Source organism: Perna viridis, chromosome 1, assembly GCF_037379345.1.
Source record: "Perna viridis isolate PV_CMFRI_1.1 ecotype Kerala chromosome 1, ASM3737934v1, whole genome shotgun sequence".
Taxonomy (NCBI): domain Eukaryota; kingdom Metazoa; phylum Mollusca; class Bivalvia; order Mytilida; family Mytilidae; genus Perna; species Perna viridis.
The window spans coordinates 69,875,078-70,092,829 of record NC_142445.1 but is presented as its reverse complement, the minus strand read 5'-3'; the positions used below and the strand labels follow the sequence as shown (position 1 = coordinate 70,092,829).

Below are 217,752 nucleotides of genomic sequence, written 5' to 3'. Positions count from 1 at the left end.
AGGATGGGTTTAATGTACAAACTGTATAATATAGGTATAACATAAGTTGTGGTGTATAATCAATGATATGCATCTCAATAGTATAGTGCTGTTGCTAATCAGTCATGTTCACATTTCTTTCCTGTGTCACGAGAGGGTGTGTTATCAGGTTTGCTTTCCATAGTCTTTATTAATGAAATGCTAACTTTTAACTAGCTTTTAATAATAGCACAGGTGTGCATCATGTTGTTAGTTCTTGCCCCGCATTAGCTGACGATATTTCCTGTATTAACCTGTCTCTGGGGTTACAGAAAATGCTTGATGTGTGCTCGCAGTATGCTCATAAATGGAGTTCACTTCGAAGCTAAGAAATCAGCAGTTATACAGTTCACCACTAACTCTCGTAACAATAAACTATTTTATCCGTGGAAGATAAACAATGAGTTAGTTCCAATACAAGATGACTATATTTACCTAGGTGTGCAAATGAACTATGGATTCAAATCCTTGGAACGCACTACGAATGCCTGCAGGAAAGGGCGTAACGCATTCTTTGCGTTGAACACACTTCATTCCAAGTTCATTAACCCGAATGTTTTTTTACGTATGTATAAAACAATAGTGTTACCATCTACCCTATACGGATGTGAAGTATGGACTAACCTAAAAACTGCGGGAAAAAAAAAAACAATGCTTTCAAGAACGTTTTCAACATTTTATTGCAAAACATTTTTAGTACTTAAAAACTAGAACTAGATAGGAATCTACCCGATAACTGCTGACATTGAAAAAAGGAAATTAATATTTTTACATAAACTGGTATCGTTAGATGAAAACTGCCTAACTAAGAAGATATTCCTTATTGGTCTCATTTCATTCCTCGTTGATACGGAACGCACTCATTTTGGTTTCATTCCGGACATTTTTGAAATTCTATTTTATTGTGAGCACCATGGGTACTTAAAATAATTTTTATTTACTGGCCATTTTCCTATTATACGTGAATGGAAATCAATCGTGAATAATTTAGTTTGGCATGTGCAAGAGACTAACTGGAAATCCCGCACTAGTGTTGATGGAGACTTTCCTCGGTTTCGAAATGTCATCAACAGCGTCGAATTAGCACCGTTTTGGAAACAAGCAGAAATACAGTATGATATAAAAAAAAATATTATTTTGTTACGAAACTCTTAACTGATACTCCAAATATAACCGCTGATTTATGTATTCTGTGCAAGAGATTATTTACGGACATATATGTTCATGCCTGCAGTAGCTGTCTTGCGACCAAACCATTACAAGACTCTTTTTGGGACCTTATTATTGAACATTTCCGTTGTGTTTGTTTATCAACCTGTACGTGCGTGATGAATCTGAATTATTTGAAATATTTCTGAGTAAATTGGTAGATACATCTGACGAAATAGATTTCTTCAATTTTATGAGACTATGTCACGTTCATGTGGTGCAAAGCCTCGGACAATATAATAGGCTCCCGAGATTTTCTAATGCAGAAAATATCAACCCCACCCCACCCATACCCCATGAGTAATTAGTCCGTATCATGAAATATATTGTGTTGTAATATAGATAAACTGTAAATTTAGTAGTCATGTAACTTAAATTGTAACATTATTCTTGTTATATAATTTATATTTTACTGATGTCTGTTTGAAAATTTGTATGTCATTATATCTCTTCAAGAGGAAATAAAGGCAATCAATGAATGAATCTATTCATAGAGTTTGTCATACTTGGTTTATTTTTAGATTTGCAGACTAAGCCAAATTTGAAAACCAAAAATTTTCTTCTAATTTCATATCTTTTTTTCACTTATTCAAATTAATTAATTTTCTAATTGTAACCAAACTTGACAGGTATTATGTACAGAACAAATTTAATCAATGATCTATTCTTGGTTAAATGTCCCTGAACATGATGGCTGAAGGAGGCTGTCTTATATTATGTCTGGATAGTTTTATTAGTCTGGAACTAGAGAACATAAGTTATATTTATTTCGTATGTGTTGTAATCCTATTTTCTTTGGACTACAGATAGTTAAATGGCATGCATTATTCTGCAGTATTTTTCTATCACCAAATTCGACATGATATTGACTAGTCTGACAAATTGTCCCCTCTTGGTTTCTTAAGTGTTCGGAATTCTTCCCGTTCACAATCATGCTTTCTTCAAGGCCGTGTTTCAGTACGTCATAGTCATGCCTTCTGCTTGTACCTTGTCAGCGGTTCAGTCACAATCATGCCATCTGCGTCCACTGGCATTATTGGGGAATCAGTCACAAACATGCCTTCTGCATGAACATTATCGGTGTTTCAGTCAAAATCATGCCTCCTGCTTGGAACTTATCTGCGTTTAGCAATATTTTTACCTTGTTGACGTTTTAGTCCAGGCGCGTAGATGCCGTTAGACAAAAAAGCTTTTGCTTGCACTTAATTTTGCCAATTTCTTTTTTTTTTTTTTTTTTTTTGTTGTTTTTTTTTTAGATAAAATACATCCAGGAGAGGCATAAATGATGTTCTAAAACGCTATCTCCACGGAGCTTCGGGGGGGGGGGTTCGTCCCCTGGACCTGCTGGGGGCCTTAAGCGGCCCCCAGACCCTCTGTCGTAATTTTACCTACACTTCAATTTGGCCTCAGCTACACGCCTGTAGTCCTAAGCATGCATTCTACTTCCACTGGCATTATCGTCGTGTCAGTCAAAAACATGCCTTCTGCATGGCATAATCGGTCGGCGTATCAGTCACAATCGTGTTTTCAGTATCAATGGGCATCATTGGCGTTTCCGTAACAATTTTGACTTCTGCATCCAAGGGCGTTATTGATGTCCATGGTCATTATTGGCGTATAATCATAATCTTGCCTTCTGTATCAACGGATATTATATGCGTTACTTAAGAAATAATTCATGGAGGGGGTAGATTTGTACTCATTTTAACATGGGTACGGCATTTGTATTCTCACTTAACACCTCGCTTTCGCTCGGTGTTAAATAATCGAATATAAATGCAGCACCCATGTTAAAATGAGTACAAATCTACCCCCTCCATTATTTTTTTTTTCCTAATATGACAAATACGGTAATTTTTTTGACAAAAAAATTCCCTAGGCATACCCAAAATAAGGCTGTTCCGTTTAACCTCCCCCGTATGGAATTTGGATTAATTAAGAAATAAACCACATATCCAAGTAAACCATTTATTGAATAAGTATCAGTATCAGTATGGTATTAGATAACCTCTCAGCCGTTAAATCATCGCGTAAACGTTTTTAAATGGGTGTTTGTCTCGAAGCTACAGCGGACGAAAAGAGACAGTGCGCAGGTGCTAAAGATGGGTTTGAACCGACATACATGGTTTGACGATACGAAGACGTCATATTAGAAAGTCAAAATCATGCCTTCTGCTTGGACTTTACCGGCGTGCAGGCACGTAGCTGTGGCCAAATTGAAGTGTAGGCAAAATTACGGCAGGGGGTCTTGGGGAAGCTTGAGGCCCCCAGCAGGTCCAGGGAGGAGTTTTGTGATCTAGATACTTGTAAGAAGCATCTAGTTACTTGAATGAAGCATCTAGATAGTTATGCGAAGTATCTAGATACTTGTTAGAAGTATCAAGATAGTTGTGAAAAGTATATAGATACTTTTTAGAAGTATCTATATAGAAAATTACATCTAGATGAAAATAACGCTATTTTGACATGAACGGCCACTCATACACATCCCAGTCTGAGTTAATCGCTTGAAAGTGTAAAAATATATTAAGATTGCATTTGAGGTAACACATTCGATTGATATTGGATATCACCCTCCGTTAGAGCAAAATAAAGGGAAACCCACAACCCGCATTAAACATTAACATAATTCCATGAAAAAAAAGTCGACCCAAGCCATCCCTTTGAATACCATGTTTGCTGTCTTAAAGGAGTCATGTCATTTTTTTCTAAAACGTTAAAACTTCAATAGCATTCCTGAAATTTGTGTTGGTCAGAACATTGACAAACCGGCAAACTTGGTTTTTAACAAGTTTTAAATAAGTCCCAATTCATTTTTGCACGTACAGACTAACGCTCTAAGGTATTTCCTCCTTTGCACACGATTTTATATAGGTTTGTTCTGCCCAAGGGGTATGACTTATAACATTTGTGAATTACCACGTGAATAGTTCTTACATGCTAACAGTTTACACACTAACTCATTGAAAATGTTCACGATAGGATTTGAGGATAAAAAAATAAGGCAACATAAGTTAGAATGGAAACATTTAGGAATATTTTTTGTCAAAAGTCTGGTACAGATGTAGATTAATTTGGGTTAGTACATATTTTATATTTAGTTGTGGATGCAGACACTTCATTTGGCGAAGAGGTGTGTTATCAAGTATTTCGTTATGAAATCTTCTGGAGCATGATTTTCGTAAAAATAACTGTATCGCTCTTTTGATTTTTTTCTCGGACTTTCCTTGTCCTATACAGAATACTGTAGTTCGAAGGTGCCTCTGCTATATGTTACTGGTTCGGTGTGTAGTAGCTCCCTTATAGACTACAAGTGATTATAATGTTATTCCAGATTCAAAATCGCGATAAGGCTGGACCCAAGTGATTGGCGGTGATCCTGGAACCGTTTCTGCAACAATGTATCTCCGTTGATGGAAGTTTGCCCTCCATCAGCATCGCTCCCTGAAGAATGATGAGAATTACTTCCAATGCATTGTGGAAACATTTCAAGTATCAAATTGTATAGTTGTAATTACATTTTGAATTTTCAATCAATCAATGAATACAAATTAAAATGATTAATCAAACCATGATAAAATACTAATTAAACAGTGTTGTTTTTACAGAGTATAACCAGCACAATGAGTACTTGTGAGTCTTGTGATAAAACCTCTCGTCTGATGGTATACCAACAGGATACGATCCAAGTAGACCCTGCATTACAAGAGAAAGTATTAGAGATATTAAAACAGAAATTTAATGTTACAGGGATACAGGCACTCAACCAGAAATTCTTAGAGAAATTACTTAAAGGTACGTTTAGATGAAATTACACCCAAACAACAAAATCATGAAAATATTGATATAGGATTTACAAAACAGAAATGTAGCATCAGGCTTGCAAAAGCAAACAGAGTCAGAATGATGTCGAAAAAACTTGTTTTTCTTAAATTTTTTAAGACCGCACTCAACAAAAAATATTGGTACAGCGTTTGTTGTATTTGTCGAATCAGTCGCTACGCCCAGCAACATTACAATTTTTTTTCAATCATACTTCCAGTCAATAAGCTCGAATAGTTAATCATTTCTTATTTTCTATTCACTGCCAACTACTAGTAATACAAACCGTTCTACAAATATTGAAAATCAGTACCTGTCCTTTAATTCAGACTAATTATTTCAGGCTAACAACAATCGTTTCACCTTGTATGACTTTTTTTCAGAATACAACATGACACGAGAAGATTTTCTGGCAAGTGTTGATGATTCATCCATTCAGTTGACTACTAAACCAGCATTCACAGACAATGGTGATTCAAGTATAAGCTGGGGGCTTATTGTACCCATAATCCTGATAGCATTGTTTCTTGTTGGCGTTGCTGTTTGTTTGTATTGGCGTTCTTTTCGATACAAAGGAATCAGATCGACGCAACGTAGTGTAGATAGAAGTGTGAATACTTCGTTTGAAAGGTTCTCTCGAGGCAGTGGAAGAATACCTCTTGGGGCTGATTATGTCCGTGCGTCAATTCGCTCAACAACACCTCTTAACATCAGAGACAAAGTACATGTGGTGCCACTGACTAGCGGAAACCCTGGACAATTCAAGTTCTACTGGGATAAAGATAACTGGAAACTATGTCCGCCAGATCACGACCAGAGTCATCAAAACCATCTTGCTGGATCGCGTTCGAGTCTTCTCCGGCAGCATCTCTCACCGATCGATGAACTAGACTCGCAAACGATATACGCGGACACATCTAGAAGTTTTGAAATGGAGGCACAGCCACCCTTTTCTCCTTATCATTTGACGTGGCCTACTCCAAAGGCCCCTCCTCCATCATATGAAGAATCAGAACTAAGCTGTTCTCCAGAAAAAAGTAATCGCAATTTCTTCATTTCAACAACTGGGACGACCAATACATGTAGTGGTTGCACTGGTTATAGTAAATGCAACTTAACAGATAACACATGTAGTGGGTACACGGGTTACAGTAAAGGTGAAACAACGGACAATACATGTAGTGCTTACGCGGGATATAGCAAAGATAATACAAACAATACCGGATACAATACCACGAACACTGGATACAGCAAGAGTGTAAACTCGCCGTTCTATCCAAATAATAACACTCCAAATACAGACATTGAGTTCTTATCAGAGCAAGGCAGTTTACCTCCGAGGATGGGAATCAATATTATCCCGAACCCTACAACTGTAGGAAACTCTAGATTCACAAGCTATCAAACAACACCCATCTCATCTCTAGACGACTTGTCAGAATCGAATGTCGATACAATGGATGAGATATCGTACCGGCGATGCACTGGTTCAATGGAAAACTTCATTCCGGGTACAATGAGCAACCGCAGCAGTCAATACAGTCAGTATATCATAGATACAGACCACAACAGAAACAGTCGATATAGTGCTATAGAAATCAGCCAGGGGAGTCTGTACAATGTTACCTCGGGGACCACCAGGAATAGTCAATACGACGAGGATTACAGTATGGGTGTGCCAAGTCTACCGAGCAGTATTATACACTACCACCAGAGGCTAGCAGACAATAATCTTGTAATGTCCGGCAAAATGCCACCGTTCTCTCCTCGTGCCTTTCGTATCAGCCAAACCAGTAGTTTAGAATCATCTGACACCAATTATACAGATAATACATCTATGTTGCCTTGTGTTGGTAGTAGCATTACATCTGGTAATCCCACAGGCGTCACATTGTCTTATCTACCACAGAACAGTATTCAAAACTCAGAAGGACAACAACAAACAGAAATGTCTGAACATGTAAGCCCAGAAGATCTGTCAAAGATTGTAGATGAGCTATCATCTATCAGACCAGGATCCAACGAACTACCGTCCGTTAATAGAGGGGTGATCAATAGCATGTGTCTATATGATGGTACTGTCGGGCAAAGTTACGTGACAGACATCTGTCCCCCACAGCATGGTGGTGCACTGAGCACTAATATAAACCAGAGCATTACTGAGCTCTTCCGTAGTTGGAGCGTGACAGCAGAACTGGACTACAGTTCAGTCAGCAGTCATGGCGGAGGAAACTCGATGCAAACTCCATTAAACGAGGGTTCGTTTTCCTGGGATACATACCCTCTCAAGAAAAGCAATTCAGTAAAAAGCAATCTTGTCGTCCAAGCTAAGAACGACAACGTCGTCACTGATGTTAATCAAAATGTTATTGACATAAATCAACTGCCACGACCAGGAAGAAATGTCCAGTTTGCCGTTCCAGTCCTAGTTGATAAAACATATTGGGTATGAAAAAGAACAGACATTACCCCCATAGTGCTAACTGTTGTAACTCAGTGTCCTCACGCAAAGCATAAGCATTTCATTTTTATGTATATTTATAAATAACAAATAAATGTATGTATGCATCAACCATGTTTTAATCTTATGTTAAAAACTGTACACGAATTTTAACATAAGCATCGCAATTTCAGTCCTTTGTAACAAAAAAAAAACAGTTAAGTAAAGAATAAGAACAAAGATTCTCCCCTTTGGATCTTGTAATTGACATGAACGGAATACCTACATGTGAAAAATGACTGATTCAAAAAAAAACATTACAAAATATTTCAGATAAAAACATCAAACTTGAAAGGGTTGAACTTACGCTTCATATAAAAATTTATTATTTATCATAAATAAATACTTCACGTGACGCAGCTTGATACAACAACAGAAGTAGTGAATAAGGAATTCTCTTAGAATTAGACAGTGGGTAAAACATGGTATGAAATAATTGTTTGTCTGGATTTCTCGTAACACCAGAATCAAGGGCAAGATTTTCAATCGCATTTTTGGTAAAAGTTATAGCTTGCCCTGCAAATAAACATTTCAAGGGCAGATAACTCTATCAAAAACTTAATTTTTCTAATACTCTAATGATAAAATTTACAAGCGTATGATAATCACCGTGATGAAGATATAAAACATTGGTTATTTGAAATGGAGAAGTGAAAGTACATGTATATATATTGTCAGATTGCTGCAGGTTTACGATTTTTTTTTCTAATTTGCCTGAAATCCACCAAATCCTCCGATTTTTAAATTTTGTAATACGATTTCACATAGATCTGAACACTATTGCTCAAGTTTTATAAGAGCAACCAACAAAAAAAAAGCAAAGGGAAATATTTGTTTTTGGCCTTATTTCAACAATAATTCCTAAATAGTTCAAGACATAACACCTAAAAACAGTCCTAATTTCCCAGTTGAGATACAATCTAAAAGAAATCCACAAACATTTACATGTTATAAGACAAATGCTCGTTTCCGCCCTTAATTCCGAAACAGTTCAGGTTACACTCCCCAAAATCAGACCCAACCGTCCTTGTGTAACAGTACATATTTTGGTACAATTTCATAAAAATCCATCAAGTTATTCGGAAAATGCTTCTGTCACCTTTATGTTCAAGTCACAACCCAACAATTCATTCCTAGCTCTTCACTGTTGGTATCGAAATATTGTAGTATAATTTCAAAGAAATCCACACTTTTACTCTAAGAATGTTTCGGTTTTTTTTTTGGGTCCATACATATAATTCCATAACAGTTCAAGCCCTAAACCCCAAAAATAATTTAACTTTCTCAGATAACTGCTTTGGATGTTCAGACGCCATTTACTGTCTGAAATCCAGAACAGTATGGGCAACCAGTATATAGTTTGATACTTTAAAATTCAATTGTGACAAAGTGTTTAACAAAGCATATGCTCCTAAAGACCATGCAAACGTGATAAAAAAGAATTCAAAAGTTGGAATTCATTATGAATGAGAATTTTACAAAAAAAAAGTTAAGAAAATGCTTACTTTTGGCTCCTAATCCTTGAAAAGTTATGGCCTAATAAAATAAACAAAATCTTTATCTTAAGGTATGCAACGTTGTAGTTTAATTTAATAGAGATCCATACTTGTTTACTCAAATCATTGCACTGAAACCTGGAAAATGTTTATAATTAGCTCCTAATACCTCCATGGGCATAGATACTGTAATAAAACAAAACCTAAACTTTTTGGTATAGAATCTTGTGTTCCAGTGCTATTTCATGGGTTGGAAAGGTCCATCGTGCACCTCACTCATCAACTTTATGGTTGTTTTCAGGTGTATTTATACCTCCCAATCAATTACCGAATCAATTTGTCGCCAAAGAATATTCTCGGATTCTTTTTCAGTACAAGCCTATATTTGTACTCTACTGGGTCAAAAAGCCAAGATTTTTGTGACTCAATTGTTCGAGCGTCAAGTCTTCCTGGGGCAGAATGTGTAGAGAAAACAAGTACATGTATCATCATGTAGTCCAATGTCTCAGCTTAACAATGATACCAAGAAAGTTGCGGTAATAATTAGGATTTTGGAGTAAAATTTATAAGATGGACCCCTATCCCACCGAAAAATCGCTTAAATTGAAATTTTTTAATGTCTAAATCGCCAGAATATTCATGCTTCAGTAAAAAATAGCTTATTTTCTGTTTAGTATTAATTATTACAATTAATACTTCTGGAGTTATTTTGATGACTTGTGGCATTTACGTAGTCAGAATTGACATCGTAAGCTATATATCTTTATTCGCACAAATCAATTGACATAGAGAACATAAATAAATACAATTTGAGGCATGAGCAAAAAAGCACACACACACACAAATATAAAAAGCATACACATAAAATTTACATGAAAAATACAGGAAAACAAATGGAAATTATTGGTACAACAACGACCTGATCTTTGGCGATATTTCAAAATTCACCATTCTTTAACAGAACACAGATTGATTAGACTTTGTTCCAAGCACCATTACAAACGCAATGAACTTATGGTATTAACTTATCTAGGGTCGCTAGCTATTATAAGTTGACAATGCTCTCTTTGTGACCGATTTACTGACGACATAGTCAAACATTCCATACTTCATTGTGAATCGCTTATGAATGGTAGAAACTCAATGTTTTACGGCATTGTAGACTTACTTCCAGTACACGATTCAATTAAATTATTTAACCAAGAGGATGATGACATTCTTATAACATTCCTTGGTGGCATTACCGAATATTTCTAATGAACTAGTCTCTGACATATGGTTCCAGCTAATGCTATGCGTCGCAGATCACATAAATAAATTGTACACTAACTTCAGGAAAGTTATTTTTGAGTTAAGATTCAATACTAGTGTTTAACATTCAATTACATGTAAGTGTATCATACTCAATATATGCTACCTAAAGTTTTGTATTATCTACTCTTTTTTAATACAGTATTATTTACATGGTATAAAAGGTATTGCATCAGTTTGTGTATATGTGTGTGTATAGTTTTCTATTTTGTTAAGTAATTTTTGTATTATATTTGTGATTTTTTTTCTTGTTTTATGAATCTTCATCCTTTGGAGGAAATAAAGAAAATCAATCAATCGTAGTCAGAATTGACATCGTAAGCTATATATCTTTATTCGCACAAATCAATTGACATAGGGAACATAAATAAATACAATTTGAGGCACGAGCAAAAAAACAAAAAAAAATAAAAAATACACACACACACAGAAATATAAAAAGCATACACATAAAATTTACATGAAAAATACAGGAAAACAGACAAAAAATGGTGGATGCTCAACCAGGAGTACCAATGCGGGAATTTATATCTTTCATTAAACAACAAAGTTTAAGAAGTAGATGCGGCTTTTCAGTTGACATCAAGCTCGATAACTTGAAAGTATTGCAATGATTTAGATAATATTTTGGTAAGAACTGTTTGCGTTTCTCTGAGGAAGAGGAACATTCGAGAATATAATGATATTCATCACCTAGTCCTTGGTTATTGCATAATACACAGTGTCTGTTTTCTCTTTCTATACCTTGCCATCTACCAGTTTCGATAGGTAAAACATGATTTGTAGTTCTGAATCTGCAAAATTTCTTAGCTTCGGAGAAATTAAGAATATTAATATATTCTTCAAATTCAAAATAGTTTAATCCCTTTGGCGAGTCATTCACTGTTGGTCGACACTTTTGAACAAATTGATCTATCAGTCTCTGTTTGAATGCACATTTTAGCCATTCATTATTTAGAAAAGTTTCTGTTTCTCAAATATTTGGATAACCACATTAGTTCAAGATTTTTCGAACATAAAGAACTAAACTAAGGGTAGTATTACCTTGATCAACCAGACTTCTCGCAAATTTTGGAGTGCTTACCGACCACAAGTTTTGTCCAATATGATATGAGTCGTACTTTTATGTCAATTTCAATCAGAAGTCTACCAAGTTTACCATATATCACATAATTTCGAGTAGACGTTTTTAAGTTTAAAAGTATTTTACAAAATTTTAGATGAATCTTTTCAAGAATATCGGTTTTCCAAAGCCCAAGATCTCGCAACCATACAATAAAATTGGTTTCACCATTTTATCAAATAAATCTGTTTGTAATTTTAAATTTAGTTTATATTTCCTTCACACTTTTAGTACTTTATACATTACTTTTGTTGCCTAGTCTGCTAAACTCTTTTTAGTAACATCAAAATTACAATCGCCTGAATATAGCTGAAATATTGCTGCTCGGGCGTTAAACCCCAACAAATAAACAAACATCAAAATTACAAGTTTTCGTAAAAATAACTCCAAGATAATTGAATTCTTTCACTATTTCAATTACACTGTCTTTAAAAGTGAATGATAGGTCACGAGGGAGACTGCCTATGCCAAATACCAACACTTTTGTTTTGTCTACATTAACTGTCTATTTCAAGTTTGAAAAGGCAATCAATTGTTTTTGTAAATCTTCTACAGATTCAGCCATTAATACGGTATCATCTGCGAAGAGTAAAACAAAAAGCTATATGCATATATCTAGAAATTTTTCGATTTCTGAAGATATACAGTGTAGACTATGTATATTGTGGGACTGTAAAACGTCTTCTAGATCATTTATAAACATGGAGAAAAGAAAAGGCTACACATTCTCACTCTGTCTCACACCAGTTTCACGGCTAAAAAAGTCAGATGTCATTTTTTCTGAATGTAATACGTGCATGATTTGATATTTGAATACATATTAAATATCATATTATGCATTTTCCCATTTATGTGGTTCAAAATTAGTTTATAAAAAAGTCCGTTTCGCAAAACTTTATCAAAGGCCTTTTCGAAATCTAAAAGCGCAATAGAGTTTTCTTCGCTTAGATTTTAGAATTTGGAACAAAATATGGATCGGGAAGATATTATATACCGTGGAATATTTTTGTCAGAAGCCGCATTCAACCTAGCAATTAATATCGTAGTAAACAACTTTCCGAGGCAGCTTACAATTGTGATAGGTCTAGAACTTTTTGGATCATTCGGATCTCCTTTGTTTTTATATTTTTTGTTTAATCATCCCTATTAACAAACTACTAGGCATTATTCCTGTGTCAAAGACAACATTGAAAAGTTGTTCATATATATCAATGAAAATATCTGATGAATTTTTGACATACCCTACGAGGAGATTGGCTAGAGTCATGCCGCCTGAGTTTTTTGTATGGTCTATCTTGTTCCTTCGGGAAGTCGATAGTTGTGCATCGCGGTATCCATTTCTATTTTCCCTAATTGCTGAAGTCATTTGGGTTGTCTGAGTGGACTGATCCATTTATGAAGAGTCTATCCCTTGACAAGTATGCCTTGCAACCCTTCTTTTTAGCGTCTTTTAGAGCAGGGTAAAGTTTTCTTCTTTTATCCTCCACTACCTATGGGATTTGTTCGTGAATTCCAAAAGGAGTATTCTTAAACCATGTAGCATTCTTTAGTACCAATCGCAAGTCCTTGAGGTACAGAAAACGAGCTACTACTGGCCTTGATCTATTGTTTACCCGCTTACCCAATCCACGGATGCTGTGGTGTTCTATACCTAACTGCTCGTGTATGAATGACGGAGCTTAAACTCAATGTCTTCGAACTTTTGCTCTGCGAGATTCATGAAAATAGGGTTATTTTTTATCGACCGGCATTGTAAGTCGGTTACTGAGTTTTGTATCTTCTGCATTTAGCTATTTCTTTGGGGCGGCCGTTTTTGTTCAAGCTCCTCTACACGATGAAGGAGGGGTGCTATTTCTGGACCTGATATTTGATTTGGCGTTGATTTTCAGGAGCATAAAAAATAAAAAGAAGCATTTTAGTTTTTTAAAAAGTCGCATAAATTCGACTCTAAAAGTGATTGTTCGACTAAAACATCTCAAATTTGGCTATAATTGAATTTTCTAAATAAATAAACCACGAAAAACTCATTTTCAAGAAAGAATTTTCTAAATATGTTACAAATATTACTCCTACCCATAGAAAACTTGTCTCTGTATACTTCAACATGAACCAAAATGTTAACTTTTACCAAATATATACTCGATTATCTTAATTACGAATGCCTAAAATATGAGTTTTACAGTGTCAGTATACTGTGAATGAGAATTCTGTTTGATACTGAAAAGAACCCCATAAGTATTGTGATCATAATGAACAGAAAATACCATATAAGCCATTTTTTTTTACTGAAGCATAAATACTCTTGGGGTTTTGACATTGAAAAATGTCAACTTCAGCAAATTTTCAGGGGTGTAGAGGTACATTTTTTAAAAATCTTAATCCAAACCCGTAAGTGTTACAACTTTCTTGGTACCATTGGAGAAGTAAAAGTTCAAAGAATCAAACTAGAAGGCCTGTTTATCACAGGAGCCCCCGCCTCATTTGTTAGTAGTGATTTTTTTTAGTAAGTCAAATGGGTCTGTAAGACACTAATGATGCCCCCGCTCGCTAGATCTGCCAAATTAGGAACATATTTATTTTCGTATGCAGACATGGTTTGCAGATTCAGAAATCGTTCCAAGACATGTGTTACTCATGGTCTGAGGATCAATTTGGGAATCAGGAATTCCTAAATATATGCATATCTACATATTGTATCCTGGCCACATAGTGTCATGAAATTCTGTTTGGTAGTGTCACTAGTTGCGATGAGAAAAAGAGGACTGATGCACGTATTAATGGACACATAAAAAATGGTAATACCCCTGATAACAAATCCTCAACTTTGTTGCTTGGGATATATTTCTGACAAAAATAACTAAGTCTAACTATAACCCAGTCCCGTAATATTTGTCAAAAATCAAGATCCTATGACCTTGCACACCATCATTATAAGTAGAAACATCCAGCAAAAAATATTTTAGATGTAGTTCAAAAACTATAGATAGCCATACAAGCTATATAGCCCTATTTTTGACAAAATAAATAAGTTTAACTTTCACAAATTTCTGTCATATTTCACGAAAATCAAAATCCTTCGACTCTGCACACCTTCGTGTGTATAAATATCCTGTAAAATATTTTAGATGTAGTTCAAAAACTGTACAAGGAGATAGCCGGACAAGCCATGATCATGTATATTCCGGACGGACGGACAGGGAAAATTAATATGCCCCCCCCCCGACAGTCTGTCATGGGGGCATAAAAAACAAAAAAGTGGATTTTTGCCTCAACCAGGTATTAAAAAGTGGCAAAAAAATACAAAACCCTTCAGTTTATTTTTTGATGACAAAATGATTTGTATGTGGGAGGTTTAAGGGTAGCTTAAAATCGTGTTTTGGTTGATCAGTGGGTGGAGGGGGGTGCATTGGGTTATCATTCTCAACACACATACTGGTACATTTATAGTTAAGTTATACGCAATTTGATTTTCTTTTAAAATGCCGGTTTTGTGTTTGTGACCCCTTATTCTGTAAGTTTAATGGACTATAAACCACAAAACCATTACCAAACATCCTTTTGTGGTATGAATATCACTGAGACCCATCAACTAATATTAAAGTGTCTATGGACAACAAATATGGATGACTGAAGTGCTATACCATTCCTATAGGTACAACATAATTTTGCTATCATATAAAAACTTAAGAAAGGGAATCTTACTAGGTCAACACTCCAGTATCAAATTTCTACAATACAAAAAGTTAAGGATTAAAATTTCTTAGCTTTAAATGATCTTGATGGTAGAAATAGAGTAATATTCTATATTTTAAAAATCAATCAAAATACATTTTTACTGTCTTAAATTACTTCACACTTGCAACAACAAATATTTTACAGATCCCACTAATATAAAAAAGTTGAGGTCCAGGTGAGCTTAACTTAGAGGGAACAAGTCATTTTGAATGCCCAGGACTACATCAAATTAAATTGGACAAACAAATTACTGCAACAGAATTTTATTGCTATGAGATATGAAACAAAAGTATTTAGTACAACAGTCAAACAGACTAGGGTTAGTACAGTGTGTCACAGCACTACTCCATCCAAGACTCAGGCAGGCATCAATCTCGCTACAGGTCTAACCAATTTTGATTGAGTTAGAGAACTTCACTAATATTTTTATTGTTTTAACAAGTGATATGCTAAATGATGCTAGTAAAAACTCAATTTAGAAATAATATCAATCTTAAAACTTCCAATAAAAGTACTCACTAATCAAAACAATATCGCTGTGTACCTCTCAACCAAATTAGCTCATATTCTTAAACTCTCACACAGACTTATTAAAAAAAAACATACTTAGACATCAACACTTCCAGTAATGACCAGTTTTCCATTCAAAACTCACTTCATTTCAATGATATGTATAATTATATATGTAAATACATAAACGTAGAAAGCCTCACTAATGCTTAATACTCTTCACCATTAATATCACACACCAGAGTAATATTTTTTTAAGAAATATCATTGACTTGTTTCTGTTGAATCGATAGATTATAAAAAAATATATAAAAAACCAATTATTATTAGATGATAGTATTAAGAGGGGATCGTTTAATTTTAGAAGCTATAACACATCTACAGAAAAAGACAGTCTCCTAAGAATAAATTATTTATGCACATTTAGACAAAACATTTTTTTTTTTTTCATTACTACAAAGAAAGAAAACTTTCTCTTTTAATAAATAACTTTAACAAATCACAATTGTTTATTTCCAAGTTTTAAAGGAAAATTCTTCTTAAGTCACCAGGGGAGGTAATCATGTTACACTGTGGGCATAACTTCTTGGCTCCCTGAAAAAAACAAAACATATTAATAATGAAAAATGAAGCAAGAATGAAAAGATAAATTCTTTTAAGGAATAACTGTTATATTTTTTTGGTCTATGAAGAAATAACTTTCATGTGGTGCACACTAAATAACCTGCTTAGCAGATTATTTTGAAGTGTGCAACACAGGCATTGAGGTTATTTCAAATAGACCAAAAAATATAATAGTCACTCCTAATAATTTAATTTGGTATCAAAATTCATTGAGTTACTCATTAAAAAAGGTTGATGAAGTAACAAATTTTATTATCCAGTCAGAATGTGTGTTACTTCTAAAATTAAATTATTGATCTCTAGACATCTTATAACCCTCTGTGTCAGTATTTAAAGGTCACATGCAGCTCAAAAGTCTCGATATTTAAGATGACTTTAACTTCAATCATATTAAAACTTACAGTCCAGAGAGAGAAGCCATCAACGTTTTCTCCTCACACAATAAATCTCTAAAGTTTCATTAGGAATGAATATTAAGGCTAAAAAAAATATTTTAGGTTCTCAGGCACTGCCCTATCCCTGAAAACCCTCCCACATCTGTGATTTTTATTACGGTAAATTCTGGAAATTTCATACACATTCCAAAAATTTTCACATCCAGTCTGGAATCAACTTTTAATTAGTTACGCAATAATTTGCGTGCTTGACAGAAATGTAAAAAGTACAATGAGAATGAGGCTGTTCTTTAAATTGATCGTTAAAAACTAAAGTTTGTCATGGCTGATAGATGCTTTTATTTCTTGCCACATCTCATATACCACTTCAGTTTTAACACCATGGAATATTTTATTTAACTTCTCAACATCCTGTGCGTTTAAGAAGCCTCCCTCCCGCATCAACTTTTTTTTTTTTAAAAGTGGCCCAAGAACCTAGGCATTTTTGTGTATGGCCTAATACCTTATACTTTTGTAAAATGCTGCATTTCCCAGAACTATCATTGTGATATTACATCATCAATACCTTTACATTGATTAGATTTTACAACAGGATAAGAACGTATGACATTGTCTTTCCTCGAAAAAGAATGTGACTTCCTACTATACTTGGTGATTGTCTTTAACAAACCAGGTGTAGATTTTTATTTAGTTTGCCATACTTTAAACAACAAAATAAAACGCAACTACAGCTTAGAAAATCATTGTTAAGATACATCTTACTCTTTAGACATGTCAATAAACTGTCTTGATTGCAAACAGATGTTTTTTTTTTTAAATTTTGATTAATTTACTTACAAGTGTTTTGAGCCAACAGTCTTCACAATGTACATGCCAACACTGTATTGATGTTACAGCTTTATTATAAGATTCCTGTGATACATTAGAACACTTTACAATATTATAAAAAAAAACTCTCTGAACATAAAATATTTACCAATAAGGAACACAGCAACTTACAATACTGTCAAGGTATGCTTATTTGTGTTTATCATTTTTTGTTTGTTTGCCCAAATTTCATGAGAACATTTCAGGTTTTTATAGAGCACACCCTAAAAATTGGTTATCAATGAACAACAATATAACACCATAACAAAAGAATGGAATATTGAAAATGTGTGAATTATATAGTAAACATATTAATAGGTTTTTAGAATTTGTGTCTATTATGTAGTCAGTGGTGGTATCTATGTTGATGATGTATAAATTTTCAGGAAAAGAAAAATAGTTGAAATCATGAATGTGCAATAAAAAATATTCTCTACTGATATCAAGGCACTTGAAATTCATGTAATGACAATAAATTAAAATATATAATATTTTTCAAACAACTTCATAATGATACAGATTATGATTTGACTTATTTGGATATACTAACCATACATATAAGACATTTAGTTTTCTGTTCGCTTTCTTTATCTTTTAATTTACATTTCAATGCTTCAATAACTTCATTAGGTGAGTTTGGTTCAATTCTGTAAAAAGAATGTCATTTTCTTTAAACTGGATAAAATTCACACCATTGTGAAAGAATTCATGAACAGAAATTTCACATAGAACCTAAAAATGAACAAGAAATGAAGAAATTGAGTTCCAAAAACATAGGCTTCCATAGGCTCGACAGATATCTACATTTCTTGAGAATTTTGTTGAATTTCATAGAGCTGTTTAAGAGATAAGTGGACAGATAGTCAAGGTAATTTCTTTATACCCTCAAAAACTTTTTTCTGTTTGTGGGGAGCACAATTATGACTAGAATTTTATTAATATTAATTATTAATATGCAGTGTTTTAACATGAATCATTTTACTGTCAAATACAAGCTGAATAATCAAACGGCTTTACTTCCTACGATTCCCAATGTTTACAACACTCTGGTCTCCGTAATGTAAGGAATTGACATTTTTTATAGAAAATTTTCTTACTGTACAATGGTATCTTCAGAAGTTGATTGACATGGTTCAGACACTTCCATCAGTTCTGCACTAGCTGTCAAGAGAAAACCGTTAAACTTATCCTTAACAATTTATTACGAAAGCAAGAATTTTCACTGATAATGTTATATATTTAAATGATTCTTGTTATAAATCTTTTCTTGAATGGGGAGGTGTGGGAACCAACAGATCAGTATATTTGATGGTATAATTTCCTTACAACTCTAAATTGTTCCTTGTCCACTTAAGGATTAATACTTTTCTGTGATTTCCACTAGATATAAGAAATGTAAATTGTCTATAATATACAAATAACTCACCCTTGGCTTGAGTAGAACTAGTGGGAATCCTGAAAAGACAAAATTACAGTTAAGAATATTTCATTATATAACTTAAATATTACTTAAAAAAAGAAGAAATTTCTAAAGGAGAACAAAATTTACAATATATTTACAAATGATCAATAGAAACCAGCCTTGCTTCAGGAGGTGATACACAAAGGCCCTCTCAGAGAGCCTGAATCCCTAACCTGACTTGATAACCCACATTGCTATTTTTGTAAAAGTAGCAATGTTTTGCTTGGATAAAAATTCCTAACGCTCATACCTAAGAAACAATCACATCAACTTCCAACGAAATCTGTACAGTAGTTCCTGAGTAGAAGGTTTTTAAAGTAATAATACATGTATTGAAAAAAAGCAAAACAAGGACAACAACTCCAACATGACTCAACAGATTTACACAAAAAAAAAATATCAACAAATAGATCTCATCATGCTGAATACTTTTACACAGTCAGAATTTGGGTCAAATTTAGGGTTGACGAGTTATATGGGAAAAACTGCTATTTATGTTCTATTTTTAGTAACAGTGGCCATATTTTTCAATGGATCATGAATTCCAAAATCGGTTCCAGGCAGCATGCATATCTTATTTGGTTCTAATTGGTCCAGTAGTGCCCGAGATGAGTTTTGGAAAATTGTTAAAGATGAGGACAACGGACGCCAAATGATGGCGATAGGCCCAAAGGAATCTTTCGTCAATGAACATTCTTCAAATAGAATATTTTCCATACAGCATTTTTTGATTTATCATACAATATTTACAGAAATTTGTACAGGAGTAAAAATGAAGTTCATCTATCCAAATACCAAAATATGTCAATACTTTTAACTGACTTTTGTTTATTAATAAAGTGAATCATTTCCTGAAGACCCTATATCTATACAAAGTAACAGTAACCTACCCTAAAACTGCTCCTCTTAAAGCCTCCCTTTCTCGTTCTTCATTAGGTTCCTCCGAGGAACAAGGAATTATGTCAGCTTCACTGTATCTTTAATGGGTTAAGGTTGTACTATCATAAACTAACAAGAAAAGTGTGCACAGTGCAGTGTCACTGGTTCCTTGCTCAACATTTATTATTAATTAGAATAATTAAATGTTGATGTACCTGTAACAATCCATAGAACTAGGAGTACATGCTCAAATATTTAGTCAGAAAAGTAGACATACTTGTTTTTATCAGTGTAAAAAAAGGAAGAAATGAAAAATATTTTTCACTAAAACACAAGGTTATTCCTATTTTTGTCATGTGAGATTTCCTTTTCTCAACCTTGGCCTGGGTGCAATAAAATATATGACATTTGTGACATTACAATAAAATGTTTTATTATGTCTTGTAAATTCTAAAGAATTTCTGCAAGTAGGACGTTCTGAATTAGCATACTAATTACATAATCAATTTTAAAAGCAAGAAAAAAATTAAACACCACCAAAATAAGCAAGACTAGAAAAACTCAGACACCCTCTGGTGAGATTTGGATATTCTCTCTGCTGAGTTAGAACCGAAATCTTACCGTTGGGTGTCTGTCTCAGCGGTGTTAAAGTTCTTCATACTTGATTTAAAATGAGAAAGATAATCTAAGGATTAACTGTTAGTGATGTTAAATAAACATCCATTAAAAAATTGAATCCAAATAACAGAACAGCTGATAAATCAGTTTATACTTGCTAAGTATAGAATAATGGCAGTTTGGAAGGCCAAACAGAAAGCAAGTCCCATAGGGCAAGATGTGATGTTCTGTCAACACATGGCAGAAAGCAAGTCCCATAGGGCAAGATGTGATGTTCTGTCAACACATGGCAGAAAGCAAGTCCCATAGGGCAATTTGTGATGTTCTGTCAACACATTCAAGAATAACATTACTCTGTTAATCAGCAACATCACAGTTGATTAGAAGTAATGTTCTCATTGTAGATTTTTTTAGTATCATGGTTGTTTCCTGAAATAGAACCTATTAGGCACTTAGAACACTGGAAAAGCTTTAAAGTTGCCAATAAAATGATAAATCGAACATTTAAAGGATACTGAGGCCTTCCATACATTTCTGAATCATCATCATCTACATTCAGATCTACATCTTCATCAATTGTCTTCTTACTACTACTGGTGTGGAATCCAGATCCTAAAAAATAAACATTGTATATAACAATGAATCAAAACCAGAAAGTGGGTACCAGTTCAATCAATGCATTTGTGCAAGTCTCAAACTTTATATTAGTGAGGGTCAGAAGATGATGGCATTTATTTCTTTGGATGGACCTCTAGACATAACAATTGAATGGGTTCATCAACCTTTAAGAAAAGTCTGTTTTCCAAGGTTTGACCTTTGGACTTTATATTTCAACCCAATCCTGCCATTTCATTTTTGGAAACTAATTTGACTCTCCTTAGCCTATTTTGTTCAGTAACTTTTCATAAAAAAATTCAAGGCTTAAAAGCCTAAATCGAACAGGAAAAAGTTCTGCTTCATTTTGGCATCACTCTTATTTTTTTATCTTCTACAGTTCTAACAAGGCATTAAATTCTGACTTTATGTAAAGCAATACAGCTATATTTACATAATAATTTCTCCATTAATCATAACACCAATATGAACATCATCAACCCCTGACAACAAACCAAATCATTCTGATGATGAAAAGTGAACTTATAATCGACATATCGTTACCGATCGTTATATACAGTTTTCTCATAATCCATGTTTTCATTGCTCACATCAGATTAAGGGAAGTTGCATATTAAAGACTCATTTGTTAAACTGATACGGTGTGAATAGGCCTGACATAGTATGATGAATGAACTGGCTTTAATTACTGTCAATATATACTGATTACTGAACTGTCAAAAATCACTACACAAATTTGGTAAGGCTGATTACCAAAAGCATATTAACTTCTGAATCAGGAATGTCCGACATTTGAACAGACAGTAACAATTGACACAAGTGTACGCTGAGGAACAAAGATGGCTCCAACTAATATTGGGCATATCTTAGCAAACATAAACTCAGAATCTCAAATACACGGAATTAAAACCTCAATCAATGAAATTATCTATTAATGTATTAAAACTGTGACTTCCTTATGATTAATGACAAGTAAAATACAAGTACATATGTACTGCCAGATAAAAAACTTAAAAGATGTTGTGATAAATGGGCAAAGTTAAAGTGTCTTTATCCAAAAAAAAAACAAAAAAACAATTGTGTACTTACTAGCAAATCCTCCTTCTAGCATGGAAGTAGCCCTAATTCTGGTTTGTCCAGCCCATGTGTATTCTTCATATGTTTCATCATCTCCCTCCACATCAACAGGTTCATCTTCGGCTTCTCCTCTTTGCTGTAGAAAAAAATGTATAATTGACATTGTAACATTTTTTGCACAGAACTGAGACTGTTATTAAGTTGTTTGAGTCAACACCAGATAATGAAGACATCAGAAACCTGTTTATCATCACAAACTTGACACAAAATTGTCAATGTCCACTATAAATACTAACCCTCTTCAGACATAACTCAACATGGCCATTCAGCTCTTCAGCAGTTCCTGATAATCTCTCATTACATATTGGACAACAGCTTTCTTCTGTTGGTCTACGTTTCTTATTCTTAGATCTACCTATATAGACAAATTTTAATTCAATTTTACAAACTACAACAAATCATGAAATATTAAGGAGCACCAAGAACAAATGGACTCCTAATATTGTTTCAGGTAACTAAATAACCTTAAGTATCAGTATAGGTACTCAAAAAATGAAAGTAGATGATTTTTTTTCACAAGACCTTTTTTTTTGATAAAGCAAATTCATTGAAAATGAAACCTAAAACTTTCCACATTTAACCTAAGATGAAAGGTCAAACAAAATGGATGAAGAGAAGTGAGTTTAAAAATTCTGTTAATTACCGGTTATGGTTTTGTACTTCAGATCTAGTTTTGTCATTGAGATCGAGTACCATAAAACATCTGTATCTAAATGTAAATGGACTTAGTTTTTCACTACTAATGAGCTAATAATTACACATGAAATGGACGAGTGTATTGCCTGATTGTGTTTCTCTACAGCCTGTCAACACTTATCAAAGTAATCGGAACTAACTTAACCAAGTCGCCAGTTCTATACTAACCATTTGATTAAAAGAATGATCTTGTTTTAATTGTTTAATTTTTCAATTTAAGTCTGTTATCTTGCAACAAATCAGTAAAAGGCTGTCGAACACTAGTTAGAATGTAATAAATTATTGGTCTCCTTTTGAACTTCAAATCGTTTTTGTGTAAATTGATTAAGAATTTGTAACTCGTCGTGGCATCTCGGAAGTTTATCAAATCTCCTGATCAGCATACCAAGTTTCAAGACAACAGTATTGAGGAACTACCCACGACAGTACTGTAATGTAATAACTGACAACTTACTGGCTAAACGAGCTTGGCGGTTACACTTGATCCTAAGGTACGTCTACAAATAAATTTATAACAATAGGTTTAGATTTAAGTTTCACACCTAGGACAATAAGTGTCCTCAACAAGCAATTAGGTCTTAATGGTTTAGTGACATACAGTATATATATGACTATGAACAGATCACGCAAGGGTCATAGTATTAGTTACTGCCTTAATTATTTTCCAAATAATTTGATTCATCACAAGTGAAATGTTACTCCCAATGATAGTCTTAAACAAATACCATTAACTTCTCAAATCCCAAGTTTGAAGTATGACCTATTATGATGCAAAATGTGATCAAGAGAAATTCACGTTTTTGCCTCATTTGTAATTTTAGTGTAATAAAGAAATTTTTTTTTAATGTTTCATGATGTTTTATTACAACCCAATTTATCAATTTTAATATTCTTTTGCAGAATCTAAAAGATTTCTGGAAAACATTATCACTATTAACAATATTGTTATCCAAATATAATTTTAATCAATGGTTGTAGTCTATACACATGGTTACCAGAAAACATGACACAGATGTATCGCCTTAACTTGTCACATTCTGAAAGAACATTGTGAACTAGTCATGTCTAGTTCAAAGGTCAATCAAAATGTTCCTGCTAATTATTGGTGGTCAGTGAAGAACTCATGTCAATGATTGTTTGTTTGTTTGTTCAAACTAATTGCTTGAAAGCTTAATTTTACATGGATCAGAATTTTATTTATAACTGCCTGGTGAAGATCCAAAAATAGTATTATTTTTCAGTTTTAGTTCATGATCAGCATGTAAATGAAATAGAAATTTCATGGAAATATATATATTGATGGAGACTAACAATTCAGAAAGAAAATATATGAATGATCTACAATTCACATAATAGTATTAGTGAAGAAAATGGATCTCAAGGAAATAATTATGGAAAAGTGGAGTATAATTATTCAGCAGAAACTCAAAACTTTTCACATAACTTTTACTTTTTTTCAAACGGAATGAAAAATAAAGTAAAAATCTTATCTTCACAATTATTTTGCAATTTGATTGGTCATGGTTCATAAATTCTAAATGTTTAAGACCACACAGTTTTTTTTTTTACTTTCATCTCATTCAATAATGTACTCTTCACAAGCAGTACCGATTATGGCCTGCTATAATTATTGGTTAGGTTTTTTCTCTTCTGTTGAGAAGACACAAAATTGTCTCCATATTCTGTGTTCATTTCATAAAATAAATATAGAATAAAAATTCCTGGGTCTAGTTCAATTAAACTCATATTTTGGAATTTACATTGAATATAAAGGTCTTTTAACCAGTGCTATAATTTGAGTACGAAATGAACAGATTTGATAATATGGATTTTAAGAGAAAATTGGTAGTGATTAGAGACTTAATATATATCAAAGATAAACTACTTAGTGTAATTTACTCCTATCTAATAATAAAATGTTCATAGTCCATGTAATTCAGGGGGACCATTAGGATTTAATCACAGTGATAGTAAATAGTCAGAACTACCATTAATCTGTTGTAAAGGAAGTCCTTTCATCCTTCACAAATCTCTAATCCTACACTCTGATAAACCGCACCATTATTTTGTGAGGTTTTATTCATAGTGGTATCTGCTCAAATTTTGATTGAACTTCATTTATTGAGTTTGTCTGACTACTCAAGTTATGGACAGATTACCACCACAATAACAGCCATTATTTCTGTCATTGCTTCAGTTTCCTTTTGATACGAACATGCAAGCGCTTAAAATGAGCAGTAAATTTGTCAATAAGAGGGCAGGTCAGCAAGACAATTGTCAACAAATGTTCTCCAGCTAACTTTAGATTACTGATCAGAGACAGAGAAATATATCGACAAAGAATTGCAAGCTAATTAATGCTCTCCCGGACAAAATTATAATCCTACTGAAACTTGAAGGAAAATTGTAATCAATTATTTGAAAGTTTGTTTGACAAACTCAAATTGTGACATAAATTCTGATTGATCAACTTTTAATTACTTTTAAAGACTTCAATGAAAAATTATAAAACAGTAGCAACAAAAGAGGAAAGAAAAGCTCATGGTCAATGAATTATTCACAGCTACTCAAAAGAGAAAGACAACTTGCATCACAATACTAACTTTGATCCTGTTCTGTCAAATGAACAATTTAATAATAGGGGCGGCCCATATGTTGATCTGCCTTTTCTTTACTGCACCTTTTATTTTCACATCATGTAAAAATTTTCAGCACTGAGACACAACATCTATTAAATCTTCTATTCAATTCAAATAGACAGAATAATTGTACATCAAACGTTCAGAATTCCTCCATTATAAATTCCCTAAATGTCTAAAGTAGTGAAAAATTTATATTTTCCCAAATGTTGAAACCTCAAGAGACAATCACTAGGAATGGAGTGGTATAAATATCAGCAAAACAGTCCCTACAGAAAAAGGTCATTACCAACTCCAGCACAACTGTCCCTACAGAAAAAGGTCATTACCAACTCCAGCAAAACTGTCCCTACAGAAGGTCATTACCAACTCCAGCACAACTGTCCCTACAGAAGAAGGTCATTACCAACTCCAGCACAACTGTCCCTACAGAAGAAGGTCATTACCAACTCCAGCACAACTGTCCCTACAGAAGGTCATTACCAACTCCAGCACAACTGTCCCTACAGAAGAAGGGCATTACCAACTCCAGCACAACTGTCCCTACAGAAGAAGGTCGTTGCCAACTCCAGCACAACTGTCCCTACAGAAGAAGGTCATTACCAACTCCAGCACAACTGTCCCTACAGAAGAAGGTCATTACCAACTCCAGCACAACTGTCCCTACAGAAGGTCATTACCAACTCAAGGAAAGCTATTCATACATCCATATTAGTTTTAAGAACGACTTCAAACAAAACAAATAAACAGTTGGAGACACATACTCCAAAAATCAATCCTAAATTTCTTTTAATGGTAGAATTTCATGGAGTGATTACATAAAAATCAAGTGTTGATGAGAATGACAATAACAGCACAATACATGTTCCATATGACAACATAAACTGAATTACTTCCTGTTGCTACAGTTAGCCAATAAAACTTTTTTTTAAATATAAATTAAGTCATCTCTAAAATATTATAAAAATACAACTTTAATGTCTAAATTTTGCCAAACCATCATATTGCAAAAATATTGCTTCATGTTCAGTGTTTTAATCTTGGGCAACTATTGCATCGACAACTTGCGTCATTCAGATGGAAAAGTAGTTTGTTGAAGCATGTAACCGATGTTTCCAGAAAAAATCGTTGAAAATTGCATATAAACAATTTGTGCCATCTTTGTATATTTAAACATATTAACAGCTAATAACTCTTTTTTTTTATTTTGGTTTCATCATTATTTTATATAAAAATATGGCAATAAGTCTAACTGTAAGGCTAAAATGTTCACTAAATAACATGATCAGAAACTTGTGCAAGCCAACACACCCCATTAGGCAAACTTGCACCATATTACACAACAGGTAGAGTTAGATACCGGCAGGGTTAACATATACATGTATGGAGACATGTGAAATTCACTATATGATAAACAACTTACCTCAAACCTTGATTGTGATACAACTTCAACAGAGGGTGAGTCTTTCCCCCTCCTTATTGGTGGAGATGTTAAAGTCTAAAAATATAATACATTTGGAAATTATTTAAATGAAACTTAGTAATGAGAATGGAAAAACTAAATATATTGTGACAATTCATATGTGCATGAAAATTATATAGGACTGAAGTATCAATTTCGAACAATATTTTTGTGAATTCATAATGTATAAAGAAAGCATATCAACTTTATTTTTTTTAATTAATTAAATATTGTCATAAGAAAAAGGAAAATTGTCAGGCAAAAAGAAACCTCTTATAAGACCATGTCAGGCGTCAATAGTGTAAAATAATAACACAAGAACAAAATGTACCAGTATGTCTATGGAGACTATGTATAACACAAGAACAGAAATGTACCAGTATGTCTATGGAGACTATGTTTTACACTATTTTAAGAGACCAAATGACTGTGGTCCATTTTATTTTATCTCATCTAGACAGAAGGATTTTAAATTGAAAACTATATCAATCACACAATCAATTAAAATATCATATTTTAATATAATCCTGCTGTTTTTTGTATCTCCAAGTATAAACGGTAATAAATGTTACATCATATTATCTCTGAAGAAGAGAACTCCAACAAATTCTGATGTTATGTTACAAATAAATAATTTTCTTTCTAAGTATATCATGTTTCCCAATAAAATCAAACCGACTTTGTCAAATTATAAAGTTTAATTGAAACTGAACACGCTTTCCTTTTTGTGAAAGCTCACTGTAAAAAATAAAGTTTGAAAAAATGGTGCAAATTTCTATATCAAATTAAATTGCTACCCTGTTCATGGCCTTAAAACTTAACAAATTATCAGATATAAAAATTTTAGACTGAAAATGTATTTTTCAGTCTGAAATCTGAGATACATTTGAAGTAATCTCATGTAAAGGGGAGGCAATTAATTCTTATTATATACAATTAATTCAACCAAAAGGTGTTATTTCAATTCTAATGACTGGATTAAAATTTCAAGACTATGTAAAATAAGCATTATTATGAAGTCAAAAACCCATTGATGAAATCTGAAATAAGAAGAAGATACTGTTAAGATAATAACAGAAAATACTCAGTGATTCAGTGTAAATCAACAATATCATACTCTGAAGGGGTGGGACATCAACACACTTTTATGTTAAATCTACTTCTATTATCCCTACAAATTTCTCATGAAATGATCACATTAGAGAGAATAAATGTCAGTAAAGGAATACCCAATACTGCAATGAAGACCAGATTTGTAGATTATAATCCTATAAAAAGTCCATAAATTCTACATAATTAAGTAGAGCACCCGCATGCTTTTTTGTGGGTCCATGTAAAGAAAGGCAAGGTAAACATGTGTTGCTTGTTATAATAAAACATAACAATGACTTGTGTTGAGCAGGTGTTAGTCACACTACAGAATAGTCTCCAAGACAAACTTTACTGTCCAAAATAGTCAGTCCTCTATAGTAAACAATTGTTCTGAATTAATCATAAAAAAATCCATCTCAAGGTACACCTTTTTCCATATAAACTTAAATTAGCCATTATTTCTAACCAAAACCTAGTATATGACATAGGAGTACACCTTAAACAAATTCTCAAGTTTAAGTACCTTTCTGCCTTGTGGAGTTGTGTCACGAGATTTTCTGCCACACCTGTGAAATAAGAGTACAATATTACAATTCATAGTAGACCAATACTGCAGTGGCATTGATGTATGTCCAGGTAACAGCCATCATTTTGACAACAACCTTGTTACACAAGTAATTTGGAGAAGCTATCTTAAGAACAGATGCTTATTTTAACCCCTGTTATTCAGCAGGAGTAATTCTTCATGAAGAACTTCATTAACAATAGTGTCCAGTTAATTGAATCTAAACAGAGAAAGGTTTTCGGATTCTCAATAAATCAGCCCTAAATCAAATTACTCCCTTACAATAACTAAATTATTTGAACTCATTAGTACAGTAATTGGTTTGGTCACTTATAAATAGCTGCCATTTTCTGTCATTTTACGGACAACCTAATATATACATTTGACTAATTCAATAAAAGCAGATGAGTTTTCGTTAAGTTGACACCGACCAATCCAACCAGGCAAATCACTTGTTGTCTGATTGTTTACTTGGATAATTCACTTATTTATACATCTGTTCACATAGCTGTTGACAGTGTGTCTGGACAGCTAAAAAAATAATGACCATATTTTCTCCATTACTCTTAGTGCCAGAGAAAATATTGTCTACTTTAATCAAATTATACTAAGACAGTTTTTTGTACATTTATACTATTTCTTGTGAAAACAAATGACTATATAAGTATCCAAAATACAATAAAGTTTTTCTTTTGTCTGAATAGCTGGATAAAATTGAAACAAATTCATTCTTAAAAAGAATTAATTATCTAATTACACAACAAGTTACTTGTCTATAGTGACGTGAAAAAGTTTGTAAAGGACTGATTGAAAATTGAAAGTTTCCTCTGTTATATTCTGTAGTTTTTACACAATGAACTGGTTGAGAAATAAGAAAACCGATGATTGGAGAAAAACTTTACCTGTTTATTCCATATTTAATTATATTTCTATTTGGAATTAAAACGTAGAAAAAAATTTCTTCTCCCTTAAATGTGTTTAAGCCTTTTAATCAATACTGAACAATGAACATAATATGTTACACGCGTCACTTTTGTGACGCATGTTGACTTGGAGCTAAAACTAAATGATCACAATGAAAATCTTGTTATAAAATGGGACGGCCAAATATACTTAATGCAGCGTGCAGAAAGAACACTGTTTAATTTCCACATCATAACTTGATTAGTAAATGATGAAAATAGAAGAACCGTAATTACCAAAAGAAAATGTAACAGATTTATGTTATGTTCAGTCTATTGTTCTTCATCCTTGTATCAAATTCTAAATAAATATTGTCAATCGCTAACAAATATCTTTGAACTTGCAAAAACCTAGTCATTAATATATTATATGTTCACAATCAATAGAAAATAAGCTAGCAAGTACAGTGATCAAAGGCGTTAAGTATTTATTACTTGTTTTAGGTGTTCCTATATTGAACATTTAGCAGTTAGAAATATTACTAATATCACTATAATTATGGCCATTCTACATTGTATACAAAGTACGCCTCATTGTCAAATCTTCATAACTAGCTTTCAATTTGATCATAAACATTCACTTAACTCATTCATCTGCTTCAATCAAATGCTTGAGTATTTTTCTATTCTTGATCAGGAAGTCCATTTATAAAAATTATTGTATTGTTTGCTTAATAAGAAATAATACTAACAAATGAAAATCTAGTTATGTGCTTCACTGCAGCAACTCAAAAATAAAATGAATAATTTTTATTCTGATTTTCATAAATTCTACATTTATTCATACCTAATGATAATTGTAACGCTAACAAATAATGAGCCATCATAAACGATAAATCAAATAAAAAAAAACATATCATATTTGTAATAAGCATTTTTCCTCACCTAACAAAACTCAAAAATAACTTAAAATCAAAATTTAATTTTTATTGTAAAGTGGCAATTAATATTGTACATTCAGTCTCTAAAATTTAGCGATTTTTTAAACAAATTATTATAAAAAATAATTTTATTGATAAAAAATTACATGAAAAGAACAGGAAACAAAATGGAACAATAATGGTCTAATTAACTAAAGACAGCCTTAAAACTTTTTCAAAAAAAGTTTAAAAAAAAAATTATCATTAAGTCCAAACCATACTTGCAACCTGCTGCTATACTAATTTTAAAAATAATTGAAAAACTGCACATTTAAATACAATTTATTTTCAGATAGGACAAATTAGTCAGCAACCATTTTATCCTCTTTAATATAGTGATTAAAATGTACTGATTTATAATAAATATGGGTATTAATATGGCTAATGTGTGACCATTTATACAATTTGTATTGTATGTGTTACATCATAACTACCAACATCACCATAATCATATTCCTGACAGTCAAATTAAGGAAGAAAATATGCCAGAAGAATTTCATTTATTTTTCCAGGTAGACGTGATTTATAAGTAACGATGCACATTTATGGAACAGATAATTTGAATATGACTAAAATTCTCTTCTCGTAAACACAGAAGCTGCAATATGAAGTAACTTAATGTCTTTTAATTTTGTTACAATCCTGTTCTATTAACTCTTAAATTGTATAAAATAAAATACTTGATTTAGCTGCAACAAAGATTTCAATAAAAAATTTAGAATCATTTACAGAATTGATGCTTGTGGCAAGGAGGATTATATTAATACTTCTCTATTATAACAATACAAATTACTGCCATTAAACTATAAGCAATATTTCGTTGAGTATTTTTTCCATTACTGAACTACCACAGGTGGTGTCGCATATAACTTGCTATAAAGAGTAATTTGCTACAGTTCCATTCAAGTGAAGATAATTCAGTTTTGTGCTTCACCATGTTCTGAGGGAAGATATATTTAAAGCTACTTATCAAAATTTAATATCAAACTGATATAGTAAATTTAACATCTGTTGAAATTCAAAAGATGTAAAGTTTCGATATGAGATTTTGTAAATCTTTCAATATTACATTTTTAACAAAAGGATAGAAGAATTGATGCATTTAAAAGACTCCAATTTTTAGACTTAAGCACTAGTCAAAGTTTTATTTATATCCAACAACCAATTAAGCAAGAAAGCTTGCACCTTAAATGTTTGAAATTACAATGTTACTCAAGTAAATTGCATCAATAATGGAGCAAGTATTTCACTGCAAGTTATCTTACCCTCCAAGAATCATACATTGTTTGATATTACTCCTTTGAATTTCACAATTATTAGTAAGTAGAGCAGGAAACTTCATAAGAAGAAAAAACCAGTTAAAGCAAGTAATACACAATGTAGTTTACTTCAAAGAATAGAGATGGTCTTCCCATCCCCTGGTGAGTTTCCTAAGGTAGTTAACTTATTGATTATCAAGGAGGTTTGAACTTTCCATCATGAAGTTAACTATTTCACTCTGGAGTATTGGGGTATATCTTTATTTAAAAAAAAAACACATTACAGTAGGTACAGAGAAACATACATGGAAAAAATAAATAAGAAGGAAAATGTATGTAAACATTCACTTAAATGTTTCCAGTTGAAACATAAAATAACATGTTAACTACCTAGTGGATTCTAATTTTGTGAAGATGCAATGTATAAATTTGCATAAGTTGTTAAGATTTGGTAGACAATGGCCATTCATCAGCTCATTAAATTATAAATTTATAATATTCGGTCGGTCATGAAATCTAGATTTCCAGGCACTAATTCATAGGGGGCTGACCCAGCATACTCCACCTCTAAAATTGGAAAAATGATTTTTTAGCATGAAATCAATATTTTTTGCCTCATATATCCCAAATTTTTTTGTGCCTCGCTCCGCTCTATGACTTTTTCTTAAACATACCCCTAACAAAAAATCCTGGTTCTACCCCTGCTCTCTGTAACATTATAATGTAATTCAATCCATCTCACCTTACAAGTTTGTCTAGTTTCTCCATTTCTATTGCAAAATGGTTCTCTATTTCTCCTGCTCGGAGGGTGATTCCACATACAGGACAGCAAGGAGACTGACCATCTGACAAAATACAGGATTTCTTTCCTCGCTCTGTAAACAAAAACGTAAGTTATGATTATCATAACATAGTCTGGTATTTGACAAATTGACACCTCTGTAAAAGAAAGGCAAGTTAAAGGATGTTCAATCTACCTAGAACATATCACTGTAATTTTGTCAACTCACAAACTAGGTTCAAATTTGTGAGTGGGTTGTCATGATAAAAATTTACCCAAATAATTGAATGTTTGTAATTACTGGAAAGCAGTTTCCAATATGTTAATTCACAGCACTGAGCAGTTTCAACTAAGTTAAATTAAAACTTTCTATAAATATTTGAGATTTTTTTTATTAAAAATTCACAAATTGTTACCAAATAACAAGAAATGAGACACAATTGATATTGCAGTGATCACAACAATTAAAATTTAGTCACATTGTAATAATTTTTTTTTTAAATAAAATTTGATTTTTGTTCTAAAAATAGCATATCTCAAATAACAAATACAATTGGGAATCTGCATTTTTATCACCACTCTCCCTAATATTATAAATTGTTTTGATAATGCACAATCTGACTTCTCATGGACACAATTTCTACATTATAAGGAATAAGAAATGATACAAGTAAGAAAAATATATATTCGGAAGAAGTGGAAATAAATATTCCTGACATCAGTATTGCCAATGGACTAAGATGATGTTACGATTTATAAACATGTAATTACTTCATTGTTCTGATGGTTCTAAAAGCATAATTGAGTGTACTCATTTCTATAGCCACAATTATTGTAATACCAGCATAAAGATTAAAATGACAAACAAATATGCAAATTCTCTACTTAAAATTCACCAAAAATATTGTTGAAGGAATTTTTCAGTTTTATTCTCATAAATTACATATGGATACAGCAATCAATGTCAACATACAAAATCTGAAAAGATTATTACGAAATCAACGGCATGTCATGGAGAAAAATTTTCTTCTGGATACAAAGCTACACTAATCCAGTGTGAGTACCCCTGACAAGCTTGGAAGGTTATAATCTTTATACAGACTTCTTCAAATCGTCATATGTCACGGACCAATCAATAAGGAATTTGGATAAATCTCTGGATAATTATTAGGTCATGATCCGATTGGAAGAGAAGATTACCGAAATCTTGACGATAACTAATGATCAAACACTCATACTGTTTCACAAAACATGATCTTTTAACATTCTCTTCTTTGTTTCTCATTCGTAAGTCACTTAAGATACCACACTAGTATTGATCAATGTGGTTGCCTTTGAAGAACTCAGAAATAAAGTGATAAGTAAACTGACCGCTTACTGTTGAGAGATTTACGGAAATATTACTGAGGTTCAAAGAAATTCTCAGACCTAATTTTACTGCAGAGCCAGTGACTGACACTAATCACTATGTACCTGAATGGCACTATCTTAAACAAAATCAAAGAATAGATAATTCTATGGGTGCCCTGGTAGTGGTCTGTTTGACAGGGCTTTTTTTCTTCAAGCCCTTATACTCCAAAAATCAAACAAAAAAGAAAGCAGATCAGGTTTATGTATATATTTGCAGTAGACTACAAGTAACATTGAAAACAAAGTTTCACAGGAAAACATACCAACTAACAGCAGAACAGTCCTTCTATTTTTATTCATTTTAATTCTCATGATTTATAAACCCATAAAATACTTCAAAATTGAAAAAGTTCAATTTTCGACAAAAAAAAACATTAAAACTGTTCAACTATTTTTTTAAACTCCCTGAACTGAATTGTTTTAGGACATTTTGATAGCTATAGACTAGGCAGGTATAATAGAATACAGACCACCTGACTTCCATTAAAACATCAGTCAGTATAAAATACAACAGGCCATCAGTAAGAAAACAATAAACAGACATGAAATGTTTATTAAAAAATCAAGTTCAATCTCTACCATAACTGTAATACAATAGAAACTGTACAAAGTAGGTAGTAAAAAGCCCCCTTCTAGCATTTGATCATATAAGTGTATTGTAAATCTACCATCAATACACTCCAAGCAGTATACTATCAGATGTAAGGACTTTTATGAAGTGTATATAGAGAGGCTGTTACCAAGTCGTTAGTCAAGTTTGTCAGGTCTAAACTTTAATTTATACCTGATTCACATAATAAAATTTTGACATGGCAAATCAAACATGCTTTGTAATGTTAAATTTTCAAAAATACTAATAATCATCAGATTATATATCACTCGATAAGTAATAAAACATCAGCAGGCATGCCAAGTTTGTTGACATTCCGACTGTAAAATAAAATTTGTTGTTCCGTCAAGAGTCAGACTTCTTTGTTTTATTTGAATTATAATTTTATAAATCTTAGATACAAAGTATCTCTGATGTACTTCAGCTCTACATTTCTTAATACTGCTACAATATACTGGACCAATATAATTCTAAAATCTTATTCCTTTTATTTGAAGAATCTGACCTCTTCCTGTTCATGTTTGCATGTTTTTAGATTTATGTGGAACTAATGTTGAACATGAAGAGAGACCACTTTCAAAAACAGGGGAAAAATTGTAAAATCCCAACACTAGATCCAAAATCAAACATAGCATTTTTCTATTCATTTATTGAAACTTCAGTAAAATGATAGGGTATTTCTCAATATTTATTCACAGCTTAGCAAAGAACATTACCAAAAATGGCTGCACCCTTTCAGACTACTTAGCTAATCTATGGACTTAGTTGTATCAACAAGATGTTTTTCTGCAATACACCTTGGCCCTGCAGGTGTGGCAGACTGTAACATGAAAACCTAAGACCTTTTCTTTACAGATACTTTATTAAAGTACAGGTTATCACAGAATCATGTGGATAGATAGGCTCCATAACTTTAGCTCTGGAGTTTCCCTACTGGGTAAGGATTTGGAACTAAGACACAAAACCTTACAGTAAAAAAGTCAATATTTGCAGGACTCCAGGAGTTGGTGACATGTTTAATTTTAGGTATTCTGTGTGTAGAAAATACAAGCAATAACCTTAAGGTCTTGACATGATTGATTAAAGTAGAAAGTAGTCCCCCTCAACAGATTTCTATGAAATTAATCCAAATCTTACAAGCTTCTTTGATTACAAACACTTCATATTTGAATAAAATTCAACAAACAAAAATATAAAAGATATTATCCATAGGACAAGTGTAAATCTATAAGTTTTACCCTCTGGAAAAAGTGGTCTAAAGGGAATATCAAGGAAACGATAGACAGACCAGTCAATACACTTACCCTTCAAAATTTTGTTGCCTGGACCCAAACAACTGAACTGTGAAGGCTCTAACATTCTGTTCTCTGGGGTTATACAAATATCTAGAATTTAACAAGGAATTTTACTTGTTCTTGGTTTTTTTAACTAAAATTTATAACAAAACTAACAATAGCTACCCATCAAATTTGAAAATGAAGTCATATTTGTAAGTTTAACAACCAAGATAGTAATTTCCTAGGTTACATTACCATATATTAAGTAAAGATAGATATGTATTCAACCTCATTGTTTTTTTATCATTATACAACATTTAAAAGCATTGAAGGTCTTTTATTGCCTTGTGGAAACTGAAAAGTGAATGTTTAGTTGGGAACTGTTGGTAACAAGAAGATGTCAAAAATGCATGTACCAACAGCAAGGTTGAGCAATATAATGGTCTTTACCAACATATAATGGTTTCATTTTATTTCATGTTTAAAATAGTTTATCTTGAAATCTTTTTTTGTTTCATCAGTTAAAATGTAGTTTTAACTTCAAAACAAATAATTTTTCCTTGATTTGAAAATTTTATTATATTATGTTGATCTAATTACACAAATTTACCTACAAAAAAGCTGAAATCATTGGTCTAGAAATATGCAAAAAAAAACCTTTTATTTTAATCTACTTTGTGTACTCCTAAAGAAAATCAAGAAATATTGTACAACATGGTGCATGCAGCAAGTTTCCTAAGAACTGATTAAAACAGGACAGTGAAGATATTCAGAGTTCAGTAGTGGCTATTATCTACTGTACTGACAAAGTAGCCCAACTTCTCTGTGTTAGCCAAGATTTGATGATTCTATTGACTCGGGCATTATCTTCCAGTAATAACATCGGAAGGATCAATTTAAAGTTCCCAGTCCGGATAATTGATTTCGTTCACTTTCTTATAGCTTCTTATTTTGGCTATTTATTTGACAATCCAAATATTGTTTGACAGAAATTACCTAAAAAGAGATTTGATTTTATAATTGATTTTGGACTAGTGTGTTGGAAGATAAGGCAGGATCAGTATGTTTACATTCTCTAATATATGATCCTTATTTCCTTCATACAACCTCCTCATTTCTAAATTAAACATAGAATTGTCACCTTCTTGTAACTTTTAACAATTCTGATCAAAGGCTCCTGTTAACAATAGAGACCAATATGGAATAACATTTAGATAGACCAAAAGGATGATAGGCAAGTTTATAAACCTATTCATCAGAAACAGATTTACTCAATAAGAACCTATAATCCAATTTCCTTTGCCAGAAAATTAAACACCTGTGAGCTAATTAAATACATTGTACTATCAGAAAAACAAAAATTTGTCAATTTAAATCCAATATGGACATTTTTATATACTCTAAAAAGATCAAAAGAAGTTACACAAAGTATGACATAGTGGTCCATTCTTGATTTATGATTTCATTCTGAACTTCTGTTTGAACCTGTTCAAGTACTTGACTTCTTAAGTTCACTTAATTAATTACAAAACATTCAATTCTATAAATAAAAATTAATATCAAAATAAAATTTTACTTATTAAATATAACTGTAAATTTACAAAAATATAATAAATACTCAATTACTGATTTTCAGTACTTATAATAATAAAGCTTATAGAATTACAATAAGTGTATACAAGGTACCAGTATATCAGTATTACATTTTACACGTAAAATTTTATCAATTTTCAATATTTTAGTACTTTTATAAATTTTTCAGGACCTATCATTTTTAAAAATAAAAAAACTTAGAATTTACTTTGCTTTCATATTTTTTTTTTTAAATAATATCACAGAAACCCTATACTAGTACAATTTTCAAAACTAAACAGTTTCCCCAGGTTCAAAACAAACGTAAACTGATACAGGGAAACAATTACATGGTTGGGTTAGACAGTTTTTATGGAGTTGTTGGTACAGGGAAAAACTTAACGTGACTGATTTAGTCAACTTTTTATGGAGTTGTTGGTACAGGGAAAAAAAATAACATGACTGATTTAGACAATTTTTTATGGAGTTTTTGGCACAGGAAAAAAAAAACATAACAGATTAAGACAGTTTTCATGGAGATGTTGGACAGATTTTACTGCCCCTTTTCTGTTGATTTGAGGTCAATTACCAGAACTAGACAAAATCAAATCAGTAAGGTATTCTTGAGGACAAGAATGATCTTGGGACTACAGGTGTATATATTTTACCTAAGAGATCAGGTATTTTGAATACCTGCTTTAATCCCCAAGATTAACCAGACTATTGCAGTATTAACAATACAAGTCACTGAGCCATCAGCGATCTTCATCAATACAGAGGGCTAAACTCTGTAAGCTTTAAATTTTGACAGAGAATTTGGTGGGATGACACTTTGATTAAGATGAACGACATACTCTACCTAACTTTAACCATTACTAAGTTATCAGGATGGGTATCTAGTCATAAACTTTCTCCTAACTTCTTTTTCATTTCAATTAATTTTTCCGCACAGGAGAATATTATTCTATAAATCATAAAAATAAGATTCTTTTTTAACACTTAGCATAAAATTTATGCATTTCTATAAATTAATAGCTCCTTTTAGATGGTGTCTTAGTTTAGGAAGCTACTTGATTTAGCCACAAAGTAACAATAGCCCCTAACCTGACAAGTTTAGTATTCAAAATATGAATTGTTGAGGGATAAGGGGGGAACTAACATATTAAGTAATAAAATCTGTGAATTATATTCGGATATAATGAAATATCGTAGGGAGGCTGTGTGGTTGCCTAGGACTCAATCAGTTTTTGATGACTCCTTATTCTTTAGCAGCTGTCTTTTATTCCCAAACCAATGACAAGAGAGAAAGGACCAACAGTAAATCAAACTGAAGCAAGTATATAAACTGAATGGTTTGACACTGAAGATAATAGGGACCACATTATAATAAAACCCACTTCAACCATTGAAACTGCTCACAACTCAGCTTTATTCCTTGACAATAAAATTCTGCTATACTAACAACAGTGCAAATAAAAGTATTGCCTTTTATTGCTTACAGAATATTCAATGAACGTTAAATTTTGTATTTAAAACAGATGTACAATTCAATGCTTTGAACTCCAACTGATATGACAACAGCGCTACTAAGTCTGGAAATAAAACCAAAATTGTCTTCAATCTTCTTATGGTAATTTCATTCCGGTAAGACAGACATACTTCGAAGGTTTGCTTAAATGACACTGAAACTTGGCTGCAATCATATAATTGAAGAAAATAAGATCAAATGCCACTTGTTCACTTCTCATTTGCCGAGGGACAGTTAATGGTCACTCGTTGATTTGATCCTAATCCTTTGCCATGAATACTTGAAAAGACATCAGCACTTGTGTTTAAGTTTGTCAAAACGTGATTTGCAGAAGGCTTTAGTTTGTGTGATAAATTCAGTTCTAATAGCTTTAGTCTTGTCTTGTTATTCCCTTCCTAAGCTTACATAACCTGGCGATTTGATAAAACACAATCTAGTTTGCCACATTTCGACATAAATAACTGTTTTTGATCAGATAAATTATTACACGTTACAATAGGATCAAGTAAAGTAAAATAAATGTGACGAAGGTTTATTGACGGTAACACCACTTTGATAACTTGTTTTGTTTCATATTATGATTGAATTTCATGAAGCAATTTATAAGCAATGGTATTCAAAGGTCTTCAAAACTTAAGCCCAAATTTGATATCACTATACACTACTGGTTAACTTATTTCAACAATACAAAGATATATACCTAAAACTAAATTAGAAACTCTGCTCCCAAATAGTAAGATGAGGTTTTCATGTCAACAAAAATCATTCATTTTACATGTTTAGCCTATACATGGAGTGATCTGATCATTAAACTTAAAAACTGATTAATTGTATGAGCTGTACATAAAGACTGACTTTTAAATGTAAAATACATAATCACTTCCTTTAAAAAGATAAAGATTGTATTGTTTTTCAACATTTAATCCATTTTTTTTTACATTACTGTACAGATTTTTCACATAGATGTACATGTACATACTTATATAAATATCTGCGACAGGTGGATTTTACAAGTTTGATCCAGCATAATGGTATCTATTTTTATTATGAAGTCAAAACTTGCCACTAACTGTACACTAATGACCTTTTTGTGAAATTGAGCAATTAATAAAAAAGTAAATGTACATGTAAAATGTACTACATTCTACATACTTTGAGTTCATAATAAAAATAACATTTGCACTTAACCTTTTCTACCATATTTAGATTTCATGGGTGTTCATAATGAAAGATAGTATTGACAAATAGAACTTGAAACAACCAGGAAAAAAAAATGATATTCAAGTTTTTGATTATTCACTTAGTTACCAGAGAAATACAATTTTTTATCCAATGTACAAATATATTTTTCGATAGTCTTATATGTGACTAATATGTCCTCTGATCTTAGCGGAGTTACTTATCCTCAATCCTATAGTCAGGTTCTAACTTTTCTCAAACAAAGAGAAATAGTAAGTTTTACAGTGCTAGAAGACAACTTTAGCAAAACATTGTCAAGATATAAATAATGTTAATTTCTGATAGAGCTATTGCTTTATTGTAAAATTTGATTAATTTAGTACTCTAAGAGATTTAGCTTACTCCCATCCTCAAGTTCAACTTAAGTGTGATAGGGACTCAAAACACATTATCATAACACTAAGTCAAGATTTTTTTATTGGGCTCAGTCCTTTCCTTTAAAATTCCCGAACGACTAGCCCAAATAATTAAAATAGAATGTATAGGATTCAACTCGCCTAAAACAAGTGATGTACACATCATTTCACTAGCCTGAACCAATTTTTACTAGCCCAGGGTATTGGCTAGTGACTAAAGGCGAGCACTGTAAGCTTCATGTCTGTATTTATTTTTATCCCAAAACAATGTTTTCAACATATTTTTTTTTCCTAAGAACTTCATTGACACCAAATATTGGACACACTTTGAAGCTTGACAGGATCTTCATTTAACTGGTCCATAGGTAGTTTATTTCTAGCTTTTGTGATTAGTACTAGGATTCAGAAACCTAAGATGTAATGGACCATTAGGTACCATGTACTACAGAACATGTTTACTTTTTCAACTGGTACCAATTTACTGTTCATGAAATTGATTGATTTTATCTGTAATTTCTCAATTGATTTCAGAACAAGAAAAAAACTTGTAATTAACAGAACACACCACAATCAAAAATTGATTTACCAAAAAAATGACAATGTGTTTAAAAGAGCAATTTAAATCAATTGTACAAGTCGAGACGATTTCACTGGATCCTTGTAGTGGCACGTATATCAGATAAAATAAGTTTGTGGTATTGAACACTACCATAATCTTAAAGATAAGATCAGACAATTTTGTTTTGACCACATTTAGTGAAGATTGACAAATTACTAGTCAAGCCCTCAGGGGCATTTATGCGGTTAGTTTTTGTTGCCTGTGCCATGACCACATTGTTTAGGGGGATAAAAAGCAGGTAACTTCCACCACCTCACAGTGGAAACATAAGGTCATAAAATGATGAACACAAATTACTGTGACAATCCACACCTTCTACTCAAGGGTAAAGTGCTTCTACCAATAAAATGGCCATAATACCATGGTGTTAAGTAGGTATTTTATTATCTACCAAGTTTAAAGTCAATCATGATACCAGTACAAGTACTTACAGACCACTTTAGCTTTTAGATTAACTTTCAAAATTAATTGAATATAAAATTGAGGGATCAAGCATTGTATACCAGGGAAGAAGAGTCATGTCTCCATTGAGTTTTAAAGTTGATTCTTTTTTAAACCAATATATGATGGTTAGACTCTTTGATCACGATTTACTCTGTATTCTATGAAAATCTTCATGGAAGACCTTTATCTTACCAATAAAGCAGAGAATAATCTGCTGGCCATCTTAACAATACACTGTCTGAAAAACTTACTGCCTTGATTTTCACATATTAAAATTTCAAACTGCATGTAACTGTGGTGAATTTTAATAAACATCACTTTTTTTTTCAAAAAATGTGGGGAATTAATTTACTATAAAATTGGATTCATAAAAAAACTGTTAATTTTATTATTGTAAATTCTTTTAAAACACTGTTAATACACTATTAAAATGAACATAAAGTCAATCCTTTCCAATTACACTTTTTCAACTTTTCTTTAAAAACATTTTTCTTCAAAGAAAAGAAATAAAGATTAAGAAAAGGATTTCTTTTTCTTATTACATTTCAATTATGTCTGCACTTATTTCCCTTAAAAAACCTAAGGCCAGTGGAATTGGTTTCTTTTTTTTTGTACTTAATTACTAACAAAATTGAGCATTCATATATTAAAGATTTTTTTAGTAAAATAACCATCAAAAGCTGGCACTGCACCATGACATAATTTAAATACCAGAAAATTTCATTGAAATAAAAACCATTTCTATCCAATAATACTCAGATTAGCAACTGTAATTATTTCTTTGCTGTGAGTACCCATGAAATAGTTGAGAAGTGAATTTGATTTTCAAAAAATATGACAAAAAGTTTAATAGGATAGTATCAGACCCTATTAAAAAACTTGGTATAAATTAAATAAAGGAATATTAATTCATTTAAGACAGAAATGGCAGAAATGGAGACCATTTATCAACAGTTTACCCAACAAGAGTTATGAAACTCATGAACACTCTGAATACTTGCACATGTCCACTGCCACAACTTTTTTTACTGAATTTCTACAGGAAGACTAGTCCAATGCATGTATGTAGCAACTAACCAATGACTACAAAGTTTAGACTTTTTTTCAAATTTTAAAATAATTTCTTTAATCATAGGTTTTCATTATTTTCACCATAATCTATTTGTACCATACAACTGAATATTGAAATGCATGTAAGATAACAAAAAAAAAGAATGTAAAAATCATAGTAGTATTTTAAACTGGTAAAACCAACCTTGAATTAATCTTTGTCCTTATCTAACCAGCACTGTTGATGGAAAATATGCAGGCTATTGCAGTTAAATTTTCCAATTTTTTTTTAGTTATTTGCAGAAAAATCAAACACCAAATTTTTCAACAGAATACAATAATTATTTTATTTTTAGAAAGGAACCATTTCTTGGGGTCAGTTGGTGAAGGGCAAACAGAGGTATGCCAAATGAATGCAAAAGAACAACCAATACTTTTAGGGGGACAGATAATAAAACATAATTTTTCTGCAAACAGGATAATTACATATAATATTTTACATATTTGTATATGCATGTCTTACATGAGATAATAACAATCAAAATGTCAATTTAGAATCTATGATTAAGTTTGATACTGAAATCAAAAATGTAATAAAAATCTTGTCTCCAACTAAATTATTTCATGATAAAATATCACACCTACATGTATAGTTCAAAACAATCATGATAATTCCTAAATAACAAAATACACTTACTTCTAAGACTTCTTCCTTCAGAATCTGGTGTACCCCTCTCAGCATCAGAAAAATTATCAGAGTTACCAGTCGAACTAATACTTGAAGGTCTTTCATCTTTTTTATGGCCTGTAGAATAGTCCATGGCCATGTCTCTGGACTCATTGTCTTGATTACTTGGACTATGACTGTTGGGGTCATCATGTTTTGGTTTTTTTGCAGGAGAAAAAGCAGAATGATAGCTCTCAGTATCACTAGCACTGACTGGTCGAAATGCACTGCTTGTTCCAGGACTCATGAAAGGCATTCCACGCTCCATGTTTGCCCTAACGAACGGAGGAACAGGTGCATACAACGGAGCAGGATATGGCTCACCTGGTCTGTACATAGTAAATGGAGCTGAATATGGTGATGAAATCTCCTTGTCACTGGAGGACTGGTTAGGAAATGGAACTCTTGCACCTTCATGGTTTTCTGCAGTAGAAGCCAGTACCATCAATGCAGGGGAAGTTAAAGGATTTGGAACAAATGTAGAGTTCTCCATGGCAGACCCTCCAGCTTGTGCTGCTGCTGCAACGGCGGCTGCATGGTGAGAGAAAAAAGGTTTATGCCAAAAATTAAAGCGAAACATTGCCAATTCCGACAAATTCATTCTTTTCTGTTATTACTGTCCACATTCAATGAAATATTAACTTCTGTAAATTCTATTTTTTTTTACAAGTCTATCACTGAAATCAAGTGACAAACAGAAGTCTCAACTTTTATTATTTAACTGACAAGTAGTGTCAATTTGTGGTTGGTCGATTCTATCTACCCAAACCTGATAAGACAGCCCACTTCAAACAAATTAACTTGGTTGGAACAATTATTATTAGAACTGATCCCTACATGCGCAGAAGTGGTATAGTCCATAAAAGGAATATGTCAATAAAAGCCTCTGTATTCAAATCGGGATTTCCTGTAATAGATTAAGTTTAACTACCGCATATCTTAAATTTTCTTGTAGAAAGTGTTAAATGTATGAAGATAATGTATTTCGATGTAAAAACAAAATCATATTGAATACCGTCGCTTGACAGGAGACTGGTTTTCAATCCATTTTGCGGGGACAGTTCATCGGTCGTACCTCGTCCAGTTGAATTGGATTTATGGGTGGTCATTGCATGTTTGCACTGAAATACACTTCAGGACATGTTACCAAAGGTTCCCTTGACTGAAAATACTCGATATATCTCTGTTTAATACGTGGATGACAGGAGAATAAATCGGATAATTTTGTAAATACTCACTGATTACTGTCAAGAAGACAACCGGAAGGTCAATCCTGAATTGGATGATGGGACATAGGTGTTTTCCTGATTTATTTATAGAATAATACCACTTCCCGCGGTTTTCCGAGACAAAGATCATTGAAACCAAGGAGTTAAATATAGTTCCTTGGTGAAACTGACAATAAACTATGATTTTTAGCGGAAGATTTCAAACTTGCCATTTTTAAATACAATAAATGGTAATTTTTATAAACATGAGACAATAAAGTTAAATTGAAGTGAAAGCAAGCATTTAGGAGGCGGATACTGCGGTTTTTTCACTAATTCTCGCCAAAAAAATTCATTCCTCGATTCGTTCGGCTATTAATTCTATTTACGCAGATATTTGTTATAACCTTTATCACTTGGGCTCGTTAAGAAATATTATGATTTTTATTGATTTTTTCCCGTGTACATACATTTTCAAAGTATTTCGTGACGTGCACCCATTTTACCCTGATATTTCATGTACAACGAATCTCAGAGTTGTTAGGGAAAAAATCGGACGGACTTATTAGATCTCTCTAATGACCTTTAATATAGTCTTATAAAAGTGGTATTATTGTGCGACAGTGCAAATCAAGCACTTTTAATACGGCATGGGAATAATTGTTTTCGGAAAAAGTAACAAAAATAAAAACACACATTTTAAAGATGAAATAAAAGTTTTATGCAATGACTCACTGGGGGCCTTGAGCGACCCCCCCCCCAAGACCCCTCGCCGTAATTTTGCGTACAAATAAAACAGGCCTAGCTACGCCCCTGGTTGTAGGGTTATAAGAAAATTTCAGAACTATTAAACCTCCCGCTTCCTTTACAGTTGATTATTTTCGGTATATTACAATACAACGATTGGTGAAATCAGTAGTCAAAACAGTACAGATGATGTGAACAATAAATTCGCGATAATAAAAGGAACTAAACGCAATTGTAATGCATTTCAACAAAGAAAATACGAACTTCAAAATATAAGTCTTGAACTTTGTGGGGAAGACGTGTCAAGGTCAAGGTGAAACTGATATGATAGAATATAAAGCAAAAAATATAGAACAAAATTTGATGACACTATGAAAACTCATCACCACACATAGTACATTGTTAGACCTTGACTAGATATATATACTATTCTACTGATTTTCAGGGCCTGAAATGTACATGTAAAAGGTCACGGTCATAATGGGACTTGATTGTTTATTATATTACAATACAAACATTGGTGAAATCAGTAGTCAAAACAGTACAGATGATATGAACAATAAATACGCGATAATAAAAGGAACTAAACGCAATTGTAATGCAATTCAACAAAGAAAATACGAACTTCAAAATGTAAGTCTTGAACTTTGTGGGAAAGACGTGTCAAGTTCAAGGTGAAACTGATATGATAGAATAAAAAGCAAAAATACAGAACAAAATTTGATGGCACTATGAAAACTCATCGTCTATAATGTTTTCGTCAGAAACTGAATGTGTCTCAATAAGATCTGGGTATCGGAAATAAAACTTCTTAGACAGCATGTGAGTCGTAAAGAAGCCTGTCTCACACAATGATGGCGCATCATGAAGTCAGAATGGTAAATATGAGTCTGCAGGGGATGCTAGTATTTTACTGCACAATAAAGGGAAATCTATGATAAAAATAGTATCGTTTGTTGTGTATATTTTTTTGGTACTGAAATGATGTGAATGTCTAAAATTGACGCGGAGGAACCTGTGTCAATATAAACTCCTTAATTTCTAGCTCTGTGAAAATGTATCGTACAAAAAATATACTTTTTCTTCCTATTTTAGGTGACGAACGCGCCACTCAACTCTCTGAAACCGCATCTGTACAGATATAAACATTTTCATTGAATAATGATTTAATATCTCAAAGAAAAGAAACATGATCACGCGATGCAAAGAAAAAATAATAATGGTAAAGATGATTATGATAAACCTCAGCTTTTACTATTTTAGAAAAAAAGGGGGTATCTTAATTTGAAAGATTATATTACCTTTGTTAATTACCTGGTATGGAACCACAAAAAGTCATATTCTAGAGGTTACAGAACAAGGTCAACCAACCAAACAGACACACAAAAAGTCATATTCTAGAGATTACAGAACAAGGTCAACCAACCAAACAGACACACAAAAAGTCATATTCTAGAGATTACAGAACAAGGTCAAGTGCGGATTCATAGGATGAGACTTGGCGTACGGCGTACGTCCCCCTCGCGGGAGAAACGAAGTTTATGTGTGCATTAAATCACAATTTTCACAAATTCTTTATCCCAATTTTTTGTTGTTGCCTGGATTCACTTGGCCTTTAATTCTATTTACGCTCTAACCTAGAATCTTGGATCTGCCCTGAAGATTTCCACCATGCTCATGAAGTGCTCATTTTTAATAATCTAACAAGATTTAAGAATTTAAATTTATATGGATATGTTACTGCATTATAAACTGCATACATAAAATTATAAAAATAAAAAGAGGACAAAGCTTATCCATTATTTTGAAAGTCATCTAGGCAATTGTCGTGCACATCAATCAAGTTTTTAGTCGTGAATTCCAAAAAAAAAGAGGACTACATGAGCTGTCAGTACCATCATATATACATGCATTAAATCGATTCAATAATAAAAAAAAATAATATTCAAGTTGTTGCTTATTCACTTAATTACCAGAGAAATACATTTTTTTTCTCAATGAAAAAATATATTTTTCGAAATAGTCTTATATGTGACTGATATGTCCTCTGATCTTAGCGGAGTTACTAATCCTCAATCATATAGCTCTGTGGTGAATATTAAGACCGCACGGGCATAGCAACTACACCATCTATACATTCGTTGGAATCATTTGATTATTTTCTTTATAAAAAAACGAGGTGGAATTTCTGTTCTTTAGGACCTAGTTGACGAAATTTTTCTTGTATATAATAACAAAAAAAGCTGTGAACTCCACAAAACAAAACAAAAAAACGAATTGTTGCAATCAAATCTTACGAAAGCTTATCTTCTTTTTTTCCTAATTTGAATTAGCATATATAAGTAATTAATTCAATATAACAGATAATGATAATTTCTATTATCACTTCGATATAATCAATTTTGTTCGTGTAACATAACCTATAGGTTTTTGATCAATTTTGTTTGTCATTGTTTTGCTGCACATGATATGTAACATTTTGAATTAGGTTAGGCAATTTTGGGGAAATTTTGAATGAGGAAACTACAATTTTCATTGGGCTAGGGCTAGGATCAAATTAGAAATAAAAAGGCAGAGTAGACATTTTCAAGAAATTAAAAGCCAGAAAATGAATAAAAAGGAAAAAGGCATGATCTATTGTTGCATTCAAACAAAAATTTCGGCGCTTTGCATAGAAGAGAAAAAAGACAGGACCTAAAATTTCCGAATTTAAAAAATCAGGATACAAAATTTGATCCTAGCCCCATAAAAATCAAATGGTTGCTCTCTTACATGAAATGCTTATTTTTTTTCAGACACGTCCATCATTTCGAATTTTGGGTTTTATTTTTATTTTTTTTAATTTTATTTCTATTGTTAATTTCTTCAAGTTTTTGATCAACTGTTTTGACTTTGTTTGAAGAATTTTTAACCACAAAAAAAAATAATATTCACTTTATCATATTCATCAAAATTGCAATTCTTGAACTACGTTACATGTATCTCGAAAAATTGACACATGGTTTACCATTTTTTAAACCAAGTTGTGGTTTGGTAAACGTCATAAATACACCTTCTAAGTGTTGATGATCTTCTAATCAATGCTAAAATCTAATATCGCCACATTTTATTTATAAATACTAGTAAAGTATAATTATGATTCTGTATCAAATTTTATTGTTATTTCAGCCATTTTGACAGTTTTATTTCCTCTTTCCAATGGCATTTGAAATGCTTATTTTGAAGTTTCTGTACATTTAGTTAGACTTCTTTCTGAGCTTATTTTGGCCATAACCTTAAATATCTTCTGTTGCAATTTGTTTAAATAATGGCAAAATTTTACTAGATTGACAGGACTATATTAAGATTTAAAGGTTGTAGGTCAAAGTCACTATGCAACTTTCAAATTTCTGCCCCCAAGAACTCTTTGACCACTTTAGAAGGATTTCAAAATCATCTAGACTTTGTATTTAAAAATCTAAAAACATACTAACAGGTGCTTTTCCCCACTATCATATGTGCAGCCCGACCAGTATATAAACATGAATATGTTAGTCAGGCTGTATATTTGATAGTGGGAATAAATCTCTGTGGCCTAGTTCTGTAAATTTCTCTTCTGCAACAACTTTGTGAATACTATAATAATAAAAAAAATAATTTAGTACATTGTGATTTTTTTATTTAAAGGTCAATGTCACAGTCTTAGTGTATAACAGTTAGTCCTTTCTTGAACTTTCAATATTTCCATGGTCAATGTCGAAAAGGAAGGAACTCATTCTTCTGTATGTAGTATTTTTTTGTAGTGTGAGCATCATCACCACACTTAGCACATCGTTAGTCATTGACTAGATATATACTATTCTACTGATTTTCAAGGTCTGAATGTGTAAAAGGTCATGGTCATAATGAGAATTTAGGGAAGATGCCCAACTTTGGGGAAATCAGCTGTGCCATTTATCCACTGATCCAAAATTTGTATTGTTTTTAAATGAAATTTCCAAGATTATACAATTCTTTGAGACCTTTAGAAAATTGGAAGAGTAACCAAGGGAACCAATGTTATGGAAGCATGTCTTTTTGAAAAAAAGAAAACAACATATAAATCTTTTTTAAATTTTTTTTCTATTACTGTGCTAATTGACAGTAAACAAAATTGGTCGCTACCGTTTGTGAAATTTGCACGATTACCTATTATTGATTTTTGGTCCAACATATGCATTGTATAGTAATTTTAGCACTTTCTGAATTGTTTCAAAGAATATCATACCGGTAACTAAATGTGAAACCAAACTTGTTACCAGAGCGGATGGGTTTCTTTTTCTATTGACCAACTAACACCATGACAGAGCGAATAAAACATAGGGCTTACTATTAATGTTTTTGTTTTCAAGTTTGTTTTTGTTTTTGTTTTGTTTTGTTTTGTTTTTGTTTTGCTTTTTGTTTTTGTTTTGGCAAAAATCTCACAAAAATATCTTACGGGACCGAAAATGATAACTTCCTAAAAATTTGAATCTCCGCAATTTTAGGGAAAAGAGATCGACGACACCTTTATGTAAAAGTTATGGTACTATTTTTATATTATATTTCCCCATTTGTCTAATATCCCATATACTATGGGGACAATTTTAAGTGAAAACATGTTAATAAAATAGGTCACAGAGTTACAGAGTTTTCTTAGACAAATGCTTTAAAACTTAAATCTGCATATTAGTATGTATCCAGTGCCGATATCTTCTTTGAACAACTGGACATCGATAATCAACATATTTAATCAGCCCTGAAACAGCGTCTGAACGTTCGAAATTCGATATAGGGATAATGATGACTTTATACAAGATAGAAATACAAATCGAATCAAATTTAAAAAATCAAATTAGAAGTAAATTAATAAGACCCTTAAATATAAATTCACTTTGTAAAAAATGAGTTTTGTTTTACTGGAAGATTACGAATGTCCGTTTGTTTTGTGTTAACAAAACAAATTAATTTAAAACTGGTTAATCTATAATTTTGTTTGTATATATTCTTTTATCATTTTATAGGGTACCTAAATATACTAATATTTTTATGCTTGATGCATATCTTTGTTTAATTAGAAATTTAAAGCTGATTTCAATCCGTCATTTTGATTTCACTAATGAACATATATATATTATCTGTAAAGTTAGTATTGAAAGGAGATTCCGACACTCTTATTTTTCACACAAATATGCAAATCAGTAACTATTTATTCGCTTATTCGTTCACTTATATATTTTTCATTTATGTAACCAATGAAACAGTTGTCTTTATCAGTAGTCGTAAAATGGTATCAATATAAATCTGATACAAAATAAACTTCTTCACACTCCTTATTATATTAAAAAAATGTGTTTATCCTTGCTAGGAATAATTCAGTGTTTTAAATGTGTATATATTTATATTAAATACTATGGCTTATTTCAATAATTCTGCGACTTCTCCCGTCTCACTAAAAGTGCCCAATGAACTCCTCCTACCGAAGTTTTGTTTTGCGCGTTTAACTTCTAAATTTTGATATATTACTTTTGTCAAAACCAGAGGTGTCAATTTTATTATAGGTAAACACCAAATGCACAAAATTATACATACAATGAAAGGTACAAGTATGTGTGTTCCCCTGTTCTATTTACATATATATATTTCAGTATACATTGTACAAAGTATATCAGATGTTATCTGGTTAACCGTCCAAGTTCTGCCAGAATGTTTGGTTAGGAAGCTTAATTATATTAGGGTCTAAATCCACTGAATATTTTGCTAATGAGTTATAACTTATTTAGTACTTTTAAAATATGTTTATTTTTTTTAAAACAAAAGAGTGCGTACGATAACATTATAACGGGAAAGTTGGTCTGAATTTTTGTTTCTGCATAGTCATACATTAATTTTAATATTGAGGGTAACATTTTCCTTATTAGTATTTCCCCTGTATTCATGTAAACAAATGCAACAATATATTTTTATTAATAGCATGTCAGGAAAAAAAGTTACAATTCTGTACACATCAGATCCATGTTAACATTCACAAATACGAACCTCCTCCATTTTGTGCCGGCAAATTTAATTTTCTTTCACTAAAAAATGTGCTTTGTCCGAATGATTATTTTGTATTCAAAAAAGTTAACTGGCCAAAAATTATATGTCTTATGCATTCAAACCAATTTCTTTTTTTAGACTACAAATTACTCCTACTACAACACGCAAGCGATGGAATGTTGATGTCTATTCTCGGCTGCCTATCTATTAGTTTGTTCCGAGTGTAAGAGAAGCGCAAGCATTTTGAGTTCTTAAGCCCACCCGATACGACCAGACATAACTTTTTACAACCGGCTAACCTCTTCGTATTTTATGTGTCTGTCTCTAGTCAGGAATTCATATCTCGTATACTCTATTTGGATCGTATTTTGATAGTTTGAACAAGTTTGTTTGATTAGCTGGAACACGGAGACCAATGCGAGCTTGTTTTCTGTCTGATCCGAAGGCTTTATGGGGCTGTATGCTTGTACATGTTTTTCTTCCATTGTGTGTGTGCATGAATTCATGGCAAGTAGGCAATAAAAACTCACCCAAGTTTACAAGAATAGTTTGTAGGCTACATGAATACAGGTGTATCAGGCTTTAATGCTTATATATGTTTTTTTTCTCCTTTTATGTGTGTGCTGTTGGATTGGTTGTTTTGACTTAACCCGTATCTCCACTTTGAAAATTTTGTTTTATTCTGATACACCTGTATTCATGTAGTCTACAAGCTGTTCTTGTAAACTTGGGTGAGTTTTTATTGCCTACTTGCCATTAACAAGAAACTCCTCCAATATATGGCTACTTTTATGCATGCAAAGTTTTCATATACTTGAATAGGTACTGAGGAATACTGGCTGCACATTTTTGAATGATAGTTAAGGCTTTTAGATTGTTTTTTTGCCCGGAGTGTTCTTGTACAGGTGATGAACCAAACAACTAAGTCACATTAGAAGTATTTCTGTAATAACTATGATGACCCATGAACTCCTTGGTCAGTTGGAGACCTCTTTAAAAGACTTACCTTCACTGTTGCTTCATTGAAGCAGATAATCAGTCATTAGCAGGACAACATGACACAAAAAACCTCCTGAAAGATTTAATGTTGGGACAATTCAAATTCAGTATTTTTCACAGGTGAGAATGAAGCAGGTTTATTCATTTTACGATTAGTCAAAAGGCTTCCTTTACTAATAGGGGAATTGTCACATTGAAGATTGGCAAACAAAATGGGATAATAGATTGGGCATCGCGGCGTGTAAAATTCATTCAGAAAATGGTTTCATTATCTGCAAGATACCAAATACTGAAGGAAAAAGACAGGGAAACCTTGACAACAGTAAAACTTCAATGTACAAAGTCGGCTCATAAAATTCTCACTTACAGTATTATGAACTTCACACGTGCACTGTTTAGAGAGAAAATGAGCTTATAATTGGTTGTCATCATTCACTCTGTAAACTCCCTACAGTCAGATAGAAAATCAACTTATCCTTCTATTGTCCAATATATTTGACAGATAAGTGATCTGAATTCTGAAACGAAAAAGATAAAAGCAGAATACAACGGCCATCTTAGAGAAGATAAATGACAGATTTAGTAAATTGACAAATAATCTTTATAAACGCACATAGCTGCATTTAAAATATTTTAACCAGCCTTAATCCTTTTTCCTTGTAATATAAAATACAGGTTGAGATTTAGCTGGTAAAAGTACACTATATAATTTATAAATGTACCAGGTGCACTGTATAAAAACTTGATTTTAAACAGACAAAATTTGGTATTGAAAGGGCATATGAAATATCAAAGTGGATATTAATATAGAAATTTGTCAAGATTAGGTAAGAAAGTGTGAAATAACAAAATGATTGATGTCTTTTTCCTGTGAATTCTTCACTCAAGTTGACTCGCAAATAGGGGTTTTGGTCTTCAATTCAAAATTCAGAATTTGTTGTAAAAATATAAAATATGATATAGTGTCATAAATGAAATTTTGAATAATACAAGTCATAAATCCTACTTATGAAAATGCCTCAAGGTAATGGATTAATGCATAACTGGTCCAATGTTTGAAAACTAAATGTTTTGGTGTTTTACAATTGATATTTTATTGGCTAGTTTTATTACAAGTAAATATAAAAGATTATGCGTTTTTTTTTTTGCAAAAAAATAAGACATCTGAATCCAATTCTTTATTCTGTAGAAAATATTTACTCACTACAACAGTCATACAGTAATATTCTTAATCAGAAGCTGGATATACATACCAAAACATATAAAATCATTTTATCAAGAATGAAAACTACAGTAGGGCAAACAAAATCATTCATCCAGATCCTATTCAGTTGAACTGGAAATTAATGGTTCATCTAAGGACTCTACCTTCTAAAGGTAGTACTTTAATGCTACTCCTCTTTGGTTTGGTGTCTAAACTTTCCAACCTAGATTTAGATAGAGATATACAGAATTTGGCATACAGGATGATTAATACTGGTTAGTAATCTGGAATCCTACTCTGAGGGCTATAGAGTTAATTTGTACCAAGCTCCATTACTGGTTAATGATATAAGAGTCCTACTCCGAGGACTATAGAGTTGATTTGTACCAAGCCTTGTTACTGTTTAATGATATAGATTCCTACTTTGAAGACTATAGAGCTAATTGTTACAGTACTAGGAATTTAACTAGACCCATTATTGTGAGTAGAACATGTTTCTTTACAGGGGCAGTTACATGGGAAAGTCAGTACATACTATTTTTTAGTATTGTAGCACAGTTCTGGACCAAAGAGCTAAGTGAACACATTAATATATTCATCTACTAAGACCCTCATCATGAAGATATCATTTGTATACAAGCTTTAACATCTCAGAATTTCTACTTCATAGACATTGAAACTCATGTACCAAATCATTGCAAGAGTCTTTTATGATACCTTTATTATAAAATCAATCAAAAAGAGAAAAATAACTTAAAATCTGTGTAAACAGACAATTAAGGAATTTACTTTCATCTCTAATACTCAAAAACAATAAAACCACATTTAATACTCAATTTTCTGATAGTGTAATAGTACTACTAGTGACTAGTGAGTAATTTGTAGATAAAAAATTGTTTTGGCTCATCATCTGTTTGCCCTGAGCAGTGAATTAAGAGTACTTAGCACTAGCAATACCACTACTTTTAGTTAGTTACCGGAGATCAACCTCAGATATAAACTCCTACAAAATATCAAGTTCCTATTTTACAACTGAAGGTCTAAAATAAAAACAGATCAGAATGCCACTAAATAATGATATTTTACCAAATCAAGAAATCCTGATACTGATGAATAAAAGTATGTTCACAGTAACAAACATTAAATACTGAGAAACCTTCTTAAACTCTGAGTAAATAAAAAAAAACCTGCCAAAACCGGACACTTTTAATCCTTCATAACACTTTAAATGAATTTTGAATCTTGGTAAAATGAATACCTATGCAAACCAAACAAACTGTACTAGCTCATTGTCCTGTATGTTATGGTCAACAACTTCAAAATGTTAAAAAGAAGTATATTCAATCATACCCCCCACCAAAAAAAAATGTAATAGACAAATTTAAAACATCAAAAATGTTAAGTTAATGTATCAATTATAGCTGAGTGGTCAATGTTTGAAGATCAATAATACAAATCTAGTGATAGCTCATATTAAAGATAATACAAAAAACTTAAATACTCCAATTTCCTGTTTGACACTGTACAAACATATAATCTTCAGGTACAGAGATAAGGATCAGGAGGAACAATGGAACAATAGACTGAAAGTATTTGACCATATCCTGTTGACACAAATGTCATTCCTCCAAACATTACTAGTTTTAATGATTTGGTTATACAATAAAGAACATCTCTAGTAATGTTTACCAATACACACACACACACACACACACACACACACACACACATGTATATATATATATATATACTTATATTGGAAGTTTTGTGAGTTTTATGCTCATACAGTTTTATGAGCTTTATGTTGAAGAAGGATATCAGTTATCCGAAATATTCAATGTAAATTTTACCATCTTCTGGTGATGTTAAACATATTTAGACGTTTGAACGGGTGTAACGGGTGTCAATAAAGTTATGGTTGTAAAATGGGTTAGCACTGCAAGTAAACAATTATTTGTGACCATTATATCAAGACTGACAACAATCCTTAAAAAATAAATACTAACATCTCCACATAAATGTAACTGTAGAATTTGTCAGCGAAAATTGCAATTAAAATCTTAAAATAATTCCTACAATGTGTAAAATAAAATGCATCTCTGGGCACAACTTGATTTGACCATAGATGTCAAACAACTGCTAATATCAAAGGTTATCACACAAAATGAAGTGTTTTTGGGCAATGACGATTACATGCACTACAACAGCTCCATACATTTCTATGAGCTGATACCCTGACATATACAACTTACCCAATGAAATTCTACATTACATTTGTACATCAAATGTTATGATAAAAGTTCTAAATAATTAGTCTCCCTCTTATACTTACTACGTCAGTTACCATGGAGAATTTTTACTTTTCAGAAAGGCATAAATTAGTTTTTCCATAACAGTAACATAAATGAATGGAAAATTAATTGATATGACCAAAGAAATTTGTTCACTATAAATATGAATTTACATTTAAGATGCCCTAGATTTAAAATCAAGCCAATCCTACGATAGCGGTGGCACAACACAATTTTTCCCCACTGAATTTTTGTTCCAATGTAATGGTAATAATTATCATACAAATGGTAAGTATATCAAAGATTTCTTTTTAATTCAACAATAGATAGCTCAGAAAATGATTTTCAAGTTCCCTCACAAGGCAACCTAATTTTGCACCAAATAAAGAGTTATTTCCTTTTTACAATGAATTTCAATGCTTTCAATGCAATTTATTTCTCTTTAATCACTGCACTTTTTTTAAAACTAATTTTATCATGGGTCACCCACTGCAAGATTTTTGCATGGACACCTTATTAGAACATAATAATACAAAAAAAATGAATGGTTGGTTGTTATTTAGTAATCTTCACATCTGACAATACTAACAGTTCTAAGGTAATTCAAATCAGTTACTTCCACAAGGTCTTATTTATTCATATACTGTTCAAGAATTACTGTTCGTAGGGTACCAATATTCATAGTTTTTGTAAGTTGGGTTAACCATGAAACTTGGTTCCCAACAAAAAGGAAATTTCCCATTCATTTGTATAGTAGAGTTGTCAATTCCATGAATTAAAGTATCTACGAACTAATTATTTTTCCCTAAACCACGAAAATTGGTATCCACAAATAAAAGTACTTTCACAGTAACATAGATAAGACAAAAGTACATATAATATTTTCTATTCTGGCTCTTGTTGCATTTTTGTTATGACAGTACTTTTATTCAAACAGCTATAACCTAAATCCGTTTAAACAACATTGGGAAAAAGAAAAATTTTGTCTTGTAAACATGTTATATTATAATAAAACATGACATCATAATGATGAATTCTCAGACATACAACTCCAAAATAAATACATCTTATTTACAATATAAAATATAAAATTATAAAAGTACAGAAAATGATAATTACTTGTAAAATCATACACTATAATAATATGACTCTAATACAAGAGCAATTGTCTTATTGAATGCTATCATAAATAATTATGCAAATTTAATTTGATGAATAACAAGACTTAAGTTTGAACCATTCCCCAATCTAAGTACAGCGAAAATACACCTAGTATAAAGTCTTTTAATTCAGACATATTTTTTTCACAGCAATACATGTTTTAAAATGTTGAATTAACTTACCCGTTATAAAATTATATTAAAAGTGATATCAAACAGACAAGGGAGATAACCAGGCAAGCCAAAAGTTAAAGCTACACATTCAAACATTTTTGAAAACAAATCTTGCATACAGTTTGTATTTAGTAAAAATGAACGGTAGAAATGTCTTCAAACGAATTGATCACCAACAGCAGAAATGTCTACCAATCAATATTTGATCACCATTGGAAGATTATCTGGATTAGTTTGCTTCATCTGTAAAACAAAACATTGAAACACTGTATAACACATGCTTTGTACCATTCCTAGTCACTATATCCTATGAACCTTAACCTGAACTTTGCGTTATAGATCTTCAGGTACAAATTCATACAGATCCATATACTTATAATAAATCAATAAACAATTATAAAATGCTAATTTTTGGCCCCTTATTCATAAACAGTAGACAAATCTATACTATTATAAAACTACAGTTTTTTTTTTAAAATGTAGACATATATTAATCTAAAAAAAAAAGCAAATGGAAATTCAATGAGTTTTATTTAATCATCTTTTTGAATGTTTCTCAGAATAAAATATAAATATTTAAAGGAATACTCAAATGACCAGGATTTAAAGTTTTATTTTATGCAAAGAATGCTTCACAAGTTCAACTCACTCGTTAGGTGTTCTCCTAGTGATAGTATTTTGGTTATTCACTCTTTCCAGTTAATCAACCAATTAATCATTCATTCAATACTAAATTAACTTCACTTCATTATTCATAACAAGCTACAAATACAAACTATTTAATTATACATCAAACTTATAGGTTTTATAAGCCGTTTTCATCACCATAAATATGAGAAGCCATGTCCTTTATTTTAGATGATGCTGTACACATACCTGCTCACAATACATCCTTACAAGCATTAGACAACACATCAACCACACGATTAATCTCATTTTCTGTCAACTGACTGTTTACTGAAATTCTTATACTGAAAAAAATATGGATAGAAATATATATCAATTAAAATAAAACCAAACAAGAATGTAAACAACAGCCACTTTGATTCACACAATAGCAGGACAATTCAAAACAAGTTTTAAATCAAATTAAACACAACTGATAAATAATACGAAAAGTGGTGGAACAATGATTGTTAAACTACAAAATTAATCGTAACTTGACACTTTAATCCCAATAAATTCAACATATCTTTTCATGTGTTTAGGACTAATATGGAAACTTTGCTTTTGTGCATGTAAAACACATAAAAACATCACAGAAAACCATACTCTTGTGAAAACATTACAGAAAACCATACTCTTGTGAAAACATCACAGAAAAATATATACATGAAATTTTCATGCATGTTATTCATGAATTGATTTGATAGTCCAAAACATGTGTTTTTCCCTTTGGTCCTAAAATATGAAACGCATATGTTGCAGTTTTTCTTGTGTAGAATGAGGAAAGAAAAATTAAAGTACAAAATCAAATGACAATTAAAAATCAATTAGCCAATCTGACTGAAACCAAATGAAGGTATCTTTTAACCAAAAAACAGATCAATCTAAGTTGTCTATGGATAAGTCAAACAGAATCAAGATACTAGAAGTTTTTTTCTGAATTAGTGGCACTTTATATTTTTAACAAATTAAACTTAGGATCTCACAATATATACAGAACTTTTCTGGTTGCGCCTTTCATTTTTTTACTCCATCTGAACCAATGTATATTATGATTTTAACTTACCTTGGTGGAGGCAGCTTGTGTTCCTCTTTTTCTAAATATCTTGCTAATATAAATGCAATGCCTCTTTCCATGGCCTTCAAAAGATGAAAACATTTACAATACACATTTGCCACATTGATTTTTCACTTCTGATTTTACTTTTAAACAAGAGGCTCCCAGGAGCCTGAATCGCTCACCTGGTTAAATTTTGCCTTTCAAGGGCAATAAATTAAACAGGAAGTTGTTCAACAATTTTGACTCAAGAAAACTTTGATAGGACTTATCATAAGGATCATTTCAGTAAATGAAAGTCTAAATCTATCATAGTTTTCAAGACAATGGCTGAAAACTAAATAAAAACCCTGTCATTTTCCCAGGGCAATAACTCTGATAAGATAGTGTCTGACAAATTTTATGCCTGAAGACTTTTGTAGTCCTAAAAATAAGGATCATTTCAGATATTGAAAGAATTAGGCTAAACCTAACAGTTTTGGATATATATTTGAAAAACTACTGTCTGACCTCTATGTTCTATTTTTAGTAACCGTTGCCATGTTTTTCGACGTATCAAAAAAACCCCACCTCCATTCTATGTAGGATACCCAAGAAACACTTATTCCGAGTTTTGTTACAATTGGTTAAGTAGTGTCAGAGGAGAAGATTTTTGGAAGAAATAACATTAAAAATAGCAAGAAAACGTCGAAAAAGGGCAATAACTCAAACGTGGCTGAACAGATTAAAATGAAAATTTGACCGCAGATAGATCTCATCATGCTGAACATTTTTACCCTGTCACAATTCGGCTAAACCTAACCATTTTGGAGATATATGTGAAAAACTACTGTCTGACCCCTATGTCCTATTTTAGTAACGGCGGCCATGTTTCTTGACGGATCAAAAATCCCCACATCATTTCTATGCAGGATACCGCAAGGAACATTCATACTAAGTTTGGTTCCAATTGGTCAAGTAGTTTCAAAGGACAAGAGTTTTGAAAAATTGTTAACAACGACAACAGACGATGAAGACAGACGCCAAGTGATGGCAATAGCTCACATGGCCTTCGACCAGGTGAGCTAAAAACATTATTTGGGTAAAACATTACTTAACAATTAATTCCATAAAAGATTATGATATCATTTATATTTTCCTGTAATAAATAAATTTGCCTCTATAGTCTATGTCTTTAGCATTATTCCATTACTACTGTAACTTCAGAAAATTACCCAGCAGTAATAGGACTCAGTGAGAAAAGGTTATTTTTTAAGGATTCACAGGATTTCTTAGTCTTCATATATTACCATGTGATTTCACTAAAATTAGTACCAAACTCCCATTCAAAAGAATTGATTTTTCTAAGTTTAGAAATTGCAAGGTCTTAATGACTAACAAGACCTTATGATGTATACAGCCACAATTACTTACAAAGTCTTATTAACTTGTATGGCCTTACTGGTCTACAAGTTCTATTGCCTTGAACAATAATATGCACTGGGTGCAGTTTAATACAGCAACAGAGGTCAAACCCAGCACAGTTAGGGAAAATATGAACACAACTTTTAACTCAATACAGCTTTGAGTTATGATGGTGATTAGACATATGACACAGAATAAGAATTTAACCCTTTTTGGCCCCTCATTCCTAAGTGGTTCTAGTCACAACATCCAAAATCAATCTCAACCTAACGTTGGGTGTATGGTACTTGATTGTAGAATTCCAAAGAGATCCATTCATTTTTACTCAAGTTATTATTCATAAATAAAAAAAATGGCCCCTTTGTGACCCCAAATTCTTAATTGGCTCATGTCACAACCCCAAAAAGTCAATCAAATTTGCCCTCTGAAGTATGGCACCTAGTATACAACTTATAAGAGATCCATTCACTTTTATCAGTTACTTTCTGGACATCAGGAAAAATTGTTTCTTGTACCCTTTTGGCCCCTAATTCCTAATTGAAATAGCCCCCAAAATTAATCTTTTGGTGGTATGGCACGTTGTGGTAATTTTTTAAAAGGGTCCAATTACTAATAGTCAAGTTAATGACTGGACATCAGGAAAATACTTCTTTCTGGTCCCTTATTCCTTAATAATTCAAGTCTAAACCCCACATAGTCCTGGTATAGAATATTGTGGAGAAATATCACTGACATCCATGTTTTCACAGGTGTTATATAGTCAAACTTTATGAAACGCTTGAATTTTTGCCCCTTTTTGACCCCTTATTTCAAAACAGTTGGGGTTATAATCCCTAAAATCAATACCAACCATCCTTTCATGGTTTGGAACCTTGTCAATTTTTTTAATAAAGATCAACCAACTAATATTAATGCTATCACATGAAAAACCAAGTGTCTACAAATAACAAAAAAAAAACATCTTCTTTGATGTTAATTCCTTCTATCTGTTTCACATTAACTTACATTGTCTGTAATTCTTTGCAATGTTTTTACATCTAATTCTCTGCTGTCATTAATTTCAGCAAGCTGGACATGTTTCACTGGAGATAATTGATCTCCTATCACCCGGATACCATAAATCCTAAAATAAAACACAACAAGTATATCCTCAGACCAAAGGGTCACAAAATTTGAAATATCTAAATACAAAATCATGGAACTTTCAAATATTTTTAAACCTCCTGAGGACTTACTATTTGTTTTGTTAATTTCTTGTGGCTATTGAGGTTTTATCATGATTAGAATGAGGAGTAGGATATTTGTGATCTGAGGAAAAACATGAGAAAGAAAGTATTAATAAACTATTTGAAAGAATTCACACAAAAAGTTAAGAATAAACTAGCAACTCAAATAAAAAATAGGAGTAGGTGCACTAGTAGGGTAATCATCCTATGCTGACATGAAATCAAAACTTTTTTTGTAATGTGGTTGTTTTCAATGTATAAAGTATTCATTAATGCACTTTTTCAAAATTTTTATCTAGTAAATTGTTAAGCTTGATTTAATTATACCATAACAAAGTACTTATGGTAAAAGAAGGGAACACTTTATTTATTCCATTTTTATGTTCCGTAAAAGCCCTGGAGCTTTCCTAATTCTAGCTAAATTTAGATTTTACTTACTGGGACAATCCATCATGCATCTTCTTACAGTTTTCTTTCAGTGTCAATAAAATATCTAAAAATAATAGAAAACTGTCATAACAACTTAAATATCAAACAACTGATACATAAAACATCATAACAAAATATTCAAATCTAGCAAATAAGATATAATAATGTCATGTACCGGTAGCGATTCTAATAATTTGGAAACTTCATATAATAAACAGCTGTAGTTAACCACTCAGTGGGTCATATTTCTGTTGGTGTTTCTTTAGAGTCCCAGAGCTTCCCTACATAATGACAAACATTGAAAAAAAACCAATCTGTTAGGTCCATCAAAGCATGTTTACATTATCATATAACATGCAGAGGGACAGATTAGCAGCTCTATACCATATCAAGTAGAGGGACAGATTAGCAGCTCTATACCATATCATGTAGAGGGACAGATTAGCAGCTCTATACCATATCATGCAGAGGGACAGATTAGCAGCTCTATACCATATCATGTAGAGGGACAGATTAGCAGCTCTATACCATATCATGTATCAAAAAATTGTCAATTCCTGTAGGTTTTGAACATTTGGAACCAACCATGATTTCTTCAAATGTTTATGATTGTAAAATGATTCTATTCAGTGTTTCTAAGTAATCATACTTTGGTTACTCTGCATTATCCTGAGAGCTTCAATGGCAGCTGTGGCTAGCATAGGAGGTAGAGAGGCTGAGAAACAATAGCCAAGGCCTGATAATCTCTGTCAAACAATAAATCAATAATAATAAGCTGCTTTGTGTAACACATTATTCAGTTAAAGACAAAAAAAACAAATATTGAATTTTAACTTTTAAACATGATAACTAATATAAACAGTATACCAAGTATCAGGCCTTTAATTTCCATAGGCTGTGGAGTTGACATTGACACAATTTCATTTAAGAACTTCATTTATCATTGCATTCAATTTCTAAAAGCCAAGAAAAGTTTAAACAAGCTATATCAAGTTTCATAAACATTATAATATGAATTTGTAAGACTGCATTTGTAATTCAACACAGCAATTCTGACTTACTTGATGATCTATCACATATTTCTTCCCGCAACAGAAGCCTCCAGTACTACCAATTGAATTCTCCAATGACGCTGCTATCAAATCTACCTCATCCACCTGTAAATATGGCAGAATTATTTTTTTCCTTAAGTAAATGTCATTGTTGAGATCACTTTTGAATAACAAGCATATGTAGCACCAACTGACTTGTTGGCTATGATAAAAAATTAATAATAAACTTAAAGTGGCCTTATCATTACATAGATATTTGTAGCTACTTACTGGTACATTATAATGCTCTGTTATTCCTCTACCACTAGAACCTAAAACACCAAAACTAAAACTCTCCTCCACAAATAATCTTAGTTTGTATTTCCATTTCAGTTCAATCTATAAGTAAATACAGTGTTATGATTACAGGTGCTTATATGAAATCTAGATTCTTTGATGAGCATCCATGTTGATTTTTCATTTTTATGAAACCAATTACTAAACAAAAAATCTGACAAAAGGTGTTACATGTAATTGCTGTCCAAACAGGTAAAAGAAAAATTTCTGGACAGCCCATCATTTGATTGATAATGATGAATTTCTACTGTACAGTTAGTTGTGCTTGTTATTCCTTTAAATCAGTGATGATTGTGGAAATTTGGTAGCAGCCCATTTGTGTATTCCGCACAAGATCAATCAATGAAAAAAGTCAGTTTTTGTGTAAAACGTGCACTGGGAAGCGAGGAAAAATCACCAGCAGAAGACCACATTGAAATGAAAGGATTCTGGTAAATACCCTGAAACGGGTATCCTTTCATCACTTATTTTTTATATATATGAAAGTGTTTTTTATGTTTCTCTGTGTTTGCATGCCATTTATTGATTATAATACAGCAATGTATAATTTGGATCAATTCAACGAGTCAGATAAAATGTTTACATTTCCTGTTGGTATGCAAATCAGGTATTTCACTAAAACAATGGCATCATGTCCAACCATTTATAAAAAAAATGTTTTAATTTGCCAAGCTTGTGTATTGATATTTAACATCTTGAAACAGTTCATCAGGCAGATTAAAGGATTAGTGACAATTGTTTTTACATTCAAAATCTATCTGAAAATTATGCCTCCAGAAAAATCTAGAAACTCATGATTTTGGTGTATACTGTGCACCCCCTCCTGGAAAAAAAGAAAAAGTTCAAAAAGTGTGTGGAATACACTGAAGAATACAATAGTATATTTTGAAGGAGTGTCATTGATCTGTTACCATTGTTTTTATTACTTTTGTTGTTTGGGCCTTACATTTACCAAAGACCTTTTGGGAATCTCTGTAAGTATTATATGGTACATTTTTTTTGCATTTCACCATATCTGTTACTTTTTCTATGGTCCAATAAAAAAACTTTCTGTTGGTAATATAAAATTCAGTCAGAAATATGCTTGATCATGGAAATTCTTGTTGGTCACTTGACCAAAATTATTTTGATTTCACAAATTGAAATACTGACTAGTAAACAATGTAAAGTAACAAATAAAACTTGATGGCATATTTAATATCTCCCTGAGCAATGCATAAAGTGTTCAGAAAAATAAATACATGTATGAAATGTCAGAGTAGTGTATGAAGAAACTTACAAGTTTAGGCAAAGGACACATATCTCCATAATTGTAATACAACCCTTCAACAACTAGAAATCTTCTTGTAACTTTAGCTTTCTTTGGATTCTGAAATACAGAACAAACAATAAAGGTATTAGCCCAATAATATTCCTTTTCTCCCTCAAACTTAACAATTTGCTAGTTGTCACAGAGGTTCTTTTTTTATATTTATTGCTCTGAATTAAACATTTTCAAGAGCCCTGTTCCTTAAACAATATATACTTGCTTATCTTATCGAATACAACAACATATAGATTCTCTGGTCAAAGGGAGACAATTAACTTTAACATCAATTTCACAGTGGTCCTACAGAAATGTATAAAATTAGAAATCCAAAACTGCAAAAATGCCATTATTTGGTTTCAAGGGAAATAACTCTAATAAGGGTTTCCTACTACAATTTAGACCAAATGGAAACTTTTTAGAGCTCTTCCAGCCAAAGAAGGTAAGTTGTCTTTATCTCTCATAGTTTTTTTTAGATATAACTTGAAATAAGTGACTTAACCTCTGTGTTTCATAAATAAATGTGGGTGCCCTTTGGGCAAATCTTGATAGAACCAAAGAGGTCAAACCTAGAACAGTTGGGACAAGTATGGACACAACATTCAAACTTGATACATCTTTATTTTTTGACTGTGATTTGAAATTTGAAATAGGATACAAATTCAATCCTTCCTAGCCCCTAATTCCCCAATTGTTCCAGTCACAACCTCTAAAATCAATCCAAACCTTCCTTTGGGGATATGAAACTTAGTGGTAGAATTTTAAAGAGATCCATTCCCTTTTACTCAAGTTTCTTATTTCCAGCTCCTTTGTGGCCCCTCATTCTCAATTGGTTCAAGACACAACCCCAAGATGTAATCCCAGTCTCATTTTGAAGTATGGCACCTTGAAGTACAATTTAAAAGAGATCGATTCACTTTTACTTACGTTATTTTCTGGACATCAGGCAAACACTTGTTTTGGGCCCTCAAATCCAAATGGGTTCAAATCAAAGCCCCCAAAATTAATCCTTAAAGCCTTCCATTGGTGGTATGGCACCTTGTGGTCAAATTTTTAAAAGATCCAATTACTTATAGTCAATAAGGACATCAGGAAAATGATTGTTTCTGGTGCCTTCTTGACTCCTCATTTTGTAACAAAATCATTTCTAGCCTAACCTTCATGGCTTAGAATATTTATGAGGAATATTATAGACATCCATATGCTTTTTCTTGAGTCAAGTATTTAAATTCTATGAAATACTTATTTTTGGTCCCTAATTCTAAAGCATTTAGGACCATAACACCCAAAATCAATACAACTTTCTTTCTGTAGTTAGGAACCCTGTTATCAAGTTTTATTAAGATGAACGAACTAGTATTTATGCTATCAGATGAAAACCAAATGTCTACAGACACCGCTGCTTATGATGACATGGATGACTATGACCATGCCAACCACCATACCATTATACGATGGCAATTTTTTGGCAGTCATATAAAAATCAATTACTTTCTTGTCCTCATCCTGTTGTAGCATTAATAGTCTCTCTAAATCTTCCATGTCATTGTGTTTAAACCATTTAATAACACTTCTGGAAGCTACTAAACCTTTCTGTATGGAAAAACAACAACCTTCATCTCTATAAATAGAAAATTAACATTCATTTTAGAACTTGATATCAATTTTTTTTTGCATGAAACGATGAAAACCATTCTTCTAAACTACAAATTTCCAGAATTGTAGGTATATTTTACAGTCTAGCTGTTGTGTGAACTCAATAGGTAAATTATACATATATGTATTAATACATTACACAAATATGACATCTCCTCTCTTGGAGTAAGCGGGTATAGCGCTAGCAATAGTGGCAAATCCATAGGAATACAGAGCTGCTTCCTCACAGTTCATGAACTTAGCAAATTTCTCCTCCAACTCTAAATGTACATCTGAAAAAGACAATATAATTTGGATTAATGAAACATAAATTCAGAAAGGTATTTACTATTTACTAAGTTTTGAAGTGGAATGACTATTAATATTCATATTGTTGTTAAGAGCCATGTGGTAGTAATTTTCAAAATCATACTTATGAAAAAATATATCAGCATTTGATTAACTCTTTTTCATTTAAGAACATAAAAAGAACCAATTAAATGTTGTACAAATAAGATATAAATGTTACCCATAGTTCCATAGAAACCTCGAGGACCACAAGCCCCAACACCATACTGCTTTAGAGTTCTAATTGCTGCAGACTAAAAATATAAAATAATCAAAAACATTCTCCTTGACTTTTTTTCAATACAGAAAATTCATTTATGTATGAATTAATGAATAATGACCTATAAGTTTTTATTGTTGAAGTAACATGTTAAACTAGTAGTTGGATGCAACTTTTATTTTACTTGTCAAATAGTCATTATCAATCAGACATTTAAGTTGTTGTTTATGCTTGATTACTTTATTAACTTGAATCAAACACCTACAAATAAGAGTCTCTACTTACCTCAATCTCTTTATTTCCAGCCATTCCAAGGAAGTTTAAGGTGGACATATTCAAACACTGCCTGTCATTGATTGTCACATATTTGTCTGGTTTTCTAAAAAAAAAATAAAAAAATGTATATAATCAAGTTGCTGCAAAATCATGTTTTGAAAATTTCTAAAATTTATCAAATCTTTTCTTTACTGTCACATTTACAAAATAATAGATTAAAACAATTCTAATCACATTTACATAAATGCCTCTCAGACTAGTCAAGAAAATGGCAAACTTAAAAAAAACAACTGATGTGATTGTGATAAATCCAGTTGTAAAAATAGTACCCAAACTTAGCTACATCAATAGTAGTGTGTTGATCGTGATCAAAATCAGGAGATCCAGATTGGAATATTAACATAAAAAAAATCAAGCACCACATTGCCCTCATCATAAATTTTACAATGTACTCCCTGTTGACCAAACCCAGCTTTCACTTTTAGATTTATTTTATCATTTTTACCTGATCTGCAATGGAATTTGTAATCATGTGGTATTAGCACCCAATAATGATACTTTTATAACACCAATGCATGTTGAGGGCTGATTTTTGTAAAATAAATTGCCTGCATACTGAAGTGGGGTGCCCCCAAAAACAACCTCTTGTAACTATTTAGTGCCCTCAAAATACACAGAGTAACATGCCTTCACAAATTTCTGGGGAAAACACTAGTAGATAAATTTAAAATCCTGGATATGGTTTGGAAGATATTTGACAGATGATACATACCCTGTTATGATATTTTTCTGCATAGACTGTAACAGGGGGTGGTTATCATCAACATCAGGGACCAGAGATTCAGGTTGCCATTCCTCTATTAATTCAGCTTTTTCCTAATAAAAAATATATCTGACTATTACATAAACTATTCTTTTTCACTTATCTGAAATATTATGTAATTTCTTAAAAGCTGCCTTCTCAATATGAATATAAGTACACATCTATTGAATTGCTGGAATTAGTATATGTACAGCATTAGACATTTCTCGCTATCATGTCCAGCACATTTTAGATCTAACTGGATCAATAACAAAACATTATCCACTGTCACATCTATTAATCATTTTATGTAGAGTGGATTGTATTTTTCTTGTACTACTACCTGATATCTCAATACACCTACCTTTTCAGTCAAGACTGACTTATACTACTACCTGATACCTCAATACAACTACCTTTTCAGTTAAGACTGACTTATACTACTACCTGATACCTCAATACACCTACCTTTTCAGTCAAGACTGACTCTGGACGATACTCTTTAGAAAAAAATACCAACTTAAAAATCCATATTATCAACAGGGCCTCAAATATCAGATGGTATGTAGGAGCCTGGATAATAACATAAAACAAATAAATATAAACAGTCCTTTCATGATTGTCAGAATCTATCAACAGCAGATTATATATTATTAAATTGAAATTCAAGTGTTTTTTAGCTATCATTATATATGCAGTCTTCATTGTTTAGATTCTGACCACAATGAAAGTGGTCAAAGAACTTTAATATTTTCAATTAGACATTTACCAAATAAGACTCAATATCCAAATTTAATTATAGGGGTGCTATGATAATCTGTCTCCAGTTCTAGATTGTTTCCTTTTTAGGCATCAAATATTCAGTCAATGAACTCTTCCTATAGATTTTAAGTTCTGGCTGTAAATTTCACAAAAAAGTTGTATGTATGTGTTAAATGAGTCGTAAGTTATGAAGTCATAATAGAAAACAAATCGTGATGTCATAGCTTACAATCAATTATACAAAAAAAGAACTTATTCAATGTGTGTCTTAAATTGTCCTTACAAATGTATCTGCATTTAATTAAAAATATTATTTTGTCATTGCCCCAGTGAGCCCATGATTGGTAACATGAAATACTTTGAATTTTGTATTCATTCTTTGCTGGTATGGGGACTGATGCTAGGTATGGTATGGAATTCAAACTTTGACACTTTTTCTCTAAGACACTTCAAAATCTTTCAAACTGTACACTTAATCTTTACAGTGACATTTTAAACTCAGGATGTTTTCATAAAAACATAACAATTCAGATATAAAACTGAGAAATAAACAAGTAATAATTTGGTACAGTAACTTCTGGCAACAAATTTTATACCATTTGAAAAAAAAAAGTAGGTCAAGCAAAAAAAATTGGTAAATATCCTTAATTTTCACGACTTGGAACAAAATTGAAATAAGTTTAAACGGACTTCTGCATATACATATATATATTTCATTGCAATTTTCAGAACTTAATATTCTGTAATAATAAATAGTTTGGCAAAATATTTTTTGGCAGGATATGATGTTAAAGGTTGTCCAACTGCCCAAGGCAAGTAAAACTGACTTTTGGCAAGTGGAATTCAGATCACAGTTGCCCCAAGGCCTACTGAAATTTTCTTGAATAGCCATTAAAGACACTACATGGGACAAGCTAATTTTCAGGCAAGTAAATGTTGTGAACTTCTTGCCTGATAGGACAAGTTCAACAGAAAGTTAATGTCATTCCCTGCTTGGATGCAGCAAGGATTGGAATCTCGCGCAATTTTACATAGTATGATAATAAATGATGTGTGGGGCAATATACATGTACAGTGAGATTACCAATGATGCATTTCGTTGATTCCGAGCATGCTGTGTTAACGGCAGACATATCATCACGATAAATGTATCTATGCTGACCAATGTGGTTTAAAAATATCCCACCTCAAGTTGCCTCCATACTTTTTCAATGTTTTGTTTTGATCAATACCTTGATATTCGAGACCTCAATCTCCTATAAATATATAACCTGGTCCCAACTTCAAAGGCGACTTCCCTCCTCATTAAAAATTCAAACTCCTTTTTCCAAACTTGATCAATCATCGTAAAATTGGTTAAAAATTGATCAGAAATAGTATGAGGGTGTATACCAGGAGTTTTATACTTGTAGCTTTCCCTGCATTTGTGATATCAACATATAAACAAGCCTTTGTTTTGACTCCTGACTGTGTAGCCCCACCTTCAAGGGCAGTTACCCTATTCATTTAAAATTTAAACTCCTCCTTCAAAACCTGATCTATCATCATAAAATTTATTTCAAATTGATCAGAAATGGTCGGAGGGTGTGTATAAAAAATTTTGTAGCTGTAGCCTCCTGTTCTTGAACTAACTAAGGGGGCTTTTAACATCCTTGACTACCCTGTTGGGTCTCACATGGACTGTTCTTGCATGATATCAATGTTTTTATATGACCAACTGTTGCTATAAAAAATGGCAGCCAGAGTCACACCCTCTAGAAAGGCATTCCCTCCTAAATAAAAGTTCTAACTCCTTCTTCCAAACCCAAACGATCATCATAAAATTTGTTTTAAATTAATAAAAATGGTCTGACATTGTATATAAGGATGTTTATAGCTGTAGCTTCCCCTGCTTTTTGATATCAATGTTTTATATGACCTAATTTTAACTGTATAGGTGGCAAGTAGCTATGGCTAGTATACTGAAATCTCACCACGCGAGATCAGGGTTCTCCATGGCCTCTTTTTGCATGGCTCTGCACCATGTGCTATTTTCCTTGCACCATGAATTCAAAATAAGTGCAACATGTTCATTTTAGTGTGTGCCATGTTTTAAAAATTGTGTCATGCATTGCAAATTGGCACTGTATTACCCAATTACTCTTTTATATTAATTACCTATACATGTACCTGTCATAAATCTATATGATTGGCGCTTGTGTATTCTAACAGTAGTTTTAATGTTTTGATTGTAGTTTCCGGGGGTTTAATGTTTCAGGGAGTGAAATGCCTGTTTAATTTCTCTAGAGTAGAGCTGTGGACCTATGGTCAAGCCTAGGGAAGGGAAAATTTTACCTTGGTATAATTGAAATAGACAATATAGACAGAAAAAAATACCATTGTTGATTTCTACGTTGTAGCTTGTGCTACTAAATATGTCATATTCAACCTAATCATACTTTTTTTGGCAAGCTATTTTCTGCACGAAAGGACACGTGCCATGATGAAAATTTGTCCAACAGGAGAGTAAGCCATGTGTTCATTTTGATCCATGGAGATCCCTGGAGATATTGCAATAATTTACCAGATGCGAATCCTTCTATATTTGACTCCTTGGATGCAGGGAAAGTTGATACAGGTCTGGGTTCTAGTTACACATTTGTACTGAACCTGTTTTGTCAATGGACAACCTTAAAACAAATAGCCTACCTATTGGTTGGCTATTTCAAGTAATTGTATAGACCTTTACTACCTTTACAATAATATTTGACTTTGATGAAATAATAAACACATGCATTGAAAGAGTAATGAAGGGAACCAAGGTTATAGCGGTAATCAAAAGAATGTAATCCAGGGACAAAGACCCGACATGGAAAACAGACATACACAACAAAGAACATAAAAGAACTAAAATCATACAAAGTAACAAAAGCAAATGAGAAACTCGGACTCCACTAAAAACTGGGAGCATGGACCAGGTGCACCGATAGGGTAAGCATCCTCTGCTTTTCTAGAAACACCTGCTGAGCTGCTCATAAAAAGTCAAGTCCGGGGTAGATAAATGAGGAAAGGAAGACTATGACCTGTTGAATAAATCAGTTTTCATGGTGCAGATGGATACACCATAACGATCCACGAGTTCATGATGACAACCATAAAACTTCTGTAGTGATGATTTCAATCTTGTAGCAACATAACCCTGTTCCAGAAGCCTATTTGTTAGAGTTCTAGGTTCTAAATGAAAATTAGGAAAAACAGTGGCATAGCTACCATAGACGCAGCGACGTACCTGCGTGCACAAAATTTTCCTATGAGTGGGGGTGGTGGTCTTACTTTTATTGCCAAGGGAAAAACTGAAGTATGAATGTTCATATGGCGGGTCTATTGTATATTGAATCTGTGGTCATTTGAAACGAGATGCTACTGATTGAAATAATTTCGGATTTATCACAATTCTCTTCATTACTTGTTTTGATTTTAAACGTTACAAAGTTATATTACCACAAAAATTTAAAAATGAAGAAAGCAGCAGAGTCTTGTCAAAAGATAGATTCCTTTTTCTGTAAACGAATAGCTATTCTAGATAATAAAAGTAGTGACAATGTCCATTCAGATGATCAGGCTATGGAGCCAGAAGTGGCATCCACTGAAATTTCAGACAAATCAATGCCAAGTCCGTCAAGTCATAGTGATGGTTGTTCATCAAGTCAGTCCTCTATCAAAAGCCTGAAAAGAAATGGCCCCTCTTACCCTGATATTGGTGATATAATGAGAGAAGATATGACCCTAGTCAACAATATCAAAATGCTTATCATAAAGACTAGCTGGGACAGTGTAGACAATTTCTCTTTCCCTTCTAGGTATGTACCATTTTCTACCATTGATCTAAAATAAATGACTGGCCATTATTTAAATAATATGGATTCAAAGTCTGTAATTTTTAACATAACTGTAGTAAAAAAAAATGCTAAGGAATAATCCAAAAAAAGACTGTCCATGCTAGGGGAGTCATTTTACTTTGTGTGTTTAATCTTATTTAAAAAAGAGATTAACACAATTTAGTCACGAAGGACACGTTTCGAACCTAAAGTTTGCATCGGTAAATTGCTATTAAAATTTGTGGACAGCTGTGTTCGACTGTTAGAATTGAGAAACAATCAATAAAAAACCGTAAACTTTCAATGGTGAAAGCAAATCCAGTGCATATTGTCCTATTGTCCTTCGTTCGTTCATGTGTGTTTTTTGCTATCTATAGGATGTCATTTTTGATCAATTTAAATGCAATAAAATCTTGACTTTCAGAGATATTGGTGGTATAAGAGAAAACTCTCCCTTGTGGTTAAAGAAGCATCTCTGGTTAAGGTATTCCGTCTCTCAAGATGCCTTATATTGCTATTGCTGTACGTTGTTTGGGAATGAAGGTGCTCGTGATAAATCGTTTGTTATTTCACCAGTCTCAGATTGGTCGAACATTCATAACTATATCAAAAGACACGAGCGTCTTGATTCACATTCCCATAATGAACGATCTGACCAGCACTTTGTAGATGTGAGAGACTCAAAGAAGGAACCGGTCACATCTTTACTTTCATCAAAAGAGAAAGACGACAGTGGACGAAACAGACACATCCTTCGTGATATAATTGAAGTTCTCATATTATGTGGATGCCAAAACATACCAATAAGGGGGCACACACCAGATAAAAGTAGTTTTATGGCAATATTGCAGCACACAGCAAATTGTGACAAGATTTTAAAGCACCATTTAAACAACCCACTTGCTAAGGTGAAATACACCTCTCCAGACATTCAAAATGAGATCATCAATATTGGTGGGGATATGGTAAGAAAGAAAATTGTCGAATCGTGTAATCAGGCCGGGTACTTTGCTCTAATAGGTGATGAGGCCACCTACGTGTCTACCCACGAGCGGGTTTCTGTATGTGGCAGATTTGTTGACACAACTGATGGTAAACTGAAACTTAGGAAAGAGTTTTTAGGATTCGTGAGGCCAACTGATATCACATGTGAAACACTCGCAGATCTATTCATTGCCATGCTAGAAAAGTATGGTATCGAGGTACAGAACATGAGAGCACAGGGTTATGACAGGGCGGCCAACATGTCAGGTGTGCACAGGGGTGTTCAGGCAAGAATCAAAGAAAATGTCCCTACAGCCAACTCCGTCCATTGCAAAGCCCATGTTCCAAGTCTAGCTATTATGCTTGTATCCCAGGATGCATCAGTCAGGATGATGATGGCTACTCTACAGGAAACTGTGTTTTCCTTTCATTATTCTGCCAAGAAACTTGGTAAGCTAATCGTCCGCTCCCTAGAGTATCTTCAGAGTAAAGGTGATAGCAAATCTGGTGTCCAGCTTTCGGCAATCCTCAGGTTTGATTTTCTTTTACCACTTGTAATTGTTGAGCATATTTTGCAAGATGTTGTTCCCCAGCAACACTTCAAAGTGTAACATGCGATCTTGTGGAGGCCGTGAACAACTGCCAAAGTTTTATTAAAGTTTTCGAGAAGCAGAGGGATGTACAATACCCTGTACGATGAAGCTGTTAATCTAGCTGAACAGTTCGATATACCACATTCAAAACCTTGCACAATGGGGCGTCAGTAGAATCGAGCAATCTCTGATATTCGTGACTACTGGCGGGTTACAATGTATTATGCATTCTTAGACCATCCACAAAGTGAATTGAGAGATCAATTGGTAAACTCTGAAGACAGATTTCTTGCCCAGAAACTGATCCCCAAAAATCTGAAGGATTTAAGCAATGATGACCAAATGCGCATACATCATGCCTTTGAAGCTGACCTCCAATCTGTAAACCATTATGGTCGTGAAATCCAGAGATGGATTGCTCGATGGGAAATATTTCCCTCGGAGAAACCAAGTCAGCTCTGTGAGACATTGGAAATGACAAACAAAGATCTATATCCCAGTGTGCCCGCGATCTTGAAAATTCTCCTGACCATGCCTCCTACTACGGCCACAGCTGAAAGATCGTTTAGTGATCTTTTAGCTGAAGCGGGTCAAGACTTATCTGAGGTCAATAATGGGACAAGACTCTCTTCTCTTGCATCACTTCATATCCACTCCGATTTTGACATCGACGTGAAAGTAGTTATTGAGACATTTGATAATGCAAAACAACAAAAAATGTTGCATTCATGAATTGAGTGAATTACTAAAATATTGAGTGACCCAGTACTCTTGCAAATATCTAAGAAAGTCATAGGATCATTGTTAGACTGACTTTTCTTTCATTTACAAACTTTACCTTATGTAGAATCAAAATGAGAATCAAAATGAGTATTTCTTTTGATTGACTGTAGTAAGAATGAATGAAAAACTTAAGATGAATTACTGGTAGTTGATGTTTTTATGAAAAGTCAAGCTAAAATTAAAATTAAATTGAATCATTGCATCCAACTTTTTATACCAAACATGATATTTTCACCTTTAAAAATGGGTGCAGCAAATCCTAAATCTGCGGAGCTTCCTGGAGGGGGAGTGTTTCGCTCCCCTGGGCCCCCTAAACCCCCTGCTGTAAGCTTGGGTGCTAGTTAAAATGGCACTTAGTCAAAATAGCACCTATGTAAATAGCTAAAATGGCACCTGGTTAAAATGGCACCCAATTCAGTCAGAATGGCACTTGGTTTATTATTGTATTTTTGTAAAATATTTTTAATTAATTGATGTGCCTGCTGTAATATGATTGTATGATTAATTTATGATGAATTTTAATATACATTTCATTAAGAAAAGGAAATATTATTCAAGTTTTGATTGCAAATTCATTGAGTAAATTAGTTTGGGAATGGATTATGGTTTATGGCTTTGCTAATTACCTATGATTTATGGTAAGAAATGTTCTTTGTCTTCAATGTTAATATGGCATACAGGGCATATTCTATTGTCTTTTGCAATATTGAGGTGTCTTCCTCTCTCAATCATAAGCTGATGAGAGCTAATTCTTATTTTGGATGTCATGGATCTCTCGGCCAGTTTAGACAAATCATCTATATAATTTGGTCTAGTTCCAGACCTATATAGAGTTTTCTATAAAAAGATAATTTTGAAGAATTACTGATGTATGAATTTTGATCTTGTAAATATTGATCTGATATTCTTTGTTTAATTCATTGGTAACTTTATTTTTAGAGCACTTTTTATTTTATGATTAAACATACATTTATGATGAGTGCCATTTTAACTACATACTAGTGCCATTTCATCTTCAAAGGTGCCATTTTGACAAAGTGCCATTGTGACTAGAATTTGTAAGCTTTACGTGCCTTCGCTAGATTCTGCATGCACAGCACGCAGAACCTAGCTACGCCACTGAATAATCTATCACTGAAAACGGAAGGCATAAATTAAGCAGCACCTGAAGGCCGAATGTCACGACAAATTTATGTGGGTCGTTACAAAAAAATCGGGCCATCATATTCAAATTTTTTCATAATCCAATCATTGTCCCACAGGGTCATTTGCATTTAAAATTAATGACATAATAAGACATACTGCACAATTTTAAACACAAGTCATAACAATATTAACATGCCATCACTCATCACTGACATCAGTATCAAACTATCATTAAATCATGATCAAGATAGAAATCCTGTGCGATATCCAACAATCACATATAGCAAAACTGATCACTTAATTTACCTGAAGAAAGGATTCTATAAGCTCGTACATATCGCTTGATTTAGGAAGGAACAAGCCCTCTGAAGCAAGCTCGTTTATCAACATGTTGTCATGAATGCCAATCCCCGTCACATATTATGGAAAAGGCCCGAAATATTTCGATGGGCGTTGATTGTACCCCTGGCAAAAATTTATAGATGATAAATTACTTAATAAATCGGAAACCAGTCGAGTTAGTGTTCCGCATAAACTGAAAAAGGAATGCGAGTCAAGTCGCCCCCAAGACAAGTCTCTCACTCCTAATTAAGACAAATCGCCCCCTCATTGATGACAAGTCGCCCAATCAAAATATAAATGCATTTTATGTAACAATAAGCAACTTAAACTTATTATGTTCGCATGATTTGGATAAAATGAATTATTGTGTCCTTATTTTCCGAATGTTTCCTTGTATTGGAATATTGATAAATAGTTATTTTTTTTTGTTTATGTATATCTATATGTTGATTAATAGTTAAATTGTTTGACAAAAATTGTATATTCTGGCAGACTTTTTCACTTGACGCGAACATACCACGCCTGTTTGGCATTTTCGATTTTGCACTTTTGATAGTTACCGCTCATTGATTAATTAATTGTATTTAATAAATAAATCAAACCCACAATGTTAATGAGGTATTTATTATAAAAACAATATACATATATCTGTGCATTCAATTTTGGCGTTGTAAGACTTAATTCAATGTTTATGTTTTATTTTGTCAGGTACTTCAACAGATCTTGGATTTGTTGCGCACGGTGCACCTGGTCCATGCTCCCAGTTTTAAGTGGAGTCCGAGTTGCTCATTTACTTTTGTTACTTTGTATGTATGATTTTAGTTGCTTTGTGTTCTTTGTTGTGTGTGTCTGTTTTTCCATGTCTGGTCTTTGTCCCTGGATTACGTTCTTTTGATTACCGCTATAATCTTGGTTCCCTTGATTACTCTTTGCCATCACCACCAGTTACCGAGAGAGTAGTTGACGACTTTGAAGACAGGTTATGGCGTGCAGCGAACTCCGTTTTTCCAGACATCGACGTACATGGATGTGCTTTCCACTGGGGACAGGCCGTTCAGGAACTTGGATTACAGGTATGTTAAATATACACTGGACAAATTAAAATGAAATATTATTTCAATATTTGTATTTGCATATCAATAAGGCTTTTATAATCATTAGCTTGTTTATAAATATATACATTTTAATGAATAATGTCATGCTAAAAAATATTAAGAAAAATTCATATTATTCTTAAACTGAATTAAGTAATTCTGGAATGTTTTTTTTTCAAAAAGAAATGCTGTATTTAATAACGTATTTTAATTAATCCTATTCTTTTTGTAGGTTGAGTACTCGCAGAAAGACAGTAACCATCGTTTATCAGGAAGGTTCTTGCTATCCCGTTCCTACCCGCTGAACAGATACCAACGACATTTACAGCTCTTCTAGACAGCGTCGACACCGATAAGATCACCAGTCTTTTGACCTACATCAACAACACCTGGATTACCAACGACCTATGGACACCAGTATCGTGGACCGTGTACCGCCAGTTAGTGAGGACCAACAACGACGTTGAGGGCTGCACCACCGCATCAACAGAAAGGCAAAGAAAGCGAATCTACCGTTTTACGTGTTAGTCAACCTACTCTACAAGGAAGCCAGCCTACCACCAACCCAGCTGAAGATGGAAACCGAGGGGAAACTCCGACGCTACCAGAGGAAGACGACGACAATTCTACAGCACAGAATCTTTACCTTGTGGGACAAATACCGTGACGACCAGATTAGCCCCAACCTGCTCCTGAAGAAGTGTGGAATTATCTACGGCGGCCAGTGAAGACTCAGACTTTAATTGTTTTTATATATATATATATATATATATATGTTTTGTATGTCTTTGTTGTTGTAAAGTATTTGTTAATTATTTGACATTAAATAATATATCTCCTGAATAAAATGTATTTAAACTTGGAATACGAATTTCTCTTCATTTTGCCTTATCACGAACAGATCGGCACAAACAAAATTGCCGTCTACCACTGTAGATAAGAATTACAATGAAGCATATGAACATGATAACACATATGACATAATAACACGATACAATCTAGGACAATTTCATAAAATAACCACAAAATGATGTGAAAAATTAGAGATCTATTGACTTGAAATTACGTTTTCAGATGCGTAAATATTCCTTCTTTTCATATTTTGAGTAAACTTTTTAAACCAACAAGATGACATAACTTCAAGTTAGACAGTAGGGGACTTGTCTTGTTACCCTGAAAAAGGGCACTAACTAGCAGTACTCCAAGAAAGTAATGGTACCAGTATCGTATTGCATATCCCTGAGCGGGTGTACGTCAAAACATGGATGCTATAAAAATATAGTGCATTTTCTTTTTGCCTCTCTACAAACTAATGTTTTGTCAAAAGATATGAACAATGACTTATAAAATAGAGCAAACATCACACTGTAAGATGAAGAACTTTTTTAAAAGAAAATCTAACATAATATCATAAAAATGTTCCACTGAAAAGGTTGGTTTGGTGAGTGCAAAACGAAAGTGAAAGTAGGGAAAATGGCTATTTATAGTTCAAGACTACTTTTCTGTCCGATCTTCGTGGACTCACCCTATTTTCTTTGCGGGAAATTATTTTTTTCACATGTCCTTAAAAATGCTACATAAATGAAAGTTTTATTGAATCAATTTACATATTTTAAAAAAAAAATCCTAAAAATATGCACTTCACTATAGAAGTCTATGGGAAAATTAATACGATACTGAGACCTAATAAGAGTCGGATTAAAATGACATTCAAGCCCCCTAGCGACTATTCGCCATAATTGCCACGAGACAGGCTTTTGGACCAAGGTTATAAAACACTGTCTATATAAAAAGTTCTGTTGCTGACCACAGGCGTTTGGGGTAAATTTGTGGTTTCTCGGTATTTTTTCATCGAAACCCGCGTATTATATAGTGTTTTCTCATATTTGGCCATTATACGCATGTCTGACCTGTTTTTAGCTTGTTTTACCATCTCTGATATTTGCCCTCTATCTCTAATATACTAAAAAAAAATACGCGGGTTTCGAGGAAAAATACCGAGAAACGATAAATTGCCCCCAAACATATTATTGCTGCTGGATATTGCATAATGTCAACAAACTTATTTCCCGTAGTTTTTATTTGTATATTTATTGTTTTCATCTCGAACTTGACGCATTTTCAATTTCACCACAAAGATCAAGACTAATTTTTATCAGTTCAGTAATTTTGTTACTTGCATTTTCTTAATTCAGTTGTATTTACTGGAAGTTATTTTCCCTTATTTATTGTTCACATCTTTTTGTACTGTTTTGATTGAATGAAATTTTCATAAGGAATCTAATAAAAAAAATTCAGTTGGACCAAAAATAGAAAGTCCTGACAGGGATTTTCATAAAAAATCTAATATTTTTTTTTGGGAAATCTACTTAAATTTTAATAACTCGAAAATGTAAAATTGCAGTTAAAAAAGGAATTAGGAGAGCTTCCCACTATGGATATATACACTTTCCAAAAGTTTCAATTCAAATGGTGCAAGAGGTTTAGAATTATCGTTCGGAAACATGCGGGCAGACAGACAGGATCAAAATAATACACTCCAACTTTCAGTTGCAGGGACTTTGAAATACATCAGTTGTATTAATATACACTGTAGTAACATGTAGTTTTCATATAATGTTGTCATCTTCACAAAAGAATATATCTGATGCCTTAGTTTGTCTCCTCATTGTTAAGACCAGATTCGACGTAATATGAGCAACTCTGCAGTTGTTTCGAGAAAAGCATAGGACTTACCCCTCCATTGCACCGAAACCCCATTGCCAAATTTCAGCGGTGTTTAGTTAGCTCTTTTATTCTTTTATGTTTCTAAGTTTATACATTTTATGAGAGTTTGTGTAGTTTATGGCGTCTTGTCCCTTTTCTTGATCTTGTCGTTTTCATTATGGATACCAGTGTCCTGATTCTCAGTCTAATTATGGCCTCCTTGCTTTTACCTCTACTTAAGTTATTTACAAGAAAAATACTTGTTCTTGATACCCAATTCCCTCATGGCTTACCCCTTTAATTCCAAAAACTAATACTGGCCTTCCTTATGTTGTTATCAAGATCCACCAACTTATATACAAATTATCGCATGAAAAACCAGTGCCCACCAATGACGGCGATACAGACGATTATAGCTTTATCTATACCAATATGTCATTCCAAAATCATATAAAATGATTATGAGAGGATTTTCCCCCCCCAAGGTGCATACCATGTTCTCCAGAAAAAAAGAAGCAAGAAAAACCAACCGTTTCATGTAGTTGCAAGAGCATTTACATAAGCAGAGGGTAGCCCACTATTTCTTTGCTCTATATTACAATGTGAGATAACCCAGTTCAGTTAATCCAGATTAATTCTTTCTGTTCCATTTAAGGATTTTCCCTTTCCAAAAAATAAAAAAAATGCCACTTCTGACTATAAAATGAATTTCAGCTAATATGTGATGTATAAAATGTTGACAAAATTCTAGTGTTGAGTCGAAGAATGATTTAAAACGATTTTCCATCACAAAAATGAAGCAAACAATAAATTCATTAAAGTCATTGAATGTCATGCATATACTTCACTTTTACCCCACTTTAACGTTCACAAACTAACCTGGGTGTGCCTCACATTAACACCACCTTTATTTGAGGGGTAATTTTAAACTGAGTTTACCCTGAATTAAGGCATTCACATTACTTTAAAAACAAATCTGTGAGCCATGTCTCACTAGTGATACCCCTGCTAAGTCCTTGGTAAACAGAAAGTTGCAGTCAAATTTTCTGAAAATGGATCCCGCCATATGGCATACATACAAAAAGAATGTTAAAATTTCAAGCTGCTGTGATGAGTAGTTGCTGAGAAAACTGTGATGGAACTAAAAATCACCAACCTGGTTAAATTTTTGCCTTTCAAATAAGTTGAATTGCATCAAGGTCAATAATTTTTGATTGCCACTTGAAATAGGGAGAGGTGGGTAGGGTCAGGCAATTTAGCCTCCTGTGGCGGAGCCCTATGGTTCCTACTCCGGGAGAATACCACAGTAGGGTTCTTTAACGTGCGAGGAACGTGGCATCTTTCCCAACACGGTGCACCACTATGGTTTGCGGCCAGGTTTTCCGTATTATAGCCTGACAACCCCAGCATGTAACATGCCAGGGGAACCCCATTCAACCACCTGGGGCACACATCCCAGTTGCTCTGTGGGCAGAGCACCCTATCCCCCGCCTAGGGTTCTGAGCACTGTTTAGTCGCCTTTTACGACAAGCCTAGCGCTGCTGCAGGCCTTTCTTTTAACACCCGGACCTGCACGGGGCGGAAACTGCTGATAACATCATTTTTAGCCTTTCAAGGGCAATTACTCTATCAAGGACTTGTCTGATATCTTTGATCCCTACATACTTTTATAGGTTATCATAAGATCATTTCAGCAATATCAAGTTTCTATCATACTTTTCAAGATATTGGCTGAAAACTGTAAAAAAAAATGATCATTTTTCACCTTTCAAGGGCAACAACTCTAACAAGGCATTGTCCAACATCTTTGACTTTTGTAGGCCTTATAATAAGGATCATTTCTGCAATTGAAAGAATTTGGCTAAACCTAACAGTTTCGGATATATACGAGAAAAACTTCTGACTGACCCCTTTATTCTATTTTTAGTAACAGCTGCCATGTTTTTTGACGGATCCAAAATCCCCACATCAAATCTATGCAGAAAAATATAATTCGAAGTTTGGTTCTAATTGGTCTGGTAGTTTCAGAGGAGAAGATTTTTGAAAGTAATAATGTCAAAAATAGCCAAAAAACATTGAAAAAGGGCAATAAAAGTTTTGGAGATATATGAAAACTTTTGTCTGACCCCTATGTTCTATTTTAAGTACATGTACCTTCAACTATGTTGTTTGACAGATCAAAATTCTCCACATCAGTTCTATGCAGAATACCCTAAGGAACATTCATACCAAGTTTGGTTCAAATTGGTCAAGTAGTTTCAGTGGAGATTTTGGAAAGTAATAACATTAAAAATAGCCGAAAAACATCGAAAATGGGCAATAATTACAATAATGCTCCACAAATTTACACAAAAATTTGACCAGATAGATCTCTTCATTCTGAACACTTTTACCTATTCAAGAATTTGGCTAATCCTAATGGTTTTGGGGATATATGGGAAAAACTTCTGTCTGACCGTAATGTTCTACTTTTAGTAACAGGGGCCATGTTTTTCGACAGATAAAAAAATCCCCATATAAGTTCTATGTAAAATACCTTAAGAAACATTCATACCAAGTTGGTAAAGTACTTCCTGAGAAGAGTTTTGAAAAATTGTAAAAAACGAAGGGCTACAATTGTCGATGCCAAGTGATGGCAATAGCTCACCTGGACTTTGGCCAGGTCAGCCAAAAAAGTGTTACTGAAACACAGACAAAGGTAAAACAGTATACGCCCTATCTCCTTTGGTGCAGTGTATAATTATCCAGATTAGTTAATTTGGGTTGAACCCTGATTAAATGTCATAGTGTGAACAGGGTATATGTCTTTACTCTATATTACAATGTCCCACTGATCGCTTTAAGAGACTTTCAGTAATCTAACGGCTGTTGATTAATCAAACCTTGTCAACACAACAAACTAACTATAGAATGGCAAAAATGAAAATTCATAAGAGAAAAAAAAAGTTTTAATTTGGTTTGAAGCAGTAAATTTTCAATGGACATTCATTAAACAATGATAAATACAGTTATAAATGTGATTCTATACAGTACAGTATATTTACATGACCCTAACTCTCTAATATCAATGTAAAGCAGATAATATGTTCTAAGCTTCTTCATGCATTCTTTTAATTGTACATCACCAAGTGACCCTGATATAGAGAAATACAGACCATAGAATACAACACCTAGTGACCCTGATATAGAGAAATAGTCATTCTTTTCACCATCATAATTTCTTTTAAATTGGTGAAATACTTTTTTCCATGAAAATTTAAAAACAAAGACCATTCCTCAGCTTTACATGTATTTGAATCTTTAAAAGATGTTACATATTTAAGACATAAAAGTTGCCATTTTTTTTTAACAGCTGCCATTGCAGTTATCTTTCTAACACACAATCTATTAAACAAAACCTATGTTGGCAATTTTAATGACATGTACAGTATTATTGTTAAATTAAACATAATTTGGGTGACTCCATATTTGGTAGTGGCAGAAATTAGGACCATGTACTATTACTGAATAAAAAGATCGAGTGCTGATAGCACTGGCGGTTTTTGATTCTTGTAAAAATTTCAAAGATTATATAATGTTAAATAATACTGTGATAATACATTGCATTTTAAATACTATTAAGAACTGTCCTTTGTATTATGTATAAACTTAAAGTCAATCTATACAACTATGCAACTTCACACACATTTACAAATTTTGTTCCATTTCACCTTTTTTCCCCAATTTTAAATCTATCCAAAAGTTACGGTGCATCTACATTCAAAGGCTATATTAACTGAGAATTTACCCCACATACCAATTATACTTAAATAAAACCAATACCAGCATAAGAAAAAAATTTCCTTCACACTAGATTTTCAAAAACTAGATACTTTTATCAATTTGAATTTTCCCACCAATTTTACTTGGTTAAAATCACTGCTCTTCACTACCTATTTATAAATAGTAAAATATTATTGATAGGATGGATAATTTGACTTATAAGTGTATTAAAATGAAAATACATGTATTAAACACATTTTATTCTTCCAGACACATTACTGCAAGAAATAAATTCCCTAAAAGTAAATTTATTACTAAATATCTTTCAAGACCAAAAAGGAGTCCTTCAAATCTTGAGTTGATATGAAGACTAGATCTTAATTTTTTTTGGGATAAATAATAGAATATTATTGAGCTGATAAATTGCAGGTAACATATTTACTTGTTATAAAAGAGGTATTGAAAGATTTAAAGGAATTTCATTTGGACTACATTTTTGTGTAGTGTTCAGAAAAAGTAGGGAAGTTCCAGTGATAGACTGGTGATACAAAGTATTTTGATCATGAAGGATCAAAAACCCAAAAACTGATAAATCTTGTTAAAAAAGAGAAGTGGGTGAATTATGGTCAAAAATAACCCACCACAATGTAGTATCACTTCTTAAACTAAAAGAATCAAGCCATAAAGACAAGATTTTCCATATTCTTTTGCTTAAATTAGTTATGATATTAGTGATGAAATTTCAGGGGCAGACAATTCTGTCAAAACTTCAATTTACATAACATTCTATCAACATATTTCCCAATATCTCTGGTGATGCAGTGATGAAATAGTGGCTGTTACAATTCATACAAGAGAATACTTCTTTGTGTGAAATTAACTTATCAGAATGATGGGTTTATGATATGTATGTTTCATTGTTTTCCCCATTTTGCCTGATTCATACAAAACACGTTAAGATCCTGTCTGGGTCTACAATTTGGATCTTTTTACTGCACACATGCATACTAAAATTTACCTCCAAAAATTCATTGATATCTGCTTAACTATTCTGTCAGCATCAAAAGGTAAGATAACATAGATGGTCGTAAATGAAGATTACAAAATAAAATTAAAGGGCCAATTTGTGTTGGATCACAATATAGAGAATGAAAACCGGGAGCTGTTTCATGGAGTAACAAGAATACTGAGAAGTACATCAACATATAACATATCACATTATTTCATTGAGAAAGTCCATGGTAATCAACTGCTGTAAACACAACAAAATATATACAATAACTTGTAACATTTTATATATGCATTAATTAACATGGGACATTGTTTTCTTGTATCTAATGTCTGAAACATATTTAACAAGAAGCAAAATTTGATGAAACATAAACATGAGCATTCAGCTTGTGTGTATTTTAAACAAGTTACAAATGTACATGAACAAATTATCTACTGTGTTCACAAAACATACCAACAAAATGAACACCAAGTGGGGCTATGACTTTAAAAAATAAATGGGGTCTATATTCCCTTGTAAAGAACTAAAATTTTTCCAAGTAAATACTTTCAAGTAGTTTTGACAAAAACCGGTCAAGAGTGCTTACAAAAATGACAAAATATTCAATTTTGTGATCCTCATTAAAACTAGACCTTCTGATAGCTATATTCAGTTACTGTATTATGTACTGTAAGACTACATACATAGATTGAATGGAACAATTTAAGTACGTCTAATTTAAATTAGGTCGCTTTGACCTGTAATACAAAAGTCAATTTGGTTTCAAATTTTCCTAGGAACCAAGTAAAAAAACAAATTACTGGTACATGTAAAAGCCTTGTGAGGCACAACCACAGCTAGATATAACATTCAACCCATTACAGTATAGGACAGACTACTCTTGCCTTGGTGAATGATAGTTATCTATTCTAGTTCAAGAGATGAAATCTTGCATTAGGTACAATACAACCTGAAAGGGGTATATTTTTAGTTTGGTTTTGAATTGAAATTAAAAAATTTTTTTTATTTGAAACAATGATTACCAATACACAATTGACAAATAATGTACACTATTGAAAATAAAATGAATTCCTAATTCAATTATTTGTTTCTTTCTAATTTCTTTGACCAATAAAAAAATTCTGTGATTTCTGGTAATATCTTGTTAAAAAATTTCAAATGGTACCTTAGAAAAGAGTTATTTCACTATTTCAAGGCATAAAAAGAATTATTTAAATATGAGTATCGTAAATAGAACTTCATATACATTTTTTGTGTACTTAAATGTACTTTTTTTTATCACTTACACCAAAAAGGTTGTTTTAAGTAACAGTTTTTCTTATGCATATAAATGGTATATAAGTGCACATGAAAATTTATAGTTTTGAATCTACAGCTGTTGTGAATTAAGCTCCTGACATTACGTGCATTATTGTCCAGGTTCTATGTAGCTGTTAAGAACAATTTTCTTTCTAAGAAACACATTTGTAACTCAATTTCATGAAAAATGGTTCTAATGAATAAAGGTACTAAATTCATGAATTCAAGACATAAAAACATGTTGACAAAACACTGTTTAATGCTTTACAATAAACTATTACATTCACTATACACAATTAACTTTACATGTATTCCAATGCAAATTGGTTAGAACTATAAAATATTGTAAGGTGTACATATGTTTCAAGTTAATGATGTTGTATCTTGATACCATCATGGAAAAACACACACCTAAGTCAGAATCATTGCAGATAAAAGAGTGATTGGGGTTAAAATTTTTAGAACTAGCACATTTTAATGATCTTCAGAATTTAAATGGACCACTCTTTAACATTCACATTTTCAGCCAAAATGTGATAAATGGTCCCTCTAATTCAAATCACTGTGAACATCTTTTTGCCCCGAAAATATTTATTTGTATTGCAGCTGATCACTTAAAGAGATAAAGTTTGCACATAATACAATTAACTACATATTTCAAAAATATATAAAAAAAAATATTGAAACAAATGTACATAAATACTGAACAAAATGACAAAATTGCCAGCAAAAAGTCAAAGTTTCTTGTTACAAAGGACTAATGCATCTAAAACATATTCTATGTTGTCTGTGTTTTTCAAGAAACCTTTTTCAAATGTTATTTCTGGTAACAACCATTTTATCAAAGATGAAACTTTCTCTTTAAATGCATGTAAACAGATCTTTGGTTTTTTACATAAAACAATGGCAGGATCATAGACTTCAACATAAGTCGATTTAGGCCGATTATCCATTGACTGAGAAACTCTTGCTCCCTTTTCACTCGGAGGCTCATTCAAAGGGAGATAAAAACTTTGAACTTCCTGATCACAAATTTCTTCTTCTGCTTGGTCTACATTTTGCAGCAGTCCGTCAGAAGAAATCTCATTTCCCACGTATTCTTCATTATTCGAGACAGTAGAATGAACGTTCATATTGAATAAGCTGTCAAATATATTCCTGTCTCCAGCTTTGACAGGTGATTCAGTCTTCTTTGTTTCATGACTAGACTGTAACACACATACTCCTGATTCTGATTGATCATGTTTATGAACTGATTTTGTTGGAGTGTAATTGGCAAGTAGATCAAAGATATTAGCTGCTTTATGTTCTGACTTAGCACTTAATGGACTAGTTTTTGATTTACAAAATGTACCATCCCACAATGGACATGTTTTCTGGAACACATTGTTTTTGTTATCTGTTTCCTCAGGAGAACTTGGATCATGATCATTGATTATGCCTGAATCAGCCTCAGATAGCATTCTATATTGTTCTTTATTCCCTTTAACTTGTAATTTATTTTCATCTTGTTTCTCTTCAGAAAAAACATTTTCATTATAATAATCTGTTTGATCTGAGTTTCCTGTCATTAACACTTGTGTCTGTTCAGGATATGCAATGCCATTTTCCACAGGTATTGCATACACTATTCCTTCATTCTCAGGCAAACAAATATCAGTGAGTATCTCAGGAGGATCACTTTGTTCCTTTAATTGGTCTGCTTGTGAACGAAACAGTATTGGAGATGGTGATATTTCTTTTGAGTCCTGGTCACCTATGACATTGTTTTCAGAAGCAGTATTTCCTACTGGTAATGAAGATTCAAAGATAGAAACTATACACTCATTGGAATTGATTTGATCGTATTTTAAGTTTTCTGGTCTTTTTGATGATTTGAATTTGAGTTTGACACCAGGTTTACTGTTAAGGTTCTTTTCAGTATTACTATTGAGGTTCTGTAAAAATTGTTGATGTGCTTTGTGTAAAATTGATATCATCTGATCCACACATTTGTCAACATCATCACTTTCTGGATTAGTATAATTGAATATTTCACTTACACATTTGGGAAACAATACTCTACAAACTTCCATCACCTTGTTACGTAAGGATACTAATTGTGTCATGTCCCGAATGAATTTTCTTTGACTTCTCATTGTGGAATGTGGTTTACGATACCTCACTAAATCTTCATGATCCTTCTTCCGACCATGTGTTGAACCTAAACAACAAGGACACATACTTTGTCTAACTTTTCTAGACCGTTTTCGTCTAGGTGAATTTAGAAATTTAGACCCTTCTTTAGCCATTTCTATGTCTTGATCTTCTGTAATGACTGTAGTTGATGAGGATGATGATAAAAATGACATGAATTGCTGCTGCCAATCAATTGATTGTTTGTTGGACTTGGATTCTTCAGTTTTGGACCCTACATATTGCATTGGTTCATTATCTATCCCATTTTCAGACATTTCAGTAATATGATCTGAACTTTCTGTAATATGCTGAGTTATTTTTATTTCTCCACTATCATCTAAACTCTCAACATCAATAAATGGCTCAAGAGTGTCATTCAAGGGATCACTTCCAGCATTCTGATATACTCCTTCTGGTTCAGAGTCCATATTCTCACTGTCAGTACTATTAGCACTTTTTTTCTGCCCAAAGTCTAAGTCATGACTCACATTTATGTTAATGCATGTACATCTGAGATCAGTATTGTTGTTTTGCTCTGAGTTGCGAATACGACACTTCTGACAAGTGCTTTTTTCAATACTTGTTACATGGGAACTTTCAGATTTGCTAAACAGATGGGTATCAGGGGGTGAATTACAACTACTGCTGCTATTGAATGGACTATTTCCATTGTTCCTATTTCCGTTAACCTCCGTTCCAATCTCAGCTATTGGAAATTCTGTACATGGTCCAATCTCTGGCAACAGAGTTGGCTCAAATGATTGTCTTGAATTAACTTCAAACTTGCCATTATTTTGCTTTGGCCATGAAATTTTCTTCACCGAATTCCCACTAGCAATGTCTTCCCTTTTAAATTTACTTATTTTCTTTTTGATGACGGGAAGTTTGTTATGCCAAATCTTGTGCTTGTACTTCCGCAACAATCTTTCACCTGGATATTTAGCAAGTTTACTTTTAATACTTGAGATTTTAATCAATTCTTTCTCCCGCTCCTCTTCAGTTTTCTTTATATGGTCAAGGAATGAACGATTAAAATCTGCCATTTTTGTTAATTGTTTTAGTTCTGCAGCCTAATCTGAAAAATATCAAATTAAAATAATCTTCACTTTGAAAAGTAAAAAGGAATGACCGCTCACATAAATTAATAAATGTAGAATCATAGCAACAAGATAACATTGAGATGGAAACCATCTCTAAGGACCACCCCGTCACCTAAATAAAGCAAACAAGACATTGCTCCCTAACAGGACTAATACCCCTGCAGCCTGTTGAACCCTGTACATTAGGGGACCAATGTAGACATACATGTACAATTCATATTGGAAATAGTTTAGACAGATGGACAGGCAGAAACCTATATACCCTCTTCATTTGTGAACATTTTGGAGGATCAAAATTAAACAAGAAAAGTAAAGCTGATCTACCCTCATGCCAAATACATGTACCACATGCTTACACCAAAGTTACAGCCAGGACACAAATCTGTCAAGCAAAATCATTAATTTGACTGATGTCAAAGTTCATCAACCATAGTATGCAACTCGTAATCTTGAGCTGACCTACCCCCATGCCACATATCAAAAGCCTAAACCAAAGACGGATGGACAGAGTAATTACTGTAGGGCATCTGCCCTTTATTTTCATCAATTATCCCTGTCACAATCCCAAAAGTCCATCTCATCCTTTCTTTGGTGGAATGGTACCTTGTGGTATAATTCCATAAAGATCCTAACCTATTGTCCAGAGATGAAGTGTATACAGATGAAGATGAAGCTGACAGAATCTGATCATACCAATATATTCAGGGCCTAATCTTGAGGTAGAAATGAGCAGAAACTTCTTGTTTGTGTTTGTGCTCACTTCTCCCATTTGTCATTGACAGGGAGATGTTTTTGTAATTATTACATAGACATAAATGTCAATATTAATATTTTCCAAACAGATATACTAAAAGTTCTCCTTGTCACTGATGTCTAGATAAGGCCCTGATATTTCAACAATTTCTTTGTCGTCATATAAAAAGCCTGTATCAAAATTTCATACAGATCTTAAATTATAATATCACACTGAGACCAAGTGCATTCAGTCAGCAATAACACTGCCATAAAATAAATACAAATGTCCATTTTTTTGCTATCATAATAAAGTATTTAAGTAGTTGTCTTGTTAGTCTGATTTTGAAGGGGCCACACCCTTCTGCCCTTTTAACTGGACCCAAATGCCCTTGTGTCTTTTCATGTTTCAATATCATTTTCTTAATTAGAATTAGGTGTTAATTGCCGTCTTAACAGGTAAGAAAAAGTTTTTAAGACCATTAAATAATCATCAAGAAGCAATTGGCTGAGGGTTATTGAATGATGATTGACAAGCAGAAAATGGATCCCGATTGGATCTATCACAGTTTTATGGACTGCCAATTATATAACAATGAAAAATCTACATTGCACCATTAATAAGACAAATATTGTCAATTTAACAGGTCTAAATTGTGTTGAACCACATGTGACAACAATAATAAAGTTACACATTTGTTTATCAAATTGTCAGTTACCTCCCTTACAATTTCCAATTTTCTGTATTTTCAACAGCACAGTATATTTGCCAAAAGTTGTATTTGCAATAGTTCTGGAAAATATTCCTCTAATTGATGAATTTGGGAAATTGGTAGCAGCAATCTTGATCATTTGCTTCATTTCCCAAAACACTATATCTAATGATATAAAGTAAATGTAATGAAACACATCCAAGTTTACCAATCTCAGTATCAGAAGGCTTCTGAATAGCTACGATCATGTTAACGTACATGGAAAAGATATAGAAACACTGGACCTAACAATCTTCAATTTTGAGCAAAATGTTATTTGCATATCAGTGTAATGAAGTTACAAGCTTTACCATTCTTGAATGTCAAATCCAACTTTAATTAAACAAAATATAGACAAAATAGAATGTAGATGCATGTACCTAACTTGTCATGTAGATTTGACACATATAAATTTTCCTCTTTTTATGAACTTCTGAGAGTAGGAAAGAAAGAAGCAGCACTTATATATACAATCATTTGAAGATTTGAAGTACATCTCTAAATACCATGAGTAACTACTTACTTATTGCAAATATAATCACTTTTCTTCCATTTCTTGATTCACATTATCCAAAATCAAGTCCGAGGAAAAATAACACCTGAAAAAGGATACACAATTTACTTCATGTACATGTTTAACAAAATTTGATGGACATTACGCAACTGGTACTTACATTTTAGCCAACAAGAGGCTCTGAAGAGCCGGAATCGCTCACCTGGCTAGATAAGCTATATTTTATTTTTTGCCACATTTTTTTTTATGGAAAAAAAATCCCAACACCCATACCCAGTGTTTTCCCCTGGTCCTTAAAGTGCTGGGCTTTACAGCACTATCGAGTTTGATCGCTGCGCTATTGACCTCAGTACTGTGCTATCTATCTAATTTTAGGGAAGATGTCAATTAGATACAAATATCCTATACTGAACCAATCAAAACTGACTATGATCAAAGGTACATGTAACTCAAACCTGACCAAAAGCATTTGGCTTTTATTTAAATGCAAAATTGATTGCACAATAACAAGATGTTTTCAACATTAAGAAGCTGATTTACCTTATAAAAGAACGTATTAAATTCCTAAACAATATTTATTCCATAAGACACCTGCTAAAAACTTTGACAAGAAAAAGGAAATGGCTGTCTTTTGTTTACATTGCCATGTTGTGTATCAAGAGCACATGGTTTTTGGCTGGAAAATCATTAAGAAATAGATACATGTAGTAAAATTCCCAAAGTCTAAAAATAGTACCTGAATACTACAGGTGCACAAATATGAACTAGTCATGATATGGGATTTCTGTCATGGAAGAACTTCACTTTAACATAATAATAATAATAATAAAAGAACAAAACAAAAAACAAAACAACTAGCATGTCAACTTTAAATGACAAGAATAACATTTTTTCCCTGGCAACTATGTTAGCTCCACACTACTGACCTCCTGAAATATTTTGGCAACATTAATTTTAAGACCAGAGTAGTCGTTTCCATGTACCTGATTAGATAATTCTAAATCAATAGATATATTGAAAGTTCCAAAAACTAAAAATAGAGTTTAATAGAGAATGTTTTTCAATCAAATGAATATCGCATTGAAATGAGCCATTGATGTCCCAAAACAAATGAAAAATTGTGATTTCCAAAGGGTCTGCTGTCAGCAAAAATTTGCAGGTAAAACAACAATGAAGGACTCTGGCTGTGCATGAATTATAGGAAATGTTTATGAAGAATTACTTATTTTAATTTCATAGAATATATTTATGATTTTTGTGTTAAATATAAGACGGAAAAATAAACAAGAGGCTCCCTGGAGCCTGAATTGCTCACCTGGTTATCTTTTGCCTTTCAAGGGCAATAAATTTAATAGAGAGCGGCCCAACATTTTTGACTCTGAGAAGATTTTGGTAGGACTCATCATAAGGATCACTTCAGCAAATGAAAGTTTCTATTTATCATAGTTTTTAAGATATTGGCTGAAAAATTTAAAAAAAAAAGTCTTTTTCCACCTTTCAAGGGCAATAACTCTTACAAAAAGTCGTCTGACAACTAAGATCCCTGGGAGACTTTTCTAGGCCAAATATTTCAGCAATTGAAAAATGTAGCTAATCCTAACAGTTTTGGAATATATGCGAAAAAGAACTCGAAAAAGAACTGTCTGACCTCTATGTTCTATTTTTAACAATGGTGGCCATGTTTTTCAACAGATCAAAAATACCTACATCAGTTCTATGCAGGATAATCCAAGGAACACTCATACCAACTTCGGTTCCAATTGGTCAAGTAGTGTCAGAAGAGAAGAGTTTTGAAAAATTTAATTACTGCAATTGAAGAAAAAAGGTAAATATTTAACTATGAATATTTCATATAAACATGAACAGCTATGTACATTTTGAATACACAGATCAATTTTTAAATAATATATTAAATATAAAGTGGCATGTTTCGAAACAGGACTTATTAATGTTGTGTCACACATGCTGAATACAGCGCTATTAAAAAATCCTGGGGAAAACACTGAATTACCATAGGAACAATAATATCAATCTGTCCAGTAGTTTGCTTCCCAGAAGATTTTATTAGGTAATAGCATTTAAAATAACTGGACATTGCCCCTAATGGGACTAATATCCCCACAGCCTGTTCATTGAGGACCGATGTGGACACACGATTCATATCCGACAATCACTCAATCTGTTGGCTTAATTCTGATGCCAAAAATAGTACAATGCTATTGACCTATTGAGATGCAGCTGAGGATTCTACTCTCAAGTTCGAAAATTGTTTTTTTGTACATTAGTAATTTCCACATATTGCAAGGTAAACAAAAGGCTCCCAGGAGCCTGAATCGCTCAACTTCTTGAATTTTGCTTTTCAAAGGCAATAAATTAAACAATAAGTTGTCCAACAATTTTGACTAAAAAAGTCTTTGGTAGGACTATCACAAGATCTTTTCACCAATCGAAAGTTCCTTTTAATCTATCACAGTTTCCAAGGTATTGACTGAAAACTATTGAAAAAAAAAGTCATTTTTCCTCTTTCAAGGGCAATAACTCTTACAAGGAGTCTGAAGACCTTTGTAGTCCTAATAATATGGATCATTTTAACTACTGAAGGAATTTGGATAAACCTAACAGTTTAGGAGATATATGTGGAAAACCACTGTCTGACCCCTATGTTCTATTTTTAGTAACAGCGGCCATGTTTTTTGACGAATCAAAAATCCACACATCAGCTCTATGCAGGATACCCCAAGGAACATTCATACCAAGTTTGGTTCTAATTAGTCAAGTAGTTTCAAAGGAGAAGAGTTTTGTATAATTGTTAATGAAGACGGACGCCAAGGGAACTAAAAAAGACAACTTTCATTGAATTCTGCAGAATAGTTTCTGAGGAGCAGATTTTTTTTAAGTAATAACATCAAAAACAGCAAAAAACGTACAAAAAGAGCAATAACTCCAACATGGGTCAACAAATTTTCACCAACATTTGACCACAGATAGATCTCTTCATGCTGAATAATTTTCCCTGATGTCAGATTTTGGTTAAACCTAACCGTTTGGGAGATATATGCAAAAATCTGCTGTCTGACCCCTATGTTCTATTTTTAGTAACAGATCAAAAATCCAAACACTCATTTTGTTAAGGATACCCTTTAAAACAAAATTACCAACTTTCATTAAATTCTGTATAGTAGTTTCTGAGATTTTTTAGAATAATAACATTAAAAACAGCAAAAAACGTCCAAAAAGAGCAATAACTGCAACATGGGTAAACAGATTTTCACCAAATTTTGACCACAAATAGGTCTCATCATGCTGAACACTTTTAACTATGTCAGAATTTGGCTAAATGTAACGAGATAGGAGATATATGCGAAAAAAACTACTGTCTAACGCCTATGTTCTATTTTTAGTACCAGTGGCCATGTTTTTCAACGGATCAAAAATCCTAACATCATTTCTATGCACAATATCCCAAGAAACATTCATACCAAGTATATTTCCAATTGATCATTGGTGTCAGAGGACAAGATTTTTGAAAGAAATAACATTAAAAATAGTAAAAAATGTTGAAAATCAAATCAAAATCAAAACAATAAAAAAATTGTTGTTCACTTCTGGTAGAGAACTTTTTGTGATTATCATTTATAGTCAATGATATTTGGTTTGCATTTACATGATGACTTGGCATTCCCCTGTGCTCATTTGTTTTCTGACAGGTGAGACATTTACTGTGTCAATTGTGTAAGTTTTGAGAATATGTAATTCCAATCCAAACAGCCTGAATTAATATTTGCTCATTTTTTGCAGGACCATCTAATTGATGTCCATTTTAAATTGGTTTTTAAATTATATACAGTACTAATTTAGCCTACAATAAGACACAGCCAGCTAGATTGAAATGTTCGGGGCTTGACAGCAGACCCTGACTTGGGGGGTTAATTTTCAACAATGTCTACGGTAATATTTTCGACACTCTCACCATCATGGTCATTCCTGTCTGGAACAACAATCGTATCCTGCACATTGTTGTCACAATTTTACGTCTCATTTCAATTTTCATCTATTTTAGGGGTAGTAAATGTTGTCAGTTGCCGTTGTCCTTCTATTAATTTTAGTTTCTTTGCCGGTGGCATGTTGCAGGTGAATAACCTTTGTCAATAACAAACCCTTGATTGAATGAAGTCATTTGATTGGTTTGAATAAATAAGAAATCGGATTATAACCCATCAGATACATTCTATTATAAACAATTCGGTTTGAGTTACATGAATTCTAAAAATAACGCAGGGGAATACCAAAAATACCACAGATCTATAGTTTGACAGCCAGAAATTTTAATCGGACCGAAGACCCCATGACAGTTATTCAAATGGACATTTACAATTTTAATGTCCGCACCAATCTGAATCACTATAACAAAGAAAAAAACAGAAAGTTTATGATACTCTAACAACTCATTTGAAGATATTTCAGAAAGTTAAGAATTTTTATCTTAAAGAAGAAGAAATTCATAAAAGTTTTGTCATCACCAACTAGAATATTTATTACTTTTGTCACGAATTATAGTACGTTATTGGGTTGTTTCTATTACACCTTCAGGTTTTTGGGATGATTGGGAAATACAAATAAAATCAGTATTGTGGCAAAATAAAGACTAAACAGTAAATATTCTTTTACTGCATCATAATTTAGCTGTAAAAGGTAGAAGTGGACAGTCTTCCTAAAACTGACGTTAACAATTTAACATTGAGGTAAAGGTGCCAGTCAGGCAGATCCATGTTGGTGTCACACTCAAGTTAATTGTCAAACTTTTAACATTTTAAAGCTGAAAATTTTGGTTCATTGTCGAGATCTTGTCTATAAATCGGAATCCACCCCAGCAGTTAAAAATTTAATAAAAAAAATCAACTTATAAATGAGTATATACGGTACTTGCTAAGTTTCAGAAAAATCTATTGATATTCTGATGTCCTTTCCATACATGTACATTACACCGATCAACCCAAATCGTTTTATACATCATTTTTGTTTGCTTTTAGGTGCAGTGTTTGTAAAGAAAATTATGAAACACTTCAACTCAAAGCAAATCAACAAATATAATATAAATCATGTGTTTAAAGATTTGAAAGAGTAATCAAGGGAACCAAGGTTATAGCGGTAATCAAAAGAACGTAATCCAGGGACAAAGACCAGACATGGAAAACAGACATACACAACAAAGAACATAAAGTAACTAAAATCATACATACAAAGTAACAAAAGTAAATGAGCAACTTGGACTCCACTAAAAACTGGGAGCATGGACCAGGTGCACCGGTAGGGTAAGCGTCCTCTGCTTTTCTAGAAACACCCTCCGAGTTGCTCAGAAAAAGTCAAGTCCGGGGTAGACAAGGAGGGAAGGAAAACTATGACCCGTTGAATAAATCAGTTTTCATGGTGCTGATGGATACACCATAACAATCCACGAGTTCATGATAACGACCATAAAACTTCTGTAGCGATGACTTCAATCTTGTAGCAACATAACCCTGTTCCAGAAGCCTATTTGTTAGAGTTCTAGCGCGATACAAAAAATCTGCGGAGTTTCGGCAAGCTCTGGCATAACGTATGAGTTGTGATATGAACACTCCATATGCAGGAGCCAAAGAGATGTTGCCACAGATGAAAGGAAAGTCGACAATTCTGAATGAAAAGTCATCACGTTTGTTGTAAAGTTTGGTCAATAGTTTTCCTTTACCATCGATTTCTAAGTGTAGGTCAAGATATGAGGCTGACTTCACAGTGTCTGTAGTATCCTTTATCTCAAGTTCTTTAGGGTAGATGCGATGTATCAAATCCCTGAAATTAGGATTGTTTAAAGATAATACATCATCTATATAGGGAAAACTGAGATTGAAGGATCTAGCCAAACGATATTCTTTCTTTCTGAAAGTGTAAATATGATCAGGTTGTGAACTACTCCTGATACTGGGGTTAACCCCCATTTTGGGTACTACCCCCCATATAGTGGTTTTTCTCCCATTATAAAATATGAGTTTGGAAATTGTCTTTTTATTTTAAAGTAGAAAAATTCATTTTATTTGAAGCATCTTTTCTGAAGAAGGTACACATTTTAATATCCAATAGTGTATAAGTTGTGTACCTTGAAACTGCATATTACATGGGTCTGCAATTTTTGAAATAACAAAGATAAGATCAACTTCTTCTGCAAAAGTTTCTCAAAACTGTTTAATTTTATAATGTGTGAAAGAAAAAAAAAACACCACATGAGGAGTAGTACATTTCATACCACAAATGGGGGGTTAACCATAATTACAGGACTTGTTCCCAACCTGATAGCAAATTGAGTTTTCTGTCAACAGCAGTCAGTAAACAGCTATTCAAGACTGTCAAATCTACATTGATGACAATAAATCTTGAAATATATACAGTAACACGTATCTCCACTCTTACATGTATGCTTCATGTACATGTATGTAAAATAAATCTGTTAATTGCAGATTAATTAGAAGTGGTTTAAAATGTTTTAAAGAACTCCTGTGCAAATGCAAAACAAATTAAAGCTGCCAATTGTTACCCTGAAATTAAACATTTACAACAAATGTCACATTAGAATTATACATGAACAGAGTGTGAATGTGTATGAAGTTACAGAATAAATCACATGTAAGAAAATAGTGGCATTTTTGGACATGACGCAACCATAATCAGTCACTTGAAGTAGTTAGTTAAAGTGGGAAAACGGAATGAATGAATATATCCAAAGACTAACAAAATGTTTTATGAAAAAATGACTATTATAGTAAAATTTCCTCATTAGCAAAATGGATATCAAAAGAAAAATAACAAACATGGCCGCTCAGATGTAAACATGCCAACTGTCAAACATAAAAACAGCGATCACGACGTCATACAATGGTACATGGATTATTTTGCTGTGCCAAATAGTGGCAGAACTTACACTCATTCAAATAAAGACATTAATTTCTAAGTGCGAATGGGTTGTCAAGAGAAAAGTAAAGCCATTCCCAACGTACTTTCAACTACTTGATTATTCTGGCGCGTGAAGCGCCATCTACTGTACAATAGGTGAAAATGCTCACAATTCCAGAAACGAAATAGAAATATAACTTAACGACAAGAAAATAAACTATATCTATTTTTAAGTTCACTTACTATAGAATTTTTATATAAGAATCCATTAGAATTATCCCTACCTGCTTTACCTGATTCCTGGTGAGATATGACGACTAATTTGTCCCTTGGACCTTTGATATTTGAGGTATGCAAAGGGACTTGCTATGGAATTATTGAAGACTCATTTAGAAGATCAGCACCTACAACTACTAGAAAGGGTTACAGTTTTATCCAGTTTTCACTTGCCTCGTACGCACTTGATTTTAACAAGTTGTGCGATTATGCTCCAGAGGAGCCCTGCACAGTATTAAATATAAAAAAATACCAATGTAGATCTAATATTTTATTAAGTGACAAATTTTGAAGAAATAATATCTTATGGCAAGCCAAAGTGGACAAAAATGCCTGTTTAAATAATTATAAATAACTATAATTTAAAATACAATACAAATACAAATACTTTATTGGAACAAACTTAATTACAGTGCATGGTTATAGCCTATTACAACAATAAATGTACATTACAGTGAAACATGATAAATTTAAGATACAACATTATAATTGTTTAATATTTCTGTCATATTCAATATCACTGGATACTTATATCTCTAATTTCAAAGCAATTCAGTATAATATGGCGGACATTCTCAAAATATTTTGTGATTTACTATTTAAAAGAATATTGATTTTGGATCAATTATTGTAATGTGTAAAGCCAGGAACCAAAGTATTTACTTTATCGATTAATTTCTGTCTGTCTTGTTCATAATGATGACAATGAAGTAAGAAACGTTCTTCATTTTCAACATGACTTAAATTGCATACCCAACACTGAAAATATTGTAGTAAAAAAATGAGGTAGATATGTCAGCCGAGACGTAGTCAAGGGCGATATATTTTCCAAGTGTGTTACTCAGTGTATCATCCTCTGCTGCATGCAATATGTGTTATATGTGTGAAGGTTTTTTTAATGTCCTTGACTGCCCTGTCCGGTCTTGTACAGATGGGTGTGTTATAATATATTGAGTACCCTTTTAATGCATCACACTTTTAAGCACATATGCATAAGCTTTAAGTAACGCAAGGGTAATTGTTGCAAATGCCTCAGATATAGTGAACGTCAAATTGGAATGAAATTTACAAGTATTTTAATAGCGAGCGTTGCGAAGCGGTGTAAGCTCTACCGTTATTACGTTTATTTTCTAAATTTCCCTTAAGGTTCCCCAATATACTAACGGAAAAAAAGTCATGTCCCGGAAATGACAAAAAGTGACTGTCCTTTAAATAAAAATAATTTTATTAAATAAAAAAATATAGGTTAAGATTACGTTTCAGTAAAAATAAATTCATCTTTTTCTGATAGTTTTCAAGTCTTTTTCTAATTTGTTAGACTTATTTAAAGAAGTGAATGTTATGTTCATAACAACTTCGGAAAACACGTGCGTGACGTGGATGTACAAACGTGTATCTCCGCTGTTCCACTGTTGCTGTTGTCAAGAACCTAACCTGCCTCGGAAAAAATATTATATTATCAAAATCGAAGCATAGCTTTTCTAAGATAGGAAAGGCCATCATTTTGTTGTTTGGAATTTGCAGCTGTCGTCTGAATTTTGTTTACGTCACATGATATGTGTAAAATGTTCCCACCATCCGTGGAGAACTGTAATATTTCCGGTATCTGTACAGATTGATCTGACAGGCCAAAATTGAAATAGATGTTGATAGAGATGCCCTTTTGAGAGCGAGGGAAAGAGGGGGATGGGGTTGGAATTTTGAGGAAAAAAATGTTCAAGTTATTCATTAATTTAAAAAAAATTATAACTAGGGGCTATGAATAACAAGATAGCTTTTCAAATAGAAATATTGATTTTGCTTGCTGCTTAAATGTAAATAAAAATATTGCACTTGCGAGGCCAAAATTTCATCCGGGTCGACCCCTTTTGTAATGTCCTTTATTTTTTTACAAGTCTCGCACAGACTATACATGTATGGTAAAGCTCACGGTGCTCGCAGATTTAGGCAATGCCTACCCCATATTATATTTAAAGAAATCAACAATAGCAAAATAACAAAAATGAACACTTCAACTATTCATTTTCCAAAATAAAGTCATCTTTAAAAATGAAAAGGATGCGCATCAGTACCGAAAAGGAAAGGCATTTCCAGTAAAGATGGAGATATATTGTGCTGTGTTTGACATATCGTGGTGATATATCATTACTATTAATCATTTTTAGGGGTTTGAGCTAAGAAAGGAGTGGGCCAAAATAACACGTAATGCTTATCCGATTAAGTTTGTGATTTTATCGTATTAAGTGTAATATCACAAAACATGGGTGTGTTTGAAATACATGGTTTGAATGGACTATAAAATACGAAATGTAATAACATATATAAACTTCCCGTTGAAACTACTATAATAGTGCTCGCTTATATTTCGTTTCCTAGTATACGCATACCGGTCCTACAATCTGCAATATCCGGTTCCCACAAGGTTGTTCAAAGCAAAGGCCTCCACAATATCAAGCGATTTAATACCTCGTTGTCGATTACGAAATGAGTAACCCATCGTGGGATTTTAAAGATGAAAAACAGGTCGAAGAATACATAAAAAATCTGGAAATCGAATATTCCTTCCACTGCTTTGGAGAAAAAAGCCCAGACGGTATGAACTGTTCTTTATGTAATAAACGTCAATTTTCACCTCGTGCCCAATACTTCATTTGTAACGATAACAACAAGACTCTGCCATTTAATAAAGTAACTTTTTTGTGTATCTGTCTGATTGGCCTTGTGTAGTTTTGAAATGGGTAAAAAATGCTTTGAAATAACTTGTTTGTAGTTAGCTGTTCTGAATCCATACTGTAATGTAAATTAAAAAATAACTGTAATGCATTACATTTGTGAGTAATGTGTATTGTAATTCATTGAGTAATGGTAATGCACGCTTTTTAAAAATAATGGTAATGTATGCATAACTTTGTCATGTAATTGGCCCCGTCCCTGTGTAACAATTTAAAATTGCATTGTTTCTTTGAAGTCCAATGGTGATTCAGAGGCAATTCTTGGGTCATTTTGAGCAAACTGACAAGTATCAATTCATGTATTATTTCATTATGTAAATAAAATATACAATGAAATCATCTTTCACGAGGTAAAAACTCTTGAGGAAGGTGAAGTGTGGCAGGATGGCCTACTTGAACTGTTATTGTGGATTTAACTTGCCATTTAATTGACTTGGGTATGTCCAAGGCCTTGTATCATATATACAGACTGGGATTATATTTGTCCAAGTCCTTGCATCATATATACAGCCGTCCATTATGTGTTCAGATGCTAACTATTGTGAAAAACATTTTACTGTGAGTTATAGAGGAAACAGGATATGAGACTTGTCTCTTTTGAATCCCTTTGATCCTTTTACATGTCAGATACTTGTTGAAAGGTATATTTTTCTATATGTGGAAAGACAGACATTCTAAAAATCTAAAAAGAAATCCTAGGTCAATAGTGACTAGCATGGGAATTTATAACTACCCTGACACAAGGGGATGTGCAGGTTTTTAATGGTATTCGTTTAGAAATTTCATTGATTTTTAACATATTTACTGGTATATCAGATCAGAAATGAAATCTCGAATTCATTTAAAACATAAAGTTACAGTATAAAAAGGCAGATTATAACATAGAAAATATTGCTTTCTGTTTTGATTTTAGGCTGCCATAGACTTGCCCAGTATTACGAAACTATGAAATTGGACAAATCAAAAGCATTTCATTTGTACAGGAAGACATGTGATGAGTATAACTATGGAATCAGCTGCAACAGATTAGCTAAACATATGATGAGAAAAGGTAGGCTGCAATTAGATCATCTTGATAATTTGTGAAGTCTAGTGATAAATGTATTACAAATTTGAAATTGCAGACCATTGAAAATGTATTTGACAAAGTTGATATGCAAATAGTTTAAATAAATATCTTGTTATGGCTGGAAGGGCAAGGAAGTATCATGGTTTCAATGCAACTACTGTAGCTTGAATGGAAAGCTATTTTTCTAAAATTCTTGCAAATTCTTCCTCTAAAAATCTGAAGTTTTGTAAAATGATTTTTTATGTATAAAGGGACAGTTCTAAACGGGAATAAAGTGTTAAAAAAAATTTAAAATTTGCAATAAAAATTGACTCAAATATTATTTCTGATTCTTTGTTGGCCTCTTAATCCTAAACTGTTGAAATCATAACCCTTGTTATCAATCAAAACCTTCTTTTGTGGTATGGAACTTCGAAGCATAATTTCAAAGCAATCTTTTCACTTTACTCAGGTAATTGTCTGGAAACCAAGTCAGTGTTTTTTTTTTTTATTATACTCAGATTATCACAAGCTCAAGCATCAATCTCAACCTCTTTATGGTGGTATGGAACCTTGTCTGACTTCATACACATAAGTTATTAAAAAAAAAACCAACTTCCTTTTGGCTCTAAATCTCAATGTATATCCTCCTGATTCAAACAAGACCTTCCCAATATGGTGTAGAACCTTGTGGTACAATTTTACACTTTTACTCAAGGTTTTATTTGGAAATTGAAGAAATTACCCTATTCAGGCCCCGATTCTATAATGGTTAGGTAAGAGCACTGTCTGGCCTCTGTGGTATGGAACCTTGTGGTACAAATTTAAAGAGATCCATATATATATATGTTAAATTTGATAAAATGCTTGTTTTTTTATCCTTATTGATAAAATATTGGGACTGTAACACCCCAAAATCAAAACAAACTTTCACTTTGTGGTATGTTACCCTCATCTGTTTACTCATATTCAAGTTATCACACAAAAAAACAACTGTTTAAAAAAGAGGACAGCTCTATATTATTATACCACTGTAAAATATTTGCTATTGTATGTGAAGAAAAACAACATAAGGTATTTTAAAGCCCTTGATTCTCCTTTTTTTTCAGCACTTCCAGCTACAACAGAGGAAATTTTCCACTATCATGAAAAAGCTTGTGACAATGATTTCAATGAGTCCTGTTATTCTGCGGCTTTAATGTACATGGACAAAGACTATGTTGGAGAAAACACTAACTTAGAGAAATGTTTGAAATTATTTAATCAAGGCTGTGATCAAAATGATCCAAGAAACTGTTCAAAATTGGGAGAAATCTATAGGAAGGGATCTCATGTGGAAAAGGACATGATAAAATCTATGAATTATCACAAGAAAGGATGTGAACTGCAAAGTATACGTTCTTGTTACAATTTAAGTATTATGTTTAGAAATGGAGATGGTGTTGAACAAAATAGCAAATTAGCTGAACAATATTCTAATATTGCTAAGAAGTTATACGATGACAAATGCAAAGCTTCCAATCTAAAAATGAGTCAAGATGTATAAGGTTTATATTTTGTGTTAATAAATTATTGATTTTAAAATGATTCCTTTGCCTACTAGCAGAGTTCGAAATAGTAGCCTGCCCGCCAGCCGGAGACTGGCTATTTTTTTGAAGGGCGGGCTAATTTTAGCAAAAATCTTTATTTGGCGGGCAGGCTTCTATTTCTCTGTTTTAAAACCAGGTGGTAATTGAAATATACATGCAGATGTTTCATATATTTCAAGACAAAAATAATTGAATAAAATGAACATTGTTTATACTTGACCATATCACTGTGCAACACACCCACAATATAAAAAAAAATTCATTCATATTTGATATCCTTTCACTCTATTATAGTAAAAAACCTCGCTTACTAATTTACTGGCTTGTGTTGTGATTATAAGCTCTGAATGTTGAAAGCAACTTCTGTAAAGTTCCTTTGATGGCTTTGGCCATTTAAGTTGTTGTTAAAACCTATTGAAAATAGCTCTTAAGTTTTCATCCCTGGATTCATTTCATATTGGCTTACTCATGTGTGATTTTCAAACTCCCAAAAGCCTCTAGTTAGCTTATAAGTTTAACTCTGGGAGGGATTACTCCTTCAGATGTGCATGGTATGGTAGTTAACAAGAAAGTAAAATGAAACAAATTTTGACTTAAAAAAGTTTTTGCTATTTAGCTCATTTCTTTACACATTCATTAAAACTCCACCTTCAATGTTCATTTTAAGAAGTAGAAGTGTATTATTGCAGTTCACACATTGCATTTTGAGTATACAATACAAAAATGTATTAATAATGAAAATAAGGGCTAATTAACTTTTGGTAATGTCAGCTCAAAAATAGTGGGATTTTACCTGAACAATCAATAATACAGCTGTACAAGACAATTCAACACATTGAATCCTGTGCAAATTCACCAGAGGATGTCTAATTTACATTTTCTAAATTTAAAACAATGATATACATTGCAAAATATTCTGAATGAGTTCAGGAATGGAGATCATTGCATATAAATTTGTATAAATGTCTAGGAAGCCTTATTTAAATGAATCACAGTTCATCATTTTTCTCAGAAAATACGTGACATATCATCAAGGCTATTTCTTCCACACAAATTTTCAACAATTTACGCCTGCCTTCTCGGCCAGATTGCAACTATAGCTCTAGAATTAGAATACACAATCTCCTTAATAGCAAAATCTTATGTTTATACACAATCTCCTTAGTAGCGAACACTTAGGTTTATACAAAATCTCCTTAGTAGCAAACACTTAGGTTTATACAAAATTTCCTTAGTAGAAAACACTTAGGTTTATACACAATCTCCTTTGATCAGTGTTTAACCAACACGAAGACTACTCTATTCTGATGTCTTGTAAGTAAACAAAATGATAAAAATGCTTGTACATGAAGAGATGCAAGTTACCTTTCTCCAGTACAGTGATCCCTAAACATCAATAGTTAAGCCACAAGACAAATTAAGTGGATGAATCATGTTAGTAAATCTTTTGTTAGTTTCAGTTGTTAAAATCTACTGTTAGCTTTACCATACAAGAAATTAAAAAAAAAAACAACATTTGTAAATATAAAAAGATTGCTTTATTGCAATAACTATTGTCATTGGCTTTCCCACAACATTATTATTAACCCAAAAATAGCATGAAATTATGCAACTCATAATTAAAGGCAGTGATTATATGACAAAGATACATTATATTTTAGTTTAAAACAGTTTATAGTTTAAACTGGGAATATAAAACCTGATTCAGTCCAAAACAAATGTTGCTATGTTGTAGGCATTTCAAAACCAGCATTCAGGTCTGTACAAACGGCCTATAACCCAAAATTTAATATATGTTTGGATTTCAACAATGAACTATATTAAAACTAAATAAAAATATATACTTATTTTGTAAATACTGAGATTGTATGAGGGTTAAAACACTTTTGATCAACATTCAAATTCCAACTTGTTCATATAAGTTTATAAGAAATGTTAAGGTAATGACAAACATTTTTATTTAGTTTTGTTCTATTTTTAGATCTCACAGATTTTTTAAATGTACAAAATCTTGAACATGATAAACAGAACAAAAGGAGACTATAACAAAATACAGCATGGTAGACAACAATTGGTGTTAAAAAAATAGTCTAGGGGATTTTGATATTACATGCCACATTTGAGAAAGGCTGTCATCAATATTTTAGTTCATTTTAACCCATTCCTTATTTCTTGAAAAGCAAAAATAGTGTACAGACAACTGGAGAAACATCTATCTTTAAATATATCTCATACAATACACCAGGTAATAAGGTTGTTTTGATATAAATGGTAGTGGCATTTAAAAACATCTGGAAGTTTTTTTCAAAGTGGAAATAAATGAGCAAAAGCACAAAAATGTTATCAAAACAATCCTAAAAATGAAATACAAAAAAAGGATATTTCTGGAAGCATCAACAATTAAGGATATAGCTATTTTAAGACAAGGAAGCGGGTTCAAAAACATGTAAGTTTACTGACTTATAATAACAGCCCCATTCCCTCAACAGAATTACTGGTACTGCAGTCTTATAAAATCAGGGAATTATTATTTTTAGTACCAAATGTTTTTGTTGTGTCATGGTATTTGTAATTCATTAGTAACATACAAAAGAATAAATCAAAAACTGATTACAAAAAAAAAAAAAAACCATTTATAATATCAATTCAGGAATGCATCTAATAAGAAAATTACAGAAGTCAAAATAGCATAAACTCTTCCCTGAATTAAAACAGGTTGCAGTGTTTTGATTAGCAATTTATCCAATAAAAGTTTGGGTTTATAACAACAATTCCAAACTTGAAATTTACAAGTAAATCACACAAAAAGAATTCCATCCTAGTCTTATAAAATAATAAACATTCTTAAAATGTTTACACTATAAAAACCTAAAAATTGATTGCAAGAATCATATCTTTGTTTTGAATGAAAGAAATATTAAAAACAACATATAAATACATTGTACAATACAGCAACTTTCACATGGAAACAAACTGATATGATAGAAAACATTCATAAGTTCACACAAGTTACATTAAAATATCACAGTTTATGTTACAACTTGAGTGGTGCAAGGGATTTCTTTACATCATCATATACCTAAAAATAAAACAGACAGAATCAAGTCTAGTTCTCATCTACAATAGTGTGCATTAGTTCAATTTTATTTGAAGTCAAAGTCCTTGAATTTTACTTTAAATTTTAATATACTGTTGACTCAGTAATTATATTGTAACTTTTTACTTATGAAATATGTGACCTATCTGAGTATCTATAAGATAAAAAATGTCAAGACACACAAACTATACCTGAATTAAAGCATAAAATTGATCTCTACGTCGAAGATCAAGGTCACATAGAGGTCATCTTTACACAACCACCAGGGGCTGAACCAGGATTTTAGATTGGGGGGGGGGGGGGCACAGTTAAAATTTTTTAGGTTAATTTTTTTTTTAAATATTCTTCTACAGCGGGTGCAATGTAGATATATTTTGTGGTAAAATTAATGAGAAATTACAGTTTCAACCTAAAACTGCCTAAATCTACCCCTGATAACCCATGCTTTGCAAATTTTTTTTTGGAGGGGTGCACGCCCCCGCCTGAATCTGCCCCTGACCATAAGATAAAATATCCACATGTAAAATATAATAAAAACCAAAAGGCTTCTTAGTGGCATGATAAAATTATGGAGGATAAAACCTGAACAGTTGGGGTAAGCATCATATTGACACAACATTAAAGCTTAATACATCTTCATTTGTATTGCAATTAAATTTTAATGTCAATGTATAATTTTGCGGTTGTATGAGAATAACTCAGTCCCAGCCTTTTTTGTATAGTATGGTATAGAAAACGATTTCATAGAGATTTACACACTATATAATATATATAACATATTGTGTGGATGCAGTAGAAAACAATTGCTTTTTGCCACTATTTACTTAATGTTTCATGTCACAACTTTCAAAATCAAACCCAGCCTTCATTTGTGGTATGGCATCTTTTGGTTCAATTTCATAAAGGTCTTTACACTTAAACTCGAGTTGTTATCACGACATCAAATACCTAACAACAACCAAGACAAACAGTGCCCTACCATTACATGACTACAATTTTTTTGGCAGTATCATAAAAGGTTATGGCATGGACAAGCTTTTGTTTGAGGAACAAGGAGAGATATACAGTGGTAACTATATTACCTGATCTGCCGTCTTTTCACCATTTATTTCCAGTACTAAGTTTAGTTTTCTATAATGCTCTATAATAGGCATTGTTGAAGTGGAATAAATTTGTATCCTACAATTAAAAACAAACAAATTAACATAAACACCATTCATTGTCCCATCAAATAAAGAACAGGTGATTATAGAACAAAAATATTTCAATAAGAGGAGACAAATCTGCCTATATTTACTTTCATCTAAAAAAATACCAATGTGTTGGATGGGTATAATCACAACTTAAATTTTTTTAAAAAACACTAGTGAGTACAAAGTAACGTAAGTTTAATTGAAATACAATGAGAATGTTCTTTTACAAAGATGTTACACAACAATGGATGAACTGAAGTCACATTTGCAAGAAGAATACAAAAATTGAACAACAGATACAGTTTTATTTGAAAAGGAAACAAATAAATGATGTACCTTTTCTTCAAACTGTCTTTATTATCATCAACTCTCCCACTGGTCTGACCTCGACTTAGACATCTCTGTACACATATCTAAATCAAAATTATACATGTGACAATTAAGCTTTTAAAAGAATTTTTTTTTCAAAAGTTTCAAAAGGAAATGGTTTTGTCTTAAAAGTAAAGATGAAGTAACAAATCAAATCACTTTAATATCACATTTACAAAATAAAAAGCTTTGCTGAGCCCAGTATGATGTGACAGCAGCCTGCTGAACTCCATTCACTTGAGGCAAGTGAGGACACAATATTAGTTTTTGACACACTAAACATAGGAACTTACAGTTCATTATGGCCATAACAACTTATTGGACACAATATCGCACATTATTTTGAAATTCAATTTAAGTATAAAGGTCTGCTTCAGGTTGCATTCATGGAGCACTTTGTACATCATTATTAACTGTAAATGATAGGGTTAATTAGGTAAGCAAACTTTTTTAAGCTCTTTTTATATTAGGCTGAGATTCTCATATGAAATCTAATATATAATTAGTTTTTAAAAAATGCACTAAAAATAAATAAAAAGCTTCGTGGAGGGCAGCATAATACAACAGAAGTGGTCCAAGCCTGAACAGCTGGGGCAAGTGTGGACACAATACTTAAGTTTTTTATACAACAATTTTGACAAGAAAACTTTGATAGGACTTATCATAAGGATCATTTCAGCAAATGAAAGTCTAAATCTATCATAGTTTTCAAGATACTGACTGAAAACTGTAAAAAAAAAAGTAAATTTTTCACCTTTAATGGGCAATAACTCTTACAACGAGGCATCTGACAACTTATATGCCTGAAGACTTTTGTAGTCCTAAAAATAAGGATCATTTCAGCTATTGAAAAAATTTGGCTAAGCCAGCACTCCACAGTTTAGTTTAGTTTTGAATTTTTTGCTAGGAATGAGAAATGACATTAATGGAAACCGGTGGTTGCTATAGTGATTAAAAATGAAGAATCTATTGTTGATAAAACATTTTCTGAAAAAGGGGACTTTTAAAAGTATTTTGCAATGTTTTATATATTTTCAGCCCCGTGCAGGTCCGGGTGTTAAAAGAATAGGCCTGCAGCAGCGCTAGGCTTGTCGTAAAAGGCGACTAAACAGTGCTCAGAATCCTAGCCGGGGGATAGGGTGCTCTGCCCACAGAGCAACTGGTATGTGTGCCCCAGGTGGTTGAATGGGGTACCCTTGGCGTGTTACATGCTGGGGTTGTCAGGCTATAATACGGAAAACCTGACCGCAAACCATAGTGGTGCCCCGTGTTGGGAAAGATGCCCCGTTCCTCGCACGTTAAAGAACCCTACTGTGGTATTCTCCCGGAGTAGGAACCATAGGGCTCCACCACAGGAGGCTAAATTGCCTGACCCTACCCACCTCTCCCTATTTCAAGTGGCAATAAAAAATTATTGACCCCATTGTCCTTGTGTTCAATCCCTTTTTCATTTCATCATCATTTCATGGTCATTTTATCATCAATTTCATGTTCATCATCTGAATATAGCTGAAATATTGCTGCTCGGACGTTAAACCCCAACAAACAAACAAAAAAAATATATATTTTCAATGTTGAAGGGGCTTTTTTTCAATGACAATTTGACTTCATTGTGAAAGTGAAAGTAAGTCAATTTTTTACCACGCAAAATTTAATAAGTGGATTACAAAGTGAAATAGCTCAAAATCTAACCGGCGATGCCCATACGAGGAAGGGGTTTTCAAAGAAAAAAGTTTGGACAGTTTCAGGGCATGAAATAAAAATTTAAGATATTTTGCGGGAAATTTGATATTTTTAAACCTGATTTTATGAACTTTTTTGCAAATTTTCGCATATTTTTGCATGGTTTCTATGGTAACCCTATTTGCTGTGGGTATTTTTTTTCCAGAAAATTTTCACTGCACCCTGAAGGCCTTGGTTTGAGCTATTTCTAGATATATAGATTTACAGATGCTTGACAATTTTTTTAAGTGATAAATGTTACAAAGCATCAGATTACAAGACCAAAATTAGGCAGTTCTACAATACTGTGGAGTGCTGGCTAAACCTAACGGTTTTAGAGATATATGCAAAAACTATTGTCTGACCCCTATGTTCTATTTTTAGTAACAGTGGCCATGTTTTTCAACGGATCAAAAAACCCCACTCCTGTTCAATGCCCTAAAGAACATTCATACCAATTTTGTTTCAATTGGTACATTAATGTCAGAGGAGAAGATTTTTGAAAGAAATAACATTAAAAATAGCAAATTAACTTTGTAAAAGGGCAATAACTCCAACATGGCTAAATAGATTAAAATGAAAATTTGACCACAGATAGATCTCATCATGCTAAACACTTTTACCCATCTCAAAATTAGCTAAACCTAATGGTTTGGGAGATATATGCGAAAAACTGCTGTCTGACCCCTTGGTTCTATTTTAAGTAACAGTGGCCATGTTTTTCAACGGATCAAAAATTCCCACATAAGTTCTATACAGGATAATCCAAGGAACATTCATACCAAGTTTGGTTCCAATTGGTCAAGTAGTGTCAGAGGAGAAGATTTTTGAAAGAAACAACATTAAAAATAGCATAAAAACATCGAAAAAGGGCAATAGCTCAAACATGGCCTAACAGATTAAAATGAAAATTTGACTGCAGATAGATCTCATCATGCCGTACACTTTCATTCATGTCAAAATTGGGCTAAACTTATCATTTTGGAGATATATGCGAAAAACTGCTGTCTGACCTCCTATGTTCTATTTTTAGTAACCGCAGCCATACTTTTTGATGGATTGAAAATCCCTACCACAGTTCTAGGCAGGATACCTCAAGGAACATTCATACCAAGTTTGGTTCTAATTCGTCAAGTAGTGTCAGAGGAGAAGATTTTTGAAAGAAATAACATTAAAAGCAAAAAACATCAAAAAAGGGCAATAACTCCAACATGGCACAATACATTAAAATGAAATTTTGACCGCTGATAGATCTCATCATGCTGAACACTTTTACCCATGTCAGAATATGGCTAAACCTAACGGTTTTGGAGATATATGTGAAAAACTACTGTCTGACTCCTATGTTCTATTTTTAGTAACGACAGCCATGTTTTTCAACGGATCAAAAATCCCAACGTCAGTTCTATGCAGGATACCCTAAGGAACATTCATACCAAGTTTGGTTCCAATTGGTCATGTAGTGTCAGAGGAGAAAAGTTTTGAAAAATTGTTAACGACGATGACTGACGACGACGACCAGGTGAGCTAAAAATTTTGACCCCTTATACCTAGAAAACTTTAAAGATACCTGAAATCTCATTTAAAAGGAATCCAATAAACAACTTTTTTGGGGCATGGCTCCTTTGTCCCCTTATACCGGTAACTCAAAAATGTAAGAGGTATCTGAAATCTGATTAAAAACACAGGCATGGATTTTCATTAAAAAAAAATCAAAATAGGACCAAAAATAAATAAAGTTCAAGTCTTTACCCCAAAAATCAATCCAAGTCTGACCATTGTGGTATACATTATTGTGGAACAATATTATAGACATTCCAAAGTCTTACTAGAACAACATAGTTGAATTCTATGAAATACTTGTGTTAGGCCCCTTTTGGGCCCCTAATTCTAAAACAGTTGGGCTATAACCCCCCCCCCCCCCCCCCCGAAAAAAAAAAAAAAAAATCAATACAAACCTGTCCTTTGTGGTTTGTAATCTTGTTATAAAATATTATAAAGATCAATTAACTAATACCCAAGTTATGGCACAAAAACCGAGTGTCAACCAAAGTGGCCAATGAAGAAAAATATTATAAAGATCAATTAACTAATACTCCAGTTATGGCACAAAAACCAAGTGTCTACCAAAGTGGCCAACGAAGATGTGGACGATGGCAGCACAATACCAATATAGGATCGCAAATTTGTGGGTGGGTGTATAAAAAGACAATTTTTTTAGGAAGTGGCTCCCTTTGACCCCTTATAATTTGGAAACTGTAAGAGATAGCTGAAATCTAATGGAAAAACAGGCAAGGATTTTTATGAGGAATCTAATACAGAAAATTAAAAAAAAAAAAAACAGACCAGAAATCAACAAGCTTTCAACAAGAAATCAGAAAAAAAAATACTTGTTTCTGGCCCTTTTGTGGTCCCTTCTTCTTATTTGGCTCAATTCACAACCCCAAACATCAATCCCAGTCTTCTTTTTGTGGTATGGCACCTTATAATACAATTTCAAAAACATTCATTCACTAATAGGTAAGTTATTGTCTGAACAGCAGGAAAAAGCATGTTTCTGCTCCTCTTTTTTTCCCTTAATTTCTTAAAAGTTCAAGTCTTTACCCTAAAAATCAATCTAAGTCTGACCATTGTAGTATAGAATATTGTAGAACAATATCTTAGACATTCCTATGCTTTTATTGGAGTTATATCATTAAATTCCATGAAATGCTTGTTTTAGGTCCCCTTTTTGTTCCTAATTCTAAAAAGGTTGGGCCATAACCTTCAAAATCAGTACAAACATTCCTTGTAAAAAAGTTTATAGTGATCAATTGACTAATAATCAAGTTATTGCACTAAAACCAAGTGTCTACTGACAACAATGATGACAACAGCACCATACCAATATATGACTGAAAATTGTTTGCGGTCATATAAAAAGCAAAACAAAACAAGTTGACATATCAAACATCAAAATGTTCTCTGTTAAAAATTATTTCCTGAAATGTTCAAAGATTAGTTGGTCCCCATTACTGAGAGCAGACTTACATCTTCTGAACAATTAAAAAACAATACGCTCTTCACTTCAGACACATCGCTCATTTCTTTGTTCCATCCATCTAAATTATCCTGATTCCTTGGGAAGCCATCAATCAAAAATGTTTCTTTCCCACTTTGTTCCATAGCCTATATCAATACAAGAAGTCCACAAAATTCTGATCAATCTGATTTGAAAAGCTTTTAACTGAACATTTGTTAAATAAACTGTTATCACAGAGATATGTCTCACCTATCACACATGGATGCTGATAAGACTTGATTGGTGTTGACAGTGTTACTTATTTTATATATCATGGACATTATAGTTTATTGTTGGAACAGAGCAAAGATCTGTGACTAAGTGATAATCTTGAAGTCCATCAACTGTGACTATGGGGGCATGTGCACGAAATGGATACAAAATTGTTGTAAAGTGATGCTGATGCAACTGCATACCAAATATGATTGACCTACTGTAAGTAGTTCATATCAAACTGACCTGATCAACGACCTTAATTTCGCTTTTTGTGATATTTGATGCAGGCGAGACAAAAATTGCTGCATTCCTACGTTTGCAACAGACTGTAATACATTCATGGAAATGCACATGTAGAAACTACAACATTAAAACATATTAAATGTATATTCCATTATTGATATAATATATTCCAGATGATTGTTCATAACTAAAAGGTAGACAATTCAAAATATTTAAATTTATCAGATAGCATACCCTTTTAAGCAAAGAGCATGTGATTTCTACAGGTACAATTGTTCCATTTTTAATATGAGTCTGTATTTCTTCTCCAAACTGTGACCCAGGTCTGTTTCTTTCTTGTCGTAACAATTCACCAGCTGAGAGATGGACAAAACCAAATTCCTGTTAAATCAACAAAATAAATAGTATGCAAAGATGAGAGTGAAAAATGACCATGAAATGATTGAGATGTTTTCACTCCCTATCGATATATCAAATGAAAATTGTAGATACATAGAATATGGAACTGACTTTTTGTATGTCATAAGCAATGATTAAGGAATAATATCTAGCTTTTAGAAAACCCTTATTAAATAGCTTCATAGTTCATAAAGTGTTATTACTTATTACATTGAAATCAAGTGACAGTGAAAAACTTGTATGAATACAACATTGTTTTTTTATTATTCTGTATAGTTGTCATGCTATTCATTTGTCCCAGTTCAAATCTACAACTCCTCTGATACTGTTAAATAGAATTTGATGAAACTTTCGAATTCTTTAATACACTGTACATGATGCCATTGTGCACCTCCTTCTTTTTTGTTTTTTCATCTTAACAACTTATGGGATTTCCTCTATGGTTTCTGGGTAGGGGTATCACCAAGTGAGCTTACAGTTTTCTAGTTACCTTTGTAGAAGCTATATGTAACTGAGTAAGGTTTGTTCTTGCAAATGTCTACATTTTGTATATGTATATAAATCTAAATCTAAATTTGAAAGTACTTCAAGGGTGAGAAACTAACCTGTACAATCTTCTCACACTGTGTACCTTTACCAGCACCTGGGCCTCCCAGGACAAACAAAACATTGTACTTAGTCATTCTGTCTCTAACAGAAATTGTACACAGTTGTTTTCCCTGAACAAGACCTTTAAAAATATGCCTTAAAACCAGTTTGATGTTGATAGAATAAAACCTGAAAAGGGATCAAAATGTGATAAGCAGAAGGGCAAAACCACATAATATGCCCATCCCTCCCCTTATATAGATTATTAATGTCCTATAACACATAAACAAAAAATTTGAAAGTCCTTAAACTGACATACTGTATGATGCATTATAGAATAAAATCAACAAAAAGTGAATCATTATATATCAATCGTTTGAATTTTTAAGCCTCAAATAATCATCAAATTACAAAAATTGGGGATAAAAGGAAAGTATGGGGATCAAATTCAAACATATCTAAACATAAGCTTATTTTTTTAATGGTAAATAGTGAACTATTTCTTTTTTTAATTCACAATTCTGATTACGAAGGATAATACAAACAACACACACAAAACCCAGTTTGTGTAATATTCAGGTTTGATGTCAGTTTACATGGAACACCAAGATGAATGAATGCAACACTCTCTGATATACTGCTTAATTGAACTACAAACTACTTCAGTTGGTGTTTCCTAGTTTTACATTTTGAAGTTGAAATTCAATTTATCGACTCCTAGGTCGAAACTGTTGGTCAAATCACTCAAAATTAAGCCACAATCATTGAAATATATCATGTCCTTAGACACATGCCCCTCTCAACTAGCTTCATTCCTCAGTTGATAAGATTTATAGCTCAAGTGCCACAAATTATGGCATAGACACCTATGTGTCATTTAAAGTGCTTGATTTCTTAGGAACCTAGTTCCAGATAGACATACATTAATATAAATGCCAAAGTCTAAGAATATAATTTCAACAATTATGTTTTGTGCAGACAACACTAGCCATGCACTTCTGCTAAGGCCCTGAGGCACCTGCAGCTGTATTATATTTACACATGCCCAACACAGCCCCATAGAATGATTATTACAGTAAGCAATATCTCCAGACCACAGACTGACACCATTCCCAAGAAATGCATTATCAAAATTCCTATGCCATCATCTAAGCAAAGTTTCAATTTTATTTGTCATCTACAGACCTCCAATGTCAGAAGGTGGTAACTGTAATAAAATACACGATACAGTGAGTGATACATTGGAGTGGTTTCAGGGGTTATGCTACCCATTTGTAAAACATTAGGCCAAAAAATGAGTGGCAAATAAAAGCATGGAACCACTCTCTTTATATAATTTAATTGATCGGATCCACAGCCCCCTTTTTGTAAATATTTGGATCTGCAAGGGCCTGCATTAAATATCTGAAGACAGCTTCAGCATTCCTCTTTATATTTCATTTCTATGATCGATGACTATAGCCTTGCAGGGTTTTCGTTTCTAGCTAAACATCAAATGGTTTATTATGCATTTAAAAATAAATAGACATCTTGAATATATCGACAGTGGATGACTGCTTGCATAGAAATAAACAGGTACTGGTAAGAGGTTAGAGGTCAACTTTATTTAACTGGATCATTGTTAATACACATATGCACAATACTAATCAATCAGCATATTTAGTTAGTAGTAAAAGTTGTATATTGGGTTTGTTCATTGGTGTAAAGGTTGCTAGCTAAAATGACACTCAGTCAAAATGGCACCTATGTAAACAGTTAAAATGGCAATTGTTTCAAATGGCACTTGGTTAAAATGGGACCTAATATAGTCAAAATGGCACTTATTTTCTGTAAAATGGCACTTGGTTTATTATTGTATTTTTTGTAAAATATTTTTTAAATTAATTGATGTCCTTGTTGTAATATGATTATATGATGATTCTGCCTAATCATTCTAATCAAAATTGAATTTGACTGATCACAACAATGCTTATCTTAATAAATGCTGTACATATAGATTAAACACAACAACCAATGAACACAATCAACTGGAGTGTAGCTGAAAATAAATCGAAATGCCATATACACCCAACAAATGACAGAATAAGTGTTTATATTCATTAAACATACCAATGTGGATTCACACACACACACCGACACACACACTTATTTAGTCATAAATATTACCAATAAATATATTTTTATCATTAATTTTATTTATCATTAATTTTAAGGAGTTAATTTCTTTAAGAAAAGGAAATATTATTCAAGTTTTGATTGCAAATTCATGAAGTAAATTAGTATGGAAATTGGATTATGGTTTATGGCTTTGCTATTACATTGTATACCTATAATTTATGGCTCTGTTTATTTTATTACATTAGATTATTTCACTAGTTCAATTACCATCTTGATATGTCCTGATATCCATTACTTTAGTAAAATTTATAAGTTTTATAAGATTATTTACATGTACAAAGTAATGAATGTGATATTTACTTCTGCACTTTAATCCAGCTTTTATTTGTGATAAATTTCACACCTTCATTTTTTTTTTTGGTATTTCATTTAATTTCACAAAGTATTTTTATTATGTTTAATATATTTCCCCATTTTTACAAATAATTCAATGACAATAATAAAGTATGTGAACAAAATATTGTAAATGAAGACAAAATGAAATTTATTCAGGTGAAATAATAAAACATTTTTTATCACAATTAATGCATATGTCTTGCAAAAAGACTTTAATATTTAGAATTAAATTTGGTATTTTAGAAATACCTATGAAGTGGACCTAGCTATCTGCATTTGAACCTAAATGGGGTATGACAATGGGACTATTTTACTGTGTTAGTATAACATAATTACAGATGCTATGAGGCTTTACAAATCTGAAGGCGCTGGTAACTGATTTATCAATTCTGATCTTTGATCTAAATTGATAAAAATGCAAAATCATGTTAGTCATATTCATAAGTTGTCATAGCATGGGAACATATGTTTCAGACTTTGCTAAAAAGCTGATGGCTACTACATGATAAAAAAGGTGAAAACCATGTTGTGATCAATGTCCAAGGCTGCATGGGCATGGCAAACATCAACTGGTATCAATCATTGATCTGGAAGATTGCCAATATGGCAATAATGCCAATATCAATTATCATACTTGACTATAGTATACAAATTTGTATGGGATGTGGAAAATATGTTGAAATAATTTCTGATCTATGAATAGCAAAATATATAATTTGACAGAAATACAGACTGCATCATGAATTTAAGGCATTGTCTACGGTATACTATAGTATACTGTATACTGATGTCGTGATGAATTATTTGTGATTGGGAGTCTAAATTTTTATTTGTAAATACTAAATTGCATTTGTATAAATACAAATATTGTATAAATGAATAAGACAGAAAAAAAACTAAAAATAGTTAATTAAAATAGAAATACTAACTGCTGTAAGTTTAGTGAATTTTAACAAAAAGTACAAACCAAATGAAAAGTTGAAACGTGACAACAGAGTTAGCTTCCCGGAAGCACTTTGTCGATGGTAATCGCATGCGCAACCAAATATTCAAGTCGAAGCGCCAATGAGGCGACTGAAAAGGTAAGATGAAAGTAGTTCGAATCTTTATACCAGAGGAGCAAAAAAGACACAAACGTTTGGAACAAAACGTATGTGTCTTTTCATGAATTTTTTTTTCCTTTGCACTACTCAGTAGGTCCATCTCAGAAAAACTTACCCTACACATTTAAAAGTCAAAATTAAGTTCTATGTTAAGGTGACTTCCGGTTGTAAACAAACGCGTTTCTAACGTTTTCTAATGTATTTTGGCTTCCTTTTAAGAATAGAGGAAAGTATTGTGAAAAATAAACAGTATAGATTGTTTTAATGATTAAGAAACGGGATATTATAAGTGATTGACTTCCATGGTCCGAATATAAAATTCGCGGACGTTGTCAGACATGCACCAGCGTGTTTGGTACTATAGTTAACAATATTCTTATTTGCAAAAATATACTTCAAACTGGCATGTATATTAAATGATCAAACCTGTGCTTTAATCATTTTATTAGCTAAATGATGGACATCAAAACCTAGTATAAGAATTTATCTCAATATTTAAGAGTAATCAAGCCTTCTGGGATCTTACTATATCACGGTAGTTCTTGAAGTTATAGTTCTACATCTTATCAGGGACATATAATAGTCCGTATATATCCAGTTTAAGGAATAAGACCATGGAAGAGTAATCAAGGGAACCAAGGTTATAGCAGTAATCAAAAGAATGTAATACAAGGACAAGGAAAGACATGGAAAACAGACAAAAGAACATAAAATAACTAAAATCATACATACATGTATAAAGTAGCAAAAGCAAATGAGCAACTTTGAATCCACTAAAAACTGGGAGCATGGACCAGGTGCACCAGTAGGGTAAGCGTCCTCAGCTTTTCTAGAAAGAAGCAAACTGCGAAAAGGTACAGCCACAACTTAAGGTTCATCAGTTCCTTTTGACAAATTGGGCTCAATTTCACTACAAATTTCCTTCTGACTACAGACAAGCCTAGTGATTTTCCTACTGTTTTTGAAAAGGGGCCCGCCCCGTGCTGGTCCAGGTGTCAAAAGAAGAGGCATGCAGCAGCACTAAGCTTGTTGTAAAAGGCAACTGAAAAGTGCTCAGAAACCTAGTCGGGGGCTAGGTGCTCTGCCCACAGAGCAACTGGGATGTGTGACGAGGTGGTGGAGTGGAGTACCCCTGGCATGTTACATGCTGGGGTTGTCAGGCTATAATACGGAAGATCTGACCGCAAACCATAGTGGTGCACCATGTTGGCAAAGATGCCACGTACCTTGCACATTAAAGAACCCTGCTGTGGTATTCGATAGGAGTAGGAACCTTTGCGTTCTGCCACAGGAGGCTAAATTGCCTGACCCTACCCACCCCTCCTTTTTTCTAGTGGCAATCAAAATTTGTTGACCCTGTTGTCCTTGTGTCCCTCAGTATTGAAGAGTGCAGATTTCCTTTGGAAGACAATTTGGATACAACAGAGACTGAAGAAAAGTATATATGATAATAAAAAATGTGTGTTTACAGTTATCCAACCTGGCCAACTGACCCTATTTTCCTCTTGACCCTAAGCCATTTTATCAGCAAACTGAAAATAAAAAAAAAAATCTGAAATTTCCAGAGAAACCAACCTTATTTATTCATCTAATTTTTAGGAATCTGGGTAGAATACAGGGTCTTGCTGTCAACAGCCTATTATTTACGAATTTTCAATCATTCCCGTTTGGGAAATGTATTCTGATCACTGTGCAGAGACTTTTGACTAAGAGCAATGGGGATACGGATAATGCAGTGCATTTTGGTTTCATGAATGTTATCAACCTCAGCTAAGATTAATCTTTTTGTTTCCATGTAGTGGCAAATGAAACATGTTTTCATTCAAGACAAATTTGAGATGTCAGTTTCAATTTTTATGATGATAACTGACAAAAGTGCCAAATTACGAACAACTCATGATTGTATCATAAGGGGTTGGCATCTACATGTATGAATTTCTGTTAAAAAATGAAAGTACAATTTAGGTTAGTCATTCTGTTGTATGATTTAACCAGTTTTTTTGTGGTTGTAAAAGGTTATTGGCCACCTTCTGGTAAACAAAAAGTCCACATGGCACAGGACAAGTTGATCATTGCTGAAATTAAGTAATATTGACTGCAAGTCAGTAATTACAGCGGTTCCTAATAGGCTTATAATAAACACAGATGTATAGGAAGAGTACCACGGGGAAGTGGACTAAAAATTTTAATTTCAGACTTAACAATTTTGTTGAAGTAAAGGTTAAACCTGTTCTGAAAAAATGAAATGAAAATGCTGACCTTATTTATTTTTAGAATGTAATTGTAATTAGACATATTATTTTTTATGGCCTAATACAATTGAGTAATTATTATGTGCATATACATCATATTTTTGTTACATAGTTGTGTAGCATGTTAAGTCAGTTAGTTCATTTATTTTCTATTATTCACTTTAGTAGGTCTCGTCCACCATGAGTGTTGCAAATCAAGTTGATAATATTGCTTGGCAGAGAAAGTTGATAGATTCTGGGTTTGTAACATTATATTAATTAATGTTTTGCTACTTTAGGTTTGCACTACTACTTTTAAATATTCTACTTACATTATTCTGATTACGGGTATAGAAAATATTTTCTACTAATATTTATTTTATTGAAGAGAGAAGTTTTATTCCTTGATTATAGAACAGTTTATCAGTTAAGTTGTTTATTCTCTTTGTCAGTGAACTTTTGTCTCTTCAAAAGAAAGATTTTTCTATCATTAATTTTTTTTAACCCACACTTTTTCTCTATGCTATGGAATTTAAATTTGTTCCTTTCCAATATCAGTGCACTTAAATCTTAAATTTAATATGTAACTTTGAAAGGAGATAAGCCAATTTTTTTACATTAAATACATATATCTTATTGACACTTTCCTTGCAAAACTGAACTTTTGAATTAATGAAGACAAAGGAGTATGCTAGGCCCATTACAGTCTAATACTTTAGTCAGACATGAATTTCTACTTCTCTAAAAACCTAGATTTTGTTGTCACAATCCTGATTTAACCATACATGTATATGATGGAGACATAACTTTTTGTAGGATTAAACTGGTCAGGAGCTGGCATGTCAGCTAACTACTGGTAGTCCTTAGTTTGTACATTTGTGTAATTTATACTCAATTTCTTTATTTCCATTTTAACAAAGGACTCCGACCTTTTTTTAAATGATTTTTAGGGGTGTTAAATGTGTGATATTTTTTCTACAGTGGGCAGATTTTAAATGGGAAGGCTTGTAATCTCACCAAAGTACTTTAACCCTGTCCCATTTTGGAGCCTGTCCCAGGTCAGAAATTTCTGCCCTCTGTCATGTTTCGTATTTTACCTTAAGTTTATTTTTAGCTCACCTGGCTGTAGGCCATATGAGCTATTGCCATCACTTGGTGGTCGTCGTTGTCGTTAACAATTTCTTCAAACATCTTCTCCTCTGAAACTACTGAATAGATTTGCATGAATCTTATATTGACTGTACCTTAGAGTATCCTGCACAAAATGAACGTTTGGATTTTTGATCAGTTAAAAAACATGGCCACTGTTACTAAAAATAGAACATAGGGGTCAGACAGCAGATTTTTGCATATATCTCCAAAATTGTTAGATATAGCCAAATTCTGACTTGGTAAAAGTATTCAGCATGATGAGATCTATCTGTGGTTAAATTTTGGTGAAAATCTGTTGACCCATGTTGGAGTTATTGCCCTTTTTGGACGTTTTTTGCTGTTTTTGATGTTAATAGATATGTTCTTTCAAAAATCTTTTTCTCAAAAACTACTGTACATAATTCAATGAAAGTTAGTATTTTTGTTTTTTAGGGTATTCTTAACAAAATGACCGTTTGCATACTTGATCAGTTTAAAAACATGGCCGCCGTTACTAAAAATAGAACATATGGGTCAGAAAGCAGATTTTTCCATAAATCTCCAAAACCGTTAGGTTTGGCTAGTATCTTTCAACTGCTGAAATATCCTGATTATAAGGCCTACAAAAGTCTTCAAGGGATTAAAGTTGTCAGACGACTCCATGTAAGGGTTATTGTTCTTGAGGTGAAAAATGACTTTTTTTACAGTTGTCAGGCTATATCATGAAAACTATGATAGATAGAATGAAACTTTCAATTACTGAAATGATTCATATTATAAGGCCTACAAAAGTCTTCAGGGATCAAAGTAGTCGGATGACTCCCTATAAGAGTAATTGACCTTGAAAGGCAAAAAATTGCGTTTTTGCAGTTTTCAGTCAATATCTTGAAAACTATAATAGTTTGAATGAAACTTTGATTGATGAAATGATCCTCATGATAAGTCCTACGAAAGTCTTCATGAAGTCAACATTGTTGGACAACTTCTTGTTAGAGTTATTGTCCACAGCCAAAATTTAACCAGCTGAGCGATTCAGGCTCCTAGGAACCTCTTGTTTATGTTACTTGAGTATAAAGGGTAACTCTTTTGCTGTACCTGTGTATAATAATGTTTTAGGGCCTGCCCTGTGGTATGAGGGTTTTCTTGTCATTCATTTAAGACAAATGGGTGGCCTTGGGCTGACATTTTCATTCTGGTAGGGTTGTTTTCTCTTTGACATATATATATGGTAATCTCTCATTACTGCTATGTGGTTCACGGTATATCTCACAAAGGTATTTTATTTCAGGTGTTTTAATTGATATACTAGATGTTTTTTTTTCCATCAAATTATTTTATTTTTCCTTCTTGTTCATAGCATCATTGAGTTTGTCAGTTTAAATGACCACAGGGATAAAGGTTTTATAAATTAAACAGGTAAAGCTCCGACAGTGAAATTAGAGAAACTTAGAGCTTATTCAGTTAATTAGGATCAGAACCTTTTTATAGCTGGCTGTAAAAGCAGTGAAGAAAATCAAGGTTGAAATGCTAATGGATAGAACTTGTTCTATTGCAGAAACACAGATGAAAAAATGTTAAAGTTTCCTTGTACAAAGAATATTCTGTGGGACCATGAAAGCATAGGATCAGATGCACAAATAAGCATCTCCTATTTCAGGTAGTAGTGTAGATTTTTGTTATCTTTAAAAAAAAATGATTGCAGAAATTTACTGACATTTTGTCAGTAAGTCTTGAAGGTTTGTGAAACCAAAAACTAGTTTTACATCACTTAATAGACAATTTTTTGTTTTGACATCACTTAAAGGAAATTGATTACAAGTAATTCCTAGAATTTTACTTTTTAAAATACTATACTCAGTGTGTGAATCCTCCACTGACCAAGGCAAGTAAAAAGTTGCATATTGCTAGTGCTAAATATTTGATATTTAGTAAGGAGGTCATTTCCTGACTAGTATTTTAATGACCCTTGACAATACAGTTATATTTATCTGGACCATCCCGAAACATTTCTGCCAACCTGTCACTTAGGTTCTGTTACACATTCTGTGTTGACAGCTTTAATAAAACTGGCTTGTTAAATTATATATTTGCATGTTATAATATCTCGCTAACTTGATGAGAAGAATAAAAAATAGAATTTACTTAGTCCTTAGTACTTATGAACTTTTTTTGTTTTGGTGTCTTCTTTTTTAATCTAATTAATTATTAGCAAAATGTATTTAAACTCCTGGACTGCTAAGGCCAAAATTAAAATTTGTTTGTTTCCCCTTGCCCTGACCAGGTAAAAAAAATTTCACCAAAAAAATTTGATGTTTTTTTTTATTACTTCCATAGAATAATCCTGTCTGATCCGTGTCAGCTTTGGATATTATTTGAGCTATTTAGGAACTCACCATGATTTATCGATGCAATGTATTGATATTACTTTGAAACATGGGCGACAAAATTGCATGGTCGTCAACTGGTAAAATCAAATACAAACAATCATCAAAAGTTGTTCCGATCGTAGCTGTTAGACTGTGTAGTGCACTTGGAATGACGTGCTATACGATCTAACCATGGATGATGAGCACAATACCAACAACTTCAAGTTTGATGAGGTCATTGTCACTGTGTCAGACAAACTTTCAAACGGAGTTATTCCAGCCATACTTTTATGAACAAATAAAGGTTTTCGTGATTTTGATAAAAATAAATAAAATTTCTCAGATATGTTATGTTCAGTTTGATATTATCAAGGACTCACCGCCTGGCAGTGATAGAATTAAATTGAAAATATTTGCTAAATGCAAGCTGAAATTCAATTTTGCAAGTACTGTATATGAAAAAAATTGTAGAAATTATTTCCACTTGCTTAAATTTGCTAGTGGAATTCTTTGTCATATAGATAAAGTCCAGTAATAATACAAAAAATAAATTTAGCGAGTGTAAATTTTCAGCACTTGCAAAGTTTAGTTAGTGGAAAATTTTCTGAAATTCAATTCCTACCAGTGAAACCGTCTGATGATGTAAACAATAATAACGTAGAAGACGCTTTTGATTTTCTAATGAGGAAATCTGCCCATAGCACAAAGCTTCCTCAAAAACTTGATGAATCAGCAGGCAGATTTACCGGTAATTTACATGAATTTAATTAATATTTCTATCAAGTAGCCCTCATATGGTGTATGGTCCATGTCTTACAATATAAATGAGCCTGTCCAACATCATCTCTGACATTTCTGTCTTCTCAAACTTTTTTTGCCATGGGGATGGTATAGTTTAATTTCTAGGGGTAGTGCTGCCAACATTTTTTCGTAAGTGGACTTTGTCATTTTTAAAAAAAAATTTTCAAGGGAGTGGGGAATGTAATCCCAGGTTCCCTCCCCTTTATACCATCACTTCTCGTCTCCTGATTTCTTACTTGCAGACCCTTTCAACTTTACTTCACCTTTTACTTCCAACAAAAAACACAACTCTTTGCCTCACTTGTATAGGGGGTACCAGATATCCCATATCCCTGTAATTCTTACTATAGATATCCCCAAAAATATATGTAACATTTTGTCCTTATATCCCATATCCCTAAAATAAAATTGGCAAATATCCGGCATCCGGATATACCATATACAAGCCTCATTTACCCTGACCCTTCAATTACATTTCGCCCATCCCCCCTTTCCCCCAATAAAATGACCAAGTCTGACTATCTGTATGGTAAAAATAAACGAAATGCTTTCAAAATAGGAGTTGTCAATGCTGAACTCTAAAATTTTACAGGATGTTTTATATACATGTATATGTACCAACTGTGGTAAAAATATGAAAATGATTCTTACATAAAATAGAAAAGGAATTTATGGAGCAATTTCATATGTATTCCTATGTTCTTCAAGTTAGCTCTGGTTCCATGTGTTAGGATACATGTCCACAGACATTGAAATAGTTATCAACATGATGTTTGAACACTGAGATATTGTTGTCACTGTATGAGTTCCAAGGAGGAATATTTCTCATAATTAATTTTTGAATTTTACAAAAATGTAATAATGTTCATAAATACTTTGCCGATACCTGAATGATTGTCTTTCACAGCTCTGACAGTGGAATGTTGTATATATTGTTATAAAACAGGAGTTTATTTTAAACTCATTTAATGTCTTAAGTTGTCATTCACTCTAGTCATGCTAGTCATTGAATTGAACACTTGATACATTTTGACATGTTGTTTCAGATCATTTGTTTTCTGTTCAAGAATAAATGCTTTTGTTTATTTTTCAGTCCTTTGCATTTGTGTAATATATAAGTGTTTCCAACAATTAGTACATGTATATGGGGGAAAAATGCTTGCCTGCCTGTCTGGTCAGTTTCAGAAGCTTGGGGGGAGAGGAAACAATCATTCTTTTGAATATGGTCTAAATTAAATTAAAGTATGTGATCTTTGACAAATTATGTTTATGCATTTGTTTTTTTTTTAATTAATTTTATTTCCAGTGCTCATAAGGTTGTAAGATTATGTTCTTTGTATTATTAGTAGATAACTGTGGGAAATATTTTTTTACTACAGGAAACCAAGATTATGTATATCAGAAAAGGTGTTGAGGTTTGCCAACAGACATGTAGAGAGTAAAGGGCAAACGCTTTGTGGGTGTGCTTTGGTTGGACAACTAACAATTGATGATGGTATACAAATTAAGTCTTATGTGATTAACAGCATTAAAAACGCTGACACAACAAGCTGGTGTATTGGCTGTATCCATTTAAGTAACAGCCTTTATAAAAATCAGACAAGAGTTGATTCATGTATGTCAAAAACCTACCCAATTCAATATTATTTCTACTTTAGGACCAATTAAAGACCACATGACCTGTCTTAGTTTGTCAATCAGTTTTTGCATTTTCAAGATATAAACTATTTGGATGATGTATGAACGAGACACTTTGCTTGAGTTATTGTTCTTGATTTGGTTGAATTTAGTAGGAGATGAATGTATGATTTTCTCTAAATGCAGATCTGATATGTATCTACAGATATAAATAATAGGTCAAATGTATATTTAAATCATTACAAATAACGATTACAAAGTATGACCACAATTTTTTTTAATTGTAGACGGAGAAGGACTTACATTTACATTGGACCGATTTGATCCTGGGGGAGATTCCCTGAATAATAGTTACTCATTAACACCTGGAGATATGGCAGTTCCTTTTCAAGTATGCTCACTATCCTTTTAAAGAACATTTTCCTAATTGCTGGAGGCAGAAAAGAGATTTTCAGGAAACAATTCATAAGTTTGAAAGTCACTCATTAAAAAAAATTGATAATGCTATGCACCTTTTCATCATTGTAATACCTCAAAAAGAAGAAATTAATGATGTCTCATATTATAGATCAGGATTTCATAAAAAAAAAATCTCTAATTTAGAATGTCCTATTGTAGAGTTTGTCTTCAAATCTTCAGTTTGGAGCCATTTGATTGGTCAATGTTTGAGTTGAGGAAGCTCAGTTAGAGATTTTTTTATGAAACCTTTCCTGGTAGTACAAATACAAGATAATTCCCCCCCCCCCTGCAACGTGAAGCTGGAGCTGTAGAATTCAGCTTTCCATCTGTACTGCATTTGAAAAATGGTTTAATGGGTACTTCTTAATGCATCTGTGCAAAATTTTACCAGTCAACCATTAAAAAAGAAGGGGGCCCATATAATTTGGGGTCAATAGGTCTAAAGTTCAAGATCACATACTTAAAGTAAGTAAATTATGGAGTTTATTTTATTATTATTTTTTTTTTACTCTAAGTTCTTTTTATTATAATAAAGGTTATGGTGAATTCCAAGAATGAGAGACAAAGCTCATCAGATGATTATTTTCAAGCTTTACAGGTAGGTATTAATGCATGTTAATGATGACAAAAATCTTGTGGTAATCTACAGGTAGAAAATATTTCTTATTTCAATTTAACTTTTTACAATACTGATGATCACACCATATACTGTTATAGTTGATGTCATCATTCAGAACTTTTCATGTTATAACCTAGTAAGCACAACTCATAAACAGAGAGTGATTTTGATGTAATCTTCTAGAAAGGTCAGGCACCATATGTAGATGTGCATGAAAGAAATGCTATTTTCTTAAATGCCTGTAAAAAGTGATAATCAAAATTACAGGTTTAAGATTTCAAAGCAGGGGTATTTTCTTTGTGAGATTGCTCACAGTAATTTCAGTTCTTGTTTATGTGATCTCCCCGTATATTTGATTTCCAATTTTTTGATTTAAATGTCAAGTGTGAGGGCAAGCTGAAAGGGATGGGTGTAAAATGTACTAAAAGTGTAACTATTTTTTCTTAAATAAATGCTGTTACTTTTGCCCCCGACTTTTTAGCTTTATAGATCAAAGATGTCATCACTCAGTGATATTGTTTGACTTAAATTACCTCCAAATAAGGTTGTTATCCCAAATGAAAGTTTCCCAATTTGTCCAATTTGTATTGAAATCCATGAGGTTTCTTCTGAATCACAATTTTGATACAGTAGAGTTTACATCTTACAAATCTACATTTTAATCATATATATTTGTTAATCTTCTTGACTATTTGTTGAAAAGGTCAGGAAATGCATCTCAGTATGTTAAGGGTAAGAATAAGTGTCAAAATAACCCATGTAATCTGAGATTAGTAATAATTGCAAAATCAAACTAACAAAACATGAGGGTGTTACAAGTCACGATTGGGAATTTCACTGCTGACATTTGGGAAATTTAAAGCATATTTCTCTTTGTTCATGGGGCAGAAATTCAGACCCAAATTAAAGGTAAGAAAATCACTTGGGAATCTTAGATTCTACTTCAAAAATTGTGTTATTCATTGCTGAGCAAACTTCCTTTTACCTTTTGCTATTCTTTTGAAATTGTATAGTTTTGTAGTGTTTGTCTGATGGCCAACAGCATTCAACATTTTTCTAATGTATAATATTTATTTTTAGTTGTTGAAACAGAGATGTTGCAGTAAGAATGCCATAGATCTTAGTAATTTCCTTTTGACCAAAGGCTGGTGTAATATCTACACAAGTGGAGATAAATGTGTTCATCACTTAGAATTTGATGTTGTGACTATGGCAACAGAGTTCAGAGCAACTCCTATTTCATCTGTTCCCATCGTACCAACAGCTTTGTCAAAGAACTTGTCTGGACCTTTGAGTATGAGTCATTTACAAGGAGAACCAAAAACTGGGTCAGTACTGTGTCTTCTATATTCTGTAGCCTTCAGTTTTGCCATTAGTTCTCAACATTCTCATACATTGTTTATTCCTTTGCCTATAAACTCTGATGTCTAAATTAAATCTAAATGGTAGATTTTAACTACTCTTTCTACTACTATGAATTTTAGCAAATAATTTATGGTAGCTGCTTTGGTATATTCATATATGTCTTGTTTTATTTTCACCTTCAGTTTATTTTTATATTACTTGAGTATATATGGGCAATTCTTTCACTTCACCTGTGTAGCCTGCCCTGTGATGTGAGGGTTTCCTTGTTGTTTATTAATGACCAGTGGATGGCATTGGGCTGACATTTTCATCCCAGTGGGGTTGTTGTCTCTTTGACATCTACACCACACATATTCTAGTTATATGTAAATTTTTTTATCTGTTATATCCCCCAAAATTATGACTAGAATACTTAGGCCAGGAAAAAAGTGTATCTGTTTAAGGTTACATTGAATGAAAACATAGATTAGGTAGGTAGGTAAAGTAATTTTATATTGACACTTATCAGAGAATTTCTTGATTTTAATAGTGCTCACTTAAATGATTATGATTTAGCAGCATTTCATAAAAAATACCAATAAATGTGCTAGGGTAGGTAGGGTAACCTTAAACAGACATTTTTTTTTCTTGGCCTTGCATGAATTTAAATCATTTAAATAAGGTTTTATTCACCATTTGTTATATTCCATTACTTACTATTTAAATAGATATTTTGAAAGATTTAATATAAATTTACACAAAAAGATTTCTTTAAGGTGAATACTTTTGTGAATGTTGGAAAATAAGGATCTTGAAACTATTGTGTTGATTGTATGACAAAGGTGGACAATATGTGCTGCAATAAATCATATCAAAAACTTAATCTTTGCTGCTAAAAAAATGAATATAGACACCTTTGTAATAAATGGAAGTAAATGCCCCCTTTTTTTTTGGTTGATCAAGTTAACTGTGTTTTTTCATGAATTCATAAATTTTTGATTTTAGATATCTAACTATGGATCATACCAGAAAAGTGTTGTTGGTGCTAGAATCTGATCCTAAAGTTGCCAATTTGCCTATTGTTGGCATGTAAGTTATATTATGTTTTTATGTTTTAAAATCATATACAAGAAGTTGTCAATGCAGATCTAGAACAGTCTCCCAGTCTGTTACACTTTTCTGTAACTTGTATTAGAGGGAATGCTAAGGTAATTGGTACATTGCTTTTGCATGACGACTTGTACTGTGTCTCCCCTTCCCAGGTTCCTCACTTATTAACTTCCTGTTTACTGCAGGATATAGTAACTTTTACAGGTTCATGAACTCATAAATTAGACAGAAATGGTGGAGAGGGGGTATACTTAGCACAACGAAGCAAGCAACATCTTATTTTATTTTAAGGATAACTTTCCCTTGGGTTTGTAAAAACAGAAACTCACTTTCCTTGTTTAAATTTTACTGTCCCTTTTTTATGTCTATAGATCTTTCTGGTAAACCTTACAGTTGTTTTTATATTGTTGTTATTTTAAAGTAGTTTAACAGTATTTCATAAAAAATATTAAACTTCAATGTTTTAAACTTTACAGCTGGGTAAGCGGAGTTTCCTTTGTATACAGCCCTTACATTTGGGCGTGTTGTCTGAGGTACCTACATAACTCAAGTCTCAATGACAGGTATACTATAGTTTTTATATGGTTGATAATATTTTATTCTGTGAGACCTAAGTTAACACAACATAGGGTTTTTCTGTTTTGGTTTATTTTTGTTGTGAGATAAAGAACACTAGGGCACCTTTATATGATACTGCAATATTATGCAATTCTGAATGAGTTTATTCATGTTTTTCTTGCAGAGTTTGTGTTCCTCCAGATGCCTTCTTATTGGTGCTTTATAACCCTCTTCATTCAAGACCAGAATTCTATGAAGTTGTCACTACCAATGGCAAAACTGAACTTAACTTTGACATTCTAAATGGCTATGAGGTCATCAATTTGCCAAAGGTATAAATAAAAATTTACTAAATATGAATACTTTATTTATCCTATCAGTGGGGCTATTAAAGGGAAATGTAATATTATTACAATGAACTTAAACATTGACAGTAACAAAAACATAGTTGTGAGAAACACAACTGAAAGAAAACATCATCATCAAGTGGATCATGCTTCTTGTATCTATGACTTTTAAAATGTAAAAACATTTTCACAGTACATCAACAAAATAAATCAATCTGAATCACATAAAGACGAACATTTTTGTATTTTTCTGACAGTTTTTAAAAATATTTTTTCTCTTTTATTACAATAATTATTACAATGATTTAAAGAATGTGATTGACAAGTATGAAGTATCACCAACTATAGATTGTCTGGATAATATAATCAAACAAGTCCAAAATGTTAAAGACCTTACTCTGTTGGAGGGAATGAGTGGAAAGAAGCATACACATTTAGGTCAGCTTAGTTTAGTAGAAGTTATGTTTGATTTACAGTTATTATTCTTTTCTTGAGATAAATATTTCAGGATTGGAACTCTTATTGGTATTTAAGTATGTTTTCACTTGGAAAAAAACAAATACATCTATGAAATGTTTAAGTCTTTGTTATGATTTTTAGGCAATAACCAGTACTAAACTGTCAGTTGAAATGGAGATTGGAAGAGTAAATGGTGGTCAGAAAAAAGATAAATTTGATGGTGCTATTAATAAAATACATACTCATTTGTAAGTGTACGACATAGAATAATTTTGGTTAATCTTTAGTCAGATAGTCTGGGTTTGGTACATTCATAACCTTTAAATGACCTCATCTTTGAATTCACCTTTTAATTATTGTGGTGGCTAGTAGCCTTTGTAAGTTTTGCTCAAAGTATTTCTAGTTCATTCTGATGTAATACTGATATGGGTTTTTATCAATCATCATTATGTAGTGACGTTGTCATTGTTTCAAAATTAAGCAGTCATTTAATAGGGAAAATAATATGTTGGTAATACAAAGGTTGGACCCCCTGTAGTGAAAACAAGATGGGCAGAATATGTTCATGAAACCAAAAACCTTAATGATAAGAACAGATACATCAATTACCTAGGGAAGTTCAAACATAGTGTTTCTATTTAGATATGAATATACTGAAACTTCAAAAAAATCAAAATTATAATTTATTTTAATACCTTCAAGATAATTTTCTTCACTCCAAAAAGCATGTATTAGTGAAATCAGTTCATTTTCATACAGATATTCTGTAGATGTTGTTAACAAGTAGCTATCCAGTCATATCATGTTATTAGAAATCTTATATTTCAGACAAAGTGAAGATTCTGAAGAGCATAGGTCTTCTAATACTGCTTCAAGTTCAGATGAAATGACTCCTAGAAACATACCGGCTCCTCATAAGTCACAGGTAATGGCATTTAATTGAATCAGCATTTTTATGCCAACCAACAAATTTGGGATGTATAAACATTGTTACAAAAAATTATGATATCAGACGTTGCATAAGTCTTTGTATGAACTTTTTATGAAGAATGTGTTCATGTTCAGAAACATGACACTTTATTGTATGAATTTTTAAAGATATGTTTGCCAATTTATGTTAAAGACTGGAAAGGTTCTCAAATGTTACATTCACATATGTTTTTTTTCTTGTTATAAAATACTTATTCGACCCTTTAGGATTAAAGCAATTCATAATTTTATACCCTGTTCTATCAATTTGTCCATCTGTCCACAACATACTGTTATTGAAACTTTTTTCCACATTCACGTGTATCAGCCACTTCATATTTGAACTATATACAACTTCAGCTAAGGTTCCAATACTACACTTACTAAATTATACAGACCTTCAAACTTCCTGTGTACCAACTTGATTGATATTTTTAAGCCTTTATGATTAATGACAACAATTACAGCCCCTTAGATATTGACACAATTTTTATATTGATATGCCATATTGTGTAATTGAATTTCCAATTTAGACAACTACAACTACTGTATGAACACATGGTTATTATGCCTGTTGATTGGGTGTGAGGTTATCTAGTAGTCATAGGCTCACAGATTTCTTGTAACATACTATCATCTTGAATTTTTATGTGCCTGTCAAAGACAGGACGTACTATAGTATACTATTGTCCGTCCGTCCATCGTCCACACTTTGTACAATAACTTAAAAACGCTTTCACCTACTTAAATGAAACTTTGGTGAATTGTTCATATCTATTGATGTAAGCTCCCTTTCGATTTTTATAAATTTCAGATTTTTCGTTTCCATGTTGTGAATTATTTTCCTTTGCAACTACTAGTCATAATCACTTGATATGATGACAGAGACTTTATATACTGTGAAAGTACTATTGTTCATGGGGTACCAATATTCGTCGGTGAGGTAAACCTCTAAATTTGATTCCCAAAGAAAAGGATTATTTACTTTAAATTGTATGACAGAATAATTGAAAGCATGAATCCATGAAAATAGATACCCAGGAATATATGTACTATCAGAGTAATATGTTTGCCATATTGTTGGATTTGGTTGCAAACTTGTGCAACAACTTCCTGTTTCCCAACATGTTTTATATTAATATCCCACGCAACTAAGTTGCGGAGGATATAATGTGTTTTACCCGTCCGTCAGTCCGTCTGTCAGTCCATTTTCAGTTTTCCAGACTTTGACATGATTTTTGGTATATAAGTTCACCATGATAAGTTCAAGGTCAAGTTTAACTTTCGTTCCGATTTTTACTGAAATTACGGACCTTGAACTTAGCAAAATTCACAGAAATAACAGTTTTCCTGACTTTTTTTTCTAAACGCTTGCAGATATTAACATGATTTTTGGTATATAAGTTCCCATTCATAAGTTACAGGTCAAGTTTATGTTCTGTTACGCTCCAATGATTTTTACTGAAATTATGGGCCGTGAACTTGGCAAACTTTATGTGAGCATGCTCACTAAGGTTCTTTAATTTGACCATATGTTCTAATTTCATTTCAGTTTTCTCTGCAACTACTTGTTAAAATCACTTGATATTTTGACACCAGCTTTATATATGAGTGCCATATTGTTGGATATTTTTTTTCGGACTTGTGTTACAACCTCCTGTTTACTGTCTATGTTCTGACCATACACTAAGTTTGGCTGTAGGATATCACTTTTGGGCATTGGCACATTGATTTTTTGTTATTTCCTTGCTAGTAAGAATGTGTGCCTTAAAATCTTATTAAAAAATTGTTACTAGAAGGATTATTTATTAGCTTATGCATTTGAAATAACTATTAACTTTTTTTAATTATGTTACAGCTTCCAGTTATGACATCAATGGTTCCTGAAGTTAGCCTATTGTTTGGTGATGATTCAGGAATTTGTGTCAATCCAAAGAAGCCCATAATAATTCAGGGAAAACCTAATGGTGTAACTCATACAAAAGATTTCAATAGGACTAAACAATTGTCTAATTTACCAGTGCTTCATGAACATCCAGATGTTCAACACACCAAAAGTGCTCCAAGATACTCTGCTCAGTCTGAGACAAACTTTCAAAATAGTGCACAAAATGGAAGACTCGCTCAACATTATTTAAACTCCATTCCTAAATCTGAGAGAATGGAGCATTTACAGACTTCTTACCCAAGTTCAATGCAAAATCAGACACCGCATAGTTCTTCAAACTTATGCCAGATAAATCCCATGTGTAAGGATACAAATTACTTACAACAGAATAACTTTAATACTATGACATCTAGTGGACATCATGAGAGATATCTACCTCAGACACCTAGCATACCAAATCAACCACATGCTTTACCACAATTCAGCCATCATGGTCACCAGTCTATGCCATATGAAGGATATGTTCCAACTCTAGGGATTATGGGACCACCTCAGACAATGCACCATCACCCATCACAAAACCCTCACCAGGTTCAACCTGGTTATTTAAGACCAATGGGACAATACACACCAAATTCCCAAAGTTCTGTTGCTTCAACAGCATTGTCTAATGGAATGGTGTATCATTCACAGGGAACTAACTCTCAAGGAATGAGGCTTCCAAACTCTCAAAATCAGTTTGTTCCAATTACTCCACATGTCCAACAAATGAGGATCTTTCCTGTTGATCAGAGACCTTCACCTCTGACAGATAGCAGCAAGTCAAGTGATGACAGTGGACTCAGTATAACACCTGAAAAACAAATTCCACCTCCAAAACAGAGTAGCAAGAATACTGCCAATAATAGTGAGACACCAGACTCAATTTTACAGAGCAAAAATATCAATTGGAATCAAGTTCCACCTGAGATCTACCATCTCTTAGTACAACAAGATGCCCAGCTTAAGATGTTACAGTCACAGATTCAAATGTTAATTGCTAACCAAAGCAATTCCTCCCAAAATACAACTACTACAGAGCTAGATTGTCAAGTAAACAACAAAACCAATAACTGTACACAAAACTCCAGCAGCAAGTCAGAAATGTGTTCAGTAGCAGTCAATACTACAATGTTTTATCCTGAAAGGCAACTGGAATCTGAACATGAATTTGTATCATTACAAACCAGTACACAAAAACTGGCAAGATCACAGAGTTCTGGAGAAACAACACCTCTACAAGTATCACAATGTAGTGATGAAGGTAGAACGCCAGCAGAGATAAGACATAGAGGTGTTTTACCATTTAACAGTACACAGAAAGATGAGTTTGATTTAGATGAGGACTTGTCAAGTGTGGCAAAAAATATGGCACTTCATGATAAGACAATTGACAGCATTCAATCAGACATGATAGTGGACATGCCAAGCTACCATTCATCACCAACTAGGTAAGATACTAAATACCAATCACATTGATATTATAGATTTCAGTATGCTGTACACAAGAATAATATGTTGGTGGGCAATAATATTTCTAGTATAGCACTGATATAATACTTCTAGTAGTGATAAGTCGTAAGATTTTTTGTTTAAACATATATCTGAATTATACGCCTGTTCTTTGTCAGTGTTTCCGTAACACTTTTTCAGTAACAGTTTTCTAAGCAATACTTTAATATCACAGCGGCTTGAAATTTTAACACATTGTTCCTGTAGTTGTGCCATATAGTGGGAATTATGTTCAGAAAGATTTGAGAACAACTTCCTGTTTATCTAGGACTTAATTTGTTCATCACAGTTAGAAATAGTAGCCTGCTCGCCAGCCCAAGAATGGCGATTTTTTGACATGGCTGGCAAATTTTAGCAAAAATCTATATAGTGAATATATTGAAAAATTGTATTCAGGACTGGCTAGAATTTGAGTGAGTTTCCTGCCCTGATGACATATTTCGAAAAATTTTACTTTTTAAAGCATTTTTCTCAGCAACTATTCTTTACAGGGGCTAGAAGTTTGAACTTATTCTTCATGTAAGGTATGCCATATGGTGCGATCCATTTTGGAAATATTTGACATCAATTTCCTGTGTACTGAGGACTTTATGTTCTTAGCATCATGATTGAAAGCAGGGGTATCACTAGTGAGCTATTGCTCACAGATTTCTTGTTTGTTTATTGTATGCCAATCTTTTGTCTTTAAGAACAGTCTTTTCTTGGTTATACACTATAAATGGACATTCTTAGGGTACTTCACAGCTCAAGAGAGGGGAAAGCTCTATGGCAACATGGATGTGAAAATAAGTGGGGTGCAGAATGATAAGAACAAAAAATCAACACACACATATATTATTAATAGTAATTCATATATTTTAACGATAATTTTATTTCAAAATAAACTTTAATAGTCAACATTCTCTGGTGACTAAGTACTGTTCATGAATGCATGTGCCTAACTAATACTTTTGAAAAAGAAATGTTGTGCTCACTTATAGGCAATGCCTACTCCATACTAATTATAGCCTTTTTAAAAAAATATTCCTCCAAAAAATTTTAAGACAAACTTTATAATTTGTAGGTCTGAGAGGTCTGGTGATACATTATGTAACTCAGCTGGTCTATCTGACTCTCTAGACAAGAGTCCTACGAGTGCTAGTATGTGTTGTCAACAAGAGGACTCTGAGGAGGAACAAGATAATGTGGACACTAATGACAAGGAGTATTATGATAGATTAATGGTGAATATCAATGTTGGAACATCATACTTCTAATTTATCCAAAAAAAATAAGAATTATATTGTAATCTTTAATAATCATTGTTTCCATTATGAAGTGAATCAGCTTATAATATTGTAACTTTTGAGGCATTCTGTAATTATTACCAACTGATAATAAATTCAATGTATTATATTACAGAACAATATACAAATGTTATTGAACCAACAAAGTTCTGAGACAGCTCCAGGGGAGATAACTGATACCTTACAGAATGATACACTACAACAAAGTATTGTGTTGGGACAGTACATCAACTCTATACAACATTGCAGGTAAACCACCTACTAAACTTAACTGAAAGTAATATTTTTTTTCCTTTACATATTAAAAGTAGCTCTCATAGTATTTCACATTACTAGGATCTGAACATTTAAAGGTATAATGACTGCCTCAATGGTCTCATGTTATTGAAGGAGGTCATTGGTTCAACCAGCCTAGTCATACCAATAACTTTGAAAGTTATAGTCACTGCTTCTTCAAAAAGCATGTTGTATTTAAGGGGATATAGTGGTCACTGGTTGGCTCTAAATCAGAATATGTGTCTGAGTGGGGTGGCATGCCTATCTGGTTCAGTGTGTCAGACTAGTTCAAGACAAGGTCTGCTCGATTGGTAAAACCTTGTCGTCCTGAAATGCATGAAATATCTGCCACAGGAAGTTACACCATAACCAGTCTAATCGAGCTATAATGTAATAAAGTACATTTTGTCAATAAGAATACACGTGAATTAGAATACTTACAGTTTATTTTAAGTTTTAAGTTCACATTTGATCAATAATGCATCAATTTTTTTTTTAGAACTACCCACTTTCATCTACTCATCCACTGTCGTAAATGACAAAATTTTGATTAATGAGGTCAAATATATTATGCCATATTTTCTTAGTTTGGCAAAAGACATTTGACTCATATTTTTTATTTTACCCAAATAAAATATGTCATTGTATTTTACAGATCTGGAAATACTACACGTGAACCTCTAGAAACTACCTTCATTCCAAAAATTAATTACATGTCCATGATGTTTGATTCTGATTCTGACTCATCAATGGAAATTAATGCAATGGCCATGAAGTATCTAAAAGACGAACAGCTAACTCAAATGACAAAATTACAAACAAGAGCTAAACTGGCAGGAAACAAAGGACATCAACGTGTTGCTATGTTACGGCACATCTTATCAGATGATAAAGAGGCTACACCTAATGTCACAACCATGGGAATGTCACCTAATGATCTTACATTTGCTACAAGAAAATATATGGAGAAGCATGGACTTCTAAATGATTCTAAAAACACAGCTTCAACAGCAGCAGACAGTAGTGATAATGACAGCTACCAGTTACGTGTGAACTTCAGTACTATAACAGGTCGCTCTGAGTCACCTGTTCAAATCACGCAAGATGTCATCAATAATGACAGTTACAAAACTCCTGTACAACAAAGGACTAGTAGTCGATTGAATCATAGTCCATTTATTCACAGCCCTAAAGATACAAAAACTCCAGTGATGGATCGCAACAGGACTAGTCCATTGAGTGGAAGAAATCATACCAATAGAACCAATAGTCCATTAGTCCATTCTAAGATGAATAGTCCTTACATAGACAGTCGATGTAAAAGTCCAGTTTTAGACAGCAAAAGTAACAGTCCCTTTGTCAATAGTCAAACAAAAAGTCCCTTTGTGAACAGTCAAACAAAGAGTCCTTTCATTAATAGTGAAACAACTGAAAAACAAGGAAGAGTCAATTATCATTTTACTCCGTCACCTGGGCCACAGAATTTGCTACATGTTAAAGAAACTCAGAAGGAATCTGATGAAAACCAAAAATACAACTACTCACGAGAAAGACCTTTATATTCAGAGGAAGATGACAAAATTCTTGATATAACAAGACTGAGAATGTTACCAAAATTATTGTAGTGCAAATTTAATGTAGAATGTTATATTTTAGTTAAAAGGGCATATTCAACTTTTACTTTATTGGAACTCAGTAGTTCATTTTATTTTTATGAGGTAAAAATGAGTTTTCTGAATCTGTGATAAAATTTGATGTGAATGAATAGTTCTGAGAATAGGACTGTATGTAAATTTGTTAAAAGCACCTGTTATGCACAGATATGGCACTCAGGTTTGTAAAACCTTGTACATGATAACCTTGGTTACTGTGATATTTTTGTTGAGATTTGATCTCGTGTGTATGAGTTGTTATTATTGAGGGACTGGTATATGGGTATTATTATCTCCACACAGCAAGTTAATACATAACTATCTGTATCATCCAAAGTGAAGGTAATCTTATGTATAGCATAAAAAATATCAATGCATTTTGTCAAAGTCATATTTTAATATTTGTTTTATTTGTTGAATTTAAATTGGCATCATGTTGAGTTTGAACTTTTTTGTTGGCTAGAATTTTGGATTAGTTCGACTTTGGAATGTAGTATAGGTTTATATTCAATATAACTTCTCAGATTTTAGTTTCTTACCTAATAGCATGTAATAGCTCCCTGAAAATGATAGTCAAAGGTTTCAACTCCTAACTTTCATATTTCTTTTGTTAGATTGATTTTTAGGGTTGTCAGATGCCTGGCATTTGAAGTTTTTTTTTTTTTTCATTTTAAATCTATTAATCAAGTTGAATACTTTGAATGAACCTATATGAGGTCTCTCGTAGTTAATTCTTTATGGCAGGTGGCAGTTTTAGCTCACATGGCCCTTCGTCTCTTGCCATCACTTGGTGCTGTCATCCTTTGTCATTGTTGACTATTTTTCCAAATTCTTCTCCACGGACACTACTGGACCAATTAAAACCAAACTGGGTATGAATGTTTCTCAGGGTATTCTGTCTTGAACTGTTGTGGGATTTCCAATGGAAAACATAGCCACTATTATTATAAATAGAACATAGTTGTCAGGCAGCAGTTTATTTTCATATATCTCCTATTAATGGTTTAGCCAAATTCTGACATAGGTAAGAGTGTTAAGTATGATGAGATCTACCTGTTGTCAAATTTACGGGTAAATCTCTTAAGTCATAATACATATATGAGTTGCTTTTTTGTTACATTTTTTCACTATTTTTAATGTTATAACTTTCAAAAAACATTCTCTGACACTGTGGGTCTAATTCGAACCGAACTTGGTATGTATATTCCTTAGGTTATTCTGCCTTGAACTGATTTGGGGATTTTTTATTCATAGACAAATATGGCCACTGTTTCTAAAAATGGAACATAGAGGTCAGATACAACATGTATCACTTTTTCACATATATTTCCTAAACCATTAGGTTTAGCCAAATTCGGACGGGCAGAAGTTTTCAGTATGATGAAATCTTTGTGTGGTTAAATTTTCATGTTTTTCTGTTTAGCCATTTGGAGTATTTGCCCTTTTACAACTTTTTGTTGTTGCTATTTATTCCTTTCAAACATTTTCTCCTCAAAAATTACTTGACAGAATTTAATGAAAATTGATATGATTGTTCCTTAGGTATGAATGTAAGGATTTTTACTTTAAAAATTATAATTTGGCTTATCAAGCCACGTGAGCAATTCAGTTTCTTTAGAGCCTCTAGTGTGATAAGTACCTTTCACATACAGTTGTTGGTAAATATACTTCTGATGATAACTCATAATCAAATAATTATTTTGATTTTTTTGGTAAAAATGCCTTTCTACCTCAAGGAACAGTAATGTAGGCAGTTTTCCTAGGAGACCGAACTAAATTTTTTTTTAAACTGTAGAAGTTGAAAATACTCTGATTTAACTAAATGTATTTTTTGTTGGTGTTTTTCACTTTTACTGTTTTTTTATAGAAAGGTGAAATTTAAAATGCACAACTGTCCCCTTTATAAGAATTTTACATAGCACTTTAATTTAGAGTATGGGCCAAATTGACATTTTACAATAGGTTTTTTTTAACATCAGGAGCATGAGTCTTCAATTAAAATGCTTTAAAACCACTTGTCTAGTAATTTTCATGCTCTACAAGTTTGTTTTGTAATAAGCTTGACCTCCAGTTTTATTGACTATGAAACAGTAAATAATTTTATTGATTAATTTTAATAAACAAATGTTACTTTTGTCTTGACTATAGACCATGACTTGTTAATTAGTGAATCTTGGGTATAAAGCCGTATGTTTTAGTACTTTTAGCATTGAATTGTTATATATTGCATTTTATTTATTTAGAAATGTAATTAATAAATTAAATTATTGACTTGAATGTTGTATATTTGTTTTCTTCTTGTTTTCTATTTTTACTTATTATCATTTCCCATCTAATATTTGGCACTACTTGAAAATCCATATCTTATATCCTTCAGAAAATGAAAACGGTAAAATCAAAAATCTCATTAGCATTAAAAAAATTAAATATACACTGTAAGATCAGAGTAAAAATCACATGACATTACAAAGAGTTTCTCATCTTAAATAGATTTATCATTACAATATGTCTGAATTTTATCATTCAAGGCAATTTTGGCAGGTATCTACCCTTATCATATTGATGTGGTAAATCTCTTCTATGATGTCTATTGTAGACACTTTTTGGTCACATTATGGTTTAAGATATGGTATGATATCCATTCTGTCATGTCCTTATAGATTTGGTGTCATAAGGTATCATACCTTGATTAATAATTTGATGGTTATAACTTGGAACAGATTATGAATTAGAAAAAGAGAGGTCAGAAACGAGCATTTCACTCATTTCCAAACTAAAACTTCGGAAAAAAAAATAATGGCTGTCCTTGAAATAATACCACAAGGTCTTATACTGTTGAGGTACAGAGGGCCATTTTGATTCTGGTCAAATTATTATACTTTGTCAAACGTTTAACCACAACTGAAATTCAGAGCTATACCACGCATTGAATGGTGTTTCTAATAGATAATTTTACCAGTATCTGTTCGTAACTGGTTTGTCTTTAAATAATCAACTTACCATTCTGATTTTTCAATATCAGAAACTTTGGCTTTGTTAACAAATATTTTAAAACTGTGTTTCTATATTGTCTGTTAAGATATAAGGTATATAGCAACATCAACACATTTGGGTAACTTACAGTCGGGTATTAAAAAATAAACGCATTAACTGTCGTTATGTAGCTTAATAGGTGGAAGTTCCAATGTAGTTACCGTAGCGAAGATGGATATTAGTCCCGTAAGGGCAATGTCTTTTTAACTTCAAGAGGTCCTAGAGAGTCTGGTTCGACTACCTGGTAAAAAGGTCTTTTTTTTACCTGTTTCAGGGGCAATAATATAAATAAGGAATTATCATACAACTTTAATTCTATAGGACTTAAGTAGGCTTTGCTAAAAAGATCTTTTCATCAAAGGAACCTTAATTTCTATATATTACTGTTTTCAAAATTAATTTGTTGTTTAAATGTTTCAGGCTACACAATCGACACAATTTTTAAAGGATATACTACAAGGTGACCAGATTTTGTAATAATTTACTTAACGGTTTCATAGGAGATTTTTAATAAACGACAGACGACTACGGACACAAAGTGTTGATAATAACTGACATGGACATTTGGTCTATGTGAACTAAGAGAAAACAAAAAGAACTAAAAGGAACGAAATCGTGTTAACCACGAAACGAAACGAATACAATCCAAAAATGTAAGGAAATAAGTTAAAGGTCCTCCATGATTCACGCGTCACTGTACATTCCAGGTGTTTTCTGCAGAATTGTAAATACATGTACATTGTGTACATGTTCTCGAGCACTATTTGTCTCATTTTTCTCTTTGATTGTATTACAAAATATGAACGATTTAGTGTTATAATGTTCTTCTCAACACGTTTGCTCATTTTTTTAGGCTAAACGAAGTAAGGGAGGAAATGTGATAGCGTTTCGTGTGTTTTTTTTGCGTATGTTATGGTCAAGGTCCAATTATCCAATTACAAGTCATACAAGTGGCCATTCGTTAATGTTGGAATTTCTGGTTGACAATATTTTTTCCTGAGTTTGAAGGACAGCCAGGCGTTCCAATAGGCCAAAGTAAGCCGATCAATTTCTACATTCGTTTGAAGCTAAGTTTTTACAAGGACAACCACAGAAAAAATAGAGAAGCGACTAGCCCAGTTTTCAATTTTATTGTTAGGCATTTGATCAACCAAAATTATTAACTTAATTGAAATTAAGGAGAAAACTGATAAACCTTCGTTCGTTTATACCAACACCATAAAATGTACATAGATGACTTGCAGTATAAAGGAAGCCTCTGGCATAGAAGAACATGCTTGCCCTTATGGAACACCTGATGTCACACAGATTTTGTGGGTATTGCAAGCGATATAGTTTTTTTTTGCGCCGTCGCCTATTTCTTATTTTCATTTTTTACATGCAATTGTGTATTTCATTCTTTTGTCTATATTGTGTATGTTTGGTACAAGCGATTTTGATATTAAATCCAAGTTCAAGCGGGAAATTGTTCAATATTTGTATTTAAGTGAAAGTTCCCGATGTTTTTCAAATTTTGCATATGCATTTTGAACCATTTTTGTGTTTGTAACACTATACTGACCAATAAAACCATCTATAACGTCTCAAATATTTTAATAAGCCTAAATTAGCATCGAAATATCAGAATCTTTAACTATCCACAGCCTCAGTGCTTGGGATGTCATAAACATAAAAATGGCGGACGAAACCGAGAGACTATACGATAGATAAAAGGTAATAAATATATCTGATACGCCTTTTCTTTCCGATGTAATACTTTGCACGGTCACTTTTTTCTACTATCTGAATCGATTTAACCCTACTTGTAAAAATCGCAAACTTACACTTTAATTACGCCAGCAACTCAAAAATGTAAAAATCGAAAGGGAGCTACACTAATGCAGATTAACCATTTAACCAAGTTTCATGAGAATTCAGGTTATTGCCCGAATATTGGAACCCCCTTTTACAAATAGAGCTTTCATCAATGAAATGATTACCCCCCCCCCAAGTTTCATTGAAATTACAGCAAAAGTTTTCGAGTTAAGTCCGAAAAAATCCCCCTATTTTTTGTATGAATAGTCCCATATCTCAACATAAAAAAAAATCTGAAAAAAAATCTATAGGGAGCCAACATAGAAGGAAACAATTCAACTTAGTTGCAGCATTATCGAGTTCCTGTGCCAAGTGTGAACAACGGTATACCATAATACGTTCCGTCTTTGAAGACGGGCGGAAACAATCCAATACCTACATCCAAATAAAAAGTTCGCCTCCTTGACCGATTCCTGTGGAAATCAATTCTGTCCAGGATTTTAGATGCTATTCACCAATGCTTGAAGGAAACTTTAAAAATCGAAAAGCCTTAGAGTCCTGCAAGTAAACGCCGTCGGACTGATTGCTGTAATAACAAAAAAAAAAAGCCCAAGAAAAAGAAGAGGTGCTATCCTGGCAACAATTTTAAAATTTATTTCTTAGTTCGTCCAGAGTGGCCCGCCCATCATAACCTATTTCTCTAAAAATCGAAAGATCGATCCAATCAAAGTGTTAAGCTACTAAAAATCTCCCGAAGCTTGAAGGAAATCGGTAATAAAGTGGAGGTACTAACCAAGTAACAACGTAGGACATTAAAAAATAGTACACCCTGCAACTTCCTCGTATAAAAATCAGAACTTTGTAAATTCAGCAATTAAAACTAACTTTATCACATGAATACCAAGTATATATGGAGGGGGTGACAGTGCCATACTATTGTACGACTAATTGGACTTCCTTAAGTATATTTGTCAATCTAATTTCAAGGTATGATGCAAGACTTAGTAAAGACATCAATACATACAAATAATGCACTTACAATGCATATGACTATGTCTAGGTTTAGTGTTTTTGGTACTACATTAGGGGGTGGGGTGGCTATTCGACCTGGATGTGGTTAGGGTCTCACTAACCACTTCCGGGTCAAATGGCCACCCCCTATGTTGTACCAAAAACACACTGAACCTTGACATATGCATTGTAAGTGCATTATTTGTGTGTATTATGATTAAAAGTAGTCAAAATAAAGCCGAGAAAGTGTACTTTAAAATCATATATGTAATTAACTACAAAAGTGTATGAATATCGTTTACATGTGCGAGTAATTTGCCTCCATGCTGTCAGTTAGCAGAAAAGGTAAAAATGTGGATTTTCAGTATTATTTATTCAAGTAAATTTTGTGAAGAATTTCTGCAATCATCGTACCATTAGCATGATTTTGGAAGCCTTATTTTCCAAGCTTCGCAACGGTATGCAGCTTTAAGATGTCATTTGTCCTGGGAATTCACAGTGAGACTTTGAAAATTACTGTTTTAACATGTAAAGTAATGGAAACGTTAGAAGTGGTTTGTGAGACCTAAGGCCTAAATCGGATTACCTCCCTTTACTGGATCAACATCTACCTTTTGAAATTTCAACTGAACAGTTTTAGAGTAGTTGCACTAGTAATGTGTGGGCAAAATGAAAGGGTGACCATGATTCCTAAATATGCCAGAACTTAGCATACAAGGATTATAATTAACCTGTTTTCAGGTGCTTCTTCATGCAACAATACTGAAAATCAATTTGATACAAAAATATATTTAATTTTGCAAAAAGGCAAGTTGAATCCACAATGCAATAATGTCTACTAAGATTTTACACATCTGTAAAATGTCACTTAGAACTTGAAAGTGGTCAAAGCTGCATCTACTACGCATTTCATAGTGACAACTGACCTGTTTTAAAATGGACAACACCAACAGAAAAATTTCAATCTTGACCATCACTGATGTGAACTTGCATGAATATATCCACAAAGCCGCAACACCACTATTACAAAATAAGGCAGGCAATGACTGTAAAAAAAAATTCTAGAGGAAGTTTTCTGAAGTTTTTATATAATGTGTAAGAACCATTGATTTATTTTATAAATCTGGCAAACATTTCTTGTACATTTTTACACAAAATACATAAATTACACAAGGACAGCTGCATATGAAAGCACTGAATGACTAATTTTTGCACTAATAACTCCACATTAGGGATTTCAATCATCTATTAGAACATATGGCAGAATATGTAATGGTTCATCAGTATATGAAATATTTGTAAACATTTGTGTCCAATCATACCACTTCCCCCCTGAATCAAAATTTCCATTCACACCTGACCATTCATCATTATGCAGTTTATTGATCAACTCTTCACTTATCACACCCTGATCTGGAATCTCATAATCACTATCTTCATCAACAACATTATCATAATCAATTGGTGGGAGATCTTGCATGATTTCCTCCAGTGTTGGAAACTTCAGTCTTGTGGAGTCTGGTTCAGTTTGTGATTTGACTTCATCAGACCTACCCACTATATCACCTGCAGAGCTATCTACAACCTCAGAACTTGTGTCAGTTTTAGTATGTTCTAGAGATTCAGTTTGGTCATCACATTTAAATGGAGACATATCTACTGCAGTACTTGGGGTCATTGAACTCCTTAAAAACTTTTCAACAAGCTCAGATTTGGTTTGACTTAAATTTGTAAGTGACTTATCTGAATCTAAAACAGATGATTCAAGGTTTCTCTTTTTGTTCCGTTTTGGTCTGGCACCAGGAGGGAGAACGGATTCAGGAACATCACTTTCTTTCACTATTTGATTAGTCTCTATTTGTTTAATGACATTACTGCCAACATTAGTGCTACCACTCCTGGCCTGTAGTTCAGCTATAATTTGTGCTGTGGTTTTAACTTTTGGAGTCTTATTTTTATCAATAATTTCGGTATTTAAAGACAAACTCACATTTTTCCGTGAAGAAAAACTTTTGCTCAGACTGGTTTCAGAAGGACTCCTAGATAGAGAGCCATTTGTTTTCTGTGTATTGCTACTAGACTTAACAGCACCGTTCAACTTGTGTTCCACATAGTTGTCAGTTTTTGCAATTTTGTTTTGAAATTCACCAGAGTAATCAAGTCGTGCTCTTTTCCTGTTTGCTACATCTGTTTTTGATAACTTTTCATCTTTTTTTCTGTTAGTTTTGCCATTCAGTTCCAGGGAATGTTTCTGAGACTGGTTTTCGCTACAAACACTTGATAAACTGTCTTGAGACTGATTCCTTGTTAGCCTACTGCATGAACTTTCAGTATGAACTGAACTTGGTGGGCGTACTGGAGTATCAATTGGAGTCGATGGCCGACTCTCCACTGACACTGGTGAGAGAGCAGGTGAACGATAATCATTTGACAATGCCACTTTAGGAGATATGGAAAACTTTGGTGTACTGTGTAGCTGTGGAGATACAGTAGATCGGACACAAGGTGAGACAATATGTTTTGAAATCTGAGGCATATTTGGAGTGTTGGGTTTGCTCTTTATGGCTGGAGTATTAGGTTTATTTCTTTGTTGTGGCGCAATTGGCTTAGGCGTTGGAAGAGATGGTGTAATTGGTTTACTTCCAGGCTGTCTCTTTATCTGACTAGACTTTGCACCATGTAAAGCTGGTGATAAAGACCCCAATGAGGGACTGTGTAAATTAGCAACATTTGGGTGAACTAAACGTTCACCGTTGTCCCCATTTACAATGGGATTGTCTGTATTGATCAATGAATGCCAACTTTTCACTAATTTTTTAGCACGTTTAGCTAATTGTTCATCTTTTGTTTTCTTTCTAAGTTCATTTACGTATCTGCCAATTCTTGTTTGCTGAAGAAGAAATATTTAGAATGTACATACTAGCTAAAAAATCAAACTTTACATTAAATTTGTAATTGACAGTGGCCAAATTTAAGAAGTCCTTGTTTCATAAGTTTTTTTTTAATGTATTTTTTTCTTGGAGTGAAATTAATTTTGTAATAGTACCACCAGTGTTCTTCTCTTTTCCTGTACAATTGGATTACTGCAGTATTCAGGCAAAATAAAAAACAAAGGATGTATATTTCTTATTACCCTACCCATTCTATTTTCAGCTAAAAATAGTTTACCCCTAAGTTTTTTCCAATAATTAAAGTGCTGTTAGCATTATGTTTTTTTTATTTTTGTGAAAATTGAAGCATGGACAAAATTGAAAAGAATACATGATGTAAAATATAACTATAATAATAAATTTACATTTCCCATATTATTTTGAACTGTTTTTCCTTATATATATATAAACTGAATGTCAATCAATTATAAAAATTTCATGTTCATTTTATCATCCATTTCATGTTCATTGCCTGAATATAGCTGAAATACTGCTGCTGGGACGTTAAACCCCAACAATCATTCAATCTAAAGTAAAAACTGTAATCCATAGTTATACTATCCAACATCACACATTTACAAATTTTGTTCTGCTTCACCTTTTTCCCAATTGTTAAACAAGTCCAAGGTAATTTGCAATCACATTCAAAAGTATTACAACTGAGGATTATCCTACACTGTATTTATACTCAAATGGAACGAATATCAGCTTAAAGAAAATAATTTCCTAGATCTTCAAAACTTAAGACTTAATCAATTTGAATTTTCCTGTTAATTGAACTTATTTAAAATTACTGCTCTTCACTTCCTGTTCATTAATCATAAAATATTGATCACAGGATGGAAATTTTGACTGATAATTGTATTAAATGGAACATGCTCAGCACATTACTGCAAGAACTTCATTCCCTACATGCTAATTTATTACTTAACACCCAAAAAGGAGTTCCACAAGTCCTCCATTCGTTTGAAGACTAGATTTTAATAATATTTGCAGAAATAAGAGAATATTATTGAGATGAATAATTTCTAAAAACATATTTACAGGTTATAAAAGAAGTATTGAATGATATAAAAGGAATTACTTTTGGACAATATTTTTGTGTTCAGAAACAGTGGGAAAGTTCCAGGCACGAACCAGCGACATAGATAATCTACTGTATAGACTGCTGATGGATTATTGACTTACTGGTTTTAATTATCAAGACATTTTTTGGTTTTCCATCGGTTTGTATTACTATCTTTTTAATACAATTATAATCATAAATAAAAGTGTTACCTCCAATGCCTCTCTTGACATAGGATACCTCTCCAAGACGGAGATAACAGCCACCACTGTTGCCATATCAACAACCTGCAATAAGTCAAAGAAAATTACTATTTCATTCATGGCTTCACTTAATATCTAAGGTACACAGACTTCAATTTAAAAAAAAAAAAAAAAGATGTTTGAACTCGTATATAAATATACATAAAATAACAGCATCGGTGAAGTAGGTAATCAGATATAAGATGATACAATAACTACATGTAATTGGTAGTGAACATAACAAGGAAAATACACATCATTTCACTGGCCTAAATTAATTTTTACTAGCCCCAGGCCCAGGCTTCGTGCTAGTGGCTAAAGCCAAGCACTACATTTATTGGCATCCTCTAAAGAAAAGTCTTATGCCTAAAAAATAAAGTCTAATGATTTAACTGACTGAAGTATTACAGTTTAATCAATACAGTGACAAGTTTCAAATGAGAACATTAACATTTTCTTGTTGATAAAATTTTTATTTTTTTTTCATTCTGAAAGGGAAACATTCAGTCTCATCTCATAAAAAGACCCTTATCTTTCAAATCCAGTCAATTCCTTCTTGCTCCTAACTCAACAAATAACATAAATGTACATGTAATACACATATAGTAATCTGTTCACATCGCTTAACTAGATGTGTTACAGAAGGAAATAATCAGCATGGATGGAAACTCGAAGAGTCAAAAGACATTGATATGTATACATATAATTGATTTCTTGGTTAGTTCCAACAATTCTATTGTCGATCCAAGGAGGGTGTGCTGGATAAATGTCCTCCAAATTGGGAATTTTTTTTTGCATGAAATCTTTATTTTTTATGCAATTCTAACCCCACAAATTGACTTTATTCGCTCAGCCTTTAGTATTATACTAATGGAAAAAACAATCTCTGCAGGGTAACAAGAAGTGACAGGAAGCATAAAAAAAACATATCTTTTTCTAGACTTCTTGTTGCTAAGTGAGGCTGAGGTGGCATTTCCGATCAGATTTGTTGTTCATTCCATAAAAAAGCAATCAAGGTAACCAAGGTTATAGCAGTAATAAAAAAAATGTAATCCAGGGACAAAGACCAGACATGGAAAACAAAGACACAACAAAGAACATAAAGTAACTAAAATCATACATACAGAATAACAAAAAAAAAAAAAACGAACAGCAGAATTTCCTTAAACATCTCAAATGCCGGGTTCAATGTGAAGATGAGCTTCCGGGCTAGCAAGTGGTCATTAGAAGAAAAGTTTGAATTTTCAGGTGTTTGAAAACCAGGGATTGTGCTAGCTTCGCCAATGTTGCAAATTGCGATTTCTTATTTGATCTGGCAACAAAATTTGTCTGCTGGTGATTTTTTTGCTGCCTAGAATTTGTATATTGCAATTGTCAGGAAATGGGTTGCACATGTTACTAATTAAATCACCTACACTCCATCTCAGGCAAATGTGTCCATGCAAGTTAAGTATTAGTTAACATTGATGATTTGTTCAGTGATCCAAACATGACGACTTATATATTATCAATTAAAATGATTTGATTACTTAGCAATTATATGTTGATGAGGTGATTAAGAGCTATTGTATTATTTTACTTGTTTATATTTTATTTCTCATCTCAAACCTAACTAACTCCATAAGGATTATGGTCTAAATCCTTTTTTTCATCAAATGTAATATTTAAGGTAAAGCAATATTTGTACAGAAGATTATTTTCATTCAATACAGCCAATGCATAAAACTGAGAACCATGTCAGCTTTTTAAGTCCAAGCGTAAATCCAAGTGCAAGTCTGTTTTTGAAAAAGTTCAAAGATAATTCAAATGCATTTGAAGTTCCAATCAAGTCACTCAATGATTTTCTAAATTATGAGAAAATTTCACATATTTTATGAACCCCTACATCAAACATGTAAAAAAATGCCTGTCAGGGGGAAGCCAAAATAAATTTTTTTAACGCCAACTAAGTCAGAAGCGCAAAAGTTGTATTTGGTTTCAGCCCTGCCATTACAACCAGCAGTCAACCAACTACACCTGTTAGTTCAGCAAATTTTGTTTGTGAAATACGGGCGTCCATGGTACGTTATGATCACAAGTTAAAAGTTATGTGCTAGGACTAGTGTATCAGTGCTCAACTGGATGTGATATTTTGAAAAAAAAAGTGTGTGACAAAGCAGGAGTCCAGAAAAGATAAGATTTTCTACATATTTTCAGTAACAAAACTTTGGTGTAATTAGTTGTAGTCAATTTAATAAATTCAAAATTTACAGTCAAACCTTGGTAATTTGGGCTCCAAGGGACCATTGAAATGTGTTTGAGTAATCGGGAGTTCGAGAAATTGAAGTTCGTATATTTCTGGACTTAATTCGTGGCCGGTCCGAATTCAACTATTGTTAGAAATTGCTTACTTCCTATGAAGTTGTGTTAGTTCGTGGATTCTTTTCATTTTCTTTCTGAAGATTATGTTGATTTGTGGACATTAAAAATGTGTTGGCTTTTAAAAACATTCAGAGTTCGAGTTCCTTGGTCAACAATTTGTTTTCATCCATTTTCTTTCATGCTTTCATCATGCCGACTTCGGAACATTCTCAAACTTCAATCAGTACTATGTTAAGATCAAAACTACCTAATTAGTGACGACTTAAGTATTACCTGTAACTAACTAAAATCACACTGATTAATGATTGGGTTTCAGTTTTTCACACCTTTTATTACCCAAGCTGACAAAATGGCTGATGAGTTCGAGTTAGTGAGGGTTATTCTCCAAGATATTTTACAGACCAACTAGTCAGTTCAAATGTTCAAGAAATCGAAGTTCATAAATCCATGGTTATTTATATTGACTATATAGGAGAAAATTTTGGTACTTTGAATTGTGTTCGAGCCATCTGAGTTCAAGCGAGTGAAGTTCAAATGTATATTCAATGTTTTTATATACAAGTTCAGTACCTTCTACAAGTTTTGAACATGTATTTAAAAGTAACTAGTATACAGATATTTTCACAATCTTTTATATTTTTGATTAAATCATATCTACTTGCGAAGTGCAACAGAATTTTTGGAGCTAGAGCACTCCCTTGAAAACTGACTGGACAAACCGTGTTTCTTCCCTTCTTCCACTTATATACCACTGAGGCCCCCAAATCAGTATATCTTGCTTAAAATCAAAAGTACCTGTGATTAAGGTCTGAATATTACTCAAAAAAAAAAAAAAAAAAAAAACTGCCATAAACTTTTAAAAAAAAAAACCTGTTTTCAAGCATGTTAGAGGAAACACTTTCAAAGTTGCCTTAACATCTATCAACTTGTATGCTTCATAACAGCTGTATACAAGTACATAGATACTTTTATGTTCTGGACTGGTACTCATCCCCAAAAAATTGGATCCAATATAAGTAATGATAAACTGAAATCAAAATTCTATTATTAAAAACTATGCTTTACAGGTAACATACCCACCCAGTTTGTAGCTGCTATCAATATATAACCATAAGATTTAAACAAGTGCTGAGTAACCTGTCAAAATTGTTAACTAAAGCTTCTTGAGAGCATCACAAATTATATGAGAGTATCTTATTTTCCTTCCATGATGATCAACAGGTAAAATTACGATTCACTAGAGGTAGAAATACACCATGCTATCAAACCTGGTTACACAAAGAAAGTTACTGAAAAATTGAAAGCTGGCATTTGAAGAGGGAATTACTTGCAAGTGATAACCTCTCCTGGCAAGGATAAATCAATAAGCATGCAATAACTGTGTAAATAACATTAATAAAATATAATGGCATATCACACAACAACACAAAGATACACGTCAAAATCGTCATCCACTTAATAAAATCGTATATGTGATAAAGCAAGATTCACAACAAATTTCAGATAATTTTCAGCAATAACTTAAAATATGTTTATTTTTCAGTCTGGTAATTTACCAAGATGGGAGCCATGCAAAAGTTCACAATGGGACAATTCTCATTTTCCCCGTTTCCATTTAAATTTCTTACATTATTTTCCTCATCGAGGCCCTTCAGTAACTTCTCCTTTAATTCGTGCGGACTGCACTGCATTGGGACGCCAAAATGCCCCAAATTTAAAGGATTTCAGCCAGCTGAACGACCGATGTTGTCCCACCAGTATGGCGGACTTCCATACATTGCAATAGTATGGATATCTATAACGCACTGGCATCTGGGAAGTCTCTCTCCAGTGTCGTGACGTAAAGTGACGAACGACTGGACTGAACAGTGCGCGATCGTAGACCACGTGGTTATGATAATCAGATATCTGTGACGCAGAACAATTCATTCGTTCCAAAATTTCGACCCCTTATACAATTTTTTATTAAAATTTGGCATTTTCTTGAAACTTTTTAACACAATAAGTATGTATTGCCTATTTCCTAGGCAAATAAAGGCATCATATGTGGAAAGACAGAGGGACTATTTTGTGTCTGACAAGTTCATTCGAATATTTTGTACAAGAGGGCGCTGTAAAAATAGGAAAGTTTTGATCATTGCGATTGGTGAACAAAAACAGCACCGATGATTGGGTAGAATTTCCTTTCGGATATCTTTTCTTTTATATGAGTATCTAGTGCAATCGAATGTCATTTCCGTTTCTGTAACCACGAGGAGAAATAATGTGAAATCCTATACATTTTCTTCAATATTGACCAAAAATGGTACGATCAGTAACATTTCCATGCTAATTTTGTTTATCAGTGTTATATTTTAAGATGTTATCTGTATCTGACAGCATGTTAACATTTCCTTATGATTTTCTAACCCTGTTTGAAAGTCGATTATTCTTTTTTTGTGATATTACTGTGAGTGTGAAGTCCCCAGTAAACCCGTCGTCAGATGTTCCGTCCAACTGTCAAGAAAGTTAAATTTGCGAATGTCGTATTTCAAATGCACTTGAAGTACACTCCATATATTTTAATACATATGACGAAGGCATTAGCATTAACTTGAGTAAAGCATTAAGTACAACTACAAGGTTCCTATTTAAACGAAGTAGACTTCATGTTATTTACTTTTCTCAAGTTCCAGTAAGATAATTTGATCAGTAGAGCTAGCAAAGGACATTTCAAATATTTAAAAAAAATTATCTTGGTCAAACAGTGTTGGGGTTTCGTTAAAGAATACTGGGTGTTATTGGAATCTCTTTTTTTACTATTTCTAAAGCTTCAATAGATGACTTCCACATTCACTTCCATTCCGGAAAAGTTCTTCAATTGTGTCAAGATAAACTGGGATCATCAAGCGTAAGAATGGGTGACATTGAAGTGGGAGCCAAGAGAATAGAATCTTTATTTGATTACTACAAAGAATTTTGGAATATTTAATATAATAAAGAAGCAATTCAAATATTTTTATGTTCAAAGATGTATTTCCACATTACTATTACAGTTCTTGCAGCCTTCAAATTTGATGTCCTTTCTTTGTCTAGTATAAACCTGTGAACCAGTTTCCACCTGATTTGGTGTTGTTTTATCATGATATAGTGTTTTGCTTTGATTAAAGTATCTCAAGTGTCAGTACAATGAAAATTAAGACAATTTTTATACATAGAAGAGCGAGCTTTGCTTTCTTGCTATGAAGCTGGTGAAACCTGAAATGCCCTGAAAGAAACGTAATCTTTAGCAGCTTGATCCGAATTGAATCTTGGTCTTTAATATCTGGCATTCATAAGAAATTATGGGTAAGACTGATGACATGACTTTAGTAAACACTCTGCTGACCATTAGCCATATCTGTCTTGGAAAAAAGTTAAGATTCAATTTGTACTTGTTTATTGAAATTAGCGCATGTTTTCTGATACTGCTTTGGTTCTCAATAGCATTGCCTTAATTTTTTTGGAGGAGGGCGGTGAAAATTCTGAGCCACTTGCCCAAATTGTATGGTGTGTGCCCCCAAAAAATGTAATTTGTAGGGGTTGAGTATTGGGAAAACAATCAAAGAAAAAAAATGATCCAAATTAGAAAGACAATTCCAACAATTCCGGCATATAGAACATAGGGATTTTTCACATGTATCTCCTGAACTGTTAGGTTTAGCCAAATTCTGATATGGGTTTAAGTGTTCATCATGAAGAAATCTATCGGTGCACAACTTCTGTGAAAAGCTGTAAACCCATGTTGGAGTTATTGCCCAGAGTGTAACCAAACTCTGCTTGAATGTTTCTTAGGGTGTCTTTAACAATCTATGTGTAGGGATTTTTGATCTGGTGGAAAACATGGCTGCTGTACTAAAAATAGACTATAGGGGTCAATTGTGGAATTTTGCAAACAACTCAAAAACAGTAGGATTTGGCTTAAATCTGGAAAGGATTAAAATTGTTCAACATGATAGAATGGATGTGGGGATTTTTGATCCACAGACAAACTTTACCACTGTAACTAAAGTAGAACGTAGTGTTCAGACAGCAGCTATTGCCATCACTGTTTCAATTATACAACGACCATAAACTATCTCAAATATTTTTTCCTCTAAATAAATATTTGACAGATTGTTACCAAGCTTGATTGAATGTTACTTAGGATGTCAACCATCCATGTGTGGGGATTTTTGATCTGGTGGAAAACATTGCTGCAGTTACTAAAATAGAATATAGGGGTCAAATTGCAGAATTTTGCAACATAACTCAAAAACAGTAAGTTAGGCTAAAATCTGGCATGGATTAAAATTGTTTAACATGAAAGAATGAATGTTGGGATTTTTTATCAATAGACTAATATGGCCACTGTTACTAAAATAGAACATAATAGTCAGACCACTGCTTTTGTTATCACTATGTGTCAGTTGTATGTCATCCATGAACTTCTCAAACGTCTTCTCTGAAAGTGCTGGACAGATTGTAAACCAACTTTTCCCTCGGGTGTCTATTACAATCCATGTGTAGGAATTTTTGATCTGATGAAAAACATGATTGCCATTACTAAAAATAGATCATAGTAGTCGAGTCGGATTTTTGCATATAAATCCAAAATGTTTGAGTGTAGTTAAAATCATGCAGAGGCAAAATTGATCAGCATGTTGAGATGGACCTACATATATGCAAAAATTTTCAGAAAGATACATCATTAACTCACCTGACTTGAAATTTTTGTTTTACTCTTAAAGCAGATTTGAATAAGAAAATGATTACAGATTGTGCATGGGATATAGCTTTCCCAACCACTGCATTGTTACTCTTGACCACCTTGATGGTCTCATGGTAAGGTGCTTGTCTTTAGTGTGGGAGGTTGTGGGTTTAATTCTAGGCCTGGTCAGTTGGTTATTATTTTATTCAAAATACAAATAAACAGAAAAAAGTCTTCCCAAGATAATGAAGAAATTTGACTTTCACTGTCAAGACACTATAGTTTAGGACTTTTGATGTGGAAAAATTGCTGAATTAAAAACCCCCCTTTCAGAGGATTAATCTCCTCACCAAAATTTCAAGATATGAGTTTCGAGGTTTATCACATGTACATCGCATATAGATATTTCATACTTTGTACTTGCAGCCAAATAAAAAGAAAAAGTTTATTGACAAGAAAAATGCTGTGACTTTCCATTTAGTGCATAGAAGTCAAAGAGATCCTCTTCAGGCCAGTGATGATGCAGCTTCTCGAGTTTTGATATCTGCTGATGATAAGGTAACATGTATGACATAGTAAGTGAATAATTATTTTTTTAAGGAATTGAATTGGTATCTTATTTTAGACCTTGTTTTCAAGTTGGTGTATATTAGAGTCTTAATTAAAGGTTGTTTGAAATTAACAACTTAATTCTTGGTATTGTTTGATATGCTGTGATAAAAGGGGTAAGTATAAAATTGATTGTAAGTTTTGATAGAACAATGTGAAAAGTTTTGTGATGTATGAACTTAATACATGGAATTCTCTTTTTTGTGTAACTGGGTGCTGAATCTTTCCATATCTAAATTTTCATTTACAGAAGTAAAAATGTTTTAACTGAAACCCCAAAACTGCATGGTAATGTTTATATTGAAAATGAGGGCTAATAAAGTTATTAGTATTACGTTGATTAATGCCAAATGCTACCAGTGATTTTGCCAGCGCTTGTCACTTTTGTAATTTTTTAAAAGATTTCCAAAGTGATGAAAGTTTTTGAGTCACTTTTGTCTCTTAAATTTTGAAAACCAAAGTAAAAAAGTTTTGTTAAAAACCTTCCTTCATGTACCTGTCATGACATAACAAAATAATACAACATTGTTATGACTTTATTGATTTGATTGTGCTGTATATTATGTTATCTGTATTTAATGTATTAGTGCTGAAAAAGAAATAAAAAACATTAATCAGTGTATATTTGCTATTTCTTGATATTAGTGCCTTATATAGTGAGTGAATTCAACTTCATAGGGACTTCTTGACCACACAGATTTCTCTATCTGCAAAAGTGACTAAAGGGTTCAAAATCCTAGCAAAAACCCTGAATGCTACCTGAGACATTCAATAATGTAACATCTTTGAAGTGATTCTAGTGCACTTAGCAGATCCACTCAGAATCCCCAATTTACATTTCCTTGATATATAATAACAATGTACAGTTAAGTTTACACGATCATGATTGATTGATTTACTAATTTTAAGTTGTCTTTTTTTCCCAGAAAAGAAAGGAGGAGCAGGTGAAATATGGAATTTACTACGAAGATAATTATAACTACCTTCAGCATCTGAAAGACACTAATGAAGGTTATGAACTGGAACCAGTAGTTGATAGATTCAGGGTGGCACATAATGAGGTTTGTAGAACATACATATGTGTAGGTTTTAGAACTTACAATGATTCAGGGTGGCACATGTCTCAAGAGATATGTAGAACATTTGAAGGGTTTAAAACTTACTGTGATTCAGGGTGATACTCGTCTCAGAGATCTGTAGAACATTTAAGAGGTCTATAGCTACTATTTACCTGTTACTGATTAGTTGATTGCAAAATTGATTTAACGGTTCACATGCAGCTCCATTGTCTATACGAATTGATTGAAGTGACTCGGAAAATCTTTATACATTTATAACTTGATTTATTAAGAAAAAAGATTGACAAGTCCATCATTTTCCCTCCAATCTTTCAGAGGTAATGGAAAGCACATGGTACTGAAACTACGAATCAGTCGTAGTTTGCAATTATTAATTTATTGATTGAAAATTTTTAACACAGAAGTCAACCGACCATTTAAATCAATGTACAAAATGTATTCACAATTTTCTTTTATGAATAATCAACATTTTTGTATCATCACTTGGAAGTTTTCGGCTGTTGGTCAGTGTGATGAAAAAGTCAATGATACAATGTTTTATGTATGTTACAACGTCCATGTGTGGTTGAAACCAAACTTGTTTACTCGTTCTCATATTTTGTAAAAGACTGAGTATGTGATGAAACAACAATGGGGTTTTTGGTCTGATTTTTTTTATGGATTCCTTATGAAATCGCTGCCTGTGTTTTTCAAACAGATCTCAGATATCTAGTACAGATTTTAAGATATAAGGGGTCAAAGGGGGTCACACCCCTAAAACTTTTTAATTTTGATCAGATTTTGAATATTGTTTTTTATTGGATTCCTTTTAAAAATCACTGCCAGCTTTTTCAACAAGATTTTAGAGGTCTCTTACGGTTTTCAAGTCAGGAAGGGCCAAGGAGGGCCATATCCCAAAAAATCATCACTTATGTTTTTTTTAGTTACAAGGATTGAAAAAGAAGGTCTTTGATTAGCACCCTTAAACCAACACATTTATCACATTTAATTGAATTTCATATTTTGTGCTATATTGTGTCCATAATGAACTGTGAGACACTATTCTCAAGTGTGTCAAAAACTTAAATTAATTTATGTCCACAGTTGACCCAAATGAACAGAGTTCAACATGCTGAGGTTGTATCATGCTGCACCACACAAAGCTTTTTTATTGCTGATAGACAGTGTACAGCGATGACAAGGAATTGATAGTTTTAGCGTTGACTTATAATGTTTGAGATTATGGTTAAAAAAGTTTGTTACATCCATTTGAAGTACACTGATGGTACATACTTGTAAGAAAAACATAGGTGACTTCAGTGTCTTAGATGGAACTGATTTGGCATTTGTTATTAGATCTTTTATTTTTATGTCCTCACTTCACTTAGGTAAAGCTTTTTTGGTGATCAATTTTTCTTTTGTACATATTTTCTGAACATACATGTACACATTATCCCAAATATTGTTGCAATTAACACAAAAAATCTGAACTAAGTTCAGGATCTTGTAATGAGTTAGATATATTGTGTGTTCATCAGTGTCATAATGAAAATAAAACTATTCCAGAAAAAAACTGGTTTGCAGTTACCATCTTCAGTTTTCCAGACCGATGTAGAAACTGATGTGGGTTTACTGAATAAAGCTGTACCAATAACAGGTAAGCATAGACATAAACAATGAAATATACTATGAATGGAAATGTCTAATGAAATACTTAATTGTAAATTTTAGCTAAGAACATATTTATCCACTAGTCTACAATGAAATATATTGCCATACATATGGCAGCCCTAAAAGTTTTGCTGGACTCAATTTTATTTGCTCGAATAGCCCTTTTCACTGAATGACAATTTTTTATCCGACAGTTTATGGCATTTTACTGGCATCTGCCTTTACAATTGCCTTGATAATTCTTACATAAATAAAAGTTGATGAGAAGGTGAAGATACATGTATGATTGAAGACTATAATCAAACAACTGTATAGCATCAAGATTTATGAATCAATTTTATTTTAGGACCACAGCCAGAATGGGATCCTGACATTGTAGAAGGTTTAGATGAGGATTTTGATTACAATGATCCAGATAACATTCTAGATGATGATTTTATGATGATGGCAAATGCAGATGGTGAAGGAGAGCAGGAGGAAGGGTAAGTTTATAATCTCTATAGCAAATACTAAGAACAAAACTTTTTTTCAAACGCTGAGAGATATATATGTGAGGAATTGTAATTTTTAGGTCTATCATTGAGAGAGTCACTGAAAATCCTTGCAAGACTTTATTTCAAATGCTTTAAGTCTGATTTGTTTATACACTCATAGTTTAAAATTTCTTGTTTTTATAGGGGTATACTGTTGTACCCTTGACAGTGTTTAGTCCTTAATACAATATTTCCATCAAAGTTTTCTCAGCAACTACTCATCACAGCAGCTTGAAATTTTAATGCATTTTTCCTGTAGGTATGCCATATAGTGGATAGTGGGATTTATTTTTGGAAAAATTTGACAACATCATGATTGAAAGTAAGGATGTCACTAGGAAGCCATTGCTCATAGATTTCATTTTTTTATTTTAATACCCCAGTTTTGAAGAAGAGTAGGGTGTACTGTTTTAGCTCTATTTGTAACCAGAACTTTAATAACCTTTCTCCCCAGGAACCACTGATCATAGCTACTTGATATTTGGTATGCTGCCTCAATTAGTGGTCCTATACTGTGTTTACTGATTTTGGTCCTGCCAGACAACTGGGGGGAAAGTGTGGGTATACTCAGTGAGTAGTAGCTCACAGATCCCTTGTTGAGTTAGATATTAACATAAAATCATAGATACACGTAGTTTTATATTTAGAAGAACAATCATAGTCCTTCACAATACTTACTAATCAGACATTTGTTTTAGAGATGAGGAAGACGACTTTGGATCAGATTTTGGTTCAGATGATTTTTCAGACCATGAAGACAGATTTATGGAAGAAGAAACAAAAACCCAGTTTACCAATTACTCAATGTCTTCCTCTGTGATGAGAAGAAGTGAAGGGTTAACACTGCTTGATGATCGATTTGAAAAGGTATCCATGAAATGAAAGTTAAGGAGTTGCTGATATATCTAATACAACACCAATAATAAATTAAACTTTGGAAGAAGAAAAAACATGAAACATTTCTTCTTAAAAAATGAGTTTGTTTTGTCTTGTCAAAATTTATTCATTATCCTTCCCCTTGTGTATATCATTCTGTTTGCTTGTTCCACAAGACCAGAATCAAATCAATCATCACTTGGTCTGGGTATCATATCTTAAGTTGAGAATTTCCTTATGTCTTTAGTTTCAAGTGATTTGTTTGGTCCAAATTGGAGTTGAAGCTCCATGTTGGAATTTTTATGAAACTGTACACTGGGCATATAAGCAGGAATTATCATAAAAACTACTCATTTTTTAAACAAATAATATGACAAATACAATTTTTAGAAGTTAGTTAATAATTTAACACAGTGATAGAGATGATAAAATATATATTCCTTATATAACCATTTATAAAGAATATAAATATAACAGTTTGTGATACATGTATGGTCTGTACAGACTACCGTTTGACATTTTTGAAAATGTTTTATGATGTTACAATAATCAGTTAAGGAAGAAAAACATGATACACGGAACAACATTTATTGGTGTTTTTTATACACAGTGAAATGCTAAATACATCACATCCTTAATACATATATCAAACTAGGGATATTGGAATTACTATTTTTGTAGCATTTAAAGGATGATTAATAGTTTGAATCTGAGTATATGTGATACTTTCAAATATGAGAAAACAAAGTTGTTGGCTTGTTGCTGCACTCACTCTCTCCAAATTTAATATATTTCTGCTTTGCCTGCTGATGTTTTCCTGTATCAATCAGTTGATATCCATGACATATTCATAGCTTGTCAGCTCACCTGGCCATAGGCCATTTGAGCTATTGCCATCACTTGGCATCTGTCGTCGTCTGTCATCGTTGACAATTTCTTCAAACATCTTCTCCTCTGAAACAAGAATAGATTTACATGAATGTTATAATGACTGTTTCTTAGAGTATCCTTCACAAAATGACCGTTTGGATGTTTGATCAGTTGAAAAACAGGCGGCCATTACTAAAAATAGAACATAGGGGTCAGACAGCAGATTTTTGCATATATATATCCAAAACCGTTAGGTTTAGCCAAATTCTGACTGGGTAAAAGTATTCAGCATGATGAGATCTATATGTAGTCAAATTTTGGTGAAAATCTGTTGACCCATGTTGGAGTTATTGTCCTTTTTGGATGTTTTTTGTTATTTTTGATGTTATTACTTTCAAAAATATTCTTCTCAAAACCTACTGTACAGAATTCAATGAAAGTTGGTATTTTTGTTTTTTAGGGTATCCTTAAGATAATCACTGTTTGGATTTTTGATCGGTTAAAAACATGGGCGCCGTTACTAAAAATAGAACATAGGGGTCAGACAGCAGATTCTTGCATAAATCTCAAACTGTTAGGTTTGGCCAATATCTTTCAATTGCTGAAATATCCTACAAATATATTATATAAGGCGTACAAAAGTCTCCAAGGGATCATAGTTGTCAGACGACTTCATGTAAGGGTTATTGTTCTTGGGAGGTAAAAAATGACTTCTTTTTTTTTTACAGTTTTCAGGCTATATCTTGAAAACTATGATAGATAGAATGAAACTTTCACTGCTTAAAAGATTCCTATTATAAGGCCTACAAAAGTCTCCAGGGAGCAAAGTTGTCAGATGACTTCATATAAGAGTAATTGGCCTTGAAAGGCAAAAAATTACGTTTTTGCACTCAATATCTTGACAACTCTAATAGATAGAATGAAACTTTCAATTGATGAAATGATCATCATGATAAGTCCTACCAAAGTCTTCATGGAGTCAAATGTTGGACAAATTCTTGTTAAGAGTTATTGCCCTTGAAAGGCAAAAATTTAACCAGGTGAGTAATTCAGGCTCCTGGGAGCCTCTTGTTTTCTTATGAGTTATATGATACACCAAGTAAATGTAGTATAAATTCAGGAATGAATACAATTAACAAAAAATTATAAACATACTAGTTTTATAAATTTTACAATGGACAATATAAAGGGATACTACACAGGTAAATCCTAGTGTTTCATGTGAGTTTCACACACAGGTAAATATTATCCTCTAGTGTTTCATGTGAGTTTCACATGATAACTTGATTCAGGCAAAATTCATGTTAAGATTTTCATGCAAATAGAATTTGCCCGTGTAGGTCAATTTTTAATGATGCATTTGTTTCTTTAAAGTTAAAACTAGTCAATACCTCAATGGTCTACTGAGGAGAAATCATTAAGACAATACATTATGTTTTAATTTCAGCTTTATGAGCAGTATGAAGATACAGAAATAGGTGCACTGGACCATGAAGATATTGATGGCAGTAAAGGGGGCAAAATTCTCGACTCTATCCTAGAGGAATTTGAAAAAGAGCAGGAGGAAAAGTAAAATATCCTGAAATTTGCATTATTTGACAAATTGGCTTATATGTTTTTTCAGACTTTTGCAGTGATATGAAATGACAGATAAAAACAAGTTTCATAAAAAGATGGAAAATATCATTGTACATAGTGGTACTACGCTTACATTAACACTGCACATACCTTAGACAAGTGATATTACACCTACATGTACGCTGTACACACCTTCGACAAGTGATATTACACCTACATGTACACTGCACATACAGTACAGTGTGCAACTTGACGTGTTTCTTACTTGGTACATGCTCAAGTTTGGAAATCAATTATTTTTGGTACTTTCCCATGAGAAATCTCCAACGTGTAGGTTAGAATTAAGTTTATAAACAAAATGGCAACCTCAGTTGCAAGTTCTTTATTTGAGACAAGTTCAGCTTTTTGGCCATGTGAGCTATTGCCATCACATGGTAGTTTTCGTCATCGTCCATCATTAACAATTTTTCGAAACTCTTCTCTGACACTACTTGACCAATTGGAACCAAACTTGGTATGAATATTCCTTCGGGTATCGTGCATAGAACTGATTTGGGGATTTTTGATCCGTTGAAAAACTTGGCCGCCATTACTATAAATGGAACATAGGGGTCAGATAGGAGTTATTTAGCATAAATTTCCAAAACCGTTAGGTTAAATTCTGACATTGGGTAAAAGTGTTAAGCATGATGAGATATAACTGTGGTCAAATTTTCATTTTAATCTGTGAAGCCATGTTGGAGTTATTGCCCCTTTTCAACATTTTTTTGCCATTTTTAATGTTCTCTGAGACTACTTAACCAATTTCAACCAAAGTTGGTGTGAATGTTCTTTAGAGTATCCAGCATAGAACTGATATGGGGATTTTTGATCCATATAAAATATGGCTGCCAGTACTAAAAAATAGAACTTAGCGGTCAGACAGTAGTTTTTTAGCATATATCTTCAAAACCGTTAGGTTAAAGGAGACATGACACAAAAATTTCATTTTTTAGACATTTATATTTATAAAAACTAGAGTTTAGATATGAGTATAACAAACGTTTTCTCATCAGGTTAGCGCTAAATAAAATTAGAATGATTTATTCATGTCATCAGGACGACCTAATTAATATGCATAAATGAAAACCGAAAGTTACACCCACTTACCATATATGGAAGTGCTACGTCATTGGTTCTCAATCTTCATTTTGGTGCATTGAAAATTGATACACGTGCCCAAAAAAATTAATAAATCTTCAAAAATAGCTTGTATATATAATGCAGAGTGGTCCAATGATCTGTGTATGAGTCTGAATATTGTGTTCAGAAAGTAAGGAGACTAAAGTTCTTGTTTTCTGTGAACTTTTCATTTTCGTTAGGCATACATCCTTGTGTGGCGAAAACACAACTACTTTGCACACTATTTTTAGGACTTGTACAGGTGGGTGCAAATAAAATAGTGACACTCTGTGTATTGTTCTTTCTTTGCCGCTGGGTTATATCAATAATTATGGCCAAGAGAAAGTGTGGGTGGCTTCTTTTATCTTTACATGGTTCGGAGCCTGGTGACACAGGTGTATGACTTCTATAATTAAAGTAAAATTGCATTTCTGTTGTCTTACGAATTGTGGAATAAGATGATTTACATGGAGAATTTGACACAATACTCAATTTATAATAAGACAACCCTAGGTGAGTTCAAGGGAGCTTTTCTGGTACAAACACTATTTTTCTATAGGTCAGTTAAAATATTTAATTTTAGCAAAACAGATTTGGAACATGAGGAAACATCAGCACGAAACCTTTATGGGTCTCAAGTAGAATTATCAAAAAACCAATAAAAAATAAACATCCCCGTATTATCCTGTAGCTGTACTTGCTGGGTACTTGTAACATTCCGTCAAAAGGGGTGAAATCAATATTTTCATTGAAGATCGAGATCGGAACAGTTTAAATCTTAAAAATGTGAATTTAATTTACTTTATGTAAAAAGTTCAATTGAACATGACAGAACATAATGAAATATTTCTATGTAATCTTCGAAAAGAAGTGGTGTGTCTCTGTGGAGTGCACATATTGGAGTCTAGTCTTCACACATGTAAAAGTTAAATATTTGTCATTGTTTACCATTTTCTTCTCGAAGTTGTTGAATTTGATACAACTGTAGGTATATATTTGTTGGCAAACCAAAACTTTCAATATTTTCACTCTCATTTGTAGAAATCAAGTAAAAAGTGCAGAAGCCCCACGCATTTCAACCATTCGATTTATAAATTGGAAACCAATGACAAAGCACGGTCATGTGACCACATGGATAATTAAAATTTGTATGGCTTGGGTCATCATCGACTTTGAATCAATTTATCTTCAATTAAATCATGTAAGTTACTGCAAGGGACATTTTTATGATATGTATCAGGTGTAATAAATCAAATAAACCAAAAATTGAAGAAAAAAAATTTTGTGTCCTGTCTCCTTTAAGTCAAATTCTGACACAGATAAAAGTGTTTGAGCATGATGAGATCTATTTGTGGTCAAATTTTAATTTTAATCTGTGGAGCCATGTTGGAGTTACTGCCCTTTTTGAACATGTTTTGCTATTTTTAATGTAATTTCTTTCAAAAATCTTCTCTTCTGAGACTACTTGAGTAATTGGATCCAAAGTTGGTATGAATGTTCCTTGGGATATTTTGCATAGAACTGATTTTGAAATATTTGATCAGTCAAAAAACATGGATGCTGTTACTAAAAATAGAATTTAGAGGTCAGACAGTAGTTATTCGCTTATTATATTTCCAAAACTCTTTCAGTTGCTGAAATGATCATTATTATAAGGTCTACAAAGTCTCCAGGGATCAAAGTTGTTAAAAGACGTCTTGTAAGAGTTGTTGACCTTGAAAGACGAAAGATGACAGTTTTTATTAACAGTTTTCAGCCAATATCTTCAAAACTATAATAGGTAAAAAGAAACTCTCAATTGCTTAAATGATCCTTATGATAAGTCCTACCGAAGTTTTCTTGAGTCAAAATTTTTGATTTGATTTAAACATATTTTATTGTCAAAGACAATTGGATTAGACACAAGTTGTACAACTTATCAATGCCTTCTCCTAATATATACATTTGAATAATACATACTTATGACATTTACAACAAATAGTATTATTTACAAGGTTACTATAGAGACAAACAAATATGTAGTGACCCATAAACATAGATGCATGCACTGGGGATTAAGCATGAATAAAATTAGACAGGGATTTTTGGACAACTCTTTGTTAAATTTATTGCCCTTGAAAGACGAAATTTAACCAGGTGAGCAATTCAGGGTCTTGGGAGCCTCTTGTTTAAAAAAAAAAAACTTGCTGTCTTAGTTGCTTTTTATTTTTTTGTTTGAAGTAATCTTAAAATCTTGTATTTTTGTTTCAAATAAAGATTTGGAAATTTGTTTTCTGGATGTTGAATATTATTTTCGTAATGTTTGCTATATGTATATGATTACTTATATTATATTAATGTAAAATTTAGATGTTTGAGCTATATTATGATAGTGTCAGTTTGAAGGTTGATCTTTAATGTGCAATGCATGACCTTTAATGTGATGTTCAGTTTTTGACCTTGACCTTAAAGCTGAACATTTAAATCTTGTTCATGACACATCTTTTTTCCTGGTGAACAGTCATGCTGTAAATGACTTGTGTATTTGACCTAATGGGTCATATCATACAAAATTTTTGTGGTCTTATTTCAAGGACATATATGAAGTCTGGTCCTAAAATTTTATATAGGGGCTATGTTTTCTTAAGCTTGCCATTATAGCTGCACATTCAATATTCTGGTGTTTGTTTACACCCATACCAAACATAATTTATTATATTGTAAAAAAAGGGATTTTTTGTAGTTATTATTGATAGTTTGACAACTGAAAGCATTTAAGAGAGAAAGACTTATTTTTCATGGGAAATATTGTCAGGTTGATGAAACGTTAAGCCTTTTTAAATAAATAAGTTAGAAGGAATCTACATAAAAAATCCTGAAATAAAACAATGAAATTCCACAATAAATATTTAGAAATGTATTTTATCATATCGAAATATTATCGTTTTGAAGTAAAACGATATATATTGTATTGTGAGGTAACTGTATCTTTTCAGCCCTATACATGTACATTGTACATACCTTTATTACAATGGTAAAAGCTGAAAAGTATGTATAAATGAGTGTGTTCTTCAGTACAAATTTTGCATTCAGTATTATACCATGTCTGACACCGCAAATATTTTTCAAGAACTCTTCATTCAATGTGTAGATCAAATACTTCTTCAACTGTCTTACTGACTTTGATATTTTTGTCTTCAGGAAGTTCAAAGAATTAGAGAACTGTAATGATGATGTTGAAGTTGAAGATGAAGGCTGTGATATTGTGGAAATGGTGATAGAGGAACCAAAGGAGAAGTGGGACTGTGAATCTATACTCAGTAGGTCTCAAAGACTTGACTGAAAATAAACTAGGAAAAACTCGGGGACTGTTAACTAATGATTAAAATCCTCTCATGTAACCAGCCATGTGAACAAATGATGTAGAAATAGTTCTCAGACTTCTGGGTGAAAAAGATAGAACTTCTAAGGAACCTCTGATGTTCACAATACAATTAATACCACAGGACATCATTTCTTTCAAACAGATTAATCTTATGTTCAAGTAACCTTGCCGATATGATTTGTTTTATTGTGACTAGCCTTTTGATTTGCCTATTGACAAAGGTATTTTTGGTACATAGGAATCAGAATTTTATTTTAAAAAATGTCTTTTTTACTGCAAAGATTTGCAGTCATATTGTGGTATGGCATTGTCGTCTGTAGACGCTTGGTTTTCATGTGATAGTTTGAGTATTAGTTGTTTGATCTTGATAAAATTTTATGACAAGATTACGAATCACAAACCAAAGGTTGGTATTGGTTTTTGAGGTTATGGCCCCTATAGGTTTAGAATTAGGGGTCAAAAAAGGGATCTAAAACATTTGTTTTTTTTTTCTTTTTTTTTCAGAATTTCACTATATAACTCCAATAAAATAGTAATGTCTGTGATGTTCCATGATATTCTATACCACAATGATTTGATTGATTTTCGGGGTAAAACTTCAGAAATTAGGGGCCAAAAGGGGGGCCAGAAGCATGTATTTTCTGATGTCCAGACAATTACTTGACTATTAGTAAATGAATCTCTTTGAAATTGTACTACATGGTTCAATACTATCAAAAAATGACTGTGATTGATTTTAAGGGTTAAGACTTGGGTTGTGTAGGAATTAAGGGTCAAAAAGGGGCCGAAACAAGCATTTTTCTTATGTCCATATGATAACATGAGTTAAAGTTAATGGATCTCATGTAAATTTTACTACAATAAAAGGAAAACTGGGATTGATTTTTGGGACTCAGGCCATGTAAGAATAAGGGTCCAGAAACAATTTTTTCCTGATTTCTGGAAAATAACTCGAGTGAAAGGGAAAGGATTGCTTTGAAATAGTACCATATGGTACCATATCCCCACAGGCAGTTTGGATTGATTTTGCAGTTTTTTACTGGAAACATTTAGGAATAAGAGCCAGAGAATGACCACTTCGATCTGGTCAAATTTCTGTCCTGTGTCAAATGTCTAATTGTAATCAAAATTCTAAGCTGTGTCAATTTTGAATGGTGTGCCCGTTCTTGCCCCAACTGCTCATGGTTGTGTTAAGCTGTGCCCTATGAAGCATTTTACTGGTTTTACTTTACCCTGTCTCTAAATTTGACCAGAACTAGGTACTCATTCTGCCAGTATCCAAGGAACATTTTGATATTACAAATTTAGTGCATCATATATTTATCTTTTTAATAAATTTTGGGTTCATATTAAAGGTGTTACTTGAAATTATATGTTTAATTTACATGATATAAGAGATTTTTTGGGGGATGGGTGGGTATAGGCATCCTTTTTTAGTTCACCTTGCCAAAGGCCATGTGAGCTATTGCCATCACTTGGTGTCTGTCGTCATTTTTGTTGTTTACAATTATACAAAACTCTTCTCCTCAGAAACTACTTGACCAATTAGAACCAAACTTGGTATGGATATTCCTTGGCATATTTTAGGATTTATTTTGCATATATCTCCAAAACCGTTAGGTTTAACCAAATTCTTTCAATAGCTGAAATGATCCATATTATTAGGACTACAAAAGGCTTCAGGGATAAAAGTTGTCTGACCACGCCTTTTCAGAGTTGTTGCCCTTGAAATGGTAGAAATTACAGTTTTTTTTTTATAGTTTTCAGTCAATAACTTGAAAACTATGATAGATTAAAAGATACTTTCAATTGTTGAAATGATCTTTATGATAAGTCCTACCAAAGACTTCTTCTTTTAAAAAATTGTTGGACAACTTCTGGTTAAATTTATTGCCTTTGAAAGGCAAAATTCAACCAGGTGAGTGATTCAGGCTCCTGGGAACCTCTTGTTTGTCTATGTTCAGACTTATTCTTGTCATGTTTCAAATCACCTTTGGGGTGCATCAATTTGCTGTAAAAATAAATTAGATGAGGTGTTATTGCCCATGAGACCAAGATTCTTACAATATATATTGCTGATATAATACTCCAAGTTACACAGCACCCGCTTACAGTGTATACCCCATATATACCACATAACCAGATTTGAAATGAGGTTACAATCTTAGGTGGCAAAAAGAATTATTTTGCAATTTGAGTAGCAGAATCATGCTCTGCTGTACATTTGGCAGACAACTAAAAAACTTGCAGTTTTTAGTTGTGTATTGAACTAGTATGGTATGAAGACTCTTAAGGAGAGGGTAAAGTGATCTGGTGACCTTTCAGGAAAAAAGATATATAAAAAGTTACTCATTGAAACATTTTTTATATGTCTTTGTCTTTTACAGGTACATATTCAAATTTATACAACCGCCCAAAACTTATTACAGAACCACAAAATGTAAGTATATTTTTTACATCTTATTTTGTATATGTATAACTGTAAAACAATTCCATATGGCCAGGGTCTTTAAGGGATGTTTTTACTGAAATATATGCATATGCAGAATATGCACAATTGTGAAGTCTATCTTTGATTGTATAACCATACAGCAGAATACTTATAAAAAGTAAACTATTGCCTAAGTGCATTATACCCCATGGAGAGAATAATGACTGGTCTGTCAGTACTATTTTTCACTAGGATACAATCTTCATTTTTTGTCTGATTTCCTTCATACTTCGGTGAAGTTATTGGACTTAAGAAGTAAAATTCAGAGATTTATGTCTGTTAGGTACACAGCTTAAGCAAAGGTGGTTAAGAGGGGATTGATTTTCAAAAAAAGGTTTTTGTTATTATGACTTTCTGAGCACAGGATATCAAATGTGAATAGATATTGGGTATGTAAGCATACTCACTATATTCTCCTTCCTTAGGACTGCTGGAAGTACCCTTTAAGTGAAAAGATGATGTAAAACTTGGCTTTCTGACTTCACATGAAAAGTTAGCATATCTAAGGAACTTTTGATATTCACAAGATAACAGATTTCAACATTCTTATTTCATAAGCTTCTTCTTGAAAAAAATAGGGACTTGTGTCTTTTTTTTTTAGCAGAAAAAGAAAATAGAATTGACATCCAAACTACAGATACCAAAAGACTCAATAGTGAAGCCTGGATTAACACGTAAACAACTAGAGAAAGAAATCCATCAGAATCAGAAAGCTGATTGTGCTGTTACATATAGGCCTAAAGATGAGACTTCAGAAGAAAAAAAGGCAAGAAAACAAGCTGTCAAACAGGAAAGAAAGGTAAATGAGAAAGAAATATTCGTTACAACAAGTTTTTGAATAAGAGACAGTAAGAATCCATGAAAAAGTGATCTCATTTAGTTAACCACACAATTTTAATTGAGTTTTTGGTTATGAAGTGCTAAAAGAGAAACTACTAGTATTTCAGTTACTGTAAGTGAATAGATGATGTAAACTTTGTTCTCTGACTTCTATGTGGAGATGTTGGAACATCTAAGGAACCTCTGATATTCACATCTTCCGTTCAATAGTTACATTTACTGTGCATGTCATTAAATTACACGCCCTGTGCAGGTCCGGGTGCTAAAAGAATAGGCCTGCAGCAGTGCTAAGCTTGTCGTAAAAAGCGACTAAATAGTGCTCAGAACCCTAGCCAGGGGTTAGGGCGCTCTGCCCACAGAGCAAATGGGATGTGTGCCCCAGGTGGTGGATTGGGGTACCCCTGGCGTGTTACATACTGGGGTTGTCAGGCTATAATACGGAAAACCTGACCGCAAACCATAGTTGTGCACCGTGTTGGGAAAGATACCACGTTCCTCGCACGTTAAAGAACCCTACTGTGGTATTCTCCCAGAGTAGGAACCATAGGGCTCTGCCACAGGAGGCTAAATTGCCCGACCCTACCCACCTCTCCCTATTTCCAGTGGCAATCAAAATTTGTCGACCCCATTGTCATTGTGTCCCATCCCTTTTTCATTTCATCATTTCATGTTCATTTTATCATCAATTTCATGTTCATCGTCTGAATATAGCTGAAATATTGCTGCTCGGACGTTAAACCCCAACAAACAAACAAACATTAAATTACACAAATCTCATTGGATAATCGGCTTTACAAATGATGTCTCATGAGTCAATAAAACATTTACATAGGCCACAACTAAGTAGACTACTTTTATTGATCACTGTGTATTGCATATTTTCTGCGTTTATCTAAAATGAAATTTAAATAAAATCAGAGATATTAATGAAATGTAATAATAAGATATGAGTATTTCATTTTTGATGTTTTATTGGCATTTGAAACTGTTGACCGGTCACACATTTCAGACATGAAGCAATGGCATCCTTCATTGAAAATGATGCTATGGTCAACGAGTTTACACAAGGATGAAACATCAAAACAAAACATTCAATTCTTAAATAATGACTGAATTAACCTCATATATAGTTGTTCATCATTAGCTGCAGAATTGTAAAAGGTCAAATACTTCACATAGAATTGAAATTTTCCGTTGTTTTAAAAGGTTTAAAGCAGCCATAAGGATATTTATGTCTTAAACAAACAGTAAGAATTTTGGACTTTAGTCTCAATGAAAAAAGAAGGTTTTAATATTTACACATTTTGAGGGAAAATAAATGATTTAGGCAAGTACCCTACTTAAGACTCATACCACTCAATATAGTGTAGAATTCAGGTCAATATTGATATTTAGTCAACTGTTTCTAAGGTATTTTCACTCAGTAGATTCTTGGAATACTGTAGTAAGCTATGACTGATTTAATAGCACCTTTTCTGAAAGCTGATTTCTTGCAAGAAACTGCAGATAAAAGGTCTTGTTCTTTAATGGGCATAGCACTTTTTGAGCTCATAATTTCTGAGTTCTGTCTGATTGTTTCCTTTATATTCAACATATCTTATAAGAAATTGATAATTTTACTAATTATTGTGTATAAATGATGAAAGTTTTGTTTTCAGACTGAAAGTGAAGATCTCTGAATATTTCTAAGGAACCTCTGATATAACATACTTAAGACTCATAACTGTCAGTATCATGTAGAATTTAGGTGAATGTTGATATTTATTTGACAGTTTCTAAGGTATTTTCAGTCAGTAGATTCTTGGAATACTTTAGTAAGCTTTGAATGATTTGAGGGGTTTCATTATTTTTTTTGTAATTCAGGTACCTTTTCTTTTGTAGGGGTACCTTTCATAATTTTCTATTATAAAAATGTATAAAATTGCTTAAAAGGGTAATAGTACCTGTTGCCTCCTCTTAATGAATGGCCCAGATTCACATTGCATCTTTTCCAAAAACTGATTTCTTGCAAAAGGTCTTGTTCTTATATGGGCATAGCACTATTTTGAGTTCTTGGAATACTATAGTAAGAGTAATCAAGGGAACCAAGATTATAGCGGTAATCAAAAGAATGTAATCCAGGGACAAAGACCAGACATGGAAAACAGACACACACAACAAAGAACATAAAGTAACTAAAATCATACAAAGTAACAAAAGTAAATGAGCAACTCGGACTCCACAAAAAAACTGGGAGCATGGACCAGGTGCACCGGTAGGGTAAGCGTCCTCTGCTTTTCTAGAAACTCCCGCCGAGTTGCTCATGAAAAGTCAAGTCTGGTGTAGACAAACGAGGAAAGGTAAACTATGACCTGTTGAATAAATCAGTTTTCATGGTGCTGATGGATACATCATAACGATCCACAAGTTCATGCAGACCATAGTAAGCTGTGAATGATTCATATTGCATTTTTTCTGAAAGCTGATTTCTTGCAAGAAACTGCAGATAAAAGGTCTTGTTCTTAAATCAACATAGCACTTTTCGAGTTCATAATTTTGTTCTGTCTGATTGGTTCCTTTATATTCATAATACCAATTATTGTGTATAGATGATGAAAGTTTTGTTCTCAGACTGGAAGTGAAGATCTCTGAACATTTCTAAGGAACCTCTGATATACACATTTTTATACTTTTTTCTTTTGTTGGTAAGAGCACTACCAATCTACCTTCCAATGTTCTGTAATTATGATGAGAAGTACAGGGTTTGGCACTTACTTTATTTGTTTGGTGTTCAACAGGACTACTTCAGAGGTAAAACAGGTAGTCTGCAGACAGTAATGATGGTTCTGTTTTTAGATGTAATGAAAAATATGGCAAAATTTAGATAGGCCATAGGACTACCATGAACATTTTTCTAGTAGTCCTCTCCAAAATTAGGGTGGCACAGGACTACCAGACTACTGTTAGTGTTGATCCCTGCTTAGTAATCAATGCTCTCAAATTCAGTTTATTGTGTCTAAAATATGAATAATTTCTTTATTTCAGGAGAGAAGACAAGAAAAGAAAATGAATAAAGAGTTATTTAAATCTGAGAAGAAAAGACAGGAGAGAGAAGTACTTAGTGTTCAGTCTAATCTTCAGGGCATCAAATTATGATCAAATTGTTGAAGACAGGGCTTTATCATGCTAGAGTGGTACATGAGAAAATGTACTTAAGATGAATCCTGATTCATGTTGAATACAGCTGCATGAGGCCAGAGTGGTACATGATTAGGACACAGTGGGTTTATAAGGTTGGCATGGAGATTGGATAATAGTTCACCAAGCAATGTCCATCAATAATCTGGATCAGAAATACAATATTTGGAATCATTGAACTGTAGGTGAATAATGTTTTTCCTGCATGTGAAATAATTTTTTTGGATTTTAGTTAAAGTATCACCTAAATTTTTTATTCCACAAACCCTTGTCATTCTACCATTTTTAACTCCATTAGTTATTCAGCAGGGTTATCCCTAAATATAAACCTTGATCCCTTTACAAGGAAAACTAGCCTAAATTTCTTTCTTCCTGTATTTAATCACCAAGAAAAGATAATGTATTGTGCTAGAACTCTAACAAATAGGCTTCTGGAACAGGGCTATGTTGCTACAAGATTGAAGTCATCACTACAGAAGTTTTATGTAAGTCATCACCTGTGGATCGTTATGGTGTATCCATTTGCACCATGGAAACTGATTTGTTCATTGTGTCATAGTTTTCCTCTCCTCTTTCGTCTACATTCTTTTGATTTCTAATAGAACCTTAGTTCTGGTGAGTACTCTTCTTACATTATTGTTAAAGTACATGTACAGGGACAAGTACGATTTTTTTGTAAACCGGCCCAGTCATTTTACTTTGTTATATGTACCGTAATAATAAATACTTTTATTGTTATTATTGTTATTGCTGATGATTTTCATGTTATTTATACAATAAATGCTGTAATTTAGTGCTTGTTAGTGTTATTCACACCATACATGTAACATAGGAGGAAATCTTTTGTATGTAGATTGTAGCTAGATTTTATTCATTGCTCCTATGTTATTACATGTGCACTCAATTATACTTACTAAAAGTTACAAAATATAAAGAATAGGTATGGTGAATATGTCTAAGAGACAACAATTCCACATAGATGACATTGTCAGCCCAAAGCCACCCATTGGTGTTAAATGAAGGACGAAGAAACCCTCACACCACAGGGCAGGCTGCAGCTGGCCCCAAAACATCATTATACACAGGTACAGCAAAAGAGTTGCCCTATATACTCAGGTAAAATAAAAATAAACTAAAGTTGAAAACAAAACAAGACATACAGAAGCCAGTAATATATTATATAATAGAAATCATTCATAAAGTACATGAAGTACAAGTAATATACACCACTCACTCTTCCACATTTTTAAGATTATTTACATCATGATACTTTGGTGAATTGAATTAGATGCCCCAAAAGTGAATTGTTTTGAATGGGACCCCTTTGTGTCAGGGAGCTGCATTATTGTTGCTAGACTATACTTGGATTACACTAAGTTGTAATATGACATGTGATGCTGGTGGAACCGGTCGTACTTATCCTTCTTGAGCATCTTATATTTTTGTAGTTAATTTAACTATTGTTTAGTTACATCTTTATTTCCTTATTTTCATTTTTTATATGTAATCTATTTTATTTGGTTTGCTACATTGTCTATTTAGATCTTTGTTGCTTACTGTTTTAATGCTTTTATCATGCTTTCGTATTTTGACTTTTTTCAATTCGCCCATTTTTTATTCTTCACTATTAATTTTTTTCCAATATTTTACATCATAGACTTTGCACAATATAGAAAGATGCAGTTAGCAATTTTCAAAGGTACATATCCTTTAGTATATCTAACAACCATTAATATTAATGAATTACTTACACACCATTTATCCGATTAAATTCTATATACAGAGTAATATAGGGAACTAAGGTTATAGCGGTAATCAAAAGAATGCAATCCAGGGACAAAGACCAGACATGGAAAACAGATATACATAACAAAGAACACAAAGTAATTAAAATCATACACACAAAGCAACGAAAGCAAATGAGCAACTGGGACATCTCCAAAATACTATCCTTACTAGCTATATGCTGTTGTTCAATGGTATGACCCAGTTGTTGTCAACTATAAACACTGGTTTGTGGTGCAATGACTATAATACTAGTTGGTTGATCTTGATAAACTTCTACAACATGGTTCCAAACCACAGAAGGAAGGTTGGTAATAATATTTGGGGTTATGACCCAAACCGTTTTGGAAGAGTGATCGAGGGAACCAAGGTTATAGCAGTAATCAATAGAATGCTATCCAGGGACAGAGACCAGACATGGAAAACAGACAACAAAGAACATAAAATAACTAAAATCATACATACAAAGTAACAAAAGCAAATGAGCAACTCGGACTCCACTAAAAACTGGGAGCTTGGACCAGGTGCATCGGTTAATTGACAATTCTGATTGAAAAGTCTTCACGTTAGGCGGAAAGTTTGGTCAATAGTTTTCCTTTACCATCGATCTCTAATTGTAGGTCAAGATATGAGGCTGACTTCACAGTGTCTGTAGTATCCTTTTTCTCTAGTTCTTTGGGGTAGATGCGATGTATCAAATCTCCAAAGGATTGTTTAACGATAACACATCATCTATATAGCGGAAACTGAGATTAAAGGATAAAGCTAAAATATGTTCATTCGGATCAGATCAGCTATAAAGTAAGTCTCATTAGAGTGAAGGAATGGGTCAGCAAGTAGAGGAGCATATGTTGTTCCCATTGGAATGCCGACCGTTTGTTCAAAAACACTGGACAAATATGTTGTCTCAAAAATTCCAGCATTTTGAAAACATTTGTATATATGAAAATATTTTTTACAAAGTATGAGGAATCTCTACCAATAAATGTATATTGGTATCTAGTGTTGTTTGTTGTTCTGTGTTATTTTTGTTCGTATGAGTTGTACGATTTGATGTCTTATTTTCGTATACCTGGCTTCGTTTTTTTTCTTTTGATTTTCTCCCTTTTGCTCCCTTAGTATGGCTATTTTCCTTTGAGTTACCAGGACTTTTTATATTGGGTTGACCTTGTTGTATGTTTTCTGTTTTGTCCTTGTTTCTCTTCCCCCGAATTCTGAGTTTAACTGCGGTTGTCTGTGGTTGTTTTCATGAAACCACTGTAGTTTCAAAGATCTGGCTGACAAGAAAGGAAAGAAGGACTAAAATGCTGCATGCTTTATTGGCAAAAGCTATTTACATGCAATCCATAGTAAGCATTTCCTTCCTGAGGATCACTTGCGTTTTGATAAATGCAAGTTGATATAAATATTATATAAAAAGCAAAAAACCACACATTATAACATTTAGAAAAAGCCTACAATTAAACAAACAAGCAATTCCTTTACCTACGTAATAACCGATCTTCGATATAAAAAAATTCTAAATCATCCGAGATATATATACATACACACACACACATATATATATATATATATCTTTCATCTTATAGTTTTCTATCGTGTATTAATTGATAGCTCAAGCACAACTGATCATGTCCACCATCACAGAAATCTAACACTAAGTTTTTAATATACATTGTTCAAATTACTAACGAGAAACTTCCACCACCACTATGACGAGGTAATCATTAAAATATCACGCAAAGCCCTATACAAGTCGCTGGTAAAACTAGCATTGCACGAACAATATGCAAATAAAACAAAAAGGTAATTTTAAAACAAAAAGGTAATTTTAAAACAAAAGTACATATTTAAAACAAGCATTTATGCGTAAGCAAAAAAAGTATATGGGTTTCTGGCGTAAAGCAATAGTAAAAAAAAACGCTTTAATATCATTGTCCTAAGGGCATGTTAAGTAAAGTAAAAAAATCAGTTTCTTCTACAACTGTACGGTTCCTTGACATCAGCTTTGATTCTATCGTCTTCGGTTACTGGAAGAGATTTTATTTCTGGTAATGGCCGATGATGAGACTGACTAAGTAGAATCTGAGCTTGTCTACTGTCCCTATCTAAACATTTCAGCTGTACTACTTTCCCTCTAGGTTTGACCTCTTGACAGCCAGGTTGACATTCGTTAACTGGATCTTCTGAGAAGCAGACTTGTTGTTTCTCACCTCGCTGTACTGTCTTAACAACTTGTCTCTGCTGTGGCTCACACGATTCTATAAAATGAAAATTGTATTAGTAGACCAAACAAAGTATAAAAAGACCTCGTTTTAGAAAAAAATGCAATATTATATCGGTATCGGTCTAAGCCAAATTTAGCATTTAGGAATTATAGTTGTTTTTTCAGTTTACAATAAACTTAAGTAGAAGCTCTATAATTGATTGCAATTATAAATGAAATCTAAGGAAATAACATAATAAAATCCCAAGTACTATGAATGTTTTGAAAAGAAAAGACGTTATTCCATATAGGTAGTTATATATACATGTAATTGTAAAATGCCTGACAAACTAAAGACTCGATACTTCCAAGAAAATGGAATTGCTATTGCATAAACAAAGCAAAACACAAGTGAGGTAGAAGAAATCGGATGCTAGTTACATTACTGTAAGAACCATATTATCCATACCTGGTGAATTTGGTTGTTCTTTTTTACATTGGTCCTCTATAGATTGACTGTCACACTGTTTAGAAGGTACAATAAGGTCAGCTATAACACAGCTTGGTGATTTATGTTCCTGCTTTTGGGGATTCTCCTTGTCGTTTCTAGGAATACCATCGTAGTTACCACATAAACCACACACTTTAGAATAGTGAAGTGGAGATACCTAAGAAAATATAATGACTGTGACATACTATAAATGGTAAAAATAAGCCTTGGATGTTATAAATTATTTTCACGTCGATTCGAGATAGAGCCGATATTCTTATTCACTGTGTAGATTTAATTTTACTATGAACACACCTTCACCCGAATTTCATCGTGAGAGCTGACTATTTGGACTCCTTCTTTTGGTATTTCGATTATTATATTTTCCCCTTCCATTGAAACCTTTACTAATGCATCTTTCAACCTGCGAATGAAAGCAAAATTTATTTTGTTTTAAACAATTTAGCTATTATTGCATATAAAAAAGCTATACCAGAAACAACAATATAAAAGAGTAATCAAGGGAACCAAGGTTATAGCGGTAATCAAAAGAATGTAATCCAGGGACAAAGACAAGACATGGAAAACAGATATACATAACAAAGAACACAAAGTAACTAAAATCATACACACAACGCAACGAACGCAAATGAGGAACTCGGACTACACTAAAAGAGTACTCAAGGGAACCAAGGTTATAGCGGTAATCAAAAGAATGTAATCCAGGGACAAAGACCAGACATGGAAAACAGACATACACAACAAAGAACATAAAGTAAGTAAAATCATACGTAAAAAGTAACAAAAGAAAATGAGCAACTCGGACTACACTAAAAACTGGGAGCATGGACCAAGTGCATCGGTAGGATAAGCGTTCTTTGCTTTTCTAGAAACACCGGCCGAGTTGCTCATAAAAAGTAAAGTCTGGGGTAGACGAAAGAGGAAAGGAAAACTATGACCCGTTGAACAAATCAGTTTTCAGGGTGCAGATGGATACACCGTAACGATCCACGAATTCATGATGACTTGCATAAAACTTCTGTAGTGATGACTTAAATCTTGTAGCAACAAAACCATGTTCCAGAAGCCTAATTATAAGAAGTCTAGCGCGATACAAAAAGACTCCGCTGTTACGGCAAGCTCCAGTATGAGTTGTGATATGAAAACTCCATATGCAGGTGCTGAAGGAATGTTGCCACAGATAAAAGGAAAGTTGACAATTCTTAAATGAAATTTCATCACGTTAGTCGTAAAGTTTGGTCAGTAGTTTTCCTTTACCATCGATTTCTAAGTGTAGGTCAAGATATGAGGCTGACTTCACAGTGTCTGTAGTATACTTTTTCCCAAGTTCTTTGGGGTAGATGCGATGTATCAAATTCCCGAAATTAGGATTGTTTAAAGATAATACATCATCTATATACCGGAAACTAAAAGATCTAGCCAAACGATATTCAATCTTTCGGATCAGATCAGCTATAAAGTCAGCCTTATAAGAGTGAAGGAATATGTCAGCAAGTAAAGGAGCACAATTTGTTCCCATTGGAATACCGACCGTTTGTTGAAAAACACGTCCACCACACTGGACAAATATGTTGTCGATTAAGAATTCCAGCATTTTGTAAACATCTTCTTCTGTATATTTGGAAGATGATTTTGAATTATTTCTTACAAAGTATGAGGAATCTCTACCATGAACTATATATTTGTACCTAGGTGTACCATCTTTTTTTGGAAAAACAACAATGTATAATGTTTTTAAGTCAGGATTTTAACTGAGTATGGGGAATAGAAGTATACAGTGTTGAAAAATCATAGATTTCAATGCTATTATATTCAGATAATAGTCTTGAACTGATTGTCTGCAAAAGATCTTTCAAATCTTTCAGGATACACATTGAATTAATACCACTTCGGGAGTAACAAGTGTTGTGGTAGGACTGCAGACCCTCTTTGACAATTGTGAGTATAGAAGTTAAAAGTTTTGAAAGAGGTGTGGTGGTACATTTTGCAGATCCAGCTATGAAACGTTGTTTGTATGGATTCTTGTGGAGTTAAGGAATCCAGTGCATAGACGGTAAATCACAATCATCGTCCTTTGTAGAGAGACAAAAAGAGGATAGCACAAATTTATGGTTTTCCACAATCTCTCCTTTGAGAGTGTGGTATGGTAGCAGTATAGGTCTTATCACTGCTATTATTTTCTACGTCTACCTCTAATAATAAACATTTGATGTAAAACGTTTTGCAGACAAAAAACAATGTTGTTTTGGGCTTTGTCTGCTGGAACGACAACATATTCGTTATGTATCGTAGACAATGTTTTTGCTACATCGGGGCCTTTGAAAACTGATGTAGATTTGGCACTCATTGACCTACTTAAAACTTTCATGCATTTCAAAATTAAAGACCTCATGGTCTTCAACGACTCTGACAGAGAATCAATGTCTTCTTGTTCTCGTTTTATCCATTTTCTTGCATAGTCCTCGACGGCATCCATAAGAACTTTAAAGTTATAACGCCAATTTATGGAGCGTGGTTCACAGAACTTGGGACCTTTAGAAGGATATTACGCAGAGATTCGTGTTCGATGATAGTTAATGAGTAATCAAGGGAACCAAGGTTATAGCGGTAATCAAAAGAATGTAATCCAGGTACAAAGACCAGACATGGAAAACAGACATACACAGCAAAGAACATAAAGTAAGTAAAATCATACGTAAAAAGTAACAAAAGCAAATGAGCAACTCGGACTACACTAAAAACTGGGAGTATGGACCAGGTGCACCGGTAGGGTAAGCTTTCCTAGAAACACCCGCCGAGTTGCTCATAAAAAGTCAAGTCTGGGGTAGACAAATCAGGAAAGGAAAACTATGACCCGTTGAATAAATCAGTTTTCATGGTGCAGATGGATACACCGTAACGATCCACGAGTTCATGATGACGACCATAGAACTTCTGTAGTGATGATTTCAATCTTGTAGCAACATAACCCTGTTCCAGAAGCCTATTTTTTAGAGTTCTAGTGCGATACAAAAAGTCTGCATAGTTTCGGTAACCTCTGGCATAACGTATGAGTTGTGATATGAACACTCCATACGCAGGTGCTGTATCTCCCGTAACGACGTAACCAGAAGGACCACATTTGAATGGAGAGTTTTTGCAAGAACAGTCAGGTGGTAAAAACAATTCACATTAGTAGTACCATTAGTAGTAGCCGAGATAACACTTACTGTTCCTCTAGTTTTTGAGAGTTTTTTCTAGGCTCACGTTGAACTTCTATCGGATTTTCATATCCCCTGGCGACTATGGTAAGCTTTTCTTCCTTCAACTCTAGTTCTTTGCCATCAACATATAGTGTCGGTTTTTTGTCTATAACAACTTCTATGTTCCTCTTTTCAACATCCAAAATTATATCCTGAAAATTTGGTTTTTTTTATTATCAATAACATATACTCATTTACCATAACATTTAAATCACAAAAGCAGTGTTGATTTTCAATGGACAACTTACATTGGACTTACTTAATGGAAAAAAAATAAATATCACAATATACACCAAACCAGAAATAGTGAGCATAAAGAATACCCCATAAATCTATGCCACGCATGCACGCAAATACTTTCTAAAATTTCCATTATATACTTATTCAAGTAAGAAGTTAGAATAAAAATATACGTAAAAATGCTACAAATATTGTTGGATTAATGGCAAAATCATAGTTAGGAAAAAGTTTAATTGTTCGTTACTTGACATTTGGTGGATGACTATCTTTTTGGCAATAATACCACATCTCACATCAAGACCTAAAAAGCATTCCCTAAGAGTTACGTTAATGTTCATTCTGTGGTAAAGGATAAATGGAAAATGAGGTGATATAAACGAAAAGTGGTATATCCAACCTTTTTCTCGGGATTCTTGTCGTCTTGTCTGGCTTTGACAGAAAACTTGGCAGAGGACGAACAGTCCATGACCAAAACGACATCACACGACCCAGTTTTTGGTAGTTTCATCACGTGGCCATCCAAAGTTTTTACTGATTGTTTTCTCAAAACGCATTCACCTTGAAGTAGTCATAAAAGATATGCAAAACATTCTAATTATTACGTATGGAATGGCTTGGGTAGTAGCTATACACTCCTATTTGTAGCCATATGAAACTTCCTTATCTCAGCCACGGATGAATAAAGCACGCAACGTTTGTTATATAACAATAAAACATTCTATGACTTCTTATAACTTCAAAGGATAAGCGACAAGAACTGCACTCCGAACTGACGCACAAAATTAATTTAAATTTGAGAAAATACCCTTATGTAGGATTTCAATGATGCCTGATCTAGAACTCTTTAGTGTCTGATATTAACCTGATTTATATTGTAAGCGGTGTATTTAGACTATATATGTCTCATGTATATTATTTATTATTTGTAAAGATCCGAATACTAAATCACTAACTCCTTTATCGTTACCCGTTGAAACGGCTTCTGCTCCATACAAATGGGAGATCATTTACATTAAAAACGAAATACTTGTCACAATAATAATTTATAACAAATTTCATTTTTTTCGTCCTCAATTACTATACATTTATTTGTATATAAGTAAAAAAACGGCTTGAATTGGTAAATTAGGTTTGTCAAAATGTTTTTTCTTGTCCAATACTAGATTGATAAATGACTACATGATACTAAAATTTATTGTTTATCTAAACAATCAAACTGGAAATACAAATAATGTAAGAGTGTACTCTCGCTTCAAATGGACTAAAGAGTAATCAAAGGAACCAAGATTCTAGCGGAAATCAAAAGAATGTAACCAAAAGGACAAAGACCAGACATGGAAAACAGACACACAACAAAGTTTTTTTTGAAGACCCACCGAGTTCCGCCGTAACGATCCACGAGTACATGAGTACCATAAAACTTCTGTGGAGATGACTTCAATCTTGTAGCAAAAAACCCTGTTCCAGAAGCCTAATTGTAAGAAGAGTTGTGATATGGAAAAATCATACGCAGGTGCTGAAGAGATGTTGCCACAGACGAAAGGAAAGTTGACAATACGGAATGAAAATTCATCACGTTTGTCGTAAAGTTTGGTCGATAGTTATTCCTTTTCTATCGATCTCTAAGTGTAGGTCAAGATATGAGGCTGATTTCACAGTGTTAGTAGTATCCTTTATCTCAAGTTCTTTGGGGTAGATGTGATGTATCAAATCCCCTAAACTAGGATTGTTAAACGATAATACGTCATCTATATGGAGAAAACGGAGGTTAAAGGATCTAGCTAAACGATGTTCCTTCTTTTGGATCAGATCAGCTATAAAGTCAGCCTTATAAGGGTGAAGGAATAGGCCAGCAAGTAGAGGAGCACAATTTGTCCCCTTTGGACCGTTTGCGTCCACCACACTTGATAAATATATTTTCGATAAAAAATTCCAGGATTTTGAGACGGGATTTTAATTGAGTATGAAGAATAGAAGAACGAAGAGTTGAAATAATTAGGTTTAAATGTTTTAATGTTTTAATGTTGGTTTTTGTCCCTGGATTACTTTTGATTTATGCTAGAAACTTGGTTCCTTTGATTACTCTTTAAATATTGTCATCAAAAGTGTTATAAAAGTGTTTTGTTTGACTATCATAAGATTTTTCACCTGGTAATTTCTCGGCCAAAGACAACAATGGCACACTTCTAGGCATTGTTCCGTGATATCTAAGGCTGTCTGTTGAGTAGCACAGGTCTGAGTAGTACCAAGGGAGATTCACTCCGAAGAATCTATCAGTCTCGAGAGGACTGTGTAGAGTTATATCAGCCTATGTAATACAAGATAGATAGCTGCATTCATTACAAAGTCTGATATAAAAAAAACCCTCAAGTTATATTTCGTAAGATCACTTTACCGTATGCGGTAAACATCTAGACGTATACACATTACCGAGCTCTAATAAAACCGATTTTGAGGGAGTGTGAACATGGTCTTAAAAAATTAAATACCTGTATATTATTTTTCCTAAAATCAAGCATTACTTCTATTCTATCTGAGGTTTCTTTCGGCATATCAAACCAAGCATGGCGGTACCAGGCATACTTGATAAATTCTTGGAATCTCCACCACATCATCCGGTATTCAGGATCGAAATCAGCCTGTAGTCATTATAGTTATAAGTACTCTTTTTACTTAGAAATTATACAAAATAAAAACAAATTAGTAAAAGACAACTAAAACGAATCATGGACTTTACCCTAAACATGGACCACCTAATTCTAGATACAACCACAGAATTGATAAGTCATGTTTGACTACTTGTCTACGAAAGAAAAGCATATTAATGAAAGGAGTAAATCTATCATCATGTTTGGAAAGGGCACATAAAATGAGACCTGATAATCTATGAACATTTTTTAAATCTTAACAAAACATTTGCCAAAAGAAGAAACTTGAAGTATCCATTCAGACAAGAACTATTGAGGTGTACTATTATTCCCTCTATGTCTTACCTTGTTATACATGCCGACGAAGTCATAATGACGGAAAGAGTTGAGCTCTCGTTTCAGTTGTTTGTAACTTTCTCTGAAATAGGAATCAGGACTATCCCTGTCCTCTATATACCTCTGTACTAACTCATCTTTATCAGGCGTTCCCTGTCTACCTTCCCACAGTAGCTGTTCCAGCGATTTCATCGACTTACCCTTTAATGTACAGACAAAGTTTTTAAGTATTTTAAGTTGATACAAAACTACATTTTGAAAGCACTTCCCCAACTTTTAAAGATAACACTTAAATTGATTAAGAATAGTTTTGATATTTTGTAAAAAGGAAGGTACTTCCTGTTCATTTCTTTCACAGATAACAACATAACTAAATCAAGAACCCCGTCTTTCTTAAAGCAAAACAGAATCCTGGCCAGATATTGAACTTGCTTTGATTTTCGTGAACCGTAATAAAACTTACTTGAATATGAATTGTTTTGGAGATTTGCCCTGTATATCCAAAGACAAAATCTAGGTTAAAAAACATTCCATCATAAGATCTTAGACTTTCACGCTTATCACCTTTCTCTTCTGAACTAGTTTGTTGAACCTTCAACAGTTTGTTTAATTCATCTTGTAACACTTGTATTTCACTTGAGAGCCTCAACTGAAGACCGCTCTTAGACTTAATAACGCTTTTGCTTATAGATTTTATGTCTTCTAATTTGTCTTTTAAACGGTTCAAATCTTTTTGTGGGACGGTTATGTCGGGATGAGTGGAGGCAATCGCAGTCGCTTCCTTCATGAGACGCACTGCATCTTTGATGGACTGTCTCTTCCTTTCGTTTTGTTCCCTCGGAATTTCTGCATCATTAATTTTCTGTTCAGCTTCTTCTGCAATACGACGAATCTCTTTTAAAACATGAACTCTTGGTTCTGACGATTCCTTTGGTTGATCATATCTAACCCCTAGCTTATTAGACTGTTGACCTTGCTGATCATTTTGTTCCTTGGGGTTTTTTCGTCTCTGATTATCTCGTACTCCTAATTCACTTTTGCTTTCTTGGCTAAGTTGATCTCTTCTCTCTTCTGAATTTCGATCAGACGACTGACCTGACGACGTTTGCTTTTCAATCTCTCTTTTAATTTTATCCTGAAGTTCCTTTAAATTTGTTTGTTGATGTAGACGTTCTGAAGATGAAATATGACTCTGAAGTGTTCGCAATAAGATTTCTTGTTTGACACAAACTTTTTGAATAGAATTAAGAGCTTCACATCTTTTTTCTTTGTCGGGTATCCTGGATGCAGCATCGACGGATCTCCTCATTTTCTCAACAATTTCTCTTAATAATTCCTTTAAAGCTTGCTTCTCCCCACTTCTATTTAAATCTTCAAATAATTTCTGGTCCATTTTAATCGCAGAAATAAGTTTCCAAGCATCGAAATTTGGTTTTGGAATGCTACTCTTAGCATTCAATTCTACTCTCTTCTGAAGTTTGCTTTGTATTTCTACATTTCGTTGTAGGTCTTTATTAATTTCTTCATTGAGGTTGATGTCTGATTCGGCCTGTAAAGACTGCTTCACCACTTCCAACAGCTCTATCTGTGATTCACTTATAACGAGAAGTTGGCCCACTAAAGGACTATACTCTTCAACTTTGTCTGCTTCTTCGGCTACTTCGTTTGATATTTCCTTCAGTTTCTGAACAGTGCTCTTTGCTTCGTCGTGTCTTATAGGAGCATCTGTTGAAACTGGAAGTGAAATTTGAAGCTGTCGTAATCTAAGTTTGCTAACTTTTTTTAGTTCAACTGTGTCAATTTCAGGGTTGCGTTCTGCGTCACGTTGTTCCTTCTTTAGTTGTTTTATCAGAACAATACCACTAGTTCTTTGTCTTAGTCTTTTGACGACTTCCTTTAAATCTTGGTCTTGGTCTTTCCTGTCAAATTGCTTCTCTCTTAAATTTTGTTGAAGGCGTCTAGATTCATCCCACCTTTTTAAAGCCTCTAAAACTTGTTGGTGTTGAACCATAACTTTTAAAAATAATGCTGTTTGTAGACGTTGTCTTGGTTGACTACTATCTAATGGAATACGCAATAAAGTGTCTTTAGTTCTTTTTTCTAGTTTCTCTAATTCTTCTTTTATGTCTTGTTTCTGAGATTTTGAAAGTTCTTTAAGAACCTTTGCTTGTTCAGTTTCCAAAGATTTTATCGGACTGTGTACAGTTCTGTCTGCATTCATATACACAACAGCGTCAGATTGTTTTTCAAGAAGTTTATCAACGTCTTTCCTCATCTCATTTCTTCGTTCTTCCAAGTCTTTTATTGATGTTTTGTCGAGGTTGCCATTTAAATGTTTTACAATTTTAGATATACGCCTTTGGTTTTCTTGCTGCCTAAGGACAAGAGCTGAGAGCAAAATTCCCTTCCTGTTATCGATTGATTTGTCGTCTAACTGTTTGGATATTTCTTCATTAATTTGAACCATTTGATTGAATAGATCCTTTAGTTTTGTTGCCTTTGTTGATGACTCCAATACATTGTGTCTTTGTTTAGACAAATGTCTCAGTTCTCTAGAAACTTGTTTTTGTTGTTTTAACAAAGATATGACAGCTTGAACATTTTGAAGTCTTGAATTTCTACTCTCCTCTATTTGATCTTCGATAAGACTTTTCAAATCTCTTCTGTTCTCTTCGGGTTGTTGAAGTTTCTTAACAGTTTTATCGCTTTGCTTTCTGGACTTTACTTTTAGAATTTGCTTGACTCCTTCTACGTCACCTTGCTGCTGTATTAAAGTGCGGACTAATCTTTGGATATCTTTTTGATAGCTTGGATCTAATAATGATCGTGGTTCGATATGAGCTGTTGGAAATTTAAACGTTCCTTTAATATCAATCTGGAATACAAAAATATTTTTGTGTCGTTTACAAAACTATGTTATTCAATTGCTCTTATATAATCTACCAGTCGAATCTAAGCTATTGGAACTTATTTATTGCCCTTTAACATACTTTTTTTTCTTGTTTTTTTTTATGTTTTTTTTTTTAAATTTAAGTTTTTTTCATAAGAAAGATTGATAGTAGATACATGTTATCTTAGGTAAGCCTGTCAAATATGATTCCAAAAAGAGTCTTTAACCAATTAACTCTCAGTGTCCCTTTACAGTAGTGCTATTTGTTGTTTTTACATTAAATTTACTATTTGTAACTATTTATCAAGATTATTTAAATCAAAGTATCTTTATACCAGCTCATTTTATTCAATTTTTATTAACATATTGATAAGTACTTATAAATCCTAGTATTTTTACCGCTACTTACGTTGTAGGGTTTATTTTCCTTTTCTGGGAAGGGTGTACGAGAATATTTAAAGTCGAATACATGACTTTGGTCAGATGGCATTGGTTTATAACGCCAATCACATTGTAACCATCTTTCTGGTTTGCTCCCTACACCTACTAATCGAAATTCAAATCCATACCAGTCAAACTTTGCATCAGGTCGTGGGCGTTGTTTTTCTCTGGAGGACATTTGATCATCTCTGTGTAGATTCGGTTCCTGATCTCGAGACATTGGTCGTCGCCTTTCTGGTTTTTCAGACTGTTCCTTTTCATTTCTCCTAAACAAAAGACTCATCAAACTGTTAAACAATCCTTTTGGGTCTTTACTTTCGTCGCGAGGTACAGGTTTATACTTCTGACTTTCTTCTGACTGAGACTGAGATGACTCTTCAAGCTCTTCACTGGACATCGAGGAAAACTGGAATTCTGCAGCGCTTGGAGGATTGGTTCCTGGTCTGACTGTATATTGCAGTTTATTTCGACCGTAGAATGGGTAGAAAGGTAATCGTTTGTTAAAATTCCTGAATACCATTTGTCCTTTCATTCCAAATACAAGTCCCCACTCATAATTTCCATATTCATAATTAGTCTAAAAAAAAACAGTGTAATGAGTTTTTTTTTCATTATTATTTTATTTTTATTTTGTAATTGGATTATTTCAGTGATAATAGAAAGGATCTCAATAAGTTTCAATTTATAGTAGTCAACCGCATATACAGTTCTTTATTACCTACTAAAGGCCACCGTCTTATGTTGAAATATTTTCATCCAAAATAATAAAAAAAAAACAACAAAAACAGTAGGACTGTAGGAAAACTTTCAAGCATTTAAAGTTAATTATATTATGTTCAAAAAGATGAGATACAATAGTTTCAGAACCATTTCTGGAACCGCATTGACTCATTAAACAAACACTTGTCCACAATACTGGCATAGGGAGGAACCTGTAGTCCAGTGGTTGCCGTTGTTTTTTTATGTTCATTGTTATTCGTTTTTGTTTCTTTAAATTACTTCGATTTCCTCTTTTATGAATATTTTCAATTCATTTATTTTGGGGCTTTTTTACAGCTTGCCTTATGGCATTGGTTTTGCCCAACATTGATGACCGTGTTTCGCCTTTGTCGTGTGGCTGTCTAATTGGCAATCATACCACATCTCCTATCTCTATATAATTTTCTTTGAGAGATTATATTTAAAAATTTAGATTAGATATGTTTCCCCCCAAAATAGCCTATTATATCAAACAGAATTATTTGAAAAATTATCGCAGGTTTCGTCAATAAAATATATATTAATCCTCTATCTTTTATTACCATATCTTAAAGTTAGAAAACAGACGAAATAGAAAACTATATCCATCAAACCTAATGAAGTCACCGTGTTGACAAAAAATGTTCATTATAACCTCCGTACAATGGAAAAAAATTAGACCAACACAGTATATTACAGGAGGTACAAATAATATATGTTACTTACTGGGATGACCATGGCTCCATCCATGTGTTCTATGTACTTTAAGTCCTCGAATGGAACTTTTGTAGCATCAATGTAATGATGTTCTACATAAAAGGCTGGGCTCATTTCACTCTGCATGAAATTTTCTTTCTGGAAAATACGCATAACTATGAAGTAACTTGAAATGAAGTAAAAAGAAGGCATATGATGACCTCTGGTATTAAGAACGCCAGCAGATTTATTACGTGGTAGAAACAAGTTACGCGCATTGCCCTAAAGATACTTTTTAATTTGCCACACGCCGACATGTTTTGTTTTACCATCTTCCAAATTATTTAGCATGTAATTACCTAATTATAAAACGTCAATGACAAGAAAGGGTAATCAAGGGAACCACGATTCGATGGGAAATCAAAAGATAAAGACAAGACAGGGAAAACAGACACACACATAATAAAGAGTCATCAAGGGAACCAAGGTTATAGCGGTAATCAAAAGAATGTAATCCAGGGACAAAGACCAGACATGGAAAACAGACATACACAACAAAGAACATAAATTAACTAAAATCATACATACAAAGTAACAAAAGCAAATGAGCAACTCGGACTCCACTAAAAACGAGGAGCATGGACCAGGTGCACCGATAGGGTAAGCGTCTTCTGCTTCTCTAGAAACACCCGCCGAGTTGCTCATAAAAAGTCCGGGATAGACAAACGAGGATATGAAAACTATGACCCATTGAATAAATCAGTTTTCATGGTGCAGATGGATACACTATAACGATTCACGAGTTCATAATGACGACCATAAAACTTCTGTAGTGATGACTTCAACCTTGTAGCAACGATACAAAAAATCTGCATAGTTTCGGCAAGCTCTGGCATAACGCATGAGTTGTGAAATGAACACTCCACACGCAAGTGCTGAAGGGATGTTGCCATAGATGAAAAGGAAAGTTGACAATTCTAAATGAAAAGTCATCACGTTTGTCGTAAAGTTTGGTCAATAGTTTTCCTTTACCATCGATTTCTAAGTGTAGGTCAAGATATGAAGCCGACTTCACAGTGTCTGTAGTATCCTTTATCTCAAGTTCTTTGGGGTAGATGCGATGTATCAAATCCCCGAAATTAGGATCGTTTAAAAATAATACGTCATCTATATAGCGGAAACTGATATTAAAGGATCTAGCCAAACGATATTCAAAAGAACATGAAATAACCAAAAGAACACGTGCAAAGAAACAAGAAGAAATAAATAGGATTAATTATCTCCCTTCATCCCTTAAGTTTAAAGATGAGATTGATGTGGTATTGATATCACATACACAGTGCAGACAAAACAAAGTTGAAAGATTTTGTATGAATTTTTCATTCAAATGTGAAGTGTTGCAGAGATATTTGCCAACAACCGTTATAAAATACAAAACAGCTGATGCCACAATAGAGCCAAAAACTCTCTCACAGAACAAGTGTTAATTTGAAGCTTCATACATTATTTTAAACGAAAGACCGCGAGAAAGACAAGGAGCAAAAGGAAAAAAGGAAGTTAAATACAAGTCAGTGATAACATATATTTACCACTTTTTTAAAGTCCAAGTTAAAGAAATACTTCTTAGAATCTGTAGAGACTGAAAAAGAAACAGGTGTTCCATACTGGAATTGTGATGTCATAGCAGCCCCACTCTTGAAGTAGTAAAAGTCGGTTTCCACAACTCCTCGCATTTGCAAAGCCATGCTGTTATAAAGATAAATTTAATATTCATGTCATGGTAGCCAGTGATACTGTTTTGTTGATTAACATATATTAATTACTCTTATAATGACCTAAATGTTCCTTTTTCTAAGGACAGATGTATGGACAAAAATTCCAAGGCAGAGTTGGCATAGTTTCCTCACAGACTTTTCTAGCCAATCACGAATATCGACATAATTGATGTTTGAAATATATATAACCTTTAGTGTCTGAGGTCCCCCTTTGTGATACATTTAACTGAAAGTAAATACCCGATACCTCCACTAATCGGGGGTCATATCTGAACGATGATTGAGAAGTGGGTCATTACATTGGTCATTTAAGAACATTGATTAAGAGTAATCAAGGGAACCAAGCTTATAGTGGTAATCATCAAAAGAATGTAATCCAGGGACAAAGACCAGACATGGAAAACAGACATACACAACAAAGAACATAAAGTAACTAATATCATACATACAAAGTAACAAAAGCAAATGAGCAACTCGGACTCCACTAAAAACTAGGAGCATGAATCAGGTGTACCGGTAGGGTAAGCGTCCTCTGCTTTTCTAGAAACACCCGCCGAGTTGCTCATAAAAAGTCAAGTCCGGGGTAGACAAACGAGGAAAGGTCAACTATGACCCGTTGAATAAATCAGTTTTCATGGTGCTGATGGATACATCATAACGATCCACGAGTTCATGAGGACGACCATAAAAGTTCTGTAGTGATGACTTCAATCTTGTAGCAACATAACCCTGTTCCAGAAGCCTATTTGTTAGAGTTCTAGCGCGCGATACAAAAAGTCTGTGCTGCGTAGTTTCGGCAAGCTCTGGCATAACGTATGAGTTGTGATATGAACACTCCATACGCAGGAGTCGGAGGGAAAATAAATGGTCTTGCAATTTTCCTTCTATGTATATGTTTTATATTGACAAGAGACGAAGGTGATCGGGGCACTACAAAAATAATTCTAATAATAACTGTGATATAATATAAATCAATATAAACATTTTAAAATCAGCTTATCAAACATTAAACTCTGACTTGGTCAAATCAGATCCGGGCCTTCCACCGAATCAGATGGTTTCAAAAAGTATATTGAATTGACGAATTTTATCATATATACTGAAATTTTCTACACTAAAACGTAGATTTTTCAGATATTTCTACCTTATCTACATTTGTATTTTTCTTTGAGAATTTACTATTTAAGTCTTTTTGCATTCTTTAATTGTTATCTCGTGTGTAAAAATTCTATTCCATAAAAGTAGAGTCAGTATGGACAGATCCAGAAAAAAAACATTCATTTTAAGTTAACCTTGGTGTAATTTCAAATTTCAGTTCTGGATATTTGTCCTTGTTTTTCACGGCCATGTCCAGTTTCCAGCTGCCACCGACTTTGAATGAAGTAGAACCCCTCAGTTTGTAGTGGATGGGGAATCCAAGTTCTGTAAACCAGCTATATTGTCCGTCCATAAACATTGCAGATTTGTAAATATTTAAATCAACCCCACCTTGTGACATCATCTGTAGAAGCGGTATCCCTAATTAATAAATAAATAAGTAAGTATCTTTACTACCACAAACCATCTTATAAGGGACACATGTGCATGCATTTGTATTATTATCTCATAGAAAAAAGTATATTTATTTGAATTCAATTTTAGATTCAAATTATCTATTTAAGTATGATGAAGAGAATCGGCCTTAGAACAATAATTATAAGGGTTGTGAAAGAAAATATATTCCTCGGATAATGAATAAATCCGCATTTATTCCCAACGAATGCATATATGTTGATCTTAGAACTAAGTACAATGTACTATTTTTAGTCTACAGTCAATGGTAATTTAAAAAATAAAATTTTATGTCTGGTTCAGTTTAGGCCAGGCATAACTATTTACGTTTGACATTACATCTGTTCTGTATTTACCTTTCCTCACACACTTTTCTAGCCATTCACGAATATCGAAATAATTGATCTCGTTGTTGAACAGTTTGAAATATATATGACCTTTAGTGTCAGACGTCTCCCTTGGTGATACATTTAACTGCCAAACAATAAGAATACAAGTTGAATAAGTGAAAGTCAGTAGATAAATCGATTCAGAACTTAATATTGAAAAAAAAAAAAAAAAACAAATGCAGAGTCAGAAATTACATATTACACTAGCATGTCATTTGTTTGTCAAACAATTTAAAGGTCTGTCCCTTGAAATCTTTCTCTTTGTAAGACATTTGGTTTGATACATAACATGCCAACCTTCTTGAACAGTTTTTTTTTTTTTTTTGTTTTGCTTTATTTTGTTTTGTTTTGTTTTTTGTTTTGTTTTGTTTCTGTTTGTTTTGTTTTGTTTTTTTTTTTGCACTTGGTGACCCTGTCAAATGCAATTGTCTAGGTTTCCATCATGCTCATTTGATACACAACAACTCTACTTTCTGGGAACTTTAGCATTTTGCACTTATAAACCCAAACTGGGTTCTTTTCCCGAGTAACAAAATTGATATTAGTGATGTACACGTTATGACCTTTAATTTGACATACGACAACCTAACTATAAAAAAGAATTTAGTTTTTGCAGTCATTGACCCCGCACAACTCATTTTCTCGGCACAAAACATCGATATTTCGGATGTACACTTTTAAAAAGGCCTTTCATTCGATATGCGACAACCTTACCCTCTTATATATTTAAATGTTTGCACTTAAAGATCCTACTCTTCGAACATGTGTGAGATATCGGGGTTGAGTCTTTGATTTTTAAAAAGTGCTCATTTTGACCTTCAAAATGATATATCACATGACCCCCTTCGACAAATTTGAAAAAAACAAATGATCCAAAATCAAATCAATAAATAGGTATTGATGAAACATACATAACCATAGGAAAATATGAAAATTTTAAGTTGTTGTATTATTGTTGCTTATCTTTTATTGGTCTTTGTTATTGTGTCAAACATATGTACTTGAGCAGATCTTTCATTCTGTGTCATTTGTGTGTCTATTGTGGATTTTAAAATATATACCCCCGCTTCTCAAAACTAAAATGTCAACAGATCCAAAATAAGACACGATATCTCAAATATGAAGACTGCATGATAATCAATAGAAAATATGCAACAAAGTGACAAAATGGGCAATTCCAGAGCTCATATTGTGTACAAAGAATAATTGAATTAAGATGCAATAACAAACTCAAGAACCGGAAGTCGTAGAGACATGTTACTACCACCATATATCTTAAGATCACTTGACCTTGAATAACTAACATGGTCAAGGTCATACAATCATGTCAAAGTCACAAACCGGTACCGGTACGTTATCTACATTAATAGTTTTCTTTGAGAATTCACTATTTAAGTCTTTTTGCATTCTTTAATTGTTATCTCGTGTGTAAAAATTCCATTCCATAAAAAAGTAGAATCAGTATGGGCAGATCCAGAAAAAGCATTCATTTACAGTTTACCTTGGAGTAATTTCAAATTTCAGTTCTGCGTTGAACAGACGGTCGGACAGATGTAAACTTGGGCTCATAATGTAGAGCTTATCGAGAGGGTCATTTCATACGTTGCATGTATGCATTTATGTATTATCGTTTTCTTAATATCAAGACCTGCAGTTTGCAGTGAGAAAGCTTTCTAGCACTCCGTGACCTCAGATCTTTAGTGCAAATAAAAGGTCACATAGACGAAAGATCTTTGATGACGGTCCCATGTATCTACCACTTCCGGTTCTAAGAATATAAATTTTCTAAATTTTAGTATATTTCAAGGGATATAACTCCCGTGTAGTTTGATAACAAAATACATGTTATGTTTAGGTCTTCTGCTTGTGTAAATGAAATCGTTTTCAGATTGATTCTATCTATCATGGTTTTCAAGATGTGAGCGATTGAAAGAAATCGTTTTAAAGGGTCATAACTCTTCAAGATGACAATGAAATAGTTAGCAGGGTCATTTTCTAATAGGACATAATGCAAATCTACATGTTCACAAAGTATGATCATGATATCCTGAAAAATGAGTAGAGGGGACCATATTGAAAAAACGCCAATAAAGGGTAGATAATTTCTACAACGGATGATAAAATTCTTCACAGGGTCATCCTATACAAGTCCTAAATGAGCTCTATCGATGTACCAAATTTGGTAATGATAAAAAAAACGTTAGAAAAACAATAAGGACCTTCCCATGTAGGGACGCATCAACACGTTCAAAATGGAAACGCATCAAAAATAGAAACGAGTTCGAAAACTCAGTAAAAAAACGTTTAAACCACAAGCATTGCGGATGGATATTTCGTTTGAAGATAACACTGAGAGGTTCTATAATTCCTACTTGTTGATGTCATACCAGGAAGATATGGAATAAAAAAACAACTTTAACGAACGAAATAAATCGGACAAGAATGTGTTTCTTTTAATAACGCATTTTTACTCTTAAACAATATACAAATTAAGAAAAATAAGAAACTATTGTTTTTGTATTTCGATATTCATCATTGAAATTGTACCTTTATTGTGTCTTTCCTTAAGACATCAACACAAATTTTCAGTAAATTGGGAGTTCATATTGCTAGTGCTTTATGTGATTAATTTGTCATCAATCGCTGGAATGTTTCTACCGCAGTTATAAAGGACAATTTATCTGGAATAGTCATCTGGAAAATATCAAAGCAACTATAGGAATACAGTTTAAAGATGAAAGAAAGGTCAGCAACTGTCTAAAACTGGTGTTGCTAATTCAAATGGAAAGATTAGAGAGAAAGGATGACCCTTCAGTTGCACTATAGATGAATGATCTGAAATTTTGCAAGGAGAGATTAACCAATCAATGTAAAGGATATACTACTGATGAAGTGTTTACATACTTGTTTCTGGATATCTTTAACACGTTTTGATGGCCTTAAGGATTCTTCATCGCTGTCATCGTCGTCACTTTCTCTTGAATGTCTTGGTCTAAGGACATCACGTACTGACTTTTCTTTTGGTTGTCCAGGAGAACGCAATAATTGATTAGCAAGGGTCTGTAAGCCCTCGCTGTTAAAACCGACCTGTTCAAATGGAGTTTTTTCAAAAGATGTTTGCTTGTGAATTCCTTTATAAAAATAAACGTATGAAATTGCAATTTGTATTCATAGTAATGACGCCCCGTGCAGGTCCGGGTGTCAAAAGCATAGGCCTGCAGCAGCACTAAGCTTGTCGTAAAAGGCGACTAAATAGTGCTCAGAACCCTAGCCGGGGGCTAAGGCGCTCTGCCCACAGAGCAACTGTGTTGTGTGCCCCAGGTGGTGCAATGGGGTACCCCTGGTGTGTTACATGCTGGGGTTGCCAGGCTATAATACAGAAAACCTGACCGCAAACCATAGTGGTGCACCGTGTTGGGAAAGATGCCACGTTCCTCGCACGTTAAAGAACCCTACTGTGGTATTCTCCCGGAGTAGGAACCACAGGGCTCCGCCACAGGAGGCTAACTTGTCCAACCCTACCCACCTCTCCCTGTTTCCAGTGGCAATCAAAATTTGTTGACCCCATTATCCTTCTGTCCCATCCCATTTTTCATTTCATCATCGTTTCATGTTCATTTTATCATCCACTTCGCCTGAATATAGCTGAAATATTGCTGCTCGGGCGTTAAACCCCAATAATCAATCAATCAATCAATCAATCATAATAATGACAAGTATATCATATCTTTAGTTGACAAACTATCTTTGACTTACAATTTTTCTCATTTCAAAATTTTAGGAAAGAACAATGAGTAACTTTTAAAGCTATGAAAGTAATTAAAAAAACGACAAATTTGTTACCTCCATAATGTTTGAAGAGTATCCTAAAATATGCATGTTAGCGTGGATTGCTCCACTTCTAGGAATGAACTCCCTTGGCGATGAAACATAACCCATTTCGAGAGCACCACCCATTTTTAAACGATCTGAAAAATAAAAATAAATCCTATATGTGCGCCTCTTACGAACAACTGTACAGCTCAAATACGTATCTATGAAAAGGTTTTATCGTAAAAATATGTGTAGCACAGAAAAAAAGACTTTCCCTTGATTTATCTCTTATGTCTTATGATTTTTGTTTATGAGGTTGATGAAGTAATGTACCTTTCAGTGATCCCATATTCAGAACTTTAGCACAATAATACTAGAAAACGAATGAAAAAGTTACAACAACTGATATCTAAGTCTTACCTGAAAACGTGGAGTAATGTAAGAACCGTGAATATTGGAAACTTGGGTTATATTTCTTGGCAAATCTAAGGGCAAAACTGGCATTTCTTGCCCTAAAAAGGGTATGCAATATCAGAAGTAGCTGATGATTAAAATCCAAGTAAAAAACAAAAGAGTGAAAGACTCTGCTGGCGTCGAAAAAGATTACATATGCTATAAAGAAGAAATACCGGAAACTAATTTTTAAAGACATTTTTTCATATCTATTACAGATAATAATTACATCACCTCAGTTCACTGCTTTTAATGTTCTGACGTAACAAGGCAAGTAAGCAATTTCCGATGGATCCTTGATATGCAATGTTTATTCTTTATTTCAATGAAATTTGTAGTTCTCTCCATTTTTAGAACAGTATTTGAACCAGTTTACAACACCTACCAGGACATAAGACAAGGATGCGTGGAGTTAGAGATCTGTTCCAAGTGAGTATATACAAAGGTACCGACGTGTGGATTGTTCTCTCTATATAATGATTGAGCTAACATTTCTAAAAATGCCCTAGATGGGTTGGTACCAGTCATAACCAAGTAAGAACCTATTCTGACTTCTTCAACTTCTTCTTGGTCCATGAAATATGGAAAAAGCAGAGACCTTACCTTGAAAAGCAAAATAAAATCTATCATATGATATTCAATTTCAGCGATTGTAAAAGCAAATACAACATGTTTAAACACATTGAATTTCTAACTTTTCATCTTGAAAACACGGCAATGTGATACCTTAATCAAATGTAGAGCTACGATAATTCGAATGTGAAAACGGCGTTAAAATAATGAACAGAATAATCTTCTTTATGCTTCATTTCATTCTAATTGACTAAAACCTAATATGAAAATAACCCGACGTAATGATAAGTAGTGATAACTTACAGCCTCAGGAGCGAAGGCTGTAATTTTTCTCAAACTGTAAACGGCCTGAGTGCGGATAATCTGGGGTTTAGATCTGTCTTCCAATACTGATTTACAGTCGGGTATAAATTCAGGATATCCGGCATTTCCAATGGTTTTCATAGCATACATCATGTATTCTGGTTTTGATGTCATCATACTTCTTATTTCCTGTAATATGTAAATACATACATAGATGGATGTATATTTCAATGAAGTTTACTCTTTTCTCTTAACATGCACATTATATAAAATTACGAAGTAATTCAAACACTGTATAAGCTGTGAGTATTGGATCAGTAAACATTTGTAAAATGTGATAATGCTTTTACGAGATTTTTTATGGGTATTAAAATGAAAATAAGCAAGATGTGTAATATATTCGTGTTAAATTTTCTATCTCGCCTGAATAATTTCCATTTTGAATCTGGAGAAAACACTGGAGGTCTGTTCAATCTCATCCCGAACGTCTACAAGCTTAGAATCAAGTTGGTCTCTGATGTATTTCTTGTTCTCTCGATCTTTAAGTTTCTTCATTTTTCTTTCTTTTCTCTCTAGTTCCCGTCGTCGCCTGTCGTTCTCAGACCTGATTCTGTCCGCCATGGCTCCAAGTGTAAGGTAAGCTGAACGCAGCACTGCTTCGTGACTTCTAACATTCTGATCACGAACCAATTCCTAAATGTATTTAAATAGATATTTTTATGTATATTGAAACTGAAAATGGTCACATGAAATAGTATGAATAACATTTTTTTAGGTAAATGATTACTTACCAGTAAGTATTTAGCAATGTTGATATCTGGAGAGGCTGTGACAGTTAGTCCAATTAAAGCATGCACTGCTCCTTCAGGTGGGATTTCAGATTTTTTTATATAGTCTACCAAAACTTCAACTGCTGATGGAGTTCCAAGCGCTGGAAGTGTATCCAACATTAATTTCCTAGAAAATACGAATAGTATAAATATGTTTTTTTAAATATGGGCCAGTGGGTAAAATAAAGGGTATCCTTGCTTAAAATCACATTGTTCAAGAGACAAAGCAATAAATTTTGAGTAAGAACAGCATTAGCCAGCATTAATGAACGGAATAAAAAAAAATCCCAGGAAAGGAAGTAAATGGGCAGCACGGACTCTACAACGAAAAAAAAATGGTAACAGGTGCACTTGTAGGGTAAACATCTACTTTTATTCAGAAATACGTGTGGCCTACTCATGTCAGTTTTTAAGGGAGATCGATGTATGTAAAGATTAAAACGAGTCAAGGATTATTCGTGGACAATACATTATTTGTTTAGCTAAAAGTAAGGTTAATACAGAGCTTCACAGAGCGCAGCATCTTGAATTTTGTTCACTTTGGGCAAGAAGTTTTTGACACTCTTAAGCATGGGAAATTATAGTTTATTATGGACACATCAACTGGTTTGGACACATTATAGCAAACATTTAAAATTCAATTAAATTTGAAAAGCTCCATTTAGAAGGTGCCAATCGAAGACCTTTGCCTTCGATCCCTGTAACTAAATCGAAGTACTCATATACTGAATCAATTCATATCGGTTGTTTGAATATTTACGCCTCAAATAATCGTCAAATCGCGAAAATAGAGGTACGGTAAAGAAAAGAACGGTATCGACTTTTAATGCATCTAAGCGCAAACTCGTTTTTGTAAATTGTTAACACTGAACTCTTTGATTTAAATTCATCATTCTGATTACGAATGGCATTCAATTTATCTATAAAATATCACACAAAAATGTATGTGTCATCGTAGCAGTGCGATAGTTTGCAACATATACAGGTTTATTGTCGGTTTACATTTAACAATGAACACAGAACTCTCAGATACCATGCATAATTGAACTACAAATTTCTAGTTGGCCGTTTTTTTCAATTTCTAAATTTTCAAGTCAACATTTAATTTAGGGAACTCTGGGTCGAAACTATCAGTCAAATCATTCATCCTTGAGCCACAGTCGTTGACAACAATACTGCCATTATATACATGTACCTCTCATCTAGCAACATCAGTTGATAAACTACAGCTCAAGTGCTACAAATTGTCGCATAGACACCTATGTGTCTGGTAAAAGCGCTTAATTTCTGGGCACCTAATTTCAAGAGACACGTACATTAGCATACACACCGAAGTCTTAATATATGATTCAACAAGTCTGATGAAGGAAACACTAGCCATGCATTTTTAATTCTCTTTAACTCCTACATCTCTATTATAACATATAAATCTAGATACATCTAGTTAATGCTTTCATCTTGTGTTGTGTTTTAACACATGGCCAAATAACCATACAGTATGATGATTACAAATAGCAATAACATCAGATCGCAAACTGACACCATTCCTGGGAAAATTGCATTATCAAAATTACTATACTCTTAGCAAAATTCTATTTTTATTTGTCATCTCCTTCAGTTCGTTTGATTCGGTGGTGTTTTTCGTTCAGAGGGGTATAGGATAAGAATGTCTTCTGTGACCATAAATAATAGAACGTACCCTTTCGACATAATTTTCTAATTTAAAAAAGGGCTGTATTTTTATATGCTATTCTGAATGCATTATAAATGGCTATATCAGAATGGTTTTGGGATTGGGTCATCTTTTTTGTTTGTAACTTTGTGTAAATATTAACCAAAATTGACCAAATTATAGCCTGGATCCCCTATATTTATCGGAATCACTGCCCCTTTTGCAAATAATTAGATCCCCCGCATGAAACGTGAAGCTTTTGATTCTCTTTATATTTTTCTATCTATGATTGAGGACTTTCTCTCCTTTCTAGCTAAACATCAAGTGGCTTATTTTGCGGTAACTTTTGTAGACAACTTGAATATTGAAGGTAAACGACTGGTTATTTGGGTAAATACATAGAAATGAACAACAGGTACTTATAAGAGGTTAGAAGTCAACTATTTTAGTTGGATCGGTGTTAATTCAAAACAAATTAATCAGCAAGTTATTTTTTTTTTGGGGGGGGGTTGCGTAAATAATATGGAATTAAACTTTATATTTTAGAAATAACTTTAAATAATACCTAACTGTTTGCATTTGAACCTTAACGGGGTATGCTAATGGAACTAGTTTTCCACTGTGGTGTAAGAGTGAGTTGTAGATGTTAACAGGCTATACAAAGGTGTAAACCAGGTAGAAAAACGCAGGCAGGTGTTTCCTATTCCAATAAAAAGAATTCAAATAATCGGACCAAAAATATAAAAAAAGGATATTTTAGTGGAGTACTTTGGCTCCTTATAACTCAAAAACTGTAAGTGATATCAGAAATCTGATAGATCTGAAAAACGCAGGCAGAGATTTTCATAAGGATTCAAATAAAAAAAGAAATTCCAAATCGGACCAAAAATAAAGAGTTGATTTTGGGCATGGCCCAATTTCCTAGCCCTTTCACTGAAAAACGGTAAAGATAAGTATACCTTGTAAAAAATTTCAAAAAGAAACACTTCAATATCTGATCATCAAATACGGATAAACAATAAACTTTTTTTTCTATAAATTGTGATGGTACCGTAACATCCGTTTCCCTCTTTTAGCCCCTTATTTCTAAAAGAGGCGGCTAAAAAACTCCAATTATAAAGCACTCGATCATATCCCTTGGAATCTTTTGAAAACAAATCAAAAAGATCGGATAAGATTTACTCAAGTTATCGTAAATAAACGAAAGTTAAAGGACGCCGCCACCGACGACGACAGGGTGATTATACAACCGGAAAATTGTGGTCATATAAATGCCTGACAAAATATTTGAAAACAACATATTAATTGTTCGTTGCTTGGCATTTGGTAGATAGCTACCTCATTGGCAATCATACCACATCTGTTTTTACATTTTCAAACATTTTGCCAGGTTTTGTCAGGCCTATAGTAAGGGTTGCATCACAGCCTGTACTTAAAAATGTCACTACAAAGTACTACCATTTGTAATATTTTTCATCATTTGACTTGTCTTTTCCTTCCTTGTATTGACCCCAAATATCTCGGATCAGGTCAGAATCAGCGTTCCTAAGTTCATCGGCAAATGTAAATGTCATTGACGTGGCCTCTTCTTTTATGTCTTCTTTGGTATAAGCAACAATCATATCAATATATCTCATTATCTGAAAAATAAAGTGAAGATGAACGATCTTTAAATTGATTAATGATATGTATTCTATTTGGTAGAAAAAGCTGTATTCAGTTTTTGTATTCAAAAGAATAATTCAGAGACATCTTACGGCAAATAACTCTTGGTTTTAAGAACGATGTTTGGTAAGTTAAAAAGACATACAAGTTGTTTCCTTTCTTCTGGAGTTCGTTTGAGTGTTCCTGTTGGAAGTCTTGATGTCAGTGGAGATTTGGGCTTGTCCTCCTGCTTTGACTCAGCTTGTAGTCCTTTTGTGTATGACTTTGGGCTTTGTGGGCCTGGTATTGGCCTTTGTATGTCTCTTTGATCCATCAAAACAAAAGTTTGACTGTAAAATAAAAGCACATCTTTGCGTAGTTTTCTATCACTTTTATAAGTATAATCTTGATAAGCATTCATATACCAACTCAAAAAGTAAAAATTAGTGTTACATCATATTTGCATTTGAAATATACAAATTCGTTAGGTTTAGTTTACCACAATTTTATTATTTAACTTCACAAAAGGGATAGGACACAAGTTTTACCAACGTATGAAGTCCTTGACCACGTCGTTAGATGTATGAATAAGATTGGTTATCGATGAGGAAGAGGAAGAGAAAAAAAAATAAAAATTGTTGAAAAAAGGTAAAAGAAGTAAAGACTTGATTTATTTAAAGTAGACAACTGAGTGAGACTTTCTCCGTACTTTATAAACGATGCAACATTTCCTCCTTCAGGGGAGTATGGGGTGAACATATGTTGGCTCTCTCCTATGGCGCTGTAAACTATAAATCTTCTTTTGTCGCCCTTCATCACATAACGCACCTGGGCAGCTGATTTAAATGGTTCTGTCTAAAGTAGAATAAGTTCTGACGATTAGCTAGAATTTTGCATGGTCAAAATATGAAAACTTACATTGTCTAAATATGTAACAAAAGGAAGTAAAGTGATTGCCATCAATATTGGAATTATGTTACTGAAAAGGGTATCATGACTATTCCATGTCATTGGAAACTGTTCAGGAGATTCATAAAGATAAAACTTTCCACAATTTTTATACTGGTTATGTTAAGACTCATATTGTAATGGTCTATTGATAAGCGTTAGGAATTGCCCTTTCAATTCTGATGGTCGGATGATAAACGATGAGACTAACCCTTTCTATTTTAATGGTCCGTTCGTAAACAGGAAATTTTGCCCTTTATTTTTGATAGTTTGTTAATAAACCGAGAGACTTAATCTTCCGTGTAAGACGGTCTATTGATAAATGTTGGGAATTTCACATTTCTATTGTGGTAATTTATTGATAAGCAGTGAAACTAAACCTTTCTAATATGAATAACGCATGATAAACGGTTAAAGTTACCCTGACGGCATGTTGATGAACGGTGAGACTTCCCCCTTTCTGTTGGGATGGTCGATATTTAACAGTGAAGCAACCTTTAATTTGAGGTGTCCTATTGATAAACGTTGAGAATTACCATTTCTATTGTAATGGTCGACTGATAAAAGATGAGGCTTGTTCTTTTTATGGTGATGGTCGATTGATTAACAGTGGGACTAACCCTATCTAATGTGGTGGTTTTTTTTCTATTAATGTTGAGACTTACCCTTTCTATTTTGATTGTCTATTGATAAACGTTGGGAATTACTAGATCATTTGAGATGGTGTAATGATAAATGTTGGGAATTATCAGATCATTTGAGATGGTCTATTGATACATGTTGGGAATTATCAGATCATTTGAGATGGTGTAATGATAAATGTTGGGAATTATCAGATCATTTGAGATGGTGTAATGATAAACGTTGGGAATTATCAGATCATTTGAGATGGTGTAATGATAAACGTTGGGAATTATCAGATCATTTGAGATGGTGTAATGATAAACGTGAAAATAACTAATTCTATTGTAAAGGTTTATCGATACGCGTTGAGATTAACCCTTTCAATGGTAATGATCGTATTGATAAACGGTGAAGCTTACTATTCCGATTATGAAAGTCTACTGATAAACAATGAGAGTTTCCCATTCTATTTCCATGGTATATTTTTAAACGGTGAGATTAACCCTTTTATTTGAGATGGTTTATAGGTAAACGTTAGGAATTTCCATTTCTATTGTGATGGTCTTTTGATAAACGGTGAGGATAACAGTTCCTTTTGTTTGGGATGGTTTATTGAAAAACATTATATTGTAATCGTCCATTTATAAACGGTGAAATTTTAAATTGTAATCCACATGTAGCCAATGGATAAACGGAATAGCGTTACCATTTCTGTGGTGTTGGTATATTGATGAACGTTGAGACACCCTTTCTTACGTGATGGTCTACTAATAAACAAAGAGACTTACCTTTTCACTTTCGCACTGAGCACATCTCATGGCATTATATATCGACCTGGTGTAAAAAGGTCGTTCTAAACAGTTCAGATAATTTCGGACTTTTGTCAAATACATGTATTTATCATTTTCTTTTGGAACATCTGTCTCAATGTAGTACGATGTTTCGCAATCTCCAACAACACTGGGCTGGAATTGAAAATTGGGTAAGTTTATACCCTTGGTTTTTTTTAATTTATTTCTAGAGCTACAATTGTGATTGTTGGCAAAATAATATTTCCTACAACCTTTTGAATTAAAGCTGAAGTCAATAATATCGTTTGAACATGAAAAATGTTCTATCTTCAAGTTGGCATAAGAACATCTTGAAGTCCATGTGTCATCAGTAGAATAACTAAGTATAACTACCATGTCTTCGGTTGGAAAAATATATCAAAACATCTCTCTAACCCAAAGTTTTTATTTAAAAAAGTTTAAATTAAAACTAGATTTGTAATAAAAATTAATTCCGGTCGGAATTAATATCTTTCTTATGTTTACCTCCATGACTCTGTAATAATCTACAGGAGATGATCGATCTCTATTTAGTTCTACAAGTCTTTCCTTAGTACTGGCACTACGGCGTTCTTCAAAGTTCATCTCCAGCAAACTAAGAATCCCCCTCTTCACATTCATCGACCAGAATTCGTCATCCTTCTCACCTTTAATCTCTTGAATATGGCCTCTCATGTATCTAGGAAGGTGAAATTCATGTTTGTAAAATTAAATGGAAATGAACAAGTGATTATCTGGAAAACTATTTTAAAAAATGCCTTTGTTTGAGTAGAAAAGGGGAAGATACATTTAGGAATGACAAGTAACTGTTACCTGATTAAACCATTGAGTTTCCTTACACGTACAATAAACATTGTCACGGTGACACTCAATTCAATCTACAAATCTAGATTTTAAAAAAAATACAAAAAATAAGAGAATTATGGGACCGAAACCAGCAAACGACCTTCGTAAGACTGATATTTGTTGTTGATATATTGATACAAAGAATACAATTGTCCCATTTGAGATTTTCCACACAGCGATTTGTACATGTATGAGGAAGTGGCAAATTTAATGAGTAAATTGTTTCCTTTCTCATTTCCTCGATTTTACATTCAAAGGTTTTTTCGCTTTGGCAATTTACAAATTGATTTTGGCAATACACTTGCAATTAAATGACAATTTAAACTGTGATAAAAGATGAGGCTTGTTCTTTTTATGGTGATGGTCGATTGATTAACAGTGGGACTATTGATTACTTTGGCGTAAAAAGAAGCAATTTAATTTTAAGGCTGATGTATGCAATATAGAAAACATTGATAAACCGTAGCCTTTAAACTAAACGGTGTATGCAATTTCTAATCAGATATTTTATGAGTCTTGGTCATTATTAAGTAAGCTGCCATTTAATTCTCTTGGGGCTATGGATTTTTCCGAGGCAAACTTCCCTTTTTCTCAAAATCAATTTATTTCTTCTTTACAAGTTGAGAACAATTGTTTTCTTTTGTTACTTTGTACGTATGATTTTAGTTACTTTATGTTCTTTGTTGTGTGTGTCTGTTTTCCATGTCTGGTCTTTGTCCCTGGATTACATTCTTTTGAGTACCGCTATAACCTTGGTTCCCTTGATTACTCTTTCAAATATATGGTCAAAGCTGAGAATAAAACACACACTTACTTCACATTGCCGGTGACAATTGATGTTTTCTCCAAAAGTCAACAACAAACTTTAAAAAAAATCCGTATTCCCTCCACAGAAAATCAATATGTTTGCTGTCTAATTGGCCTCGAAGAAAAAATGCATTTGGAATCCATTATTGGAGCATATTCCAAACATTTACTTAAGATCGTCAAATAGTTGGGGAAACGCGCGATGCTTTGCTCTTTGTTCAATAGGATTGAATACTAACTTGAACATTACAGGCTTTGTGAGATAGGTTGACATCCATTTGGCTTCATCCCCGGTTATTTCCTCGTAACCATTGATCTGTTCTTTCGTCGGATCTTCACCCTCCACAAAATTGTTTAACTTAAAGAGTCTAATTTGCTCCAACTGTGAAAAAAAACAATCAGGAATTCAAATTTATGATTATCGTAAAACTAGAAAAAAAAATACGACTTCAAAGAGACTGTAGTTAAGTTTTGAACGATAACACATAATGGTCCAGTTATACAGCAGTCGTAGCTCATGCAGCGCCTCTAAAGAGCCCTGGTCACATCTTGCAACATCAGATACCTTTCATTCAAAGGTGGAAACCAAAATATTATCCAGAAAAAGGAGACAATTACAGTTTTTTTAGTTAAATAATCAATAACAACTACAAAAAGTCAAATTGTGTCTATTATAGAAAGAATCGCATATTGTAAATAGAAATGCAATATACTCTACCGGTGGTATTTGTGTTTTTGTCTTAATGATGAATTCTAAAAGTTTCTTTAGAACTATCTGTTCCACAATCTTTTGCAATATAAAGTCCAAAAACTCTTACAAAGAATCTTTGATTAACTAAATAAGCCAATGATATTCGTAAAGGATTTTTTTTATAAATATTGTTTCGTGAACCTATGGAGACTTCTGTTTGCATTTATCAACTGAAAACGTGTTTCTTTCTATTACAGTTTTCAAAATTAAATCCCAATTATTTAGAATTATATAATCGCCATTTTGGACTTTCAATTGTCTTGTTTTCTTTTATTTTTCTTGTTTGTTGTATGTATGTTTGTTTGTTTGTTTTGTGGATTTTGTTTAATTTCCCAGAAGTTATCCTTATGCGTCTGTAAATTGTAGATATTTTACATAAAACTATAGAAGTACGATAATAAAAGTGACGATGACATCAAGACAATTATTTATGTCTCAAAATGTTAAGGCATGGGATGCGAATTTCAAAACGTCCTTGAAAATTCATTGCAGTCGAAATATGATAAAAACAGTTACGTGTATAAGACAACAAAACGATGTTTTAAAGAATCCGTCTTACCTTCATCGTTACTCTGGAGATAGTTTTAAACTGGAAATGGGTCTGACATTTTATCTTAAGACCCGAATAAAAATTTGTGCTTTCTGGCATTCCAGTTGCAACTTGAGCTTCATACTCATAAACATATTCTCTGTCAGGAGTGTAGGCTAGAATCACAAAACATCCCGTTATTTCTGTTAGATTCAATGAAACGTACCGTAAGCATGTATCACTACCACAGAATTTTTAAAAATTACCGAAATACTCACTTTCATAACTTGGTCTTTACAGAACACTAAGTCAGTTTTCTACCAAGCTGTTGGCCAACTGCAGTTTATTTAACTAGTTTTTTTAACAAAAAATTCAATGTCTGTATGTGTAATGTTCACCGCGGTGGGAGTAAGGAAGTCTTTTTCTTAAACGTCAGACAATCAGACATGTCAAAAACTCACCAAATATGTCTACACATAACCAGTCATAGTTGGATATTCTGTTGTTGCACGTTTGAGAGAAAAAATGTAGATTATGTATGAAATGAAAATCAAAGGTAACCAGGATTTGAACGGTGATTTAAAAGAACTTATTATATATATAGCAATGTTTTATCGAATGTTCCCAGAGTAATAAATTTCGATAATTCACTCTCACGCTTTCTCTCGCCAAAACGTTACAACTTTGGCTAACATCCTCCATCACAAAAACGTCACCAACAAAATTCCCCATATTTCAAAGACAAATCCATACCAATTATCTCATATTCCTATACTTCACCCATTGCATCCAAAATTTTCAATTATAAAAGGCTATTGCAGAACCTTGAGATTGAGGACTTCAAGGCTAAACCACCTGACTGTTCTTGCAAAAACTCTGCATTCAAATACGGTCCTTTTGCTCACGTCGTTACGGGAGATTTAACCATCGTCGAAAGCGAATCTCTGTGTAATATCCTTTCTAAAGGTCCCAAGTACCGTGAACCACGCTCCATAAATTGGAATTATAACTTTAAAGTTTTTATGGATGCCGTCGAGGACTATGCAAGAAAATGGATAAAACGAGAACAAGAAGACATTGATTCTCTGTCAGAGTGGTTAAAGGTTGTGAGGTCTATAATTTTGAAACGAATGAAAGTTTTAAGTAGGTCAATGGGTGTCAAAGCTACATCAGTTTTCAAAGACCCCGATGAAGCAAAAACATTGTCTACTATACATGACACATATGTTGTCGTACCAGCATACAAAGCCCAAAACAACATTGTTTTTGTCTGCAAAACTTTTTACATCAAATGTTTATTATTAGAGATAGACGTAGAAAATAATAGCAGTGATAAGACCTATACTGCTTCCACACTCTTCAAAGAAGAGATTGTGGAAAACCATAAATTTGTTCTATCCTCTTTTGGTCTCTCTACCAAGGACGATGATTGTGATTTACCGTCTATGTACTGGATTCCCACAAGAATCCATACAAACAACGTTTCATAGCTGGATCTGCAAAATGTACCACCAAACCTCTTTCAAAACTTTTAACTTATATACTCACAACTGTCAAAGAGGGTCTGCAGTCCTACCACAACACTTGTCACTTCCGTAATGGTATTAATTCAATGTGGATCCTGAAAAACTCGAAAGATCTTTTGGAGACAATCAGTTCAAGACTGAATATAATACCATTAAAACCTATGATTTTTTAACACTATATACTTCTATTCCCCATACTCAGTTCAAATCCCGACTTAAAAACATTATACATCGTTGTTTTCCAAAAAAGATGGTACACCTAGATACAAATATATAGTTCTTGGTAGAGATTCCTCGTACTTTGTAAGAAATAATTCCAAATCATCTTCCAAATATAGAGGAAGATGTTTACAAAATGCTGGAATTTTTAATCGACAACATATTTGTCCAGTGTGGTGGACGTGTTTTTCAACAAACGGTCAGCATTCCAATGGGAACAAATTGTGCTCCTTTACTTGCTGACATATTCCTTCACTCTTATGAGGCTGACTTCATATCTGATTTGATCCGAAAGAAAGAATATCGTTTGGCTAGATCCTTTAATCTCAGTTTCCGCTATATAGATGACGTATTATCTTTAAACAATCCTAAATTCGGGGATTTAATACATCGCATCTACCCCAAAAGAACTTGAGATAAAGGATACTCCAGACACTGTAAGGTCAGCCTCATATCTTGACCTACACTTAGAAATCGATGGTAAATGAAAACTATTGAACAACCTTTACGACAAATGTGATGACTTTTCATTCAGAATTGTCAACTTTCCTTTCATCTGTGGCAACATCCCTTCGGCACCTGCGTATGGAGTGTTCATATCACAACTCATACGTTATGCCAGAGCTTGCCGAAACTACGCAAGCCGACTTTTTGTATCGCGCTAGAACTCTAACAAATAGGCTTTTGGAACAGGGTTATGTTGCTACAAGATTGAAGTCATCACTACAGAAGTTTTATGGTCGTCATCATGAACTCGTGGATCGTTATGGTGTATCCATCAGCACCATGGAAACTGATTTATTCAACGGGTCATAGTTTTCCTTTTCTCGTTTGTCTACCCCGGACTTGACTTTTCATGAGCAACTCGGCGGGTGTTTCTAGAGAAGCAGAGGACACTAACCCTACCGGTGCACCTGGTCTATGCTCCCAGTTTTTCGTGGAGTCCGAGTTGCCCATTTGGTTTCATTACTTTGTATATATGATTTTAGTTACTTTATGTTCTTGTTGTGAATGACTGTTTTCCATGTCTGGTTTTTGTCCCTGGATTGCATTCTTTTGATTACCGCTATAACCTTGGTTCCCTTCATTACTCTTTTATATCAATCCGCCAATCACAGTATTTAAAATTCATATGGAAAACATTGATAAATTATGAAGAAAAATCCATATAATAAATAGGATAATCAATTGGTTATCGTGAATAACCAAAATATGATCACTCGTGCCAAGAACGCTTCAGGATTTAACTCGTGCGCGGAACAAGTTCCGCACACTCGCTAAATCCAAGCGTTCTTCGGAACTCGTGATAATATTTTAGTTCAGTCTTTCCAATTAATTATCCTATTAATAATCCAAGGACTATAAAAGAAAAATAGCAACGCACAACAAAGAATATGAACTTACCAAAATAAAACGTAGAATGAAAAAGTAATTGAGCAACACAGGTTTCACTATAAAAACTGGGGCCATAGACCAGGTACATCGGAAGGGTAAGGGTCCTCTGCTTTTCTAAAAATATTTGCTCATTAATGTCACGTCTGGGTAGACGAAAGAGGAAAGAAAATCGTTTGTTGTCTTTTTTCCCTCCTGTTCACCCCCTCCGTCATTGTCGTTAAGTTAATGGACGATTAAGAAAATTAAGGGTGATGATAAATTTGTAGAAATGAAAACTTACCTCGGTCCAAACTCTTTTGGGAATCTACAAATGAATTATACAATATTTGTTTATCTACTCCGATGATAAATGTTGCAATAATTTACATAATTTACATTTTTAATATCTTGATTTCAAATTCACGCCGACAGTTTTGCAAAAATAAATGCTGACAAAAATTAATCTACATCGTTATAGATAAAGGAAACGAAAGGATATAAGTAGAATGTTCAACAATATTCGAAACTTGACAATTTATGGATTTGAAAATCTTAGTCGAACCTGACATGTACCAACTGAACTAAAAGTTTCAATTTAAGTTTATTTTTAACCTGTAGATTGCAGTAAATATTCTTATAAATACTCAACCATGGTTTTTTTATCACTATTGTCATTTAGTATGAATAGATATCTATTTGCATGCAAAAGTATATACCCAATAATATGTATTGTCATATAGATTGCGTTGTGTTATGCAGGCTTTCCTTTTTTTAAAACATTACTTACTTGTTATCCCAAAAGCTAAGACCAGAACAAATCTCCAATCCATTGTGGTGTGAGAAATGAGAACTGTGTAGAACACAGCTTTTATACACACCGTGATCGTGTGAATACGAGCTTTCACATGCTGTATGTATATACTGTATGTCATAACATTTCAATTGTTTGTTGTGTTTTAACTTTCCAATTTGCAAACTCCACATGTTCAGTGCTTGTCCTTCAATATTTGTTGGAATGTTTCCTTGCACTTTTAGTGAGTACGCAAGTGGACCTTAATATATATATATATACAGAGTAGTCGTATCTAATCGATCATGGTGGGCATCCAGTGCAGTAGTTAAGCATTGGTTTATGGACTTAGCTAACGGGCCATTGTGATGTGCTAATGTTGTATCATCGTGTTTAAATGGTTAAAAACCTTTAGCAACAAAAGAATCATATTTTTACATCTTGTGTTCTACAATTTTGGAAAACAGACAAAATGGCTTTGAAAGTGATACTGGCCTATCTCCCAGCTAGCAATGGAAAAAGATTCACGAATCAAATGTAAAAAATCACACACAATAACAGACAAGATGGTTCCAGTCCTCGTTCCTTAGAAACGACATGCCACTTGCAGACGCCCGTTGTATTTCATCTTTATAAAAGATAATTAATGGCCTAAGGGGTGTTTCTTTTCATTATTTTAGTGCCTATATATCTCCATGATAAGCATAATTCTGTATCCGAAGAAACATTTTTAAAAAATCTCTATATTAAGTTATTCAATGGATCTATGTGATAAATTTTCATTTAATATTTATAACACTTGTCTTATAGTATATTCACGTGAGAGGTCGACGCTTAGGCATTTCTCCTCTTTCAGTTGTACCCACTCTCTTTTCTTTACATTATATGTTATATTCGATCTCTACCAGCATACCAGCATAATTCAAAGTACTGAGTCAATGAAGGCCTTAATAGTTTGCTATGTTCACATTTCGAATCATAAAAAATGGATTGTATAATATTTAAATAGGGAAAGTAATTTTTAAACCGCCGTTTCGAATCAGAAGGGGGTATACAGTTTTACCCTTGTCTGTGTTTCTTGTTTATTTTTGACTATATTATGAAAATTGAATTTTTTGTAGCACTTTTCTAAGCATCTACTTATCACAGCGGCTTGGAATTTTAACATATTCTTCCTGCGGGTATTCCATATGGTGGGATTTATTTTCAGAAATTCCTGTCTATTGAGGACTTTGCTTATTTTAACAAAATTTTGCAAGTTGAAATATTTTCGTCGACCTTTTTCAGCAACTACTAATCACAGTAACTTGAGGTTTAAGCACATTGTATTGGTACTTAGGTATGCCATATGGTACGATATAAATATCCGAAAAATCGACAACAACTTCCTGTTAATCGAGGACTTTATTTTTGACTTTATATTTTGAAAATTGACATTTTTGTCGCGCTTTTCTCGGCAACTACTCATCACAGTGGCTTGAAATTGTAACACATTTTCTTTGTAGTTATGCTTTATACTGGGATCCATTTTGAGGAAATTTCTACATCTTCGTGTTCACCGAGGACTTAGGGTTTTTTTCCCTCTTTTGACTATATGGTAGGATCCATTTTGAACAAATAAATCGACAACAACTTCCTTTTTACCGAAGACTTTGTTTATTTTCCTTACAACGTGGTTGAAAGCGGGTGTATCACTAGTGAGCCATCACAAAACAAATGGGAGAAAACTTATCCACAACTTTTCAACTTTTCAGACACATAGATTTCATGATACACATTTAAAAATATGCATGTTAAATCAATCTCCCATGTTTTTTTTCTGTTTCACCTATTTCACTACAAAGCATTTGCTTCTGTTTATCATAGGATTGAACCAAGTTTTATTACATGTATGTCTAAAAGGCTTTAAAATCATGTAGGGTTATCCCAAAATCATATAAGTGCATTGAAGGCTTTTGTAGCTTAACAAATATTGAATCTAGTCAAAACATGTTAATTTCCCTTTTAGCTGTCTAATTACCATCAATATGAATGAAATGACCATATAATCAGGCAAGAGCATCAACACAGCAGCCCAACCAGTAGTATAGACATATTTTGAGTTCTATCCGATTACCCAAAGGCTGGATTCTGTCACCTCTACAGTACTAAATACAGTTACCGGTTACTAACAGAATCCCAATAAGAAATAATCCTGAGAGACTCAAAAGGGTATTCAAACAGCTTGTACCTTTCAGTACATTTGGATTCCATATACTCGATGGCTAAATCAGAGAATTAGCAAGTCCCATTCTAATTAACTGTATTAGTGTGAAATATTCCAAATGAAAATAAACTGAAGACTTTTGGTGAATAAAATCTTTACCAACAAACTAAGACAAGAACTAATATGTTACACATTTTTCAACGAGTGTTGTGAATTGTTATGTGTTTATGTGTTAAGATAACAAATGATAATAGGAATATAATCATTGAAACTGAGCTTGTTACATGTACAATGATTTTGATACTGTTAACAAGTAACCATATGTAAAAAAAAAAGAGTTACTTGGTACCCATGTACGACATACAATATCTATATTTTTGATGTTGTTCAAACCGTCTTAAGTTAGTAACGTGACTATAATTATGTTGTAAATAGCAAAAAAAAAGGACAAAGCATCAGAAAAAGAGCTAATTATTGTTTCTTATCTATTTATTATAACGGAACTCGGTGCAAAGAATACTACAACTATTGTACATTGATGATTTAAAAAGTTTCCCATCATTACAAAATTTTATAAATTAAATCAGATTTAAAATATAGAATGACTGAAATAATACATATACTTCATATTATTGTATATGATTTTTAGTTGATGTTCTCTTTCAAGGTATTTAAAAAAAAGAAATGGAACATTTTGTGCAAAGTATCAAATACATGTAACAGTACTATCTAGTGAAGTAGACATTTTTACAGAAGTAGACAATTATTTAAATGGTATATTATAAAACAAAACCTGTTATATTCATATATGCTGCATCAAATTTCCACAATTTAGCATTACATTTTCGCAGAAATAATGGTGCGTTTCTGCACAAGAACCCATGTTTAAGGCCGTTTAACATCTACGTCTTGGAATAGTCCTGCAAATTAAAAACAAATCAGAACTTGACATGGTGCTCATCTGGTGAAGGGGTGACGCAATGGTACTAATTATAATTAACGGCCACAAGCGTAGAAAAAAAACTTAATCAAAGATAATCAAAACTTTTCCGCAACTCGTGCAGGATTTATGAAGAAAGAATGATGTGTGCATTAGGTGATGCTTTTGTGAAGTTACCCACCTTTAAAAAGTAGTATAACTGTTTCCCGATTGGCGTGCCCTTCAGCTTCAGCAACTTTTCTCCTTTACCTGGCAACCCGGTAATATTTTTGTTTCACAAATTTCTCACATATATATATATTTAGCGATCCTAGGGTCACTTATGATATTGACCTGTAGCTGGGAACCAGTGAGATTACTTTTCTCCTAAGGTCACGTAAGAAATTAATTCGCGTGGGATGGTTGGTGACTGTTCGACTTCGATCTTGTATTTTATGGCTATTTTCAATCCTTTCCATTTCACATTTCACTCCATTCCATTGACAATGGTCTGTGCCTAGAAACTTGATCGCGGATGCTTGTGAGTGCTTCTGTAAAATCCGCTTAACGAAGCAAGATTTCGAGTGATGCCTAGGTAAATTTCAGCCAATGTCGTGGCTTCATTGACAAAAAGAGATAGGAGACACGTGTCATTTTTGACTGTTCGTTTTCTTTAATACAGAAATTACTGTTGTTAAGTTTTTTTTTCTTTCATGTGAAGAATATGATGTTCTTTTTTAAATTATGTTAAATTGTACATTAGAAATCCATAACTCAAGAATTAATTAAAAGATAATTTTATTATTTTTTTGGAATTTCAACAGCAGTTACTACTAGGATGCGTTTACAAAAGTTATCAAAGGTCAAGATATTTGCTTTTTTTCTCAACCTTCTTTTTCATTATGCGTCATTATTTAAAATAAACATCATTCTTTTGTAAATAATTCTAGTCAATTTACACATTTTTTTTCAAAATATACTTGCATGGTTAAGATATTTGTTGGTCACGGATTAAGATGTACGCATATCTGTATAATATGGAGCATGTCTCGAGGTGGGTGCGATCTGACACTCCAATAGTTCTTTTGAAAGGAGTGCTGTTGGGATTATGTAGCTCATCCTATTCATATATTTTGCTTTTGAAAAAATATGTTTGTTTATTTTTTTTAAACGTTTTTCTTTGATTTGTGGAAAGTTTTACGTATAAAACCACGTTGCTTCGTGATTTAGGGTATTGTCAACTGGTTATATAATTCACCAAGAGGACTCGTCATAGTTGCATGTACCACAAGTCATGATACAAAACGGCATTCAGTGGATGCTTCTAAAAAATATAGTGCTTAGACTGGTTTATTTAACGTTTCTCCAATATTTTACACACCTCAGACTAAAACAATCAATCAAGACAGGGGATTATGGGGACAATTATAGGGTCGGTTCAAGGTATTCAAACATTATATCATTTTCTTTTTTTTCATTAGTTTTTTTTAATTGTTTTATTATAAAAAAAATCACAGTTATTGCATATAACATTAGTTATAAAAACGAATACAATTTTAACAAAAAGAAGCCCTTTCAGAAGTAAGCATAGCACAAAGTGAATTTAATTTCAAATAAATTATTACTGCCCAAGTTCCATTTATGAATACAAAATGATGCTTAGTCTTCATAATCTTGGACTGTCATCTGTAGGTTGGGCCATCGATATTTCGGTATTCCTCGTAGCTGGCATTCAATCTTGAGTGCGTTGAAGAAATGGACGTATGTCTGTTCGCTCTTTCAAAGAAGAATGGA

The 217,752-nt window shown here is 33.0% G+C and overlaps 10 protein-coding genes across 20 annotated transcripts; 4 read left to right on the top strand and 6 right to left on the bottom strand.

The window, feature by feature from the left end:
• The first annotated feature begins 4,188 nt into the window (after positions 1-4,188).
• LOC148630190 (uncharacterized) lies at positions 4,189-7,621 on the top strand. The gene is made up of 3 exons (XM_088562683.1): positions 4,189-4,305; positions 4,836-5,022; positions 5,433-7,621. Exons 2-3 carry the CDS (start codon positions 4,851-4,853, stop codon positions 7,499-7,501), a joined length of 2,241 nt encoding a protein of 746 aa, XP_088418809.1. The 5' UTR covers positions 4,189-4,305; positions 4,836-4,850; the 3' UTR covers positions 7,502-7,621.
• A 7,840-nt stretch (positions 7,622-15,461) lies between these two features.
• LOC148630189 (E3 ubiquitin-protein ligase Rnf220-like) lies at positions 15,462-44,777 on the bottom strand. Of its 4 annotated transcripts, XM_088562648.1 has the most exons (16): positions 44,545-44,761; positions 43,500-44,060; positions 36,022-36,102; positions 32,659-32,791; positions 28,734-28,776; positions 27,080-27,154; positions 23,472-23,514; positions 22,558-22,676; positions 22,274-22,397; positions 21,085-21,181; positions 19,963-20,049; positions 19,037-19,065; positions 18,708-18,771; positions 18,161-18,257; positions 17,581-17,655; positions 16,064-16,318 (listed from the first exon to the last, which is right to left on the bottom strand). In XM_088562648.1, exons 1-16 carry the CDS (start codon positions 44,636-44,638, stop codon positions 16,247-16,249), a joined length of 1,794 nt encoding a protein of 597 aa, XP_088418774.1. In that variant the 5' UTR covers positions 44,639-44,761; the 3' UTR covers positions 16,064-16,246. The 4 variants fall into 4 exon arrangements, with proteins under 4 accessions (XP_088418793.1, XP_088418800.1, XP_088418774.1 ...); XM_088562667.1 differs by lacking the exon at positions 36,022-36,102 and having other exon boundaries at positions 15,462-16,318; positions 44,545-44,777; XM_088562658.1 differs by lacking the exon at positions 44,545-44,761 and having other exon boundaries at positions 43,500-44,223.
• Positions 44,778-53,682: 8,905 nt separating this feature from the next.
• On the bottom strand, positions 53,683-76,685 carry LOC148630188 (serine palmitoyltransferase 1-like). The gene is made up of 16 exons (XM_088562644.1): positions 76,537-76,685; positions 68,574-68,678; positions 68,076-68,179; positions 67,313-67,406; positions 66,989-67,061; positions 66,620-66,752; positions 66,316-66,445; positions 64,798-64,887; positions 63,453-63,560; positions 63,192-63,287; positions 62,780-62,876; positions 62,140-62,194; positions 61,481-61,598; positions 59,081-59,154; positions 58,225-58,319; positions 53,683-57,591 (listed from the first exon to the last, which is right to left on the bottom strand). Exons 1-15 carry the CDS (start codon positions 76,618-76,620, stop codon positions 58,229-58,231), a joined length of 1,452 nt encoding a protein of 483 aa, XP_088418770.1. The 5' UTR covers positions 76,621-76,685; the 3' UTR covers positions 53,683-57,591; positions 58,225-58,228.
• Positions 76,686-83,302: 6,617 nt separating this feature from the next.
• Positions 83,303-99,071, bottom strand: LOC148630187 (uncharacterized). 6 transcript variants are annotated; one of them, XM_088562612.1, is made up of 4 exons: positions 98,674-98,798; positions 93,429-93,527; positions 91,731-91,806; positions 83,303-89,698 (listed from the first exon to the last, which is right to left on the bottom strand). In XM_088562612.1, exon 4 carries the CDS (start codon positions 89,664-89,666, stop codon positions 87,180-87,182), a length of 2,487 nt encoding a protein of 828 aa, XP_088418738.1. In that variant the 5' UTR covers positions 89,667-89,698; positions 91,731-91,806; positions 93,429-93,527; positions 98,674-98,798; the 3' UTR covers positions 83,303-87,179. The 6 variants fall into 6 exon arrangements, with proteins under 6 accessions (XP_088418738.1, XP_088418756.1, XP_088418763.1 ...); XM_088562630.1 differs by having other exon boundaries at positions 98,750-98,772; XM_088562637.1 differs by lacking the exons at positions 93,429-93,527; positions 98,674-98,798 and adding an exon at positions 98,930-99,071.
• A 2,232-nt stretch (positions 99,072-101,303) lies between these two features.
• Positions 101,304-104,285, top strand: LOC148630186 (cytochrome c oxidase assembly factor 7B-like). The gene is made up of 3 exons (XM_088562640.1): positions 101,304-101,514; positions 102,567-102,704; positions 103,811-104,285. The coding sequence occupies exons 1-3, from the start codon at positions 101,406-101,408 to the stop codon at positions 104,245-104,247; spliced, it is 684 nt and encodes a 227-aa protein (XP_088418766.1). The 5' UTR covers positions 101,304-101,405; the 3' UTR covers positions 104,248-104,285.
• Positions 104,286-105,805: 1,520 nt separating this feature from the next.
• On the bottom strand, positions 105,806-118,705 carry LOC148630185 (UMP-CMP kinase-like). Of its 2 annotated transcripts, none has more exons than XM_088562643.1 (7): positions 118,622-118,705; positions 115,196-115,367; positions 114,426-114,572; positions 113,702-113,839; positions 108,917-108,993; positions 108,470-108,566; positions 105,806-107,369 (listed from the first exon to the last, which is right to left on the bottom strand). In XM_088562643.1, the coding sequence occupies exons 2-7, from the start codon at positions 115,271-115,273 to the stop codon at positions 107,325-107,327; spliced, it is 582 nt and encodes a 193-aa protein (XP_088418769.1). In that variant the 5' UTR covers positions 115,274-115,367; positions 118,622-118,705; the 3' UTR covers positions 105,806-107,324. The 2 variants fall into 2 exon arrangements, with proteins under 2 accessions (XP_088418769.1, XP_088418768.1); XM_088562642.1 differs by having other exon boundaries at positions 118,660-118,705.
• Positions 118,706-118,737: 32 nt separating this feature from the next.
• On the top strand, positions 118,738-141,757 carry LOC148630184 (SCL-interrupting locus protein homolog). The gene is made up of 16 exons (XM_088562592.1): positions 118,738-118,774; positions 121,216-121,286; positions 123,713-123,814; positions 126,704-126,819; positions 127,250-127,353; positions 127,957-128,019; positions 129,121-129,368; positions 130,390-130,473; positions 130,971-131,057; positions 131,237-131,384; positions 132,000-132,106; positions 132,687-132,783; positions 134,686-136,205; positions 137,330-137,489; positions 137,668-137,801; positions 138,484-141,757. The coding sequence occupies exons 2-16, from the start codon at positions 121,228-121,230 to the stop codon at positions 139,451-139,453; spliced, it is 3,999 nt and encodes a 1,332-aa protein (XP_088418718.1). The 5' UTR covers positions 118,738-118,774; positions 121,216-121,227; the 3' UTR covers positions 139,454-141,757.
• A 4,628-nt stretch (positions 141,758-146,385) lies between these two features.
• LOC148630183 (uncharacterized) lies at positions 146,386-153,780 on the bottom strand. The gene is made up of 3 exons (XM_088562578.1): positions 153,546-153,780; positions 149,527-149,601; positions 146,386-148,208 (listed from the first exon to the last, which is right to left on the bottom strand). Exons 1-3 carry the CDS (start codon positions 153,606-153,608, stop codon positions 146,556-146,558), a joined length of 1,791 nt encoding a protein of 596 aa, XP_088418704.1. The 5' UTR covers positions 153,609-153,780; the 3' UTR covers positions 146,386-146,555.
• A 287-nt stretch (positions 153,781-154,067) lies between these two features.
• LOC148630182 (protein LTV1 homolog) lies at positions 154,068-175,646 on the top strand. Of its 2 annotated transcripts, none has more exons than XM_088562567.1 (11): positions 154,068-154,222; positions 157,052-157,183; positions 158,161-158,295; positions 159,859-159,949; positions 160,310-160,445; positions 161,195-161,363; positions 163,690-163,811; positions 168,162-168,280; positions 170,733-170,785; positions 171,441-171,635; positions 174,701-175,646. In XM_088562567.1, the coding sequence occupies exons 1-11, from the start codon at positions 154,220-154,222 to the stop codon at positions 174,809-174,811; spliced, it is 1,266 nt and encodes a 421-aa protein (XP_088418693.1). In that variant the 5' UTR covers positions 154,068-154,219; the 3' UTR covers positions 174,812-175,646. The 2 variants fall into 2 exon arrangements, with proteins under 2 accessions (XP_088418693.1, XP_088418685.1); XM_088562559.1 differs by having other exon boundaries at positions 171,438-171,635.
• A 2,292-nt stretch (positions 175,647-177,938) lies between these two features.
• On the bottom strand, positions 177,939-212,873 carry LOC148630181 (uncharacterized). Its single transcript, XM_088562546.1, has 30 exons — positions 212,831-212,873; positions 212,345-212,368; positions 208,955-209,100; positions 207,884-208,026; positions 206,478-206,670; positions 205,950-206,126; positions 204,299-204,444; positions 203,756-203,939; positions 203,404-203,585; positions 200,235-200,400; positions 199,867-200,136; positions 199,444-199,632; positions 198,953-199,170; positions 198,535-198,626; positions 198,145-198,269; positions 197,206-197,388; positions 194,269-194,386; positions 193,654-193,879; positions 192,176-192,332; positions 190,617-190,745; positions 189,121-189,729; positions 186,285-188,696; positions 185,831-186,022; positions 185,327-185,476; positions 184,986-185,145; positions 183,235-183,395; positions 182,565-182,749; positions 179,650-179,758; positions 179,314-179,512; positions 177,939-178,899 (listed from the first exon to the last, which is right to left on the bottom strand). Exons 1-30 carry the CDS (start codon positions 212,871-212,873, stop codon positions 178,607-178,609), a joined length of 7,581 nt encoding a protein of 2,526 aa, XP_088418672.1. The 3' UTR covers positions 177,939-178,606.
• Between the last annotated feature and the right edge of the window lie 4,879 nt (positions 212,874-217,752).

Excerpts from the sequence above, each read along its gene's own strand:
- LOC148630190 (XM_088562683.1), top strand. The coding sequence starts at position 4,851 with ATGAGTACTTGTGAGTCTTGTGATAAAACCTCTCGTCTGATGGTATAC. Across the intron at positions 5,023-5,432 it reads CTTAGAGAAATTACTTAAAG|AATACAACATGACACGAGAA; the intron begins GTACGTTTAGAT and ends ACTTTTTTTCAG.
- LOC148630189 (XM_088562648.1), bottom strand. The coding sequence starts at position 44,638 with ATGACCACCCATAAATCCAATTCAACTGGACGAGGTACGACCGATGAA. Across the intron at positions 36,103-43,499 it reads TGAAGGAAGAAGTCTTAGAA|ATATTTGTATAACCCCAGAG; the intron begins GTAAGTGTATTT and ends GTTAAATTCTAG. Across the intron at positions 20,050-21,084 it reads GAAATGTATGGAAGGCCTCA|ATACAGTGAAGCTGACATAA; the intron begins GTATCCTTTAAA and ends AACCCATTAAAG.
- LOC148630188 (XM_088562644.1), bottom strand. The coding sequence starts at position 76,620 with ATGTTGATAAACGAGCTTGCTTCAGAGGGCTTGTTCCTTCCTAAATCA. Across the intron at positions 66,446-66,619 it reads AGAGGAGATGTCATATTTGT|AGATGAAGGTTGTTGTTTTT; the intron begins GTAATGTATTAA and ends TTCTATTTATAG. Across the intron at positions 59,155-61,480 it reads TGCAAAGAATTACAGACAAT|GCCATGGAAAGAGGCATTGC; the intron begins GTAAGTTAATGT and ends CATCTTTTGAAG.
- LOC148630187 (XM_088562637.1), bottom strand. The coding sequence starts at position 89,666 with ATGGCAGATTTTAATCGTTCATTCCTTGACCATATAAAGAAAACTGAA.
- LOC148630186 (XM_088562640.1), top strand. The coding sequence starts at position 101,406 with ATGAGTAACCCATCGTGGGATTTTAAAGATGAAAAACAGGTCGAAGAA. Across the intron at positions 101,515-102,566 it reads TGGAGAAAAAAGCCCAGACG|GCTGCCATAGACTTGCCCAG; the intron begins GTATGAACTGTT and ends TTTTGATTTTAG. Across the intron at positions 102,705-103,810 it reads TAAACATATGATGAGAAAAG|CACTTCCAGCTACAACAGAG; the intron begins GTAGGCTGCAAT and ends CTTTTTTTTCAG.
- LOC148630185 (XM_088562643.1), bottom strand. The coding sequence starts at position 115,273 with ATGACTAAGTACAATGTTTTGTTTGTCCTGGGAGGCCCAGGTGCTGGT. Across the intron at positions 108,994-113,701 it reads TTTTTAATTGTTCAGAAGAT|ATATGTGTACAGAGATGTCT; the intron begins GTAAGTCTGCTC and ends ATTTTGATTTAG. Across the intron at positions 108,567-108,916 it reads AAAGACAGTTTGAAGAAAAG|GATACAAATTTATTCCACTT; the intron begins GTACATCATTTA and ends TTTTAATTGTAG.
- LOC148630184 (XM_088562592.1), top strand. The coding sequence starts at position 121,228 with ATGAGTGTTGCAAATCAAGTTGATAATATTGCTTGGCAGAGAAAGTTG. Across the intron at positions 123,815-126,703 it reads ATAAGCATCTCCTATTTCAG|GAAACCAAGATTATGTATAT; the intron begins GTAGTAGTGTAG and ends TTTTTACTACAG. Across the intron at positions 126,820-127,249 it reads ACAACTAACAATTGATGATG|ACGGAGAAGGACTTACATTT; the intron begins GTATACAAATTA and ends TTTTAATTGTAG.
- LOC148630183 (XM_088562578.1), bottom strand. The coding sequence starts at position 153,608 with ATGCAGTGCAGTCCGCACGAATTAAAGGAGAAGTTACTGAAGGGCCTC. Across the intron at positions 149,602-153,545 it reads GCCTCGATGAGGAAAATAAT|GTTGTTGATATGGCAACAGT; the intron begins GTAAGAAATTTA and ends GACTTATTGCAG. Across the intron at positions 148,209-149,526 it reads TGTCAAGAGAGGCATTGGAG|CAAACAAGAATTGGCAGATA; the intron begins GTAACACTTTTA and ends TTTCTTCTTCAG.
- LOC148630182 (XM_088562559.1), top strand. Across the intron at positions 163,812-168,161 it reads GAAAAAGAGCAGGAGGAAAA|GAAGTTCAAAGAATTAGAGA; the intron begins GTAAAATATCCT and ends TTTTGTCTTCAG. Across the intron at positions 168,281-170,732 it reads GGACTGTGAATCTATACTCA|GTACATATTCAAATTTATAC; the intron begins GTAGGTCTCAAA and ends TGTCTTTTACAG.
- LOC148630181 (XM_088562546.1), bottom strand. The coding sequence starts at position 212,873 with ATGGATTGGAGATTTGTTCTGGTCTTAGCTTTTGGGATAACAA. Across the intron at positions 212,369-212,830 it reads CTTAGCTTTTGGGATAACAA|ATTCCCAAAAGAGTTTGGAC; the intron begins GTAAGTAATGTT and ends ATTCATTTGTAG. Across the intron at positions 209,101-212,344 it reads CCAAAAGAGTTTGGACCGAG|CCTACACTCCTGACAGAGAA; the intron begins GTAAGTTTTCAT and ends TTGTGATTCTAG.